The following is a 288,358-nucleotide window of genomic DNA, read 5'->3' as shown; positions in this document are numbered from 1 at the left end:
TAAGCAAACTCTACAATATATGGGATCATATGTTGTGTTTATACGTTTACAAGATGTCGAGAATATTGATAAGATGCAACTAGTAGTAGTAAAATTTCAGTAATAGAGAATCGTTATCGCAAAACTGCCAGGGGAAAGAGTCCGAGTGTAGGCAGCCGTCGGTCACGAGTACAACGCGTCCGATGTTTCGTGCAAAGTGATCGATAACGCTGGTTCTTTCATGCTGCAAAAACCTTTGCCGGTTACATTTGCGGATTATTAATACGTGCCACTAGTGAATCGCGATCAACGGATGAGCGAGTATAGCCAATTTCAGTTTATCGACATTGTTTGCACTTTGTTACCGTTACTCGCGCATCTCTACCTTTATTCTTTCTACTTGTCTACAATTTATCGTTTTGTTTCTGCTTGTCGCACGTAGTACGAGTATTTTTTTAATAGGCAATAAATTTTTTGGACGTTTCACATTAATTGCAAAAGTTAAAATATTTGGAGAAATCGTTTAATTGATTATTAAGTGATAAATGCACATGATAAGCGCGACAGGGTAATGCTACACTTAATCTTTAATTATTAAGACAAAATTGCATTTGATCCGTGATAATAATATCAGAATATAGAGTATGTAAATCTTTCTTTATAAATGTATAGTCTAGTTTTTATTTTCCATGTGATTTTAATTTCATATGCTTACTTCATAGATTTGTGTTGCTTCTTAGAAATATATTGACATAAATTATAATTATTTATTTGTCGGAATTAGCTGATATTATTATATTGTAAAGAAATATAAGAGAATTAATCGATCGGAAAGAGCATAACTGAATAAGACGATCTATGTTAGCACTCCGCAAAATATGCGTTATTCTTATAAAACGCGAAGAATATTTTTATCATCGCCTCGAAAGCACGAGGAATAGTATTATTGTGATCGTGGAAAGAGCGTGCTGATGAGACATACGCCATATAAGGTGGCTGCATGTATCCGTTCATTTTCATGCAATCACGAAGATGCATCCAAGTGGCAGAGAGAGAGAGAGAGAGAGAGAGAGAGAGAGAGAGAGAGAGAGAGAGAACTATGCTTGTATTGTGGTGCCCGTTATGTCAAAGGCTAAGCCTATCTTGTTTGTGTGTATATGATAGTAGGCAGAGGGTTGACGTCAGACACGATCGCGTAATAAAACTTTATTATTCTCTTTGAAGTAGTATAATGAGTAACGAGTATCGCGATGACGATGCCATTCATCACGCACATGATTTGCCCAATGCAATATTTTTCCGATATTAAAATAGAAGAATTAATTTATATCCTGTAAAAATGTTTTTGTTTCTCTCCCTTGTATAATTACTGCGAAAGATATATATTGTATATCGTTCTTATGTATATCATAAGATACAAAAATTATATCGAGTGGAATATTAGCAATCAAGATTCCTATCGTGATAATACTAATAGAAATATTTTTGATAAGAATACTTGAAATTTTCACGAGGTATTTAATTCGATATTTGTAACGAGCGAATGAAGTCAAAATCTCTACGAATTAGTTACACTTACAAAAGCATTAACAATATATTGTAATTTATAATTCATCTACATTTATAATAATGTTTCATAGGCATCGTCTTTTTTAAATCTAAAGGTATCTAGATAGTACAAAATATTAGCTTTTCTAAAATTGCAGACAATCTTTTAAACGAGAGTATTTGTGGAAGATATAAAATTTTTTTATTATTTCTTCCAAGAATTTTAAATACGCCCATATTAATTATTTTATTCTCACACGCTCCAAACATTTCTAATCATAGAAAAGCTCAATCGGGCGATATATACGCGATGCTGCGTAAATACAAAGAAGACTTGAGCAACAACTGGCAGCATCCTATTTTCTACCCTACAGACTCTCATATATTATATGTATGATTATATTTAAAGACGGACTATATGTATCATATGAAACATCACGATAATTTACAATACGTCTTACAAATTACTTTCAACATCAGCATCATTACTCCGAGCATCAAGTTTTAGGAGAAAAAATTGCATGCTTAAGGCAACTCTTAAAGAAATCATTCCCCTCGCACACGCTTTGTTCAAATTTAAATGAGCATGCAAACGGTTGACTTACGCAGCGTATGCAAACGGAGCGCGATGCGTGGCGGGCAGCAGAACGGCCGTGGCCGCGAGGAGAACGAGGCTCCCGGATGCGGCGTGAAAGGACCCCATGGTTGTCATCCCCCGGAGTCGCCGCGGCTGTCCACGCTCTAGAAAGACCGCTGGAACGATGACGACGGCGAGGACGAGGACGGCGACGAAGGGAACGTCGACGGCTGTCCCGAGGCGTTGCTACCTGGCGCGTTGACCCGGCGTCTCTCTGCGTGTCGTCCGCGTCTCACCCTCCCACCCTCCCTCCCGCCCGCCCCGCCCTCCTACCCCCGTCTTGCTTCCTCGTCGGGTTCCTCTCCGTGTGCTCTCTGGCTCTCCGCTTTTTCCCGATTTTCTCTTACAATTTTTCTCGCTCGATTTAACAGCTCACACCTCTGCCCCTGCTCTCTCCCGTCACTGTCACTCACGTCCCTTCGTCAACACTGAAGCGACGATGTCGGATCGCGATATCGCGGCACTCGGTTTAATCCGAATGATTCTGTATCGCGTACACCACCTTCCTTCGTCTCGCGCGAGAGCGTATATTTGCGCTTCGCCACTTGAGATCGCACAAGAGTCTTGACACCGCCCGATGAACGGAGACGTGTAATAAGTTTGTAAGATTATTTATTAACTTCTCACTAGATACTTTCTATTCTTGTCTCTCCCGAGTCCTCGTTTCTTCTTCCCGCTCGGCGTCGAGTTTCGTTCGCGATTCCCGTTGCGTTTTCGGGGTTGCGAAAGAGGTACCGGGGGACAACGGAGAAGGGAGATATAACGGCGAGGTCCTCTCCTGGAGGTTGTGTGCCTCCTTCGTCCTGAAGAGTCCTACAGCGCCGGAGTCTCCTGATCGCCGGCGATGCCCTGCCACGAGTTCCGCTTCCGCTCCAGGATTCTTCCTCTCACGATGGACATTTTTCCCGTTTGCACCTTCCTTCGCTTTTCTCTGCTCACCCGCGCTCTTTCTCTCGCCTCTTCTCACTCTCTCTCTCTCTCGCTCTTCTCTCGCGGGGACACTCGGTCAGCACCCGCGGTACACCGCTACGCGCTCGGGAGTGGCGGCTCTCGCGTCTAGCCCGGCCGTTTCAGCGCGCAGGCGCAATTCCTTCCTTCCTGCCTGCCTGCCTGCCTGCCTGCTTGCCTACCTGTCTCTACCCACCCTTCGTCATCCCTTACTCCCACTCTCTTTCTCTTTCTCTTGCGCCTACTCTAACATGTTCGCCTGCTTGCCTCGAGCCGACGACTGCCGTCGTGCCTGCGCTCGCTGTCACCCTGACTGCTTGATTGTTTCATGAACTTAGTAGTTTTCGTCACCCCTACCTCCTGCCATCCTTCTCGTCAGATCTCGCTATTGCGTAGATTGATGCGCAGCGGAAGAAGATCATGTTTATTTAGCAGTTTCTTTTCAGAAGATCGTTGGATTAAAATTCATTTATGAAATAATGCGTTAATGCGTTTGCGTGGGAGATCGTGACATTTCATAAGATGCTTACATAAAATGAAATCTTTTAAAATGTTGTTAAATTAGGTAACTGATGTATGTAAATGTATACAATCTATATAACTAAACTTTCAATTAGATATACGCCCTAATTGAAATAATGGCCATTATGATGTTTCGAGTGTGGTTGTACTGTATATTACAAAGATATTATCGAGACTAAGAACTACGCGATTGTCTGTTATCGTCTTGTCTCATAATCGTCTCATGAAGTTGATTTTCATCTCTTTGTCTTTGCGTGAATTTATACATATTATAAAGCATGGTAAGCTCGCTATTATCTCTTATAAATTTTGACATTGTGTTTGACAAAGCATAAAATTGTTCGCGTAACTGAAATACTGCTACTTCGTTATTTATAGAATTTATGATTTATTTATTTATTAATTATAATCTTGAAATTTTGATAAGATCACATAATTGTTACACTTTAGGAAACACGTGTGCACGTGTTAAATGGCTGCTGTTAAATTTCGATTAAAGTAGTATATAAAAAAATTATTGTTTCAATTATCTGTATGATTGCAAAACTTAATAATCACGTCCTCTCGTACACGTGCACGATAATATATATTATTCTCTCTCGTGTTCAAACAATCGTTCGGGAGACTAAACCAATCCTCTCTTGTCTCCATCTCTTATCCTGCAATTCGTACGAAAGGATTACTGTCGCGTCTGTACCGTTTACGTTTACTTCTCCGGCAATTTAGTTATTTTAATAATTATTTTAATAGTTATTTTCTTATATCGGGGTTAATCAACTTGTAGCATCGAATCGGTCGCGCTTCCATCATCGTCGTTTCGTTCGCTTTTTATTCAGTTTTTCATTTCTTCTTATTTTGTGTACTCTTCCTCCTTCTATGCACGACGTAGAATTTACCTCAGCGGCGAAAAGCGTATCATTACGTTACTCTACCGATTGCGTCGGGGAATATTCAAATGTAAAATGGCGAGAGTACATAACGGCGATAATATAAAAGAGTGAAAAGAGGTGCGTCAAAAGATATTCCATTTGCAGAGATGCACGCCCCGCGCTACTTCGTGAAAAATATCCCTCGAGAACGTCGTCGAGCGCTTTTGAAGGGCGAGAACGGTGACGCACGTCAAAAGAGCGGACTATGATACTTTCGCGTTCGAGGACCCACGCACGCATGTAATGACGAAATGCGCGTACGTGCGTGCGACATCGAGACGCCCGGAGTTCTCGCGTCCGCTGGAGCGAAGATAACGCGGATCGTAACGCACATCCTTTCCGCCCGTGCAACTTTGGATCAAATTCTCGGGAGTTACGGGAGAAAACTTTGAATACGCAGTACAAATGCGAGTTTGCGCCCTCCATCGAGTCATGCGATGTGTAGATATATAGGATGTATCATAAATTGCGCATTTGTTATGTGTATTAACGGAGACCGTACGTTTGTTTCGATATTGTTGCAATTTCACAAAGAATTAAAAATGTTTTGACAATTTTGAACAATAAGCGTCGAAAATGCAAATATATATATCGCAAAATCTGATTTTGACTTGAGAATATTTATATCAAATATTAAAAACTCACAACTAAATGTTTGCGCAAAAAGAAAATCAACTGCTGCAAAATATTTACAGGACAAAGTTTACGATTTTTCTAGGACATCCTGTCTACACAGAACGTCGGAGTACCTACACAAGCGACGGGATGATGAGGGTAAATTTTATGTGCTTTAATTTAAGTCTAAGCTTGCCTGGGAGGAATGTTCTACATTGGCATTTTTTATCTCTTTAATGTAATTTGTGTATTCCATCTGTTCTTGGGATTTATGATTATAATTTAATCGCCGATGCGCAAAGTATCTATTAATCCAAGGAGATCTCTTATCGCAATCTGTAATTTACATAATCCTGATTACGCGCGTATAAAATATATTTTTATGAATTCATTACTTTATGAAAAATGATGCATCTTGGACATTTAGAAAATTATATTTATAAAAGTATAATACACTAAGAAGATATCCTCGCAAGCTCGTTCTATCTGATTTGAATTTTTTACACTGGTGTATCGAAAATATTGCACATTATATTTGATTATACAAAAAATATTATATTCTATGTCTAAATATATATTATAATATATATCTTTTTTGATTTATGTAAGTGTTTGAAACGTAAAGTTTATCAAACATAAAGATTATGACATAACTTTTTGTGTAAAATTTTTATGATATATTATATAATATTATACGATGCGAACGCGATAATTCAGTTTGATGCAAAAATATCGGTGCTTTTAACGATACATGCATAAATCCTATTATATATCGAATGTGAAAAATTTGATTGGATTTTATTTCAGTCCCGCGTCCTTTTATTTCATTTTCATGCTTCAACTTTCATTCCTCGTTTCGTTTCGTAGAATATTGCTCTTTCGTATTTTTAATATTTAGCTACAATCCGACAGTTTTGACAGTAATTGTACACTTGCGTCAGAATTTTTTAATTTCTTCGCCTGTCGCATCTCGGTTCTAAATTTGTATATTTCGTTGACGTTAATTCCTGAATTTAAACACCCAAAAAATTATATTTTATCTTATTAGACAATGAAGGGAGAGACACAAGATAAATAAAATAAATTATTTTAATTACAATATATGGCTCTTTAAAATATAATTAAATTTTGACATTATTTATAAATATAATATATTTATGTGTAATACATTTATGTGTAATTAATATAAAAGAAAAAAAAATTCTTAGGATAATAGAAATAATAATTTTATTTTAACAGCTACAAACAATAGATTGATAATTAGAGATCGCGGCATGTTTATACCAATTGCAGTTCTCTTTCTCTCTCTCTCTCTCTCTCTCTCTCTCTCTCTCTCTTTTCTATCATCAGTTAACATAGTTAATTGTTAAGTTGCCAACGGATATTCTGGCCTCCCATGCACGATTGGTCCCAGTGCATCTAGTCAGACAAACGACGCCTGGTCTCGACAGTAGTGCAGGTAAACGCACGAGCCGACGCACGAACTCCGGCGCGCTCGTGGACCTACAGCGCGATGATTGTCGCTTACATCCGATGCTGCGAGTATTATCGTCGAGCATTATCTTCAAGAGAGAGAGAGAGAGAGAGAGAGAGAGAGGTATAAAATATATACGTATACGATATATAGCAATGGGATTTGTGGAGAAGAGATGAAAGCGCGTGCGCGAGAGATCAAAACCAGCGGGCTCTCTGTCGCCTGGGATGACGACGGACCGTCTATTGATCTTGGCGAACATGGAACGAGCCGCGCTCGAAACCTCTCCTGTATCACCGGTTCACAATTCCACTTGTTCCAAAGACTGACCAATCGACCGACCGACCGTGCTTGTCCGGATGATCCGGCTAAATATGGAGACAAACGCGATATATCGCGGGGAGCCGTCAGCCAAATGCCGGAGAGTCCCACGGGACTCGTCGTACCGCACGCAACGCTATTCCGCCTGTTTTCAATCAAAAGGCGACACGGCATAAGTTGAACCATCGCCCGTATATTGTCATATATTAATTGTCAAAATTGTAAACAACCGTAACGCGCAGGGAGATGATTAATTCAGCATCCAAGTTGAGTATAATTTTAATATTTTATATATATAGAACATAATTGTTGGGTTAATATTAAGTAGCTAATGTGGCTAAAGAGAGAAAAAAAGAGAAACTGCTTTTTATTAAGCTATTTATAGTAAGTGACATAACAAATTTTATAAAAAGTGAAAAAGAAAGAAATATGACTGATGCATAACATATTAAGAGTTATTTGTAATTTCATTATACAATACTGAATTAAAAGATAATAATAGAGTGGATACTTATATGTATCGTTAATTCATTAATTTAATATATAAATAAATTAAACCGCCGTTTACGCGGAATCTAAAATTCTATGAATACTCATTCCATCTTACACACCACTATTTTATCTAAAATTTTTAACAAGGTGCGTTAAAGAAGCCCTATGTAATTGTGTGCGTTATAAGTCTTATCTAAGGTAACCTTTTTATATAAATCGCGCGAGCCCTCGTAACCGTTCCAAACATTCCTTTTACTCGTATAAATAAGTAACGTCTCTCGAATAAAGCCAATTTTATCACCCAGGTCTCAGGAATCTCGCGCTTCGAAGTTAAAGCGGCGAAAAATACCGCCGACCTTACGCGCAAATTTTTTCCAAATACTTTTTTTTTCTCCACGGGGATACGTCGTTCACGCGCACGTCTTGATACCGATATCAGCATCGAAGATGGATGGAGATTTTTGTTTGTTCGCGATAGAGGGATCTTTCGGGGCTACTTTGAGGATCTTAAGAGGAACTGCAGTCGTATCAGCTGCCTACGAGCGGGAAAGAAAAAATGATACGTCGTCATCGATGAGAACATAGGGATACCAGGAGAAGCAGGAGAGACAGATCGTGGGACGCGCTGACGTCATTACAGTTACATCTACATACCATACACCTCGGGAGTGGCTTCAGGCGCATGCGGTCTGTGATTCTTCCGCATGACATCGCGCGGCTCAAAAGCGGTAATTACGGTAGAATTTCGAGCATACTGTCGCGCACAATAGTGACAAGATTGTTAGTTTAAATATTATGCGTCATTTCCAGTTGTAAATCTAATTTTTTATGTTTATTGAATATATATATATATATATATATATATATATATATATATATATATATACACATGAAGAAAATATTGTTCAAATAACATTGACATTTCTATTATATATTACCTTGCATTTCAAGCTAATTATAATTTTTAATTTATTCCTGTTTATCGAAATAGTCTTCAGCTTCAGTCGATTATGAAATTAATTTGAAAGAGTTAAGCATTTCGTTAGTAAACAGTTTCTTTTTGATAGGACCGATCCTTTCCACTTGATGCGGAATAAATCGGATCCGCGACGGAACACGTGTTCGTATCGATCTCTTTTCTCATCGCGACCGAATTCCTGTCCGCCTCCGCAACAAACTTTTAACCGGGACTATCGCTTTCCCTCGATCGAAAGTCAGGATCGCCGATGTTGGCTCGTACGCATATATAGTGCGCGTCTATGTTCTTCCTTTCATAGCTCGTACGTGCGTATGCATTATAGAGCGACGGCGAATCCGGCGATCACGAACGTGATAGCCGCGATAAAACTCGCTCGAGCAAGTACTTATGTTCCCTATCTATATTATCTGCTTTAACTTTGATAGGGCGAGACCTGCATTATAACGCGTAGTCGGACGCTTCGAGAAGCGTCCCGCGTGCATACGACAGTAATATCAGCGTATCTTTCGCATTCCCGGGAATAGAGATACTTGCGAGCCAACAGACAATCGACTCGAGTGGCACTTGAGCGAGCACCGCGGTCGTTCGCTCGTCGCTCTTTAAAATCTCATTTGCATGGCAGGTGGTACATATTCGTGGCAAATGGTGGCGTATAACGTCTCCTCCGCAGGGAGTGCGTCAAAGTGCGCGTGGCATGTTATCGCATATGTACATGCGAATCTCTATCTCGGAAGTAGTAAAAACCGAGTAATAGGAAAGGAAAACTTTCGACTTGTCGAAAGACACGTGGCCGTCGAGATAAGATCGCGCAGTCGAACAGATGTATAGCCAGCCAGATGTTATCTCAATCGCCACGCGCAATAGTTTTGTTCTCATAATCGATTATGTAGACGTTGATACGAATAAATGTGGCTAAGTTATTAAAGAGAGCCCGAAACTGATTGCGATACACGTGTATAAAAATAAACGTATTATTGCCGTTTCATTGTAGGCGTGAAAGATGAACGCGTATCACGAGGGGCGTTTTGTACGTCACCGTAACCGCGTGTAAAGAGTCACAATTTATGACAATGTAATCCGGGAGTGTCCGGAGAGGATTACAGAGGCGCAGTCGTGGGTAGACGACGTGTAGAATTCCTAAATACTCCCGTACTGGGAATAAATTGTAAACGGAGAGAGTATACGCTGGCACGTAGACATCGGATCAACACCGTAAAGTCGGCAAAAACATTTAACTTACACCGAGGGACGAATATATAAGCAAGGGTTGAAATCGGTAGAATAATTTTGTGATGATGACTAAGGTAGATTTCTCTCGCTACCGATTCGTGTTAAATCTATTTAACTATTCCTTCGAGAATAATATATCGTATGAGTAATTTATTGTTATTATTCTATTTTTATTTTATTATATTCGTTAATTATCTGACGTACATTTTTGCCGTTAATCGATAAAATTCGCTTATTCTATTAAATTATATTAATGGATGATTTTATCAATGTATGATTTTAATTTATGATTAATTTATTCGACCTTTGATAATTTATTATAAAAGAGAATCGGGATTGTATACAAAATTATCTTTAATAATAGTAATCAATGGTAAAATTTCCAACGCCAAAATCTATTGCAAATTATATTGCATCTGTGTATAGAACGCTATATGTGTGGATACATTACTTCTCTCATATATTTTAAATAATATTCCGCGCAGACATTATCAAGTCCATTCGTCCACGTTTGCGTACTAGAAGAAGATTTTCGGTATCGTTGACAAGAGAGACATGAGAGAGAGAGAGAGAGAGAGAGAGAGAGAGGCAAAGAAAGAGAGAGATTCGAGACAGGATATGTGCAACAGGCAGGCAAGCAGGCAGGCAGGCAAAGCAAAGGGGTCGAGCTGCTATATCCACATCGGCCAATCGGCCGATCGGCACCTGGCTCGAATTGTGGCGATGATTTTCCAACCTCCCCTAATCTATCTAGCACATTTCCCCCCCTTCTGATCGCTTTTCTTTCCCCAGGGCGTGGCGTTCAACAGGCCTGGCTGTTCGCCAACCTTTTTCCTTCCTGCCTTTCGTTAGCTCTTCATCGCATTCATCCCCTTGCCTTCTGCGGTACGTTTCCGCGAACGTGAGACCGACGGCCGAGCGAGGTAGAAAAGAATTAAGACTGCGCTAACACAATTGATGTTCCTCTCCTCTAGCGAAACGGGGTGCCGGGTACTCTATTGTGTCTTGCGATATATACATTACGGCAGCCCTATTGTGCACGTAGCTCATGTACGGCGAGTAAGAAGCGAGAGAAAATAAGATTACGCGAGAATTTGAAACTCTGCGATTCTTGCTAGCGCCAAATTTCAGTTTTGATGATGTTTCACGGAAGAAACTTTGCCATAGTTTAAGAATAATCATATATTGTGAAGAGAGAAATTTTTTTTTCTAGAGCGCGTAAAGGATAGGATTATAAATCTTTAAATACACGCGTTCGAGAATGTTTCTCAAATCAATTCAATTGCGCGTACATAATTGTTTGTCTATATATGTATAATAGCCTTGTATCACGCGGCAAATATATTCCGCTATTTATATGATCTCGCGTTATATACGCGATACTCATGAGTTGTATAAAACTTGGAAATATGTTGTTCATTATGAAAGAAATACAAAATTTTTCATGAAATTTGAAATTTATCTACCGTGTTATATGTGACGATGATTTATCGTGTCGTACAAAGCAATTTTTTTTACCATGTTATACGAATCCGTGTTATAGAACTGCCATGATATACGGGGATTTATTGTACTTGAAAAAAGTTATAATAACGTTTTATCTTTAGGGCTTCCTTTTTTTTTATCTAAATAGATAAATAAATGCAAGAAGAGCAAAAACACGAATGAAAGATACGAAAATAGACGCGTGAAGAAAAGTTAAGAAGTTATCTACTGAAATTATTGCTGCAAAAGCTTTCACTAAAACACGTTTTTTCGCCCCGAAATTCTTATGCGTTTGATCTCGATGTCCGTATTTGCCGCCGTTATTTTTTATGTGCCAATTTCAAATCATTAACTGCATGTGCCTATTTTACGGTCGTATATATATAATATACTGGCGCATACCACTTATATTTAACTCGTCAACGGGTATTCGCGCTTAGGATTCATTCGTATACGTGTTTGTGTGTGTGAAAGCTTATGGCGCTTATGCATGGGCGAACAAAAGCTGCAATAGTCAGCTGCAACCAGCCCAATACTTATCCCAAATCTCTCTCTTTTGCCTCAGGCCGTCAGCAAAATGTTGCTGAACGCTATTAACGATGCATCGTCAAAAGGCGAGAGTTACGTGCCGTTGATGGGGGAAAAAAAAAAAGAAAAAAAACCAGAGCTTTCAAAGAAGATTTACACCCGCAAAGCACGCAAAGGACATGGGAAATTAGAGAGAGGAAATTATCTTGATATGTTTTGTTTCGATCTTAATATGCTTATTTATCAAAATCATGATTTTTAAAGCCTAATCTACTTTTTTCAAAAATTGCAAAACACACGGGTATCCTTTTTGCGTAATTTAAATTTCTCGCGAAGTAACTGACGTAAATTTGATAACGCGTAAACTCGATATACCTTCGAAGATATCGATGTCTAGTGAAGCTCGAGACACCGTGAAACATCTGATTGCTGTCAAGCGGTGCCGTGCTATCGCTCTGGCGTATGGAGATGTCTTATCGATGAGAGGTCTTGCTCGACAGGTAGTGTGCTTCTTACGGCATTATCGAAGTTATCGCGATATATTACTACCAAAGTGTAGGTGGTCGACAACTTTCTAGATAATCAAGATTTCGAACCACTATCAGGCTTAATTTTTTTTTCTTTCATCTTTCCTACTCCTTACTTGACTCTTCCTTCCGAAATTTGAGTTAGTATTTTATAACAGGAGATTACAAATGCGGCGAACAAACTCCGTGCCTTTTTGCGAAATCGAGATTTCATATATAAAAAATGCTTGCTTTTTCCTGGAGATTAAAATATGACGAGGCTCAGTTGGATAGTATTGATCTCGAGAAAACGAATTTCAATCCTTTTGTTCAAACCGAATGGAATATCAAGAGGTTATTAGATTTAAGCCTTTATCCGTCGCTGAGTTAAAATTTCCCCGAACTGGCGAAGGGGTGCGAGCGGTAAGTTCTTATAAAAATATTGTCGCTCTCTCGCGGGACGCTTTTACATGGTACGGTCGAAATTTTTACTCGCCATTATCGACAAAGTACATCTTTTATAATTAGCTTTTATAACAGTTTTATGACTCTTGCTGAAAAATAGTAATTACGATATATTCATTATTACGTTTATCTACATACACTTGTTATGATTTTGTGCACAGAGGAATCTGATAGCATTAGAAATATCGAATTGATAATCTCTTAGAAACTATACATTGTAATATATTTTACACAGCATGAGCATTGATTTCAAAGTTCACGAAGAAATTCGATTTCGAGTCAATTTTTTCTCGGCACAAATTTCACCACTTGCTATGTTTTTTCAAAACTTTTTAATTTTCCTCGAATATCTTCGTGGCTAATTCTCTCAAGTTAAAATACAAGTAGAGCCCGCTTGAACTTACCCGAGGTCTTTGTTATTTATTTGCATTGCTGAAGTTTAATTCAACAAAGCCCATTAATTTTCAATTTGCTTTTAACTCAAAAACTATAGATGCCGGGAGATTGAAATAACCAACTTTCTTCTTCAAGAATGCTGGTGGTGGTTCTGGTAACCGATGGTTACCGATCATTGTAGCGCTTTTGCTAGCTTCTGTTTCTGTAATATCGGCGTCAAAACGTTCGCGAAAGCCGCGATGGATTGCATTGACTTCAGGAAAACGCAGAAACTCGTTAGGAGAATTTTACGTCGGAACGAAGCCGTGCGCGACGGCGCAAAGTATCGAGCTATCGATTTCATGGCTCGTCGGTTCGTCCGATAAGGCAAACCTACCCCTCTCCACGCTTCGCACCTCTCGTCTTGCACCAATCTCATCTTCGACGATTCGACCTTCGTCTGCTTCAACGATCTTAACTGTTCCAGTCATCAGCGGTGAGGAAGTCAAGCAAAGGCGTTTGAGTGACGAGGTAAACGAAAAAGAAGGATAATTTATTGTTAATAATTTTATTCGACCATAATATCGCAATAATAGCAATTTTTAAACATAAGCGATTAAAAGAAAATAGCATGTTTACAATGTCTATTTCCAGTAGCGTAAATAAGTGACAAATCTTTAATTTTTTTATTTAATTTTTGATTTTATAATATAGAACTTTAGTAGAAAATACCATAATTTAATTTAAAATATAAATACGTAAATACATAATAAAATAAATATATAAAAAAGAATGTATTGAAATAAATGTGAAAAGATTTTAATAAGAAAAAAAAAAAAATTGTTTTTAATTTATCTGCAGATTATATATAAATCTAAAGATCTATAAATGTAATTTGTCTAAGAACTATTATTAACACTATATATGGCAGCAGTACAATCTTTGAATGAATGTATGGCCATTATCTTAATGGTAGTCATTTTTCATTGGATAATAATGATTTATTGGCAGATTGTAACGGGCGCTGTTCAGACCAGAATAGTGCAAGGGTGCGGAATATGCAATTAATACTCGCGAGACAACACGGTAAGGAGAAAAAAGTAGAAATTCTTTGAATAGCAGGAAATATTGGTAAAAAGGCGCAAAACCGATAATAATGCAAATCGATATTGTGGCTTGCCGTGACGCGACTGTCAACGATTAGCTCGTTGACGCATCTAGCGAAGCGCTGCACAACAATTCGATCGAATTGGATTAAGGACGCGCAATTTTTTGAGAGCCTGCCGATAACACTTTCGAAATATAGCGTTAGTAAAAAATACAGAATAAATAAAAAAGTCTAACTAATCAGTTCGTGTACATATTAAATAGTATCTCTTTCTCTCTCTAAATATTTAGATATTATACAATAATATTAATTTAATTTATTTTTAATATTTGTGCGCGATTTGATAATATACTTAAAGTTTATACTTTATAAAAGTTTCTAATTTATTAAAAATTTATTTATTATTTCCAAGATTTTGTATTATCCATAGTTTAATAGTTTTATTGTATAATTTATTTAGAAAAATAAATAAATATGTTTAAGATTTTTTTTTGGAAAACAGCAGATTTTTACAGCCAATCTCGCGGCACTGTGCCGTATACCCGTCGCAAAATTGCCTTTTATGAAAATGCCTAGGGATTATACATACATATATTACGGATACGTTTGTATAGGTACGCGTACAACCTCGTTGCGTGCTGCTCTGCAACGTACGTATCATCGCGTGACTCTTATTTGTCAGGCGAATCTCACCCGTTGCACGTCTACGTTATTTCGCGTATGCGATTATGTTATTTCGTATCGCCACCCCTTGCCATCAGGCTCTTTTGAGTTCTTCTCTTCATATTTTTTCTCTGCCAATTTTAACCTACACAAAAATTTCATATTTTAATAGCTATTAAGATGCCTTAAATTTTGCGTAACGCAAATCACAAGTCGCATCCTTTGGAATATTTTTAGGATATTTATTAGCGATATTATGCTGATTTATTTCTCTAACAATGTTCAAGAGATACATTTCTCATTTAAAGCTGTATTCATTAATTGAATAGAATAGAATCGAATTAATTAAAATTACATATAAATTTTTTGTTACCAAATATTTTAATTTTTTTATTATGTGATGTGCGTAATTAAATGTTATTTTACTCTAGTTTAGCTTGTGCGTTTCGGATAGTATATAGTGATTATGGAATAATTGTTATAAATGTGAAGGTATACGTATATACGAGACGTACAATACGGTTAGTGAATATAGATGTTTTCGATGCAGTTGGGTACAAGCTAGATCCGAGTTTATGCATACAACCAAATAGAGAAGGATTGCTTGGATGCATTTTAAGGACAAGTTGAAAGACTCGAACGTTTTTACAATCGAGGACGTGGATTCGAACGAACTTTTTGACAAATTAAATTTTAAATGGTTGCATTAAAAGATGATTCAGACGAGTTATATTTCTATTTCTATTTATTTCAGATACACTACTGAAATATTGCATCCTTACTCGACTTATATTAAATTTATTGATCTTTCTGATATATCAAAGTCTTTCTTTTTCGTTATCTGGAATATACATTAATTGCGAAGAATGTCGCAATATGACTTGCTTTGTCCTAGTTTGATTTATCTTAGCCAAAATCTTAACTGTACCATTTGTATTATTATAATTGTTGTGCTGTCGAATTTACATGTTACGTAATTGTTAAAAAAATCCGACAAACTTTATGTAATGACAATCGCGCGATCGTGCCAAGCTGTATTTTTATTAACTCACGTGCCATCTTTCCCTTTCCACATAAATCCGTCATGAAGACTGCGACAAATCGCAGCTATCGCCGACGCGTTGCGACATGCAAATTGATGTTTCATACGTGCATGCGCCCCCGTATCGTAGAAACGATCCCCCGACAAACTGCATCGTCGCCAAGACGGTCTGAAAAGCCCGGTCTGGGCTTCACTCTGCCATGATGCGCGAATCGCCACGTCATTGCGGAATGAAATGATACGAAAGCTACTGGAAGAAACATTTTATGACACGTAGGTTTACGCACACAGACATGTGTGTGCATCTATGACGACATACGGCAAGATTGCAGTGTGCAGTAAAATGCATCGCGAGCTTAGCGCATCTGCGACCATTTGCCGTGTCGTCTCGGATGCTCTCGGCATTTATTATTCAATCGTTGCAATGCTACGACGATGCAACGCGACGTCTTCCTCATACTTGTATATATATATATATATATATATATATATATATATATATATATATATATATGCAATATCGTCGCAACGAGAACGACGTAATCAGGATTTTAGGAGAGTAGTTTGTTGCCGCTCAGCGGAATGATCCATAATTCTATACGTTATACAAAACTTGCAATTTTATGTTTACTACTATCGATTATATAAATTAACATTACACAATTAATTATGGGCATATATACATATATATAATTAATATAATTAATAATTAATTATCTTTATATATATTAAATAATACGTAATTATATCGCGACGATATATCTTGAAGAGCGTATTATATTCGTTTAATCTATCGCTTAATTTATTCATTTAATCAAGAAACGTAGTGACAGAGATTCAAAATAATAAAATATCGTTTTGTTGCGAGCTCTCTTTATGAGCAATAATTATTTTTTTAACAATATTTAAAGTTAAATATATTTCGTTCAAATGCTTTATCGTCCAAGTTTTCGACGATCTGAATATGATTCGGTTTGAAAACGCGCAATTAAACAATTGAATTACAGGATCGAGTAATTAACTCAATGAAAGGTTTTATGATACATCTATCGATTAATAAATAATTATTCTATAATTTAAAATCTTTATATATAATTTAATATATTCCGCGTATATACCATATATATATCATAGTACGTGACATATTCCGGCAAGGGAAACACATCTTACTTATCAATAACATAGTATTCGACTTTGGTGACGTATAGCCAGTATAGCGCGCTACTGTTTACATGTTACGGCTTCGTTATCATATGCACGACAACATTCGAACAAGAAAGTTGTGGTGCGAAACACTTCGTATATCGTCGGATCTTTTCTCTAAACGCGATCGTGTCTAATGTCGAAGCATAATTCGCTGATTATTACAAATGTGATTATCATAAAATTCATCATTAATTAATTTTTGATAAACAACACAAAACTATATCGCGACGACAAATCTTTATCGAAACATGGTACATGCGATTGTTCCACGATCGGGAGAATCGTGCAAACTGTCTTGCGATCGCATATTCGACTAATCGTAATTAATCATGTTTTCGCGAATGAGTGTAAATGTTACGTAAATACAATAAAGGAACAAGAGAGGAAAAAGGAAAGTCCGGAAAGCATCAAGCGACGGACAGAGAGACGATATGCGGTAAATAATTTATTATTTATGTTATTATTTTTAAAATACACATTATATTCGTTCTTTCTTTATTTTCTCAATAATGATCTATTTTAAAATATTATATGATATAATATGTAAAATATTCCAGATTTTATTCAAAAATTTTTAAAATGCGATTGTTAATTATTTACGTGAAACGATTTAATCTGTGATAGAACATAACGAATACTGTATGTGTGAACATTTGGCAATTTAATTTAATATATTCAGACGTGAAAATAATCGTCAATAACCAGATAAAAGCAATGAATAATAAAGCATATTAATGCATAGACGAAAATTGCGGCTATAAAATTTAATTAAATAAAATTTTATCACGTTCAGTAAAATATATATATAGTAAACTCCTGTATAGATTGTATAGCGCGATTCTATAATGCAGTATAACAAGGTAAAAAAGAAATACGACAAGTTTTGCATAACTGCAATAAATCACCTGCGTATAACGCGGTAGAAAAATTTTATATTTTTTAGAATATTTTGTATTTCTTTTATAATAAGCCATGTATTTTTCCGAGTCTTGTACAATCCATAAATATTGTATAACAAGGAATTATGTAACGTGGAACACATATCTCTCGTTACACGGGCGTCTATTTAATTCATATTTTTAAACTATTACTTAATTTATTTATGTATAATTTTTTTGTATTATTTGCCATGGCACACACACACACACACACAACCATCTTGAGATCGTGAATATAATACTGATGATATAAATTTTCGATCGCGCTGCAAGCCATTTTTTTGTTCGTATCATCGTATAACTGATGTGTGTTATAATTTAACATTAGCTGATTCTGTTCAAGACGCGTGGTGGTAATCCGTTGCGCTTTTTAGCGTGCTTTATTAATATCTTTGCGAGAATTCCACAGACATTTGATTTACGACTAGTATTTATGCTCGTCCACAATAATCGATGTCGTCCCTTTTTTCATAGCTTGCAGTTGATTTTTTTACATTTGTATGTATGTATCTCTATAATTGGTCTAGATTTCAAATCTTTCTTTTTCTCTTTTTCTATCCAAAAATAGAAAGAACTTTGGAAGAAAATACAGTCTTAATTTCAGATATTATTGATCATTTCACATTCAATAGACACGTTAAAGAGAGTTTATGTAGGATTTCTCTAATGATTCCTCTCCTCATCTTCCCTTCAAATCTTTTTTAAAACAAATTTCTTTATAACATTTTTACTTCAACTCATAGTTGAATCCATTTAAAGTAAAGATTCAAGGGTGATGTGATTCTTTTCTTCACTGTATGACCTTTTACACGTAAATTCTATCTTTTTAAAATCATCAGAGATTTCTTTTCATTTTTGTCACGTGACTATATTTTCAAGATGATAAAATACGTTCTTGTTTTTGAATATATACCGTGATAAATTTTTGCACAGAACCATAAAAAGTACATTACAATTTTTTAAATTAAATTTAATTTTAATATCAAACTATTATTTATAAGTCGAGATTTTTTACTATTTTCGCCCGACAAATCAGGTTAAATAGTGGAATATATCATTTGTGACACGCAAAAGCTATTTCTCTTTTGCAGTAAATTTCGGGAGATACACGGCAAGGATTAATACAGATTTCTCTATATGCTAGGAAATCCGCATCACGAGAACGATGACGCAGAAGGAGCGCGGAAGGAAGCAGTATCGCGGCTACGTTATTGATCATATATCTTCGTATCTCTCTCCCATGAGCGGGTAATGTTTACATTTTCATTTATACACGACTCGTTTACTGCGCGAGTGTACATCCGCCGTACAACATTATCGCTCGTACTTTTGACGAATGGTCCGCTGTCGACTCTTCCGGTCTGATATTTATCAACGCGCGCTTCTCTGCCTCTATGTATGTATATGTTTGGCGCGTAAAAATTACGCAACGGCGCATTAATCTCAGCGTACGCAACGAAACGTTTTGTACTTTCGTTCGCCGGACGTAAATTAGTAGAGCTCAACGCGAGCGACGACGAACGATGGCGTACCGCAAAAATCGGCTTTCGCGTAAGTTTGCGGTGGAGTGCAGGATCGCGGAAATTTATGCGACGAAGATAGAACGTGTGATGCGCGGAGATGTAGTTAACTAACTACTACTCGATTAAGGAAATCGGACTTCCGTCGACGATATTCGCGGTGGATTGCCTTTCCCCGATAATAGGTGCATAATATACCTACTGGGTATTCCAGCGTGAATGTACCGAATTGATTTAAGCTTTTCTCTCCCCTTTCTCTCTCTCTCTCTCTCTCTGTCTCGCACGCGCATTTCTCCCCATTTACCCCGTTCATCGGGCAACCCTCGGGGACGCCTTTACTCCCGCATTGTAGCCCCAGGCGACTTTGCAGACTCAATCGAAAGTTCGCGTTTTGTTCGGTGTTGACGCAGGTATAGGTATTACTCGAGTCCGCAAATTCCGTGTTTCTCCGGAATATCGAAGCCGGAGTTGTTGATGTCAAACGCGGATAATTTTTAGAAATTCGATTAAAGAAGTGAAGAGAAACGCTCGAAATTCCTGCACTATTCGACAAATATATTATTTGTAATTATGACGAAGATGATTTGATGTGATTTTGTTAACTTAATAGCATTATTTGCAAAATTTTTAATTTAGGAGAATATTAAGTTTTACTTTTTATATAAACAGTGTGTGATTTAATAAATATTTTACATATTTTATTATACATAATTAAAAGCTGTTTACATACGTGTGATATTACATTTATCAAAACATTTGCAATGGTTTCAGATTTCTTCAGATCCTCTTACATATCAAGATCTTTGTAATATATTTATTTCTGAAAGATATAACAGCATATGAAATATATACAGAAATTCTCGACTCTTATCGTGGAGAAATAGAAACTGGAGTAACTTAGTTCCTTTGCAGCTATCTCCTCTGTAATCTAAATTGAGAAATATTTTTTCGCTATGTATACATCATTTCTGTAGCATAGCAATTAAAGTTAATAATGGGCACTCGTCCTACATAAAAGTAGAATAATGTGACGTCGTACGTTGCCCGACAAAAGGCATGAACAATCGACGCTGCGCGCGTTCCTGTTAAGTGCGAGAAAAAGACGTCTCTTTCGAGCCTTGACCCGGTGGCCCGTGAGATATGATTTTATTGCCACGCGCAAAGGAAAAAAATCATGAGTTAATTAAAACTTAATTAAAAGTTTCCGCGTATATATGCCTATGTACGACAGCACACCCGTGTTGCACGCGCAACAGTAATAGTCTCGCGTTCATTCTCTTTGACACGCGACTTGTCGCGAATAGACCAGGTCGGAGGACTCGCTCGCACACAGGTTTATCGCCATGCTTCGTGCTGTCGAGTCGTTTTCATCAGCATTTCGTCGCAAACGCTAATCTCGAGAGTGGCATATAACGATCGTAAAGAGAGTCGTGCAGATAATACTCGCTTTCCCCGAATCCGATGGAGCTCGTAGTATTCTTGTTTGTTGGAAGATCGCCCGGATCGAGATTCGATTGCGAGGTTCTCACACCCGATCATCCGCAACACGCGGATGACGCTGGATTAAGGGATCAATTGATATCAATCGATCGAAATGTGAAATAATTGGAAAATCGTGAATCGCTGTTTGAGTGGACTCGGTGAATTCCCGCCGATCCGGAAACATTCCCGATATTCATGGTCCAGTTGGCGTCTCATTGTCATTAAACTATAATCTCACTCGCGACGAATCGAACGTAGGACGTGGGTGCGCAATGCGCTTAATTAATGTCCGTGGCTGTGCGAGCGATCTTAATCGCTTTTCACTGCGGCACGTTAAATTGCCTTTTTAAAGTTCCCGACAATCAAGATGAAACTATACTGCAACGTGTTACTCGCATTTATTATTTTCACGTTTTCATAACGATATTAGGGCATTTATGCTAGACGTTTTATTAATTTGTATCAAGAAACTCGCTCGCGCATACACGAGCTTTATACGTCTCGCAAGGTAGGCTTTTATGTAGACCAATTAAACATATATGTATGCAATATTTAAACTTACAAGAGATTTACTTAGACGCTAAAAATAAACGAATACGCTTTAGCTTAAAAAGTCTAAAGAATGAAGTCGCGAAAAATCATCGGAATGATACTGTCCAACATGAATCGATTAATTGGAATTTAATCTGGCTTTCGGAGTAACGTGAAATTGTCAAATCGATCGAGAAATGAGCTTTGTACGATTCAGTCAGGAATAGAGGAGCGAATGCATCAAACGCGTATATATATGCTCCGTTCGCTTCCACGGTGCGGCCCGGACGACAGGAACGCACATAATTAATTAACGGGTCAATTGATTCTTGAAAAGGCTAATTCAAATATTCAGATTGTCAGCCGCTCGCATTCTCACGCTGCCATCCAGATAAACTCTTTGTGATTCACTTGCGAATTGCCTCGAGCGATATGCTATTTAATCGTAATTAATTAATACTTGCTATGCAACGAGGGATCTTGAGATTGTTCGTTGTACCGTGTTTAATTGATGACGTTCTTTATCGCGTTCATCAACCGTGAATTAGATCTGTAGTTTTCTAACGGCATAAATCGCAAGTCACGTTAGTCGTCATAAAATAAGCCAGTCTTCCGATCGTGTATATGGGATATGGGATGTATTACTAATATTTTATATATATATATATATATATATATATATATATATTTATAGTTACAAAGTTCTAAATCAATATATCAAAAAATTATAACTATATATATATATATTTTTTCAGAAAGCATCTATCACGAATAAAAAAATAGCATAAGCGATTAACACGATTTTTATTAAAGCGATTTCTGTTGAATCGAGAATTCTACGACGAATTATAACAGAGATATTACACTATTATATATTTTTCATACTCTTTATAATCTTTCTGTAATCTATCTGAAATTTATTCGAATAATATTGCGTTTGTCATTTCATTCGCAAAAATTTTATTAATAAATTAAAATTATTTCAAAAATATAAGAAATATATTTAGTTTAAAAATATAGGAAATATAAAAGTTTTATAAAAATTTTTATATATTAAATAAGAGCACTTTGTTTGACATTATAATAAATTTATATAAAATAGTTTTTAATGTGTATCGGTGCGCACTAATGCATCCAAATAATGAATTCATAAATATAAAAATTAATTATCAATTAGAAAAAGCATCTTATTGGATTCGGATTAAGATCGAGCAATTAAACAATCGATTCGCAAAATCGAGTAATTAATATAAGATTTCGCGATACATCAACCGTTTAATAAATATAATTAATCATAATTTAAAATATATTTTATAAACTTTAATATTCCGCGTATATATATATATATATATATATATATATATATATATATAATATAATTGTACATATAAAATATTTCGGCAACGACTTTTCAATAACATGTTATTCAGCCTTGGTGACGTAAACATTGGCGCGCTATTGTTTACGTATCATGATTTTGTTATTACTCATACAGCGACACTTGAATAAGAACTATAGTGGGGTGGGACGCTCCGTCGACATCAAATTCCTTTCTTATGTGTTATCATTCACACGACGACATCCGCGCAGTAAAGTAGCTGTGCGAGACGCTCCGTCAAATTCATTTCCTAAACGCGATCGCGACAAGTACCGGAAAATAATTTGATAAGATAATTATCTACTTATCTTTTAAATACATTACCACAATAAGAAATAATTATTTCTTCAAAAATAAAATTTAAAATTAGATATATTTTCGACGCTTTATCGTTTGACTTTTAACAGCATTTAAATATGATTCGGATTAACATCGAGCAATTAAACAATCGATTCGCAAAATCGACTAATGAATACAAGACTTCGCGATACATCAATCGTTTAATAAATATAATTAATCATAATTTAAAATATATTTTATAAACTTTAATATTCCCCGCGTATATATATATATATATATATATATATATATATATATATATAATATAATATAATATAATTGTACATAAAATATTTTGGCAACGACTTTTCAATAACATGGTATTCAGCCTTGGTGACGTAAACATTGGCGCGCTATTGTTTACGTATCATGATTTTGTTATTACTCATACAGCGACACTTGAATAAGAACAATAGTGGGGTGGGACGCTCCGTCGACATCAAATTCCTTTCTTATGTGTTATCATTCACACGACGACATCCGCGCTGTAAAGTAGCAGTGCGAAACGTTCAAATCTTCGTCAAACTCCTTTCCTAAACGGGATCGTGACAAGTATCAAGGAAAATAATTCGATTTTGTCGCCCCCTTTGCTCGAAGTAATCGGTGAATTGCCGACTTGTCGACTCGAAGTGTGATTCTCACGTGAAGCGAGGTTCGATCGTGCCGAAATTCGAAAGTGCGGAAATATCGTTCAAAGTATCGCGCGTCTAAGTGCGGAAGTAATCTTTTAATAAAAGTGCGGGAGTGCCGTTTAAGTATCGCGTGTGTAAATCAACTTGAGAGGAGGAGGAGGCCTAGGAGAGGCATCGGGCATCGGTGGAGCAACCCTGTGGTAAGTAAATTGTTATTTGTATATTAATTACTTATTAATTGCATAGGTGCAATTTAAATTAAGCAATTAATCGCGTAATTTGATTCTTTATTTGTGTTGATTCTTGATTTAAACAATAGAAAATTAAAGAAACAGATTTTTGTATGAAAGCTATAATCTTGTAAAATTTTATACTTTTAGATTATAACTTTTATATATATGAAATTATTAGAGTTATGAGTAGTTTCTTTCTTTTTTTCAAAATTTATAAAATTATTTTATTAATCGATCTGTTTATTATTATATGCATTAAATATAAAATTCAATGCGTACAATAAATTTTTAAAAATATTAATTACTTTGAGTGTTGCTACAATCTGGATTTTTTATTTCTATGCTACAGATCAATGTAACAACCTCCTAACAACCTGAGAGGAGGAGGAGGCCTAGGAGAGGCATCCTGCACCAGCGGAGCAACCCTAGGGTGAGTATTTATTATTTGTATATTAGTTGTTGAAAACCGCGTACGCGCATTAATTACATCTTTTTATTTGAATAAATTAAAGAAAAAAAAATTAAAAAGAAAGACTTTTACATAAATTCTATAAAAATTTCTATATAAAGAAAAATCTTTTTATGATCTATAAAGAGCTTCTTACAATTAGCATTGTATGCGTCGAATATAAAATATTCCGTATGAAATATTAATTATATTGTAAATGCTGCTATAATTTGAGTTTTATATTTGTATGTTACAGACAACGTAGCCTCAAGACCAACAACTCCGCTGTTGCGCATCAGTGCCGGTGAGTGATAAACTTAATTATATTTTGAGGTAACGGATTCGTAGATATCGTAGATATAAATATAGATTGTAGATTATAAATAGATTCGTTGCCTTAAAATGAATGGGCTAGAAGAGATATATAGATTGAATTATATAATTTTTAATAGATTTTTTAATATGTATTGAAACATATTAAAGTATTAATTTATAATATTATAATTTCTTTACAATAAAGTTGTTCATTATTAGTTTTAAAGCGTGTAATGTAATATTCTTGAAAAGTTATTGCGTGAAATAAAATATAATCAAAAATTTATACCACGCCTGGCTCCAGTGGGCAGTATACGCGCTTTTAGGTTCGTATATACTTTTTGATTATTGATATGATTAAAATGACATGAAATACAATATAATTTGAATAATTTTTACTTATTGTTAACTAAGAAAAAAAAATTTTTATCTAATTTTTACGTTTGTATCTAACTGAAATTTATTCGAATAATGTTGCGTTTGTCATTTCATTCGCACAAATTTTATTAATAAATTTAAATTATTTCAAAAATGTAAGAAATATATTTAGTTTAAAAATATAGGAAATATAAAAATTTTTATAAAACTATTTCTACAATCTATATTGTTTGACATTATAATAAATTTATATAAAATAGTTTTTAATGTGTATCGGTGCGCACTAATTCATCCAAATAATGAATTCATAAATATAAAAATTAATTATCAATTAGAAAAAGCATCTTGTAAAAAATTGCAAGCTTCTCTCTGCTTACAATAATTTTAGCACCTATTATGAGAATAATTACGATTTAAAAAATTTGAATATGGCCTTTTCTGGTTCGCGACAAAGCGAGCAATTCACAGTTTATCGTTCCCGCTTTCGCGAAACGTATTTCGTTGCATCTAGTTGTGTTGCTCGCAATGAGCTTTGAGTTTTCGATTGCAAAGCTAAAGAAGATTAGGAATTTCAGGTAATTTCTCTACAATAAAGTTATTCGTTATTAGTATTAAAGCGTGTAATGTAATATTGTTGAAAAGTTTTTGCGGGAAAGAAAATATAATCAGAAATTTATATCGCGCTATGACTGGCTTCAGTGGACGGTATACGCGCTTTTAGATTCGTATATATTTTTTGAGATCGCATCGTCTTTTCTCAGAAAGATCCAAAATTGATACAAGATATAAAATATAGTTTTCGGCCTTGGCGGCGTAAACATAAGCACGCTCTTATTGTTAACGTATTATGGCCTATCAATCGCACGGTGACACTCGAACAGTAAGGTAGTAAAGCGCGAGACACTCCGTCAAATTCTCTTTCTAAACGAAATCGCGATAAATATCGGGAAATAATTTGATACGATAAATATAAATTATCTTTTACATATTTTAAATAATTATACCGCAACAATAAATTTCGAGGCACGTATTTCGCGTGATGTGTATATACATTTAATCAAGAGTTGAAATGATAGATATCAAAATTGTAAATGTAAATTGTTTTGTCGCGATGTTTCTTTCCCTTTATAAATAATAATTATTTCTCTAAAAATAATTAAGATTTAATTATATTTCGCCCGTTCTGCTTTTTCATTTAACTTTTCGACGATTTAAATATGATTCGGATTGAAAACGTATAAAAAAATAGTCGAATCGCAGGTCCGAATAATTAAAATGACGATAAGTTTCGAGACATATTAATTTATTAAATAATTGATCTATAATTTAAAATATTTGTATAGTTTAATATTCCGCTTGTTCATAATACGCAAAATATATTTTCGGTTGCGAATTATCAGTAACATGATATTCGGCCTTGGCGGCATAAACATTAGCGCGCTATTATTAAAGTATTACTACTTATGGTTAATCATTGTCACGGCGACACTCGAACAGTAAGATAGTAAAGCGCGAAACATTATCAAATTCCTTTTCTAAACGAGGTCGCAACAAGTATCGGAAAATAATTTGATACGATAAATAAAATTAATTACCTTTAATTATCTTATATATCTTAAATAATACATAATTATATCGCAAGGATAAATTTCGAGGCGCGTATTTCGCGTGATATACATGTGACAGGAATCAAAATTGTAATTTATTGTTTTGTCGTAATCTATTTCTTCCTTTGTAAGCAATAATTATCCCTTTAAAAATATTTCAAATTTAATAATATTTTGTCCGATACTCTATCGTTTAACTTTTCGACGATTTAAATATGATTCGGATCGAGAACGCGCGGTAAAATAGTCGAATTGCATCCGTCCGAATAATTAACGGTAAGCTCCGTAATATTATTAATCGTTTATAAAGTAAATAATTTAAAATACTTGTACGATTTAATATTCCGCGATATACGTCATAGTATGCAAAATATTCGGCTGCATTATCAAATTCCTTTTCTAAACGAAATCGCAACAAGTATTGGAAAATAATTTAATACGATAAATAAATTTAATTATATTTTATCTTATATATCTTAAATATTAAATAATTATATCGCAACGATAAATCTCGAGACGCGTATTTCGCGTGATATACATTTAACCAAGAGTCGAAGTGACAGGAATCAAAATTGTCATTTATTGTTTTGTCGTGATCTTTTTCTTCCTTTATAAGGAATAATTATTTCTTTAAAAATATTTCAAATTTAATAATATTTTGTCCGATACTTTATCGTTTGACTTTTCGACGATTTAAATTCGATTCGGATCGAGAACGCGCAATAAAATAGGCGAATTGTATCCGTCCGAGTAATTAACTATAATTAAATAAATAATTTAATATACTTGTACGATTTAATATTCCGCGATATACGTTATAGTACGCAAAATATTCGACTACGTTATCAAATTCCTTTTCTAAACGAAATCGCAACAAGTATCGGAAAATAATTTAATACGATAAATAAAATTAATTATATTTTATCTTATATATCTTAAATAATACATAATTATATCGCAACGATAAATCTCGAGACGCGTATTTCGCGTGATATACATATAATCAAAAGTCGAAGTGACAGAAATCAAAATTGTAAATTATCGTTTTGTCGCGACTTTTTTCTTCCTTTATAAGGAATAATTATTTCTTTAAAAATATTTCAAATTTAATAATATTTCGACCAATACTTTATCGTTTGACTTTTCGACGATTTAAATATGATTCGGATCGAGAACGCGCAATAAAATAGTCGAATTGCATCCGTCCGAGTAATTAACGATAATTAAATAAATAATTTAAAATACTTGTACGATTTAATATTCCGCGATATACGTCAAAGTACGCAAAAAATTCGGCTACAAATTATCAATAACATGGTTTTCGGCCTTGGCGGCGTAAACAATAGCACGATATTATTAACGTATTATGGTCTATCAGTCGCACGGCGACGCTCGAACAGTAAGGTAGTAGAGCGCGAGACATTATCAATTTTATTTTCTAAACGAAATCGCAACAAGTATCGGAAAATAATTTAATAAGATAAATAAAATTAATTATCTTTTATCTTATATATCTTAAATAATACATAATTATATCGCAACGATAAATCTCGAGACGCGTATTTCGCGCGTGACATATACACATATAATCAAGAATCGAAGTGACAGAAATCAAAATTGTAAATTATCGTTTTGTCGTGATCTTTTTCTTCCTTTATAAGGAATAATTATTTCTTTAAAAATATTTCAAATTTAATAATATTTCGACCAATACTTTATCGTTTGACTTTTCGACGATTTAAATATGATTCGGATCGAGAACGCGCAATAAAATAGTCGAATTGCATCCGTCCGAGTAATTAACGATAAGCTCCGTAATATTATTAATCGTTTATTAAATAAATAATTTAAAATACTTGTACGATTTAATATTCCGCGATATACGTCATAGTACGCAAAATATTCGACTACATTATCAAATTCCTTTTCTAAACGAAATCGCAACAAGTATCGGAAAATAATTTAATACGATAAATAAAATTAATTATATTTTATCTTATATATCTTAAATAATACGTAATTATATCGCAACGATAAATCTCGAGACGCGTATTTCGCGTGATATACATATAATCAAGAGTCGAAGTGACAGAAATCAAAATTGTAAATTATCGTTTTGTCGCGATTCTTTTCTCTTTTTCTAAACAATAATTACTTCTTTAAAAATACTTAGAGTTTAATTATATTTCGTCCGATACCTTATCGCTCGACTTTTCGACGATTTAAATATGATTCGGATCGAGAACGCGCAATAAAATAGTCGAATTGCATCCGTCCGAGTAATTAACGATAATTAAATAAATAATTTAAAATACTTGTACGATTTAATATTCCGCGATATACGTCAAAGTACGCAAAAAATTCGGCTACAAATTATCAATAACATGGTTTTCGGCCTTGGCGGCGTAAACAATAGCACGATATTATTAACGTATTATGGTCTATCAGTCGCACGGCGACGCTCGAACAGTAAGGTAGTAGAGCGCGAGACATTATCAATTTTATTTTCTAAACGAAATCGCAACAAGTATCGGAAAATAATTTAATAAGATAAATAAAATTAATTATCTTTTATCTTATATATCTTAAATAATACATAATTATATCGCAACGATAAATCTCGAGACGCGTATTTCGCGCGTGACATATACACATATAATCAAGAATCGAAGTGACAGAAATCAAAATTGTAAATTATCGTTTTGTCGTGATCTTTTTCTTTCTTTATAAGGAATAATTATTTCTTTAAAAATATTTCAAATTTAATAATATTTCGACCAATACTTTATCGTTTGACTTTTCGACGATTTAAATATGATTCGGATCGAGAACGCGCAATAAAATAGTCGAATTGCATCCGTCCGAGTAATTAACGATAAGCTCCGTAATATTATTAATCGTTTATTAAATAAATAATTTAAAATACTTGTACGATTTAATATTCCGCGATATACGTCATAGTACGCAAAATATTCGACTACATTATCAAATTCCTTTTCTAAACGAAATCGCAACAAGTATCGGAAAATAATTTAATACGATAAATAAAATTAATTATATTTTATCTTATATATCTTAAATAATAAATAATTATATCGCAACGATAAATCTCGAGACGCGTATTTCGCGTGATATACATATAACCAAGAGTCGAAGTGACAGGAATCAAAATAGTAATTTATGGTTTTGTCGTGATCTTTTTCTTCCTTTATAAGGAATAATTATCTCTTTAAAAATATTTCAAATTTAATAATGTTGTGTCCGATACTTTATCGTTTGACTTTTCGACGATTTAAATACGATTCGGATCGAGAACGCGCAATAAAATAGTCGAATTGCATTCGTCCGAGTAATTAACGATAAGCTCCGTAATATTATTAATCGTTTATTAAATAAATAATTTAAAATACTTGTACGATTTAATATTCCGCGATATACGTTATAGTACGCAAAATATTCGGCTGCAAATGATCATTAATATGGTTTTCGGCCTTGGCGGCGTAAACATTAGCACGATATTATTATTGTCTATCAGTCGCACGGCGACACTCGAACAGTAAGGTAGTAGAGCGCGAGACATTATCAAATTCCTTTTCTAAACGAAATCGCAACAAGTATTGAAAAATAATTTAATGTGATTATTGTAATTAACAATTGATTAACTTTTAAAAATAAGAAATAAAACAAAATAATTCAATAATAGAGATAGTATTGTTGTAACGAGTGGCGCATGATTTTGGCGTCGTGTAAAATCAAGCAAATAGTATTTTTGATATTTTCTCTCTTACGATATAATAAAGTGTGTCTCGTGTGATTGTTGCAAAGTATGCCGCGATTGTCGCATATTCGACTAACCGTAATTAACTGTGTTTTCGCAAGTGAGTGTAAATGTCACGAGGAAACAGCAAGGGATGAGCAAGAGAAGAAAAGAAGATTCTGATAAGTATTTGACGATGGATGGAGCAACGATATGTGCGATAAGTAATTTATATTTTTATTTACCATTTATATTATTTTCAAAATATATTACGACCGAACAATTAAGTTTCGAGATTCGCTTCGCATTTCCGAATGTTTGATTCGTGCTGCCATTTTAGGGGGTTATTCACAACTCAATACTCGACATGTGGCGTAAGTTTTAAATTATTTAAATCAATAGTTAATGAGATACAATTACGCAAAGTTGTGTTAATATAATTTTGTTTAAAAATCGGTGTAATGGAAAGAACGCTTGACAACGCGCCAACATTAAATTCTGCGTTAAATTAGTCAAGTCTCTAACAGAACCGTTACAAATGATTCAGCAAACCTAGTTTTCTGAAGCAAGCCCTTTTAAAATGTGATTTACGTTTTTTTTATGTCATCTATATCTCCGAAACCGTACTCTTATGCATAGTTGACTCTTCGTAGGTTTGTTGAATCATTTGTAACATTTCTGTTAGAGACTTCTCTAATTTAGCACAGAATTTAATTTTGGTGTATCGTCGAGCGTTCCTTCCATTACACCGATGTTTAAACAAATTTTTAACACTACTTTGCATAACTGTATCTCATTAATTATTGAATCAAATAATTTAAAACTTGCACCACGTGTTGAGTATTGAGTTGTAAATAACCCTCTAAAATGGCAGCACAAACGGATCAAACGGAAATGCGAAGCGAGTCTCAAAACTTAATTATACATTGCTCGTTCTTTTTTCGTTTCTTTAATAATGTACGAGATCCAATCTAAATTATCGTATAATATTATACATGTATTGCTTGTTTTTTCAAAACATATCTATATCGCATCTCTTTTAATCGAGGAAAGAAAGGGGTATCTGCGATATAGTTAATCTCTCAATTATAAAATATATTTTTCCTCTCTCTTAAATTATATATTATATTACAAAATTATATATTGTATAAAATAACCCTCCATGGGTACACCTTGACGTGGTGGAGTGGCTTCAGTACCTGGACGGTATGCCTTAAGGTCCTAAGGGTCCTCAAGGTTTACTGCGAAGGGGAAACCAAGTACCCAGCGTCGTCGTTGCTGTCATCGTGCCGCGGATGGCTCGTCGTATCGTTGGTGCTGTCATCGTGCCGCGGACGGCTTGTCGCGTCGTCGGTACCGTCATCGTGTCGCGGACGGCTTTCGCGTCTTTCGCGTCGCGTGTCCGTACAGCATTGCCACGAGTCGCACAATGGCTCATATGTGGCACGCGCATTTGTGCGTTGAACGCACATTAGTGCGTCGTCGTTGCCGTCATCGTGCCGTACGAGCAACGATGCGTCGCGTTGTCGCGGTTCGCGTTTTCGCGTCGTCGCGTCTTCGCGTTGGACTTTTATCTCGTTTTCACGATTGTCACCGAGGATCATACTTTGTTGCCGACTAAATGGGATGTCTCTCAGCGTTGCAATCGTTAATATATTAATACCTATTAATATAATTAATTTTATATCAATATCAGTTAATATTAATTCTATATTAATATTATATATTATATAAATATTTATGTATTAATAAATTTAATATATTAATGTAGGCGCAACGTTAAAACGCCTCAGTATCGCGGCTGAGGTGAATGCCGGCCGCGTAGCAACGTATGTTCGTGCATAGTATAGATGCATGTTCGCGCGGTTAATCTTGAACTTCGGTTCGAGAATCGGCTGTTGAGGGCACGTTCTGCTCCGACGAACGGTTCGGCCCGAATCGGTTAGAGTTCGGTCGATTGTTTTGGAATGATCGTTAATGGGTCCCTTCTCTTGTACCGTCTAACAGCACATTGTAGAAATACTAAAATGTTTGGCATCTGAGGAGTCGGCTGTTCTAATTAGGTTCGATTTTCGCTCGCTAGAGAAGTTGATCTCCTGCTTTCGAAATGCTAGATTGTTAGCACGTAGAAGGTGGGTATCTTCATTCTCGACCCGTCTATCAGCCTTACGATAAACCCGGCTCAGTCTGTATGATAGAGACTTGGTGGTTCGTATGAAATCGTTCCTAACGATGTTCTAGTCGGCCCTCGATGGGAGCAGGCGCGGGTCAAGAGTCGAGCGAACCCCATTCGCGATTATTCCATCGATCGATTTCGTCTTCTTCCGCTTCCGCTTAACCTTTGCTCGAAGTAATCGGTGAATTCCCGACTTGTCGACTCGAAGTATGATTCTCACGTGAAGCGGGGTTCGATCGTACCGAAATTCGAAAGTGCGGGAGTGTCGTTCAAAGTATCGCGCTTACAAGTGCGGAAGTAATCTTTTAATAAAAGTGCGGGAGTGCCGTTTAAGTATCGCGTGTGTAAATCAACCTGAGAGGAGGAGGAGGTCTAGGAGAGACATCGGGCATCGACGGAACAACCCTGTCGTGAGTAATTTTTTATTTGTATATTAATTATTTATTCATTGCGTATGTGTAATTTAAATTAAGCAATTAAATCGCGTGATATAGTAATTTGATTTTTTATCGATGACTTATTTATGATTTAAGCAAGAGAGAATTAGAGAAAAAGATTTTATATGAAAGTTATAATCTTGTTTCTATATTTTGAAATTATAATTTTTATATGAGAGTTATTATTAGAGTTATTAGTAGTCTTTTTCAAAATTTGTAAATTTATTTTACTGATCTGCTTATTATTACATGCATCGAATATAAAATTCAATGCGTGTAATAAATTTTTTAAAATATTAATTAATTTGAGCGCTGCTAAAATTTGGATCTTCTATTTGCATGTTACAGATCAACGTAGCGACCCTGATACTTTGAGAGGAGGAGGAGGCCTAGGAGAGGCATCCTGCACCGGCGGAGCAACCCAAGGGTGAGTATTTATTATTTGTATTCTATTTGGTAAAAATTACGTATGCGCATTAATTCAGTCTCATTATTTGCATGAATTAAACAAGAGAAAATTAGAAAGAAAGATTTTTACATAAATCCGCGCGCGCGCGATAAATGTTTTTATTATCAGAAAAAACAGTCTTTTTAAAATTTATAAAATTATTATCGTATTGGATATAAAATTTGGCATGTAGAAAAATAATTTTTCAGAAATATTAATTACATTTTGGGCTCTGTTATAATGTGAATTTTATATTTGTATGTTACAGACAACGTAGCCTCAAGTCCAACAACTCCGCTGTTGCCCATCAGTGCCGGTGAGTGATAAACTTTTATTTAATTTTAAAGTAACGGATTTGTAGAGATTGTAGATGTAGATTATAGTTTGTAGATTATAGATAAATCCGTTACTTTTAAATGGATGAGCTAAAATAGATCAAATTGAATAACTTTTAATAAGTTTTTTTGATGTGCATTGCATCCGTTGCAAAAGTAAATTAAAATCTAAATTAAAGAAAGAAGATCATAGAAAACATGTTTCTCCAATTTGTAGATTTTATCTAATTTATTGAATAAAGAACATTAGTAATTTTATCAATACATCATTACATATATCCATATGATATGGTAATTTAGTCTTATAACGTGGGCCAATCTTATTCTAATTTCTTATAGCTCATCCATATCGTAAAATCTGTATCTAGATACTGTTCCTTAACTTTGTTTTAACTGATACAGGACCAAATAATCAATCAATTAAATTACCTATAATATGACAATAAGTGGTATAAATGTTATGTAAATTAATCTTATTTTATTATAATTTATATATTATTATATAAATTAATATTATATATTATTATTATATGTATATATTATTATATTATTATATAAATTATACATTAATATATAAATTTTAATCAAATTTATATATTTATCATAATTTATCATAATTTTTTAATCAAAATTTTGATCGATTACTTGGCTTTGTCTTAGTTAAAATAAAGTTATCAACGTCTAATGAACGATCGTAAAATCGCACAATCATCAACGAACGTAAAATTTTTACGCTCATTTGCCGGCGACAATAATTACCCGGTAAGATAAAGAGTTTATCTTTTTGTGAGCCCAAGAAAAATATTGCGCTTATTCGCCGGCGACAATAAATAACTGGCGATGAAAGGAATGTATATCTCCTTTTTCATTCTCTGATTAAACATCGATCCAGAAAGTAGCCAGGAGCAACGAAAGGTAGGTCTAACTGGCTCGAAGAATGGATATGGGTTACGCAAAATAGGTGGGCAATATTGACCAAAATGCGTAACGGGAAGTACATAAGATACTTAAGTAGAATTAGAGCACGCATAAATGAATAGGGTGCGCGAGTAGGACACGCGAGTAGGGCACGCGATTAGGACATACTCCCCAAATCTTAGGTGATCACAGATTCCCGCTGGTTTAGCCAGCAAAAATATGATTGTATTAGGATTATTAGGATTATCTCAATCTTAAGGAAATAAAAGCTTACTAGGAATTAAAAGAATGCTAAGATTATTAGGATATTACAGAGCTAAATATAAAAATAAAATATAAATATATTTTTAGGCAAATTTTAAAAATTGTTATAATTATTTTTAGACATAATAAAATAAAATTAAAATTAAATATAAGAAATTCAAAAAATGGTATACATGTATATAATCGAACTTTTTTAATAAATTTAAAGTTGCACATATGTATATATTGTATAATATGTACAAAATACTAGAATGTATCTATAAAATGAAATCTATAAAATAAAATGTAATACATATATGTATATATATTTAATATTATATATTGTTGTATATTATAAATATTATATAATATTGAACTTCAATATAAATGTGTTGTCAGTAGCAAATTATCCGCATTATTAGATATATCTATTTCATACTGATAACATCATTAATCATAAATTGTATTATAATTATAATTATAAATTTAATTTTATATTAAGATTATAATTGTATTATAATTGTAAATTATACATATATTATAATTATATATTATACTTGTATTTATAATATCATAAATTATATAAAATGTTCTTTTTTGTAAATTACACGAAAATTTACTAAAAGAATATGCATAATGATAATATAATAGAAATTCTAAATTAATACATTTGTTTAATATTAGTTTTTGTTATTTTTCTTAAGATATTTATAACTTGCGTTTTTAATAGCTTGTGTTTTTATACCAAAGAATCGTTAATAAATTCGGGAAATTTTATTTCAAATTTTATAAATATTACAAATATCGCTAATTCTCTTGATATTTAACAGAAAAATTAAATTGAACAAGAGTGTTAAGTCTCGACGTTAAATTAACGATTAAATACTAGCTTTTTGTTTGCAAAACTTGATGACTGCCTTTGACATTGTTGAGTCGCGAGTAAATTATTCGGAATTTTATGATTTGATTTTAATTGAATTGTTATTTACGAATTTTGTAGAATTAAATATTCGTTAAATAAATTAATAAACTGTATTGCAAAAACACCGCGTTATTTTCACGTTCTTGGACGCAATCGCTGTCTTAGCTAAGGATCTTATCGCTATCCCTCTCGTCAGGAGGCTTATAATAACTAGAACACAAGCGCGAACTGCGCGCGCGCTTTTATTTATGGTCATTTGTCAACTTTTTTAACTTTTCTTTCCTAACTTTAACTTTTTTTTTCACAAATTGTCAAACTGTCAAAATTCGCATGATTTGACAGTTGCAAATAACACGAATGAAGCAAGTCGCAGCGCACAAGCGAGACAGCCAATCAGTATTGCGGAAAAGAGAGGCCTCAACGCTTCAATATATTCAAGTTTGAGGTTTCATGCCTGTTTTAGAAAAGGAGATTATAATATTTTTGTATAAAATAGAAACAAAAGAGAAAGTAATTAAGAGGAAAGAGGGAAGGAGGCTTCAATGGTTTAGATATCTTTGAAGAATATCCGAGGACAAATGACCATAGAAAATATTCCAATGGACGCAACAAAAAAAAAGGGGCCCTAAGTTCTTGGGACGAGGAAATGCGACAAGCCATAACCGTCCGAGAATTCGAAAAAGAATATGCGTTGGGTTGCATGGAATGTATGGTGACTAGGAATGAGAAGATAGCTTGTAGTTGTATAAAACCCGTTAATAATATTAGATAATAATAATATTTTATAATTATGTTATACTTTATAATTCAATATATTGTCTTAAATAGTATTTCTCATTATATTAAATCTTTTATATGATGATTGTAAAGACAACTGCTTAATATTTTTAATATATAGTACTCATATATAAGAATCTTATCAATTAATAAAATAAAAGAAAAAGTTATATTCTTAGCGTTTATTCATATAATTAATAGAAGAATTAAAATTAAATAAAATTTATTAAGATACATTCAAAGAAAAGTCGCGAGAGGTTTGTTTGCAAGATTTCAAGTCATTGTTTAAGACCTTTCTAACTTTTAATTTCGGGTATATTCACCAGAAAACAAAAAGTTTCTTTACATCTCTCTTTTATTTAAATTTGTCAAGAAAAAAGCGGGCTTAAAATTTGTTATATTTACAATTTGTCAAGCTATCTTTATGGGGGCGAAGTTAATATCTCCATCTTTGAAGAATTTTTTTACTTTCTAAAGAGTTTTATGTAATTATTAGCAGCGCTAATTTTTTCATGACTTTTATGGTCATTCGGCTGAAAATTTTGATCAAAAATTACTGAAAATTTAATAAGTAATTTATTGAAATCGTATTTTATATTATATAGATAATGAAAAATTTTACTATGATTTTTTTTTACGCTACCGTGTCTCTTGATTGTTGCACAATAATGCGCAATTTTATACATAAAATGAATAGGTCAGTCATTTATCAGTTGCGTTTACGTAGTCGATGCATTTCTATTCTATTTTTGTTATATACTAAAGCGTCATGTTCTATTGCGCCGATATTAAATTTTGCCGTACAATGTGAGGCGAGATAGATTGCGAGTCACATCAAGTGCACGATCGCGCATCCCGCCGAAAATATATTTTCCGCTGCAACATCACTCCGTCGTATGAGGAGGTGCAACAAAGTAATTGCCAATTAACTGTAATTAATTCAACACGGGCCAAGCGTAATGATCAAGTAGGACGTGAGTTTGTCCCTCTCTGACGATACTTCCATCGCTTGCGATAAATTCCGACTATAACGTATTTAATAAATCGCTTTTATAAGTATATGAAGGAAATTATTGATAGCATCGCAACTAAAATTAAAGATAAAAATTAAAGAAAATGTATTTTGCGGCGTAAAAAAAAAAAAAAATAAATTTTAAAATCATCTCGATATTTTTTAAACAAAATTTATTTGTCTGTAAAATAATGTCATCACAAATATTACTACCTCCGTTGAATGCATCTTCAAATATGTATCTTACAATTAGAGTGTAAAATGAATTTTATATACATATCGATGATAAAATCTTGAAACGCTGGCGTATCAAAACAAATTGCATTTATCAAGCGATTGTTCGGCTAGAGAATAAATTTTTGATTTAGCCAAACTCGGTGCTTTTTGTTGTATCTTAATTCAGCATTTATGTCGTGCTTGTAATTGCGCGCGGGCTGTGTCTCTCTTTCGCCTAACAATACGGCCGCTTTATTCAGCCGATAACGAATGATAATTCAATTACGAGGTAACTGTTTCCCTAGCCCCATCAGTTTCCGCTCTGTTCATCATCGCCTTTGCCTTTGCCTTTGTCCGCCATGAATAACTTGTTCTTCGACAAAGTGGATAGTTGGTCTCTTGAATTTTCCATTTGGTACTTTGCTTCTAATTGATTTGGGGTATGAGTTTCGCGGACATTCGCGGACCTCCAGACATATCTTTGTCCTTTAACCTGCCTCGATCGTCTTAACTTGTTCCTTAGCTTGTCCTTATTAAAAGTAATAATACTGCCAGACTCTCTTATAGTGCATATTAGGGATATTCCGCGCCATCGGGTACTTTGGTCGATACTTTAATTGCTTTCTCGGAACTTTCCACAGACGCAGTACTTTTAATTTAATCCGACAAAGATCGCTCGCGAGGCAGGTAACGATAGTTTGATGCAAATCGAGACAGGGACCTATTGGAATGCATTATTCTTGCGCCATCTTCTCATATAATTCTTCTTCCGGTCCTTGTCGTAGACGCTCTCCTTTCTTCTTTCTGCACACTATGCATATTTTGATCCTCTTTTAGCTTAGTGTATCATTCTTTTTATTTTTTTTCTCTTTCTTTATTCTTATTATTTCGTGTCTCTGCCTGAGTTTTGCTCTTATATATTTCTTTTGTTTCTCTCTATTTAATTATACACCAACTTCTTTTTCATAGAAAATATTCTAGAATTATCACTACTGTTTTCTCTTATTTGAGAGTTTCTCTCTCTTTCTCTCTTGACCACTTTATAATTTAATCTTTTTTGTTAATAATATATTGTAATTTTACACCGTTTCTTTTTGTAGCTACTTGATAAAATCGATTGAGTTAATAATTCTCTGTATTAAGATTTCGTTTTAAATTATTTTATATAAATTCTTTTAGTTCGTTTATAACTTTAAAGCTAGTTATTGATTGTATAAAAATGTTGTTAAATTGACTCTACATATATATTATACGACGCTATCAAGTTCGTCAATATTATATACGATTTCTTTTTTACATACATTTTTTCTATCTTCTTCTTCCTCCTCTCTCTCTCTCTCTCTCTCTCTCTCTCTCTCTCTGTTTCTCTTTTTCTCTCTATATTTTATCTTTGCTCGAAGATTTAGCGAAGAAGCATGTCTCTTGTCTGTTTCCTCTGCTTTTCATTATCGAATATGCACTGAATGCGGATAAACGTAGGTACGTACGTATAAGTAGGTATCTCTGAAGAGCGGCCGGGTCGGGTTGGGCAGGATGGCAGCCATGTAAATAGGCCACCGGCATAATTTATACCCGTCACGGAGAGGAACGAGCGAGCCGGCGAGCCTGCCGGGATCCAAAACTATCCGTGGAAAAGCTGCGCGTTATACGCGCGCTATGGGAGATCGCAGCTCTCATTCGCGTCCCGTTTTCCCTTCTCGGGCGTGCGTTAACGTTTCACCTCTTGAGATTCCATTACCTTATATACATCGGGATACGTCAAGCGGCGCATTTCAAACTCCTGCTTCTTACTCTTTGTACGGGAAATCGTAAAGTAAAAGATAGAATGACGAATGGTTCGAAGACGCACGCACGGTTCTCGTTCTAGTTTATTTTAAAATCAAATTTTATAAATCGTACATATTTAAAAAATTTAACAAAGAGAAAAGCGACGTGAAGGAAAGTATCGCGTAGAAATTTACTGATATAAAAATTATATAAAATAGAATTATTTACGCGCGTTACAAGATAAGAAAAAATCATATTTTGTTTCGAACGAGAGAATGAATCTCGGATGAATAAATGTGATATAATCGTATGTATACTTAAAACGTATGAAATAAAAGCGGAAAGACTCTATTTAAGAAGGAAAGAAACTTTGACGGGAGATATCGGCGAAGGGAGGAATGATGGCAAGAGCATGAAAGGCTGGGTATCAGGGCGAGGCAACAAACGGGGCAGTAAGTCGCGGCCCGGCCCAGGGGTTGCAAACAAGAGGGCGCCTGCGGGTAGTTCGAGGGGGTTCGAGCAAGCCGTGACGTCATTAGGAGCGTCACGTCGCCACCCCTTCCACCCACGATCAATGACGCGACCTTGCGCCTCCCGCTTTATTCCGCACCCCTTCACCCATCCGGCTAGTTCCCTGCCGCCCGCGATTCCCCTTTCCTCCCCATTCCTCCCTCGAGCTGAACAGAGTACTGGTCCCAGTACTCAAAGGGGCGGCGGCTGTTTCTGCAACCTGGCAACCCCTGTCTATATTTAGCACCATCTCGCACCCTCGTCACTTCGTGATTCATCTCTTTCTCTCTTCAATTATCCTCTTGCCTGGTTGATCGTGGTCTCCTTTTCTCTCGCTCTATCTCTTTCTCTCTGTCTGGCCTGTGTCTCTTGCCATTCTTTTCGCTGGGTGATATAAACAACGCAATTACGCAAGCGCCGAATTTTCGTGCCGATGGTTCGAACAACGTCTGATTAGCGCCGTTGACAAAGGAACTTGGGGCATCGTGTCATCGTGATCGCCCCGTTGTCAACCCCGGTATTGGTATTTGAATCGCCGTTTGGAGATGTTCGATGAAAATCGAGATAGTTAATCAATTTAACCATCTTTGAAAATAGAACTATGACATGTCGTTCATTTTTGCAATGGCAGTTAAAATAAATGAGTTTCGAAGCATTTTCTCTATTACAGTCATAGGCAAATATACGCATACAAAACTATTCCAAAATTATCAACACGTCTCTCGTCCAATTGCTCAATGAAATTTTGAAGTCGATTTCTTCTTTGCAAATTAATTTTTTTCTATAAATGTATAGTAATATTCTGCATCGAGAAAACTTATATCCTGTAAATCGAAAAATTTAAAATTATGTAAGAGAGAGAGAGAGAGAGAGAAAGAGAGAATTAAGATTCTATTATCTATTTATATATTTTTCTAGAATACCATGATACTGATAAAATTACTGATATAGAGTTGCAAATAATATAAGTAATAAAGATTTAATGCTTTTTTTTCCTTTGAAATAAATTTCTCATTTAGATGACAAAATTTTTTTGGTGTGACTAAAAATACATAAGCAAAGTATTCGTTATATTTTGTATCTGATGAACAATTTATCAAAAAAATATATATTTTTATTTTTATTTTATTTTTTTTGCCAAATACTTTTTTTACTGCAACGATCGATGTTTAACGTCAAATGGAATATTATTATATACACATATAAGCATGTATAATGTATCTGACATCATTTTTTTTTTTGATAGATTTCAATCGCGGCAATCATTCCTTGTATTATTTCTAATTTATCAATGTCTCTTCTTCTTTTCTTTTTCTCCCATTTATCTCTATTTCTCTCTTTTTTTCTATATCTCTGCAAGCACTTCAAAAAATCACGATATTCACTTGTATTTTAAGTAATATATATGTATTAATATTCATAGCATGTTATATGTATATCTTTGTCGCATGTAGAGGGTATATACAATCTTCTTGTTTATAAAATAAAAATTTTATAATCAATATATTTTATTATTCTGCAATATAAAAAAAACGAGCATGGAGGCACGATCGATAAATTACATACTTGGACGGTTTAAATTCTCGCGACTGATGTTTGTCGATGATCGTATCGTGTGGCGCATATATAAAAATCTCGAAAGCCGATCTGACTCGCGATTGGTCGCTATCGATCGAAAGCCCGTTATTAGCATCTGAATGAGGCAGGAGCAAAATCAGTTCGAATCCGGTTTGACGATGAAACGGTGGGCTCATCGATCACTAGCCATTTGACTGAAATAATTCGAATGCAAATGCATCGAGCCAACGACGTCGCCGGAATCTTTACTGCTTTTCGTCTCGCGAACTAAACCAAAGATCCAGCAAAGAAAATTAGCTAGGAAATGCGAAGCGATATCTCTACGATATCCTTAGCCATAAAGAAGGAATTGATCGCTTCTGTTGAACTTCTTGAAACGCTTTTCAAGAATGAGATCATCCGGTTAGCATACCAATGCGGATGGACTTTATATATTTGTGTAAAATATTTTACCTCTTAAAAAAATCTTAAAAAATAATGCTATTTATGTGATCATGAGGTAAAAAAATAAAATTATTTTTAGTATAAATATCTATAAAGGACATGTGTATACGTTAAAAGAATAACATATTTTATATAAATAAATTTTGATCTAAATGATCGATTTAAGTTTTTACTTGTGTATATCAAAATTGCTAAGAACTGTAAACATCATTTGTAACATGTCTTAAATAGAAAATAGTTATATTTTAAAAAAGAATATTTCAATGACAGAAAAATATTTTACAATGATTTAATCTAGACAACAAGCAGCAGCAAAAATGTGTAGATATTTTTGTCCTCTGAGTTTTTATTTAAATTATTAGATACAATTTAGCAATTGTTATTTAAAATAGCTTTAGTGCCCTATTTGTTCGTTAATGAAATATTGTACTAACTTCTTGCGCGCGTTAAAAGTTGATGGTTTTGAAGTTCTACAAAGAAAAAGCGACATAAATGTGTTAGTGTAAGAAATTCAATTTTTATGAAATTGTTAGAATACCGCGATTCGCCGATAACAAAGTTACGTTCTCAGTATTCCTTCATGATGAAAAACGTAATTGCTATCGTGTAAGTTAATAAACTATGATGAATTGTATGAAGTGCAAAGCTGATTGCGAGACAAGGCTCCATATGATTAATGGCGAGTATGATAATACATTATTTCGCATTCTTGGTGTAGATCGTAGCAGAATTACCTGGCTTGCTAAAAAATGCCTTTTTATAAATTGCGATACAAGATGAAAATACGTATTATTTATTAATTTAAATGTTGCACAAATAAAAATTCCGTTATCCGTAACAAACAAAGAAACATTAATTATTTTTAGGAAATTTTATTGAAGCTGTTTATTAATAAAAGAAATTGGAAATATATAGCACTCTTTCGTTTTGAGATAAGAGTAGACAGAATAGGATAGATCGGGATCAGTTTGGCACATATGTTACATATTACATTTAAATAAACGATCCTGTATTGTGACAAATTTGATTGGTATACAATGGTTTACAAGGGAGTCGATCGTATCACGCCACGGGATGGCACGGGGGGATAACGAAGTATTGAATCGAAGGTACAAGCGTAAGTGGAATGCAGCGATGAATGAAAGCGCAAACTGGAAGACGCTATTTTTCTCTCTTTTCTCCCTTTCCTTTGCCGTTGAAACGCTTATTCTCTTGCGCGATCTCGTTCCGTCTACGTGTCAACGCTGCGCTTGTCGATGCAAGAAACGTGGTTTTTTTTTTTATGTTTTTCTCGTTACGTGGATATATCTACAGACATTCTGCTCGACATAGAGTTCAATTCTTGTATACTGGGGGCATCTTGTCCCGAAGATATCATAGAGTTCGTTCTTGTAAATTGTATACTTCGACGAGTACGGCAAGTGCATCGAGCAAAATGAAATATTCGTTCAATTTTCGCGATGTATAAAACTGGAGATTAATCGATTGAGTATTGCGGAACGTCTCCGAATACTTCCCTGGAAAATCGGAGCAACACATAAGCACACAATTATACGTATAAACGTAATCAACGTAGTTATACACGAAAATGCAAAACTCTCTGTCTCTGCACGTCTCCCCTGGATGATAATTTGTATAAACGAGTGCGAATATAAGTTTCTGCAACGATTATTAGCCGAATTGATCAATTTATTTCGATCGGATTCACTACCTAGATTCCAAATAAAATTCCAAGTAAAATTAAAAATGTTGGAGAACATCTAGAGCCATCCATTGGAGACGTGTATCGTTGAGTCTCCGGTGCAGGGACGGTGGGACATCCATTACATTGCATATTCGCGTTTCATGGCTCATCCATGCAACTTTACATTGCTTCGCGAATTTTTTTTTTTTTTTTTTCGTCGTGAGTTCGGAGATATAGAAAAAAGTATCACGATGAACATTAACACGAGAAACGTTAACGATAACGGACGATCGGGACACGTCGATGCGATTGCACGGCGCGCCGACGGTTTTTCGATTATCTTAAATCACTCGCGCATACGCGTATTCGCGCGATTTAACGTGATTGCGCGATATACACTTGTTAGTTAATCACACTGGGCATTCGATATATTCTTGGGATGGTTTCTATTTTCGCTCGACGCTCGATCCCTTTTGAAAACTGTAATCTTGTTAACATCATTATTATGCACGACGTTTATCATTATCCTTGCTTTTTTTTTGAACGATACGCATTATCTATCGCTTTATTAATCGGTGATAGATAACAATTATTCGTAATAAGAAAGTCTGACGAGAGATATGATAGATTGATCGCCCTCGACGGCCGCCACGAGTGAATCTCTTTTTTTTTCTATGAAAGGATATAATTTATGTTCCGCGATTATATTTCGATTAGCATAATTTTTTTTTAATTTTTGCAATTGTTTTTCCACTGGATTCGTATTTATATTCGTATTTAAAATATAGTAATTGATTTTATAACAATTTTGAATCATGAACGATATGAATACACAAAATTTTTTAAACGTACCAAACGTCTTTTTTCTTAAGAAATAAATTCTCAAATTATTATTTCATCGTTAAATCGTGTTTATCGAATACATCAAACAGAATGACGAATTTGCCGCGTGTAAACTTTGAATGATTGCAAGACGCAATGTAGAGTGATTTCGCAACAAATTGGTAATCCGATGATATTTTGCGATATTTGCACGGGAATGGGAAATGTGCATTGCGTATCGCAATTCGAGCGCGTATTTGTATGGGCAAAGCGCACCTCGAAAAAAGGAAAATCAGCTTTACACGTGGCGGCTCGTAATTTGGCTTCCGATTTCCCCCGCCGTCACGTCCGACACTGTGGCGAGCTAAATTGTGATTATTTTTATATGCGACATGCATCCCCGAGCCTTTTAAAATTCAGCACGATTCTAATTATCGATTAAGCTTGTACCGTAAAAACGATGCTTCTACAAAGTCCGTTTCGCAAAGTCTGTTGCTTCATTTATTTCGTCGTTAAAATTTATGCGTCAATTTGTCGATGTTTCGTCGACAAATATATTGTTGAACGTGTATACAGGAATTAATCTGAAATACGATCAACGCGAGATTGTTTATGTGAATTTGATCCTCTTGTATCTAATATCGAATTATTCGTATACGCGTACTTATTATTATTCGTACTACGTCGTTGAAATATCCCGTGTATATGAAATATATTTGGTATTTTAAATGTTAAATAATATTACAGTACATTCAGCATTCGAAATTAAAATATTTTAACATCACGATATCTATAACAATTTTTTGATTGTTAAGTGCTATTTAAATAGTCAAGAAAATTAATTGTACATATCTTATAAACATATAACAGATGTTAGATTTGTCGATTAATATTTCTTTTCTCGTGTTCATATCAGAGTTCTCTTTTCCTTTCACGTAATATACAAAATGGCACATTATTGTTTTGAAATAGCTGTGAGCACCGAACTCCGATCGATAAAGTATTAAAGACGGTTCGCGTAATCACAATCTCCTTAAGAATGTATATATTTGCAGTGTGCCTGTCGTAGATAATGTAGCGTCGAACTATATGGGCGGGAGATATCGTCTCTTGGCACGAAACCAACATGATCGTAAACGTCGTTTCGCGAACCAGATCGCGGCGATCCATCGACGCACGGTAAGTTCCATCGCGAGACGGCTCTGTGAAGACGATAAGAAACGAGAAGAACGGGATACTTGTATCCATCTATCGATCCAGATCGGCGCGATCTGACGCTGTTAGGTACTTATATAACGCGTTTACACGATTAAAATCCATACGTTCCACACGCATTCCATTATCATGACACTCGCACATTTGTATTCTCGATAAACGTCTATAAGTATGTATTTATATTTATATATATATATATTTATTTATATATTATATACTATATTTCTCGCTCTCGCGCAACACTCACGCATCGATGCGATTGTACGCACCCCCGTCTCTCTCGGTTAAAAAACTCATGTGAGACTCCGCCGTTTGCGGCGCCAGACTCCACTCTCGCGCATTGCACAAAATAGTTACCCCCTTATTACACAGTAATCGGTAATCGTAATTTATATATAATAATTATTATAATAACTAGTAATAATAATAAGAATAATAGTTGCGTCGTCGTCACGATCGACAGTCTCTTTTGGCACGTGACGTTTTAATAATAAACTCGCGACGGCGGACTTTCATCCATCGATCGCGATCATCTTCTTTATCTTCCACCCGCGAACGCCGTTTTGTCTCATCGCGCGTTCCTTTTCGCTTGTTATATGGCAGTAAGTGTGTAGTTCAAGTTGCTGGTTGCACATGCACCTATCCCAGGACCATCGTTATATTATCGCAATCGCGACTTCATCGTCGCCGATGGTGAATTCGTTTTTTTCTTTTGCGTTTTTTATTTTTATTTGATTCGCTCGTGGATATTTACAATGTACAAAGGATTCGGTCGCGACAGGAATTTTCGTTTCCATTCGTATCGCCGCTACAGATGAGCTTTAATCGAAGCTTTGGAAATACTTTAATTATATGTGTGTTCTCGAGCGACGAAAAGTTCCATCGATTTATGAGGATGTGGCTGCCCCCCATTCTTTAAATCTGAAGCTCATGCTTCGATATATTTTCTATACTGATTTATTTGATTTTTTTTTTTTTTTGGTAAATATTAAAAATCTCAAGATATTAATTTGTAATAAAAAATGTGATAATAATACTAATTTTTATAAAACAGTACAATATATTGTATAAAATTTGAATTTGGAATTTGTGTTGTCACATTTGTAAAAAGTTGCGTTTTCGTGATCGGTCGATGCTCTATTTGCCGTGGATGAAAAAATTCGTAGATAATTTTTTGAATTATATATATATATATATATGCTTCAAAGCGCGTGAAAAAGACAATAGTCGCCGATGATAATGTTTATAGCTTTCGATACGATTTATTACACATATCGATCCTGCTGTCAGTCATCAAATAATCCGAAATCTCGAGTAATGTAGAAAAAAAACGTTGATTTTTTGCAATTCGAACATGCCGATAATCCAATTATCATCTGCATAATTCTGTATTAAAATAATCGCATTCCAATATTTATTAGAGGAACTAGAGTCTCTTAATTTCTCTCCAAGCCGTTTAAATATAACGCATCATTCGTGGAGACGGCTACAGGACCATTCAGTATTACGTTAAAAATATTATAGCACAGAGAGACAATTTTTTCGTTTTTTTTTTTCGATTTCTTAGAATCATACAAAATCTTATAATTATTGCTCTATAAAAATATCAGTGTTTCCATGTTCCAATTGCTTCATTACTCGAATTAGGATTATTCTGAAAAATGTCTGGGCAATATTGTAAGAGGAAAGCTACCTCGTCGTGACTCGAGTGCGTTATCTCAGCGCAGCGATACTCCAACAGCTCCAAGATCATCATAACGGGAAGACGCCAATCATTGCCTTTGTTCGTTTTGGCATTTACGTAATGTATTCCGGCTTATCGTTGAGGCCGGACCAGTGTCGCGGTGACGCCGGCGTCCAGGGTACCGCTACGTCGAGCGCCGCGATGCTGAGCTTTCGCTGAAAAATGTACTTCGGGCTCTTCTTCTTCGGGCTCTTCGGTGGCGATTCCGCGAAGGTCACGCTCCTCCGTGGTCTCCTGGGCGGCGGGGGTGGCGGCGGGGGTGCCACCAGCGGTGGCGGCGGGGGTGTGGGCAGCGAATTAGCAGGCGATCCGTCGCTCGGGCTCTCCAAGTAATGATTTACACCTGGGTATGTGTATTGCTGTGTACCTGATCGCCCTCGGTATTCCCAATCGCGTTTGCTGGAGCGTAGTACTGGAAATTTTAATGTCGATGTTTAACGTTAGGCTCGTTTGAGCTAATACCCTATCGCAGTTTCTCGATTATCACCGAAGACCGATTATATGTAGATTACATTTTGAATTAAAATAATAAACGGAGTATATTACCATTTTTTCTTTAAATCTTTTTTGAAACACTGTCTTATTTTTTTATTTTTACCTATTCGATTTGTTGCTGAGATTCTTTTTCCTAAAAATAAAATTTGGATGCATTGATTACTTTTTCCCATTAATTAGATTTTTTGAATAACAATTAACGTTAATATGTTATTATAAATTAAGAATCTTAATTAATGCAAATATTGACAGTTTTAATAACCGATCGTGTTTGGATAATCTGGAAACTGAGCTATATGCGACGGTATACTAGCCCAGACATACATACACATTGACAAAAGATAAGAATTTTATATGCGACAAAATTTTCGGCGGTGGTTCATGACAAGAATTATGTGTAAAATTGCAAGATTATATAGGCGATTTTTCTATCGTGAATGATATCTATTATTCTACATCTTCCCTTTTTCAATTCAGATTTTGCAACGTATGACTTAATGCCATTAGCTACTATGCATCTCTAATTCAGTAGATGTAGATGTGCGGATATTTTATTCTTGTTTGCAATAGCAATTACTGTGCCATTGATGTAAAGTCGGAATTAATTCGCACAATCTTTCGTTTTAATTTTTTTTAAATTAATACCGGATAAAGAAATTGAAAGCGTACGACAAATCATAGCAATGATGATTATGAGATATTGTGAGTGTCATAGTTTCCCAAGACAGAAGTATCTACGCATAAATGAGTTTTTCTTTGTCTTATTTCGTGGATAGACGATCGATCGAACATATGTACACTTAAGACACAAAGAGATAACAAAGTGATCCCGAATTCACGCTATTTATATATTTATCACACTCGTTTATAATTTTGCATAATAAATTTAAAAAAAGGCTATGTGCTGTGTGTTTGCTGTGTGATTTATTCGAGAAATTTACTCAAACGAGCGCGAGTGATCCTAAGAGAAAGATCGGTACCTTGATAAAGGAAGCACTAAGCGAGTAAGTGTGGAGAAAAATTTGGGATAAAGAATTTGACAGTACACGTAAAATAATCGACTGACGTATAAAACGGAGATTTTACAGTCATATCTATAATAGTACTATAGTAACATTTATACTGATGCTATTGATAAAATATTAAACTTTATGGTCAACTTTATCAATCTTCTTCGAGACACATACTTTGTCAAATTTCTAGATTTTATTTTTAACGAGTCGTTAAAAATTGAATGTATTAATTTGTAACATCAATTAATGAATATTTATTGCTTATTAACATATATTAAAGATTATATTTGCGGAAGATTGTTAAAATTGGAAAACACAAACTTAATATTAACAACAAATATTAATATTAAGCAGCTGCGAAAAATTCGAGAGAAAAGCAACTTTTTTGGCATATATATATATATATATATATATATATATATATATATTCAACTAGGTACTATTCAAATTTGAAAGAGGAGCGCAAAGGATACACCGTGCAGACATATCCACACACTGACGTAGCAACGTAGGGAGGTAAAAAAAAAAAAAAAAAATTTGAGATCTTCAAAAAATTTCCTGTGGGGCTCTTGATGCACCATGGTCCCTTCAGTGTCATACCTTCGGCGCGAACGTAGTCAAAGTTGGTACCTCCGCAGCCAGTACTCGCTTCTTCCCGCGCTGTGAAAGGAATCAGTGTTACAAAAGATAGGAAATTCTGTGAAGATCTCAAGATTTTTTTAAGCCCCTACTTATTTCTCTTTCTTTTTCTTTATATATGTACATATTTATGCAAACTTGTATCAAAGCTAGTAGTATTGATAAGTCATTCTTATTGCATAATAATAAATTCAATATGTATCGCTAAAATTATTCATGGTATTTTTTACGACTAATCACTAGTTTAAATCGATTTACGAAGAAAAGTATGTATATGTGTATAACGAACATCGATTTATCCCTCCTCGAAAGACGGATAACGTTACAGGATTTTTTGTAATGGTGTGATTTAAAGCCAAGCCGCGACAATATCATGCAAAAGCTTCCGACGTAGAAAGCGAAAGAGAAAGTGAGAAGAGAACATGCAATAGAATTAGGAGAAAAAGCAAGATGTGCAAAATGGGATTAAAATTAAGGGCGAGAGTACTCACATATGGTCCCGGGAAAGGCGCATGCATCCTCCGTCTAACTCTGCAGTCCGTACCACTAGAGAGACAAAAACCCAAAGTAGAACGAAACGCAAACGCAAACGAGCAAATTTTTACGCCCCCCCCCCCCTCCCCCTCCGTACGTCCACCGAGTAGAAGAGAGAAACAGAAAAGAGCGCAATACATCCAGCCAGCTGCACACATCGCACGCACGTACGCATACATATGTAGATATATATATATGTATATACATATATATGTAACAATATATGTATGTCAATATATATATATGTATCGATCGGTCACTCAGTCCTCCGGTCGATCGTTCTCTTCGGCACTGAGGCTGAAACTCTAGGACATTAAATGTAGCCAGCTTGAGTCCGGCGTAACTAAACGATAGTGTGTGTCAAACGTTTACGCTGCTAACTACATGCCAAGCGTACTCTATGCCGTTCATCTATATGTATAAATATAATGTATTGGTTTCGTACATGTATATATGCGTATGTATAATGTACGATGCTCTTGTTGCGAATGTATGTTTTATGATATACATCAATACCTTTGGTTCGAGACCGAAGTAATTGCGCGACGAGACGCACCGCCGATCGAGAGCTCTATGCACCGGGGTATCTTTCTTCTTCTTACAGAATTAACGCAATAATTAAACAAAGAATTCAATAATTAGTATGTAATTTGACAGAGAGATATTCGCGTCTGTTTGTATCGCAGATAATATTATACAGCTAATAGTTTGTTCAATGCTAATTACATGTTCGTATGATACATTGAATGAATCAACTATACGCACAATTTTGTTATTATTATTATTAATCGTAGCAAACACAATATTTGCTGCATTTAATTTACCTAGCAATTTGACACGCGCATGTAATATTAAGCAAATGTTTGAGCAGGAAGCAAATGTCGTTAAATATTATTTATTGGATGTGCTTAATGTAATATTGTTTTATTTTTCTTGGATCGGCGGAACGTTTAATCGAAGCGTCTCTTGCCAAACAATCTCTACTGATACCGTATGCGAATATGCATATGCGAATATAATAAAAAATTTGATTATTATCACTTACCCGTCCATTGTCGAAATCGCGACCACCGCCGATGGTTAGTCGTGCTTTCGCCTTCATCGCGTCTGACAGTGGTATCTAAAAAAAGAATAGCATTTCATGTAAATGATAAATAATCTTTCTCTTTATAAAAGTTTTGCGATTACACAATTATTCAGCGAGATTGTTGAATTAGTATATCCAGATCTTATAAATAATACAGTCAGCATTATATAATTATATAAACTATTGACCGTCTATTTTTAAAAGAAAATTTTCTATCGCGTTACAAAAAATAATTTTTTAATTTAATAACTTAATTTGTCTGAGTTTGCCTTGTTTTTTATGATATAAAGTATATATATATAACAGGGGAATGTATAAAATTATATCCCCTACGTTTCACGGCATCTCATTACCTTCGCTCTCGTCGCTTCTGTGTGCGACTTGTAGCAGAATTCCAAGAGAGCTACGGCGAGCGCCAGAAGGAGACCACCGATGAGAATATAAAATATTCCCGCTACGTTGCTCAGCGATAATTCGTTTCTGGTAGCATCTGGCTTATCACCGTGTCTGCATTCTGTCCTTTCGTACCACCATCGTTCGACTAGCTTTGCCAGTTCTCCATTTTCCTTCAGTGACAGTACCGCCAAGTTTATGGGATCCCTGTCGCCGTCAAGTTTATGGAATCATATCATCGTCACATGAAAATGCCATCAAATATATGCTACACGAGTTGCGGAGAAAATATCGTAATCTGTGAAAATGTGTTATTTTTATAATAAAATTTCCTATCAGGTATCTTTGCGATATCAGATATATCAGAGTACGAGATATGTACGATCAAAGTACGATCTAATTATGTGCAAATAAGTAATCGAAGAACAATGGCAATCCAAGTATAATGGCAATGCGTCTAACAAGATTTGTTTGAAAAAAGTTAGGGAGAAAGTTTCTTTAATTATAAGGTTTTCGAGGAATATCGGTTCTTTAAAGTTTTTGCTTCAATCTACGAGAAGAAGTAGAACAATGGTAGACGTTGGAAAATAAGATTACAATAAAGTCACAATGTATTATCTGTCGATATGTGTATAGACATAATGAAGCTGCTGTTTGCATACTGCCTCCAATTATCTATTCGCTGTTGCTTCAACGATCCAAAGACGGCGCGTGAGCCTCGGGGGCGAGATCGAAACGTTACACGAAACGTCAAGGGTCGCGCGGTTAAAAAATCAATAACATGCAAATTTGCGCGTATTACCGTCGCAGCGGCACTTTTACTCTAGTCACATTATAAAGATTAAAGTAACAAATTTATTTATATATTTTTTTAGTTTGTTTAATTACAAAAAAATTTAACTGTAAGAATATGATTAGAGTTACAACGTAAATTTTATTCCTACACTTGTAAAGTTTCAGCAGATTAACATACCGGATTTCATTGGGTGATTTCATGATTTTCCTTTCTTATTAAATCGCAAAGAAAAATAATCTTTATAATTCTTTAAAAAATTGTGACACTTCTAAGTTATGTTAATAAATATATATTATATATGCATCCAAAAAATAAGCAGGTAAAGACATTTTCATATTTTGACATGTTGTTTATTTGAGAAGCCAATAATTATTAACCAATAAATTATAAAATTAAAACATAATAATCAAATTAAAATTCACATCATTATTTCAGTAAAAAGATTAACTAAAAAGAATTACTGCGGGGCTAGTTTTGCTTGAAAAAATATAAAATTGGTAAATGTAAAATGAAAGAGCGAACGCATCTGGCTTGTAGAGAAAAGGTTGGATTGTGTTAACACGCTGTCGAAACATGATACGAAATGGTGTTGGTCGATGGTAAACGTGTTCCTTAACAGTTAATGGCATGGAAAAGAGGGTACGAGTTTTTCTATGCTAATTGCGCGTAATGATGTGCGATAACATTCCGAACACGGCGGAACGAGGAGCAAAAAGCTTCGAAAGAGACAAAGGCAAAGTGTTCGCATGAAAGAGTGGTAAAGAGAGTAAGAGAGAAAATGTACTAGAGAATCTTTGTTTCACCATGATGACTACAAAACCACCTTAATTATCTACTCTCTCTTGTTTGTTCGACGAAAATATATCAAGTGTCTTCTCTGTCACCGTCGTCTGACGAGAAGCGGCGAGTAAATTGTTAACGTAGGTGTAAAATTCATACTAATTCATGCAACGAGTAACTTATCATGCTAGAATATTGATGACGATATACAAAGAAAGATGATATATATACAGAAAAAAATATATTGCATTTATAACAACCATTATTAATTGAAATTGTGATCAATTAAAATTGTTTTTTTGTGCTTCATAGTATCTTAATAAAATTTAAAAGAATGAAAATAATAACTTTTGTTGACGTTCATTAGTATTTATTATGTGAGGCTTCAATTATATGTGATTTCCTTACCTGAGAGGGGATCCTAAGGGTGTCGCGACACCGAATCCCTTCGCATCGAGATTTCTTCCGACCTTCATTGTGTCGCAAGGCTCCCTCTCGTTGATGTAGTCATTCGTCGGGCTTTCGATTAAAAGTGCGTATTTGCCCTTACTCGCTCTCACTCTTTGTATTCCATCCTCGTACGATTTTACGAACACGTGCTTCCGCGAATTCATAAACTCCCACATTTTACTATAGAGACCGATCTGAGATTTCTATTCAGACAAATGAGGAAATGAATGTCAATTCGTTTGCTAAATGCGCATTAAAATTTAATAAACGCTCGTGATACGAAATTACGTAAAAGACACTGCTCGTGAATACTCACTCGAAAAAAATCCATCGTAGAGCCATGAGCGAGAGTGCCATACTGGATTTCCGTCTGCGCCGCTAAATCCTCGGGTGAGTTAATTGGCGTGACCATTCTCTCGATGGTTAAAAATGCAGCGAGATTTGCGGTGTAGGAGCATATTAAAATCAAAGTGAAAAACCACCAGACGCTACCGGCTATGCGGCCAGATATGGATCTGTTGATCAAATTATTCGGAGATTATAATTTTAAAACAACCAAATAACACAAACGGTTATTGTAAACATAATATATATATAGAGACTTAAATATTTAGTAAAGTCCCCACATAAAATTCCTTCTTTCATTGCAGTGAATTGAAACGCAACGCGTGCGTATCATGATGCTAATTTAAAATTAAAGAGCGTTTATTTTATTTGTCTATCACGCATCTTAGACGTGATCATTCTTCCAATCTCGCTGCAATCAAAATTATAAACAAGATATTCGCGAACCAAAAATTCGATGGAGATCCTTAATTATGTCTGCTCATATTGCCTTAAATCGGATCTGCGAAAGATAAGCATCAAGAGCGGGCGAGAGAGTGACCGAAGGAGAAGGGAACGAGAAACATAGAGAAGGAGGGCAGGAGGGATGGTGGCCACTTGGGCAGGTTCCACGAAATTTACAATTCATATCGCCGCCACGCGAATATTTAAACCATTAATCAAGAGAGCTAGTAGAATGGGGTGGTGCACTGGATACAGCCAAATGTAAATTAATCGAGACCCAGTTTCGGAGTGAGCATGCGGTCTGCTTCGCGTAAACGGCAAAACGCGCGCGTTCACTTTTGTCGCGACTCGATAGGAATGTATGTAGTTTTGTGAGACGATGTTCCCCAATCTGCGAGTTTCATGTTATATTAGAATATCATAGCGCTAATATTATCAGGCTGCAAAAATAAGAATAAAAAATTTAAAAAAAATAGAAATTAACATACTATTATCTCGTTTCGAATTTAACTGTAGTAGAAACAAATGATAATTTAATATTACTCGTTTTGCTTTTTAATAAGTCTGATAAAATAAGTGGCAAGTTATATTCTTAGCACATATTGCCCAAATTATTTTAAAGATGTAAAAGTAGAAAGCAAATAATGGAACATTATTCAAGAGAAAAGATATTTAAATTTCAATAAAAAGTGTAAATATATATATATATATATATATATATATATTTTATATATAAAACTAACAAATGCATTATGCATATTAATTGCGTGCATATGTTAGATACTTGAAGAAAAATGTGATATAAATTTTATCATGTATGCGCAATATGCTCTAAAGCACGATATAGCACTGTCACGTGAATGTTCTATTCATGCTGAACTTCCCTATCCAGTTAGAATGTTTCGAATATGCGAGCAAATTATGCTTTGTTTATTGATGTGGTACTTGTTCATAGCCTGAAGTGTTTAGCTCGAAATCATTATCTAATCTGCAGCGTTATATGCCAAGAAATATATAGCCGGGGACGTTTCAAAGCAACACTAATTATAATATATCTCTAAAAACGGTAACTTTTGTGCATCAAGAATTGTCATAAGATTGAAATTCAAGAAAATTGTGATATATATATCTCGGAACATATAAGTCTCAGACGCTCTTTGAAGGATAGTTAATTTAAAAATGTAAAATTTTTCAAGCTATAAAACAGCCAAAAGAAATCCTTCTCTTTGGTTCTTTAATATACCCAACTTTCACAAAGACCACTTCCATAATTTATAACTCCTTAATTAAAAGAGAGAAGAATTTCTTGTCTTATTTTACTATTTCTTACTCGATTTATTTATTGTTAACTCTTTGACATATTATACATGATATATATATATATTTTTTTTTAATTTATAAAAAGATGTTTTTTGAACTTTTCTCCAATTCATTTGACGGATCGACGTATAATTTTATAAAATCAAATCTGATACGATACATATGAAAAAAAATTATCGCGTAAAATAAAGTACGTGCATTAAAGCATGTGAAATAAAGCTTGCTTACAAAGTATTAAAGGATGTGCAAATAAATACGTGGTCGATCATACGTGTCACAAATACGTGTCACATGGTCGATCATACGTCATAAATATGTGTCACGTCTGGAATTTTTACACGTGTAGTACACTTTATTCAAATGAGTCTGGTCTCGCGCGGCCATAATCGGGCCGGTCTAAATTACGCCCTTCGCGATAAGGCAATTTTATTGCGAATATCATTTTGATCTTTTTATTATGCAAATTGCATATACAAATTTATAATTAATTAATTTATATATATACATATACGCACAATTTAATTAATTAATTTAATTAATTGTAAGATTGTTAATTTAGCCATATTTAACACAAAATGTTGTAAGAGCCTTTTTTAAGTCAAATGTCCACCTGCGCTTTAACAATTTACACGAGAGATTTTAAGCGTCAACCGGAGAGCTTTTATAGAATCTTGCCCGATTCATCCTATTACTGGGCTGTACGCTCGACCTATCCCGGGTAAAGGGAGCTATTCTCCCTGTGCCTTTATGTACTTACCTGCGCTTATACTGCGGAAACGGAAACAGAGGGAGGCAAGAGTGGGTGGCTATAATTAGCCGAGAAGAACGTGGGAGAGCCACTTGCGCGCGCCGGTCACTTTCCCTCTCTTTCTTTCTCTCTCTGTTTCTCTTTTTCTCTTTCTTCTTGATTCTCTTCATTTGTTCATATCCATGAGCCAGTTTCCAGATAAATATCTAAACGCACCCGAATCTCACGGCTAATCGCGAAATTGCACCGTTGCACATGCTTTATTTACACGAATACTCTCATGCTAATGCATTTTTTAAATGTCGAATTCTTTGATGACAATGTGAGATATTTTTTCTGCAAATATGAAATTGCAGTATGTATTTGTTTCGGTTTCCAATATCCCGATAATTGAACTTTAAATTAAATTTCTGCTAAAATTGATTGACAAAAACAAATTTTGTAAAATTAATTTTTGATGAAACAGAGACACAAGTTTAATGTTATTAAAAAAAAAAAAAAACATTGATAATTGTAATATCGGAAACAATCGAATAAGTAAAATGTCAAAAAGAAAACACGAATTTGTGTCTAACAATAACTACGAATTTTACGAGTTGAATCTGATCTGCTTCCACGTGCCACAGTATATAGCAATTATCACCGCAATATATATGCAATTAGCAATTAGATAGGAAAAGATTCTTCGATACGCGAGCGTCATTCATTAAAAAATTAAAAGCTTGTGGCATGGACATAAGCCGACATTAAATTCGGTAATTAAAAAAAAAAAATTAAACGGTGAACTTATAACAGGAGCGTCTTTTCACCCACGACCAAACGTTAATTACTGTCGGAAATTAATAACGCGAGGCATGTTTACCTGGGCGAGATATCGCAGCCCTGTTGCATAAACGCCGCCAGAGCGAACCAGAGGCTATTTACGATACTGAAGTCGTTGGCCATGCTGGAAGTTGGCACGTGGGGTGAACCTTGCGGCGTATGCGGATGTTGCAAACTGGGATCGTTTCGTCCGCTAATAGCTGAATCCGTACTACCGCTAATAGTGAGGACTCTCCACTCGTACGGCGAAAATCTATATCATTAAAAAAGGGGAAAAATTAGAGAGAGAGTCGTTAGAGGAAATCATTAAAAATGATTAAACGATGTCTAATTTAATAAATCATTAAAGATGTCTAAAAGATCAACATTTCCTGTAGAAATTTTCTAGTCTAGCCATATTATAGAATATAGGTAAATTATATATTATTATATATATTATATATAATACACACATACATATCTTTCTATACTGAGTTTATAGTTATTGAAAAATGCGTGACTGTCGCTATTAATTAAAATGTAAATATTGGTATTCTACATAAACCCGGTAAGATTGCGTGTTCTAGTTGATCACGTGAATAAATAAATGGTTTTACAACAGTATGCAACAGACGGTTGTCTGCCAATATTGATAAGTCACAAGAATTGCCCATAATTATGACGCAAGATAATACAATTAAATCTTGTTTTTTTCTCAAGTAATATGACGCGCGTCGTATGCATCAGCAAAAATCCATACCAAGTCTTAAATGTTGGCGTTCAAAGAGTCTCATTAATTAAGAAGCTAAAAACTTTTTCGGCTTGCTCATTATGCCTTCGTTAAAGATCGAGAGCTCTCGTAAACGTTTCGTCGAAATTTCCTCTATATCAATGCAAAATTAACGAGCAATTTAGAATACATAATTTTTTTTTTATTTTCATACATTAATATTTGATAGCGACTTTTCATCGGGACGGTTCCGTTCGATCGCGATTGTGTAAGGTAAGAGACATAAATAGCGTAGCATAGGATAAAAGAGCGCAACGAGAACATATTACGGCGTGTCGACATATTTTGCCGATCACATCGCGATAAATGCACCTGTAATTGCCGCACCTTGACACGTAATTGTGGCAGTAAGCACAAGGTCTATACAGCTAGCGTAAAAGTGAATGGATTCTCTCTTTGCGACTCTAATTAATGTTATTAATGTGAATCGACATTAATTCACTTGATGGAACAAAAGGAGAAATGCATTAGCTTATTTTCCCAAAATTAGTTTAACTATAGAGTTAAAGTGATGTAATAAAACATGTTTCGACGATCATTAATGTAAAAAAGAAAGATAAGCATTGCATGTTGATTCGCGTTATTATATTTAATTTAAGAATGTATTTTAACTGTATATTGCTTGTAAAAAAATGACAAGTCTCTCGATAAAAAGTTTCTTACCTCGACACAATAAACAGGACGATAGAAACTGCGATGTAGGAAAAAATGACGCACACCCAGATCTCCTTGCTCAGCGGATTCAGAAAACTGAAGACACCGGATTTTTGTTTGATGGGTTTTTTTATCATAATGCTGATGCCGAGAGACATAAACGGTTTACTAAAATCGATCACGCGTTCCCGTTCAGAGGTGATGGTTATGGGAGCAATCGCTATATCGGCTTCCTGCAAATCAAGTAGAATAACTGATACAAATATCATAATATCAGAAGATAATAAAACATTAATTTTTAAATAATTTAATTTAAAAACTCGATAGATTATATAATAAACGTTGATTTAAAAATGAACTTTAAAGAGATATGAAATTTTTTTTTTAAATAGCTCAGTACTTTATATGTCAATAACTAAATATGATAATGTATATATATAATTTCTGCAGCACATTTTATTACGATAATTGTATGTAATATGTGATTAATAGTTATCTTAATTCTGTAATATTTTTATTCTTTAATTATTATATTTATGATCGTGTAGCTATTTAAATTATACAAATAAAAGAGAAATTAGTATTGCATATTTAAAAAATTCTATATTTTATGATACACTTCTCAACTCCATTATTTTCTTCTTACTATTTCAAATATCTTCGAAATGGCAGAAGCTCCTACAGCGTACCTACATGAGATGCAACTAAAAGCTCAGTCGCTTTGGGCTTATTCAAAGTTCTCACGAGATGGAGCTTAAAATCGGTTAACGATTGACGAGCTTGCAAGCTCGGGGCATCTAGTGGAATAGATTCAAACTCGCTATCAAGAGATAAAACAGCTTCTTGGTAGACCATCTCGACTGCAATCGCGCGCGGCGATCAATATTCTCCTCTTGTGAGAAGCTGGATTCAATCACTTGAGGCGTCTTTTCGCGTAAACTTCCGGGGGGAACCGGTTTCGGGAGAGGAAAAAGCGTTTCGCGTTGAGGATGTGGCAGATACAACGAAATTACCGGAACTTACCTTTCTGATAAGCTCCCCGACCATGCCGTCCCAGCCGCTCGGAACGTCCGGGTTTTCCGTGCCGTATTTTCCGTCCTTCACGATCCGCAGCTCGTCTGAAAATTCGTAAGAAAGTACTTTACGAGGCGCGCGAAACACCATTTCTTTCGCGGAACTTTTTCCATTATCGATTCCGCGCGCGGAAGAGGCTTCGTTACATCTTTTAGATATATTTTCTAGGTTTTAGGTGGGTTTGACTTCGGCAAATTTTGCCTATAATAAAAGTGATTTTTTTCCTTGAATTATGAATTCTCGGAATAGGAGTTGAATGAGAATCGCTAGCGTTAATAATTAAGAATTCTTTGAAAACAGGCGTACAATATTCAAATAAAAACTGCAGTTCCTTCCTCCTTTATCATTATTTTAGTATATCGTATTAAATTCCAATATAAATATTAAACAAATTCCAAAAAGATAAATTATATTTTTTATTAATTGATTATTTAACTTTGCAATAATACAATAATTAAATTGTTCGCTTTGATGTTATAAATATTGTATGTATTGAAGTTTTATAGCATATATAAATTTAATTTAAACTTTATAATTTTTTATAAATATTTAATCACCATTAATTAATCTTATGTGTTAATGTATTAATGTATTTTTTAAAAGAAGCAACAAATCTTTTACGCGGCAACAATTATTCGCTATTATAAACTTACATGATATGCCTAATTTTTTGGCGATGAGATCAGCCAAGTCTTTACAATATCCTTCATAACTGTCATTTCCAACTAATACTTCACCCGTATCCGACATTCTCTTCATTATGTAAGGTTCGTTCTATACAATCAAAATTATAATACAGATTATTAATCTTAATCATGCACGAATTAATTTAAAAAAAGAAAAAAAATTATTTTATGAGACTTACCATTATCGTAGTAACGATGTAAGTTTTATTCTTCTCAACTTCATGCGGACGAAGACGCACATATTTTGCGGCTATGGCTTGAAAACCAGCTTCATCGGTCCACTCGGCGACCTACAACAATAAATCATGTCGCAGTTCTCTTAATGTGAATCTGTTGGAATAGATATTGCGAGTTTGCATAAGAAGAGAATTTCAGATATAACAAAGAAGTACGATAGAAACTATATTATATGCAGATGTTTATTTGTGGAAAACAATAGCTTAATTGAAACAAGTTAAAAAAGTTATTCGCATCAAAAAATTTCGACTTACGTATGAGTTATACATAAATATTTTATTTTGTGAATGTGTGTATGTATACATCATATAACATCAAATAATTATTCGCATATATTTTTTATGAAATATAAAGACTCACTTTTACCATAGCGCTATTGACAGTCATCTCGACGACGTGAAGCGTATAATTCTGTCGTCGACCATCGTCGTTGAATCGTATCTCTCCTGTCAGTCCTTCGATCTCAACCTGCAAGTAAATAAATTTTAATCGCGTATTTCCTATATTTATATATAATTGTAATAATAAATATTATGATGTATATTTAGTCGTTATTACATATTTTTACGAGAATAAAAGAAAAAATATAAAATATTACAGATAAAAAATAATATAGATCATCACACATAATATGCCTTTAGTGACAAATTTTTTATCAAAATATATTTTGCAATAATTAATATATAATAAATATAAAAATAAATAAACTTTCCTACATTAATGTTAATAATTAGTTTATGAAAATAATAAGCAAAATATTTCCAATTAAATTATCATTTAATAAAGAGATTTAAAAGCAAGAAAGATATTATTTAAATGAAAGCCAAAATAACATCTATTAGAATTTATCGGAAAAAATCGTGTTGACTGTAACTTTTTTATTACAATATATTTTTTGTTGTCAACGAATTTAACATTGACATGACAAATTGTTAAACGGTAGTTGAATAAAAAAAAAAAACAAAAAAATAGGGATACAAGAATAACGACATGTATATGTAAGGGCGGAATGACGGAGGACTATTTGACGCGAACGCAGGAATTCCGTTAGAGTCGGAATAACCGCCAATTACTGTCAAGAGCAGAGATACGTGGAGGAGGGTCCCTGGCAATTTCGGTCGCCACGGTATTTCGCAACATATTGAGTACCCCTCTGAATTGCATCTCGGGAATTTGAAAACAAATTATTTACGCGCGATTGTGCGTATATTATCTATCACGTTCGCATATTATTAAAATATAAATTCTGATAATATCGCGTTATATAATAATGCGTGACCATATCGAATCAAAAGTCGATAGTAGAAATTCAAAATTTAGCACGCAGAAATTAATGCTAAATCGCGTATTTATTTAATTCAATGGGTAATGGATTATAATGGGTAATTCGTCGAGCTAAAGATATTATAATCATAGGAAAAATTATAAAAAATTATATGAATAGATAATTATTATATGTATATATTTATTTATACATACCTATATTTAAATTTAATTTACAATAATGATGAAAATGTCGTGTGAATATTATTGTATTGTTATCAAGAAAATTGATTTACCTTTCTCAAAAATTTCGAGATTTTGTCACCATATTCCCACGGAGTGACCCAGCCGCGATTGTTGTAGCAATCCAAAGTTTTTGTTCCGTTTATGGGCTGATTACTACTCGGAGTTCCTATACGTCGTGTATTACTTTTGTCGGTTCTCTTTCTCAAAAGCTTGTTGAAGGCTTCAACCAAGACGAACACGGCGTCATACATCAGAGCGGCTTGAGCCTAATTTTGACACATGTACAATAAATTACTTTGGACAGAATCTATATATAAGTGTATCGATTTTCACACACGAAGTTGGAGAAAAAAAGAAAAAAAAAATAGGAAACGAACTTTCTCTCTCTCTTTGTCTTCTTTTTTTTTGTCGTTTAATATAATGTATTGATTTTTGAAAACAAAAAACGGGAAAAGAATTGCGAAAAAGAATTTTTTGAATCTTTATCTCTCATGCATAGAATCTCGTTCTCCGATAGGATCAAGAATTTGGCGAGATCGAGAAAGGGATTCATCGTTACGTTGAGATGTACGTAAATTTGCGGAGACTTAGAGTACCTCGGGCACTTCGCCAGTGTTGGAAAACCGCGCTCGGTGCTCGCTGAATATAACGATCGAGCACGATAATCGTTGCATTAGATTGCATGCAGCCTGTTCTCCCAGAGAGCTTTTAGATCCATAGATACTACGCTAGCCAACCTTACCCAGGAATCCCGTTTTAAGGATTATAGACGCCCCATTTTGTGATACAGCAAAAATCGTGCAAAATAATCGAATATATTTCTCAATACTGCGATTTCGCGAAGCTGGCAAGAAGAAACAAAGAAGAAAAAAGAAAAAGAAAACATGCAATAACCATAAACTCGATCCGAGTAATTGCGACAATATTTCTTAATGATAAAACATAAAAGCATCGTATTTCTACAGTGTTTTATTCCAATTAATTTGGTCGACCTAATGATTATCGTGAGAGGAAAAAGTGTTTCGTACAAGACATGTGATCGTATGTACTAGAGAGTTGTGTCGCCGTGCACCGTTAAACACTGGTTACTTTTTGTTGGATCTATACAAGAATCTCTGGGAAAAAAATGTTAACGCGCGGACGGAAGAAAAGTCATTAAGAGAAACGTGAAACACGGTTCGCGCGGTACGGTCGAGCGAGCGGCACTTTATAAACGGGCTGAAAAGTCCAAGCTTCTACATGCGGGTGCAGTTTAACAAGTTTGGTCTCAAGCCGCTGTACATAAACAGAAGCACCCGAACGAGAGAGAAAGAACGCGCGCGCGCTAACGGACCATACGACGATTCTTGTTTGATTCTAGTTTCCTCGTATGAGGAACTTGCCGACGATGGATACTCGAGGACGTCGAAGAAACCTGAGAAGGTATTCGATCCACCGGGAGAAAATCGCTGCACTCGAGGAACGTGGATTTTGCACGAAGCCACAGTTTTCTCCCTGGACGCAAACTGTGCAAGTGGCGAGAAGCCGACGTCGGCGGAGGACAGACGTGAGAAAAAAGGACGATGGAGTCTCATGGGAGAGATGCTGGATATATACCGTAGATATATATATATATATATACAATATATATATACATACGGAAATGGATTCACGACCGGCTTGAGATATGGCGGGGTCGTGGCGATGCCAGCCGGCCAGGAAGTCCTTGACGTGAGGTCGAGTGACATCGACGATGCGAAATCCCGTGATGTTGATGGCGCCGAACTCGATCACCTCGCTCTCCCATCGGTCGTCCATTATCTGATTACAACGAAACACACGGGATATTGATATATGATGGAAATGCGAATGAGAGTGTGTGTTGGAGTCTGTTAGATGCGCAGATGCGTATTCTCGTTCGCTTGCGTGATAAAAAGTTGTTATCTTACTCCTTTCCGCCCTCGACGCTCTAAGGAGACGGTATATAGCGAAAAGCATCCGCGCGACAACGAGGTCCTTGATCTTTCGTCGTATCTTCAAAGTCGACTCGAGAACAGGCACTCGAGTCACAGTTATATTATTACGGCGCGTTATTACCGCGTTTCCTTTGTTCCTTATGAAAAACTTAATGGGACTGAGATGCCTCGATTCCAATTCGGATCTGCCGTCGTATTTAATTACTCGAGCTCGAATGCAGCTCTCGCTTTAGTTTTACGCTGATATTGCGTTGTTATGTCGCGGGTATTATGAGCGACGCGCGTTAACGCGGGGTAGTTCTTTTGAACGAGATGAGAAGGCAAGAGGGGAAGGAAAATTGATACGTCTGCGTTTAGCCGTCGTAAGCGCGCATTAATACTTGAAAAATAATAAGTCCAATTAAAATTGAGATTACTTATTTTCGCGATCGTTAAAGTAACGATCATATTGTGAAAAACAAGAACAGATTTCGCTCGAGGATGCTAGAAACGGCAATAGTATGATATCGAAAAGAAAATTCTTGCAAACACTCGTAACAAACGACAATAGCTTTTCGTTCGCAAAATTCAACCGATAATATCCGATATCTGATTATATGGATATTATTATTAGATCTCGGATCTGTCTTTCCCAGCTACGGGCTGATCCGTTCGCTACTTTAACTACTACGCGGCCCCATCTACCATCATCCATCAAGCGACTGAAGATAATACATGGCCGCTGTGTTAATGTTGTACGCGTGTTTAACTTCGTCGCGAATGAGTTCGGCGTGTTACCAGTTTAATTTGTCGGTCTGATATCACCGCGTCCGCCGCGTTGACTTTTGAACTTTTGCATCTGCGGTTAGGGAGCGGATAAAGTTTTGTAATATCCAGCTTCCCTAGTTGTTGAGCAACTATTAGCCTTAAAAATCCGAGCTTAAAATATTGAAAAAATAAATACGATGGATATGAATAAACATAAAATAATATATAACTTCAACAAATATGAGATTTATTAATAAATTCTCCATATTTCATAAATATATTTATAAAATATAATATGACAAGCTTTTAAGAAATATTTATCCTTTAACTATGTTGTAACTAACAAGTTTAAAAGATCGAAAAGAGTTTTAATTTTATCTTATATTAAACATAGCTTTTCTATTTTATCTAAGTAAAAGACTGGAATTTTGTGGATTCATAAATAGAGATTTACATATTAGGAGCTAGTTAAATCGTCGTCAGCAATCGTCTTCCGATCATTGAATCGTCAAGTCGATGAACGTGAAAAAGAGGAGGAAGTAAGAGGCAAAGGATGAGAATTGCGGAAAGCGGGAAAATGTGCGAATCGACACGTCTACGCCTTGTTGGCGCTGAGCAACCGTTTCGAGAACGACGCGATAAATGACAATGGTGGTGCCTCGTAGAGAACGGAACACTAGAGATGTACATGCAGGTATATGTACAACTATCTTCGCCGTCGTCGGAGTGTAATGCCGCCTGTTCTTCCGCAGCAACTCGCTGTGGAAGCCGCTAAACACAAGCAAACTGTCCTCTAAATTCTAAAGTACGGAGGAGACGAAGATCTTGCCCTCCCACGATGGGAGCGTTTCGTGTCAGTTTGAGCGACGGGTTCTCGGTTGTTTCGAATATTTCGGCATGCTGCGAATTAATCCCGAACACCAGACGGTGTACAAGCGAGAGCACTTTCGCGTAGTAAAGCGAAAGTCATTATTTTGCATACCGAATATTCTCCAAGCTGGAGAAACTTGTCGATAAAAATTAACAATTTATTTAAATAAAAAAGAAACATCTCATTTATATTACATATATGATGTGTGTAATAGAAAAGTTGTTTATTTATTTTAAGCTTAAATTATTCCTTATGAAATATTCAATTTCCAATATTTTCTTCCTTTTCTTTACGATGTATAATTACATCAAATATAAAGCATTTTTTATGCGACATTTAACTTTCTTAATAGTTGTTTTTATGTATTTGACTAAATGTAAATATGTAATTTAGGAATAATTATTCGATCGTTCTTGATCCGAAAAGTTTCGTTCGGATAATAGGACTTGGAAAAATTAACTACAAAAGAGAGTTTTATTTCACAACTTACCAAGCCACTCAGCAGATAATGATACGTTCTTTTTCCCAAAGCTATATCCCTTACATGGCTCACAACAATATCCTTCGCCATATCCGTCGGACAGTCGAGCACGACGTATTTATTACTCCATCTAAAAAAATTTTAACATGTTCGAGATGAATTATTCGAAATGACGAGAAAAAAATTTATGCGCGATATTGAGTTTTTCAACGGAAAAGGGATACATAAGTCACGCGCGCTGCTTCACCACAATTCATCGTCGCGTTAACGTGCGGCTTTGTCGCATTTGATCGATGCACCGCGAAGTTTCCATGCTCATTTCGTTTGTAATAATTGGATATTGTATGGCAATTTGTAATAACGCTGTTGTTTTCGGCAACTACTACTATATCCGGTCGATTCAAACTACCGTCATGGCAATTACTCGCTGTTGTTGATTACTTGCATCGCACGAATGCGTAGCCGCTGGTGAATTGTTAGTGCCAAGTTGCACGGCAACTCGCGCTATGGCCAATCTTATTCATCACATTGTCACAGTGCGCTATTTGCAGGAAAATAACAATTGTTGTCAAAGCATTACCGAGCATAGATATAAACCTGGTATTACAATTGCATTCTCTTTTATTCTCACAGAAAGAAGACGTGAGAAAACTTGAAATTTGTCTTGCGATCCAAAATATATGTATTGTAGTCAAGTATATACAGTATAGGTATATCAAGTACTAATTCGAAAATGTTTTTAGCAAAGAGCTTCATATTTCTTTTACACGTATGTTATATATACAGGATGTTCCCAAATTAAATGGCAAAATTTCAGGAGCGTGTAGGGGGTCGAAAAGCTAAGACGGAAAGTCCTTTAGAGATTTGCTCCTTTTCGCTCCATTTTGGAGAATCACAAAAAAAAAGAAATAAAACAAGTTTTCATTTTCTTACTTATTTATTTACATTTTATTTATGTTATTATCTATTTAACGCAGATATTGTTCAAAATGTTGCTCTCTTGCAGCAATGCAAGCATTACATCTAGCACTGACCTCATTAATTGCAGCTAGACATTGTTCTAGTGATATTTGGCGCACCGCATCTATGATTCGGTCTCTTAATTGCTCTCTTGAATTGATTGGCACCGTAATAACAACAAGTGTTTACATATGTAAGAAATCTCGAAGCAGAAAGTTTATTCGGTGCCAATCGACTCGAGAGAGCAACTGACAATGGGAGATTGAATTTTTGCAATTTTCTCTAAAATGGAGCAAAAACGAGCAAACCTCTAAACGACTTCTTATCTTAGTTTTTCGGTTCCCTACACGTTCTTGAAGTTTTGCGGAATTTAAATTGGGGACACCCTGTCCATATTTCAGCGAGAGAGTACTCACCGGTTAAGTTCCTCAAGACTCCGTAGAAAATCAATCGCCTCTGATATATTCTGTATTCTCTTGACGGTTTCGACTTGAAAGGACTCGTTGCCTGGTTTCAAGCCCTGATAAATTTGCTGCAACCTGAGCAGTCCTGAAATCCACGAGTGTTTAATTAAATTATAGGAAACGCTTATACGCTCGTCCCGCGCTACATGGGTTCGACATAGGCTCGGGTTACCACTCGCCGATGTGTGCGTCTTCCGAAAATTACATACGCACGATTGCGCGTTACATAGACCATGTCGTAATTCATTGGCAGCCTCTGTTCAGTCTGCGGTTTCTCGCGCAGTGTGAAATATCGCCTGTCTACAGGCTGCGTATCTAAGTTATAGAGAGTACCCCGTAGATCGTTCCATTTGACCCGCCTCGTATTTTTGGCAATGACAAAATTTAATCGGCGCCGCAGTTATGCGTATACGACTCGTTGTTACTACGATGTCAAAATTGTGATGCATTCTCTAGAATAGGGAGATTTGATTCTATATTTCTACGAATATGGATGTTCGATATATATACTTGTATGTACATACTTTTATGTAGCATTATTATTCCGTTTTAAATTATAAAAGTGTAATATAATAATATAATATGAGAATAAGCTAAAAAATACAAAAATAAGGAAGTCACAATATTCATGTCTTATAAAAGAAATAGTCTATTGTTCTTTTTGAACAGTCCTTAAGAAATTGGTTTTCAAGTAGCTATGGTATTTCTGGTAATTGTCTTTCTTTCTCATTTTCCGTTTCTTCACGTCGGTTCTTCAATGTTCGTTCTACTTGAAAAATACATTGCATAGAAAATTGAAACATAATAGTCGCTTAAAATATATCGCTCCAAATATCATTTTATATGTATAAAATATAGTTGTGTGTGAGAACTAGAGAGTATCTCTTCATAAGTTGCTAAATCCGTAGATAGATTTTGATGGATTCTCACAGTTTTTACGGATGCTCAAATATATATATTTACAGATCCATAAACACGTATAATCATACGAATATATGCATATTGCACGCCCACTGTTTCTGGCAAATATACAGAACTATTCGAATTATATGCAGTATGTTATCGTGAGATACGATCAAATATCAGTAGATGTTCACGCGCATGCTGCGAGGCACAACGGGAAACGAGCAGAGTTCACGGGGCTAGATTCTGATCGGACATCTCGTAAATTCGGAGGAATCTACGGCATGATCTGTTACAAAATAGAGGAGCGCTATTTTAGTCGTTATTTCATCCCCAAATCGTGCGCCAACGCGTTTTAACCGCCTATCCTTCGGGCACACACTTCTGGGGGCCATTTGCCCTAGGATAACGATGCGCTCGAACCCTCGTACTCGTCATTATTTTTACGATCGCGATTATTCGGCGCGTAAGTTACGGTTGCGTATTGCACATTGTAGACGCGCGATGAGTTATGGCGTAAAGAATTTTTCCTCGCGGTTCTGCGATGAAAAAACATCGGCAACCAGGAAAATACCAGCGGGAAGAAAGATTGGCAAGATTGCGAAACGATGCTTCCGAACATCGCGACGGAATATTGAAAAAGAATAACTATACGAAAGAGAAGAGAGAGCATTCACATCAGAGAGAAATATGTAAAGAGCTGGGTGTTCCGTGATTCTTAAATGCGTTTCTTAACATTCCTCCGTAAGCGATATCTACTTCGTGAAAAACAAAACTTGGCATGCATACAATACATAGTTGTAACATTTATAATAGGTGTATACATATTTGTCCAAAATATATATAAAAATTGCAAAAATTTTTAATACAGGAGCAATTTTATATGTGAAAGAGTCAGAAATTAAAATTTATTTTTGAAAATTATTTTATACTATATATGTTTTAAACTGCGGGTTGAAATATATTATATATTGTAGAAAAAAGAAAACTCTTTTTGGCTGTAAATTTTTTGATATTATTAATATTATTATTATTTTATCAATTAATTTATTTATTTTTATATTTTAAACGATTTATATATTTCTCTCTCTCTCTCTCTTTAAAATTAAATAAAAATATTTGCTTTTGTAATTAAAAAAAAAACCATGATAAGCAAGAAAATGAAAAGTAATAACGTAGGTTAATGAGAAGTCGGATGCAGAAAACATGGTACGGGTAAAACGTGTATATCTCGTATTGCTATATATCTTCTCCATCGTCAGGCATGAGAAAGATCTGGTTAACGAGCGCGAATTTAAAACTACAAGCGTACATATATGTTGGTTCGAGCGTTACAAAAGAACTTGACATTCCGATGAGTACCATTGCTTTCTCACGAATACCATTTCCACTTCAATTCCAAACCTTTCGTCGCATTTTTCTTTCAGCGATGACTCTGGCACAGTCACCGACATCTAGTTGGAAAATCACTTTTTTTTTTCCCACTCATTGCTCTATATTTGAGTTGTCAATAGGTAGTTTAAGAAACGAAAGAATATATGAATCAGCGCAAAATATGCCCTTATCATTTATAAATTAAATATTGATTGAATAGTATTTGTAAAGTGTATTGTATAAAAATAAAATTCTCAAAAATAATATTCTAGGTAAATTAAATATTCTGTTATACGTAATACTACACGACCTATTTCTAATTACGTCATGGTCAATTATTTCTCTTTGGATTTTCTAAAACAGAGAGAAATTTCTAACGGAGAGACGAAGCAAAAATGATTCAGCGATGTCAGAATTTGATTGCACCAGATTAACATGACAAGCTGTCGCGATGGATTTGCGTCGAGCGTACGATATACCGTGTTGACGTAACGGAGAGAGTTTTTAATTACGCGAATTTACATTTTCTTGTCAAACTTTAATATCAGATTTCTTTGCGTCGTAGAAAAGTTTATCGACGAACGCACAATTTATCCGTACGTATACCGGAAACTCATATAAACTGCCTCGTTACTCGGCGTGTTTCAGACACTGTGTGCAAGCCGTGTATATATGATCCCTTTAGCTGTTACACTCGACTCCTAGCGAGTACAAGAGACGACGATAATCGTGAGGCTGACTTTGAAGCCCCGATGCTCGTTTGTAAAGCGTACGTGAGCACAATATTCATATTGTCAGAGGATACGGATCCACATACGCGTGCGAAGTAAATAATAATTTTGAAACTTTAGAGAACCGGTGGCTCTCCCGAGGCGAGGCTTTCATGTATCGTTGGTTTCATTCGCAACGACGATCCTACTCTATCGCGAACTTAGACTATTTACGGTGCACTAAGAAGTTTATTTGGTCTTTCAGTTGCGTAAAAAATATTAGCAAGGAGTCTCTAGATTAAAATAATGTTCCATATACTTTGATTCAAAATTTACTGATACGTACAAATAGATGTACGATAGTTTTTCTTTATGAAAGATTAATTAAATATCTTTTCATATATGAGAATCGTGTTGATTAAACAATGAAATTTGAATTCTAAATTTATTATGTTGTGCCTGCTCAAAGTAGATTTATATTACTATTTTTTTTTTTTTTAAATCCAATTTTGCACGAGAATTAATAGGTGAGACCGGGGCTGACATGTCAATCTTTCAGTATTTCATTTTTAATAAAATACATGAAAGAAATATCATTGTAGGAATTATTATTTTCGGTAAGACGTATATTTGGTTATCGGATTAAATTCTTAAAATTAGTTTAATTTGATGATAATTAATATATTTGAATATTTTATTTCACGCTGGTCAATCAACCTCATGATTCGGGCTTGGTTGACTTACAATATGGTGCAGGTTGACAATATAGAAATGCAATCAATTGGGAATATGTTATTTGCAGCTTAACTCAACGATAATAAAATAGTACAATATTAAAGAAGTTGTTTTATTGCAAAGTATTAATTATTTCTCAAAGCATAAGTCATATTTTAAAATCAAATGTCAATTATATAAATGAACTAAACAAATTCTTTAACAAATAAAAGATAAAAATCCATATTTATAAGAAAAAAATATAATCTTCTTTTTAAATAATAATATTACATTCTTCCTTATAACAAATAAGTTTAATCGTTATATTGTAATATCTCAAACGTGTAATTAGACAAATCCCGAATGGCTATTTTTATTTCAATTCTTTATCTAACTTTTAAATATTGTATTTATGGATCTAAACAACAATGGTCCCAATCGCTTGTCTAATAAACAAACTCTAAAATAGTGACGTAACACTTATTCTTTTGTAGCTATATAAAACGCGAAAACAAAAAATCTGTAAAAAAAAATATTTACTTGCGTAATCGATTTTTCGATATACTTCTATCACTCTATAATGACATGCGGCATCGTATTTGACGTAATTGAAGGAGGAGGAGGAATGCTTACTTCTACAGTGAATTTTGGCGTGAAGGAGGGTGCATTCGTGCAAAGTTATCGACGATTAATCCCCTAGTACTTACCCCTATGGGCAATCAGCCCCAGTTTCCCCTCCATGTGACAAATTTTGAATTACAACATATATATAATCAAATCGCACTTTACATTTTCTTTTTTTTTTAAATAACATATCTTGACATGTAATCATTGTAATTTATATTTTTCGCGTAACGGAACGCTTTATATTTGTAGTTTTAATATCGTTCAAGCACCCTCGAATACTTATTTCGTACAATTCACCGTACAAAGAAATTGACTTGAAGCTATCAGGTACGCGTGAAGCCATGACAAGATGCAATCCAATTGTACCCGGTGACATTCAATATGTTCCGAATCACGAAGCGACCTGCCGACTTCCGTGTCCCATTCGCAGCTACGGGACGACTAATTATCGACGCGTCGCCGATGTCGATCGGCAGGTACAGAAAGCGAACGGAGAAGTGCGAATCTACCTACCATATATATGTGCCCGGGTGTCACGGTTGTACGCATCGCGACGATTGTAATATTTGCGCGAATGGTAGACGAGAACAGTTTTCTCTTTTTCTTTCAATGTAGCAGATAATCTGGAAATATCTCTGCTACTAGCGACGGTTTTGTCGCAAAACATTTTATTATACGTTCTACAAATTATAGATATACAAATAATATCTTCAAACTTGTATAATTAATGCCATCTTTTTTTGATATTTCACGCGTTGTATTTAGATTGTAATGCACCTAGTTCGAAACGATTTCTTCGAGACAACTCGTGGCGGTTTGTTCATAAATTGAAAAACTAATTGCGAAAAATGATCTTTGTGGAAATTCATTCGACCGTAGTTTCAATTGGCACGTTTGGCTTCCGAGCATTTGATAGTCTTCATTTGATTTAAATTCCCTAGCTTTATAATTGATGCTATATAATTGATGTAACGTCGAAATTGCGATACTGCTGGTTATGAAAATATTGCCTCTTTTCAGTTTTATAATAATAGACAAATGATTATAAATTTAACAAGAAATGTACTTTCTAATCGGAGCTGGCTTAATTCCTTTATGCTCAAGTTAACCAAAGCCGATTAAAATTTGAAATTTCTCTTTGGTTCGTTGCATTATTGAAAGAAGCAATCGATAAAAGTACAATATATAAATTAAGCTGCAGAGAGTGAATTAAATTCCAAACTATATTGTAACATTGCGAAAATTGGTCGGACGTAATTAATAAGCAGAGCACAAGATATTTACAAATAACTAAATGTATTTTAAGTTGCTATAGTTGAAAAATCGTAAAATAAAATAAGTTCCGCAACTTCGAGCTGCATTATATCAACTAACGATCTTGTTTATTCTTATTTCTCTTTATTTATTCTTCTTTATTCTCGTTTATCTTTATTTATTCTTGTTTATTTTTATTTTTGAACTTTTGTCGCATGCGTTGTTTATTTGTTATTGAATATTAAAGTTTATCAATGCTTTTAAGTCAAGATTTTGATACAAAGAAAAATTTTTTTTCCCTCCCTCTTTCTCTTTTTAAAAGAATAACCGTTTAAAGTTTTCTCGCGCATCGGATTGTCGTTGAGGGAGTTCGGTCGAGGACTTTTTCCTTCGAGGCGTTCTTCTGAGACTGTTGTAGCCAATAAATGCTTCAATAACCTTTTTATTCGATAACTATCTTTGCAGGCGTGATAATTTGATTCTGGCGCCTCGTATCGGTTGTTATGTACTTAAGTGCGACGTCGCTGGGACAAACACGCCGCCGCGTTCTCTCCTTCTCGTCCATTTCTCGTAACTTATTTTCGCCCGACTTACACTAAATAGAAGTCGGAACTACTTCTGGAGCGGGTGGATGCCTTAGGAAGCATTTGAGCAACCCGCGTTGCACCGCTTTCCAACTTCGACGTAAACTTCTTTTTGCGCAAACTTGAACCATGTTCTTCGCAATTAGCGTCGTTTTCATCGCATCGATTGTAATTGAAATTTTATTTCCGTATGCAGAAATTGCCAATTAAATTATTACGGTTCCATAATATGATAATAATGAAAATTGAGTACTTTTTTATAATTAATCAATAATCAATTTTTCTTCTCAAATTATCACAATAATATCGTAATAATATTATTTTTATCCTACAAAATATCAGCGACATACATACGATAGAAATAGAAATAGTATACAGAGACGATATATTTTTGACAATTGAATATAAATCTTGAATCTATCCATATTTTTGAAACGCGTACAAAGATTCGTATCATACTAATCTATTCGCACATTGCGAAATCGCGTATAACCCGACGACGTTTACGTGTAGACGCAAACGCAACCATCTGCGATGGCATAAGACGTCCCTCGGGCAGGCACGCGGCAGTTAATCCGGTACGGTGCGCGAGCAATCCCGTCTGCATCCTTCGTACGAGTGGATGACCAGCGGTTTCTCGTGTCGCGTACTTGCAGACGAAAATGCCGTCGAGACTGCCGGAAACTAATGTCGCGATGGGCGAAACAAGCCATCCCCGCGTCGCGACGGGACTAGGATCGACCGATGTCTGATTGTATCTATGTACGACAGGCTGAGCTTAAAGCGGAAGATGTCTTGTTACGCGCAACGGAGACGGAATAAGGGAGAATCCATTCTCTCTACCGGGTGTCTTCCGAAATCCGCGTCCTTCAGATAATTTCACTCTCACGACTATGTCATCGGAAATAGTATTAATCTTTAATGTACGCGATTAAATACCCTGAAAATTAAAATTCTGCTAGAGTAATTAACAAACGGATTATAATTAATATTGGCTATCCATCTGCCAATAAACCCCATTAGAGCCCGATATTATTTATTACTATCTCGCTGGTTGAAATTTAATAATTCTCTTTTGGCAGATTTTTCTTTCATCTGAGAAAACAACGACAATTTTATCGGAACACCCTATATAAAGCAGCTCGCAAAGCATAGAAATACCACGTGCGTCTATGTGCAACTCGATTTTATCGAACGATCCTCCATGCGATCGTGAGTAAAATTTTAAGCGAAAACCCGTCCTTCGTGGTCGATACATTTCAGGCAAGCTATATCAGAAGCCTCTAGAGCGTATATATTGTACTACCCTACATAGAGTATGCCTTAAATACCTACTGTCAATTAAGCATGTGTAAGTTCTCGTGGAGTTGTTGAAATTTTGTGGTCGTAAGCTTGCAAGCTTTTCGGTACCGGTCCTAGTTAGCTGTTTAGACAGATATTTATTGATCTCTCAGAGCTTTCGAACCTCTCTTTATGTATAGTTAAAATTATAACACGAATCTATTCTTCTCTGTATTTAATTAACAAACGCGCGGGGAAAATATAATTAATAATTTTATATAAATTGAAAAATTTTTTTAAATTATGTTATTTTGTGACGTGTTCAAAATGTTACGAGATATTTAAAACGCTCTATTTATTTGCAAAAACGATAATCCCGGTTAGGTGGCTTAAAAAAACTATTTGCTTTGGCATTTACTCTCTCTCTCTCTCTCTCTCTCTCTCTCTCTCTCTCTCTCTCTCTCTCTCTCTCTAACATATTCAATTTACAAATTTTTACCGAACACTCTTGGAATATTATAATCATACACAATATGTAATTTTATATTTAAAATTCATTAGATGTATCGGTCCGTTAAATAATATTAACATATGTCGTCGAAGGGATTTTCATTTTGAATCGAAGATCTGATTAAGGTCTGTCTCCATATCTTACGACGACGGACGGTTCGAGGTAACATCTGTGGCAGGCACGTCACCTCAAGAGAGACCTAAAGAGACCGTTGAGCTGGAATAACGGAGGACGGGCTGATTAGTGTGTCCTATTACGTAATCGTCCTGGAGGCAATCTCTAATACCTTTGTCTGTTCTTAATTTAGAGTACCGTTCGCCTTAAAACCGAGCTATTGAAAAGAGAGATCGACAGATGAACGAAAAGAAAACGAACGGGAGATCTACAGCTTCTGTTTTCGTATCTTTGTCCCAATTATTCGCGACATCGATGCGCAAACTTGTAGAAAAGTAGCGACTAACGGATATCCGAGACTTCCGTATTCGTACTGGACTTTCTTTCGAATTATGAAGTTGTAACTAAGAATGGAAAATAATTGGCAATTTACGTAAAGTAATAATTAAAACTTTCTTTGGCTAGAGATATACAGGAAGCATCTATTTACATAGTTCAATAAATTTCAATCATCAGGATGTATATTATTCATCATTTTGCCATATTGATTCGAGAGCCATCATTATTTGTGACTAGCGCTAACGCATGAGTGATTCCACCATAGAACGCGGGATGCCGGATGTGATGCTTTATCGCTTCCCTCCCTTCGCCGATTGAAATATTTGAAACAGTAAACAAGTAGAAATGTTCTGTACTTTTTAGGCAATGCATCGAATGCACAGAAAAAAAGAAGAGAGAGAGAGAGAGAGAGAGAGAGAGAGAGCACTCCATTGATACGTTTCACTTGTATGTCCAATAATGTCAATCCTGCGTTTTCCAAATTTTTCAAAGGTTTGAAACTCTGAAGTTTTGGAAAAACGTTCGAATTTTCGAACAAGTAAAATAATTCCCTTGTTTTTTTTTTTTTTGTTCAGTTTTTCTCGAGTGCATACCAGATCTTTTTTTTTTTTATCAATCCAATTGATGTATCCAAATAACTGACAACACTGGGCCTTCGCGAAACAACCGGCGAAAAGTGCCGTAGTATCGACGCGGCTCTCGCGAACAAGTATAGCTATATTTGGTTGGTTTGAAAATTGCGAACGGGGTATCGGTTTGAGTGCCGTCATTGTGGCTGTCGCGCAACGCGATCGATCACCATCCGGTCGTTGGTTCACACCCGCGATAAAGATGCCGTGCGAAGCCAAGTGGTAGCAGGTGTCGCGTGGCGTCCACCTGCACCACCATGCTACCGGGCTACAGGCCGGGAGCTTATTATCTCGCTACCCGCATCCGCGTTTAAAACCGGGGTAGAGCGAGAGGGGGACCGTGCAATAACCGCAAGAGCCGCACAACCGCACGATTTTCCAGTCGTTTTAATTAGCACTTGTCGCCGACTAACGGACGAATCGTCCGCTGTGCGCGATAATTTCCGCGAATACCGTGCGCGCGAACGACGCCGGAAATGAAAGTAGCGTAAGGAGCAAAGTACGGTATGCGAATATATCCGGAATAATATATATTCGAATATAAAAGCGCACGCCTTTCAGCTTGCCAGTTTGCTTTATCAACCAAGTACTTCCGTTTCTCGCATCTCGCCGCGGAATCGCTTTACGCGACGTTCGTTAAGGAACTTTGTCGTTGACGGTAAATATTTACGCGTTACCGCGTGCGCGTTCTCGCCGCAATCGTCGAGTTTGCGGGGTAATTGGAATAGAACCGCGAAAACTTTTCGCAAATGTTAACGTCAGACTTCGAGCGCTCGGTCACTCACGTTGATGAACGTCAGATTTTGATCGTGGAAATGTATTAAAAATTCTCATGGAAATTTTTCAAATTATAGTTGTTGCTTCGTAGAAATATTTAAAGTCAATATTATAACAGGAACGCCCGCTTGATATTTTTACTCACTCTAATGTAATTTTATATTTTTATATTATTAAATTATTACACATAATTATTTTTCCTACCTATTATTATTCATGAAAGAGAGAACTTTTGAAATTGTAATTGAAATTTTATTGTTATATTTTCTATGTTTTATTATATATATATATATATACAATATATATATGGTATACCATACTGTGTACGGTATATTATTTCATAGAAATTTCAACATTAAAATTTTTGTAAATTTTTCTGATCTTGTTTGTGTGTGATCTTTAAAGATATTTTAAAAATAATATTTACGATTGATATATATTTATGAAAGTCGACAAACCCTGTACGGTCTACTACACTCTACTACATTTATCTCTAAGAGATTTGCGTTATTGTCTGTAAACGTTAGAATACGCCCATAACGCTTAGCGTAAATTGAACGTTATCAAGTATCTTCCCCAATTCTTCAGCACACTCCAGGAGGACACCCCATCGCTATTACATACCCCATTTTATTTATGACGGCGACAATCGAGTGTATCGTGCGATTAAGTCTATCGATTTCTCGGATCGTTTTCCCTCCAAATAGGCCATCTAATCTTTCAGCTACGCAAATCGAGCGTGCCAGAAACTCGATCTGATCCCTGAAAATCGAGAATCGCGGTGCTCGTTCTCCTTTCGGATTCGCTATCTACTCGTAATGGAAATTACCGGTAGAATACGCGGCGCCTACACGAGAGATATTCATTTTGGATATTCGACGATAATATGTACATATATACCGGTAGCGTATACGCGCTTCTCTCGCGTGTCGAGAATTTTACGATTTAACATTACACCGTCAATGGTCGATATTTATCGCGGGAGCGTTAGCCCCGGGCGCTCTTATAAAATAAAATTCCGATACGTTTCGCTCCCTTTTCTCCCCTTCTCGTATCAGGTTGTCCTGAATTCCGCGCGTTCCGACAATACTCGAATCTACCTCGTAAACGCCCGACGCAACATTAAACGTCGATTTAGTTCGTAAACTAATTCGCAACTGTGTATGCGAGGCGAATACTCGTTGATCTGATTGCCTTGAAAATGCCTATTGTTCTGAACGTTGAGTTTTAAAATACATATCAGCTATACAACTCAGATGAATTAGAATTAAATTCAATTTAATAAGAAGTGTAATACGAATGCGCGCAAAAATTTCTCCCTTCGTATAAAACACGCGCTTTAACGAATAATGTTGATACGAGCACGAAGAAAGATTTCCGCGATTTCCAACGTCAAATTTACTTCAAATTTTCCGCAGCTGGCCCATAATTGTCGACGAAGTAGAGTCGGCGGCATCCGCGCGCATTCATCGCGCCCCTTTTTTTCCGCCATGTTTTTCACTGAATGGCTTATTCGTATTTTCGTTATTCTGCGATGAATGCCGCGCGAATACTAACGATATAATATACGCGTGTCTCTGCACACTTTATATCCCGTAGTATCACACGGAAATTAACCGGACGATCACCCCCAGCATGTTCAACGAATACGAAATTACGCTCCGAATTTCAAATGTTAATGTGATCAACTTTCTCTATTTTCTCTCTGCGTGTTACTTGTTAGCAAATTATGTTTGCACTATCTTTTGAATGACATTATCATATTGCGCATCGTGTGTCCATATTTGATTCCCAGTTAAATGTACAGAATCATATGTTAAATGCGTTATGTGAAATGAATGAAATATTAATTAAATATCAGTCAATATTTACGCCGATACGACAATATGTTATTTATATTCAATTTTTTTATAATCGATAACTATAATTTTAATAAATAGTTATATTTTTTTAATAATGAATGTATAATATAAATTTATTTAATATTAAATTTATATTCACTGAATAAAATGTAACTGTGGCATCGACTTCATCGGAAGCTCCAAGAGAGATCAATCTTTCATTTGTTAACCATTGTTGTGCGAGTCAAATCTTATTTCGTAAAAACTGTGTTATTGTTGCAAAGGGACTTGCATCAAGAATTCATGGAAATAAAGACCAAGAAGTTAGAAGAGAAAATAAATTATTGTTTTATTTATTATTTAATTAATTATACATTAATTGATTTACATTATAATGCAATTATTATGTTTATAATATCCATTAATAATTTTTTTATTCCTTCATTATTAATTAATTAAATTATTAAATCTCATCTCTTTTTCCTCACTTGTTATATCGTTGAAAGCGATTTAAAATTAATGTCCTATGCAAAATGTCACATCGCATCGCGCAACGTCAAACGCGGTGGGGTACGAAACGTACAGCAATCGGGGCAGTTTCGTCGCCGCAACTGACCGCGCATTCACTCGTTCCAATTTTCTTTATAGTTATATCCGATCGACAGGTATGTGGACACGCGATTTCGCGATTCGATCAGGGTAGAAGCCGCGCATTCCACGCGAAAATTCGCCACTCGGCGACGCGATGCCGAATTTTCAATGAACCCCCCCACCCCGAAACGCGAAAACTGAATTCCGACTATCAATAATCAGTTTTCGCATCCGCTTTAACGCACAGCTAACAACAACATGCGCATGGCAACGGGTATTTTCATGAATGGAAAATTCGCCGAATTACGCGGTTCGTGCAATTGGTGCCGTTAAGCCGCACGGTAATCACGGTGTATCGGTGTCATGATGCGAACGTCGAATCACTCCCTATCGGGAAAGAATATAAATTGTCCATCTCTCTCACAACGTTTATAATGTTTAATTAGAGACCGCGTGTGGTTGACCAGCTTTGCCGCAATCGGACCTACTGCTTAAAACCAGTATACGCGGCTACGAACGACACGTTAATATAATACTTTGCTGATAGAATTTTTTCGTCCAATTACACGAAACAATGGACACCGAATATCGAATCACAGGATATTCGCGATCGAATTCATGAGAATTCGATATATCATATTTTGAATTTTGATATATCAAAATATCGAATATCGTTACATTTTCGCGATATTAACGAGATATATATATATATTTTTTTTTATAAATTCATAGAATATTGTTCTTTGCCTATGGGCGAGAGAATCGTGTTACGGGCAATCGGTTGTACGGTAAACTGGGCTCTCACGTACAGGAATGAAGCATGAGCGACACATCGCGTATTTTCTCCTGTATCACTAAATTTTTGTTTGTCGCCGCGTCGTCGATACGCGATACAATTCGGCGCGACTCAAACGGCCATCATTCTCGAAAATAAATTAATCGACAGGTTGTCGATACGAAAATCATCGCGTGCCGTTTCCCTCTTGTCACCTGCCTTTTTGAGCGATGCAATTGTAAACGCGTGCAAAACGCCGGCATATTGAAACGGGACGGACCGTTGCGGCGCTGATATCTCTCTCTCTCTCTCTCTCTCCGACGTCTGTTTCCGGGACGCGAAAGGACAACCGGGAAGTCCGGGTTAATCCCCCGTTAAGCCTGAGTTAAACGTCATCATAACCGACCATTATTGCGAACCGCTTATCGCTCACGAATGTGTCGCTCATGAAGGTAAATAGAATATTTCGTGCCAGCTGGGATCGTTCGACCGTAGAAATTAATTCTGCTCTTCTGTCGGAGAGAGTTCGTCGGTGGGGGCCACGAAGCCATCGTACCGGTCGCATCGCCCAGCATCCGAGTTATCTTAATGAAAAAGTTTCGGATCGCTCTCTTTCTTCTCCGCTCTCGTACCGATTGACGCAACAGTTGAACGTATCAATTATGAGGAATATTGCTTTCGCGCGGTTCGTTGGCGAGACGGAAAATAACGGTGAATTATTGAGAAGCCGCAGGAGAGCATAATTTCATTGTTGTTTCAAATCGACAACTATTCTATTACGGTAGATAACTAGTGGAGAACGCCAAGGCTTACCCCTCCTCCTTGGTTAATGGTCGCGATCGTTAATTATTAGTAACTTCGTTTACCTTAGCGTCAATTTTTGACGCGGTCATGAGCGGTAAATGAGCACGGAGAATTTTGCCGCAACGTGTAAAATGTTTAGATGTCAAAATACCATGGAGAAACAAACATTCGAATGGATAATTACACGCGTCGTGCTACACATCGTATAATTATACATCATACAATTGTATGCTACAATTATGGCCGTATAACATGGCCAATGTTTTGAGCTCGCTGCAAACTGACAGATATTAATGAAAAATTTATACAAGACGGAGTCACCTCACACACAATTAACAAATTTGCAGACAAAATTGTATACGCTCTTCCTCCTTGTTGGCGGTTCAGATTGGATATAGCTCTTCTTGTGATAATTACAAATAGAAAATCAGTCCAGAAAACGCCGCATGGATTTTCGCTCGCGATCGGTATAAAAACACGTTAACAGCGCGTACATAAAAATTTTCCGTATTCCAAGAAAATAAAGAACGTATGAAACGCTGAATTTTGCACGTATTTGTTTGCGCGGCGTAATTTCGCAAATTTATTTATCGTTTAATTGCGATAATTGCAATGGGAATTATCCACTGCGATGATTCCGCGATTTCGCGAATTCCATAACCGGACACGACGGACGGCGAATGTCGCGTTTGATTCTCCGATTCCATCGCATCGTTAGAATGCGATGGAGACCACATGAGCGGGCACTGTCACGTAGGCGACGCACGGAGTCTCTCGGTGCGAATTGTCCGAGAGAAAGGAAGGAAACGGTCGAGCACATCGCCGTCGGTTCGGGACGAGTAATTTTTCTGCGCGCTACTCTTTGCGTTTTCGCTCAATTACCGACATTACGTCGACACAGGTCGCATCACGGACGCGGACGCGAATCGCGAAATATGGTATACCAGTGTAATATTCATCGTCGTGTTCTAACTATTGCATGCGTGTAATTTATGGAATTACGATAAGTTCTGAAAAGAAGAACGCGGTTGACGTGAGAATGACTAAAATTAATAACATAAAATATAAAAAAAGATGAGACGTATCGAGGACGCTTGAGATATTTTCAAGTTTCAAGGATGTTTCCCTTAGATTATAAATTTTACAACAAAGTAAAATAATGGTAATAATTAGTTTTGCATATAAATTGCAGTTACAAAAAATGTGACTTTGTATTTTATTATCTCCTAAGCAAATACTTACACGTTACATAATTCTTTTTAATAAAAGTTAAAAAAACTCAATATAAGCACTAAAACATCATTCATCTATCATTTTGTAAACGTTCTAATTTGCTACAATATTTAAATAACTTTTTTAGCTATTTTTTAATACTTTTGCATTTTCTATTTTACATATTTTTATAATTTTAAATATATTTAAACGGATAATATGAGAGAGAATTTTCTTGAGAATTTTTTCTACAATTCTATTGTTTCTATCTAGTTACTTACGTTACTTGCTCACGCAATAATAAGCGCAACATAACAATTTACTTGTCAAGTTCATGCAACAAGAATTACGAACGTCGACAGTGCGCGACTAATTTCTAACACGTACACATGCTCCGTCTTCATTTTTCACCGTAATTGCAACAGCATCTCCAAATGATGCAACCTGTGATAGTCGTAATAGAGCTCGACATTGATATCTTCGTCGCATTAATTTCACGCTCATCTGACAGTAGGTATTACGTTGTCGAAAAATTAATATAATTTTAGAAAATAATATATCCTATATTTATAAATTAAATGTTTACCAGATATAACGCATATATACATTTTGCGATATCATATTTTGCTAAAATGATGAAATGCTTCATTACGATCTCTGTTTATCGTGTGGTATTTAAAACAGAAAAGAAACAACGCGTACATCTCTCTCGACGCGATATTAAATTTTGTTTCCAATTTAATATACAAAATAATCTCTCAATATGTGTCACAGAATGCTAGATTGAACTTTCGAAAGCTAGATGAAAATGTTTATACTGATTTCGAAAAATATATGCGCGTCGCGGGCTTTAATCCGTCTGTTACATCGGGATATTTTGTCAGTGTTGACGTATATCTCTCATTTTTAGTTAATTCAATATATTCGCTACGCGTAAAAATATTGAATATAACGTAGAATGCCTATTATATCTCTGTGATTAAATTCTTATATAATTTAAACCGAGTACTCTTTCCGGATTAGCTTGATAAAGGGGTCTTATTCGAAATCCTGTTGTATTCTAGTTGATAATTTATGTAAGCTGAAACCTCGCTCCTAGTCGTAAGCTCGAACATGTGCTCACTATTTTCACGAGATAAACAGTGCAACATTCCTTACATAAACAAGCTGTAAGAGCAAAATAGACCGAATCCCGCGCTCTCTATCAAGACCATATCTTCATAATGTACTCACGAGTTGTAATTCTGTGCTTATGTAATACGTGTCGTATATTAGTAAAATAATAAAATGCTATTCAAAGTATAGCTACTACATTTTTTGACAATTTTTATCACAATAATAAATTATATATCATTTATAGTAATAAGTAATATATTACACAGCATGATTATCTATGAATATTCTCTATTTAACAGAGGATCTCTAATTGTGTTACTTAAATTTAACATACTTTATTAAATTCCAGCAGAATTTCGAGAAAAATAATTTTTCTTCACGCTGTTGGATGAAAAACATAACATGAAACTCAAGTTTTTATATATTAATATATTTTTTACAGTTTAGCATATCAGATCATATATTTAGAGAGTTAATAAATACGTGAAAAATATCGCAAAATGTAAAACCATAAAATTATTTTATGATACTTTTAGAAAGATTCTATATATATATATATCACACATGTCATTTATTGCATCATTCATAATGTTTCGTTTTAATGTATTTTTAGTTTTAGCACTTGTCGTTTTTCTTAGATCAACTTTTTATTCGTCGACGAAAAATAACAGTTATAGAGAGCAATGGGCCGCGGGGAGGATTATTTTAAGTGGAATGTGGTACATCCATAGAAGGGGCTACTAGATCAGAAATCGTGGCGGAAGGTGATCGAACTCTCGAATGCCGTGTCTTGCCGGCGATGGTCACCGGTGGGAGATGTTTATGTCCATTTGAATTCCAATTAATGGCACGTCGAGGACACTTTGGAACGCGTGACATATCGCGGTGCATTGTTCCGCCGCCGGACGGAAATGGTGACCCGGAGTCGGGCCGTTTAAAGGGCTCGTAGGATCGATCGCTCTCTCGCGGACCTCTCTTCAAAATAAAATCCTGTGGGAGCTTTTTCATTATCTCGTATTTCCACAAAGCCCTGCGACTAAAAGAAGCGACGCCGGGTCGGTATTTTATAGGAAACCCGCTCTCCGCTCTCATCCCACTCTATCTCCCCATGCCGCCCCATATCGGGAACGCGATACGCCCATAGTCCATTTCATAGCGTATATCCGGTGATGGAAGAACGAATTTTTCAAAATACACAACGTTTGCCGACAATCCGGTCAATCCGCTAGAGATAAATCAAGCATTTCAATAAAGACATTCTCACGTATAATACCTTATTTTAAGATTGGGCGAGACACTACTAGCACATATCGTAGATAAACACATTAGAATGGAGTCTTGCATAATCCTTACTTTTGCGTTTTATTTTTCTAATTATTAGTATAACAGAAATTTATTGAAATTAATAGAAAGAACTCGTTTCTCTTTCTAATCGAATTATTTAAAAATAAGATCAAAATAAACTAATAATACAAATAAGAATAAATTGTACATATTAATGTACATCTAGTATACACATTGAAAGAGTAGAATTTTATTCTACGTTCCAAGATGTTATTTAATATTAACTTTGCTCAATAATATCGAATCTTGCAATACAAGTATTGTTTGTAACTAGTCTGTAACGAATTTGCCGGCGAGGAGACTGTTAGGTATGGGATCATAAATGAAAGTCACCTCTGAATTTTCACTCGTGGACAGCACGGGGAATGGTTAAAAAAAAAAAAAAAGAAAAAAAAACCGGAAGTCGCGGCAGATATTACGTACGTGTTTCACTGGTCGCGAGTTTGTCCACGGCGAGGGAGAGCCGTGGAGGAAACGTGGAATTTTCGTTAGTCGGTACTCCGGTCACGTGCACGGTGCAAATTGAAATTCTTGTTTCGCTCGCCGGCATTTATCATGACCGTTCTGCGGCTGATCATTGGATCTTATTTCGCCCAGTTTATTGATCTGCTTTAGCGACACACGGGTTTTTATTGATCGCTATCGAAATGCCGTTTGCGGGTATTATCGAAGAGTTGGACGGATATCGAGATGATTGTATCGAGCGCGACACCGATTATTCATTGGTGAAATTCACAATTTTTGTGTTTTTTTTTTTGCATTGTTGGGCTGTAAATAATGCGCGATGCAGTGCGTCTATACGTCATGATAAAACATTAGAAATGAATATCGATAACAGCTCCTGTTTGTTTTTGACTGTAATTTATAATAGAACGTGGCATTATTTACAAATGATAACAAAACGAGCTCTGCGTGCAAATGAACCATATCCTGATTACATAATATCTCGAGCCGCGTGCGCGCATATCCTGTAAAAGGGAAAAATAATACACGTTTCTCTTGATGGTAAAATGCCTGCGTGATATTCGCGTCAGACATTTCTCCGCCAAGCGTGGTCATACGTTACGATATTATACACGTCATAATATTACCTTGTATACTTTACATATTGGTGCGAAAAAAAAGCACTCTAATTTACGATAATGCGGTATATGGTTCTCTCTCTGTTCGCGGCAGCGTAATGCACAAAACGCGTGAAATGAAACACATGGAAAAAGAATACGGACGATTAGAATACGTATAGGTATACGGGTATATGCGGAGTAGCGTGAAATTAGAGGTAACGCGATAGCACTTTTGAATTTTGCAATTTCCGGCCTTTGCGAAGCCCGATGCCGCGAATTTCGCGAAAATAACACGCGCCGATATGAAATACAAAATACCGGGCGAAATTAGCCGGGAGCTCTTTCCCGGGGCTGACACTCGCCGATGTTTGCTGTAAAAAAGTGCTATGCAACGACGATGTTGATCGAATTACATCGAGAAATTTGTAATACAATAAATATCACTAAGATTATATGTACCGCGTATTCCGTAATTATCCTTTTGTTTATACGATTAATCTCCCTAAAAAAAAAAAAAAAAGTAGACGCGATTCGCAAATAAAGGCTATTGAATAATTGACGTGTAAAAGAGTTAATAAATAGATAATGTAAGTTTCATTTATGTCGGTGAAATATGCATTGAAAATCCGTGACGGTGTAACGATGTATTTTAAATATTTTTCATATTTGAAGAGAAAAAGTTTATCGAGTAATTTTAATTTTTAATTTACTTATTCATAATTTACATAATTTTAAACTATCTCTCTATTCACAAAAGATATAGGAATTTTTTGTAAAAAGATAAACCATATTATTTTTCTTAAAATTTTATTTCTTTTTTTATAATATTTATTTATATGTGTTCATTTTATTGGCAAACATGTTTGGATCAAATAACATAATGTTAGAATAAATATTGCCAATTTCGCGCTTACATGCAGATATCACAGATTGAACTCGTGACCAGTCGATCAAATGTATTCGGTGCATATAACACATATACGCATGCATATTACGTAGATCCGCCATAGTTCATAAATTTTCGTATAATTCTATGACACATCATTTATCAGTTTCCAAGTCGGAGTCGAACGACAAAGTCGAATTTACCGTTAAAGTCACGCCGCTTTCTGACACGCGATTAATCCATCGAACGTAACCCATTTGTATGCCCGAGCGAAAATGGGATCGCCGTGAGTGATAAAAAGGGCGAAATTACTCTAGCGACGAAATTGCTCGCGTAGAATTCGCAGTATCCCGCTTAATGGTTTCATGCAAAAATGTGCTTTCGCGCGTTCTGCGCGTAGAGAATCTCCTTTGCATTTGATGAGATCAGCGGTCGCATCTGTTTGTGCCGTTTTGCACGAGATTACTTTGAAAAATACTTTGCGATCGATTGCCAAGTCGCTCTCGACGGCTCGACACACGAATGAATATTTCCAGGGGGCGAGCAGCCTTCCGCTATAAAACCATGTGCGTAAACTTGTTGCCGGATCGTACTATTTGGCAGTACGACGTATAACCCGAGATGAAATTTCATCGTGTATTACGCAGGAGGATGAGGCTGGCGGAGAGTATTGGGGCTAGACGACGATCGATCGTATCTCGCGAGACGAGAAGAGTGGACCTAGGATAGCCAAGAGTAATATGGTTATTAAATTGCCAGGGTCATTAAACTAAATGTTATAATTGCTTTACGTCGCGCGAATAACAAGAAGCAAGCAAAAGTGAAGAGAAAGTGTATTTAATCAATATTATATTGTATATAATTGTTACTGCTTTTATACAATACATACATACGTACATACATTATATATATATATTGGAGCGCTTGTGCGAGGTTACATTAATTATATAATTAAAATAATTAAAGCTCTTTACATATCGATATTATTATTTAAATAATATTATTTGTATTATTATTATTATTATTATTACGTATTATTATTTTATTATTTCCCTCATATTTCAAATATGAAACTGTTATTAGATATCATTTCGATTTAATATCATAATAATTTTTATGTTCTACGGGTAAATGTAATGTGTTATGAAGGCATTAAAATAATCCAAGAGCCGACGATGTAATAGAGGCGAAAGTATTACCACTAACAACGCGATGCTAGAATATTACTTGGCTAAACTAATAAAAAGACGGAAATGTTAATGACTTTCATCAGAGTTTGCTAGAACGAGCCGCACAAAACTTTTTAATGACGTTTTAAAAGGCGGCACGTGTGTTCTCACCGTAATCCATATCTATCCCGTCTCATGCGTATGCGTAATGAAATTAAGAGATATATATCTTCCCGACGAATATTGGGTCAAATTCATTGACAATTGCAGATTATCAACAATTTTATCATAAATGCTGTTCTTTATTCTTTTCGCCGTTTTTTAATCTCTTTCTCTCTTTCTCTCTCTCTCTCTCTCTCTCTCTCTCTCTCTCTTTTTCTTTTTCTTTCTCTTTGTGTCTCTTTTAATTTTTATTCCCGCAATTATTTCTATAATTCTTATTTTATTTGAAATGCTTCTAATTAATAATTGATATTTGCACCATCTCTTTTTTATTGTTTTTTTCTACTCTACTTTTCTCTACTCCCTTCGTATACTTGCTCGCTAATTAATTTTCATTTAATATAATACACGACACACACGACAAATCCTATATTTATATATAACTTTTATTTCTGTTTGTTGTGATTATCTGTAGTTGCGTTGATCGATCGTTTGAGAGGCAGGCAGTTTCGGGAAATTCTAGAAATGCTCCTGTTTCTCCATTTTGTTCCCCCTTTTACTTTCACTACCACATACTTATGTTTCCCACCCTACAAAGTCGTCTCTTTTGGTCTCGCGTCTTTCTGGCAGACCATTACCCTCGCGTGACAGGGAAACTGAAGCCGGGAATCGATCGTCGCGTCGTCAGCAGTAGATCACGGCGAGGAAATCCAAATCTCTCTCCGCGTCGCTGCAATTCGATGACACTCGGCGCCGTTTTGTTCTCGGCGACTCTTTGTGATATTCTCCCGAGAATATTCCGCGGAATTGCCGTCGGAGTCGTAAATGACTCCGGCGTATTATTATATTATCCTTGATCGTCGGCGCGCCACGCGTTCACTCATCCAGCTTTTACTTTCTACGGCGAAGATAGTCTCCCGAAGAAATTCCACGTAAGATAAATATAATTTTCGCAACCCTCTATTTTTCCATCCCTTTTTTTTTTCTCGCTTGCCACTTACGAGCTTTACCCCTCGCCGGGGGCTTCTCGCGTTCCGGGAAGGATGATTGTGATGAGCAGCCGAGCGAACAAAGTCAAACTCGAGCGATTTAACATTGTTTTAACATCGATATCGTGGCCACGGGAAAATCCGCTTACCCGCTGCAACTGTAAACTGTATCAATTCAATTTCATGCCAACTCTCTTTCGAGGACATTTGTTCGCCGCTCTGGTACTCCGACGTTTATCTTGGCCATTGATAGTACCAGCGTTTTCCTGTCTCGAGATCCCGGTAATGTAATGCACGTACATGGTATGATTGCATCGTAATCGAAGAATCAGAGAGATTACTTATACGGGCAAATATTTGTTGCTCTAGTTCCTGATTAAATTTTATCAAAAGTATCGCTGCTGTAATACTATGTTTAAAAAAAAAATGTATATATTAATAAATGTATATACATAAATAATCTAAAATATAATATATAAGGTGGAACAATATAAACAATGTTATATATAGAAAAATTTTTAAAAATATAATGCGCTGAAATAAAAGTAGATGACATATTTGACTGAGATTCGCGATGCGTATCATAAGCTCGCTTAGAAAACGGACGCGGTTTTGATTTAATACTTTTATCAAACCCATCACGCACCGATGCATGCCGGTCTCTTTGGTGTCAGGCTGCGTCCACAGTTTCTCTTCTTATTAACACATGAGCGCTTTGATTTATATCCCCCCCGAGCAGTCAGGTGGACGGTGTCCACGCTCGATCGATTTTAACGTCGTTTCGCCGACGACACCAGCGTTCGCCGATCGTCGCACCGGGGGGGATAAATCCGCGACGCTCGAAGGGACAGCGGGACCTTTTTTAGTCGCGCTTTACGGCGCGAACCAAAGGGTCGTGAAGGGCTTTCCGTTTCCCCGGAGACCGTTTGATCTGCTACAACGGATAATTCGCCCGCCGACGCGTTTCACGTGACGCGAGGCTCGCGCGCGCCCGCTTTGTCACGTGCGCCGCATGAGCGGCTCTTTTTATACGTCGGACGATTCACCATTTCGCGGCGTGAACAGACGTAAGTGAGAATACAAAAAAAAGGAATCCCCGTGCGAATGGAAGAAAGCGACGAAAAGCGAGTGAATTTAACCCTTTCGCTCGCGCTGTCGCTTCCGTTGAATTAACCAGTCAAAATCGTGTTGCTCTTCTCCGCTTGACATTTCTTGAATCAACGGTCATCTCTTTGCGTTCCTGATTGATCTTATAAAAGTCTTTACTTTGTGGCTAATTATGTTTATTAATTTATAACAGAATATATACCTATTTAATTGCGTGATAAAATTAACAGCTAAAATTAGCAATAATATTATATATTGTTTACAATTATCTAATTAATATTCTTGATTTCCTATATAATATATCCCATATTCTTAATTTAAAATAATACGGTGAAATTTTTTTTAAATTAAAAAAAAAGAAAATTCAATCAATATCAAATATTCATTGATATATATTTCATTAAACAACTTTTTATATTTTCTTATATTTTTTTCGTTTCCGATTTATTATGCAAAATTATATTAAATCATTTTGTCATTAAAAATAACAAAATTGCGTTTAGCAAAAACCACATTTTCTGGATGAGAAAGTATAGAAAAATAAACATGTTTTCTTGCTAAGAACATTTGTAATATACGATCTATATGCTTCTGTCAAACACGCAAAAAGTGTAGTTCGGAGATATCTGGGTGTCTAGTTAAGCCACTTCGTCACTACGACAAAGTTACATCGTTTTGCAAAATGTACCTACATACCTCTACATACCGTATAAGCTTGCAGGACACATTCGGCGATAATGAAGAGCGATCGCGGCGATATATCAACCGCGATTACGGTCTTATATCCGACGCGCGAAAACGGATGAGACAAGGTGATCCACTTATTTCGCGAGTAGGCGCGAGCTTGAGTGAAATCACATGTCACGTTGTCTCTTAATATTAAATTTCTTTTTGTCCGATTATCTCGCTTAAGTTATTATACATTTACTATAGAGAAATAGAATGTTATGTGACTCGCGTATTAAATAATTGAGGACAACGTTTGAATTTATAATAAAAAAGACAATAGTCATGTAATTTACAATAAACATATACGAATAAATTTTGCAGAGATCATGGATTATTCAACGTCTACAATAGATAGATTACGTATACTGGGAAACATATCGGTAATGCATAAGAGACATAACCATTAAATAGAATTACTTTAACATAAAATAACAAGTGCTGTTTTACGCAACAAAATAAATATAAAATAGCGTCAATATTATAAAAAGTAACAATGCATCGTAATCTGAGACTTTTATATCATTCATCGCAAGAACGACAGTGCAATTAAACTTTCAATATACGCAATTTACGAAGACTGAGGCATTAATATTATCTAATTAATTTTTTATATCATAAAATGTTTCCCACAATACATAATGTCAAACATTTTGCGATTGCAATATACAATTATATACTATTTATGCGAAGATTAATAATGAATGTCTTTAAAACAAGGATTGTACAAATGGATTTTGAATGTAATATAATATATTATGAAAAGATTAATATCGTGCAAAACATATTAAAAAATATATTTTTATGTGAAATTTAAAACTCGTAAAATAATCTTTTTATAAGCGTAAGCTTAGGCGTACAAGTTGCATCTGTAGCTGCAATTTAATAATAATATTATATTATAAGAGTGTATTATAATTTTTTAGTTTCACGAAGCAGTTTTGCCGTTAGCAAAAACGTTTTGTCACATGTCAAAGTGTTCATCCTGCTTAACGTTCTTTTTCTTTAAATATATATATATATATATATATATATATATATATATATATATATATATATATGTATATTACCCTCTTTATATTTTTATTCTATTTTTCTCCCTCAATATCTCACCGCGCGTTTTATCTCAAAGATGAATTTTGACATTGTGAAGAGTGCAGCGAGACAATAAAGCATGAATGAAGAATAAAAACCGTATACACTAGAACGTTTGAAATTTAATTTGCAGTCAAACGAGATGTGAAATATAATACAATAGTTGCGTCGATGAGTTGACAAGGCGCGCAATTTCCCTTTACGTAAGCACATGTTATCGCACGTGTCCTCTTTCAGTTAATTGTCCGATCGGCGTTATCTTGTCATCGCGTTTGCAAGGTTGTTTCGAAGAGCAGTTTTTACTTGAATCGTCAAACAAGCGCGAAATAATTCTCGCGGTGTATTAAATTCCGCGATATATATATATATATGGTATACAAAGACACACATATACACGCGTGCGAGGATTATCGATTGACGAAGATCGCCCCGCCAAAGCGGTCACCATTACCGGGATTGCGGGCGTCGCATTAGGTAAGACCCTCAGCCTGTACACATTCTCATTCGGATAATGCACCGCTAAGTGGATGCCCCGTATGTGTTGCGCCTCGTGGTCTATCAATCTTGATCTTGGCTTGTACGAGAGAGGCAACGCATACTATCGAAGAGGATCGATATGCTCCTTCTCTCTCTCTCTCTCTCTCTTTCTACGTGTATATATGTAAATGTATATATACTCGTGAATTCTATATGTGTGCATAGAAGGATGCACTGAGGTACGTATACGTTTGGTTTGAACGTATACTCTGACAGAACAAGTACGTACCGCGATACGTATGCATATACATATATCAGTAGATATGTACATAGAACGGTGTAACGCAGGGTCAAGTCATACTGCGATGGCTCGTAAGATCAGGTATACGGAATGTATGGGGTCAATGGATACACTTGCATCTACAGCCTGGCGCTCAGTCCGATGAGACGCTCACCCACCCTTATCATGCTCATTACAATTACATGCTAATGCACGTAATCACATATATCGGCATTCAAGGCGCAAAGTGTAAGCGCGTGAGCTTTCTATTTCCTTTTCTCCTCTCGTCCTTTAATACGCCTGCTTTTTCACGCGTATGCATTTACGGAAGTAGTTTAATTTACGGAGCCAGCTAAGTAATTGTCCAGGGTGCCATTACATTGAAGATATTAAAGCGACAGAAAGATTATGAAAATTTTATTTGACTTATCATCTTATTATATAACATTATGTAATTATATACAAGATGCATATTTTCACAAAAAATATATATTAGAAAGAAAACTATTATATTATATAAAAAAAAAAAATAATAATATCGTAAAATAATCTCTCTTAATTCTATTTATTATTCATCTGGCTGCATCCTTCTGTATTTATCATAATATAATTTTGACATTAGAAAGACAAAATAAATCTGAATAATTGCAGTCGGAATTAATGATATCGATGCGTATTTTTATTTTCTCTCGCATAGAGGCATGAAATAATTATCATTATTTGATATTAAACTAATCATATGCTCAAGTATATGTGTATTTGGAGAATACATAGTTCAGATTAATACATCTCGCAAGAGGATGCTGACGAATAAATAATTACACGCGCACGTAGATAAATGCATTTCTGCATAACTGTAAATATACGTTATCATTGATACATATGTACAAATGTCCCATTAGAGAGAAATGACGACATGAGTATGCAAGACGTCTACATTCTACTATCTGCATACACGTCCTGACAATGTTCCGAGGCTGGCAAACCATCATTGGCATAGCCGGGATATAGTCATACGACAGAATCTCGGTATTTGTCCGTTTTAGAGAATGTTGCATTTTTCATGAAACGCGAAATATAAATAGTTCTCTCTAGAGACAGACTAGAAAATTTATAAACGGCCATTTTGTCGTTAAGATAAAATTTTTCTGAACTTCTTTTGCGTAATGATAAAAAATATATTTTTATCTTAAGATTATACGAAAGATATTCAAGGAGTTATATATATTCAAGATCTTTATAATAATATTTTTTAATGTTGTAATAGCGCAATATCTTTGCATATAACGATCATATTTCTTAAAATGGCAATCAATGATACTTGATTTAGTCAAGCATGTTGTTCAAATTTGACTGCACGCTTATAAACTGATTTGTACGAAAGAGAATAAAAGCGATATAAAAAGGTATATCGTGCAATAAAGAATTTACGATTAAATAATGATGTTACGTATTTGCAATTGTGCATCATACAAATATCGAGATATTTAGAAAAAAAAATGCAACGAGAAAAGTTCATCGATATTAGACTTTAAGTGAAGCTTAACCAGTGAGTCCCGGCGAATATTTATCACATTGCGAATATATTTTTAATAACAACTTAACTTGTCCAATCGAATGTACGAATTTCGTCGTATGCGATACCGCTACTAAACGATTCTCTTTGCAAAGTTAAAGCTTTACGATCAAATAAGTGTAATGATTTCCTCTCGCGTCGTTTCTCTCTAGCGCTTTAACAAGCTTGAGATGCGATTTAACGCCATTATCGACGCTGTGTATATATATCAAAAGAATTGCAAAGCAACATATAAAGAAAATAGATTAAATAAGTAAATAAGTAAAATTTATTTTATAATTATAGTGAGAAAAAAAGAGAGACCAGAGTCGAAATTTATAAGCGCGAATAATTATTGTCATGAAGACTTTACATTAATATATTGAACATTGCGGCTTAGTTTAAACTTTATATTACTATATCTTTATAAAAATATATTGTTCTAAAACTCTCTTTTATACTACGTTTGTTAATATAATACTATATTTATATATGTACATGTAATGCTATAATAATGTTGATTTATTATTCGTCTAGCTGAAGATATGTAAGCAACAAACAATTATAATAATACATATCTTGTAACGATGTAAACTATCTCTGTATAAATAGGAACGTTATCTTCCTTGTACAATCTTCTTACGATCTATCTTGAATGTTAATGTTAATATGCTTATTACGTACATACATACATATATACGGACCGCAAACTATCGTCGTTATTATATAAACATATATCGTTATAACTCGTAATTATATACGTCTCACATACAAATAGTTAATTGCATAATATACATATGCACGACGATATGTATATTGTATTTGAATGCAATTTCTAATATAAGCTTCTTGTTCTTTTCTCTTTCTCCTTACTTTCTTCTGTAATATTTTAAATAAATATAATAATAGAGTCAAAAGTCACATTTCGTACATAAGATATATGGTATGCTCTACATATATAATTTAGCAATCTTTGATTTATTTATAATATCTGCTTATTTCTTTATATCGCATATACATTATTCCTTACTCCGCAATTCCAATTGTATCTCTTCCAAGGTTTTGCCTTCGGTCTCCGGCACAAATAGGTAAATTAATATCCATATAAGAAATGTTATCGCAGTGAATACCCATAATGGTACGAACGTGCCATACAACTCTTGCGTAGTCTACAAAAACAGTATAAATAATTTTACCATCACATTATATTATCACGTAATGTTTGGTAATGAATAAAAAATAACGAAAACTTTTTAATATTTTTTTATAATTTTCTAATTGTGTATATATATATAATTATATATAATATTATAATATAATAATAACAGCAATAGAGAGAGAGAGAGAGAGAGGCTCAGAGTATTAACAATTAAGTGGGAAAACCGGCAAATAAGAGCCAAGGCGCTGGTATAGATGTGCGCGAACTTATTATAGTTAAATTTTATTAACAAATGTGCATTAAAAATGTACGTTTTGAACCATTTTTTAGTTCACATTTCCAGCATAGATATAAATATATAAATATTACATTGGTATTTTAAAACTTGACATACACAATATTTGCCGATTTTCTCACTTAATATTATAATATTATGCTGAAAAATTTTGAATAAGATTTATAACAAAAAAAAAAGGTTAAAACTAGTGTATCGAAATTGTAGATATCATTTCAGAAGATATCTTTTTATGCAGATCTTTCTCTTTTTAACAGGCATTGAAGTATCGATTGCTTATTAAAATATAATTTGCATATTTTTATATCATAATATATTTTCTAATACTATTAAATGATAAAGAATCCCTTTTGCCATCAAAGCTATTAACTGACAGTATATTATACCGCGTTGTATAATACTATTAGAAAATAAAAAAAATTTTTTTTTTTGTTTAAACCTCTTAACTGATCGTTGCTTCCGGTAATCCGCTTACCGCGCTCTCGTTCGCGAAAACAGAATCGATTCTTCGATACAGACGTCAACGTACCTGGTAAAACTTTACAACGGCGGTGGTGCTTATGGCGTAGTAAAGAGCATTGAGCACCGCGGCGGGTACTTTGACCTCGACGCTGAAGATCTCGCCGATATATGCCAACGGTATAGGATTAAGGCTGAATCCAAAACTAAGCACGTAAATCACCACGAAGACCGTAGGCACCCACTTGAACCGAGAAACATCGTAGCCGTTGGACTGCAGCTCGAAGAAAATAGCTATCGTGGCCAGCGATACTATGCAGATCGGCGCGGCGAGAAGCAACAGCAATCTCTTGCCTGTGAAACGCACCACCGTCACGCAGGCTCCGCCAGCCAGAACGATGGCAATACCCGTCAGGATAATGCTGGTGTTGGTCGAGATCTCGAAGCCGGCCTTCTTGTAGATGTACGACTGATAAGCGAGTATTGGCGCCGCTCCTGTCAATGTCAAGCCGCTCAGTAGTATCATAGCGATACGAAAGGCTTTTCTATTCTGCGGCTTGGTGAAGATCTCTATGAACATATCCTTGAGAGTCATCTTGCTGCACTTGTCCTCGGTTTCCACGATACGTTTCACTTCCTCGAGCTCCTCGTCCACGTTCTCTTTACCCAAGGCCCATTGAAGGGTTTTCTCCGCGGGATCGAGTTTGTTCTTACGCGTGAGGAACACCGAACTCTCGGGTAGCCATATGAAGGTCAGCAAAAATAGCACAGGCGCGCATACGCTTATCATCGCCATCGCGAATCTGCTGACCCACAGGCCGATAGCATAAACGAGCAGCATCCCAATGTTAATTAGAACCGCCATTAAAGTACCTGAAGGCCTCATCTTATTTAGTAAAGTCTTTTAAGGATAGCTAATTTTATAGATAACGTTATTCAAGTACAATGCAAAAACGATTGCAGAAATATAAATTTTATAGTATTGAATATGTAAAACTGCACATGATGTATCTTTTAAAAAAATACGAATTAAAAAGAAGTGCGTCATTAAAAATCTTTATCAGCTGATAAAAAACATCGACACATGTTAACGAATATAGTTTAATTTTAACAAATATACATATCTATCAATTCTATGTAGAATGATAAATATGCTAATACAACGATAAGAATCGTGTCGAGCATTGCACATTGATAACAAGCTCGAGAAACAGCTGACATCGTCGTACCTAAAGGACCTCTGCTCCGCTTGCTGCTGATCTCGCCGAGATACATTGGCATCACGGCATAAGTTATACCGCATCCTATGCCCGCGAGTATTCGTCCAACATATATAAACGATACGGAAGTGGACAGCCCGATGAAGATCCAGGAGATAATCTTTGGTATCGTGGTGACTAGCAAAGTTCCTTTACGCCCGATGTTGTCCATCAGTATAAAGGGTACCAACGAGCCGATACCGACTCCCACATACATGAGATTCACGATCCAAGCGATCTCATCAGTCGTCACCTTTAGAGGATCTTCATCATTGAATTTCGGTATGGTTGGCGTGCTCCATCCTTCGTGGAGCCCGCAATCGATGATCAAAATACTGCCTGGGAAGCGATCATACGTCAGATTTTTTTTTTGAGGGCACATTCATGAGAGAATACTTCCGAACGTGGAAATACTCTTATCTCTTGATACTTACATACGAATCCAATCAATATTTGTCGTAATATACCACGATCCATTGTGTCCGATAATGTTCTTTCTGATTTCACGTTAACCGTCGCTTTTATATTTTTTTAAATCGTTATTTTCACCGTTAAACAGAGCGAAAAGTCGTTGCTACTACGAAGAATGTGCGATGCGATTAAATAATATTTCATAACTGCATATGGATATTTCTCGCTTGTTTCTGTGTACACTTTCAGTTGCTTCCTATTGATCACAGTTATTATATAAATGCATATTACTAAACAATCATTTGCCAGATGTATGATTCATAGATTACGGCGACTTATCTACTAATGAGATTTGTTTGAAAGAGTTATTACGTAGGAACAATGTTATTGACCGCATTATCGTCAATACGCGAATAAAGTTTACTTTGTCCAGCTTGCGTATCTCGATCTGAATGTCAAAATCTCGCAAAGATGCGGAGAATTGAAAATGCGAAATTTCATCTTTGCTAATTATTGCGATAGCAGAAACGGCTGATCCTCCTAATCTAGCAACACGGCCGACCTCCGAGCCAAACGGAGATAAAGCCAACAAGGGTTCTAACTAGATTCCGCGCCACATATCTCCCGTCTGAGGGTGCGATACGCTCACACATGTAAATGGCTACGTCTGCACGCATGACCGCCACCCATCGCGGTCGGAGAGCACTTGCTCTTGCTTTGAGACACGCGATGCGATGCCTCCCAAAGCGACAGTTTATGGCTGGCCATACAATACACCCGCTGTTAAGAGACAGAGAGCGAACCGGATGTTCCTTAATACGAATTTATTGCCGCAAAATTCACACGCGCTTTGACAATACGCTATCCAAAACGAAATATCTACTTGAGTAGATGCAATTCTAATTCTAATTAATCTTATTAATCCTAAATAATTATTTAATTCATGAAATTAATAAACTTATAATTCATTATTTAACACATTTTTACAAAAAATTCATATTTAAAAAAAAAATTTATTAGCTACTGAGTAAAAATTTTATTTTTTTTCGTATAAATTTATATATATATATATATATATATATATATATGTATAAATTTGACTAGTTAATAAATATTATAGATAACTTAAAACTACTAAATAAAAATTTAATTTTTTTCGTATAAGGATCTTTTGTAAAAATGTGTTAAATGAATTATAAGTTTATTAATTTCACGAATAAAATAATTATTTAGGATTAATAGGAAGTTAAATGTCAAATTGACAAAGGTAGCTTCCATTTTTAGTTTTAGTAAATAATTATTTTCTAATTTCTAATTATTGTAATACAAGAATTTTGTATTACCTGTATTTGAAAAATCTAATTATGTTATTGTACATAATTACAGAAATCATCATTCACTGGTACACTTATGTGAAAATAAACTAGTACTAACAGCCTTTTGTTTTCATGCTTTTCTCTCATTTTATTTTTCTTATTCATCGCGTTTGATGGTGAAAATATTCTTAAATGGACGAGATTCAAAACAAAAATATTTTTTTAAAAATATAGATAATTTTCCAATTTTAAATTGCAAAAGACAATTGCAAAGCACAACTTAACCAACAAAGCGATATATATTCGAAAGCACAGCCGCTTGTGCCAGTGTAAATACTCGAACTGCCATGTCATTTTCTTTATACTTGAATGCTTATAATTGCACTCATTTACTTAGCAATATTGTCTCTATGTCTTATGTTACTTACGCGTATTTTAAGATTATTGAAACTTAAAAATTATATATCGATTAATAATAGCAAGTTAACAGTCGACAAAATATATATTGCAAAAGTTATGTAAACTTTCCAAAAGTCCTGTGCCAAATTTTCATTGCGATTAATATATAATATTAAGATTAATATAGATGATATTTTCAAATTACAATAAATTTTTTGTTATTGAAAAAAAAATTTCAACATATATTCTCACAATAATACCAAAACGACATTTCTTTTAAATAATAAAATAATATTGACAAATTTTACTTGACTGCTTGTCGTTTTTAAAAAGAAGAATACATAATGAGTTAAAAAAAAAATGTTATGGTCTTATATGACCGATGCCATTAGTTCCAATGATTAAAATTCTATCGATTCCTTTTTTTCATTTTAAAAGATATTATGTTCTACAAAATAAATTCTTCTCTTTCGTAACGATTACAGAAAATGTTAACGCGTTTGAACGTACAATATTGCGCAATAGATGACTGGTGTGTGGCACCGGTGATTAAAATTTATTGCTTTAATAATATACGAATTGTAACTGCGATAATTGCAAGTACATAAGTTAGAAGAGTATTCGTGTAAGAATATTACATACTCTTTTTTCTTTTTATGATACGATTTAGCAATATAATCCGGTTTAAAATAAATAGCAATCTTTCGTAAGAAAATAGAAAATAGAAAGAATCCGTTTATATCGATATTGGGTAACATTTCTGCATTTTCTAAAACAAGCTAACAAATATTTAATTGAACATAGCAACCAATATATACATACATGTATATAGATATATATATACATTCTTCATTTGGGTGTCTAATATAGGTTTGATAATATAGGCTTCTCTTAGCTGATGTAAAATCCTTCGAAAAAACCGGCTCGAACTCCCAAAACCAGTTAGTTTACGTTCTTTGTCTTACTCAAACAGGTTGTCGAAACGACCGGAACACAGACCGAGTCCTTGCATCAGCAATTTATACCGAAACGTTTCCTTTCGTTCAGCCAGTTATCGCCAAAATGCAAGAAGAAAGACCCACGGCTATTACCCCAAGGTCGTCACGTCCAAAGGTGCATGATATTTCATCTTAACTGCGTAATCGATGAGTGGTTAATCGCGATGTCTCAAATCGAGAGAATCGTCCATATGTATGGCTTTTAGTTTATGATAAATAACACAATTCAACAAAAATAACTTTTTTAAAATGCAAAAGATTTTAAGAGAAATTTATGATTAAAGTAGCAAAAAAGAACAATTTAAACGTATTGCGTTATGTCATATTACGATATGTAACGTGGTGGAGCAATTTTGTTGCAATCAAAATTAAGTGTGTTATTAGAACTTTCAGTTCTCCAATGAAATTGCATTTATCATAAATTTTTTCAAAATTCTAATGTAATAAAACAATTTGAAACCCAAAGTCATATTCAGAATAGAAGAAATTATTAAAAGTGGTTGTTGTTTTCTTCTCGTCTGTGTGTTTAAAAATATTTTGCGTTGTATTATCTCTCTCTTTTCAATTGTTCTCTTTTTGATAATTTTTTTTTAGATAAATGAGAATTTTTTTAAGTTTATTTATTAAGTTGTAATCAATTTTTCCTTAACAATAAATTGAAGAGGATCTATAAATTCGTAAATTATAGGCAATTCATGACAGAGAACTTTTCAAAAATCAAATTTTAAAGATGCGATTACTCATTATAAAATAACTGTTACTTCAAACTTAATTTTATGCTTTAATAGATTTTTAACTTGAGAATAATAAAAATATTTAATGTTGAAAATTGAAAATATAAAATATCGATCTCTCTGTCTCTAGATTTTATTAAGAAAAAATCTAAATTAATAAAAAAGTCTATAAATAAAAGATAATTGATTGTCATTCTTCTTTTACGTTGATATTACGAAATAATTTTGCAAATTGAGTGATGACTTTACCGCGATGCTTCATTACCTATGGCGTGCATAATAAATCAATTTACAAGTTCGTGTTACAGCTATGCGTTAACATGAGGCTTGAACGAGCATCGACCCGATTAATTGACAGTTATATAAAAGTCATTATACGTACACGCATATTTTATCACAATCACATCGGTACACCTGATTTAACAATGACGTGCCATTATCACGCGAGAATTTAATTCGCCTTTGTCAGCGAGCTGTTACTTAATTATGGAAGGTAGCTAAATGCAATTGAAAATTACTCAATCAGGCTACTTGATGGATAGGATAGCGATAGATGATACCATCCACATTTTTCGAGCATATCTGAATAATGAATTACATATTATCTTAATATATTTTCGTATCTGAATCTTTAATGCAAATTCTCTCTCTCTCACTCTCTTTTGCATTAAAGCTAATCTGATTATACAATGAAGATTTCCTTAAGCTGTTTTCTCTTTGTTTGGCGATTGGTACTTGTGATAACTTTGTCTGATAGCCTTAACTTCTCTTATATGTATATTCGTATTAATGCACTGTGCATATGTGCGTATTAATAATGCATACATTATTAAATCGTAGCATCGTCTTTCAAAGATAAAATTCTGAGATTAAGAAGAATTTTTTCGAGAGACGAAGTAATCTTTTCTTTTTTTTTCTTTTTTTTAATGAAAGTTATTTCTCGATTTTCAGATTTCGTCTATATTCAATCAATTTCAACAGTGATATTAATTCTAAACTTTTATAAAATTCTTATAATTCTAAAAACACGATTTCACGATAGATTTGGAATTGTTATCCAAGTGATCGACAAAAAATCCACGAAATATGCAGTATAAAAGTGTAAACGCATAAATAATTATATCGATAGTTCACCTCTTTGTAAAGCACTTGTCACCACTACGAGAGTCGAGAACGAGATGCCGAGATCTCGAGACACGTCGGCGCTGTCATTCTGAAAGACGCCGGAAAGGAAACTGAGCTTGACTCTGATACGCAGGCACGTCACTGTGATTTTAATCGAATCCCCTCTCATCTCGGATGAAGAGAGAGAGAGAGTGAGCGACAACGCGGCCTGTAACAACTAATTATCTTACCTTATTTCTCAGACACGTACGCGCATGAGGCTTTTTCCACGTAGTTTTTCTCACATTCGTTCTCTATTTTAATCAATTACTTAACCGCCTTATAATGTTAGTAATACGGAACGGGCGTGTCATGTGCCACGTGTTTCGAAAATTACTCCATTCAACGACTTGTGATTTTTTTCCATTACTTGGACAAACAGGCGTGACGGTACGAATGCCGGATGACAGGAATGCCTGGGAAAACTGATACGTTCGCTATTAATTCGTTGTTATTGGTTCTGCAGGATTTAACTTTGGAATGAACTCAATAGCTCATGTGCGACGTTTTCACTTCCGCACACAAACATTTGCTAATTGAAAGCGAGAACGTGATCCATAAATGTGTTTATTCTATCATGTTTGGTTCATGTCTTACCTGTGAATGGGAGAATATAACGAGAGAGGAATGCAAATTGCGCGTTCTTATTCTAGTCATCGCGTGACATGGCATCTTGATAATTTTCGCTGTTGCGTCTAAGGAGATCGTAAGGACAAATATTACGCGAATAGAATTACAAAATTATTTCTCGAAGACAAGAAATTATTTACATTAGATTTCAATCTCGAGAGATAAAGATATAGCAGGCCTTGTCGGAAAAAGTCTATTCTCTCGCGGGAAAAAGTTTAATTCCATCCTTGAGCAACGTTGTGACAGTTTGCGAGTTAATTTCACGTCTTATGTAGATAACATTGAAGTACCGAGTGTTCTTATAATACACATATATCATTGACTATATATAGTTTGCAAAATTCTGAGATACTTGGAAGCTATTTTAAATGTCAACAGAAAAAATGTCGTTCAAATAGCAACGAGCAATTTCTCACATAAATTCTCTAAAAGCGCGCGTTAGAATCTAAAAAGAGAAATCTGATGTAATATTTACATCGCTAACAGGAAAATCTAATAGAGCATAGCCGACAAAACTTTCTCTCGATCATTCGCGCAATCGGTTCTACCTCGACACATTCAATCTGACCAATGTCGATTCATTTTATTAACGTAACGATGCAATCGAGGAAAAAAGAATTCTGACGTATCTTAATCTTGAAATTGCATCAGTTATATATATTTTCCATGCGGAAAATATAACGTCATCTGTCAGATTGATGTACGGGCATCGTTGTCATTTCTTTGTACGATTCTACGAATACTGAGAGCAATACGCAAGTTTTCAAAGCACGTTGCATTCTTGTATAAAGTTTGAATTGATTATTTCTTTTTTATGACCATAGTCTCTATAATGCATCTACAATACATATTATTATCGTTGTATAAAAGACGACATCTGACTAAAAACAATTAAGGTTTACGTTACGACACGATTGCTCATCGTCTATATAGATATGTGGTATAAATCTCTCGCGTAGTCTATGAATATATTCTTTATGTTAATAACTTTCCTCTACGATAACGGAAAACCAATGAATATTTCAGCAAGTGTCTTCTTCGAATCTATAAACGAGTTTTTCTTTCGAAATATAAATATGTAATTATTAATTACGATAATTGAATGTCACAAGTTCTAGATACTGCAAATTTGGTAACGAATAATATGTTTCATCATTGTATAACTCATATACTGATTCTTTGCATTATTCGCGACACTTTAAATTAGGAAAGGTTGAGAACGAATAAGTAACAAAAAATATACCATGAAATCCAGATAATCTTCGAATGCTCATCGTTTTGCTCCTTTCCTCATACCCGCTTTAATCGAGAAACGACATGGTTAAGCTACGTCAGATAGCAGGCAATGGGAAGAGCCGAGGACGAGATGGAACGAGAGGAAGGAAGGAAGGAAAGAGAGGTCGTTCAGCGCACGGAGACAGCACGATAGTCCCTAAAGTATATTTGCATTTGCATTCGGTAATTAAACTCTCTCCGTTTCCGCGATACTAGACTACCTCAAGCTCGTTCTTATCGAAGTTTGTCGAAGAAGAGCAATTGGTCGGCTCGAGGAATTCCAAATGGCTTTCTCGTGCCCGAGGCACGTGACCAAGTTATAACGGCCGGAAGTCGACGAGAGATACAAAACTGTCTAGCGATCCGTCGAGTGATTAATCGTTTCGTTCAGTCTGAGTTATCCCATGTTCCATTAATTAAGTAATTAAACCGCTATCGCTTCACCTCTAACATTAAGATTGACAAGAGATTTCGTATAAAACAGTTTGTAGAAGAGAGTCTTGTTACTATCTTGTGTTAGTTACTGTTCCACCGTTTCGTGTTATGAGAATAAAAATCATTTTCGAAAGTATAATTTAATTCTAGCATTGTCAACAATTTTTACGAAATTCCTAAAAAAAAAGTCGATACATAATAAATGATCGAGATAACATGATTTAATATCAAACTAATTACAGTATTACATTTTACTAGATTATTACGCACGCGTGTCAGACAAACAGATAATTGTGCAATTAGCGTAATTAAAAGGTAAAGGCCTTGCCAGAAGATACATGAATTCCCGACAGATGTTATCTATTTGTTTGCTTCCCTTGAAAATTCGAGTATATTGGTGTCTGTAATTCTGTATATAAAATTACTGATTCAATGTAAAAACTAACACAAAATCAGTAATTGTAGACGCAATTATGTAAAATTATATACAAAAACTCATTCTGTCCTTTAAATTTGACATTTAAAGTTGCAAATGTTACAGTTGTGCGAAACATGCACACATATACATGATTTTATTCGAGTCAACTTGAAAAACGCATGATTTTTAACAACGCAAAAAGAAAAGAGAGAGCGAACAAAATACAAAATACAAGTAGTTAATTAGAAGTAACATTTCCATGACGCAATTTATTTTCAAGCGGCAACTTTTCCTGCGAAGAAGCGTTTTATTTCTGGCTGTTATTATATCTTATATCATATATCTTATATTATTCTATTTATATGATTTTAAAACAAAGAAAGAGTCACGTACTGTCTTATAAAAATTTCTCCCTTGGGTGTAAACTTCATTTTTTTTTAAAAATCACGATTATTTACGAATGCATCACATTTTTCATATCTGACTATAAACGTCTTTATATATATATATATTTCGTATATTTCGTTTACATAGATATACAAAGATACGGTTACGATATCAGACACGCGTACGCGCGTTTTTATTCCGCGCAGAAGACGGGGGAATATACTCGATATCCCGTGTCTACGATATCGGCAAAGTTGGCCACGGGAGACCGAGCCTACTTGGCGGATATAATAAAAAGGGAAATATCGCGCGAGGGGGTCGAGGTGCGAGCGCTGTTCGGCTGCAGCCCGCGGCTATCGCCTTGTAAAATGAGAAATGCATGAGAAAGTCGCGGGATAAGGGACTTACCATCGTGGGAGTCGTAGAGGTAGATGATTTTCTTCCAACCGTAGTATCGCACCGTATCGATGATAGCGCGATGGTAATCCGGCCGCATACTTATGGCGAAGTCCAGGAGACCCGAGGACGGCGTCAGAACCTACGTACAATAATCCCGTCCATTCATCGATCGTTTGGAGTTGTGAAATTTTCAATAGGTAATCGCGTATATCCTTCACTCAACGCGCTAGCGGAATTAATTCTGCTTAAGGAGGGAAAAGCAGAGCTACATCGAAACTTTAATCTGAGGCTATGCATACATACACACATGCGCACAGATACTCACACATACATATCGCTTTTATCCCTCATGAATTCTCTTTGAAACTTAATTCCTCGCAAATGTGCAACTGGTACATGCGCATCATGATTCACTGGCGAGATATATGCCTTTTGATACTAATTTCAGTTGTCGGAATCTCTATTTAGCCTTTTTCCTCGCGATAAATATTGCGACCTTTTAGATCTATACCACGCGAGACTTTTTAGAAAATAGGAATTAATTTTTATGATTAATCATTTATAAATATCCGTTAAAAATATAGCGTTTGATATTTCGTTATTGATCTCTCGGAAAGCAAAATAAATACCAGATTTCAAAAATTAATCATCTCTCAACCGGAATAATCGTACCATCATGTATTAAATTTCCATGGATATCGATAACGTCTCTTTTTCTTCTTGAAAAGGCAGCAAATGCAAACGCAGTGCGGGGAAGGATCTCGTGGAAATTGAAAAAGGATTTTCTCTATATAAATGGCCATTTCTGGTGAACCGTAATTGGCCCTCAAAAAAAAAGAAAAAAAAAGAAAGCCGAGGCGTCGAATCAGCATTACCGGGCGATTACCATTTAAACGACATCGACGTTCGTTACGCGCTCACATATATACTTATACTGCGCGAAAATACAATATATCGTGGAAAAAATACGCACACACAACGACGAAATACTCACGAACCCGACGCGTTCATTCTATAGAACCTAACGCGATATCAGTTTACAGAGGCGCGATAAATGCAGCCCCGGCAATTCGAGCAGGCGAATAAATTTTCGGGTAGCCAATTCATTTCGCAATTCAAATTGTAATATGTATACTGTATGTATATCGCATATACATATATTTACGTATTTGTATGGATGATCGTATCGATCAAATCCATCATCGTGCATATCGCGCCGCCGCTAATTATCAGCTGCAACGCGAAACAAAACCATTGATTTCGCGAACGACAATTATTGTCATACACACGCACACCGTAAGCGTGTATTTTTCTTCTTTCCATGTCGAATCGATAAATGTAGAATGAGAAATTTATTTTCACGATGAACGCATCGGTTATAAGGGTACCTGCTATAAACGCGTGATTTAAGGGCCAACTCTAAGCCATTACGTATATACACTCTTCGATATAAATTAAATTCAATGAGCTGTAAAACGTAATGCGAGTAATGTTACGTAATATATTATTTTTATAAAAAATAATTGTGTCAAATATTTCAATAATTATCAAATACCGAAACAAAATAAGATGTAAATTTTGTAGATAATTTTAAATAGAATCAATTTATAAAATGGTGTCTTTTACACGTGTATGTTTTGCTTCAGTATGCACATCGAAGGAGAGATATATAAATTGTAACACGGAAAAACAGGTTTCATGAATAAATTAAATTTAAATAAGACTTCGATTTATCGCCTCGCTGTACGAAAAAACGTCAGTTATGACTAATCGTATAATATTGCGTCAAGCGAGATAAATACTATAAAAACGGATAAATTCTTCCGATGATATTACATGATTGCGTGGAAAAACCCAGAGCAGTGATGTAAATTCTGAATGAATGTATATTTAATAAGATGTACAATAATGATTATCATTCTAATAAAATTCCAATCAAATATATTTCAAGGATTGAAAAGTAAAAAATATGAGACGATAAAGGCACGGGCTATCTTAACTATAGAAACCTAAAAAGAAGAATAATTGTTTACCTTTTCGGGAAACCAGGGTGTCACGAATGGCATTTGAAAGGTGTTGCTATAAGAATGCAGCGTATCGAATGAGTCTGGACTCACGGCACCCAACATAGAAAACACGCCTCTGCTAAACTGGTTACAGACTGTAACATGGAAAAACAACGATCGTTATTATTAAAAAATAAAAAAAGAATTGTAGATAACATAAAATGATTTTTTTTTTTAAATATTCAGAAATATTGGAGGATTTTGCGAGTCTTGGACATTTATTTAAAATATTTCCTTATCATCGTACTTATTTTAACTTTATAGAACTTGCGCGCGACAATAAGATTTTGTCAAAACTTTATTTTTTGTTTCGAATGCGTTATAGTACACGATGTATTCACGCGATATTGTTATTTATACGTTGTTGTTATTTAAAAACCAACTAAATATGCGCGCGTTATTAAGATCGAGCGAACGTATGCGATAGATAATCTTGTTGACCATTATGCGTGGTCTTCCACAAAGCACAATAATACCGCAAAAGTGTCAGCTTGCGGTACATACGCTGAACACCTGCTGGATATAGATCCGTTTTTATTAGCACGATGGAGACAAAAAGGATTACCAATAAAAACAGCGTATGTGGCGGCAAGCCACACAAATCTAAATTTGATTACCACGCTAACAAAGTCGCTTTTAATAACGCGAAATAAACGATTGAGTGAGGAAGCTAACAATGAAGGAGAATTGTATGTCCTTGTCAATTTACGTCACGCGCGCGCGTTTATATCTATCAATAATTTTATTCTACTAGTTGTACCACAATCGTCCAAATGGAATATTATTGTTTATAAAATTGCAATGTAAACACATTTTTATTTTCAAACAATATTTTGCTATGTGAAAATTGTCACATTATTTAATGGCATGGTCAACCTGTATCGCACAAAAACAATCTTTTTTTATTCGCGTTCAACGTTCAGCGTTAAATCAATATTGAACTTTTATTAAAATTCAAGCTAAAATAGTAATACAAAAAAAAAGAACAGATGCTATTTTATTGTTGCTAAAAAAAACTGAAGTTACAATATATTAATTAAACATACGTATGCACGCAGTTATCGTTATTATTGTATCCCTATGGTTGAGTATAATTCGATAATATGATAATACGGAGCTTTGACGGTAGGGTGTTAAACCGCAATAACCGATATACCGGAGATAAATGGCGATGGACAAACGCGATAAAACGTATAGAAGAACGGTAGAAGGAAAAAGAGAGAGTGACGGAGATAGGATATCGGCGGCACCGATTGCGAAGGTGAGGGAAGATTCAAACGGTTGGAAGCGATCCAAAGGGAAGGTAGGCGGCGAATAAAAGAGTACCGGCGAGGAAAAAGAAATTGAGGAGAAGCTGCAGGAGCTGCAACCCCTACAAGTTAATCGCTAAAGAAGAAACTGACAAGACTTGTGGTCGGAGATTTTTGCGCCGTTCGTCTAAATGATTGAAAAACGGCGGTATTTTCGATGCTTAATGCGAATAACATTGCGGGCCCTTCGTTCTAACAAGCTATGTAACCTGATAAACATGGTTAAGTTTTTATTTTACGTTTTTTTTTTTTTTTTTTTTCTTTAGTTGGAAAATACCATTTAAGCATTTTTCTTTTCTTTATATGATATATTCTCTCTAAACATTTTCGAAATATATGACTATAAATTATCGATATTTAACATTAAACGGTAAAAAATAAATTCAAATATTTTATATCTTGAAACGCGATCAAAAAATATTTTCTTCAAATTTAAAGAAATTTAAAGAATCATATTTGAATTTTTGGATGTTTCAACGTTTGTTAGAAAACATAATGAATGAAAATAATTCACAATCGAGCATACAATAAATTGCGTTTAGAGTTCCTTTTTTCGATTAAAAAAAGTGACTTCTGAAGCCGACTCATTAGGCTTACGAATTGCGTATACCTAAATGCAGAGGCTTATTATTCATTTTGTTGTTATCATTACTGCACGTATATAATTTCGAGTTGCGCTCACAGCCTACTTTATTTTAATTATTCTTTTATGCTCGCCCTCACGCCCAGCGTTCGTCCAGGACTTGAGCTAGAAAAGAACGAGGGAAAAAGAGGGGTGGTAGAGACTGACGTAGTTTTTATTTTCGTTGTTCCGCGGCTATACCACGTATACATGCAGTAGAGCAGAATTCAGAGATCCGGCAGCGCAACGGCCGGCATTTATTGTGGCCACCCCGAGGGTGCATTTATATTCATAAGCATAATGGGGCATCGTGATATATGCTCCCGCGCCTTGGTCAAGAATGTCCCTTCGCTCTTTCGTCATTATTAATTCCGTGTACCGTCGCGACCGCGCTAACACTTGCCAACATTTGCCGACGGTCATAAAAATTACGTGTCCCCTTCTTTAAATCCGTGAAAAAAAAAAGGGAGAAAGAGACTCTGCTTCTAATTGTAAGTTGTAACTAACGCACGTACGTTTTTTATATATATATATATGATTATAAAAACGTACGCCTAAAACTGATTGAACTTGATTCAATTTGATATATAAAATATATATTGTACAATATTTTATAATTTATAGATATATGTAACTTTATGCATATATGTGTGCGTAAATTAATCCGGAAACTTCGAGACATACGTAGAGTGCACTAAATAAAGCATATAACAGCGGCACGCTGTCGGCGTAAATTTCTTTTTAGCATACATAAATTTCACTGAAACTACCAATTAACGGGACAGATATAACTCGCTAAATTTTAATTAGTTTTCTAGATGTTGCAATTTAATATAAATTTAAGCTAAATATTTATAATTTGCTATTCTTTTAATACAACTTTTTAAAATTTTTATCCGTTAAGATGCATTTTGTATGGGATAAACTTTACACGAAGTATTGCAATGCCGATTGTCTAGAGCGTCTATCATCTTATTTATTTCAATATATCGTGAAAGTTTCGAATCAATACGCAATCCCGTTCGACATACAATGAGCATACCAAAGTTGCGTCAAGTATGCGAAAGGGATGCTGGATCAAGGCGTAGACGGCAGATGCTCGCAGTATTATCGACTCTATGCATTGGCTTGCTGTATGTGTATATGTGTGTATGTGTGTGTGCGTAAACAAGTTTAGCGTCTATTATTATACTAAATATATCTACTTGCTCCAGCCAGCCTGGGTCAGGCTAATGATGCCGGCAAAGTTTGCATACTGCACGGACAGATGCTACGTTCACGCAGATGATACTTCCACTATCTAATTTCGTTATACACATATGTATAGCCGATAGTACAATACACGTTATCCAACAGCTAAGCGACAACGAATAGCTGATAATAATGTGAGAGTATAAAAAATTCAAGCGCTTTTATTAAAGATAGCTTTCAGCAACTACGTGAGCTGAAGAAGTTATTGCGATTATCCTACCGATCTCGTTCTTTTAAGCATCTTGTTCGCTTAGGATTCTTATCGTTATAAAAAAGTATCAAGTATAATTGATTATTGAATTTTGTTTATTGATTAAATATTTTTTTACTTTTTTATTAATCGAATCAGTTATCGAATCTCGTGTGATTTTCTCAGTGTAAAAGTATTACAAATGTAATCATCTGTTACAAACTATATTTTACACTTCAACTTTTATCGGTGCGAAAAGCGATTTGGAAGAGTGTCGACGATATCTCTCAGATAAGTTTTCTCAAATCTTGATCTCAACTAGAAAATTCACTCCTCCTTTGCTTAGTTTATGCTCTACGTCTCTCACGTTATTTTTCGTCGAAAAGGCAAAATTATTTTTTACTCTCAAACTTTCAAGTGCCTATCATAATGTAACCGAGCGGTCTTCTCAACTAGGTCGCGATGACGATGTCGGCCACCGTCAACAGACAACTAGACGAATCTCGTGGTTCCATTCGACAGTACGTAAGATTTCTTCCGCGACAATAAACTTAGTAAGATTGATTACTCGGACGCTATAATTTCACGCCACGGAAACATTTCTACCCTTCAAGGGATGATTATTATATCAGGTATAGCAGGCTTGATAATTACAGATCTTTATAGTTTAAAGGTATAATTATCGAAGTCATATATTATATTCTTGCATTCAAGGTAAATATACGGAAAATTGTTGCTTAATACGTCTATTTTTCAAGATCATATTTTGCTATAATTGGACTAATTATGTATAAAATAGCCTAACGGATTTTTAAATGTTGCGAAAGTGTGTGGAAGAGAGAGAGAGAGAGAGAGAGAGAGAGAGAGAGAGAGAGAGAGAGAGACGAGTGGGAAAAAAATACTCCTCCCTTTTTCATAATTAAATACCTGTACCTGTGTCGCCGGCATTATATTTAGCAACTGTAGAACAACTAATTCTAACTAGCGCGTTCACGAACCATTTAACTTGGTAACTTGTCCTATCACGCATGTTCCTATTTGTCCTTTAGCAGTCACGGCGTTCGTGTGTAGGTGTATTGCAGTGCGCGAAGGTGTGATGCAAATACGCGGGCATGCACCGACCTTATCAGAATTATCAGAGCACTGTTTCCTGGCCCACCCCGTATCCGTATGAAGTTCCCGCACAATAGACAAAGTTTCCGCGACCCAACGATTATCTCGATTTGAGCCCGGCGCACTTGGCGATGCATACGAATTCTATAGAAATCGCTAAGAGCGAGATACTCTTAAGTGTGTGGTCGTAAACTCCGCGGAGGATCGTACGCATGTTACACGTAATAACAGTAAGTCGCAATCATCGCGACAAATAAAACTATTTGCTACTAAATGCCAACGTGGTAACTAAAATTGCGAGGCCTTCGTACAAGAGTGAAGAAATTCTCAAACTTCTCGCGGTGTTTACTTTTATGTAAACGATCGTAAGCCATAACGCGAACTGCGTCCAATGTTACAGATAATGACGATGAGAGAAGTAATGGTATAATGATGTTTCCAATTAAAACTTGAAGATACATACTAATGAGGGAATGTAGATTTACGTAAAGTTCGGGCAGAAAATCGGTGAAAAGTCCGTATCTCTATAAAGTTTGCTGACAATCGTTTAAAGATTTTCCACATTTGTGTGCTTGTGATCGAGTTTTTTCACTTCGACACGTTTTTCAATTTTGTCTTCGCGGCTGCGTTTGTTCGCAAATAAAAGTTTCAAGAACACGATTTAAAATACAATACTTGAATTCAATTGCAATTATTAATCGCGCGAGTATTATCACGAAATGCGAATCAGAACCTGCCGCGATCTCGTTTCTTGAAATCTTGGAGTTTTCATTTTGGCAGAGGCTAAAAGTCACGGCAGGAAGTAGCCATTATTCTTCTCGGACGATATGTAGGAGCGAGAAACGCGTAATAATACCGAGGAATTTCCGAGGACCGTCCGATTTTCCCGCCACCACCCTGCGGTCTCCCTCTTCCCAGTCCACAGTTAGTTTTTTCTTTCCTCTCCTTTCGTTTTCCGAGCGAGGTGAAACTTTCTCCCCTTCTTTCGTGTCTCGAGACACGTATACGCCGGCATAGGGATTCACCTGTGCGTGAAAACAGACGGGGCACGAAGTCGACGAGAAGAGAGCTTGGATGGAGGAGTCTTATTGTAGTGGGATTTAAGAGAATTCAGCACGGGAAGGAAATTCTGAACAGGTCTATAGTCCTTGCTTACAGGCGCGCACTTCGCGAAACATCTTGCGGGCATCTCGACGAACATCTGACAGATTGTGGTGACGAGGGTGAAAATAGCATTTGTATCGACATACCGGAATCGACAAGAAATTGCGACTGTTGCGAGTGCTTCGTATTTGCACATTATGCGTCTGATATTTTATTATATGTACATATACATATATATATATATACGAGTTAAAAATTCAAGTGTTAATTCTAAAATTCGAAAAAACATTGAAAAAATATCTCAGCTTCGAAAATTGTTGAAAGATCTGCTATGCAAAGTTTAATTTCCAAAAAGTAATTGCTTTCCGGAAGATAGTCGACCTACGGTAATTGAAACTGGTCGTTCGCCCTTCTGTCTCGTTTTACGCCAGATCGAACGCGCTAAGAAGTATTCTGTACCTGACAGGATTTCGATGGCAAAAAAGGGATATATAGAGTAGCTCGTCTAAGAAGTAGAGGGAGAGGGTGTATACTTGGACAGGTTATCCAGTTATTTAGATGGAAGACCATTATATAGATTGTCAAGATGAAAATTATTTTTCAGTACGTAGGATTCGTATTGGCGATTGCGTCGCAATCTTCTTACCGCATTATATTTGCGTTAGCGGTCAGTGAGCGTTGACATTAAAGTAAACGACGTTTTCCTGTAATTAAAATGTCAGTGGCCCCATTTGGCGATACCAAATTCTGCACAGTTGCGGAAACGAAATTCCTTCAACCGTCGCGGCCCTTTTATGCGTTATTAAACGAAGTGGAACCGAAAACATCTATTCTCTCGCTGAAATTTTCTATTACTTTCCACTTCGCCGGTAACCTTTTAATTAATGTATTCACGGACCATTCATATCCTTTTCTGTAACACGGGCTATATAAAGGGTAGAGAACTTATGATTCTCGAAGAAAAGAAAGAGGCATTCTTCAAAGGGCAAAGATAATTTTCCATAAAATTAATGCTACTTGTTCTCAAGTCTCGTCTCAACAAATCATTGTTAAGCCGTAATTATGCAACGACCTATAAACGCCATTTATATAGCTTAAAGTATATTCGGAGCACTGCCGTGCAATGTAAAATACATTGTCACGTTTGCTGTCATATGTACTTATATGTATAAGACCACAGGATTTTTGTCATGATAGATCGTTCATAAAACTGTCATAATAAAGTAAGAATTACATACGAAAAGCCTGGTTAGAGAAATTTTGGTTAAACGCACACATGGTCATCAACTAAAATTATAAAATATAAACATAAAAAATATATTTTAATTAAAAGATATTATTGTAGAAATATAAAAATCAGATTAAATTTGTAATAAGTTAATTAAGTTATTAAAACGTATTAATTATATTTTTATTTTTCATCTTTTAAAATCAAGAGAAAGATAAAGATAAAGAGCATCAATTACTGTAGTTGCCATCCATCAGTTCTCCTATATTATTTCTCAACAACTAACATTTTATCTTTTGACATCGAAAATAGATAAATTTTTAATTATTTTAAAAAAACTTTATTACGTAGTAATGGTGCGCTTCCGCTTGCAAATGAAACGGAAAAAAAAAAACGTGATTCCGCGGTAAGAAAATTGCGTCGTAGATTAATCACGCAGTGACACTAGTCGAAGCCTGTGCGTGTCGCGTTTCCTCGAGACAAACGACTGATGCTGGTCGTATTCGTAGATTCTATCGCTTCGACGATAAAACCGTCGGGTCTCCTTCGCCATTCTATTTGTAAGGGCTCACCCTCGCTCTGTTACCCCTTTTCTCAAATCCCCCCTGCGTTCAATCTCGGCTGATTCTTTCTCCGTTTCCCTGCCTCATGATGTTTCCCCTCTTTTCCGATTCCCGCGTCCTTTTTTTCTCATTTTATACCTCGGGAAGACCAGTAGCCGACTTTGCTACAACGGCTTGGAGTAGCGATTGAATTTGTAAGCTCGCTCGTGCGGCAAGAACTGCGTTTGGTCGCGCGTATGCACGTTGGAATAACGGCAGCGAATAAGCCAAGCGAATCATTTGACCGTAACACACGTCCGTTGTCGCGAAAGAAGTGATGTACGTGCTCCTCATGTAAACGCCGAACAGTGCTATTCGGCCTTGAAAAGGCCAATCTTTTTCATAAAATTCGAAACAAGACTACGCCAAATTCGATAGTCGCATTTCGGATGCCCTCGACCGGAATGCGATTCTACACTATTCCGTTCATTTTGTAAACTACAAACATAAACTCAATTTGATTTGCAAATCTTGAATGGCGAGTTTTGTTTCCGTAGTTACAACAAATAAATATGATGAACATGAAGGCGATTGCAATACAAAGTTTCACCATAAAGCTCAGCAGTCCACACTAAGATCGAACACAAATGCAGATTAGCGTGTTCTTATAATATATATATATATAATGTTTTAAAAAATGTATCTTAAATAACCTCTTCTTAAAGAAATAATTACACATAATGTTTTCTCACCAAAAGATTAATTTACTTAGTGTTTATAACACTCTAAATTTCAATGTGATACATACATTGCCGATAGAATTTTTATAAAATTAAAAAAAGAAAATGGGAATAGTTCAAAAAATTCAATCATTGGATTTATAAACATTTTCCTCAACCTTCTATGTTGCAACAGTCATGTGTACATCTCTTTACATTTAATTAATCAAGAGTGTTCTATCTGTATAGAGGCGATTTCTTCAACCATATACATATCCAGTAGGATCAAACTAGGTGACTAGTTTGATCGTAAGCGCGACCGGAAATCAATCTTACTTGAGCCATGACCGCGAATACAAACCATGCTCTAAAGCTCTTAGTACCGCGAACTCTTTGATGAAAGTTTAATTAGTTTACTCGAGATGAATTATCCATAATTGCAGTAATCGAGTAAATCCAATTTGCATATTTCTTCCTTTCCTCCCCCAATCAATTTTCGTTCTCGCATTGTTCCAATCGCAAGTATCGAGCTGTTCGTAACCATACAAACAAGATTGCTTCACAAACTTCGAATAGAGGAATATGCATGGTCTTATACATAGGCGAACATCAAACGCAGGCGAATCCAGGGAGCCGTTTAACTGTGAAGAGTAGAAGCTCGACTTAGATACTGTGGTTTGAGCGCAAATAGATAGCCTAGATATTACTACCCCAAATCTTCACAAACGTACTATTTATTCACATACAACACGTTTGAAATAAAGCCAATAGTATTTCAACCGAGTAAGCAATATCGATGATGTGTGCACGATCAATATCGTTTATTCTGCAAAAGTGGCCAATATAATTTTAACGATGCAAAAATGAATAGATAAAAAGTTAATATAACAAAATATTTGAAATTTAAATTTGAACGTTGAAACTGAAATTTTGATCATTGACATAGGATTACTCTTTGATATGGGATTTAATTAAATACGGTCGTTAATTCTTGGCTTCATTTTGTACGTGATATGATTTTTCCGCGGTTTGTATTCTTTTATGAGTGAAGAGGGGTAATATTCTATTTAGTACGCAAGCTCACGCGCGCATACGTTTTTATAAATTCACTTTGTAGCAGCGAGCATGGACGACTCTAATTCTGGACCGATGCACATTAAAGTAACGGACGCAGCACGTCATTTAATGCCGCACATCATTCCGCTATAAAGAAACGGGGAAAACGTGGACCGGCATGCAAATGCAACTTTATTTTCTTCTTTTGACACTGATTCTCACCCGTTCTTTCGTTCTCATCTCACGCGATCACTATTTTTCGTATTTATTTGCATAGCGTGTACGTTACGTAAATGCATATTCGCGTTATACGGATAAATCCCGTCTACGTCCATCGAATATATTAATCACATTCAGATCTCATCGCCTTTCGTTTCTATTCGTGAAAAGAAGCTACAATGCACCTTCATTCGTTCCTTTAGTCCGAGTAGTCTTCAACTATCCTTTTTCCAGCTGATTGACAGGCGAAAACGAGAACGGCGAATAGTGATTAGCATGAGAAAGATTCTTTTATTCCACCCTGTGTCATAGTGTACAGATACGTAATAAGTTTTCCATTCAGGTAACAACAAGTATCGTGTTTACCATGAAGTACATATGTGAAGTATATATAACTATAACAGTACATATAATATAGTGACATAACATTGAAATATTGATCGGATGTCGAAACAAACGAGAGATAACGTTATCTCGCGCAAATTCGGCCGAAAGCCTGATGGGCTTTCCAAAAATTATCGGTCGGCCGAGAATCGGCGAGCCCGAAATCGAACGGCCAAAATTCTCGATATCGGTGGACATACGTAAGACCTTTATAAGACCGTTATCGGCATCGTTAAACCGTCGACTCTAATAGCGATTTCGATATACTTGGAATCGTGTCTCGGTCCCCGACGCCGGGGATATTCGCTCGCGAATCCGGGTCCAGCGGACACCCTCCTTCGTGACCTGTCGCAGGATTTGCCGCTCCAATAAAAGGATTAACGGAACGAGGGTTAATCCTAGTGGAAGGACCGCTCTCGCACTCTTCGTGTTCTTCCTCCATCCCCTTTCCTCCCAACCCGACTGTTCCGCTTCTTCTTTATCCTTATTACAGCTCTACCTATATTGCCGTCCGATTAGTGGCTCTGTCCCGTCCTATTGGCCAGGAACTTCGACGCCGATAACGAACAATTATTTTCGTTTAAAGGGTAATCTCGCATTTACCTTACGCTTCAATTTCGATCTGACGTTAAACAATTTCACAGCTTTATATATAATATAATTTAACGATAAGTACTCTAAACGTAACAATGGTCAGATATATTTCACGATCAACAATCATTATTTAAAAAATTTTATTTTATTTAAACTGTGTAATTAATTTAAAAAATTCTAAAAAAATTGTGATTAAAACCAATATCTGTAATTATTCTGAAGATATTTTGAGTTATTTTCAACGCGATATTAATAATTATAAATAAATAAGATTATAAATAATTAGATAAATATAATAGAGAGATACGATATATAAATATAAAAAATACACATTTTCCAGTAATACATGTGCATAATGACACGTAGGCATATATATATATATATTCTCGTGTTACGTAGGCATGTTCATATTACGTAGCTGTAATACGAAGATACAAGATTATCGTCTGACATAGTTGTGGTATGCTGCGAAATATATGGCAGCTAGGGTCGAGGAAGTTTCAGATAAAATCCATAGGGTACGTATATCGAAAAACGATTAAGAATAACCAAAGCGGACGAATATGAGCCAGCGGTAAATTTTCCCAGCAGGATTTGTTCTATTTGAATGTAGGGATTATTATTATCGAGGAATATTCAGAATTTCGGTCGGCTAATCGATCGTATCATATTATGTTTACAATGACAAGAGTCCCATGATACTGTATCAGCCGAACTATATAATGCTAATATGGTTTAATTCGATTTTAATTGTTGTGAAGCAATACCTCTAATCCATCTTGATGGTATATGCTTGATAAGGGATATTTGCGCAGATTTGCTAGGCTCTAAGTATATGAAACTTTAATATCTATGAGAATATTTTCGATGTTTTCGATAATTTATTTCAATGTTAATTTTCAACATTGCAAAAATATCGCATTCAAGAAAAGAAAATTAAAAATTGAATCAGATTAATCAATGACTTTATCGCATTATTCGATCAATATTTTTTCTCGCTCTCGCAGAATAAGCAATAAAGCAAAGATTCGCGTTATGTCATAGTAAAACGTGAAGCAATATCGTTACGCGCTACTCGGTGATCCGCATTGATTAATTCTTGTCGCGTTCGAGAACACGCAATGACGATTTTAATTTTGCACGTTCTGTGCCAGAAACCGCATCGGCATGAGAGCTCAGGGCGAGGGTGAAGAAAAAGTGTCGCGATATTTTACGGGAAAAACTCTTCGTCCTTTCCCGCCTTAAAGCCGCCTTTTACCTTTCCCTCCCCCCCCCCCCCTTCTTTCAATGGCTTTACTCTCTTTCTCTCGCACTCGACTCTGTCTCCGATGTTGTTTCTTTTTGCTCCTCTTTCTTTCTCCCTCTTTCCTTCTAGCATTCTTTGTCGCCACCCTCGAAAGCTCTTTCTGCTCCAGATATTCGAGGCAAGGGGGAAGGGGGGAGAGGGGGGGGGACGGTTTCGGGCGGTTGTAGGTGGTTTGTGAATTACGAGATGTCGGGGAGAGAACGCGAATAGCGTGGAAATTGTACCGAAGCGATAATCCAACGTTCGGAATATACATAGTTACCGCATGCACCGTGATATGCACACGCGCGCGCACGTGTTCGCCAAGTGTAAGAAGATTATAACTCGCACGGTGAAAACAAACGACTCGAAGGTACACACGTAATACATTTTAAGTCACGTAATAGAATCACGGACGCACATATTGCCGTTGGCATACTGCCGTTTTGATTTAAGCGTCTATCTAATAAAATTATCATTGATGTATATAATAAAATATTTAATAGCTTTATATACACATCTTTTCTTTTCCGTTTATTAAAGTCTACTTAACTTCGGAACAAAATAATATTTAAAATAAGAAATGTTTTCTTTGTATATCGTTTTGTATTATTTGTATCCTCGTAAAAGAAACTTCTTATAGAAATTATCATTCATAAAGTTTAGTTTCTCTGTTACATTTTCCGAAAGAAAAGAATTGCAAATATAAGAAGATCAAATGAAAAAAAAAAGAAAGAAAGAAAGAAGATAGTGTGTATGGATGTAGTAACCGGATGTGCAATGTGAGCAGAAAACAAAGAGGCGAATGCAATCGATCTCGTAAGATAAAGGTACACGTAACTCTGAAACATCTAGGAAAGTCGCGTCAAAGTTTGTACGTCGCATTTCAATACTTCTTCAATCCGGCAAAGAAGCGAAAAATTCCGAACACGCTTCAACCAGCGCTTTTTCGACGTTCAAGTTTAACATTGGCGCGAAGAGGGGGGCAAGTTCATCTTGGAAACGCATTTCCGATCAAGCCGACAAGCCCTTCGACCTTTCTTGCTAAAACTTGGACATTCTCTCGTCCGTTTCGGGAAGACCGAATTCCAGACCGAAAACTTTTCGGTGTCGCGGTAAATGCGAAACTTCTTCGCTTATTTCTCTGGACAAGGGATTCGCATCGTTGGACTCCTGACGTTCATATCCGTCGTACGTTACAATACGCGATATAGAAACGGTTAAGTTTTTAGCGGTTGCAATAAACCGCTAAAACTCTATATTAATCGTAAATTTGTGAATAATGTTGCAAGCTTTCATGCATATTTTGAATATCGTATGGTGCCTTCGTAAAAAGTTTATAAAATTCATTTGTTTAGAATTGTTTCTTTCACAGAAATATATTAATAATTTAAAAGTATATGTGTATATAATTTTAAATGTTTTTAATTACATAATTAGTTTGAAGTTCTTGATATTTCGTATACATATAAATAACATGAGAAAGCTGTGCCTTAATATGTTTCACGCTAGTTTTTCGCTGTTAGGTAGAAACTCCGTTTCTAACAACTTTATGTTCCAGCTACAACATGTTCGAGAACTTTGACACACGATAAAATGCAAAAGTTAAGTAATGTAAATACTAAGTTTCGTCCAAACTACAATTTAATATCTAGTTGAAGGAGAGAGTCGAACAAGTTTTGCGATTCTTTTCCTTTTCTTCCAAACTTGGACTATTTGTGTATGCATTATAAAAGATGCAAGAAAGAGCCGACCAAATTAATTTAGAAACTAATGATGTTTTATTCATCATTTCGTTACATAAATTCAACATATTTTCAATTTACAAATAGAATATTTGTACACTCTCGTGATATAGCGAGATTTTTCGATTAAAGAAATTCATGACGTAGATGAGCGAGATGGAGCGTAAATAAGCAATTGCGCGATAACTCGCATTAAATCCAGAACTGCTATAAACTTTTAATCACAGTGAATGACATTTCGCTTTCGAAATATTACGCGACTCTACGCCCTCCCATCATCGCTAAAACTTGAATGTCCCGCTCGACGTCGCGGTAGGACCAAATTCCAGGGAAAACTTTGCGTCGCCGTAAATGCAGAACTTCCCCGTTCATTTCCATAAAGCCAGTGCCACGTCACTTAACCTCGGCGAGGAGGTATATATATTTAGGTGCACACGTGGGATACGTACATGTGCTTTTATATATGTGTATCGCATTGCCGTCTCCTACGCCGCGTTTGTCTTCATTCGAGTCGGTAGGTACGACGGGAAAAAATGGTGCGGCAAATAGGTGGAAAAATGGCCGAGAAAATGGTCGTCTTGGCGATTACTGGTAAGAGGAATAAATCGTCGGGGTCGAATTTCGTTAATTTTTTCGCGAACGGAAGTAACGTGCAATTCTTTCGGCGAGCGATCGTTTTGCTCTCTTTCGTCTTATCATGTACGTTATCCACTTTATGTATCTTTCAAACGACTGCGATACACGCTTTGACATTATTATCAATGTTTTATTTTCTTTAGTTTTAAAATACATTCCCTCAACTTTATAATAATATTTAATAATATATTAAATATACAACACATCTCTTATCCTAGTTATTTTTTTTCTATTTTATATTTTCTTAATTGTGGAGTTACACACGGTTTCAGAATCTAAATCTGTATCAAAATGCAACATCGGATGATGAGTGCAGGTTGCGTTGACAAATTTTCTTAATAGATGACGCACGATCCGATCCACGCTGACAGGAAACGCGCCATTATAACGAGATAGAATTGACATATGGAGCTGTGATATCGTGACGGATGAGATACGTACGTGCCGGTGTCGCGGCTAGAAATAATTTTTTCCAATTTTTTATCAAGCAAAACGTTCGATCCGTCCGGGACGATAAGGACTCCCGCATAAATCGCGCGCTGCAAGAGCGAGGCCGCGTTATCGAGCTAGCGACAGTATGGCCGAGCGCGAGCAGCCCTTGATAAAATTCTGTCATTTTTATCGGCGAGTCGCTCGCAGAGGTTCGTTAAAGAAAAAGAAAAAAAAAAAATCGAGTCGCCAGGTCAGATTATCAAGACTCGGCTGGTTTCGCAGTGCGCTTCGTTTACGTAATCCTTTTTTTTTTCTTTTCTATTGTACGAAAAGACAGAAAAGTAATAATTAACAGTATTAAAACCAATCTTTTTTTATACACACTATAATGCATTTTTGCTAAAATTAAAAATACATCTATTTATATCCTATTAAATATATGTAAATATATCTACCGTTAACATATAAATATCATAATATTTTTCTCTGCATTTCAGTTAACCAACAATTATATAAAGGACATCCGGTTTATAATTTGCGCAACATACATATGAAATTTCACATCAATTAACATCATCCTCCGTCGGTGTTGTCGTTAGCGTAGAGGACCGCTCATAAATTAACGAAACAATTAGCCTTAACGCGCCGTCCACGGAATCTTATGAAAATGCAGGACAAAACGCTTCTCTGGTCTCACACGACTTCCGCGGTATTCGCGTTACGATGGTCCTTTGCAAATTCCGCTTGTGGAAAGGATCGGGGGAATAAACGGGAGAGGGGGGGAGGGACAAAACTGGCCGGGATTACCGGGCCGCGAGTGACGACGGAAGGCCAAGGAGAGAGCAAGAGGGAGAATGTCGGGACTTTGGTGAGGGTCGAACATTAGAATTCATGCGGAGACATTTGCGGTCCGGCTCCTAACGACCGGGTGTAAAAAGCCGGCCGAAGCCGCGAAGTGGAAGGCGGGTTGAACGGGAATAGCTAGACAGAGGGAGTAGGACGAAAACGATGAGGAAAAAGAGAAGGGAGGAATGCGGTTATATGCGGAATGAATAAAAAATGATATGTTTGAAGGGAAGGAAAACGAGAGGGAAATGAGGGTACGCGTGAAATCAGGCGCCCGTTACACTAACGACGAATTGCGAGTCGAACGAGCGATTCTTTTAAATTCTTTGCTATTTACCAGAGCTTTTTTTGCACTATTCAACACACAATCCTATAATTTCACGTATCAATTATTTGTATACCATTGAACAACATTGAGGATAATACAAATGTAAATTAAACTTCTAGACAAAGTCTAGAAGTCTTTCTAACATAAATCTCATTGTCAGATATATCAAAATTTTCTTTATGTTGTATTTTTTGTGTCTATTTTATACTTTATAATATCTTTTGTATATATATGTATATGTAATATATACGTATATATAAAATAAATATATATATATATATAAAATTCGAAATGCAATTGTCCGTCAGGATCTTGTCGGACTAATTGCTTCTACTACTACTGCCGAAATAGCGCACCGACCGTTCAATATGTCACGATAAGTTTTATGCAAATTTATATTAAGACGTTTTTAATTACTTTTCCAGTTTACTCTCTAACTTTTTCGTTATGATAATTTCAAAGTGCAGTTCAAAATCTGAAAGCGATTAATTTGAAAAGTTTAGATAAAAATTTGTTTTATTACTAGAAAACCCGCATTACGAGTATTGAATGCAGTAGTATAAATTAAGTAAAAATAATATTGGAACACACACACAATGATGAAAAATGAAGGTAGCTGCTTATACAGAATATATATGTAACACATAAGACTTTTAATTGATATGGGGGGAAAAAAAAAAGAAATTGTGCGACTGCATAAAACAATGCATGTTGCGAGATACATACAAATCGAATATCTAAGAGGTCAGCTTCTGGTACACATGGTGACACATTTTAAAGATTTCATTTATTAATTAAACGCTAACATAGCGCGACTGGGAAAGGCTAGTGAGTGTTAAAAAATACAGCGATGGGAAGATGTTGTAATATGAATAAAAGATTGCGTAGTTGAAGCAAGATAAAGTGAGCAGGTAAATTGCGTTTTAACGTGTAGTTATATACATGGCGGGAAAATTTAATGCGACCTGTGATCACTATAAATGTTTACCGTCTCTCTTGATAAAAATGTTATATTTTTAAAAATAACTCTTGTTTATCTTAAACCGTCAATAATTTTTATATAAAGTGTCTCTTTCAATTAATAGTTTGCGCAAAATGCAAAATGTGCGCACGATCGGAGGAAATGTGTAAATTTACCGATACATTGAATTCAATTTGACAAACGTGCATACTATAATATCACGTATAATTATAATCATTATCCCAAACTTGCGAAATAGAAAGATAAGTCAAACATCAAAATAGAATCGAATTATAACCGACGATTGTATACATTATTCCCATATGCAGATAGCGCGTTACCCAAAATTATTGTATATTCATTAATCAAGCGAGCGGACGCAAGATTATCGAACGAGCAATTTTTTGCTCGACGACTTTGCTACAATAAGATTTGTTTATTGTTTGGGAAATGAACACGAAACTAAAACGGATGTGATGAAACATCCGTCAAGCTGGGCAAAAAAATAAACGCTGGCTAAAAAAATAAAAAAAAAATAACAGTCACAGCATTCATAACATGGGTCAAGCGCAAAGAAAATGAGGACAGCTGGAATATAATATAGACAGTATCCGCAAGAGAGAGTATGTGTGTGTGTGTGAGAGAGAGAGAGAGAGAGAGAGAAAGAGAGAGAAGATGCAAATGTACCCATATCTATTTATCCGTGGAACAAACTCTGGACAGAAGTTATACGAGGGGACGGGCGACGGATAGAAGTTATACGAGCTTGCGTCGAGTTAAGGACGAGCTTGAACTTTCCGTAGTCGGAATGCGCCTCGGCTTGGTCGCGGGAACTCAAGCTCGTTAGGTATATCCGCGCTCGTAAGTACCTACGATTGCATGGAATCCAAATAAGGATAGAGACTGGGGATACAATCGCAAAATCTCTTTTCATTGTAGAATTCTATCTTTTCGCGACGTTGCACGTCCTCCGACGACACTTGATGGTACTCGTGGCTAATCCACCATGTCGCCAAATTGTCATTTTTGCGTCAGTTAATAATAAGAGGTATAAGTAAACGTAGCTTCTCAGCTATGTTTTTAATTAAGATTAAAATAAAACATTACAAGCGCGCTCTACGCATTTTATTTTAGATACTAATTTACGACTAAAATTATTACTCTAGTAATCGCATATAATTTTACGTATATATTTCTTTTGATCTTTTCAATAATTGTAACTTTGCCGCATGGTTCACCAAGCCATTCTGAAGTATGTCGAAGAGCAGTCCTGACAAAGGAAAAGTAAGTAAAGTTCGGACTCTCCCGTCACGAGAAGCCATGCTTTGTGCGAAACGCCTTCTAATTCTCGCGACAAGAGTTCCTACCGATCCCCTTTCCGAGTTACCGTAACCATCCCACCATAATTAATGTACCACGGTACTTCTACCATCGAAGGGAGGATCAATTTTAAGTTTAACAAACGAGCTTGTAACGTCGCAGACAGTGAAGCCGATCCCCGTCGTTAACTTTCGTACCGCGTTATAATCATAAATTGGCCAGTGAGACGCCAATATAGTGGATTATTGCTGATTAGCCATAGAGCATGTTACTTTCCTCTCGATCGATCGACCCTGAACGATCGGAAATGCCTTTGAGATGGCTGTGATTTTTTCACTATTCTCAATCTGATAATATGCTAAAGAGTAATATACAATATGTTATATTAAGATCTTATTAAAAAAATAATCATTAAATTTATACATCTAGAAAAATAGAAAAATAGATATATATTAATGTGTGTTTTTAAATAAATATTTTTATATCATCCTTATCATACATATGCACGAATACAAATACACAGATCGTTCATAATTAAAATTCAATTTCTCCAAAATCTTTTATTTTACGTTCTGTCATTTTATTTCAACGATTTATGTCTGTTTATCCGAGAAAATTCCGAGATACGATATTACAGCCCGATTATATTCTCGAGAAAGAAACAGTATTACGCGCTGTGTCAACCAAAGTTATTACATGTCTGCTTTTTCTTTGTTGCTTCGAACGTTTAACTCATTGAAGTCGGCAGGCGAACAAAGTACGGAGTATAATTCACTCCGTTTGATTTATTTCGTCCGATTTATCTTGTTTGCGTGGTTTTTTTTTCTTCTCTTGACTTTGGTTCTTTAGTATGCTTTGCGCGTAGCAATATCGCGAAAAAGATCGTTTCACGAGAACTTCGCGGCAAGCGTCAAACAATCTCTCTTTTTGAGTTTTAAAATATATTTTTCTGTACATTAATGTCATAAATTATAGATGCTTACATCTCTTTCTGTCTCATCCCTTGGCAAATATATCGCAAAAATATTATTGTAGAATAAAAAGCATTTTACTTTACCGCGTATTCCGGGCATATTCGAAATAAAGACGATATTTGTATTCAAATATCCAGCCAGTTAGGATACGAATATTGATCGTCTTCGGACTTGTAACACGTGTCAAAGATACCGAAATTATTTAATAGTAAAAAATCCTGCGATCATACACGCATACTTAAAAATACTGTATAATAAAAAATATCTTTGAATGCATTATTTCTTATTTGATTTTATACAAACAGATATCTTTATATTATTTCGTATTCAATCCGCTTCTTTTTTCATTTTCATATATATATATATATATATGTATATATGATGTCCCCGTGTGTACATGTGCATCTACTTTTGAATAAAATCATTTCCTATCAACGCACTTTTTCGCACTTTCCTCACAACTGACAAGCATTTTCATATTATTCAGCACAAAGTTCTCGATAAAGAGCGTTCCGAAGAGGAAAGCTTGGTAAAAAGCGCTTCAGACAAGCAGAGAGAAAGAGAAAGAGAGAGGTTTTGGTAAAAACTTTTTTTCTCGATGAAATCGAAAAACTCGTCACTTGGCAGAATAAATGTCGATAAAAATCATTTCTCTTCCGACCGATTCTAAACCGACGATCGACCTTTTTATGTCAACGCATCCAATTTCTGAACTTCGCTTTAATCAGAAGCGCATGAGCTTTGCTCCTCAAAGACGAGCGACCGCTTTTCGAACTGGCGATTATTAATACCGATGAAAATTGATCACTCCTGGCGGGGGCACTTTTCAATCATCAATATTAATTAGCTCGTGAAACCGCGTACAAATTAAGAAAGTTCGTCGAACGGGAAAGAAAAAGGAAAAAAAAAAAGAAAACGAGAAAAGGAAAGGAAGGGAAAAGAGTGAGTCCGATGGCAAAGATCATGGATACGAAACGTCATTTTACTTTCTTTAATCGTTGTTGCTCAGTTTACGTAGTTAATCTATACCCGAGATTAAACTTCAAATCCTTCTAATGCCACTATTTTCTTTCTTTCAGTTTTTGCGAGAAAATGTCGAAGGGTCGAACAAATTGTCAAAACTAATCAACAATTTCGCGTTCCGCGGCGATCGGTAGACAATTATTCATCGGAGATAAAGTGGATATCCGTGTTATCGAAGTTAATGAAATTCTTGCTCATCATCACGCGCGACTGCCTTCCTAATTTTTACGAATCGATCGATCTTGTCATCTTCAATCTTAAATGGCTACAGGTTATTTTTCTCTTTTCTCTCTCTCTCTCTCTTTCTTTGTTTTTCTTACACAAAAAGTGAAAGATTTTTGATCTTATAGAATTATTATACTTATTCGATGTTGCTATGTAACTCTGACTGTTGTAACTATAACTAAAAATGATTCATCATTGGTTCGTAAACTTGACGTCAAGAGAGCAAGAGGGTACCCGTAACGCGCCTTTCAATTACTCCGGAGAACTTAATTATTCGTTCCGCTACGCCGATTACCTTCATTCAATCATCGACATTTATGGCGGCGTGGCTGAGGGATTATCCGCCAGCCTCCGATAAGATACTTCCCGGCCGATTTTTCATTGCTTCTGCACCCAATCTGCAGTTCTTATCGATTTCTTATTACTTGGGGAACGGTTCCCTCGTTTCCACCGGTCGTTTTTTGCGCCTCGCGTGACTTTCGAGGATGTTGGAACCCCCGGGGCGTCGTTACTCGCACGTTTCCATATTACTAGCTCCTTTTCCCATTCAAATTGCTAATTTCCGACGAAGGTGCTAAAATGGCATTTGCCGTTGTCAGCATATTGTCAGAAACAACTTGTCTCTGTCTGACGATGAATTCATTAATATTGTATTCCTTCTACGTGCCTGATATCTTAAAAAAAATTTTGATACCACCCTAATGTATGATAATGTATGATAATTACACAATTGATTAAACATTAAAACATTTATAATATTATCGCGTAAAATCCGTAGCTGCTAGCAATAGTCTGCATTTTTACATATAATATTGAGACGGCTTTATCGACATTGCACATGTTGTAGAATGAACAGCAGTTTATTATACCGCTGCAACTAGCAATAGGAATTAATTATTTCACGAACTATAGCTTGAAGCGTCGATTGATTAAGCGTTGCTACTGAATTAAATTCATTTTCAAGCGCGTAATTAATCGCACGCATCACAGCGTTAAATAGAACACAAGCACAGAGCTATCAATTATCAATCAATACGTCAAACATTATTGCGCTTCGGGACAAGAATACTTATACGAAGCTATAATGAAGTTTTCCGAATATTTCAAGGTGTGTACATAAAAAAATGATCGTTTTTCAACATGCAGCCAACAGGTTTGAAGACGAACGAAAATATCAACGCGACACGAAACAGCGGAAAGAACAAGCGTTCGGAAATAATTCCTCGAAGGCAGCTGTGGGGAGTGAGATTCTCAAGTGAGAACGACGTCGCGACTCGAGATGGCTCACCGCGAAAGTTTTAAATAGCCGGGGGGCACAGCAAAGACTCGCGGCATCTTTCCCAATCTAATTCGAAAGTTTTTAATCGAAAGCGTAATGAGCTGGCATTCGTGAATTTTCATTGAATGCCGCGTGACGATGTCGCGACGCGAATATCGTCCGTGTAAACATGATAAGTATATATTAGAACGCGCATGTTGGGCGAAGGTTAATGTACGAACAGCGAAACAAATTTACAACATCTACTTTCCACGAGCTGCGTAATTCATTAATTGAAACCCGAAACCCGATTGTTACAAAAGGTATACTACATATTTTCAAAGCCCTGATTACAGCGTAATTATGCATACGACCACGTAAAGAACAAATCGTGTTATTTAACGGGTACATCATTAATTTCGTATGTATATATGTAATTGGCATTCGCAAAACATGAATATAAATATTCTGCATGATACGACACAGATATTCGCGCGTGTAGCATTTAAATGATGTCACGTTTCCGTTTGTATAACTTTTGCGTGTTGATAAATATGATACACATTTATATAATACACATTTCACACCTGTTCAGATATAATTAATTCATTACAAAACACATTATTTTTTATTTATACGATATATATATATAACTGAGGTACTTTTGCTTTTTTCCGTGACTCGAAATCGGTCGTGTAGATAGTATTGCACGCATGATCAATTTATCCTTTATCATTACGGATCATCTAATAGATTACCTTTTGAAATTTCACAGAATGGCTTAGAATGCTACAGTTATTCTAGTAGATAGATTCGAACATTAAGGATGCCTTAATTTACGCTGATGTGCTTCGATAACTTATGCAAGAAATTAGATAAGATAAATTTCTAAGTACCGCATGACAGATGTAATGTACGAGTGTAAAACTATGCCCGAGTCAATTTCAGCTAAAATTGGCGCCGCGTCGGGTTCTCAAACTACAGAATAATATACGTTTGCATATTGCGTGTCTGCGCGAGTAACTTTGAATGGGCCCTTAACCTGGACAGTCAAGCCACACCACGTCCCTTTCCGTGAGAAATGACAATCGGAAATGACGCGTTCTCAACTACCCCAGAGGCTTGTCTACTCCCTCGGTGGGAACAAATAGCATTTCTCCGCGAGTTTATAGAGTTTTCCTGATATCATCGTCATCAAGCAATATATTGTATTATGATTTAAACATTTCCTATATATCTCGAAAACTAACAAAAAGCTAATTCTAGTAATGTACAATATAATTTGTATATTTATTTTGTTATTTTAATCTTGATAATCAGTTATTAATGACAATATTAATATGAATTTCTTAATCATTTTTTTCTCTAATATAAATTCTTACGTGTATAATAATTAATTTGATTATTATTTATATCTATTATTTTTATTATTAACGACAACGTGTATTGTTGTTGATTACACGATGCGGGATTTATAACGTGTTGTGTAAAAATTTTGTAAGAATTGATTTTGAGTATTTCAATAAACGACAAGTATATAAATTCGAAACATGTGTTTTCTCGTTTTTCTTTTATGCTCTATTGTTAGATGTAACGAAACCGATCTATTTTTTATTCCGCGCAGCGTGATATTTCTCCGACAACACGGAGACCTTTTCATACGGCTTCTATTTCTGCAATATCCTCGGGTAACTCACCAGTTTAGTCTGCTTTTATAGCGAACGGTTTCCCAGCGATGCTGGGTGAAAAATATTCTTGTGCATGAACAGGGAACTCCTCCGAGAGACATTACCATTACCACTCATCTGGTTACTCGAGAACCAGAGAATCCCCTCATCTGTCGTTGTCGCCAGGCTAAGTTGCGAGGAATGAAACATTTCTATGGCAGGTATGTGTAATATATTCATTAAATGAGTAAAACGATGCAGATCTGCGAGAAAGTATACGCGGAATAAAATACGAAAGAAGATAGAGGATGCTTGCGAGTAAATTATGATTTGAAGATAAACTTGAATGTATGTACGTGTGTGATTTTGTTTCTTGAATATATGCGCATAATATTTATTAAATATTTTTACATCCTAAATATTAAGGTTTAATTAATATTAAAACTTTGTAATTAATTTCACCTTTCAGAAAATTATGTATCGACATGTATCCGTTCATCAATGATTCATAAATATGTAAATATTTTTTTGGTTTGCTTTAGGAATAAAACACACTCTTATCGACAAAACAAAACAAAACTCTTATCGAAACTTTTTAATATTTTTAATATTTTATTATAAGACCACGTGTGTCGTAATGTTTAATGTTTGAAATGCAGAACGATTTTATTAAAGATAAATTATAAAGATATAATTTATGTATCCACATAATGGTGCAACAGAGTTAATGATGTTTGATCCAAGTTGTTAATTACAGAATCCATGCAGCAAGGTTTAAAGATTATGTAGATAAAGTTCATCGCAACTACGTTTCTCTCTCCGTTGAAAGAAAGTTTTCCGCCGTCTTGGAACTTTCACGGCATCCTGCTCACATTTTATAATGAAGATACACTCTTCGCCAACGCGACGGCTTCTCATCGACCTCAGTTTTCGTCGACCTCATCGTGTTTGCCAAAGTAATGCATACTTTCGGATAAACCGCGCGGGAATTGAACACGGCATCACATCTGACGTCCCGTAGAACTCGACGAAAATGATGTCAAACATTAAAACGGTATGTCTCTTAAGTGACGATCGATGACATTGTTTAAAGCTCATCTCGGAATTTTTAAATAATTTTTCGCGTTCAAAGAGATTAAGATATATAGAAATTTCTTTAACTTTTCAAACAGAATATCACTTTAAATATATAGTCAACTTTACATAATATTATGAATCATATATTTTTAAAATCTTCGTGCACTAATAAATTTAAATTTTTATTTCTACTAGTAAACAAGAAATATTTTCAAGATATAATTTGACTTATTTTCACGAGACAGCGTAAACATGTAAATTTACATTATTTTTATATGTTTTATCGTAACATAATTCTCCAAAAAATGGTATTTTTTATTTGTTCCAAGACCTCAAATTAATTTGTATCAAAGATTCAAAGTATATCGCATAAGAATTAGAAAAATTTTGAAAGAAGAATTGAATATATATTAAGATGCTATTTTTCATTACTATGATATAAAGGGTAAAAAAAGTTTTATTAAATTATGTTTTTATACTAATGAATACTTTTTTGCGTACTGACAATTATACGAATTTCATTTAACGTAGTTTCGTTTTTCATTCAATAAAAAATATAAATATACGTTCCCCTTTTCGCTATCTCTTTCTTTCTTCTAGTAATTATTTAAATTACATTTTAATTAAAATGATAACTCTTGACTTGGGCTTGTATTGTGTGAATGTGTAAACATTATAACCATCGTTATCTTTCATCCTCGTCACTCGCGTCCGCGCGAACCAATGTTTGCATTCGGATTTGCTATGCGGGCGTATAATCACAGGGTTTATCTCATACGCATTTGGCTTAGGATAAGAGGATCGAGCATCTTCAATATTACCTATAAAAATGAGGCAAATATATAAAGCATGTATTATTAAAAGAATCAAAGCAAACTCGTTTCTTTTTAAATGTGCTTTTTAATTTAATATTGGAGTTTACAATATATACGTATGTTTAAAGTAAAAATAACATTTTAATATAATTAAATCTCAAAAATTTAATTCAGTGATTTATTTTATGGATGGTCTTTCCAACGAAGCTTTAATTAAACAGATCTGCTTAATATTTATATGAATATAATTACGGAGTTTATACGACATAGATTTGCATGTTTAGTTTAAATTTATAATCAACCTCATCCTTTGAACTGCAAGCAACGAGAGTTATGTTACACATTGATTCATTGAGATCAACATATATATTTGATTATTATTTCACATTTATATTACGCGGTATTAAATATTGTAGCAAATAATAAAATAGATATAAACGTGTGTACTTACAAATTTTATGATAATAAAAAAATGTAATAAAATTGCATTTTAAGAAGATATATATTTAATATATCAAGATCAATTATATATTGTATATTAGCGATTTAAATGCTAATTTCAAGACACGATGAACATACAGCATAAGATGAAATTTAATTTAACATAGATCAATGGTCATTCAACGTCATACCATCGAGAAAATAGAAATATGGATAAATAAATGGATGAGACGTAAATGCCGTAAGTATACGCATCGCCCGTAAATGTACATTATAAATTTGTAATCGTCGTGGACTTTCGTCCACCACGTCGACGACGCGACGAGCCGATGTTTGCCCCGGGATAAACCACGCGGGAATAGAAGCCCGGGATTCATCTCGCGTCTGGTTCAGGACGCGAGAAGAAGGGCGCGAAAGCGTGGAATAGGAGGTGAAGACGAGCGACGAGGTGCGCGCGGAAGGGTAAAGGGGAAAAAAGGCGGGAAATACCCTCGGGAGCCCTCGGCAGATTTATACCGGCCCTGGCTGCTTCGCTGGCGTCCCGTATACATTCATCCCTTTCTGGCCCTGGCGTAAGGATGAGGACGCGGCTGACGGGGAGGTTATTCCCTCCCTCCACTTGCCCACCGATCCACTCCATTCTCCCGCCCCCGCGGGCCAAAGGATCTTGCAGGATATTATACGATATGCACCGAAAGTTGATAGATGGCTATTACGTTCCGCTAAGACGAGCGTACCACGCCACCGCAAAAATTCTCTCCCTCAGGATTCTCCGCTTCCACCGTGTGATTTCTCAACGGAAAAAACTCCCCCGCTCGCGTTTCGTCGCCGTCGTCGTAGTCCCTATGTCCGCAATAATTTTCGGTTCTCTTGATGGGCGACCCTTCTCCCAAAACTCGCCCGGGGGTCGCGATTTTCGCGTTCGGTAACGTCAGAGAGCGAACGTTATTGAAAATATTAAGGGGTTAGAGATTTATTTAACGGTATTCCTACTTCATATTTCAGATTCGGCTCGCGGATTGATCCGCGGCTTGTTTGATATTCGCATACCGTTCACGTTACATTAGAATGAGAAATTATTAATGTCCTTGCGTGAATTTGTACAGATGGATAGAAAGCGATTTCTAAGCGATGGAATATGAATATTCTGTCTTTCTGATGGCGCCTGCTTTACTCTACACATTTGTTTTATCAGACTTCACATGTAATGCTCAACGAATATGAATGAAGTGTATTGAATTGAAATGAAAATACCTGTGTGCCTGTGGATGGTTAAAAGGGAGAAACGGTCCAGTTTCGTAATGATTTTCTCCATCTATTATTTTCTAGGTAAAGTTCTAACTCCACTATATCTGTGTAAAATTAAATATACCATAAATGTTATGAGAAAGAAAAAAAAATGAGTCTTTTTACGAAAATACTATGCGGTAGATTGTTTTTCTTTTATCGTGAGAGAACGCTTTTTTCATTTCACTTTATTCCAATGATATTTGCTATTCAACAACTCGTTTTATGAGCGGTAGGTAATTAAAATTAATAACCATCCAGTCATCTCTCTCTATAATGAAATATTAAATATATGAAATGTAAATGTCTTTGATCGTATTCATATATGAATTCTCTATAACATTAGAGAAATCATCGATGTATATAATTTTAAATTTCTGCAACCTAATTACAAAATTATTATTATTTTATAGATATTATTGTGTAATTAACAGATTTAATTAACTTTTAAAATTTTACTACTCTGAATATCATAGATATATATTATGGATGATTAAAATTGAGATATATATTATTAATGATAAAACAATAATACACAAAAATAATAATACAAATTTTTTTTCATCAGCTTTTTCAAATTTATGTATAAACTCAAATGCCAAGAGAAAAGCCATTCTACCGTCTTAACAAATCAGAATATTAAGCGGAGCGCAACCTGCTAATAGATTTGTCGAGCGGGAAGCGATCTCACTGTGGGATTATAACAAAACCTTTGATCCGGGTGACCCGACCAATGTTAATACAATTAACGGAACCAAGTACTGTAACATAGCCTCCCTGCCCGTTGGCCCAAATATTTGCATCGCCACGACGATCGCCAGGATGGATCAGCCTGTCGGCAAGTTCTAGCCACGAATTCTTGAGTTAATAGAATCGCTGCGGCTATCACGATGTTCCATATCGCCGTCGTAACCATAATCGAGCAAGTCGTATAAATTAATTTTTGTATTATATTCAAATTATCAACGTAAAAAAAAAAAAAGAATTAATCGATACCGTTGTGATCTCTATTCCGCAGAAATCGGACAGATTGATGAATGGATTTTTTCTGAACTGTTTGTCTAGAGTTGCTATCTAGCAAAACGATTATTAATCATTGGTTTTGATTACATAGAAAGTAAATGCGTATTTGATATCTGGAAAAATTCGAAAAAGCTTCACCTTACAGTCGTAAAATTTCTTTGTAGTACAATGCAATAACTGCGAATTCGTCGATAATAGGAGACACCGATATCTTTGGCACTTCCAAGTGCCCTTTGTCTTTCTATCCGCTTACAGTTCCGATCGACTTCAAAGCCGGAGACCAATGTAGCTCGATTGGATCGACACCCCCCTTACGTTAGGAACCGTCAAACGATCCGCGGGTATAAGCCGGTCGATCGGCTCTTTCAAATTTCGATGTTCTACGCGACAAAGTGAGAAGCTACTATGAATTCCGAAGTGAAAGGATGTCAATAATGCGAGGACAGCCACAAACATCAATACAAAGCAAGAAAGACGCAATACGTAATACAATCTATGGAAAATTTATCAGGGAAGTAAAATTGGCCTATTTCGCTCGAAATTATATATAAATTGTAACGCTCATTATTATATAATTTCTCAATTATGATGTAATTAATGAAAATAATGATAATCGTCAATTTTATAAATAATATGTTGAACGTATGGTACATATATGGTGACAGAGTTGAATATCCTGCAACACGTTATTATCAAGAAAGATATACATTATATCTTCATTACAAACTGTTATCGTGAAAATTCACGCCTGCTACGCTCCGGCGTAAATCAGGATAAGTGACATGTAATAGCTCTTCGGATAATTCCGAAACTTCTCACACCATTGAGTGCTGGATGGCACCATTGAGAGCCAGCGAATGTCGAATCACGTAGTAACATAACAATGTGAGACAATTCCACTAACTTGATCGCACGATTAAACGGAATATAATGACGAAATTGAGATTGCGATCGACGAATTTGGGTAAATCAATTTCTCCAAAATTTCTATGTTATCATTATAATTTATCGTATCAAATTTCTACAGAAGAAATTTCATAAATAATCATTTTGGGGATTTTTCAGCAAAAAATATACAATATCACACGAACGATATTGTGAAATATAAAAATTTTTGGGTCTTTCAAAATTTTCTGTACTCGATAATCAATTACGCGACATTGTGTCTACTTGTGTTTTCTTGGTGGAAAGCTCCCTGTATCTTTAAAACTTTGCAAATTTTTGGAGAGAGATTAAAAAAGTAATGTTACCTACTTTTTCGTAATTACAAAACTACATACATCGATATAATCGATCGATTCCAACAAGGTACGCTTTCTTGGAACCAAACTCAAAAGCTTTGCTTTCCTTCAATCGTTTTCGCGTGTCTCATAGTGTCAGGAAATGGAAGTGTTTCGCCACCGAGGTGGCAAGATTAGTATCTGCGCGCCGATGCTATAGAAACGAAACGTTACTTATTTCATGTCCGACACGAAACGCCGTAGCGTATTCAATGGTGCGGAGATGTCGTGCTTCCGGCACGTACGCGCCTCAGCATTGTTGATAAGTCACCGCGCTTGACACCGGGACAGATATCGCTAACAAAACGCGAAATCGATTTCCACTCGCGTGAGACAGAAAGGAAATTCCGCGCGCACACGGACGTTTTAGACGTTCTAAATGTAGTCGTCGAAAAATTGTCGGGACAATTCGGAGGAATATTCGCGATGGAATTCGGTTTGAATCGACCAGGATGCGGAGGAGGGCCGACGATCGACGTTTCAAGATGTCTATGAAATATTTAACGGCCTTTGCGAACATCTATGATTCAGTCTTCTTCGCGAGTATGTCTCGTCGACGTGTAGATATCTACAATTCCCGAAGAAGAATGTTGCACATATGTAGCACGATACGTGAGTTGAATAACGCGATTTTGTACGGAAAGAGTACTCTCTGTACTCTGTACTTACTTAAACGAGATAGCTTGTAGGCATCCGCTGTATTAATTACATCCACGAAGGCTTGCAGCTCAAATTTGCGTGTCGTAATGTTTTGATTGTGATTCACCATCGCGAACTTGAAGGCGGATTGTACTTCGTCGGTACCTTGCTCGAAAATGGCACCTGAAAACAGAAGATAGCAAATTTAATTAAGCACTTTCATTTTTGTAACAATGTAAATTTCATACATGTATCGTATATATATCATGTATATGTATATGTTGCAAACTTTTTGTAAAAACTGTCTTTTCATAAAAGGCTCATCCTTTTTATAAAGAGCCGGATCTTCGAAGAGACGACCAGCATACATATTTTATAAAAAGCCAAGACTTTTGCGAAGAGACTGAATTTATACGAAGAGTCCCGCGATATACACAAAAATAGATAAAATTTAATTATTCAAGCTCGTCATATTTATAAAAATAATATCTTAAGTATATTTAATAAGACAAGTTGAAAGAAGGCATATTCATATTTTATACGCGGGAAATGTATGCGGTATTAATTCTCTTTCTCTCTTTTCCTCTCCGGATTAGCTGCATAAATTTTGAAAACGTAGAATTCGCGAATTTAATAAATGTCGCGAGGAAACGCGATTACTCTATTCCCCATCGTGAAATCGGATGTGATAATCCGACGCGACACCCTGTATCGGATGTCTGATGTGCGGCGCTCCGTTTACTACTGGCTCACATACGCCGTAGTAGTACAAACCGACGTCTGTTCAAGCAGCGTCTGCATACGAGGCCCGTGTAATTACAGCGATCCATTCGGCGTTAATAGTCGGTAATACGTACCAATATTAATGCTATCGCTCGTCGTGTAATTTACCGTAAACCGACTATATATCCGATAACTCGCTGAATCCATTTCTCCAAGTTGATAAGGCATCGCGCGATTGTTATAGTGCGCGTAACGTTTGTATGGATATGCCAATTGTGGACACCAAGTTAAAAATATTTCGTAGAAATATTAGCAATCCTGATGAAAATACTGATGTCTCGTCGTACTATAAAAATAATATGGCTGCGCGCATTTATCAAGCTATTTATTTCACGTCAAATGTATCGTATATTCCAGATGCTGCTGTCGATGAAGTGATCGATGATATACGCTAACACAGTATGCGTCGTATAATCGAGTAACTGTCAGCGCTGAATACTGCACTTTGTGTCTTCGTTATTCCGAGCATCCAGCGTTACCATTAATATCTGGCTGGGAAGGACGAAGGGTGGGGAGGGGGATGAGGGGGATGAGGAGGAGAGGTGTCGGGGACGGATTTTCGTGTATAAAATGTACACTTCTTCAAATTAGTTGCGAATGCAGCGAGGTAGCGAACGAGAAGAACGGGCAATCGTGCGAATTGACAAACTTGTATCGAAATAATTTTCGTTACGACTTTGCAAGTTGTAACCGGCGGCGAACGTCGCCGTGCCCGGGAGCTGTTTTTCCTCTCCCGTGCAATAAGAGAACTTTTCACGCGGCGAATAAGATACGCTCTCCGAAGTGTTACACGCGATATTAAAGCGTCTCTTTTCCCCCGTTTTATTTCTTCCGCCTGCCTCGCCTCACTACCTACCTGCCTGCTTGCTTGCCTGTCCTGTCCGTCACACGTGGATTTCTCTTTGCTTTTACGAGAGCATCTAATTTCGCAGTTTCGCGCCACGTCTCATGAAATATCGGCGAGAAAGTTTAAAACAAAGTAGTATCACGATCCGCCTGCGAAATCCCGGCCGACAGTAAACTGAAAGTGGACGGGATATCACGGCCGCAACGTCGTGCGACGTGATTTTATATTTATTGTTAGAGAGGCGAGCACAGAGATATTGCTTTGCGCGCGTAATCCATACAGTTATTAACTCTTCGGCATTGTACGCGACGAACAATATGCGCTGCACGAGAATTATCCTACCCAAAATTAAAAATTACGCTGTTAGCCGAGCTGATAATAAAGATTTTTCTCTCTATTATATACGATAAGCTGTAAAAAGATTTTTACAATGGACGTAGAATTTAGAGATATTAGAAATTAATTTATCCTATTTGTTTATTTATTTGTCATATACCAAGTTTAAAGAATCCTTTACAAATATGAAACATTTAAAAAAGCGGCAGATACAAATAAACAAAAGCGATTGGTTGAACATAAATTTGAGATATTATTTCATACAATATATTTTATTAAATCGTACCTTTTTATGTCTCGATAAATTGAAATTATATGGCACAATAATATTTCAATTACATCCGTTGCTACTAAATATTGAATATCGATCTTGCAAGCGTGATATCCGACTTGATATACATATTTCGTCGAATCCGCGAATAATCTTATGTATGCGCGCTTTAAACGATTGCGCGCGTGTGTCAAGAGACACGAGTACCGTATACCGTATACCGTTTTACGAGGCGCATAATTTTATTATCTCGCTGAACGCACAGAGAGAACGATGAGCGCGGACGAGATACCGTGCAGCAATCTAAGCTATTATGCTCGCTGCACATCGTCCCGCGGAAAACGCCGGCGAAAGAATTTTCCATTGTAATTCGGACGACGCAGCGCGATTACACCACAATAACGTCTCGCTAATTACACGTAATTGATATCCCAGAGAACGTACCGCTTATATTCTACCTCCAGCCTTAATTCCAGGTTTACCACGAACAGAGTTCTCTCGTCTCTCGAATATTTGACAAGATATTTAAATTGCTGGCCGTAAGAGCGGAATTATCGGGACGATGATAAAGGGAGATTATTATTGCGCACACGTGTGTTTAATAATTAGCACACGTTGCAGGTAATTAATGCCTTTGAAGTGGTTTTATGCTGTCAAAGCGAGACAGGAGATTAAACCGAAAGACGTTCGTCGTGTGATACGGTCCGACGTGATATCGGCCGCGTCGCGCTGACATCATTTCATTAAAATACTTGAAAGGACGAATCGGAATTCGGTCCGCGCTGTGCTTAATACGCTTTTTTGCCCGTTTCCGTCCGGCTCTTTCCGCAAACACGTCCCGTTCTCTCTTTCGCCTGCGCGGATGTATATATATATATATATTTGCTGAATATCTTCGTCGATATTAAAATTGTTTTACATCGTGCCGCGAGCGTTTCGTTAACTAGGATGAAAATCGACGTCAGCGAAAATACAACCGCGTAACTGGATTGTAATTACAATAAAATCCGCAACACCGCATTGCCGCCAGCGACACATTAAGCTAATATTAATTAACCTGCTCTTCGTTCATTGTGTCAAAAGCGGCGGAAATTTGCGCGCTGCAAAAATTTTGCCGACTACGAGGAAACAATCGCAATGAAAGAGGAAGAGTAACGTTATATTAGAGATTTATGCTGCAATTTAGGTGGTTCGTAAACTTATTGCGGGCGCGGATAGTAACTGAAATAATGCTCTGCTTATAAATTGAAAAGAATAATCGTCGCTTAATTCCAGAATTAACGATACACGCCGTTATCGCGTCGGTAACAGAAAGGTCTAACGAGTTTTGACGATAAATCTATATCACTCCATAATATAGGTATTTATAATGCATCTTGAAGAGAGGAGAGAGAGAGAGAGAAAGAGAGAGAGAGAGAGAGAGAGAGAGAGAGAGAGAGAGGGGAAACTCAGCGAATATATTGGCTTTCCCTTAAATACGACGTGCAAAACTTGGGCGGTAAATCACTGCGTAGAGCGCACTTATTATAGAGCCAACATATTTTTATTACCAGTCGATGAGAGCGGATTAATTGAGATCGCAACTGTATAACGAAACGATGAATATTATCATTTGCTATAACACCGATCGCTAAATTTGATTTTGACGATGAAATCATTTTATATGAAAAATATGAAGCTATTAATTCTCCTTTATAGACGCGCGCGATGATGCGTAGCGGGCTTCGTTCAAATATTCCAGGTGCTCTCGTACATACGAGAAACGTATGTTCGTCCTCTAGTCCTAATACTCGGATAGATACTACCGTTTATCTCCATCAGCGAATCGTGTACGACAATGATAGGGCACGGGATGAGATAATAAAAAGCAGGAGTTTTCGAGATCCATGACGATGTCCCTCCCTGTGTCAGGCTTATTCGTAGACATATGCACTGACATATCGCTCGCTTAGATATATCAGTGCCTTTAAACACCGGTCTACGTACCTGTGTTTATCTCCGCGCGCGTTGACAGGTGGGGCGCCGCCGCGCGTCTATCGATTGGTGCCCAGCTTCCCCACCAATGTCTCATACCCTCACATCGATCTCCTCTCTCAGTCGCTCGTACAGCAACCCTGCTGCATTTCTCGCCCTTTGACGTCGTTCTTTTCCTCTCCTGCATCTCCTCCTTCTCTCTCCCTCTTTCTCACTATCCTCTTCCTTTCACTTCTCTCCCTTCTTCGTCCCTTGTCTAGTCCTCTCTCTTTTCCTCCCCTCTCATCTCATCACTCTCTCTCTCTCTCTCTCTCTCTTCATCGTTATTCTCGTTCTCTCGCGATCTCTCCACAGCTGTCTGCCTTCCTATCATTTTCCCCCTTCGATCCTTCGTTTTTCTCCATGTCGACCAATAATTCGCTTCCTTTTTATCCTTATTTTCTCTCTTTCATTTCTCGCCCGCATACTCGAGAACCGCGGAATCTCCACTATTTCCTCGCACATATATACATATACATTATATATATATATATATATATGCACTCTCCTTCTTTCTCACTCATCTTCCGAACTCCGATGCTTTCATCTTCCCTTTTTCCGTAGCTCCTATCAAAGCCGCGGTCTTCAAGCCGATCGCGCCCTTTCCCTCCTACCATTTTTTGCACGCGCGCGCGTTCGAGATTTTTTCCCGATGCACGGCTTTTTCTCTCGCCGTTATTGTCAATTGAGCGATGCGTCGCGCTCGCATTGGTACTGGCAGACTTTCAGTATTTCCGTGACGGCAACTTCAATACTTAATAAGTATCGAAAAGTATGATGTTATATTTATATCAGCATTGCTCGTAAGACCGTGAATATAATATTGAAATGTCGACTGACAGTAGCTGTCGCTATTCTATTATTCGCTGTGTCTGACTCGTGACAGACTGTGACCACTGAGCCAACGTTCGATTCAACTTACAAGATTTAAAATCTCGCTCGTTTCTCCTAAGGAAAAATACATTTGCATATTTTCCCTCGAGCTTAAAGACAACATCATTTTTAATATCCGTCACACAAGCGCAGAAAGAAAATTATATTAAGATATTGTCGCGTTGGTATGTATACGTAATTAACTGTCAAGCAACGCGGTGGTTTATTTGAATCACTCAAATTATGATGAATTAGTGGCCATGGAAATTTCACTACGCGCACATCCATTTTCATTGTATGTCACGCGAATATTTTGCAATCTTTCACCCCGCGTTATCGTTGTACTGGCGGACTATGAAACTTCTCCCTCCACGTAATTAAAACATTTCATTGTCGGCAGTTTCGAGTTTCCTGCGTAATTACAGTCACAACCGAAATTATATAGAGAAGCTGCAATTGGGACGATACATACAAGTGACTGTTCGAATAGTCCAAACGGAATGCGGAACTTGTGTACGACTTGCAACTATCACAATCATTGCGCGATTGTATCATTCGACGGGCACGCCAATGCATGCCAACTTTGGCCTACTATAATCGCCTAATAGTCAGAAATTTACATAACTAGCTCGTGGTTTATCCTCGCGCAAAAACAGAACAATTCGTATCGACGGTCATTTGCACGCGCGACTAATTGCAAGTATCGGAAATTGTAGTCCAAGTCGTTCAATTTGCGCTCGCGTAATAGAACTCGCGTTTTCCGCTCGAGAGCAGAATTGAAATTATTTTATCAGCAACGAATTGAATATCGATCGACGTCGCACGCGGCGTCCAAGTTTTTTTTTTTTTTTTTTTTTTACCGCGACAGGCAATATTCGTTGATGCGCATTGCGTGTCGCCGATCGAAAATTCGATTGCCAACCGTGTCTGCCCTTTAACTGAAACCTTCTCTCGTCTCTCGCCGTCACAAACCATTAAAACTTCCTTTAACTTCTCTTTCTCACACGATTAGAGTTCGCAACCTTGTAATTGAATATCGGGAACAATATAAACGGCCGAGTTGTGACAGAGAGACCGAACTCTGACGATCGTCACCATTCTCGGAATCTTTAATCAATGTTCAAAGCAATTTTCTTTTCGCGAAAAAGATATTCGGTGCAGCGTCCTATTAATCGGGCAAGAAATCAAAGTTATGGAGACTTTTAGCGATTTCATGATTTATCGATGATTTACCTGTGTGATGATTTACCGTTTTTTTTAATGTAAATTTATAGAATATATTTATTAATTATTTACAAGATAGCTTTTTCCGGAACAGTTTTCGCAGAATAAAACAGTTAGAAATTCGAAACTTTGTTCAATTTTTGGTAATCACTCTTGAAAATATTTTACTTCAAACATTTAGTTAACTCAACGATCGAGTATATAAATAGCTTTCAGTAATTTCAATCGCTTTTTAAAAACGATAAATTTTACAACATATTTATAATCAAATCAAATGCAGTAAACTTTATTGCAGTACTTTTCATTGCAAGATAATTCGATTAATGTATCGAATTTTGCTTCGAACTTTAATTACTCAATCTATCGTTATCTACATTCTCTTATACTATCCTTATCGGTGCCACCATTGCTTGTAGCACTATGTATTCTCATATTTACGATACGTTGAATCTCCGTGCCTCGATTTCAGCGCGTTTATCCCTAAATTATTTGACAAGGATAATACAGTATTTTCGCGATTATTCAGTAATAGCCATACGGGATCCCTTGTCCTTATCAGCCGTTATACAGAATAATAGTCTACGTGCACCACGACGGTTGCATCGATTCTCGAAATAAACGCAAATTTGCAGAGACTAGCCAATTTCAACCTATCTCGCTACTAGGTTAATAAAAACTATATATATATATACAGCTTTATATATTTATTTTCAAATAAGAAAATCCTTCTTTCTTCACAGATGAGATCGTAAAAATAGCGACACCGCTAGTACCCGGCTTAAACGCATTTGATAAAACGGTATCTTTTTTACAATATGCTTTGTTTCAAGATAAGTTTGCGGTGGGGCAAGGACAAATCCGTTTAAAGCAAAATAATAATTTCCGTGGCCGTAATCCCTCGGCGTCCGTATGCGTAGAATACATCGCGAGATGTTTCCGCAAAGTCACCCAGCCGTGCGCTCTGCTCTCGACAAACGCCTCGGCTAATCACGAATCAGACCTCGCGACAAATCCAATTCAGTGACAATGACCTAACGAGGTAATTCGATTTACATCCATACCGGATACTCTCCGAGGGGTCCGAAGGAGACGAGTGACAGCGGATGGGCCACAACGTCTTTCTCTGGTCCTCCGGTAAGAGTGATCCGATATTGTATCCTTTAAGATATTCCGTGGATTTAAATTAAGTTCTTATCCGCAGATATTGAATCCGCTTTATGTTAATACGGTACGCTTCCCGGCACCCCGACACAGACAGACAGAGAGAAAGAGAAAGGGGAGGAAGAAAGAGAGATGAGAGAGGTTGAATAATTTCCGAAAGCTCCTCTCTCGAGTGGGCAACTGGTGAAGAAGTAAGAAGAGCGTCGTCTTGATTCGCTTCTTTCCCGTTTTTGGTGGAAAGAAGTTCGAGAATCGATTGCTCGTTCGTCCGCGCTATTTCTACCGTAGATCTCACCGTAGAGCACGACCTCAGCACGAGCAGAAACTTTTTCGAGCCCGCGATGAAACGGCAGCATCGATTGTTTAATACGAAACTTTGCAACATTGACTTTAATTAGCACGAGTAGATTAACGTACATGGTACTCTTAACGATGAAAAAATTAAAGAAAATTAATGGAAATACCTGGTAATGTGAATGGAACGAGTGGAAAAAACGCGATGAGAGTGGACTATGAGTTTTTATGCTGATTGGTTGTATTTTGTAATGTAACATGAATCGCGGAAACGAGCTCTAGAGCAATTTTAAAATATTCCCGTTTGCAAATATATTTCGATGGTACTCTGGAACCGGAAGGTTTCAAATTATTATATTATTCACTTCGCGAGGAGACGGCGAATCATCGAATCCACTTGGCGGATGCTATATATAATTCAGCTCTTAATTTCAATCCACCATAATGTTCACGAAGGGCAAAATGGAAGTCGTTGCCGCTCTGAACGTGGTAAACATTTTAATTACCATCTATCTCCCGTAATTATCCGATTCGCCTTTTCTCTCTCTCTCTCTCTCTCTCTCTCTCTCTCTCTCTCTCTCTCTCTCTCTCTCTCTTTCTATTTCTCTCACGTCATAAGCGTATAAAGCGCATAGTGAAGATCCTTCATATTTCCATTTGCTCTATTCGCAATGGAATAAATTGAATAAAAGATTAAGTTTTTTCGCTCTCAGTGTCACGCATTGATACGAAAATTCTTATATCTACATACCACCATTCACCGATTCGCTTCCCCTCATACTTCGATAATGTAAAAAATTGCAAGATTCCTCTTTGTCCGATTATGAGATAGTTCAAGAAGTCTTTATACATTCGTGATCGATGCGATGCAATAAATGTGACCATGAATCGCGAGAAGCCGGTAGTACATTTCTCGACACGGCCGATTATGACAGCGTCATGATAACAATATATATACACATATATAAGATGCATGGAGAATCTATCTTATCCAAATTATACGGGACATGTAATATAATTGAATGTTTTATTCATTCTATAAAATTTGCCTTATTAAAATAGATATTTTTTGAAAAACATTAAATTGGAATTTTAATAACAATTAATGTTGGAAAATGTAAATAAAATATAAGATATCACATGTGTGTGTGTGTTTGTGCTTTTTGGAAGTATACTCTATTATTATTTAAAAATTGTCTGAGTTTAGTAGGAAAAAATGTCTTAAATTTTCATGTCGGTGCATGATTTGCATCGAGACAAAGACAAATAGATTTCGTTGCTACTCTTGTCTCGTCCGTCAGACCGTGGTTAGACCGGATTAAAATCGCGTGTATCTTCGCGCACTCCGGTACCGTATAATTTTCTGTTTGTTGTTTGTCGACAGCATCGGGCCGGGTGCGCGTTCGTTGAATTCCTCAATTCGTGCAAGCAGCGTGCAGGCTCTCGTTATGCGGCAGATTGTACCGCGCGAGATGCATCCGGCCGCAGCGTCCTATCAAGATAACCTATGTCGCGTCGGATAATTAACTAATAGACCGCGATACGTGAGCGAAATACGTATCTGGTTCCCGCATCAACGGGCGACTCGCGTTTGAATCACGTCGCGCGGTTCGTCCATAATTATATTGAGGCCGGCTGGCATTGCAACTCAGTTAAGTATAAATTTAATTATTGTTAGATGCCTCCCGTAATACAGTGCTGACATTAACGTTCCGTTACAGACAGCCAATTATCTCATAACATATATACACACACACACACACACACATATATATATATATATATATATATATATATATATATATAATCCATGTCGATATACGTGTGTATATTATGCGTGTATATATCGACGTAGATTATGTTATTAAATGTTTATAACGAGGTATCATCAACGCTTGCTTTTTCGTCGAGAGTATTTGAAAAATTTTACACGATAAACATTAAAATATTTTTCCACAATCGCGCCCACTTTGAGCTATAGCGTATTTCACTATGTTCCGAAATAATAGCGCGAATTACGCGGTCAAAATTGTAACATCACGCACCGCAACACGCAGGCAGCACGCGCTTATAACGCGCGCTAAATGCATTTCAGCTTGTTCGTGTTTACGGCCAACTTGTAATTTAGTTATATTTCTAGTTATAAATGAAATGTAAACGTTGTTATCATTAGGTATCATTGTGCATGACGCATACGTATAGGTAACTACGTGCCTTCGCAAACGTATAGGTAACTGTAGCGACGCAAGCGACAAAATAGAATATATACACACAGTTATTATTAGTACCTCGTAAATACCATATTGTGTCGGTGATCTAATTAATTTAATTTCTTCGTACAGTTAGCTCTGTAATTACGTTAGTCGCATCCGGTTCAACCGCGCTACGTGAGATAACAAAATAAATGATCGTGTCCCACACGTGTAATACAAACGAAATTCCTCGTTACAGCAAAGTTCGAGAATTAATCAAAATTTTAAATTCAAAATTGCACGATGGCCTCTGCCGTATTGTATAATTATTAATTTAATTAATTACGAAAAGTGATACGATACTATCACTTTATGTAGTAAAAGAACTGAAGGCACAGTGATAATCAATTACAGTGTACAATTCTCAGTTAATTAATTACGCATAATAAATTATAATGCATGCAGCATATTCATTTTATTTTATAGCAAGTTTACGTGGATTTCGAGTAAATCAAAATAATATTGTTGTTGATAAAAACTTAAAATGTGGAAAATAATATATATATATCAAAAATTTGTACGAAATATTCATACATCGGAGGACACTTGAAAATACGGATCACGCTCTATTACTTTGTTGGTCTTGCTGTTACGTTATTATTTTGTGGTAGGAAATATCCCGCCACGAAAGTAATAATAAAATGAACGTAGCAAACGAGAAAATACGCGTTTAATTACTTTTAAACTTTAAATTGTTTTGAACCGTTGTTACACGCTAGTGGGAAAAAAAAAAAAAAAAACAAATCTATTGAAAACAATTGAAATTCCAGAAAGTTGTTAGAAATTTCAAAAATAATCCTTTAATTGTTCACGTCAACTATTACATGCAACAGTCTTTACTGTATATTTACAACATGATTATGCCATGCAAGTCGGGCATACCTCGTATCCATGTAAATTGGCAATCACCGTCGAAATTAGTGTTCCCCCGTTAATGCGAGCTTGGGTCAACACAATTTGCTCGGAGTATCTATCCATCAGAAATCTCAATCCGTCCGTCGGTAATTTTATTCGTGTCCGACCAGAATGTCCGCCCCCACGTTCGCTCGCACCTACCTATTTCCCTCCCAAGACCAAGCGCGTATTCAAATACGTGCGCACGTTTTCCCGTAACAAAATTTAATCGGCACGATGGACAGGCGCGGCAGTAATATGGGATGTGCGCAGAAATCGATCGATGAAACCCGAGTAATACGAATAATTTGATTGAGATATAGACGTTGTGACAAACGAAAATGCTGTAAGAAAGCAAACTCGATTAGAAATATCGTCCAAGCGCGTTTGTCACATGTTATAATTATATTGTATATCGCAGACTCGCTCGTGACGGAACATTTGACACTGTTAAATGATATATACTTAATGCGATTATTACTGTCGCGAAAAATGTAACGAATGCAGCTATGGACGAGAGTCGCCATCAAACCCCGGGCATCAAGTTATTATGAAGCAGTCACCATTATCCAGCTGGTACAAAGCGTTACTATTTGGCAAAGAAGATTAAGCGCTTTAAGTCCGCGAGGAACTTTGCGCTAAGTAAGAGGCATCCAAGCAAGAACATTCTTAATCATGTAAAAGGGAGCTTGCCTTAAAAGCTCTTTCAAATAATGGCGATGGTTCCGCCTAGGCAAAAGAGAGAACGAAAGACGTCTCGAAAACGCGCACCGCTCGCTCTCCCCCTCTCCGAGAATATACATACTCTATTGTTCTACGATTTACAATCGAATAGAGAAAGTCGAATGAACGATTCTCGTTAAAAGTGATCAATCCGATCCGTTGGTATAACGTCTTTCAGGAGCTAGAAAATGGGGTATAGTGACTAAGATATTTCCAGGACAAAGAAGCAGCAATAGTATTTATACGCTAAAAGACTTCATTTGGCTATTCTGTTATTTAATCGTACGAAAAGTTTTAAAAATAAATACGAATTTAATAATATTAAGTTTATGTATAGAGGATCAATTATATTGTACATACAATTTTTTATAACGTAATTACGCCAATATGATATATATCTAATTTTATTTCACTTTTGATATATAAGTTCTCGTCACAGATTATTTTCAAAAAAATAATTTAAAAGAAAAAGGGAAAAAAAACGTGAGAAAAATTTTCCTCACAATCCCTTTTGTTACATTATACCGGAATTAACAATATTAAATCGAGAAAATCTTCGACAATCGTATTAAGTTCTCCACGAAAAATTTGATTTTTGCTATTCCGATGATTCTAAAGAGTCTTATCCTTCTCCTGTAATTTCACATAATTCCACAGGGAGAAGGATGAGCCTGCGAAAAAATCAGAACTCGCACCACTACCCCCTCCCTTTCCTTCTTTAAGTACCCACCGTCATTTTCCCCTGGAGCCGATTTTTCAGTACCTAAGTACAGGTGGTGATTTATAAAGTGGAAATGCAGCCCGTGGCCCCTGCGCCCGCTCACGGCGATCCATTACAGTCTCCTGCTGCTTCGAGTCATAATATTTCCCTCCGACCCTACTCGTCTCTTCCCTTTTCTTGCCGCGGTTCGTACTCCGTCTCCGTTTCTTCCAGGATCCTCGTATACCTAGCCATCACCACACTTTATGCATACCAGGACTCTCTACACCTCCGCGCTCTATACTGGCAAACATTATAACGCCGTAAGATTATGAATTTTGTATACGACTTGGCGGATCTTTCCGCGCGAACCTTCTTTCACCCTCTCGCGTATTCTCCGACCCCGATTTCTATCTTCGCGTTATCCGCTCTCGTTCTCTTTCATTTTATCCTTTTCTACTGTTAAGTATTAAGATTCGTACCTATGTAAATATTCGGAATCTGGTATTGATAAATGTGCGCGCATACGTTTCTTGCACGTGTCAGTACTTCTATTTCAAGATAAAAAAAAAAGTAAGTTTCATCATTTTTTATCTATATATTCTTCTTTAATTTTACGTATTTATAAGTGTAAAAAAATCAATGTATAGGATTTACTTTCTAAAATAATTTTTTTTTTTTTTTTTCTAAAACTTCAAAACAAAATATATGCTCGTAATGGAAATAGCATTGTACTTTGCAAAATATAGAAAATTTTTTTTAAATGTTCATAATAAACATCTTTGATTTTCTAGTAAACATTATAAGATTGGGAAATTATAAATTTTGTATACGAGCCCGTCTGTCTTTCAATCGTTTCATTCCAAACTTTGCTTGAGCTTTTTCTTTCTGTTTCTCTTTCTTGGCAACAGCAACACACAAATATCAAATCGACAAACATATTGTCCCCATAGAATTTTATTTTGGCTATAAATAAATGTAAAGAGTATATAATATATTGTATACATGCGCGCGCGCGCGTATGTATCGTCGTAATATATCCTCGGGTCCATTAATCAAAATAGAAATGGAATATAAAAATCAGAGCATACAATAACATAATAAATATATTACCTACATTATCTAAATTAATGTTATATCTAAGCCACCATGCGTAGCTTTAAGAAACATAGACATTTTTTACTTTGTATAATATTAGCATATTGTCCGTATGTTTCATGTATTTTTTAGTTTTATTATTTTAATTATTAATTATTATTATATTATTTATATATAATAACATTAAACAGATTTAATATAACAAATTTTTACATGTAGATTTACATATAGATACAAAATAATGCACAGCCTATATCGAGATCCACTCGGTAAAGATTCTCATAAAAAGAAAGTAAGAAATAAAATGAGAAATGAAATGAGATTTATTTTTGTCACTGCTACCTCGATTTTTCACCAAGTTATTGCGTCTTGTCAAATTAAAAATCGAGCATGCGCGGATTGAGAAGCGTGGGATAGGTCAGGGTTATACTACAATACACGTACGGAAACGCGTACGCACAGCTGATTCATTCAAGTAAGCCTATACAGATGACAGCGCACGATCGCGTTGCGTGGGCACGCGAGTCGACACGACAATGAATAGTCACGTGAGTTTACGGACGTCGCGGCGGTGCGTGAGTCACGCAACGTAATCGAGTGACTAGACATCAACAAACAGGCTTGATCATCGTACGCCTGTCAGTGAAAGCAACATGTCGCGAGTGGATTTCATTTGTTTTTTAAATATTAAAATATAAAATAAATTTTATATGAAAATTATCCCCCCCTCAATTAAATATTTTCTAAATAAACAAATATATTTATCTCTCCTGATTAAGGAGAATTAAATTAAAGGGAGAGATATTATATTATAGGAAAGTTTATTTTATAAAAGTATTTGTTTATTTTTTTAAAGTTATTTTTTAGAAGTAAATATATTTTTAAATTTTTTGTTGCGTACAAGACTTCATTTTTTATATTTTATCTTTCTGCAATATCATATCCCTCATATTGCAATGTCATTAATTGATATGATTGTTTAATGTGCGTATGTGTGTATAAAGTTTGTTTTCAGAATTTTTTTAATACTATTTCATTTTTTTAATCACATAATGTAAACATAAAATGTGTGCAATTATTAATAATAATATTTGCACTTCAATTTTCTTCTCTTCATACAGTTTGCTTATTCAATTATCAATCAGATACTCGGAAAAAGCGGAACAATGTAAACCACGAATTTTTCGACACAAACACATTTCAGCCGTTTCATTATTCTTCTTATCATGAATGCCAATGGGCAGTACAATGTTGTCGCAATTTTTTTCCTTTTTTTTTGTAACGGGATACATACCTTGGGAGAGAGAGAGAGAGATTATACATTTTATATAAGATCTGACGGATCTTGTCAGGAGTTTCCTTTCATGCCGCTCCTTTTCCTCGCCCGCAGGTAACAGGTTCTCCGGATAAAGCGTCGCGAGCACAGGCAGTCTTATGTAAATACCTACGGTCCGTTGCTCAGGTTCGTGCGCTCATGTGGGTTTGCAGTGGCGTAAGAAGAGAACTCCGTACTCGATACTCATCTCGTCTATGCACGCCCGCGCATGATCTTATTTGAGACAAGTATCCGCTCGTCTGTTATTCTACCTCTAATATTCTTCGTCTAAATAAACTTTGTTCTGTCTTTCGATACAGCGTTTTTCACGATGGCTTGGCCGCCTCTGAAGATAGACCTTGTCTCCGAGATACTCTTTTTTCATATTATAACGGAGAACGAAAGATATAATATATTCGTGGAATACCATCTGGTCTATCTATCGTTGCGTGTCCTCGAGTATTATATATAGAGTACTCGATCGAGCATCAGCCCGCGAAAGCGCTATGGGAGATCGAACATGCGCTCATACGGCAGTATGCAATCGCTTCGGAATCATATGCTCCGAAATTCGTGTGCCCGTAAGCGGATTAGTATGAAATGCTCCAAGAACGCGCGCAATAAAACGGCGGATAAAACTCCACAGGGATCGACCCAAAGTGCTTCGAAATTGCCGGACGAAAGCGAAGGACGATGCATTCGCATTCGCGCTCGTAATTCATGGGGGTCGTCGGGCTCGCACATGCGTGAAACGTATGCCGCGGTATTTCTTGCTCGTTTTAGTAATTCGGTAATAAAAAACACATCGAGAGAGGATACGTAAAGTATTTCGTAATAACGAATACTAAGGCTGGCTGCGGAGTAAAGGAAGTTTATTGCCGTACCGTGGCTTGTACAATGGGTTTCTTTGTCGACCGCGAATTCGATATGCATACTTGCATTGCTCATAGCACAGTCACAAGCGGGAGGAAGAGTAAACATACATGCGATCACAAGTAGTACGATAAAAAGCCATCGTCAGTGAGCAGAAACGAAAAACAGAATGCGAGTGCTATCACATGTTTATTTCGATCAAGTGCTTTGTGTAAAAGCGGAGGAAGACTTCCAGAGAAGAACTCGAATTTCGATTTTCAAAATACGAAACTTATTGCCTAGTACTACACGAGAATGCTAGATTAATATATATTCTAGATGCACTAAAATATATTTATATAAACTTTACTTCTGGATATAATTTATCGATTGATTTAATTTATCTTTAAGATTATTGGCAAATGTGTTTTTTTTTTAATCTACAATGTTATAATAGTATCAAGTACATGTATTTATTTATATTTATATTTCTCTATTTCACGATGTAAGCCTTGTGCTTTTTCCGTCTATTATATCTGAGAGAATCGCTCGAGAGAATCCGCCTAGAGCGCTTAATAAATAGTAATAATACATTGTTATCGTGTTCCTATATTCTCCTATAAACATCGGAGGATTCCATCTCCATTAACACAGTAATATAATTGCCACGTTATTATCTATTTTCCATTTAATTTGAGATATATGTATATTCAGCAAATAATATTCTATCTTTAGTTGTAAAACAAGCTGCTATACATTTTGTATCTAAAGCGCCAGACTGCAGAGAATTGCAAACGGAGGGCGTCGAGTGGCTATCAGTAATCCCATTCATCGCGGCCGTTGTTCCTCTTGATTAAGCAAGTCAAAGTAGAAACGAGGCAAGAGAGAAAGAGAGAGAGAGAGAGAGGATCTTGTAAGTACAGATGTCCGAGAGCCATGAGCGTCGTCGGGCGTCGATGCGGGTACATGGTGGATTACGGTTGGCATCCACGGGGGTCGCACGAACGACTCCGAGTTCTTTTCACGGAAGAATGGCTTTTCCGTGTCGCTGAATTCAGTGGCCGGCGCGGCCACACAATCGCAACGTACTCGGGTCCGCGAACAACGACGAGGACCAGCGGTGGATACCCGAAAATAGAGAGAACGCGAAGGAAAGAGGGAGGGAGGGAGGAAAGAAAGGGGGATCTCGAATGCCATCGTGGGTAGACTCAAGGACAAGTATTCCTCTCATAGAAGGTACCTGACTCTCCGCGCGTTCTACAGAACGCGGAGTCTCGATTTTAAAAGGGTTCGCGAGGAGTTGGTCACGATCGAGCGTATTCCTTGAACTCCCCCGTCTTGACTTTGTCAGTTGCCTCTTCTTCTTCTCCTCTTGCTCGATTACTTTTTTTCGTTACCTCTATGTTCTCGTTCAATTCTCTCTCTCTCTCTCTCTCTTTCTTTTCACCCTTCTACTCTTCTTTCAACGAGCTTTCTAGACTTACTCGTTCAAAGTGCGGTATCCGCGGCTGCGGCAATATCACTTTTCGATAAAAGTCAAGTCCTACGCTCCCGTTGAAGGCTCTACTGCTCCATGGAGCGAGGACGGAAGAAGCGCGGTCTTGCATAGCTGACGTGACAATGCGGGTGAACTGTTGAAACTTCGATACCTATGTGAACTTTACTACCGAATTGTCGCGCCCGTGGATGGTCGCTAGTTTAACGCGACGAACGGAACGTTTCCTTTTATCACATTGGTTTATATCTCTCAGCGAAACGATAGAACAACTGCGGAAGAGGTTTGTTGAGATTGAACGATCATTTTTCAACTTCGACCCCGAAAATTACGATGTTTACGTTTCGTCGCAGCTTCGTGAGAAAATAAAAAAAGATATAGAAGAGTAATAGTATCTGTTTTTGCAACAAGAATTTCATTTCATGTGGCGTATTAAAGAACAAGTAGAAAAATCAGGCTTTTACGGTATAATATTAATACATTTATATGGAGATTTTCTTTTTCCCTTTTTCTATTATACTTTGTTATATATGAGCTCGTAAAGTTTCTCTCTTGCTCTGTCTACGAGGATAAATTAACGATAATTTCGGTACTTGCGGTAGTAGCTTTTACATCGGTGGAATAATGTAGAATGAGTAACGATGTATACAGATACGGGAGATCCTAGTTGACCAATGTGTAACAGATGCGGACAAGTTTGATCGACCAATGCAATAGTGGTTGCGGACAACCTTAATTGCCTGGCCTTCAATAGATGTACGGGATCTTAATCAACCAACATTCCGAGTATATACTACGACATCATAACAATGGATCGTCCGACGATGGCAACTCGGAACTCGCGTTAGAATACATACAATTTCATTCGATTTCATCGAGCGACTAGATTGTAGCCACATATTCCTGTAATTCTTCAGTAATCATACACATTCAAAATGCGTGATTCTGTTCAATGAATCTGTGATAATACGACGTAATACGATCATTAGAAAAAGCCGGCGCCTTTGACATTCTCCGACTTATAGACAAGAGATAGACAGGAAAGGGGTAATTGACTTGGAAAGATGTACATGAACTTTAGACTTGAGAAAGACGACAGAAAATGGAAAGAAAAGAGAGAAAGGGAGCAAAAGGCAGCACAAGCGTGGATCCTCGAATCGGCTGACTTACGTGATCCCTTTGCTTTCAGCGCGGAGAAAGAAGAAAAAAGAAGAACGAGGAAAAAAGGAGAAGGGGGCTCGATATAAAAAGAGGGAGCTCAGTGTGCCGGTCGGCGAGCTCGAAGGCGGAAGGAAAGGAAACTCGGAGGATGGGAGGGTCGGGGAAGGAGGAAGCAAGGACGGGACCGGCGCTATCTCGGAAAATTATGTCAGTCCTATCTCAGGCTGAAAGCACAGAGACGAGGATGAGAGGACGAGATATGAAATAACCGGAATAAAAGGGAGAGTGAAATCCCGTGCTCGAACAGGACACCGGAGGAATAGAAATATTACTATTGGGATAAACTCTGTCCCGCGTTCAGTTTCCTTACACCACTTTCCTGGTGTATCTTATCGGCATCCCACCTCGTTCTTCTATCCTTTGGCACGTCGTTTGTGCCGTGAAGATTAATCGTCGATTTGCGATAAAAATTTTGTACGAAGACACCCTTTCGAACGAAAACTGTCGGCGGCTTCGCATTCGAAGGAAATAATTATGCTATACCGGAAAATGCTTGTATTTAGCCGGGAAGGATGTTCTTTAGGCTATAAATTCAGCGGATTAAATATATAAAATAATAAATATATATATATAAAGTTTTCGCCTTACTTGATCGCGCGCGTCTGTTCTCAGTTATGTTTACGATAAATATAGTAAGTCCAAGAATAAAGTCCCATCTATGCGATTATGAGTTTACGTATATTTTCCTCGCCTCGTTCCTCTCCCGATGCAATATCCGTAAATTCAATTATTTTTTTCTCCTGCTGCATCCGCGTTGTCGGTTCGACAACATAGCGGAACGATTTCAGGAGAGTATCGATGTTAACCCGATGCTCCCGCTCGATGGCCGGAAAAACGGAAATAAAAATGAAGAACTCGGGGCATAATCTTGTTTTGTTCCAGAGCCAATACAAAACAATTCCAGAAAATAAACGCAGCAAAGTACTCGATCACACAGCTTTTGAACAGTTATACGCTGTATCGTTGAACGAAGCGCATTTCATTAGTAGAAAAAAATTATATAATTAACTTTCGATTATATATGGCACGTCGATAAAAGCATCGTTCACTGGAAAAAATTTTGCCGATTTAAGTTGCATTCTCGACGTGTTGTAAAAAATTTTAAACGTTTCTGAATCGGTCATTAATTCAGCATGAAAATATTAAATAATTGCGATAAATTAAAGTACGCATAATTCGAATGATTATGCGTATGCACAGTAATACATTGCAATAGTTTTGAGCAAAAGCTCATTAAAACGTAACAGTTCCTGGCACTAACGTTGTTTGCATTCTTCTCCCTCCATTAATCATAATCATCCAATTCTCCATTTTCCGAAACGAAAATGAATCTCGTTGTAATATAAGTTTTGTTAAGAAAAATTTTCCTGCGCGAATTAGTTTACGATTAAAGATAATTTTCACGAAGAGAGCTCGCATTTCGAATAGAATTGAAAATTTCGCTCTTTGTTTTTCAAGTAATATTCGCGTTTCTCTCGTCGGGGAAAGAGGATATCGAAGTTTATACGGTTATATTACATCCCCCTGGCTAATATTGAATACGTCCCCGAGCAGCTTGCCCCGCACTCACGCCAGAGAGAAGAGGGAATCCATTCGACCATCGTTCCTTCCATCGAGATTAGGTGGAGTTTGCGAAGACTTCGAGGAAGATCTGTTTGGTCAAGGACGATCGGGCTATTACTAAAGTCGCGCTCGTCGCTGAGTTACAATCGCTAAGCTTACACAAACCCCGATCCGGTTCGAGTTAGCACGGCCATTCAGAAATCGCCAAACGTTTTTCGTCGCAAACACTTTAAAGCATACGAAAGCCGCCACATTCCCGATAAGATTCTTGGCAAGAGAATCGCGAGTTGGAATATCGCATAAAATTAGATGGATTCATCACTGACGCGTTGTTGAGGGAACGGCCTACAAAAAATCTACTCGATCCGTATTCACTTATAGCCGTAGTGTATGCTATATGCTCGATCAATAATATTAATCCGGGCCTAAATTTGGCCCTAGTCGGCTGAATTCTTGAGGGCAACCTTGGAGGAAAAACTTGGCGTAAGTAGCCGAGCAAAATCTTGGTAGTAGATGAATGAGTTTGCGCGAAGAGAGATTATCCGAAACGCGGTTCCTCAAGTTTTAGATGGTAGACTGCGAATTCTACGATATCGATTCGAAAAGGGCGTTTTGCCCGTTCGCCATAAGTAGAATGCGATCAAAATTTCAAAAGAGGACTATAGAGGAGGAGAGAAAGGCTCGACTCGAGGAAAGATACGAAGGATCCGAGAGAATCGCTGACGTATAACGCACCATAACTATTATCTCTTTTCTCTCCGCGAAAGAAAACTTGGCACTCGGCTGATCCTCCGAAGTATTCGACGAGTTAGTGTGGAGGAAGACGGGAGGAGGGTTTGGTCGACGGGTGGGAAAGCTCTAAGATTACCGAACGAGCTTTCCTCGCGCCTGGTAGCTGCGCTCTCGGAGAGTCGTGGCTTTATTAACACGTCTTACAGGGTAACGGGATCTCGCGCACGTTAAGAGGTAGGTAGGTGGGTAGATGGTAGGTATATAAGTATATAGAAGCAACCCTGGCAGCTGTTGCTAATGCAATTTCCCCCTCCCCCTTCCTTCCCCGGATATAAATTCACTGGGCCCGCGATATTGAATCAAACGATATAGCATACGGCTTTATCCGGTCGAGGCATCGCGCGCTCACGCGCGTGCTCCTTTCTTTCTCTCTTTCTCTCTCTTCTTTTCTTTTTCTTTTTCTCTCTTTATGACGTCTGTTATAGCAGATCCCGACTAACTAGATCCTCCATCCAATCGGCCGACCGGATAGAGCAGGTACGGATATAGGACGGATCGACCGGAATAAGTCGACCGCTGCTGCGACTTTGTGCGATCGCGAAGGAATAAGAAAGAAAGAGAGAGGGGAATATGACGGGGATGGACGAAAGATGGTGGATGGGTAAAGGACCAAAAGGGGAAGCTGCCTCCTTGCTCTTTCCCGCCGCGCACTGTGGTAATAAGAACGGCACATCCATTAAGCGAAGACCAGAGGCAAGTAAAAGGATTTGAAGGTGGAAGGACGAATCGACCGTACGCGGTAATTGCGACGGGACCAATAAACGATGCCGTTTACGATTCTCCGATACTTATCGATCGGTCGACTAATTAGTGCGAAAGAAAAACGGGAATGAACGGCGGATAGATTCGAAGAAGGATGAATCTTGCTAGCAATTACTTTTTCATTACTGTTTGCCGCGAGCTCTTGAGAAACGTTAGTTACGTTACCGTTAAAACAGCTTGTATCGCTTGTATTTTATAGCGACGCGATGCTTCAAGGAACGAGAAAGAGAAAGGCAATCGGTCAGGATTAATTTGCCAGGATTGAGATGGCGTGTAAAAGATTTCTGAAACGGTGTAAGGTGGCACATTTTCGGTCGGAACACAGGTAAAGGTGATTGCACAGATAGCAAAACTGGACAAAATCCGAAAAAATTTGGACTGATTGAGAAAAAAGAAAAAAGAAAAAAAAAGAAAAGAATCGTAGCGTGGATGGAATGGAGAGATTGAATCGAGACGAGAAGCGAACTTTTCTTTCCTATCTTCTTGCGAGCGTGCACTTGTCCAGACGGAACAACGGAATGCCCATTACGCTGCGGACGAAGGAGCTTCTGTGATCGAGGATGAGCCGAGGAACGGGGGAGGGAAGATCGTATGGTGAATGAAGAGTCGCGGGAAAACGGAACAAGGAGAGAAAATCGAAAAACCAAACCTTTCCGTAGAAGATTGGGCAACGGGTATGTCGCGGATCGGTGATGATCTCGGAATACGATTTTCTCGCGCATCGAGTTGCTGATTGCAATGGCGCAACATCGTCGGCGCTATATACATGCTATACATTTTCCGATTTTCCGCGTCGCGGGAAATAAAAAGACTACGCTCCCCGAGATTCGTAACCCGACGACGAATGAATCTCGAGCGAGAGATAAAAATATCGCCGGGGACAATTTATTACTTCCCTCTCGTTGAGTCTCGTTGCAAAAGACCACGTAATCTTATATTGCGCATTATCGGAAGCGCCTTACCTTATTCGCGATTAACTTTATATTAATATTTACGGCGACATGTAAGAAGCGAGAAGGACGTAAGTAAACAACACTCGAAATATCTTTTATAAAATATAAGGACGTCATATATATATAATCTCTCTCTCTCTCTTCCTCTCTGTCTATTGCCTTCTTGCCGGAGCCTTCCTTTGCGTCACATATTATTTGTCCCGAATACTTCGTGCGTGATAATTCTGACGTGAGTTAGGAAAGTCTTTGCAGCCTTCGATTATCGCCCTATGTGGGACGACGAGAGGCGCGGCAGCCGCTTAAAGCGGCTCAAGGCTATTTCTCATACCTGCATAAGCGATGCCGCTATATAGGGAGATTATTTCCGATCGTGCGATAGTTTCACGACCGAAGGAACTGCAACAGGGCGCATGATCAACTCCCGCGCAAACACATCGTCCTGTGATACGCGACCTGTTTCATGGCCGATGAGGCGCTCAACAGCAAACGCGCATGCACATGATGTGTTTACGGAAAGTCTCGATCGCGAAAGGAACAAGTTGATGTTGTCATTTTGAACAAACTCTTTACATCCGCGGAAATTAATTTAGTCCGGACAAAATTATATGATACACATATGCACGCATATTTGTATACATCAATTTAAAAAAAAAAAAAAAAAAAAAAAAAAAAAAAAAATACAGCGCACGTAAAGTTGTCAGCGCTCTGTATTTCGGCCGGGATTAAACTCTACCCGAAAAATTCAAACCGTTATATCAGAAACCAGACAAGTTCACGTCTCATACCGAAAGGTAAACTTTACCTTTGTACATCGATTCGTTGATCGCTGCAGCTTGCACGCTGTAAATCTCTCGACTATTATTAGGCTCCATCCTGCAAACTTGGTTCTCTGCTCCTTTGCCGCTACTCGAACCAGTTAGCTACTATGTTTGCTGTTCCACCGAACGATCCAAGGATATTGGCAACATCTGGTGGTACTTATCGTTCGACAGAAACGTCAACTCGAAGAAGGAGCCGGTCTTAGAGCGTACATACGCGGGGATGACATTTAGAAGCTTGTGTAACAAGGACTAAATCTGCCTTCGGATTGTCGAAAGGCAGAACTGAGAACAAGTTCCATTAGTCTGTGTAAAATAGATCTAAATGAGAGTTTCACGGATTTTAACGATTCCTAATGAAGCACAAATGTCGATTATTAATATATCACCCAACCATTAATTTATCATAGAGATAAAAAAAGAAATCTAACATATTCGATCGCAATAGTGAAATTGCGATAAAAGCAATACGTATCGTTAAATCTTTAATTTTATAGTTTCATAAAAATCTAAATTCGAAATATCAGGTTCATTGTTCTTCTACGCTCGTATAAATCGATAAAAAGCTCACGTTGTGCAAAAAGTTCCTTTTTGACTTTTAGATAACAAGCTTTCTATTCTCTTTGTTCCCATATATGTTTCTCTATCGATACACAGACAGCTTAACGTAGCGCAGTATGCGAGCTTAAATTCATTCTAGTCTATATATTTCGACAGGAATATTCATTTACGGTCACAGAAGCGACGTCAAAGAGTGCATGAATCTTCAAAGCTTTTACTATAATTAATGTCGCGATGGATTTTTATGCAGAAAGGCATATGCGCAAGTATCTACAATATAGAAAAAAAAATATCTAACGTCACTAATACACGTCACCCTCGAATTATCATCTTTGAAAATCGCGTAAAATGTTTCGAGAGTTTTGAAAAGTCCGAATATACGTCCCGAGGTTGATTCATCGTGTTTAAAAAAAATATTGAGAAAAATATCGAAAATGTGGATCAAAATAAAAGAAATATTATTTGGGCGAGTATAAAGATAGAGATGACAAAGAATCGATATTGCTACAGTTGTACCATCGACGTGTGCGACGCTGGCGAAAGCGATTGTTTCACATTCCGTAAAACACGAAAAAATCACACGACACCGGGAAGTTAAGCGCCCCGTCCGGTATATAAAATACATATGAACCCCGGAGGTACATAACGTTCATATGTGCAATGAGTAATGGCAGGCGTCTATCATTGGGCGCGTGTGTCTGACACGAGCCGTGTGTAGCGTGTGCCCTGACTACTGGCTGCGCAGAAACAATTTTCTTCGTGGGGTAACGAGGGCGACGAGCTCGAGCGATAGGACGGAAAGAGGAGAGAGTACGGCCGAGACCAGGAAAGAGAAGGATCGACGTAGAGAGGGACCAGTGAAATGCGGCGAAAGTTGAAACAAATATCGAATTTATCGGCTCACGGTCGAAGGAGGCAGCAGGGAGCAGGAAGGAAGGCCGGACGCCAAAGGGGAACTAGTCCTGACGTGAGTTACGAGCAGAAAGGGGGTTGGCTGGAAGGGGAGGAAGTCGACTACGACGACGACGACGACGACGACGACGACAACTACGACGACTACGACGACGACGTTCGTTCCTGGGTCGTGTTTGAATTACGAGCTCCGGTAGTCCAGACTGGAAATGGAAGCCGCCGAATGGCGGGAATGACATAAAACCAGTGACGGCGTTGAAATTTGCGCCCCTTCCATTCCAATCCTTCTCTCTTTCTTGCCGTTCCGTTGCTCCTCTCGTTGCTTCTTCCCTTCTGCTTCGCGCTCGCACGTTGTCTCCCATGCTCGTCCCATTCTCGTCTACCATCTGAGCGATTGGCTTCATCGGAATCGCTTACAGACGAGAGACCGATGCATGTGCTTCTCCAATTTTCGACTTCTAAAAAAAGTCAACCGAAGAGGTCGCGTTTTTACGAGACATTCCACTATCACGACCGTTCGTTTTCGTTCGACGAGATTCCCCAATTGACATTCTCGCGATTCAAAAATGTAGGAATACGAAATCATTGCAATTATCTTTTCACCGAAGCGAAGAAAAATTCATGATTTTCATTTTGAGCTGATTTATTGATTGTAAGGGTGATTAGCGTAACACAATTGAAGTATAGTTAAACTAAAATTAAAATATATTTTTTTCTTTCCTCTTGTTTTATCTTATTGCAAAATTATTCGATTTTATATAGATCTAGCAATTAAATGATAAAACAAAACGTGATATTTGAATTATTTTCTTTTGTACACATAGATTTTTATAATAGATTTTTTAAAAATTTAGAACGACAAAAAATATATACGCGCGTTTTTGCTTTTTATATACAGTACTGTTCGCATTCCACGTAAATCTATAACTCATTGTCAGTTAACATTTTTGCAGTCTTATAGATTGGAAGAAAGGCACTCGAAGAGATGGTCCTCGCCATTGAAGCGGAATATTTTGTCCTTTAACGATAGAGCGTCCGGATTTACAAATTAATGCATCGTCTCGTTAAAAACAAGCTTTAAAACGAGAAGCGAAAGAAGAAGAGCTCTCGTTTCTATGGCACTTTTCCGGAAAGTGTTCTCGGGGGTACCCTTTGTTGTCCCCGAACCCTTGTTTGCCGCTTTTTATATTTATAGCTTTTATTCCTCGCATCGAGATTTAAGCCGGGGACGGCGCGACTCGCGACGACTCATCGTTCTCGCAACTTTGAGTCGGATAATGCACGAATCGCCGCTTCATATGACGCATTATAAGCTGGGATCAGTGGGCGAGCGCAAAGTATCTCCGGAAAGATATGGCACGCGGTGTATGACGAGTATCCGTCTCGCGAGGGACTCAAAAAACATTCCAGCCGGCTGGCCGGTAATCGACTTCGTGCGCGCAAACACAGGGTGTCCTTTATACTTTAAGCCCCGTAGCGTATGCAGGCCGATAGCGCTTGGAAACCAATTTGCATGAGGTCGTTTGAGCAATCGAGACACGCTACCGACATAAAATGCACGCAATAGCGTTTTGAAAATTTCATCCCGAAGTAAAACGAAGAAATTTATTATTCTTAATCAGATATCGATAAACTATTATGACGTTTTACTTATACTCGATCGTCGTTAATCCGCATGTTCAGATTGATTGTTCAAAGTTTCTTTCGAAAACGCAAAACGAGATTAATAATAACTTAATTAAATCGTTGTTAACTCGATTCTCATATTAGCCGACCCTATAAAAACTTTTACACGGGAATATAATATATGAATGATGTTGTGGCTTTTGAACCATGTTGCGCGAATATCCACCAAGTATGTTTGCGCACACTTTGTGATGGTATAGCCAATATGTTATCGTCTTATAAGCCATCATCCAAAAGCCATGTCTCTCGCAGCATTTACTTAATTTAATAATCCACAACTCCCCCCTTGTATTACATTTATAATATAATTATGAAATTAATTTCCAAATTGATACGTGATCGCATCCATCAGCACAAACGCTTCTTCTTCCACTCTCTTTAATTGATTATAATACAAAAATGGCGCGAAACGCCTCACGTTACAGTTGCAAAAATTTATACGCGATCGCATTGTATGCAAAGCGCGCGCATAATGGCGGCAGAGATTTAATTCCGCAAGAGTTATTTCGCGCGTTTTCCCTGTAACATTAGCCCAAAAACTCCACGCGGGGAGTTTGAGTTTTCCGGATACTTTGCACGGGGCACGTATTCTACGCAAATTAAATAGGTCACCCGGAGTAAAAAAAACTCGTTGAATCCATCCTCTCTTTCCTTTCTCCCTCTCTATGCGCTCTCGGCAAACATTGTTACCTATTACGGGAGTTAGCATCACCGGTACGTTTCTGCCGTCGTAATAAATTAATTCCGGGGAGGCACACGAGCACACGGTCTGTCCCGGGGTGAAAAAAAAAAAACCTCGGGGTCTGTTGAGACCGGGACGCGTTGAGAGTAATCGTGGCCAAGGGCGTTAAAAAGCGCCGGATGAGTGAAAGAACGCGCCAGATTTTCTGTCTCTCAGCCAACATTTTCTCGTTTAATGTCGTATTCGCTCCGCATCATCTGTGTCCGTAAATCGGCGCGGTAAGGATAACACAATGCATAGAACAGGTAGACTCGTTATAACGTATCTTTCATTGCAAGTATTAAACAGCATAGTTTAATTTAAAAACAAAATATTAATAACGGCGTTGTTTTATTTATCTCAATTATATTATTATTACAAGATATACGTGAGTTTAAACGAAATGTAAGAATATAAATATTATGTGATGAAATAAATAATAATCTCGCATTTATTATAATGTAATATTTCTGTAAGATCCTCTTACTCGAAAAGTGTTCATCATGATACGTCAACACGCTCACATATACGCGCAGCATTTAATGTAAAATAATAAAGTTACGCCGTAAATTACGTTAATGGCCGGCGATAGCCACTAATTATATTGTAACTTAGTAGCGTAATGGACATGCCAGCCAGATTACGGTAAGACCGAGTAGGTAAGTTGGCTCATATGGGTAGACGCGGGTCAGACATAATCTCGTACAAGCGCTTTAAAAAGCAGATAAACGTGGGAGCGTTTCATTCTTCTTGCATTCTATCTCCGCTTCCTTGCCCGCCTTGGCTCACTGCCGTTATTAATCGTAGGGACGAGGATTACCGCTGGCTGCGCTAATACCAGCAACCAGAAACGACGCTGCTGATGGAGGCGGAAATGGAACGATCGCGACCGAGACACTCTCGTGCTAGCTGGAAGAACGTTAGCGCGAGAGCGCGCCCACCGGCGCACCACTCGAAAGGGTAATCCACTGTCGAAAATACCATCTCGCGCGCCTAGCGCGTTATTCCACATCCGCGGAAATCGTGTTCCCGGGGGTTGTAACTAACGGCCGTTCCCGTAAGGGAAACGAGCGATTCTGTCGCTGGACGGTTCTGTGCGCGTTAGCGTCCTCAACAAATTAAATCGCCAAAATTAAGCCGTGCGAGTAAGAGCTATCATTGTGTTAAAATGATAAACGTGCTCTCACAGTTACGAGTAACGTGCAGATTTTATATTTATCGTTTCCTGTCAAGCGTCTTAATATTTTCTGCTCGATAAAAAGGAGAACGATCGTTCTATTAATAAGAAGAAAGTTTCAAACTGTTGATAAAGTTGCAGTAATATTCGGAACGATTATCGCTTTTTTCTTAATGCTCGAATAATTATTACTTGAATTTTATGTTATTTAAACGATGAACAATAAAACAGTTTTAATCATTTTAAACAAACTTTTTAATATATTTAATCGACAATTTCAGCACGACGTTTGAAGGGAACAAAGCTAAGAGCGCTTATCAATTTCTTGCTCATTTCCGAACTGTAATTGTCGAATTCCTACGAACCAGAACGACGCTTAAATCAGTTTTCGAAAGAGAGCTAGTCCTCTTATTTGCTAAATTGCTCATCAAATTCTATTATTACGATAGATGGGATGCAACAATGAAATTGCTTAGAAGAAGAATGGTAATTTACAGAAAAATATGTCAATGGGCTGTTTCAAAAAAGGGCAAATCTATATATAATGCATGCTCTTAGCCTGGATATTTAGGTTGAACCGTTCGCGAATAATTCATCTCTTGATATACGGAAAGCACAGCCGCGATCAAAGCAATAATGCGCTCGTACTGCGAAAAACGTTGCTGAAAAGCCGTGACGATCCACATGGAAAACATCATTACGGTGATTATAATTGCATTTCTTCGCGGCAAAATGAATCACGCGTCGCTTTGCCGCGGCAAAAATTAATGATACCGGGAATCATTTTTATGATTTCTCATGCTGCTTGAACTCGAAGAGGAAAGACAATGGAATAGAATTAGCGTCGATAATTGCGCAATCATAACGAAGTATTATGGCTGGCTGATACGTCCCGTATCTACTCTTCTTCGTTAGATTTTCGAGACGATTAAAGAAAATAACAAAGCGGAAGGAAAACAAGCTCAGGAAACGAGAAATCTGATTAGTTCCACATAATTTAACGCGCCGTGAATAAAGTATCTTTTACGAGTAACGTGAGTCGTATCGCGATAATATATGTCGAAAACACTTTGCTTTTACTACAGAAAGAAACAGAGAAAGATTTGTCGAGTTTCTCGTCTAAAAATATGCACATGTTTTTATTCAACATATATATCGAATATATGTATATTCGCGATAAACTGTTAAAACGCGACAACTGCATTTTATTCTTTCGTTAATAAAAATTTTTAAATCAACGCATTTGTTGATAACGATAAATACTTCAAGTCTAAGAAAAATCCAAGTTTCTCCAATGCTGCAATGTCGAGCGAATGAATTATAATGTGTGCAAAGTGCATCGAGCTTTCGCAGTCGCGCTTAAAATGACGAGCATTCACAGTATACGACGTTCTAAAAGCAAACGCGTATAACGCGTAATAAAAACAGACCGATGTGTAATTGGAAGACAAGAAGTCGTGTATTGAAAATACACGCGCGAGTAGTAAAGTGCGCGATAAAACGTACGCGATGGAAACGGAAAGGCGCGTACATTATTAGATAAAAATACGATGTCGTGCATGTATAGCGCGGAAAAGAGAAAATGCATATCAGACATGCAATAACGTATCGATTCATTTAGTACAAGAGTGAGTGAATGTGAAAGAAATGCCTCTCCCTTCCTCTCCTGATTTTACAGCCAATCTTAAGTAGAATGATTCGCCGTGACTCTTTGTTTCCACGTTGGGAGACGTGTATCGCACGAAGATTGATTTTTCGCGACATCTCAAAAAGGAAGACGAAGAAAAAAATTTATAATGCAAATATGTACGTAGATATATCGTATCCGAGTGGATAATTCACAAACTTTCGGAAGGTTCTGCCGCTCAACGGACGATTTTTATATCTCCAGAATCGCCGCGGCTTAGGTATCTTACAATATCCTTTGACGGGTACGAGACCATATCATAAAGTTACATCAACGTCGGTGATTCGCCCCGGCGCATAAAGTATTTGCGTCGAAATTACGTGTCTGGGAGAAGCTTCATTTTTAACAACCTCAACCCTGCGAGCTGCTGCATCGTGAACAACCGCATCGCTAAAAGAGCTTTAACTGTAAAACAGCGAGCACGCTGTATGGTTACATCGTACATTATTGTCACGCGGAACAAGTATCTATAGCCAGTGATGAAATACTTTAACCCCTTAATATACTGAAATTCTCTTCGCGAGATGGGAAAGATTGAATAAATCAGTTCTCTTTACGAGGAAGAATAAAGTATACCGGGAAGCTAAATCAAACGTATACGTATTTTCATCTAAACGCACCGTGGTTATATGTGGAAGCGCATTATTTCATGCGTTCGTTTTACTTACCGCGAGTAAAGCTATTATCTTTCATTCTCGCTACAACCGCAAAGATACAAAATTTTCTTTCTGAGAACACGAATAAACAATACGAATACCGCAGACGGGAACGGACTGCCACAAAAGCCACTTAGCGATTTATTGTTTCAAGCGTACGCGCGTCGCGCGTGCGTTATTTTTATGTATTTTTTTTTTTTAGTGCTACGCCAGCACATATTGCGAAACAACGTATCGTACAACGAGTTGGACCCTTCGCGCGAGTATTACCTCAGCGCGCGGACGAAGACACTTAGGCATCGAGTTTCAAACGGCCAGAACGCGGGGCCAGAAGGGTTTTTACCTCCCGCGGGCAAAAAGGTGGCTAAAAGCATATTCCTGTCGTGGTTGGCTTTACGCGGCTTCGCCGATGGTTTTCCTCGCTTATATTTTTATGGCCCGCCAGAACGAGCGGTACCCCCGCAGCATCCACTCTCTCCTCTCTCGACCTTTACCTTCGTATAAGCGCGGATGTAGACGCGTTCACTCGCGTTCTTCCCTTTCTGTCTTTCTCTCTTTATATACGCATTACCACGCCAAGGCCATATAATTCTCTAAAGTTAAAAGAAGCTGCCCGTCCCGTAATCGGCGATACAGTCATCGCATGAAAGTTTCTTTCTTACGGTTGATCGAGCTTATGAGAAAGCTGGCCGCGTTTATATGCGCGAATCTATCCTCGCTAACTTGTCGACGATTTATCGTATACATACATCAGTATAAGAGAGATACGTGTTATATTATAATATAGTTTAAAATCACAGAACTATCTTTTATAAAAATTTTCTTTTTTGTTTAAATAAAAAACAATCACCATATGAGACTCCGTTATCACTTTTCATAAATAGACCAACAAATTGTATTTGCGTTGGCTTTCTAGTTAGCACAAGTATACAGCTTGATAACCTATGATATTTTGATGGAAAAGTTTATCCAATATATATATTTTTTATATTGCATATATTATTAATAGTAAATGTGAATAAATTTTCAACTCTTTAAACTCGTTCTTATATTTATTTTCTACTACCCCTATATGAATCTGTAGATTTTTTCCATACGCAAAACCCTCCCGTTATAAGGAACAGTATTCACATATACTATATTTACATATACATTGCTCTGGCCTTTATCACAATTACCTGTTCACTTCACTGGAGCGGAACTGATTCGGAGGAAAGTCGGGAAGGTTGATCGAGATAAAATTATTCTGGTCGTTACAAAGTCATGACTATAATACGGGAAGGTCGCGACTATGAATGCCGCAGTGTATTTTTGTACGTCCATGTTTGCGCTTCCCCCGTTAAGACACGTACACTTGACCGTAACTAAGAGCTGGGTTATATCTCCACCCATGGGCATGACGGTCATAGTCGTGCCCGTAAATGGCACCCTCGGTTACGTAGAACTGTCTCCGTCCAGGCCGCAACAGCTGGCCGAAGCCCGCAGGATAAACCTTCCAAGCTTCTCGCAACTTCCAACCCACATTCTCTTTCCCTTTCCCTTCTCGCCAACCGTTACAATTTCTTCCCTTTATTACCGTTTCACGGTTTATGCGGCACCGACGTCCCGCCACCGGAAAACCTCCCGAAGAAACGACTCACTAAAACCAAGCACGAACCTTTCATCTTCCTTTGCGATAAAAAAAGGTCGGTGAGAGGTCTCGGTAAAGTTACGACGGAGGTCGCGATTGACGCAGGAAGGAAGAATTTCGCCGGAATTTCATTTTGCCCCGCTCGAGAAAATCGCTTGCCCGCGATGTAAAACAATAGTCAATATTTCTCCTTCCGCCTCCTGGTACAGGCTCAAGACGAATTCTCATTAGAGAGCGATTTGTTACAAGCGCCTTCACCTTTGGCACATTTCGTATTAATGAGCGGATAGCTTCGGCTTTTGGATAAGAAGTGTCGCGTCGGAGTTTTCCGCGATGAAATCCTGAAGTGAGCACTCAAGGTACGCGGCGCGATTCTCAAAAATCATTTTCCGCTGTCCGTGTAATATCGCTGTCTCCGGGCTCTCTTTCTCTCTCTCTCTCTCTCTCTCTCTCTTGTAATAAAGAAACGCGGATTTACAATAAAAGGTAGGTACCCTCTCGCGCAATAAAGGAGATTGGATCTGCAATAAAAAAGGATTCAGCGCTCCGCTTCATAATGAAAAGCTCAAAGCGAATTTTCTTCGGCGAAGGCTACAATCGACGGAAAACATTTCCGCGCCTCCGTCCCGGTCTATCTCCCGCTACGGGAGAACTCCCGTATCCCGGAACAAGTAAGGAAACCCGGGCAGTAGGAGCGGGAGTGATCCCCGTCTGGGCAAACTTTCGTCTCCGCGCTCACGACGCTCTTAATAAGCTCCATATTGTTCCCCCTTAAATTTTAATAATGCATCGCGTAACGCCGCCACGCGTACACTGTACATACGGTGCGCGGTCCGACTGCAATCTGAAAATATTTGTTGCAGCGCAAAGAGTCCCTCCGGGGCGTCTCTCTGTTTATGAAGTTTTATGTCGGCTGGCGGTCGGATAGTGGAGTAACACACCGAGGGAAAGAGAGGTCGTATAGAAAAAAAGGAGAGAAGGGAAAGAAGAGAGGAAAAGAAAGGAGAGAAAAACAAAAAGAGGAAAGAAAACAAGGGTGAGGGTAAGAGCGTTAGGCGACAGGAACTGCAGACGGAAAAAGAAAAGCGAAGAAGGACGAAAAAGAATGCGAGGAGCGCAACGTAGGGGAGGCTTTCAACGTCGTACACGGGGAACAGTTGCCTCGGCACAAACGTATCGAAGCTATCGGGCGTGTTTCCTCGCGAGGATTCAATCGGGGACTGACTTTCATCTAGAGCTCGCCGTAACGCGAACCATCACAAATAGCGGAATATCGATCCCAACCGCGAAATTAAAGTGGACATTTATCCACAATCAACCTAATATCAACACTTGGCGTATGTCCCTCGCAATGTTATTGCGAGAGGATGATAATCGGCGCAAAATTTTTGAGCAATTATTTAAAAATGAGAGAATATAAAAAAACGAGTAAGTCTAGAAAATGAATAAAAATTAACAAATTGGGAAATTTTCGGATACTGATATAAAATAAAGAAAGGACAGAAAATTATACCCAAGAGTTGAGTCAGTTCAAAAATTATCAATTTTCTGATATAATATAAAACAAATTTGTTTGATCAATAAATGAATTTCTACGCATTGATGTGTGTGTGCGTGTGCAAAATATTAAAAAAAAATGCGTGTGTAAATAATTATATTCTTCTTAGCGAATAAGATGATGTGTTTGACATGGGAGAAAAAAACATAGCGACAAAATCGGATTTTTTAATAATTTCTCAAGGATTTGCTCCGTCACGCCGAGAAACGGACAAAAGAATTCTTTCGACGGGTCCCGATGTTCCAATCAAAACTTCCTTCTTTTCGGGAATTGCACGCGCAAAGTCACGGTGTCAAAATTGAAACGTGACGATATCGACCGCCACGCGTGCCTGCCAATGTGCCAAACGTACACGCGTGTCATTTGTTTCCGTATGAATTCGGCATGTCATAAATTGAAACGACAATAGATAAAAGTGATGTCTTCCTTTCTTATAAAAAATTAAATTTTATTCTCATACAGAGATAAAAGTTATAATTTATCATGTACACTCGTATTGTTAAATATTGTATATTGTTTTTATTATATATATTTAATGTGTGCATTTTATAAATTTTCCCTGTATTGGTGTATAAAAATAATATATAATTTAAAATTATTAATAAAAAAAAGATTGTTTTATATATAAAATTCATTAGGTCCATTAATTATAAGATGACAATATTATTTATGCATTGCTTCATTCTTTTTTCTAAATTTCCTACAAAAAGTTTTTTATTGCTTATCTTTTCACTCCTTTGTCATATGCTCTACTTGTTGGCACACAGTGAATTTTTTTTATCGATATATAATACCATCCTCTAAAGTTAGATACTTTAGCAGCAGTAGTAGTAGTAGCAGTTCAAATGTTTCCATGGTTTCCACTGTTGGTCATTTTGCGGAAATTGCTGCTATTTTTCGATGCTCTTATAGAGTCCATGTTTTGACAATCTTCACTTATAAATCTAACAATTATTATATTTAATAAAAAAAAAAAATGATACAAAAATGCAATTCGTAGATAACATTGAATTAACTCTGTACAGCTGATAACTCAAAACATTACATTAAAGTAGAAACATGAAGCTGCGCCTATTCGCATGAAATGGCTCGGAGGAAGAAGAGATAGAAAGAAAGGATATCAAAGATGATAGGGTGAGATTGAAAGGGTCGGTAATGGTACGAGACGCGATGAAACGTGAATGCGGTCCGATGAAGATGGGCCAGTGGAATTTTCGCGAGAGTTTGTTACTTTGCTAACAACCAACGATCTGGCCTAAAACTTACTCTTGAGCGTGTGGACGGGAGAGTTGTCGAGGCGTGGGAATGAGACGGAGAACACGTCGCATTGCGGCTACTGGCCGGACAATGCCATACTGGCCAGGGTAACTGTCCCATGGAATTGGTGCTGTGGTCTTCCGGAAGCTCCTGCGCGAGTTCTACGAACTCCGTCGAGGCCGTATACGCGTCAAATAGTTCTCGTTTTAATGATCGCGACGCTAACTACAATAGCGGAAAGCTTCGTTCTCCTCCCGCCTCGTATTATATCGGACGTTTGCACGTGGTTTGACTATGCGAGATACAATAATAATGGCGAATAATAAAAAATGTAACGCGCGATGCTTCAATCGGCCAGTTTCCATAAGATACCAAAATATTCGTTTCGCTCATTCTTTTCAAGTTTTAAAATATTACCGTGTTAATGTTACCATGTTAAATAAATTGATATACGTTAACATTCTTTTTGCCAATTGAATTCAACATCAGTTGAAATTGTATGCGATTAGAGAAATATAATATTTCAAAGTTTTAAATTCTATAATATTTATTTATGTAAATATATTGTATATAATACTAATAAAAATTTGTGCAAGAATTTCTAAGATGTAATACGCGATCGCATCACCGTCTAGGATAACAAACTCTAGATAGCGATACGTGCACATGGTAATGCACATCGTCGTAAATTTTCGAGTAGTCTTAACGACTTGGAGTTAGTCGCTAAACGTGGAAAAATGATGGGCACCGGCGCGCGCGGTAAGTACATGAATAATACCCTCGCGACAACGACAGGGCGAGATGGATTTGGAAAAAGGGCTGAAATCGCGGCTGTAAAATGCGCCGTTAAAAGATGGCATTCTTTATCATCGTAATGCCCCTCCTCCTCCGAGTAACGAGGTGAGTAAAGGCAGGTAGATTCGCCTTAGGTAAGATGGGTAGGAAAAGCACGAGCCGTCCACCTTAACATTCTCTTTCTTACACGCACGTTTCGCGCACTTGTATTATGCAGGCGCGCCGAAGAAAACCCATCTTCGTCGTCTTCGTCGTCCCAGGCAGACAGCTAGCGGTGAGGATGTACGCGTGACCACCAAGAAGATGAGAATTTAACGTTTTCCTCGCTTCGCCCTCTTGAAAAATCGCGAAACCATGACGGGCATGCACGCGATGGCGCGATGCGCTATCCACGGAAGGATATACCGTGCTCATATATACGAGCTACGCTCCCGGGCTTTCTCGCGTCTCGCTGCAAAATTTATCCGACGAGGTGGCTGTGCGGCTTTGTCCACGAGGAATTCCGAATTATGACGTCGGGCGAATAGCACATTGTTCTCACCGGCGGTGAAGGTGCGACCGCGCGGAGAGATTGCGCGACGTGAAGCGCGCGACCGGATTGCTTTATCTTCGGTATCTTCTACGAACGACGCCGGTTATATTCGGATAAAAGTGTTTTCTCTCACACTCCCCGATGCAATCTGCACCGGGATCATCCGGGATCCGAGTTTTCGAGCGTACGCGAAACGCGATCTTCGAATGTGACGATGAGCGTTCTCTCATTCGTATCGTCGCCCATAAGTTCGATTCCGCTCCTATGCGATGTATCTCTCTCAATCGACATGGGCAAATCATCCGATATTTTTAGGGAATGCATTCTCAATTGATGAATGTAGATAAAAAGCTTTTCTATTTACTTTAATATTTTTAATAGAAAAAACCAGCTTTTTATCGGGAAAATACAGATTTTTATCACTGACATGGATTTTATCCAAAAAATGTAGAATGTTATCAACCCTCTTGACAACTTTTATTGACAATATCATTATTTTTTTCAAGATTGTTAATTAATGACACGTTATATTTTCCACGTGATCCTCCCAATTTGTTTGCATATTCACGTGTTTTAGCATGCTTTCATGGAGAAGCGACAGGAACTTGCAAATTATGTCCGAAACGCACAGAATGCCCGTTTAATTAACGGAAGGTGGGACGGAGGACAGTGGAATGACCGTTCGTGTCGCGTTGTCGAATCAAAGTGTCCGTAAGAATGAGAGACATAGACGTCCTCACCCTCGAGATAGCATCGAGGGGTAAACAACCTCAGGTAAATACCGTTCTATTCATGGCATTTCCTTCTCGCCATACTTTTGCTATATCACTTCAACTCCTTTGTTTCCCGCCGACGTTTTCAACTATCGGACTATCAGCGAATTTTGCGCGTTGTTACGAATGAATACAGAAATCTAAAATCATGTACAACAATCTATCTTCTCGGTCTTAGATTTTAATAAATGTTTATAAAAGATTCAATTAAATATTGTATATTAATAAAAAATATATATTTGGACAATAACGATAAATTCCGTTTGATTACAACATTTCATAAAATAATATTATGTAGCTCATATATAGAGAATCCAACAACATGCTATGAAATTATTATTTATTAATTATTCTTTCCTACTTCAAACATTAAGATTTAAAAAACACAATACAGTATTAATTCCAAACATATAATACATATTAATTATGGAATCAGCATAAAATAATATGCGCATTTAATATGATAAATATTTGCAAAGTAAGCGCGGTTTATATATCATACGCGTGTGTATTATTCAGAGACTTATAAAACTAATTCAGAATATATTGGATTATATAGCTTTATCATTTAGTAAAGACAATACTAATGACCGATAGATTTGTTAGATGGTTTTGTAAGCGTACTGTGAAAAGAGCTAACGATATCATATAATATATATGAAACGAAAAACGATTTTGTCAATATCGTTGATTTAAAAAAAAAAAAATTTAATTACATCCGAGAGAAAGAAAAAAGGTTATAATTTTCTGAATTCGCATCCCGGAAAGTGTGCGTGCACGAGTGAATAAAAAGGCGTTATAAAATCTGAGTTGCGGAAAGAACCCGCGATCACGAAAGCTCTCTGTATCCTCAAGTGGCATACACAGACGGAAGCGGCGGCGTTTCCAACAGGAAGCTCACTTGCTTATTTAGTCGCTAGGTGAAACATAGTTTCAGCGTCCTCGTAGCCGGCAACATCCACCTGCTCCCACCTCCTAAGATTTACCGTCCACCTTGGTCAGGCGGAGAAACTACTTTCCTGATGTAATATTGCGCCGCCACGAGCGCATATTCTCGTTTCGCTATACTGGCCCTGAACACGCTTTGAATAACAAAGTAATGCGCAAGTTCCGTTTGCTCTTCGTCGTCGGAATAGCGCGCCCAAACTTTGTCAATTACCATCACTTCATTATCCCTTTCTCTTCCGTCGTCGCGCATATTTAAACGAACTAATGCAGATACGAAACTTGATTCGATCTTCTTCCGATCGAAAGAAATCGCCATCTCGAAATCATTTCTGGATGATATTTGAGCGAGATATTATAGATACGATCATTACGAATGTAGCATAGACGTACGATAGTTTGTCATTCTCATAAATCAACCGAGAGAAAACTCTCAATGATCTTTCGCCCGGCTTTACAGGAACATGATTCGTCACCCTCGAATAGACGACTTAACTTTTCCCATAGAAGTTCGATCGACCCTACTTAACGTGTTCAGTGATTCAATTCTCGGCATATAATACACGCATGCTTCTCATCTCCATCGTTCCGCCTCATTTTGTCCAAGTAACGTCCTATGCGAAAATCGGGGTTACTGATGATTTTGCCACTCTTAAACAAGAGATGCGAATCTAAGATTGTATTTTCTGACTATTTCTTATTTCATTAAGTTGTTATTTTTTATAACACACACATATATATATATATATATATATATATATATATAAAATATATATACATATGTATAATGTGTGTGTACGCGAAACAATTAATTACAGCATATAATAGACACAGCATATAATAATTTTACAAATTTTTGTAATTGACATATTAATTGATTATCAAAAGTGTGACGATAACATCCAATGATGATTAGCATAATTGCAATAAATTTTAAATATGTATATAATAAATTTTAATAAATATGCAATAAAACAATTTTAATTTCTCCGCTAAAAATGGAAAGGTGTAAGAGTACGTAGATATTTTTAAACTACAATATAACGGATTTTTAATGTAAGAAACTCTTCATACGAAAATATTTTCTACATTAAATTGCATCCAATCGGTGTATTTGAAACGTTCGTGTTCAAGCGACGCTTCTAATTAGAACACGGGTCAATATTGCCCAGCGTCAAAACTTAAAATTGCGTATATATATAATAAATGATGTCCTTCCACTACGAGAACATAAAGCCGTTACGTATCCGATAGAATATATGTACGCAAATCAAAATACATTCGATAATACTCTAACAAAGACGACAGCGGACCAACGCTACAAATCGAGAGAGAGAGAGAGAGAGAGAGAAAAAAAAGAAATATCGAATGCGAAAATTAGAGCGTCGGCGGCGTTTACGTGAAAAATAAATGATTCGCAGTTCGAGCACGCAAACGAATCACTATCCCATTCCTAGATTAAAAACGCGGCCAATGCTTTATTATACTCGCGGATCGGTGAAAAATCGGGAAAAGAGGAAGTGCGAGTACCTTTGATGATTTCGCCCAAGTACAGAGACGGATCTTTATGGCGATAGCGAGGTTTGAATAGTAACCAGACGAATGGGAAAAAATACCTATCGATAAATCCGATCGGTAGATAGATCAACATTGATTAACGGGCTCCCACCCTTCCCCCCTGGGCCTCGTTCGACAGACTCGCCAACCTTTTTTCGCTCCTCTCTCCCCCCCCCCCTCCTCTTCTTTTCCCACCTTCGTGCACCCTTGTCTCTCAATGCTCACTATTCTTTATTTCTTTACCGCCCCCGAAGCTCCGCTTTCGCTTCGCCGGTGAAGAACCGCCATCGTCGACGCATTCCGAGTCGTCGCACGTTCGGAATTAGCTGTTCGATTCGAGTGCACATTGGATCCATGGTCCGTGAAACGAAGCAAAACGCCGGCGTGTCGAAGCCCGGCCCTTTGACTAGTACATCCGACTCGAACCATTCTCTTTTAGATAAAGCGGCGAATCTTAAATGCGACGCACGACGCGCGAAACTGGCGCAAGTGATAGTTGGATCGAGTAAATTAGATTTTTCCGTAGGGGATCGTTTATTCGCCATCTATCGACCAGCATAATACCAGCATATTTTCAGTATTCTTGGAAAATAAAAACCAAGATATATAAGCGTTGCAAAAGCGTAACATGCACAGCGCAATTCGAAAATTACATTTTTTTACTCTTGTACTTTTATATTATTACACACACATAACGTATATGTAATATACGCAGAAGAATATATAATACTAACGCGAATGCTTTCGCGGAATTGCGGATACGAAATCGATCCCCGGGGGATTATTTAATGGCACTCGCGGATCGTTACCTCGCGGTTTCGCGACAGTGAGGTCCGATGAAGACACCCGACGAGAAACGAGATCTGAAAAGGTGAACTAATACCGCAGAGAGGTGAGAGAACGCCCGATACTATTCAGCGGTCTGGATGAAGGCCATCGGCCGCAGCATTGAACAAAATTCTCGACTTGGGTGTCGCGATGGTCTCGATACTTTATCGACTTTTCATAGGCCATTTTCTCGTTACATATACGTTACATACACGTAATGTCTATATACGGAAAGAGAGAGAGAGAAGAAAAAAGTGCTTTATCGATTGAATTACTAATTAATGGCGACTGAATTGGCCGAATATTATCTGCCATTATGATGACCGGCAATGTCCGACACTTCGTGTATCGCAATTTAATTTGCAACATTACGGCCCCGTTATTTGTCTTTGTATCGTTCCCAAATTACTTCGTGTACAACGGAGTGCAACGCTGGAATAATGCGTGCGCGCGCGCGCGCGAAATAATAATGGAAAATGTAATAATAATAAAATGAGCGGCCGTCGAGGGAATTTCGCTTTTCGTACGGGATTAAAGCGCATTATTCGCGCATTCGTCGAAATATCGTCGTATGTGTGTGTGTTAGTAGTTTCGGCAATTAGTCGACGTAATCGGGAGATATCTACGCTCGATCAATTATTTCACGGGCACGATAGTGACGCGTCGTTCGCTTTATGACTTTGTTAAGCGGCCACGCGCCCACGACAGCGGAAATAAAACAAAAATCCATTTAGCTGGCTAATGGACGTAGCGAGCTATTAATGTAAATTCACTTTAACCAAATTTCAGGGTGTTGGGGTTGACGCCGGGGTCGACATACGCGTGCTAATACGCACGATCAAAGTTGTCGCGCGTGACATAAGCGGCAAAAGTATCGTCGCGTGTATATAACGTAAGCTCGGTTAGATATTTTTCGTTAAACATAAAATTGTCTCCTCTTCCAATGACTATTATATTAAACGTTATATCCTTGAAAGATTCTGAGCGACATTTAATTCGCGCCACGTCAAAAATCTCCAACTTTTCCATACGTCCTTTTTTTATAATGCTGCACAAGCGAACATTGAAACCGAAGAGTCGCAAAAATGAAAAAAGTAAATCGCGACCGATGGGATGAAGCATGTTCCGGAAATGAATTGCTTCGCGATAATAGAAACCCTTAATAGAAACGAATTCTTATATTCCCCCGACATTAAAACGTGATCAATAAGCGATAATTACGATCCGTCAAGTTTATTGTCCAACGATGCAATATAATGCGCGTGCCCGCGAGCTTTCAACTTTATCCCCTTCGTATCCTCAAGAATAGCTTGCTTTCTGAAGCGACGACGACGCTTCAATTCGGCACTTCCTCTTCTCCAACGTAGCAATTAAGCGCGTCGCAATTGCGCCCACCTCCGTACCGCAGAGCACCGCAACCGACGACACGGTACCTAAACAACGTGCGTGTCCGATACTTCGTATGCTGTCCAACATGGCCTCGAGTAAACCGTGAACCGAGACCAGAGTGGAGAGTTTCAAGGAGATCGAATTATCAGTTACCGTATACCGCGCGAGGATGGAACACAGTTGCACAGCACAATGAATCCGTTTATTTGTATGTTTACGGTATACCTTTCGCACAGTTCTCTCGGTCTACTTTTCATTAATTTCATTGTTTAACAAACTCTACGCTATTAAATTATAACAACTAACACATATGGTTTTATAATCATATAATTTGATCAAATTTAATAATAAAAATTATTATTTATATTATTCGTCACTAATGTTGTCTATTATTACTTCACATTTACCGGCATAATATTTAGCCCAATTATAAGCGTATAATTATTATAATTAACAGTTCACATTTACTGAAAAAATTGCAATAGCAAACAATTGTTGTATTCAACGATAATGACGGCTAGCTTTGCCGTTTACAATCATATTGTACTATACATATGTAAGACTACAGTAATTAACTTCATCAACTACAGAATTAATGCTCTCCTTTCTCCTATGTAACTATTAACCATGACGCAATTACTGCTTTAGTCCATTCGAGGTGGAGTTAATCAATGTACGTATACGACACGTTCTGTCTAAACCTGACATTATTTCATAAAGGAGATAAGTCTGCTCCTGAGACGTAGAGAATCACAAAGGATTGTGAATTATTGATGTCCTACCCCCCTCCTCCTCTATTATGTAGCAACAACTTAAAGACTAGAATCGCGATTCATCCAAGTTTCAGAAAATACGAGGGTGCAAATCACGTTGGTTGTATGCCATTAATTAACGTACGTAATAATTACACTGGCGATAATGTTCGATGATGCAAAGCAAATTTGCGAAGCAAATTGTGCAGCGGGATATATACGAAAAAACAATAAGAGATTCATCTCGATATGAAGATTAAAACCAGAACGGAGATAATGTCGTCTCCTGATTGTCCTCTGGGAAAAGTAAATAGCTAATGTAATCGAAACAGTCTACCCTCGCGATACACACCGTGATAATGATAATATTTATAGCGGATAACAATAATGCATCGCGGGGAATATCAAGCAGATTATTATAGATGTGTGTCTCGTATTTCCGCTTCCCTTATATTACTCTAAGTCATTATCTTTATATTCTTCATAAAACATAACATTCAACGCGTAAATTGTGTGAGAAATCGATATTATCTCGTTGAAATAATACCGTCTATCCTTCTAATGGTATTGACAACCCCTCGTGAAATAACGATTGCATACAAAAACGTGTACATAAGAAAATGCTAAATCATATTTTTATATCTTTCTGATATAAAAATGCGTGATTAATAAATACAATATATATAAATAATATTTTTACGCGATAACCATAATAATATTATGCAAATTCTATTTTTCTTATATATCTCTCTGCAACATATTGTAATATATTTTTAACAAAATTCAATGTATGTATACGTATATCTTATATATATGTTATTGTAAAAGAACAATTATTCGCACAATTAAAAATGTATAAGCGTTATTCGTATAATAATAATGTATTTTATTAAATAATAAATGAATTTATTATAGAATCTTTATTTCTCTACAATAGTTTATTGCACATTTAATTTATTTACTAATAATAACGCTAAAATATAGTTAGAATAGAAAAAGAATTTCCGAGACTTGTTTAGCATTCTCTCTTAAATATCGTATAAGGCGGACAACGCGGACAACGATCGTTCATCGAGTTCGTCAGGATTTTCGGTGCGAAAGTTAAATGACAGGAGGGAGGCGACGATAAACGTTTCTAAGGGATTGACGGTAATCTCCTGTTATTGTCCCTCATGATAATGATATTACGGGCACACGCAGAGGCCTCTTTCCCGATTTCGCGAATCTTCCTTAACGCCCTGCTTCTTTCCATCTACCCCCTCCGCAGAAAACTCATTTCCTCAACATACCAAGGAGGGTTCCTGGCGTGAACGAATAACACAGTTTCGTCACGTAACGATTCCCCGCCTTGGAAAGCCAACAAACTTTAAGACGAACGGAACTGTCATCTCCACGCCGGACATGACAAACTCCCGACCGTTCCTGTCTTGTATTCTCCCGCTCCTTTGTACTGTCGCGCATCCCTTCGCATCCCTTCGCATCCCCGCGGCATCCGCGCCATCACCGCGACTTCCCTTTACGCGTCACGATAGAGAAAGGGATGTTACAAACAAGGCTTCCCTTCATTTTATTCCCACGTCCTGTGATTACGTCGCACGTGCCTGCATAAATTTTATTAGAAATATTATATTTTAATATTTATTATATTGATTTATGAAACATTTCAATATATTGCGAGATATTAAATCTTTTTACATTTACTAGAATCATATGATAAAGTTTGTCTCATGATCCCATTGTTTCCATTGTCTTATTGTACAATCATAATTCTTTTATAAACTATACATACATTTAGAATGTATGATTTAAGAAAGTAAAGCTAAAATAATACAATGTTGACATAACGATATTATTAGACGACGACACTTGAACTTTAACGCCATTTCACCAATTTAACGTGACCCCTAAACCTCCCTCCCTCCCCCCTCCTCCCTCTCTCTCTCATTCCTTCTCGGTTTCTCTATCTCTCTCTTTTTCTTTCTTTCCGCGCATTTAATAATTTACCGCGTAACCGATCACGTTCTGTCGCAGCGAGGATGCAGAGGCTCGATCACTCGGTGCACGCGCGATAGAATTAGATTCGTCAGAAATAAAAGAAATTGCACGACACACGAAACTGTCATCTCCATTTCGTACGTGACAGGCTTGGCTTCTTTTTTCGCCTTTCTGAACCATGCCAACCGACCTTCTTTCCTCGCGCCGTTCCACGGTGTCTATCTCCCTCATGCCTGTCACCTTCACTCCGCTCAGCTTCAGCACCCGCTCGTCCCTCAAGACCGATCCGGCCTTCGTGCTCGCGTTTTCTGACCCCATCTCGCCATTTCTCTCTTATATCGTCTACTGTTCGCCTCTTGCATATTAAAGCGATGTCACGCCGGCGAGGTGGGAAAATCTGAGGAAGGAAGAGGGGCAGTAAGCTGCGGAAGAGAGAAGAGGGAAAGCGCGTGACGAAAGGAAGGCAAAGAACAGGCAGAAAAGAGAGCTAGAGGGCGGCTCATCGTAATAAAAGTGAAGCGAAAAAGGGAGAAAAACCACCCCAATGGCAGTGGGATGAGTCGAAATAGAGTGGCGGAAGAGGGGCAGGACGGTCGGAGGAGAAGGCTCGAGAGCTGCGAGCTCGTAACTTTTGTAATTGAGTTTAGTCATCCTATCTTCTCCTTGCTTTCTCCTTTTCTTCTCTCTCTCTCTCTCTCTCAATATCTTTGCTCTACTTTCCTCTACTCTCACTCGTTCGCCTGATCTGTCGAGCTCTTTCTCTTTCTCTCTCTTTCTTATCTTCTTTCTCGTTTGTTCTCGCGTCGCTTCTTAACTTTTCCTCTTTCTGTCTGACGGGTCATATACCGGAACCTCCATCATTGCGATGCCATCCGTTCGCCAACCTACCTCTCACACTCGCCGTCCATCGAGAGCACCTTCCGAGTTTTTAGCTCAACGCTTGACTCGCAGGTAATATCGTCCAAGTGAAAACTGTTAGCAAAAATACGAGGACGCTGAGAGAAAACAAATTTGCGCGCAAATTCTTTCGAATTGCCGCTGAACGACCTGGACGTACGGATCGCAAAGATGTAATACTATATGTTAGCTATCTGCAATAAAGACAGGATTGCTAAAGTATCCCTTGGGGAGAAAACATACGGAATTTTACATTAAGAAGTTTCTAAGAAGCAAAGCGCTTCAACCGGGTAAATTTCCGCGATTTTATAATGAACATCAAAAGTCTTGAAAGCTCTGACAAAATGAGAAAAGTAGAGAGAATAATATATTTCGTTGCGGAAAATTAAAGAATCGTTACATCAAATGACACAGATTTATCACGTTCTAAGAAGCGATTTTTATAATTTCATAAAAACTTAAAATTTGTTTCAATTTTACAAAAGCTTAGAAAAATTCATTAATTTTATATAACGGTAAAAAAACTATATAAAAATCACGTATATCTGGTCTAATTACAAGCATCCAGTAGGATCATAAAATACTCGCTGTTTTGAGATCCGTACAATCAAAAAACGCATCCCATACGTTAGAGAAGAAAAGAGATAGAAACAGAGAGAGAGAGAGAGAGAGAGAGAGAGAGAGAGGGAGAGAGAAAGCGACATACTCGGAACCCTTCAGGGCGCGCGCGCGTGAGAGCAGTTAATTAAATTAAATCAGTCGTGCGAGGTAATGGCGAACGCCGGACGCCGTCGGCGGCCTTTGTTCGTTCCGTATTAAATGGTGCCAAGTGGAAATGGAAATCAATATTTTCCCCGAGCAACGGTCACACGAACGGCGTGATAATCCGCGATTTTCGCGCGGCGCGTCTCACGGTTGAAATGCGCACGGGGAAATTTACAGAGACTTTTTTAAAAAGATTGGCTCGTACGTATCTACGGCGCGACCCGGGACCCGGGGACACGGGCTTCAATACGGATGTATGCGGACCTGAGAGGGGCGTGAAGAGAGAAAGAGAGTATACCGGTGGTGCGGAGGATCTGGTATTCGCGCCGAGAAGAAGGCATTACTTCCTGGGAAGATAGTCGGTACCCGCGGGACCTCGTAAATCGTCGCGTCGGTCCGAGAAACTTCAAACCTGGAGCGGATACCTTCGACTCCCGGGCAATATCGAGTGCCAGGAACGAGCTCGCGGATTCTACGATCTGACACACTTCATATTTCACGTACGTAATATTTTTCACGCGATCCGCACAAGGGACATTAAGTAAAATCGTTATTTCCTACTCGCGCGTATTGTATCCCCATGCTGCAATTTCGCGCCAATCGTCTCCAACAGAATGAACGCGATTGTTCGCACTTGTGCGTATTATATTGTTATTTAATTATCATTATCGTTGTTGAGGAAGGTGAGCGATTTAACGCATCATTTTACACGCGCGCGGCTGTTAATATTTCATTACATTATAACATATCAATTCTCGCAAGTGCTGCGCGTTTTGTAATTAATTAAAATATTAACAAACGACCATTGGGGTGTCGTAATGAACCGCGAACCGCGTCGCAATAGCAATTTTGGGGGCGCCGTAAACTGCAGACTTTTTAAAAATTCAATTGTAGCGACGACTCGTACGGTTTAAAGCGGAAAATTGCCTAGGGCTTTCTCTTATTTACTCTATTTACTCGACGGACCTTCACGATAGTTAACGGTACAAGTAATAAACGTGGTTTTTAAAAATCAAAGTATATATATATATATATATATATATATAATTACCGTTATATATCCAAAAGAACAACAAAATTGTATAATTTGTACTATTGGTCTATTTAAATATAATGCGAGTTCTCTAGTAATTAACGAGTTTTTATCTAAACTTTTGAAAATAAGCTTTCAAATTTTGATCTGCACTTTAAAATTATCATAACGAAGAAGTTAGAGAAGAAACTGAAAAACTAATTAAAAACATCTTAAATATAAACTTGCGTGATATGTTAAGCGATCAGTACGCTATTTCGGCAGTAGTAATAGAAGCAATTGGTCCGACAAGATCCTGACAGATCAATCGCATTTTAAATTTTATATTATACGAGTCTTATATACACGTCTTATATATATGTATGTGTGCATTTGATAATCGACAAGTCTCGATCAAAACAGTTTGTTCGATAAAAGCCGTTATTGTCACCGACATCACTCCTCTATTACCGGCTCACACGGAACACTCGGGTCTTCCTCTCTGGAAATTTATGGCCAAACTTTAAGCCCCCTCCTCTAAGAACGATCAACCGCATCGACGTGTCAACGATGGATATAAGGGCGCGCGTTTGCCCCACAGTAGCTTCCTATCTTCAATCCCCGCTGAAAATTTCAGATTTTTCTTACGCGTCGCGGTCCGTTAAGAAAGCCCGGCCGACCTTTTATCGCGTTATACATCCCGGCTAGGATGCGACAGGTCGGGACAATGTTTTATTGCTCGCCTGCCATCCCTATGTTCACCCTTCCGCACAGTTACGTCTTTCTCTTACTCGCTATTTTACGATTCGATTTTATGATCTTAACGCCGCCAAGGGTCCTTCGGGCCCGTTGTACGCCCGATGTCAGAACGACGTGTCGTATCCTTCCTGCGTCATCCTCTTTTTTTCGCGTCGCGCGACGTCCCAACGACGAGGCTTTATGTGCGACGCAATCGTAACATGAGAAGATTCAAGCACGCGTACAAAAATACCCAAGTACCTTTCGTAAAGAACTTCGTGACTCGCGCGTCGATGTAATAGCAAAATGGAAGAAGATTCAGAAAGATATATGTATGTACGTATATATAAGACAGGTATAAAAGATATTCTCTTACATTTTAGCAAGAGAATTTATGAAAATTTTAAATTCGATAGATGTAGCAAGCAAGTGTAACTTTAATGTTTTCTTGATATTTTCTCAATTCTATTCACACACATATATATATATTAACATCAATGGTGGAAACTACAAGATTATGCCCGCTCAATATCGCGCGACGAAACCTATTAAGGATGAAAAGAAAGCCATTCTTAATTAAATATTTTTGTGTATTATTTCTTTCATAATCTCTTTAAATTCGTCTTTTTATGATAAATTTTCTCATGCTTGTAGGAAGTCGATGATTTCACCGACTAAAGAGCAGTCTTGCGCGAAGAACGCCTGATGTACCGTCGTCATGGCTGTCGTTTCACACCAAAGGTGATGGATATACATAGTTACGTGGGTACCTAATGGCTCTCCGGAGAGTTTTCAGTCTCTCACGTGTGCGCCTCCGAGCAACGGTCTTGCCGCTAAAGACTTCTTCGTAACGTACTTCGATCCGACGCTCTCATTTACGACCACGAGCGAGATCGATTCCACGAGTGAACAAGATCAATTGTGGTACGTACGTTAAAGCACGGATGTTATAGATCGACTCGTTGTAACGATCTGATTTTCGCCGAAATGCAAAATGAAGTCGCAGAGGGAAGAGATGGGCGTTGCGGTGTTAATACAAAAGAGAAGGAAAACCGGAACATCTTTGATGCAATCAAGTCGATGGAGAAAGAGCATTTTCTTGGCGAGTAAGCTCCGTTGAAGTTTCGCACGCGCGAGAGAAAACTCTCGTTCGAGGCATCCGATGAGATTGATGACGCGATCCGATGGCGTGGTACCGGTTATAGCCCCGTAATTCGAAGGTTTACAGCTCATTGGAACGCCTCGTCGTACTGACCTAATTTTTATTGAACGAAGCGAGCAACTAATTGTAAGTAGCACCGACTACGTCGATCCGGCACCGGTGAAATTGGTACATTGTAACGCCGATAACAAATAGAAAAGGAATTGGCCGGCGACCTGGTTTTCGCGCCGGCTGCGCCCGGGCTTTCCCCGAGAAGTAAGAAGCCTGACGTTTGACACATCGCGCCGCGGTAAAATAAAAGTACACTTCTCGTACTTACATCTCCTTTTAATATACTATTATTTGTATTGCCGTAGCTACGATATCTGCCAACTCGATCCGTAACGTCCGTTCTATTAATGTGTGATTGTCATCTCTCTATTGTCTCTACGATACATTGTCCTGCAGAAATTGCCGCGATATCTTTTTATTAGTGTCATGTATCTTTGTATGACGTTTTTTCGAAGGAGAGAAAAAAGAACGAAATACGCGTCGGAAGAATCGATAGGACGTATATAACGAGAGTCGGTTCCACGAATAATCGGCTACCGGAAATCGGCTTAGGGTAATAGGTACTTTTCAACGACATTGCGAGCAGCGATTCAGCGAAATCGGTCGTTGGAGAAAAGGTAAAAACGATCGTCGTAGGCAGGTCGTCAAATGTATTCAACGTCGTGGGAACAATCCCTCCCATCTCCGGCCCCCTTCTCTCTCTATCCCCCTACCACAAACGAAGGGTCGCGATTTTTATCCGATCCGCCATAAAGCTGCCATCGATGAGACTACTCCAAGGATGGAAGACCGTTGAAATTTCGCCGCTTACACCATCGTGCTTTGCCCTATCCGCCGTCCTTGCTTTACAATCACTACTATTAAAGGCTCGTATATCAAACAGCTTATCCTCTTATTCCCCCTATACGCGTTTCGCGCGAGAGGAACCTAATATCTTGTCGATTCTCCCCAGTACTCCTAAATCGTCGTAGCGATTTATCGCATGCGAGAATTAAGTTTAACTTAACCCGCGAGGATAAATCTGTCTTTGCAACGGCCAACTCTCAGCTTATATTGGAAGAATTACTAACGTTGAGTGAAATTTTTAATTCATTATTTCCTGTCGGCACAACTGCACAATAATTTCTGCGATTGTTTCAACCCCGATTAATCGTCGCGCGCGCGCGCCTCTCGAGGGAACGAAAGAAAATTAATCGACGATATGAGATTAAAGGAGGCGAGAAACGATTCCAGACAATTCAATAGAAATACAGATAATGTCGCGCAAGCAAAATATATCAGAGGGAAAAGCAATTCGAGATTCACGGCAAAAACTGCCATTAACATCCGCCACGAGGGAGAATTGTCCTTTTGCAGCTTCGCGCGTATCCTCACTCTCTCGCATACAGACGCTATCATTAAATAGTCATAAATCAAAGTACCTTAAGCCACCTTATTGCGTCGCGTTTCGTGCAGAAGAATCAGGGGCAATTGTACTCATCTCTTTCTTGAACGTGGCATTGCTTTAGATTACTATCGAAAATGCGACTCGTGTGTGCTCGGTAATCGTTCTTACATCGCTTTCTCCTAGCTCGCGTAAAGTTCTTTAAAAGACTGTAAGTACATCGACGCGAGCCGCTGTACCCAGAACGACGCACTCCCAATAAAAAAGTCATTATTACGATACTACTGGGACACGATATTGCAATTCGCCAGATTAACTTTACCCCAAGGACAGCCGTAATATATCTTTAAAAATACGATCCACGTCTCTAAACCAGCGGATGGAAGAAAACTGAATCTTCGTCTCGTGAATATTTTACGGCACGCGTACTCGTATGCTGATAACAAGAATTTACACAATTAATTCTAATCACGATGTGTGAGTATATGCGTGTTATTGTTCCATTTTATAATTTTTAAAGGTTTTATCAAATGTAATATTCTTTTAAATTATAATGTGGTACACATTGTTGTTATTGTAAAATGAAAAATAATACTAAAAGATGTAAAGAGCAAATATATATTGACGGAACGCTATTCAAAGGAAGAGGCCCAATAAGACTTGTTTTTCCTACTTTTTTGATCGCATATTTGTATAGTTGAGGTCGAGAGCTTTCCAAAACACCATATGAAAAGCTTTTTACGGAAAGTGAACGTTATAAGTCCTCAAAATTTAAGAAACATAGGCATGTAGGAAGAATGAGAATTATCAAGACTCTGATTTATAATTTTTTGTACTAATTGTAAATAGACTGCCTTAATTGTGTATGTGTGTGTGTGTGTGTGTGTGTGTGACAGATTGAAAATATATACATGTATTTGTTATTTTATATCCTCCTCTTTTTAAATACGGGCTTGGAACCGTCGACAGCAAAGTTACTTTTTTTACTCTTGAAAAAAACAAAATAAAAAAACTAAATAAATAAAAAACAAAAAACAAAAAAAAACAAAAAAAATCATTTTAAAAAACCAAAAAAAGTAACTTTGCCGTTGACAGTTCCAACCCCGTATTTAAAAAGAGAAAGATAAAATAACAAATGCATATATATATTTTCAATCTGTCACACACACACGCACACACAATTAAGGCAGTTTACTTAGCACAAAAAATCATAAATCAGATAGTCTTGATAATTCTCATTCTTCCTACATGCCTACGTTTCTTAAACTTTGAAGACATAACTTTCACGTTCCCCAATGTAAAAAGATTTTCATAGAGTTTTGGAAAGCTCTCGACCTCAATTATAGAAATATGCAATCAAAGAAGTGCGACGCCCAAAAATCAAGCCTTATTGGCTCTCTTTCTTTTGCACATATGCATTTATAAGGTCTGTTGCACGAAATAAATATGTTTCGTATCACATTGGAATTGTACAAATTTTTCATATTTTTCTTTTTTCTTTTCATATTGACATTATTTTTGCGAGTATATAATCGCAATGTTATATTCAAATTCGATTAGGAAGGCACGTTTAACGATGTCTGTATAAGGACTATCAAGCGGTCGACTGAACTACCGAGATTACAAGTGGACAGTGCCGTATTCGTACGCCGTGAGCAATATAGGAACAGAGTCCCTGCCCCGGAGTATCCGACGTACCTGCTGGTGCCGTAATCTGACGAGGCACCAACCGCGAAGTGAGAGAAACGTTGGTCCATTTCGAACATACATTGCGTCTCGGAGTCGTAATTTGCAAGTCCTGGCGCGGTTCTAACTGGGCCAAAACTCTATCCCGCCAAGTTTAAGCGAGCTTACGCTTTAAAGCTTATGTTTGTTTAAGGAGTTGGCGTGTTGCCGTGTCGTCGAGTACGCAGCTACGTATACCCAAAGTCTCCATGGCGGTGATGTAAGTTAGCGCGTTCAAGATCAACACCCGCCAAAAATAGAGCCCTTAATTACGAATCAAGCTTCAATCTCTCTCGCGTAGTTGCAAACGGTAAATTATTATTCCACGTATATTTGCGTCTGTTTGATAAAATGATTCAAATCTTGTACATCTAATATATGATATATGAATTTTGCAAATGATAAGATACAGCCCTTATGAAAATCGACGATGTGTATTTATTCAACTGCGGTATATCCATGGATTATGAGTGTATTCGCGAACTTGAATGCAAGAGTACTATTATGTCATGCCAGTATTTCGCGTGAGAAAGTTATCGCAAAGCTACCAAGGAAGAAGAGGAGAGGAAAGAAAGAAATGTCGTCTTATTTCTCGTTTGGCCTCGCTCCCGACTCGCTCCCGTCCAGCTACGTCACGATGGGGTTTCCAGTCGAGATATCCCCGCGAAAATAATATATCACGTGTACGAATGAACGTATCAAGTATGCATGCACAAAGGATATCAAAATTCGCGATATGTATTCGATCCACAGCCAAGCAAAACAGTTTTTATTTTGTTTTATATACGATATGAATTGCACTATATATATTAAAAAAGTGAACTCTCTCTTATCAATACATTCAATGATATAAAAATTCATTTTAAATTCTTTTAGTTCAATAAAAATTATCAAACATTTAATATAAAATAATATATTTTATATATTATATACTATATATTAATTATATATTAATTATTAATCAAGTATTACTCGCGTATATGTTTAAATACATTTCTAAATGTATATTATATAATTAAAAAAAGAAAACTAAATATATATATATGTGTGTGATATAAAGCTCCAAAAGATATAATTCATACTCTTGAAGACAATCGTAAGCAATATAAGAATCATACTCTCTGAAATATTTAGCGAGGTAAAATTCTTTTTAGTTTTACGTCGCAAGCGATGTGTAGGGATCATTCTCTCTGAAATTTAGCGAACTGATATTCTTTTTTGGCTTCAACGCGCGAAACGTCCGCGGCTTCTTTGTCCGATGCTCGTGTCAGAACTTAGTGAGAAACCGCCAGGGAGAAGAAGAAAGGCAAAAGAACGCCGTGTTACTTCGGTCGGTCTGGCTCCCAACACCCTGATTCGACCCAGCACAGTATGGCACGTCACGATGAGATTTCCGGCCGAGATATTCTCATGGAAATAAAATAACACCGGCACTCCTGCCGTATATTCATAACCGTCGACAACCCCCGACCTTGTGCGAACATTTGCGGCTTGAGTCGTGGAATTAAAATATCCAAAAGAATTTTTTATCTTTTATCTATACAAACAAATATGTATACGTATATATGTGTTGTGTGTGTGAATGTGTATGTATGTACATCTAGCACGGATTGAGAGATTTTTAATAATAAATTTATTTATAATTCAATTATTTTATATTAATTTATTATAATAAAATAATGCCTCTCCAAACAATCTGCCGCCTCTATTAAAATACAACCCGGTTTATTAGTAATTTTAGAATGACAATTAACTCATTTTAATTAAAAGAAAGGTTAAGGAAAATATTTTTTCTACATTCTTATGCGTCAGACAACTATGTGTTTGTCACGATATTGCACTTGGATATTTAATGCATGCAGAAGTTACGACCTAGAAAATCCGCCAAGCGATATTTCGCAAGGGAAAACCCCGCACGACCCTCCAAGATAGATCGAGCAATACCTCGCGGTCGAATAAGCGCGGAACGCAATGCTCTACGAAATAAGGAAGCGATTCTTTTGTGTACCGAAGATCCCCGCTCTTTGAACGACCGAACATATCTCGGGTAACCTGAATAAATCGCGGATTTCTAGAGCAATAAACTCGATCCTTTCTCGATCATCGATGTGGAGATCGTTTTCGTTGATTCGTCGAAAGTCCTCTCTTTCTGTAGGTCTCGCGTGGATTATCATAGAAAAGAGAACCGGCAAGATTTTAACATTTGAGCTATATTCCCGGCTTTCGAGATACCTACATCCGAATAATGCACGCCAAAGTCGGATGAATATATGTCGATTGAAGCCTTTCTCACGAAAGTGCAATAAAAGTTGACGATCCGGTAAATACGATAAAGTTTCTCCTATTGCGCATTTGTACAAAAATATAAATGGAATTTAATTCGCCAAGTATTATATATATGATTTAGCAAATTTGCATCAAGAAATAATGCAGAAGATTTATGAAAAAAAAAAAGCACGAATAAAAAAATCTCGAATTTTGCAGTCCGTATCAAATTCTGTTTATTATGAAATCTTTCTGCATCATCCATCGTTTTCCCACGCGTGAAAGATGATGCGGATTTTATATCATCCGTGAATTACATGCGCAAGCGTAGAGAAACTGGATGGAGCTCCTATTCGGCCAAGAGAAAAAGCGCTTCTTCGAAGCGGTAATGCTTTCACATAAGAACGTCTTTTCATTCCCGCAATTTACATCCATTTGTACCAAGAAGACACGCGGCCGATACACCTGACTCACGCTAACAGAGGCTTGAAAGCAGTCGACTAGATCTATTCGGAGCTTGCCGTGGATATTCGAACACGCAAAAAGGCGCCGAATAAAAAGAATCATCCCTTCATCATAGACGAGAGTATTGCCATAGCGATAATACGGCAAAGTAAGACAAAATAAGAATGGGAGATCTTCTTTCGCCACTGCCGAATGATATTGTCGCGTTCTACTATCTCTTTCTTTTACGAGTCAATTTACAGCTAATTTGCGAAAAGGGCAAATAAACATAGAGCATTTTCGCTTGATTAAGGAGGGTAGCGGTAACTTTGACGCTAATAATTCGACACAAGTTATATAGATACAATAACAAGGTATAATAATTTTTTTATATGCAGATGCAAAAGACGAATGTTGTTTACGAGACGTTTGCAAATGAAATTTACCCTGATGTAGCGAAAAGTAAGAAGACAAAATGTCAGTTTGACCCGCGGCGGATTTGTAGATATTGGTCCGTGTAATTAACGACAAAATACAGAAAAATACCAATCTTAATAAATGCGAAGCATCGTCATTATCTGACGGTGCAGCGCGTTACAACGTTGAGTAGCAAGAAACAATTTCCTTTGTTGGAACGAATGTTATGAGACTACGTCTGATGAGAGGAAATATAAGGAGCGAACGAGAGGAGAAGAAGAAAACGGGGAAGAAGATAAAAAGTTTCTCTATCACAAGATAACGTTGTCGAGCTCCGACGTCATCTTTTATGTCCCAATTTACGCCTCGGGGAGAAGACGCCGGGTGGGGTGTTCTCTCTCTCTCTCTCTCTCTCTCTCTCTTCTGTCGTGTTTCGAAAAGGGTAAGGCTGCTTAGATATAAGATGAAAGAGGCTCGTGTAGAAAGAGGGTGCTTCAAGACAGAAATAGAGGCGGTATCTTGCCCCCGGCATCCCTTACCTATGAAGTTTGATTATGTTTTTAGGACGAGGAGAAGAAGCGGATCAAATTTCGCAGCCACTCAGCTTGGTCTCGGTGTCCAAGCACGATCTTCTTCCGGCCAGAGTATAACCCAATTCCCCTTCTTACGGCTTCGTTTTCTGGCAACTCCACCTTCTCCGTTCTCATCAAACAAATCAAGCGTATCGACTTTTACTTTACTCCTGTTCTATTGCGATTGAATAATCTCTTAATAATCTCTTTTATCCACAAGAATGTGGCAAATGAGAAACCTCCGTCATTCTTCTCCGTCTCATCACGACTATCTTTATCTCGATCGATAGAGAATTGTTATCGCCCTGACGAGATCGCACGTAGATCGGATCGCAGCGCTTGCTGCGTCAGCGATTAAACTTCGTATTTCATCTCGTTACAAAAGCTTTAAATTACAAAACGCTCGCACACGACGTTAACATCCGTCCGAATTAATGATCGTGGAAAACCGATGATGACAGGAAACGGGCGTATCAATGGAAAGCTCCCGGTGTCAAAGTGCTATGACGAGCTAGAGCGCGAAAACATTTTACGCGATATACGCTGCGGCCAGGAGTTCGCTCCGCATTGTTGGTCCTGTCAACTGCATACATCTACCTAACCTACCTACGCATAGTCAGGGCGAACGTGCATACGCAATACGCCTGTATGCGCTAGCAAACTATCCCGCCTGACCCCAAACTGGATTAGGCTCGCCGACGAGAGCGCACGCGCACATATGCGTATCTATTGGTACACACATACGCATGTACGCTGAGCCGCACGCAAAGGATAATCCTATATAGCCGATTGATCGCCGATAAAATTCCGCTCCCTGCTCTCTTTCCATCGGTCGACGTCGTAATCTCTTAGATATTAGATTCTCAGAGCTACTAGTAATTTCTCGTCGCGATTTCTTTCTCCGTCATCTCCCACGTGCGCGTAAGATGTACCGGCGAGTCTAGATTAATCTCTCAACGGATACGACATGGCGTGCCAAGAAGTCTTAGTCTTATGTTAGTATTACGTACGGCGAGTCTGACGAGGCTCTTGTTAATCTTGTTTCGTGACCGCAAAGCATGAAGTAATTTTAACACGATATCTCGCGGATAATTCCGTCGGTCTGTAAACACGATAAATAAAACGATATGATGTTACCTACCTATCTCGTGAAACGAGAATTAAATTTGTTTCATTTTTCGCAATAAGTTTTTTGTAATTACATTAAAAATAATATAATTTCTCTGATACATCTCCGATATTGCTGAAGATTAAACGCGTAATAAATCTTAAATATCGTGAAGCCTATCTACAATATATATAATGTTGCTAATATATTGTATTTTATCCGAAAGATCTCAATGATACATATATGTATGTGTATATCAATAATATAGTTTCTTCTTCTTTCCTACGACAATTTTTGCAACTTCTCTATTCTTATGCATAGCGAGTTTTCTCATTTCACGCGTTTAGATTTTTAAATGATATGCGAATTAGACGGCAAGTGCATCGAGTTAACGATATCGCACGTGGATTGCCCTACAATCTCTCGGAAAACGTTTTACAATTCCACGAAAACGCGCTAGAATTCCCTCCGCGAAATAGATCTTTAATTGGATCCTAAGTCAGAGGGAGTATCGTCCTATTTAACGTAATGCGCACCGAAGCGTGACCAACGACGATCGGTAGATAGGTTCGTCCTTGAGGATGCTACTTCACGTGCTGATCGCATTAACTCCGGCATGGCCCTCCTCCTGCCTCGGGGGCACGTTTTCCGCATAGCCAATATTAAGCAGCCCCGATGTACGTGCGGGGGTACACAGCCTCTGGCAAATAATCGGAGAATACGCCAAGTATTCTCGCGCGACAGGTTAAAATGCCCACCGCGCATGCTAATGCGATGTTAGATCGCAACGCCCCGTCATTCGGGGGGCTATTTTGTGCGCAACGATTTTCGTCAATTTCAATTTTTCTATGCGCTTTCGCGCGCACTTGGACGCGCGACGGCCGGCGGCGTCGGTGAGAAGATAGGAAAAAGATATCCACGTGCTGTGTCGCGACGTGGCAAATTACTATCGCCTGGAAATATGAAACGGGCACGTGGTTAAGTTAGCCGTAACGCGGACGGAATTCTGGAATTTGATATTAATGATACGTAATCGGAATCGATGCGCCATCAAACTTTAGCTACAATTGCAACATTGCGATCGTAGTACAAATCTCATTATCTCGACGTCGTCGCTTGCCAGGAATAATGAACGCGTAACGCGGAGTATGAAGTTCCGTGTTGACGAAATTAATGAAAATACATCGTTAAATGCTATCTTCGACGAATCGAGGCTCGCGAAGAGCGAGCGAACGACGATCTTGCTAAGCAATTTACTCGAAATGATACTCTTTAGGTATTAATGACAAACGTTACAACCAAGTTACCGCTCGCTTGATTCTCGCTTGAGTTCTCGCCCCAAGCTTTTCCTATAAGCTTTTTCATCTTAACGATACGTGTTTCGAATAACGAGCTGCGCTGTATCCTACGGCTGCTTGAACCAGCGGAACTCGACGAAAGTCGAGCTAATTTTGAATAATGAGCGTATATTAAATTCGACCTGAATAACGCCGGGAGAGCGGCGTGGTGTTTGTGACGAGTTGCGAGCTACTCTTTGCCGAGATATACTCGAGCTGTTGCAACCTTTAGAACCGGGGGCTTCGTGCTAGGACGGGTCCTTAACTGGCTTTAATCAAGTGAAAACTTCTCGGAATGCTCAACATAACGTTCCGCATCTTCCGGCGCTTTCGACCAAAGAGATAAGAGCTATCCTGATGTCTACGATGATTAACTATGATATTGCAATAATTAACATATCTTAAAGTCTCCGATTTACTTAATTCATAATCAGAAATTCATGACAAGGAAGATAATCGAACACGTATTACTTTATGTAATTTTGTTGTAAAGACAAAAGAGCAATCGAGAGATATCTATTTCAACAATGATTTAAATTTGTTAATACATTAATATAAATAATATCGATTATAGCTTTTAGTATCTGGTATTCGTGCCTAGTGACATAGACAAATCTTGCCAAAATATTTTGCCCAGGAAGTCTACGTATTACTTTTTTCTTGAAAATATTATCGGAGCGATTCGACGGAGCGCAAACTCTTGAAAATGATAAGTGACGCCCTGGCTTTTCGTGAAAGAGACGGAGAGTTGAGTGCCTCCTTCGGTCTGAGCCAACCAGTAAACAACGATTTGTCATCGAGACTAATAACGGCGTTCTGCTCGGAGCAATATCATACACCGCACCTACTTCCGTTACCGCTTTATTTGTCTCGATTCCCCCCGGTACATCGAGCGACGGAAATTTCCGCGCGAGGCAATATGAGCAGCCGCGGGACAAAACGCGAGTCGTCCGGATTGATATCCGGCTATTAAAAATTCCGTACGCGCGGTATGTTAAAAAATAAATGGCGAGGAACGCGACATATGGAGTTTTCGAGTTGCCGCGCTTTATTAACGACTATGTCGCGACACATTTATCCTATTTGCGGAAGTACGACGAATATCGCATCACTGTCAAAACATTAAATCGTCCATTTGTTTTACCACATAGCACGTCATCGCGTTGTTTGTCAAGCGTACACGCAATATGTCGAGCGTTTTGAACTTCTAAAATCGTTTCATTCGATCCAACTGGCCGACATTCCTATGCCAATCTAGCCGTCCAATATCCGAAAAATATTTTATATTACAACTTTGAACCGAGTATCCGGCTTTACGTTTTCAATAATACGTCGAAGGGAGCGCGGGATGTTATATGTATCGATTCACCGGGTCTTTTTATATTCCTCTGTGTGCGTATTGAACAATGACATCACGGAGTGATGAGTAAAGCTTAATATAGTAGCGTGCCTCTGTGAAATTTCCATAATCATGGCTTCGTGTCGTAATTTCATTGTAGATGAGCGCGATAGAGAGAGAAAGAGAGAGGTATTGCAGCTACGTAACGTTGCGAATAAATATGCAAAAATATAATATATGAAAACTATATTTTTGTAGATTTTATATTCTTCATTAAATAATATATAATGTAATATTTTCCGAAATATCTCTTTCAAAAAACTCGTAAATTTTTATTAATTTCATATGTATAGTAATTATCTTGCAAATATATCTTGCAAAAATTACTGCCCGACTATTACACATTTGCATATTCATATATTTTTTTAATAATACCTTTTCTTGAATAAATAATATTATAATAATAATGTTAAATATTAAAGCCACAACACACGCGTAATGTAATATTACTTGTAACGTAAATAAAGATTATTGGTTAATTAGATTCGGAGAAATGAAAATTATAGCGGCTAATTACATTCGTCGGCTGATGAAACGAATCCCGAAAGAATGACAAGGTATTCCGATATGTGCATTTGCAAAATATCTGTTGTTCAGTCATTCTCTCAGGATATGTATTTTGTTTTTCCATTAAAGAATTAATTACAACCAGCAGCGTGTTATATATCGCACGCGACTCTCGCTATTCATCGGCAAAATACATTCGAAGCCGCGAGATCTTGCGCGTGTAATCCAGAAAACTCGCATGGGAAAGAATCGCAAAGGTTCGCTCGCTCGTACACTAAAAGAGTGAGAGATGGTACATGGAGCGAGAGAGAAAGAGAGAGAGAGAGTGGCAAAAAAAAGAGTTCAATTTACGACGTCAAAGTGGCGCAGGAAAGGAGTGATATGGCTGAATCGGTGGAATCCGTGCGCTGTAACGTACGAACGTACGCGAGAGATTCGGATAAAAAGCGATCGAGGAAAAAGGAGAGAGAGAGAGAGACGCAAGACAGTAGTCGAAACCAGCGTATACACGTACACGCGGATCGCGCTTAACAGGAGGCACGTTCGGGACGTGAGGGAGGTCTTTTGCTACGGATGGCATTAGCGGCAGTAAGGCAAAAGCGACTCGATCGAGTCTCGTGTACATAGATGCGCACACTTGTATATCCATGCGCATCCACGTGCGCGTACACAACGCATACCGATCGAACGTTAAATCTAGCGCCGCCGTCAGATCAGGCGTCGTCTTTACATCCACAATACAAACGGCGTCTGAACGGTGTGTTTCTGCACGCGTATACGCGTGCAAGGCAATTGGGTAATGGGCGATTTAACACGAGCCATCAGATAAAGCGACGGGGCAAAGAGAATCTCCGCGGGGTTCTCGGGCTCTCACGATTTCCGCAGCTATGGTTTCGCGGTAAGAACGAATGCAGGGGCGAATAATGCCGTCGGCATAAGGGAGTCAGCGGTAAATGGGGAATCACCAAAACCTCTAAGAAAAACTCTTCTGATTGCGGCCGGCTTCTCTCGCTCTTTCGAAAGGCTTGCCTATCCCCGCGGCGGGAACGATAGAAAAGAAAAAGCGCGGATCTTAGAAATCAGAAGGGGAAAAAGAAGGTATAGGTAGGCTGTAGAAGCCGTTCAAGTGTCTATCCCTCTATTAACATTTACTTCGTATGTGGAATACGCGTGGATAACTTTTGTTCTCTCGACTTGCTCCTTCTCCCGGTAATACCTCGATAAAAACTTTTGGTCCGCAGCAACGAAAGAGAAAGAGAGAAGGGTCTCGGCGAACATATTTTCGAGCGCATAATGTTTCGTTTCTTTTTAATATCAAACAAAGATTGAAAGAATAATGTCGAGCTCTCCATGACTCACTCGTTACGCATGCTACAATAGTTGCGATAAAAGAATTTGTATAAATTCATAAAGAATCGCGTCAACGAAATTATTCTTACAAAAGTATATTGTGGCGTAAACATTTCGTGTTATAAAAATTGCGAAATATTTTAAGCTTGTGTTATTCATATAAAAATTTTAGACGTTGAATCGAAATCTGCAAAATCATACAAACTTTTCGTATTTATGTTCCTGTATTTACAATTCCGTGCACGTAAATGTTGAAAAATATTGAGTTTGTCACATGTGTCTTATTATGCATCCTAACAACAATTTGCCGCAAGTACTATACACGCTTATTCAAAAATTTCCTCTCTAAAATGATAGCAAAAAATAAAATTAAACATAAAAATCATTTAGATTGCAAGACAACACGCTCTGTCCGATCATTAATTTTGCCTTTATGCCGAATGCAGCATATCGCGTAAGTTGACGAGAGAGCAAACCGTCCTCTAACATTTATTAAAATTATTTAAAAACGAATCCCCGCGAGACTGAAATCTGTTTCCTTTGTTCAAGCTCGCGTTTACATAAGGTCACACTATCCGAAAATGCTAGACTAGACGACGTTGATGTCTGACAAGATGCTTTTTACTGAACGGCGCTGCCGTCCGGCTGTTGTTCGCGGAATGATAAATGTGTCTTAACTAGGTCCATCTGGTCGAGGTTGTTGGTTCCTGTACCCGCGTACAGTAGGCGTAGAAATTGTACGCGTACACACGCGTACATCCGCGTCGGACTGTGCCGACAATACGGGGGCATTATTTTGCATCGATTTACATAAAATGCACATGTGGCACGATGGCCTTTGCGTTGTTGAAATAGTTTCCGTATTATATTTTTAGAACGACGCACGCTTACCCTCGGTATTCACATTCAAATATTTTTCATCATGCGACGCACGTTCTCGCACGAGTATGTGCATACGTAGAAAAACATAGTCATGTATTGTAATTCATTGAAGAAGTATACCCGTTTTAAACCTCGAAAAATGAGTACATTTTCTAGATCTTTTTGTAGAGCAATGATTTAATAAAAATTTTTAATTTTTTTACAATATTAATATAATGTTATTAACTACTTAAATAAAAATCTTCAGCTTAAAAAAAAATTTTTTTAAGTTGTAGGAATATTTGCAGAGTTCTTCCAAATTTTAGGTGACTGTACGGTGTGCATGAAAACGTTCGTAGATTATATCCAAAATCAAAAATATAAGCTTTTTTTTTTATTAAACATATTAATAGCAATCTGCTATACAAGCGTTCTTTCAAAATCTTAAAAAATAAAAAAATGGCAGCGTATTGAAAAAAAGTTTTTTTTTTTAGAAAGATCTTTTTTGTTTATAACAAAAAAATGGGGAATCAAATTTAAAAAAGGCTTTGTTAGCAAATGCAAAATTTGAACTCAATTCGCCAAACGTAGCCTGAGTTCTCATGCACACCTGTGCATGAAAACATAAATCTGTAAATATTCGCATAACTTTAAAAAACAATATGTTTTAAAGCTGAAAATTTTTCTTTAAATATTTAATAATATTGTATTAATTTTGTAATAAAAGAAGATGATTTTCATCAAATCGTTGCGCTGTAAAAAATTTTTTGAAATGTATTCATTTTTCGAAAGTTCAAATGAGTCTCCTTAAAGAACGACCAATTGCATTTGATTGTACTTGAGTAACTAACTTGCGAAAATTTCTATGACGTTTTCTTTCGATCATAAAAGATGAAATATTCTCGGTCTTGCTGCGGAAAATACTTGCCGTTACGTTAAATAAAATCTGTGATGATTAGCACCGATTAACTTTTTTGCTGAATTATACGCTTAACATTTACCGCGGTTAAAATAGCCACATAGCGATAATCTGCGCATTGTTGGAATAATTTCTAAATAATATTTTCAAAACGACGCGCGCACCACATTCCCATTCAAATATTGCGTCACATTCATTGTGGCCATCGAATTGTTATTATATATATTAGTGAAAAAAGAACAATTTTGCATAGATTGAGCGAATAGCTGCAAAAATTCGTATAATTGCACGAGATCACAAGTTTGTTGGGCAGTGATACTATGATATCACCGTGAAAAGAAGTCTCATTTTTTTCTGAGAACTTTTATCATTGCGATAAATGAAGATGAGATGGAAAACAATGACATTAATTAATCGATTTTTGTAGTTATTCAATTATTCAGAGCTTCCAACATGTTCGTGTGCGTATAGCTTTTGGAACTAATCGGTTGATAAATCTCATTATCAGCGTCCAGTTACGCTATTGAGCGAATTAATTCATTGACTGTTAATAATATTGATTCTACTCTATCAAACAATGCCACATTTATCGACAGATATGGCAATTAATAACCACTACTTATAGACCGTCATAATTCAGCAGATTGAATAAATTTTTAACATCTTTCCTGCATTATATGTGAAACCATATCGGGACGTATAATTCTATTTTCCGATTCGAATAACACGGATGTAACTGCGATCGGATGGCAATTTCACTAGAATGTAGCCGTAACAATCTCCACAACTCTGATGTTTGACTATTCGAACGATCATCGAGCGTAAAATTTAGATTGCGCGAAAAGGATTTTCATCCGCCATGCTTTCGATACCTTAATCAGTCGAGCAGGAATAAAGCGGCGGCCATAAGCCCGGATTAATTGTGTTCAAATATTAGCGGTATAGCGAAGGCGGCAGTAGGATACGAGAAAAAGGAGAGAGAGAGAGAGAGAGAGAGAGAGAGAGAGAGAGAGAGAGAGAGAGAGAGAGAGAGAGAGAGAGATGAGAGAGAAGTGGAATCAGGCTGCACGGGGCGCCGGGCCGGGTCTGCGGCTGACCCGAATCCCTGCATGCGAGCTCACACGCCGAGGGCTGAAAACTTGCTGGCGCAGGAGAAGCTTCGCTGGCTGGTTGAGGGAAATGCGAGAAAATGCCCGTGGAAATTCGAAAAATCGTGCCAACCAGCCGCCAGCCGGTCGACGCGACTCGACCGGCGGCAAAGCGGCTCGGCTGTGCCGACGAGATCGATCGCGAACGGTGTGTTACGCGCTTACGCCGTTATTACACACGCGCCGCATGCATTTTCCCTCAACTTCTCGTTTTCTACCGGCTGTACATCCCCGCGACGAGGAAACGTAATTTCCTCTCCCGATACAATGGGAACCGGCCGGAAGCATCCCATCCTACCGCTCGCGCGCGCGCGCGTGGACTTCGCGCTTTTCCAACGTTAAGACGTGCGCGCTCGATATTTTTATCCTTCGTATAAAACTGTCAGTCCCGGCCTGTTTCATCGTTCGACGTATCAGTAATTCTTCCGTTCGTGCAATGTATCCATCTATCGTTCGCATTATGTGAAATCCATTGCGCGAATATACGATTACATCGTATATAAATGCGAGAGGATAATCTATATAGAAAAGCACTCAAGTAGAACAAAAATTTCCCGCACGCTGTTATTGTAAGCTGATATTACGGCATTGATGTATGCATGCGGCATCTATAATAAGTTGCATGCCTCTCCTCATCGCGATGTACTCTCGGTCGCGATGCGACGTCAATAAATTACCCGCCAATGAGTGGGCGCGTTTGTTATCGACGTTTAGAAAAATCATCGGCACTCGAACAGCACTCCCGCAAATTCCAATACAGACGACGCTCTGATAGACGAGACGCCTGTCTTCCTATATCGCGACGGGTTATTGGCAGTATAGATATATGCCTGTTTTACGAGATAGGCGATGCGAGACGGACGCGAGTTTATTGCCTTAATATTAGATACAATGTTACCGTGTCTCGCGTGAGCTTTATACGCCCCATCGCTGAGATTGCTGTTTGCCATGAACGCTTAGGGATCGATGGATCGTTGGATCTTGACGAGCACGCCGTTTATCGTCACACTTTACGTTTCCGTAGATCAAAATGCAAATGAAGCTTTTTATAATCACAGATGTCGAATGTAAAAATGTATGAAAGAGCTTCTGGCCGTTCCCAGCTTCCAAATCATGCGATTACAATGATTGAAAGAAAAAAAAAACTGCAATCTCTCTTTTTCCTTTCAAACTCATGTGTGCGATCGTAACGTTAGAGTTTAAATTCAAGAAGATTAAGATTCGTAGTACATGAAAATAGCGCGATTAAGAGATAATCGAGATAAAAATTTTTCTCTCTGTAATAATAAGACTAATAGAGAGAGTTTAATATTATTATATTAATAGTGTTGTAAATATATTTTGTGGTTTAGAAATTGTGGTAGAGTTTTTTTTCGGTCATCGAAGCATCGCGTCTGATAACTTTGTTGCTTGCAGCGTTTTTCCGAAATCTTTTTCAATTGGGATATGTGGGTTATATATAAACTGAACCTTCCCGGAAGCGTATGGTTGCGAGAAAGAAAAAGTGGATATAGATACAGGAACAATTCGTAGGTAACGCGGTTGATTTCGTTGCAACGTTAACCAAGTACGGAAAAGAAACTCTTGTCGTACTCGCGGAACACGATATATTGGAAAATCGGGACAGGAGGAAGGACAAATAAAAAAGAAAAAAAAGAACGACGAAGAAAGGGGGAAAGATGCTGTTGCGAATTCTATGAATTCGCACGTACCTACGTCTTTCCTCTCGAGCCGTATGACAGCAAAAATGTCTGCGCTGAAATCGCTGCGAGAGATATGTGTTTCTTTCTTTCTCGGAGAAAAATAGCAAAGCTACAGAGATGATCATCTACCGAGAAAAATTGTCCAAACTATAAACAAGATTTTTACAATCGGGATGTCTATCATAATGGTTTAACTATTTTAATTATTAGAGATATTAATTTTTGTATAAAACTAATTTAAATAGCTACTAATATTTGACTATAATATCTTTTTATCGAACAAAAAAAAATATATTATTTAATGAAACATTTATTATATCGTCTACCTTACATTCTATCTTATAAATTATTCTTTTTGATATAAAATAGAAAATTAATATCAAAAGTTATGTATAACGTTAAGAGTACTAATTAATTTCAAACTCCAACATCCTTGACCGAGAATTAAGAGAAGAATTGAAAGGTGGTGATTTTATTTCCGTAAAATCTGCATAATTTCAATGTAAAACGATATCAGCGTCACGTTTCTCTTTAATCGCATTTGTTTTAAACGTAACGCGAAAGATTATATGGCTATATTCAACGGTAAAATGTTTCCGCAAATATTCCTCCGTCCCATGGATACACCGGCTGACCCGGATCCCAAAGGCGTGTCCGCGTGTCGACACAAGGAAGGACAATTGTGCGCCGCACGTTGCATCGTGCGAACGTGAGAACGGCATATAGGCGAAAGGACAACCGCGCAGAATTCGCGGTAACCATTTGCCGCATTCCTCGCGTGCGCTAAGTGATGCGGCGGAAACGTACAATGAATGTAACGTGGCGGGTGGATAATCTTCACGCAAATGCGGATAATGGGCTCGCAGCCAAGTACGGGGACGAGAGTAAACCGCGTCCAGATCCCGTGCGGTAATTTAAACAGTTTTTGTGCCGTTCGATTCTCGAACGCAAAATAACGGCGGCCATTATCTCCCGCGGAGATGATCGCGCGGACGAATCGCGTCGGTGTCGCATTGACGTTTCTCGCGCATCGTTCCCCGCAGTTTCGCCGGATGCGGCGAGCAAGAGGACGGATAGGACGCGCAACGGCTGGCACTGTGAATTCGCAGTAACTATTTTCCACGTCCGCATACCAGTCGTGCGCATCTAGTGTGGCGTACCGAGAGAACGCGCGATACGCGGCTATACGCCGGTGTATATGCCGCATACGATGCATACGCGAGTATATTTCACATTACACGCTCGCCGAAAGGACGAGAGCTTCGCAGCCGGGAACGCGGAACAGGAGTAATACGTACGCATAAGTCACACTTAAATATTCCGAGCACGTTGCCCGTGAAAAAGCGTACGGAAGGTCGGAGATTTTAAATTTTACGAAAAAAAATGCGCCCCGTGTGTCGCTCGTTCCCTTCATTTTTCGACACGCGAGAAACGCGAGAAACGCGAGAAACGCGAGAGAGCACGGAGAAGAAGTAATCCCCCACGGATACGAGAAGCGCAACATATTCGCAGCGAGAGCCTGCTTCGAAATACGAATAACGTACCCAAAATTTGCGCAGTGCTTCGAATATCAAGTTCGCGATGCCATCGTTATAGGAATTTTTTCGCGCGCACATGTCGATTCGTCTCGTGTAAGTCATAACATGACAAGCATCGGCAACACAAATTCCATTTCGGAGGTGAAATCACACGTCGCGATATAATCATCGAAATTTTCGTCACGTAAACCGCGCAAGATATTGAACAGGGGATCATGTGCATCTCAACTTTTGGGAAAGAAAAATTTCGCATCAGTTCGATCCGGGATTTTACAAGCGACCGCCGTGTCGTCCGGAATGTTACATATCCGTTATCGAGTCGTAATATCCATGGCTCTGTGCATCGAATACAACCGTAACCACTTACCGCGTCTACGTAGCATCTCGAGCGTGCGGTATATCGGGGGCACGATCCGACTGCGTATAACGCGTACAGCGCATACGAGAACGCGAATATAGGGTGGATACGTATGCGGCATATTCGCGTATGCATCGCGCGAGCGCGTGCATTTATATTGTGCACGTGGAAGACGGTAAAGGAGAAATGGTCAACGATTCCATACAACCGACCGTAACCGCGCGCAAGCAGCGCGCTACGACGAGTTTTACTGGCAACGATTTGATAGCACTAATTTCATAAGGACATAAAACAAGGGCGCACCGTCGTCTCGAGGAGCGCAAATGTTTGCGGAGCGGAAAACGCGCGACATCCGCTGGCAAATGTTTCTGCCTTCTTGCACGTGTTACCGCTCGAAATTTCTAACGGCACGTTGCTCGCGAGCTCGCTTATGGAGGATATGAAGCGTATTATCCTCAGAATAATGCTATTTTATAACTACACTCTCTCTCTCTCTCTCTCTCTCGAGTTAGGTTGACATTTCGGAAAAATACTGAGATAGAGAAAAGGAGAAAAAAAGGTATATTTGTGGAAAAAAAAGTGCAGAGTTAATAAGAAACATAAATATATATTTTTATAATGAGTCTAAATAAATGTTTTCTGTGTAAATTATTTTTCAAGAAAGCAAAAGAAAGAAAATATTTTACAGTTTCATTAATGCGCATGCATGTATGTATTACTTATAAATATTATATTAATAAGTATAATACATATAATATTATAATATAGATATATTCAATATTTATTTTTGTATTATTTTTAATGCAAAAATGTATTGATTGCTTACGGAATATCTTTATGTAATTGTAAAAATACGTTTCTTGGCGAAGCGTAAGAATTAGCTTCGATTAATCGGATAACGAGCTTCGTTCAAAAAAATGTGATAAAAAAATATGATACCGTATCTCTCTTGCCCAGGCGTTGTTATAACGAAGAAATGTCTAGAAAATATATATCGATTGAAGCGCAATACGCATGTGTGATACGTCTCTCGAATAATATTTATGCCTGATTAAACCGGCGGCCAGCGGCAAATTTATATCTGGCAGTTAAGTCTATTATAGTGCAACAGTTACATCGTATCTTGATCGAAAACATGTACTGTGATTCTGTGTTCCGAATAACGATATATTACCGACTCACCAACGACTAGATAGATCCTTAACGCTAAGCAAAATTCAACGTCGCGGTTATTCAAAAACTCTCTTCAGCTTTTATAAAACAAATTTTAGTTCAGAAATTCACTCCAGAAATTCATAGCAAACTGAAATAACTCAACTAAAATAAATGCTTCAATGAGTGGCTAATTAACAGAAAATAATCATTAAATCTACCTTTGTGATTATATAAAATAATAATAATGAAGGATATTTCTTTAAAAATACAAATGTAATATAAAACATTTTTATTAAACTTATTTTCGTCATTATAAATTAAAACGTTCGTTTTGATCGTTGATTTTGGTAGTTTTAAAAGATATTTTTTAATACTAAATTTATATAATATATTTTACTATATGTTAAAAATTTAATATTAATTGATAATTATATTTATAAATAAAATATATCCAAAATGTAATGAAAAGATATAATCTCTCTTCTGTTTATTCAGCAAAAATGACGAATTAGATAACAATATCTTTTACGTAAAATCGATCATTCGCTAATTATCTATTCTACAATAGATATCTATACATATCGATGTCACAAAGCCATGTGTACATTCGATACTATCATATCCGTCTGATTCCGTGTGATCCATCGATCGGAACGATTCCTCGACGGGATTGGTCAGAATTTTCCCATTAAAGTAGTCCCACCGGTGGAGTTTTCTTCGATGCGGACGCGTATCGGAAAGGTGCCCGGGAAAAATAATCGCGATATGTTAAACATGCTCCGGTGCCGCGAGGGCAATGTAACGTACGCGCGATATACACTCGCGTATGTATACATTTCGCCCCGAGTATGCGCGTCCGAGATACAGGAAGAGCGGCATCATACATCCCTGCGAAATCCACGTCGATCAATATCGATGAACAGAATTTTACTACTACGGATGATACTACCGGCTGCCTCGTCTGCATAGATTACAGAATGCACACGCATTGCGAGAATCGGCGCCGATATCCCGAGTGCTGAAACGAATCGCGCATGTGTGATAGTGCGCGCGCTCGGCGTCTGTGTACGTACATACCGTACACATAGATTTTTGTCAAGGATACATAGCGTATACGCGTACGTTTATCCAGATCCGTCATCGACGATCGTTTCGCCGTCAAAGCAGCGGAATCTCGACGCCGAAATAATCGGGCCTGCCGCTTTTTCCGATCTGTTCGAAATTGAGTCGATTGCGCGATGCCCGCGCGAAAAATGCATCTACACGGTTATCGAGTTCCATCGAGTGGATTGCACACGATCGACACTGTGCATTCACTCTCATTTCGATGAGCGGCCGGGCGCTTTGCAGAGAAATGCGTGTCGTACGAGAGAAAATGAGTATAATTAAAATTCAGCAAAAATTCAAGCATGCTGAACTTCATTTCGCAAAATTCTTACCGTGATATATTTCTTAGAAAGTATGGGGCAATCATTCATTTTCTCTTGAATATAGATATGTATAGAGCATATAATACATATTTGATAGAATCAAGTGAAAATGTATATTTTTTAAAAACATTAATTATATATATATCTTTTTTTCTCTCATTCTCACTATATATATATATATATATAAAAAAGGACACATCTAATCTCGTGTTCTATCGATACAATAATATTGATACGATAATATGATATTTAATGGTAACGAGAAATCGCTTAAATTCTGATATAATGAAAATTCGTAGCGATAAATAAATAGTTACAACGCAAACCGCGGATATCGATTTCTGACTCTCGGAGTTTCGTATTTGCCCGTAAAGGGTTGATACGTAAGCCCTTCTACCACGGATACCTGTACCGATTATCGGAAGTACCACCAATGATTATCGAACATGGATGTAGTTGTCTAGCGATAGTAGCAATCAGCAAGCGGTATATTCGCATAAATTATATGCATAAATTATTAAATCGCTCTGCGAATCAAATTATTTTTTGTACAATTTCTCAAGAATTTGGATATGTTGAAATAAGAAATCTAAACAATATACGATGTATATCAATGTCAGAGTAATTGGATAAATGATAGAATACATTTTTCACTAAATGTAATCAATTATAACACGCTACTTTTATCGCAACGAAATAGTACATTTTCTCTCGAGAAATTTTATTTTACTTTCATAAAAAAGAAATGGGAAAGCGATAATTAGATTTTAAGAAAAATCATCTCTTTTACTGTCATAGTTTCCCCTTTAAATTGAACCATTTTCACATTATTGTGTTACTTTACTATACATTTACACGCGCGAAACGGAAACCGTTCCAGTTTACTATTTTAAATGAGCCATCTTGTATTCCCGAGCGGTATTATTTGACTATATGTAACCTAGAAACATTTTGGTTTTTTTCCCCTGTGTAAAAAATATTGCAATAAAAAGCTGGATTTTATATAAAATTTTTCATAAAACTTCTTTATTTTCCGGGATACGGTGCACGGATGTACGTTAGAGCGGTTTTCGATAATCAAGTATATCGATAAATTTCATATCAATCAACCTAATGTATTATCATCGCTTACATCGGAGCATTTCGGGCTTAAATGACCCAGCCCGACCGCATTCGCGGTAACCCCCTTCCTCTCGAACGAATATGCAAAGCGAAATCTCTGCCGAGCGACATGGCGATTCTGTAACGCGAATGCTGCGCCTTGCTTAATTTGCTCATCGACGAGCGAGCATTACCCAGGTAACGGAGGATACCGCGAGCACAATCGGCACACGGGTGGAGAGCGAGAGATAATGATGAATCGTCTAGCACCGGGTTACCGCGTATAATTCTCCCGGCCCCGCGATTCTACATACGATGCGCGCGACTCGTCTCTCCCCGAGAAATCCGGATGTAGGATTGCGGTTGTTCCCGATGCTTTGTGAGACACGCCTGCCATACTCGAACCCAGCCTAGTCGAGCATAGAGAGAGAGCGAAGCGTAGCCGATATATATCCCCACGATCGCTCCAATGTGTCCCGGTGCCAATCTTCGTGCATTAATATCATTCGCCGGCCCATCATTCAATTACATGGCAGAGGGCTCGGTGTACCGTCACGCGCGCATCGGGGCTATATCCGTCCGAAACCATCGAGCCCATTGAATATGGATATTATCGGATGCAGTACACTCGTCCGACTTATCGGTTACGAGCGCACCATATGAAATCCCCAAAGATATTTTAGCTTTCTCTCTCTCTCTCTCTCTCTTTTGTGTGTGTGCGTGCGTGTACGTGTGTATTTGCTCTCATCTCCTTGTTACCATATAAATTAGACTAATCTCCGATCCGAGTTATTCAAAGAAAATACTGCGTAATCCTCGACTATGCCAAGCAGACGCCCGCGGATGTTTAATTAATATGAGGCAAAATATATATAACCCCTCGTTTCTACCCCGATTCCGCCCAAATTACATTAAAATTGAGGGACAGATTAAAATAATTAATAGCGTGCATGCTCTCGTTGGCAATATTATATAAACGATGTCGCGTTTTAAACGATGTCGCGTCTATCGTCCTGTCTGTTTGAAAGTAAAGAAGATACCGCGAGTCGATCTAGATTAATTGCCAATTCGACATCGAGATCATCGTTTCTCCTTTCGCTCGACCGCACAAAGAAGCGCTATATAAGGAGACGTCCTAGCTTCTTTGTAGCTTTTAATTTAATTGCCCCTCGATAGTAGGCGATTATTTCGTTTATTTGCGCGGGTCAATGCGCCCTTCTTCGTGCACCATTGGCTCTCAATTGGCGGAAAAATCTGGAAATTTCTCGGGAGGAAATTACACGCGGCACTGCATTATGCAAGAATCGCCGGGTATACTCTGCATAGAAACGCTGGAAACGAGAGAATGGGAAGGATTTTACGAGAGCTTCGGCTTTTTCTCGGGAAGCAGTTTCGCCTTCTTTTCACCGGCGCCGTCCAAAACGTAAACGCTCACGAAAGAGCTCTCGCACGCGCGTATATATGTATTATATATTAAACGTGCATTTCGCGTATAATAAAGACGCGACGATCAACACGTCCACGCACGTTTACGATGTAAGTTGACATTTTCCGGAATGGCGCTCATGGTATCAAACTAGGCGTACCTAGTTCCTTCCTCCATTCTCCCCTTTCAGCAATCGAAGAAACTTGAAAAAAATTTTCCACACAATATATATCCCTATCCTATCTCGCACACTTTACTCTTTTGCTCTACGATCACATAAGCAAAGAGTCTATATAGAAAGAAAAAAAGAGTGGTTAGGTACCCCTTTGAACCAGCAGCATAAACATTTCGTTTTATTTCACTCTCATCGAAGCGTACCTCGGGTGTAAAGCTCCTTGATACGTCCTACGTGAGCTGGATACACTTGTATGGCGTGACGAGAAATTGGGGCAAAGCAGTATAAAGCGCGATATTCCGTTTCGCTTCGTTCTATGTGTTTCGAGCTTTTATCTCGGTAGTTACACCCAAACCTACTGGTTTTTCCTACTACGGACTGACGATTGAATTAAAGAAGGCGGACGCACGGAAAATATTCCCGTTCGTTGCGGGGTTAAGGTCGTGGCCGCGTCACGTGCGCGTCATGTTGATCGTAGAATCAAAGTTATGCCCGCCACCGGCAACTCGTTGTAAAATTTATGATATTTGCAACGGGTCAACGATTTACGGACATTTATTGTTCCGTGTGAAATTGGAATATTTTCCGCTCCTACCTATGTCTGTCGCATATAAATTTGCTAAAATATCGCTTGATCCGGTGATCGCTAAAATGAAAAACTTAATGAGAAAAATATGAAAAAATAACGGTAATACAACAACCTATTCATAGCAGTTATCGACTGCAAAAATAGCTTCAAATTTATACCGTATTATAAAAACTACAAAACCGCGTTTCATTATATTTTTGCGGCAAAGTAATTTTTCAAAAAACTAAAACATCAAACACGAACCAATAAAAATTGTTTTAATAAAAAGAAATAAATGAATTAGTGTTCACGCGATTTGCTAATAAAAGGATTATTGGACGCAATTAGTCCTGCTTACGGTCGAAAGTCGAAAATGTAAAGCCATCCTGTACTATTTTAAGGAACCATCAGCCAGTTCAAAGATTCTCCGCGCTTCTTTCCACTTAAAATAGCGGTCGTTTCAATCACCATTGACTAGAATGTCGGTTCTTCCAAAAGCCACGTATACGGCCGGTAACCATCCAGGCTGGTCCGATTACGAGCTAACCGCTCTTTTTCAAGGGGAAAGCACTTCGCGAAAAAGCCGAACTTAAATTTCTGTCTGACCACTCGAGCGAGTCACGCGGATGAAGCGCTCGGCCGGGATCGCTCGAATAAAAGTTCCCCGGTGGTCTTTTCGCGTGGCTCACAGAGCCGGCCATGTGTATATACATATATATACATATCCGCCGAAGCGGATGGCCATTTCGGCGGCGGCGAACGAAAGAGAAACTATACGGACGAACAAAAGTGGAGAGACCTTACGAAAGAGAGGAGCTCTCGGATTAAAGAAGTGCCGAGTTACGGGACCGCGTCCGGTCAGTTTCTCGCTCGGACGATTATACTTTCGCGCCGATAATATATCAGCCGATAATGGCTTCGGATCTCTCGAACCTGGGCCAAATAGAAGAGCCCTTTCAAAAGTTCCTAAACGGTGCGCCTCTCTCTCTCTCTCTCTCTCTCACACACACATTTTTTTTTATGCCAACTACTCTTTTTATTTTACTGAAAAATTGTTGGCTAATTTTTTAAAATGGGCAGATCATCGCGCATAACTACATTAAAATATAATTCGCATATGTTAAATTTATGTTCCTAATTGCTTCTCAAATTCTTATAATTCAAATAGAAAATTATATCGAAATTATATCGAAATTCCTGACTTATAAATTTCTTTAGTTTCATCATTAAAATAAATCTATCTCGTCAATTCTTCTTCTCTATTTTTGAAAGTTTATAGAATTTATTTAAAGAAGATGTAAAATATATTATGTATGTATATTCCATCCTTTTTTTCTGCGTGTCATTTCGATCGTATTTCTATCGTAAAAATTCAAAATAATTATGATACCTTGTCGCGTTTGAATTATGATAATTAAAACTAATCTCTGAAATCTCTTGCCATTAACGATGCCATGAAATATTGATACATTATTCACTACTTTTCGCATAATCATATTCGCTGCATTAACGTTTTTCGCTCGATTTTCATCCGTTTTAATGTACCATTTGTTGATGCTTATGAAATGAGCATTCGCATCAATGCAACCGTGATGATTTTGCTACCTAATGCGAGTCCAGAAAATAATAATTATTCAATAATACATTTAGAGAATGCAATATTAAATGCGAATTTATTCTCCTATATCTCCCACAAAACCTAAAATCCATTTCCATCCGCTAATTTATTACTTTTGCTAATAGACATTCCATAAATTTACGCAAAAAATTTACATATCACTCCATTACATAAAATTATGCATACCATGCGCCAAAACGCTGATTAATAAATCTGCTATTTATCAAAATGTATTTTACCATAAATGTGTCAAATATTTTTTTCCAAGTAAAGATAACTTTTTATATACGCGTTCTTTCGTACACGTATAACATTTATATATATATGTATATATGTATAGAATACTATTGTTTATCGTTATTACATTTTAGATTTGGATTTTAGAGTGTATAATACCACGCCATTATTTGCACCATTAAATCTGTGGAAAATGAGTAATATTGCTATATGTTATTAAAATTAATGATTTGTAAAATTACCATTTTATCTAATATTCTCAAACGCATATCGCATCTTATGTTACGGAGAGATTCATAAAGCAATCTTCAAATCAAAATAAATAACATCATAGATTAATAACATAAAATTCCAATATTATAACATATGCTAGAAAAGAGTAATATCCACTTTGCCTCGCAAAATTTCCCTCCTGACGGTACGAAACATTTTGCCTGCCGTCGTATTGGATGAAAGAGAAAATCCTTTGACGATAACGTAATTATACCCATGAATTACCTTTTTTTCCCCGACAAAATTGCAAAACCGTAGTTTGTCTAGCTCACCTGCATTATACCGGTGAAACCGGTAGTAAGAACGGGAGGGATTTCGTTGAGCCTCGAATAACGAGACCAAGTTTTTTCCCGTCGCCAGGCCTTCCTCCTGTCGCCTTTATTGTCTCCCTTCGCTCCCTCGTGTACGGCGAAAAGCGGCCACTGTTTCTCGAGAACATTTGTAGCCGACTACGAAGTCAATTCCTCGTAATACCCCGCCAACGAATGCAACTCGAGTGTCCCTCCCTTAAGGCGGATGTAAGGCACAGTTGTAAAATGTAGTATTACGCGACGAGCCCATCTTCTTTACGACAATTTACGGCGATTGGTACGCGAAAAAGCGGACGAATATACGAGTATAATATTGCGATCATTAGTATTAGTAGAATGAAATTTTCTCGTTTTCCCAACACGTTACGATTCTCCTCGCTCCCTGATTAGTCCATTTCGGAAAATTTTGAACATTTTACTCATTTTTTTAGCCAGCAGGTCGGTAAGAAGCTCTAAAAACAAAGCCACGATGCGTCGTTGCCAAAGTTATCTCTTTGTCTGTGGTCAAACGAAAATTCGCGAAAACGTTGACATTTGTAATCGTCAGGAGAAAAGAAATCGCGCGGTGGAAGAACAACTGTGGGAGAATTGGCGCGACTCGGCTATACGTCTTCATCGATTCGAATCATTGACCCTTGGTTTTCGCTTCTCCTATGAGGGTATTATACCGGGGAGAGATTACTATCCGAGGAAAAGAGGTGAGCCGAAGTCAGGAGGGAACGGAGAGTAGCCGCGCCTTCGAGATACATGCATTTATTCAACGCGGGCCGAGCAATCTCGCTCGGCAGGAAAAGTGCTACGAGAAATGGATGGGCCAATTTTCTATTTCGTGGCGCCCTCAGGCCACGCACCGTCGGGATATCCTTATATTATGCATATACACACATATATTTGCGGCACGTACGACTCTCACGAGCGCGATAGCGTGAACGCGCACGCAAAACTTTCTATATCGAGCGGAGTGTTTCGCGATGTCGCGAGATCCTTGGAGCGTGTCAGAGCAGAGAAGCGAGTCGAGAATCATGGCGCTGTGATAGGCACTAGTACACGAGAAAGTCCTTTATTTGAACGAGATGAAAATATATATAACTTATCCCGCTCCCGTGGAGTATATATTATGAAGGCTCGCGCGTGCAGCTCGCTACGTTCAAGAATCTTAGTTTAAGTACGACGGAGGGAGATATTTTGTCTTTTACAAGATAGGCGAGCTATTTCACGCGTCTGCACATTTTCCGCAGGATCACAGAGTTACACGTATAGGTGTTCCAACTTTATTGTCAGCGGCCGATAATTCGTAGCTGCAAACTAGCGAAGCCGAATTTCCAAGGGATCGGTCGTTTAGCTTACAGCACGTAAGCCCGGCTTGATAACGGAAGCGTTTACGAACTGACCCGGTCATCGGAAGTCTGCCGTGTCGGCGCCAGGAACATTGCCAGCGCGAGTAAATTGTTTTACTTCATCGTCGGTGGAATTAAGTCCCGACAGTTTGCGAACTTGAATGTATTGTATATTATAGAGGACCGACGCTCAACCTTCATTATTATCGTTATTATGAATTTTCTTTCAAATATTGACGATTGATTGCAGTGATGGAAAAAAGCCCAAGCTGTACAAAATTAATTTCAATTCACTAATATATTTTATAATACATCAGTCTCTCAATCTAATAACTGTGCATAATATTAAACTTTAATAGTTGTGGAATAAATGTCATACCACCATCAAGCAGGCTAGCTACTGAACTTTATTTACTTTGCCTCTCGATCCTCATCGTAGCTCCATTTTACGAGCCATTCAACTGCAATGTCCGTTAATTTCTGTTCCTCGCGCGGTCAAACAATTTCTCGCTTATGGTATTAATTATTTCCAACAAAGTTGCCTCACAATTTTCAAATGTCGCGGTTACGACCTGACTATCGATACTTGTTTATCAATTTTATAACAAGCACAAAATAATGTATGTGCAGCGTGCCGGTGAGAGACACTGCTGTAATAACATTTTCAATCCACTATACAATATACAAAAGTAGAAATAAAACAGGTTTATTAATATTTTTCATTTTTTTAACGAATAAATAATAAAGGACTTTTATATATTATACCTACACTGTCAACAGCGATGTGACAGATAAAGCCAGGGCAGTCATTTACAATTGGCGAGATATATATATATATATATATATATAAATTGGATTAATATACTTTTATATTCTTACACTTATATATGTACATATTATATATACACTTTTAATCTGCCTAATTACAGTATAAATGATTGCTCTTGTTTCACTATAGCCCTGTTAGCAATCTAGGTGTAGCATATATAAATCTATGAATAAATACCACATCCAATTAAAATAACTGAAACCAGTATATATATATATATATTAATTAATTGTGCTTTTGTAAACTAATCGCGCTTTTTGTTCATTCTTGGGAATTTAAAACATTACTACAGCCGCTGGCACAATATTTTTTTTTAATATTCCATAATAGCACTTGGATGATTTTTACCTTGTCAATTCCAAGCCCAAATACCAAAACACAATTGTATTTCAAAGTACATGCATCCATTGAAATTGCATCAATTCAGAATTAAATTCTTGACAATGGCGTGCAGCTAGCTTTACGTATGATTGAACAATAGTTATCGCAAATTTCTATTGTTACGTCCAAAAATCCGTCTAGCCATGTACTTAATTGTATTAATTATTATTTTATTTGTGTGTGTGTACGCACACACTGCGTAAAAATGCGATTGTTATTGGTGAAAAAGCACGCCAACAATTCCACTCAACTCTTGTACAAACGGATAGAGAGCATATTGTATCATGGCGTACGTCTCCGATTTCCTCGATTAAAATACCCGACACCATTATTTTCAATGGCAGTCCAATCGGCTACGTTTTATCGGCTTTGAACGACGTATCCGCGCACATGACGCTAAATTTCAAAATAAACAGACCGCGTATCAAGCGAAAATTAATTCCTTTGTTACGCACCGTGAATCATTATGCGTACAATCGAATGACAGACGCGACAGGCAATATTATCGCGGTAGGTCTTATCGAATCCCGTAACAATAATGTACAAAATAAACGCATATACAACGTGACATGTGTTAATCCACAATTGTGGCTAATTTACAGATAAACTATTTTGTTAATCAAATTTTTTTTGAAATCGATACCCTCCGCGTTACGTCGCATAAAATGCAACAAGTATTTCTCAATAATAATTATTGCGTAAATGTAAAATTATTATATGTGAAATGTTTCGCTGACAATCGATTATATAGACAATATGTGAACAAAATGATGCGCCAATGCACGCCTCACATTCTCTACAAAAATTGCACGTGTAAATTTCTCTTTGAAAGTCAGACGCTTGCCCTGAGGTTATGTGGAAGTCGCGCATACAAAAGAATTCTCTCGCATTGCGAGATCTAGTTTCTCGAAATAGTGCCCTTGCGTGAAATCCATTAATCTCGCAACGAATATCGAAAAAAAACGCTTTTACCGAATCTTAACATATATTTTTAAAATGATTATATCTTGATCGTTACATTTACATTATGCATTAAAGTGCATCATTCATCGTTTGCTTAATTTACGTGCCTAGTTATCCCCTCTCAAGTTCTTATTGTAATAAAATCACTTTTTCAAATTAGGATTATAGTATGAATTTTATTATTAAAAAGAAAGAGAATAAAAAATAGCTTGATAATTTTTCAATATACCTGACTGAGGCACCACCATAAATGAGTGTATAAATAAAGATACAAATTGCGTCTATAAATAGCGTCATATTTTTAATTGCATTTTGATTCCATCAAACATAGATTAGAAAAATTGTCATAGCTTGGAAATTTTCTTTTTATTTTTACCTGGAATTTGTATAAAAGAGATCTCTCGCTTTTCGAGTCTCGTTTTCTCGAAAAAGCACTCTCTCGAGGAAAATCCATTAATTTCACTGGGAATATTGAAAAAAACACACCGATCTACCGTACTCTGCTTCGAACTGACTTGGACCGATTCCCGCTATCGGTGTGCCGTTCGATTTCAAAGTAAACACGCCATTAAAATCGCATCAATCGAAAATTGAATCCTTGACTGTGGCGCGTGGACTGTTTTACATTCAGTCAAACAATGGGCACTACCACCACGCTCGGTGTGTGCACACGCCGTACGTAAACAAGGATGGAAATATGACGGAGATACCGCGAATGGCGGTCATGGGGAGAGAGGATGGCCCGGTAGGAGCGCAAGTCGGCAATGGTAGGAGCGGTATAGAGCGAATTTCGATCGATACTAACCGAGTTTCGAGAGGTATCCTTTCGCTACTAGTAGCTGGAAAAATTCATGCTTTTTGACGCTCCTGCCGCCGCTATCATAAAAATAATCGGCCGATCGTGATAGCGACTCATCGCACGCCGCAAAACTACCACCATCCGCAAACTGGCCCCCTACGTATTCAAATAATAGAAACGTGCTGTAGAAAACAGTGCCGGCGCAAATGTTCAGAACGCTTGGCACTCGGCCGGCGGAATAACGTTGAAAATTTGTCTCCTTTATTCTATTTTTTAAACGATTTCGAATTGCGTTCGCGGAATGTTCTATACCATTTGGCGATCCGGCGCGACAATGAAACTGCATTGCATCGCAGTAACTTGAAATCTGTCCGATCTGTGCGATTGTGTCGATCGTCGACGAAACGCAATCAAGAATTTATGCGCAAACATTCCGTTGGCGAGAGCATGCGAGAAAATATACATAATGACTCGTAACTGACGATAAAACCGGGACGATAATATAAAAAACATAAATTGCGAAAATATAGAATAAAAAGTTGATTTTTTTTTTTTTTTTATAAGAGGTGTTTCGTATATAGATTTGTCTTTAAGGGGAAATTAAAAGATTAGAAGATTGCTTAGCGTTCTTCTTTCCTTTTTTAAATTTATCGATTTATTTGTTTATATATTGTATTTATCTATTTATCATCTTGCTGATTGTGTACCCCCCATCAGCTATAAGATACTATATATATTCGGGGTATATACGTCGACTCGAGTGTATATATGCGACGAAGGTATATTGTGTACAACGATGCTATTAATTGACGTAACTTACGCTTATGAGATATCACGAGTTTCAGGATATTATAAAGTAGCATGATTTAATGCTCAAAGTAAAGCACAAACGAGTTACCTCTTGCTGTGCTTACCATGCCGACACAGGAGAGGACTAAGAAAGGGGAGGTACAGAGTCGAGAGCAAGAAAGAGGTAGAGAAGCGTACCGGAGCGAATGGTGCTAAATGAGAGTAATTATGAGACAAGTTTTAACTGTGCCGTTGGTGGACAATGCGTTATCCTTCATTGCATCCCGCTATCTTTCCCTTTTAAATAACCGCGCGAGAGAGTGGCCTGATGCAACGCTAAAGAAAGATCGAAAAAGGCAGACAACAAAGAAAAGGCTGCTCTCTCTTTTCCTCTTTTTCGTCAAGTTTTCGTCGAAAGGAAATGCACGCCGCTCATAATCGAGGCACGCGATTCGCCCTCAGAAGTAAAAGAAAAAGAATTCTTAACAAATGAATGTTGCGCCGCGCTTAATTACTACAGCCTGGTGCTCATAGTCGTAATTATAACTATTGTAATAACGTTCCTTAAAGCGCCTTTTTAAAACTCACAATAGCTGTTTGCTCACCGCTATAACGTTACAAAGGTAAAAAAAAAAAAAAAAAAAAAAAAAAATATGTCGGTATATATACGCAGTTATGCACTCGTTCTTATCAATGTTTCTCTTTCGTGAAAACAAGAAGATGGATCGTACGGATAAATTAATTGCTCCGGCTCGCTAAAGATATTACAGAAATAAGCTAAATAAATGTTAACAGAATATTCTCTTATATTCCAATCCGAACTCGTTCACCGTTATGACATTACAGGTATATACTACAAATCTTCCCTAATCCCTATTTATATCTAAAGTGCGCTTCTCTTTATTTCTTAAAAGGAATCTAAAGTAAATGTTTCGAATGTTATTATAAATACGGATTCGGGATAACAAATGGCTTCATGAAAACTTTTATCCTGGTAAACTGATAAATCCACGGTATTCCAAAATAAGTGAAAAAGGAAGCATTTGCGAATCTATAGTCGTATGAAAGGTCCACGTTCCTTTGGTATGCAAAAAACGCGCGCTTGAAATTTCGTCGGACCTTTTAAAGATTTATTGTACATAACAACTCGCGAGTATTTACATTACCATATATTCTCATATCATAATGTTAGAAGGAGACTTTATTCAAGCAACAAATTTATTTTAAAAGCAACAAATATTACCGTCTACGGTATACTTTTATCAAAACACTTCGTCTCTCGAAAAGTGCACAACAACTGCATAATATTCTTCCGTCATTTCAATCGAATTATCTCTCGCCAACGTGCAATGTCCGAATAGAAATGACGGAAATTTCAGAGTTACTCTGAGCGTCAGATTTCGTCGGATTACTCGATGGATTCGTCGCGAAAGGGGTTGTGAAGCGAGGACTCGACCGGTGTCGGCGGCGTAAGAGGAAAATCTAGGGGAGGGCAGAGGAAAGAGAGGCGGAGAAATGTCAATTTATTCTGGCTTTGTTTACGAGCAATGCCTCGGGACGCGCAACGAGGGGGAATTGACTGCGACTGCGAAACAAGGGCACAAAGGGTGACTCGATCAGCCGGTGGGTGGGCGAGAGCCCGTTAATCCGGGCAAAAGACTGCTCGACGACTCGGCGCCCGTCTTTTTCATGAAAGATTAGTTGGCATTAAGTTACATTGGCGTGTATTCACATGTCTGAAAGCGAAAATCAGTCAATGACACACACATTCCACCATTGACTAATTTGCGCGAGAAGTACGAATGTATATGAATTTGTGTGTGCGTGTGTGTATAAATAGATAGTATCGGGCATCTCCCATTTCTCGCCCAAGCCGGCGATGAAGTGTCAGTAAACGAAGGTAATGGTCTGGATTGGAAGAAGAGATTGTCATTGTCGTACATTGTCGACCGACACATTATCCATCCATAGCGATAATGTATCGCTGCGAGCCACGCATGCTTTGTTCTTGAACTTGTATATATATACGGTATGTGAAATGTATGGATCGATGTATTAATAGCTGTCGGTATGCTTGGACTTCGTTGAATCATTAATGGTTCGCGTATGTTTTCATTAATAAAACATTTTAAAATATGGGTTTATGATGCGGCTCTAATCAGCTTTTTTTTTTATTTTTAAATTATGTAATCAGAAAATTACACTATTATATTCCTTTCAATATAATATAATATTCATATTTTAATAACATTTTTAATAAGATAAATAATAATGTTTTAGCACATTTTTCTCTTGTGAACGTGATATCTGTATACTAAGCCAATTTTCTTAAAAACATGTTGTTCAACAGTCTATCAAATACGAAAGCATGTATGTTATTTATTGAAAAATCCACTCTCGTAATAATATATAGAACACAGACAGCTATAAATGATTGATGCCAGCACGGATAAATAAATACTTGAAAGTTCGATGTTAGCTAAGCCATTCGTTGATTAACAACGATCAGACGAGACACATTTTAGAAATTGCATCAAAGTTCCCTTATCCGCTGTTGGTTTTACGTAACCACTTTCGCGCGCCGTTTATTTAATGTCCCTTGTCAAACATTTAACATTCTCGTGCCCATCGGTTTGTGCAATGACGAAGAAACATTATCGTTATCTCTACGAAACCTTTTACACATTTTTTTGTACATTCTACAATAAATCGATTGCAAGAATTTTAAACACACAATCGAAATAACGAAATGAATGAATTTCTGATTTAATGATATTTGAGGCATTTATACGAGTATATTTACCTTTCTTTCTTTCGTATTATTAATTAATAAATTTAACGGTTTAAAATAATTATATTTTACGTATAATACGATTGTATTATAAACAATTATAATTCAGAATTATATTACTGTTTTATATTATCATGAGCAAATATTTAGACACCTTTTATCAACAAGAAAAATAATGTTTAAGTCATCAGAATAATTCTGATATTTCTTTGAAAGTATATGTTTCAACCAACAAATATTTATACATTTCAACAAAAGGGTAAAAATAATCGGTAATAAACAAATTTAAAAAATCGTCGAGACGCGCAGCATTTCATTTTGTCGAACTGACAAAAGTTCACAAATAAGGGCCGAAATTGATATCAGGATTTTTTTTTTTGAACGTTGAATTTTCCGAAAATCGTTCGCTATTTATTGCCGCTAAAAGCTAAATACGGTTAACGTCCGCGCTAATAAATCACACGGTAATGGATAATCAAGCTTGCTCTCGCCGCGACGAAACAAAAAGCGAGTCGGCCGCCGATCGTAAGACGCTGAAAGTCGCGATAAGGGAAATTAAACTCGAAGTAGTTTGGAAGATTAGCTGCAGCAGCGTGGAATTCACTAAACTTTTCTGCGCCCGGTCTCCTCCCATCCCCTTTGAACTCCTCTCTCGTGCTCTACCCCTTCGCCGTCGATCCGCATTAGGACGACGGGCGAGTCGCAGTAAAAACGCGCGACGGAAAACGTTGACGGAAGATCGTTTGCCGCCGTCGTTTTCGAGGCTAAAGAGGGTTACGCGATGTTGGGAAACTTTCCATCGGCAGCTTTTTCGAAACTCGCCGGTCAGTACATGGACGCGACGTGACGCGTAAACTGGAGGCATAAAAAAAAAATTAAAAAAAATAAAAATAAAAAAATAAAAATCAACTAGATTCGCTGAAACTATCGGGAAAGGTTGGATGTATTTACGGCACAAAACGAAACGATGCGAGCTTTCTCAATGCTCGGCAGTTGGTTTGCCTCAACTCGGTAATTTAATTTCAATCCAAATTTGCGATCGCCAAGAGAAATCTTCATTCCCACGAAACAATCGATTTAGCGGTTAAGGGGAGATTCGAAACAGAATTCTTTGTGACCGTAAACAATTACAAAAGATGCTTTTCGCATATATCGTAGATTGAGTTCTATTCAAACGATTATTATAGTGTGATTATACACCTACGTATCTAATAAAAGTATTTCTATGAAACGCGAAAATAAAATATTTTAAATTTTGAAAAATACCGTAATCATCGATACGTATGACGTACAAATGACGAATAGCCATCACAAATCTATATCGATTCAAATAAATCGTAGAACTAGAAATAAGGATGCGCATTAATCGCTATACCTGATAAATATTCGATTCATCTTATATCTACGAAACTTACATTTGCTTTTCGTATGCTTGGCGAAAAAATCTGAAATGCACGGTAAGTTTAGCCTTTGGATTCATATTACCCTCGCATCGGTGGTCGATGTATGTACATGGCCTCCCGCGCATTCAGGTCTTCTCGGACCCTCGCTTCTTGAATAAGTCAAATACTCATGAATAAGTGGAGAAAGAGGCAAAGGCGCGCCCTCGAGCCTCGGCTTTAAAAATGTTATTTACCGGCGGATTCTAGAAATCACATTTTATGTCCGCGCATGACGCGTCTCGCATACATATCCAGAATCATCTCTCCCCGAGCCTCCAAAAAATGGGAAGCGAAGAAATGCTTTAAAATCATCGACTTTGACGGAGTTTCACTCACATTTCCAGTACATTTTTCTTCTCGTTTGAATAAAACCTTTGTAGATTAAATGTAATAATTCATTTTGCGTGTGATTGATGAACGTCACATTTATAATGATATTTAATTTATTATATTATAGTGATATTTGGTAAATATAATATTTACCCCCTCTTCCATTTTCATCGTCCAGTTACGCTAATGTACAATATTTTGCAAATTTGCCTACTGTACGTTAATATCTTCCTTCGTTCTCTTGCGCTTTCCAGAAAATATACAGACCGTTCTACAAGGACAAGAACTCTTTGAGCTGAGAGACTGGGGATATTTGCAGGAATATTAACCTTTGTGCAAATACGATGAGAGCGAGCGAAATGCGGCCTTAATTAATTTACGGCGCGGTCTACAAGGAAGGAATGCACCGTCTTCGTCCATAATGTCGGTTCGTTCGAAGGACAATTGCGTGAATTACGTCTGTTTGCTGTGTGTCGTAAGTCCGTGCAGAAGGACTGTGACAGGAAGCGCGAGCTGACGCCGTGTTAATTAAGGTTGTATTTACTCGAGCGGAAGTAGGCTGATGCACCCGCCGTTGCATACCTGTCTGCTTTTTAACCCAAAATTGTGGACAAAACGAATCTCACAATTCCTGCTTTATATCTGGCCGCGTATCTCGAGAAAGCTGTTATTTATAGTCGGGAGAAAAGTCATTTATACAAGTCGATGCAAGTATGTATTGTTAATAAACTTAATCAATGCATTACAATCAAACACGTCTTACGATGTATGCGTAATTGATTTAGAATATAAGTATAATTTTATTATAAATATAAAAATGCTACAAAAAGATTTTCATTGTTAAAAAGTTTTTTAATCTGACTAAATTTTATAATCTGTAACACACTAATCATGCAAGTAATAATAATGGAAACAAATAATATAACGATATTACTTTAATCGTTTGCCAATAATCGAATATCGATAAACATCTCTAGCGGGGAAAAAAAAATATTTTATCTCAATGTATAAATATCGATGCGCAAATTTGTTAGACGAGCGTGTCGACACGATCGCGGATACTAAACGAGGTACCGAGGGGAACGAAGTTCTTAAACGAGAGCTAAATTCTTTCTTTCGGCGACGAAGAAGTTCCGAAACAAGTGGTAAATCTCCCGCGGAAAAGGGTCACGAGACTCGCCGTCTCCTTCTGCTTCCTCTTCTCTCTCGTCGTCGGATTTCTTTCCCGCGATTCTACCGCGAATTTAGCATGGAATATTCATCTTGCCCGTTCTCACCCTCGAGCATGGGCGTCTCGGTCTCACAGTCGGATTATCCGCTGACTCCCCGGAAAATCGGCCTTAAATTCGATATGAATCGTTCTTTCCGCGCGATATTGCCGGCGCTTCCATTGAAACCGGCTCGGCGAATTTATTCGGAACGAATTGAATCGCCCTTTGTATCGTACGTGAAGGATGGAGAGAGCAAAAGCTTTTCTAGGACACGCGTAGTAATAGTTATTATTACTCTGTGAACATTGCTCGCGCGAGAAAGCTAAATTTTAATTATCGCGAAATAACGAAAAGGAAAAAAAGAAAGCAATATTTCAATAGCGAAGATAAAAGCAATTAAGCCTGACTGATAATAACAGAACAAACAAGTGAAATAATAAAGGCACAAAGCAATCATTCGACAAAAAAAAACAAAAAAAAACATTTTTATCCGAAAGATAGGACAGCCTAAATTTTTATAATCTCCAAGCGCGGCACTGCGACGGACAGCTTCAAAACGCGCCAGGGAACATTTTTATATCGCGGCGGAGAGTGCATTGAAATGACACTCGCCGTAAAATGTGTTTTTTTCAGCCATGAGAGTGAGGGCCCTTTGCCGTGAATCTATTACGTGTGATTCGGAAGACTTTTCATCCATTGCATATTTATAAAAATATGATATTTTCTATTTTCGACTTCTTTTACTCGTTAAAACGATAAAATTTCTTTTGCAGTATTTAAATAATTAAATCATCATATTGTTTTGATTGTCCGCAATCGTATAAATATTTTGTTATGCGAATAATTACTGCATCAAGTTAATAATGAAGAGAATATATTATTCATAGTTAACTTATGTGGCTTATAGTCATTATATCCCGTATATAGTCACATAATTTAACATTAAGTGTAAATATGCGTATATAAATTATAAACTATACGCCCAATTGATGTAATTAATACTTTATTTGGATTGAAATGCGGGCCTACTGTTCCGACGAATGTTAATAAGTATTAAGACTCAACGACTAATAGAAATGGAGGACGCTGTCAATCGCAGATACTTCGTGCTTCTAATTTCCGGCCTTCTCGTTTGCCGTTACGAACCTACGGTGCAACGGCATTGCCGATCAGATTCTAATTAAATATCGCTTGCAGGTATATATATATACGCCGAGCTGGCGCGTGTAATCGCCTCATTTGCCGCTGACAAATAGCGCCGTCTAAACGGATTCCGCTCGTGCGATTCGCCAAATCGATAAGCACTGAAGGGAGATAACGAGAGTCGTTTACGTCCACACCGATTAGCAGGATCGGTTTTACGGAGTGCTCAATCGGCCGCGTTAAATTCGCGATTCGATCCCAAGAAAATGCGCTCATCAACCCTCGCAATGCACCGCCGCGGTGCATTACACGACGCTGCATTAAAATTGCATTCCGAGTCATAAACGTGCGCGCGATAAATGATATATATATATATATAATATCATATATTCATTATTATTAACATCAAAATAATCTTGACAAAGTAAATATGTCACTTAACCGTAACGACAATAAAGCTCTTAAGACTCTTTAAGTTACCCCTAACGCTAATTTTCACAAAATGCTTCTCCTCTATTTAACACAAGTTGTACTCACGACTGACATTAAAGATACACTTGGAAAGTCTTGTATTATACTTTCCTTTATAATATTAACTTTACAAATTATCGCGGGGTGTACTTACGACTTCTTTCAAATTGTTAGAAAATATCCCCATGTCCAGTTTGCGGTGAAACTGATGATCTTTGCGTCACGTTCGCAGCATATCATTCCTCCGCCATGGACAGTTTAATAGTGTCGCCCTGTTAGCCGTCCGATTGTTGGAAAGTACACGTCGACATTTACACGCGAGTCGTCCACACGCAAAAGTAGGAAACGAATGGAAGTACCCCAACGCAAAGTCGCGCCGTGTATGCGTATAAAGCGCGCACTCACACACTCTCAACCCTTGACGCTTGCGTAACCCCGAATCCTCTCCGTACGATATTCGGGATCCTAGAAACTCGTTAGCGTATAGGTACATTGTTCTGCGCCCTCCGGACTTGCAGGCGTTACCGTTTTGCGCCGGAGGTCATGGCGGCTGTACGTTGAGGTGGCATAAGATAGGGTAATTGATTGCCGCGCTCTCCTACGTAGATTAATAATAGTCACCGTTATCATCCCCCCATATATAGGAGTTTCTCCTCTCTCCCGTGTACGTCGCGCGCTGTGATACACGATACTTGCTTGTGCCTGCTACTCGAGACACGTTCTACCCCGCAACAGCCAACATTCTCGTCGCGGAGATTTGACGGGGCGCGTTTTCCTCGGGCAGAAGTTCCGTAGTAATCGCAACAGTTTCAACTATGTCGGATGCAACTGGTGTTGCGTTTATAATTTACCACGCGCGTACGCGAATCGATTGTCCGTATACGCGTGCCACGGGCTATCGCTAAGTTGCAGCCGATTGATTTTTCTCCAAGAGTCCTAATAGCTAGATAAATCGTTGAATGATCATATTATTCTCGGCAAAGGTAAAAACTAATGCACAGCTCTTTTGACAATGCAGCAACAAAGTAAAATCGTACAGAAATATACACGTTTCTTTAAAAATAAATTGCTTACGCGAGTTGTCTCCTTAAAGTCCGACTTATACTACTGAAAATTTTCGTACTATATTAATCGTGAGAAGTAGAGCGGAATTATTGAAAAGAAATGGCAAATAAATATATCGTATATTTAAAGCAATGTAGGAAGAATAAAAACGTAGACAAGTGTAAGTAGATTTTATAAATAAAAAAATAATAAAATAAATATAAAGATAGAGATATATATGATTCATCTTTATCGCAAAATATCAAATCATTATTCCGTATTGAAAATTGTATTAGGTGAAGTCTATAAAAAAAAAAAAATTACAAAAACAAGATAAATATTACAATATTATTAATTGTGAACTTATGATCTTTTGTATCGAGTTCTCTATAGTTATCTTATGTAACGTAGTTACATTTCGCCGTTACGTTCACGCGTTGCGCTTTATGTCACGGGTCGCCTCGCGGAATTAGGAATTGCAGTCGTAGTTACACTAGCAGTTACACTCGGTATCGCATTAATAATAATTCGCGTATACAAACACCAATTTTCCGTCGTTAACTACAATTAAATTTGAGCCCGCGTATTCGCAACAGCCTGTAATAGTTAACACCCTTCGCAGACGATACTCGATCGTCTTTTATCAACTAATCCTAAACAACTTTCATCCCGTAAAACACCGACGGTTCAAGTAATGGCATCCCCGTGCGGGGAATTATTTCGACGACAATTAACGGCGTTAACACAGGAGCCCAATTATAAAATGCATGCATGGCACAAAATTGGGTGGCGTAAAGTTGAATTGTTTGCGTATGAGGGAACAGAAAAACAAGATTTGCAAAAAATTGCATGAAAACCTCATTATTATAAAATTTTATTAGAGATCTGTATTTTGTATATCCTTACTAAAGTGTGTATTCTTTTCTTTTTTGCAAGATTTCATATATTTTAATATTTTTTATATATGTATTAAACTTAAATAGGACGTAAAGCTATAAGTATTTTAATAATCGTACTTATATATCGTTTTGCTCTATTTAGTTAATTAAACAGAGCGTACGCGCGCGCGCGTAAATACGAAAAATACGATAAATTGTAAGGTGTATACATAATGTATTATTACGGTTACGCGGCATTATATGAATCGCAAAGCGTGAAAGAATGCGCGAAAAAAAAGTTGTGCCCCGAAGAGTCACAAAACTCGTTCTTGCAAAAAGCCTTTCATCGGGTTTACGAATTCAGTCCATTTAACGAAATCTTGCGGAAGTGAATTGTTACTGAATATTTTAACGTATCTCTCCATTATTGATCAACCAATACTCATTTTCAACGTGTCGATCGCGACGTACTTACAAAATCGGTCACGTAGGATCGTTGCGTGTACCCACATATGTATGGTGTGTACCTGCTCTCCGACCTAAGAGTGTGCTCCGTCCTTATCCAATTGCCTTCTATTCTCCTCCACTTTCATATACGTCTCCGTGTTTCCCCCGCGCGAAAGTTAATCAAAGAGAAAATAATTAGATGCATGCCGCGACGCGTATCCCGGTGACACACCACTCAGGAATGATTATATTAGCCCTACCATTAGTGGATACCATCAACCGTGGACGAGCTCTTCCGACATAAACAAGTACGATCTGTTCATACGCACGAAAACGAGATCTTGTGCACATGTCGATCGTATATGTCCAACTACACGTTGGACGTGCCTTCAATTTAGCGTGCGCTTTTGCGATTCGCGCATTCCGCCATGCGACTACTTAATTACTTACACCCGCACCCCGGTTACAGGACTTTGAAATGACCCGGGCTTCGAATGACCGCTAACGCTGCAATTAACACATGAGAGTGTCAAGGAGCCGCGCCGATAATTTTTTTTTTTTTGCCTTAAATTTCACACGGATTTATACATTTTGTCGATAACGTTGAAATTTGATAAGAGCAAGCAATTGTAAATATATATTAATGATAAAACAATTTAAATTAAATAAGATATAAAAAATTAAAATCGTCAATATGCAAAAACAGATCTAACAAAAGCACAAGCAATTAAAGAAAAAGATTATATTAATAAAAAAATGTTGATATTTTTTCTACAATTTTTGAGAATTTATTCTTTAATTTTATATATCACTCCTAAAAAATATATAATTTTTTTCTCAATTCTTAAATAAATATAAATTATGAGAAGAATTATGAGATTAATCAACGTATCATTTTACCAAGCTCGTCATATCGAATATTGTCATTCTCTGATAAAAGTGAAATTGAAATTGCAGTTTACTAAGCAAGTCCGTTTCTCCCTGACATAATGATAAAGTGACTTCGTTAACACTATAAGGTATTAAAAGATTAATTCGTAAGTCGATACGGCGCATAACTGTCGCGTGTTTGCGGAAGACAGCATAAGAAGCAGCAACCCAGAGCTTTATTAATGATCGGCAACAACAACATGCCGGCAATTGTATGAAGCTTGGCAGCGCGACGCGTCGCGGTATTAGAACGCTCGAAAGTTTGCCTTTCCACGGCATCCCACGCTACATTAATTTTGTATAGTGGCTAATTATTACAGAGACCTGCGTTGCTTTTGTTACCTCAGTATTCGCGGCGCCGAAAAAGGTTCATCAACGTTATATCGCGTGATATGAATTTCCCGCAGCCGGCAATCCTCAGTCGTCGACAAGATGTATTTATGACAATTAGTAGATTATAATTCTATTTGGCCAACGCGAATGGAACGTATTGGATATTGTTATGATTTATAATGCTCCGCGTAATTATTTCGTATTGCGTAATGGGCATAATAATAACGAGCCTAATTAAAGAGAGAAACTGATATTAATATGTATATACGCGGAATCGGGTTTGATATTGCATTGTACTACCAAAATCAAGCTCTCTCGCTGTATTAATTATAATCGAATCTACGTAAATATATAGGATCATAATATAGATTTTGTTACATTTTGAACCGAAAAAAATCTATACATTTTTGCTAATAAACATTAAAAAATGTATCATAAACGATAATATTACCATATGCGTGTATTATTTCTGTATCACAAATGGATGATTAACAAGAATCGCGGAAAAAGATGGAGCAGCTTAGTAAATTATACATACATATGTACGGTTGGAAGAGAGAGAGAGAGCAGTTACTTACGTATTGTATAAAATGCTAGGCCAAAAGCACAAGCCCATGCAACGACACGAAGTAATTTCCGCTCCAAAATCTCACATGCATTTCTGCGTAACTACCGGAGCTGCGTACTTAAATTTAATTATAATTCGCAGAGCCGCGCGACACGGCGTCATCTGCATCCTGCATCTTCCATCCCTCTCACGTTCTCATCTAGCTTTAACGGCTTCCGGAATTTCGGGTTATTCATGATTTGTTAACCCATACGGTAGAAAACTGTCGATTTTGCAAAACGTCATTTTCAGGCCGGATATTCATGCAAGTTGGAATCGTTTGGGAGAATAGCAACGCGAACTATATTTATTCCTCTTTATTCATCCGCAAGCTTTTCTCTTGGAGTAAAAATTTTTTTGAAGCTTAAAAATCTGCTTGCGTAAAAAAGTTTATGTATATTTACAAGCGAAAAATGCGAATTATTCATTTTTTAAAAACATTAATGCTCGAAACGTTTTACTCGATACAGTCAATGGGTTTAATTAAAGAGGTCAGCGATCGGTGTAACATTTTGTAGTCAATCCGCGTACTTTTTGTAAGCGAACACGAGTCAACGCAATCCCCTCTATTTGCACATGGTGAGCCGTTTTTGTTTTCGGCCATGTGGATTTTCCAGTGATTTTCCACGATTTTCCACGTTGAACAAATACGGGGATTTCAACTTAATGCACAACCACGGTCGGGGCTTCCAGTGCTGGGCTTTCATTTCGCCTCGTCGTTGCACTGGTTCCATTTTACTCTGTCGACTATCCAGTCAACAGTCGACACGAATCACAATAGCTAAGAAGTAAACGAGAAGAAAGACGAAAGAGAGAAAGAGAGAGAGAGAGAAAGATAACAATAAATCATCTTGACATTTGCGCTTCAAGTTTTTTCGATCTCCTGACTTTTGAAGACGACTAAAAAAACCGCAAAGACATTTTTGAAAAAATAAGAACTTTTAAATTTTTTTACGCGAGAAGGAAAAATTACATATTAAAAAAAAAATAATAATTACAATATATATGATTTAAGAAATCTTATATTCATGATCACATAGTTAGAGCTATATATGTTATAAATATGTACATCCACATATCGTATCGTGTTATGTACTTCAACATGAGCTGTTCTATTTGATAAAAGAACTTCATTCTTCAGTAGTATTAATTTTCCTTCAGCCCTTTTCCTGCGATTCTACGTAATGCAAAACGTAATATCGAATACTCAATTATTCGTCATCGCGGGGATACTTCACGTTTCTTATCATAGAGTCCTGTGTTTATCATCTGAACCAACTCGAATAGCGATTCCTCGGGGGAGTCAAGAGAGTTTCAAGAAGATTGCTTAGCCGGACGACCGAGGTGGAGCAGTCGCGAAAGTTCGAACTAGACTTCGCACTCCGATACCGATTGCTCGGAACGTATTTTCTTAAGAAGTTTCTCCCGAACACTCGCCCCGAAATCTGTATCCTCTGGAGGCAGCGCGAACTGTCGCTCGACTGCACATAGGTGTACAAACTTTTTACCTCTAAAAAATGTATTTCATTGAAACAAAATTATCTCGCGACGATTTGCGCAGCTTTATAGTACTTCGATACATTAATTTAACAATTTTGCGAAACATACTTTCTTATAAATAAAAAATTAAAAAATTTTTAAAACATGTATATATTAATTTAATTTCTTTGAAAAGTCTATGCCATCTGCAGAACGTCCTTACCATATGTGCTTCTTACTTCGCGTACTCTTTCCTCCAATCGATGCGTGACAAATAAAATAAGTGCGTCAAAGTAACAAAGTATTATTATTGTCCCTAAGTATCAATAAAAATCATTTAATAAAAAATGCAACTTTGTATATGTTAAATTAATCTCTTTCACGTGTTGAACATATAAAATTATTTTAACGTATAAAAAAGGCTCGCTTTTACGAAATTTTTTATATTTATTACTTCGATGCGGTTGTTTTATCGGTCACAAATCGACGATTGCACAAAAAAAACAAGAGGCAAGTAAGGATGTTTCGCAGGTTACTTGAACTCCAATGCCACACACCCTGCCATGTATAGTCTATATATAGCTAAAATAAGGAAGAGACTTTCGTCTATTCGAATTATATTTGACATTCGACACGAAACCCTCGATACCGAGGTGTTTGGCAAATAAATTCAACAGGAGTCTTATTGGCCCTTTCCCAATAGCCATCCCACCGCAAAATTTTGTTTCTGTCTGGCGCTTTACCCTCTTCGAGATATTGATTATGTACAAGAGACACGTCCATGCCGCAATTTTCGTGTTTACCGATAGGCGTTACTGCTCATGTTTACAATTTTTCTCGATGAATAAAATTTTTCTCATCTGTAATGCCCTTATCCTGCTCTCAAACAATTTAAAAATTGATCCTCGTTGTTTATTGCGCTTATGCGATAAAGATGTCGTATATAATGCAAAAATAAGACTTGTAGCATTATTCTCAACGCGTTTTTGAAATATATATTATTGCGAAAATATATATAATATCGTAATAATATATTAACGTAATTTTGATATACAATATTTGTTATACAATTCTTTCATTTTATATTTAACAGAATTGTATGTTATATTCGTTCAATAAAATTAAATAAACTCCACAGTGAAGTCATATATTATATATAAACTAATTCAAGCGAAAATGTTCGTAATTAAAATGCATTCTCACACAGCAATTCTCATGTTTATACGCAACAACTTTCTACAACAGTTGTGTTAGCTTTTTTATTAAAAAGTGGAAATTATACCTGTATCGAGTCAACAAATCGTGCAGAGCGAAGGGAGTTGGTTTTAATTAGATAATAAAGAGGTGTGATTGTAACCGCGTTATATCGGACGCTTGATTACATTCACTTTCCGATGCAGAGTATGCCAATGAATTCGCACGGATATTAATTTTTGAGTGCCAGCGCGCTTGGGCTGGAGGCATTATCACTGATAATATCAAATTGGAATCATTTCCATATCCAGAGTGCTATCATCTATAGATTTTCGGGCAACAGCCCGAATAACAACATTACGTATTGTCAATATTTGTAGCTTATTTACACGAGTATAGCATATATCGATATACGATGCGACTTTCCCGTAATCATTGCGATACATAACCCGCTCGATTACGAAATTATTTATTTTTTCCGTCAACTGATCATTATAATACGGCTAATCAGTGATAGCGTTCTCCAATTATCGCCTATTAATTCATTCGTGTATTATTCCTTCCGGCGCACTAATTGCATTAATACACAATCGTCTAGTTCGGAAATCAATGCTTTGATGCAGGAGCGAAGTTAACAGTTTCAGACATTCGCAAATTAAATAGCTGAATAATTTGCATACTTTATTATATCTCATTATACCACATACTACGTAAAATGTGATTATTAATATAATATTTTAAAAATTTCTTTCAGTTTCCTGAACGTAGTAACAATTTTAATTTAGTATATTTTATTAGACTCATTTTGTCATCACGTTTCGTATTTTTTATCTCAATGAGATATACACGTATTTGATTTTTAAACCTTTAAGTTTCAATTTTATCAATATCAGATATGGGAGTAGTACAAGCGATAAAACTATATTAATATTAAGTTTCAAAAAAGAGGTAGTTGACATAAATGCATTTCGACACAAACGTGTGCGTTAACGTTGAAGTTGACTGGACATACCACTTGCGTAGTTACGCTCGCACACATATACGTCCTAGCAAGCAACAGAATAGCTACCTTAATGGATGCTGATGCGCTATTTCGAGGTTACGAGGTGGTAGAGTGCTAAGAGACATCGAACGAGACACTAGCATCACTTCCAAGGGCGTGTGATCGGAAATTATCATTCAATAATGATAGCGAATTCTCGCTCTTTGCGAAATTATATGATAGTTCAATCATGTTAACTATTTGCATAGTTCAAGTAAATCTTGTTAGAAATTGATTTAAAAAACAATACATTTTTTTTTCTATCCTTATAAGAACATATACTAGTTAGACTGATAATTATACACTGAGAAAAAAAAGTTGTTAACTTGACTAAATTCGTAAAAAGTAATTGCTATTTCTTTGTATTTCTTTAATTGAAATATTTAAATATTTAAGTCAAATTAAACGACATATTAAACTTAACATATTTGACTTAAATACATAAATATTTCAATTAAAGAAATATAAAAAAAAATAGTAATTAGTTGGACGAATTTAGTCAAGTCAACAAATTTTTTTTCTCAGTGTACATATTCAAAATCAAATTTATGGGATTTAAAAGCGTCTCCCTGTGTAGTAAGTTTCACGAAAGTAAAGGCTTATAAAAAACAGATGGTCAATCAATATTCCGATTGAACTATACATATGAGAAAACGAGTGTCGCGTTTCGTTTCAAAATCTCGAGTCTCTAAAGCGACACGGTGTCCTATCACGGACAATGCCTCTTAAGAATACTATAACAGTCCTAGATGTACAACGCTCCTCTATTTTGCTTATCCACGCTAAAGTGACTGGCAGATTTCCATATATTTTACTCGCGTACGATAACGTTTTAGTGGTGGCACACGTAGAACTGCTATTTTGCGAATGACATAAGCTGGGATACCCGAGGCAGGTCTTTTAACGTAGCGTCGACGGTCGCGTCATCGAAGCACTCGATTAAGGATTTTGTCGTATAGCTCGCACTGCTAGATATTACCGCTGCCATATTTAATACGTCTTATTACCAGGGTTGACTCCAAGCGACGTACACATCGGTTCTAGCTCTCGTATGTAGAGTACGTACCATATGTACCCGGCGTATCGTAAAATGAGATGTCGCGCTAGCTTTTATGGCGCCTGAATCAAGATTAGATTTACTTTGCTCCGACGTAAGACGTTTTCACCGCGCACGCAAGAAAGAGAAAGAGAAGAAAAGGGAAAACGAGAGAGAGAGAGAGATGGAACCTTTTTGAACCTGTTTCACCATGGCAAGATCGCAACGGATTTCCTCTTGGCTATCGATAAACCATGGTTTATACGGTAAAAAAACAACATGGGCCGAATAGTAGTGCGTAAAAACAAACTCAGATCGTATCGTAATTCTGCCTAAATAACATTTGGGATCGATTTCAAATAGCCGCGGGCTTGCATCGCCGCGACTTTCGCCGAGTCAATAAGTGTAACAGCAATAAATTGCATATAGAAATGTAAATTTAGCGATGGCCGACGTGCCGCGGTAACGACTGATCGTAAATAGGAACACGTTATAAACTATTGATATAGCATCGTAAGGGAGTAACATCTTTGCGTATCTCAGCCGGATGATACGGCGGACGCGATATAAGACGCTGGAAGACGTAAAATAGAGTCGTTTGCCATAGGCTTTAACGACTTTAGGATATTTATTTCAATCCCAATACCATTAAGAGTACCATTACGCGACCGAGTAGACTCCGAAACCGTCCCGCGGCCATCCCTCGTCATTCTTTATTTCGTATAAAATTTGTAAAAGCGCCCGGGCACCGAAAACGGCAGACTTACATAGTGCCTTTAAACCCGCACAACCGTGAAGTATCGTGTAGTTTCGACTTATCGATCACAGAGAGGGACGACTTGAATTTATTTACGGTATCTCGGAGAAACCAGCACGTACGCAAAACGACGTGCGCGACTTGGGGCACGATGTTTTCGCAAAAAGCTCTCAGGGCCCAAAAGTAATTTACAGCGCGCATTACCATCTCTTTCGCTTTAAAAGCACTTTTAATACACCGCGCACGAGATCTCAAAAAGAAAGGAAAAAAAAAAAAAGTACGACTTCTCTTCACAAAACTAAATTTTACTTTGCGTATTAGAACGATGTATTTCTTATATAGAATTGTACCTCCTCTTTGGTTTTTTTTTTTCCCGTATCTTTTTGTTTCTCGTTTTACATACGTATCTTCTTGAAATCTAAACTAATTCCCCGTAACGTTAAGCGACTCGAAGTTTATATCTTTCCCGCGGGAGTCTTCACTTCGGCGCAGTTTCTCGTAACAATTCCCGAACACGTATCAAAACGGCAGACTTTACGTTTCCGCTAGAAAGCACATTTCGGTACAAAATCCATGCAGCGAATCAAAAAAACTCACGAGTACTCTGCTATTCCACGAAAGAGAGAGAGGGAGAGAGAGAATGTACTGCGATCTCTCCTGACGGCTCGACGAAAGACCGACAATTCCATGGAATTACAAAGCCTTGTAACTTGCGTGTCGTTCCGTAAACACAATTACCGCGGAACGAAATCAACGGCTTGCAAAGGCGGACTACGAGGGTGAAAGGGAGAGGCGAGAGAAAGAGAGATGAGAAGAGAAGGGGATGGAAGAGAAACGTAGAAACGAGCGAGCCGTGCCGCGGTAAGTGGCGCGATTATAATTTCCAAGGAAGGAGGAGAAAAGGGTAAAGAGACATCCCTTCGCGAACAGTCTGCACCTCTCTAGGCTCCTCTCCGAGTTCCTTCCAACCTGTCCTCTCCTCCACCCCCCTTCCCCGCCATATCAGAGGCGCAGACTCGGCAAGTACTTGGAGACGCGAGCATCCGCGGGAAGTCATTAAAATTTTCATTGTCGCGTTCGCCTGAAAATTTCTAGACCAAATAAACATAGAGATTTATTATTTTATCCCGCCAGTTTGCCCGTGGCTCGCAGCCGCACCGCAGGCGAACGCTGCCAATCGCACCCCGAGATAATGCTACTCGTAATTTCACGCCTTGTTACTTGTTCAAACGAGAAAACAGCAGCAGTCTCCGCGATATTTTCATAATATTGCCGACGCGATTCGGTAAAAACGGCAGTCTCGTAATAATGCGAACCTCGAAACATTTCTCAGCTTTGTTTTTGTCGTGTTTACGCTCGCGTTTCTTAAATCTCAAAAATCTCTCCCTCGCAAAATACAACCGTTCCGCGATTCTCTAAATGCCGACGCCCATGCTCGCTATCTCTCTCTCTCTCTCTCTCTCTTTTTCTTCTTAACCCCCTTATTTCAATCCTCACCGTTTACTCCGTTTATGCCGATCTTTCTTTTCTCATCTTTTCCTCTTTCTCCTTTTCCAATGCGGTAAGTATGTATGTACGCGCCGGTGGAAAACTTTGCTATCTTGCCGCGATACAAAACGCGATCCCGAACGCCTCTTTCCTCATACACGACTTCATTCGTTTCACCCCTCTCTTCTCATCTCGCCCGCAACACCATCTTTTTCTCATCCGAACCTATTTCTGTCGTCCCCTTATTTCTTCGACCCCATGCAGATATCCTACGCGGCTTCGTCGCGAATCGAAAACGTCTCTCGGTATCTATAGCCGCGCAATAGTCAGTTTCTCGCCGAGATATATAGCATGGCCTACTTAGGAATTCATACGAAGAAACTATGCGTATGAATTCGTATTAGATGAAGTTTTGGGTCGCCGTTTTCCGCGAAAATTTCTTAACTGTTGCTTGGAGTTGTTGCGACACGCCAACGATTATACGAACTAAAAATCTACGCGCTTGTGAACGTAATCATTGAAAATTACAGATAAAAGAAATGCCGGATGCCCCTACCTGGATCTCTTCCTCCTCTTCTTGTTTATCTTTTGCTGCTTCTTCATGATACAGAATACTCACTCGCGAAAACATAATTAACTATGATCAAACGCGCATTAATTACTAAAATACGACGATCGCGCGATTATAATTTCCTCTACATCGACACTGTCGACATTAATCGTATACGTGCTAATTTTATTTTATATTTCCATAGGAGAACACGAATATTACATACGTATTTTAAAAGATACACGACGATATACCGCGACTCTCGCATCACTACCTTCCTACTCGAGTCTCGCCGTACAAATGACAACAAGACCGACATTCTTGACTAAATAATAGCACAATATATACCGCATAGGTCGGACGTCATTTATCGCGTCATTGTTTACAACCGATTGTTTTGTTATTATCCGCGCGGCGAGACTCCAGCAAAAACACAACAACGCGAGACTTTCGTCATGCGCGTATATATTATCATATTAACTCTCAAAATATATAATTCCCCCGTTGTAATATAAAATAAAATTTGCGTGATATGCGATTAACATCGAGAGACGGGTATAAAATGCCATACTATCATTAATACGCGATTGATACTCGTGTCTTCGGGAGTGAGTGTCCTATAAATAAAACAACAAAAGATTAACAAAAGAGCTAAATTTATCGCTTATTTAACTCAATTAGAACAACACAGGCGCGCGCTTTTATTTATGGACATTTTCCAATTTTTTTAACTTTTCTTTCCTAACTTTAACTTTTTCTTTCACAAATTGTCAAACTGTCAAAATTCGCATAATTTGACAGTTGCAAATAACACGAATGAAGCAAGTCGCAGCGCACAAGCGAGACACAGCCAATCAGCATCGCGAAAAAGAGGCTTCAACGCTTTGATATATTCGAATTCGAGGTTTCATGCCTTTTTTTAGAAAAAGAAGATAATTAATTGTATTTTCTCTCAACTGATATTGATATTAAAATTTTTTTCAACTTAATTAAACTCCATGTATGATACTATCATATTTATTGCTTGTGATATAAGTTTAAAAAATAATAAAAAATTTATTTTATTAACATTAAATTCAGGAGCGATATATTCTTAAAGCAGTTGTATTATAGAGAAAAGAATATAATATCAAAAAGAGAACAATTAATTTTTTTAATATTCTTTACTTTTGTACGGCAAACTAATATCGCTACGCGTTCGGTCCAATTTTCTGCAACAATAAATTAAACTATAAGCAATAAAATTTACAATTTGATATAATCTCAAAAGTAAATCATTCGAAAAATTTTAATACTAAAACTGAAAAAGCAATATTGATTTGCGTCAACACTTTTACTCTTGAAACATTGGAGCGTTTTCAACTCCTTGCAGCATTTGTGTGCTATATATAATTTAAAATTAATAGCCTACGTCACTATTATCTATCAAGTGAAATAACGTTTCCAAATGCTCACTGGCCTGTTTTTGCGCTTTGAACTCTCTATCTTAAGATCTGACAATATCTGATAATATTTGCCAAATTTGCCATCTCAGAATCATTCGACGCTCAAGCCTTAGTTTGTTACCGCGATGACTTATTTTTCCAATACAATTGCAAACTGCAGCAAGGTTGTGTCCTTTACCGTATATGCGACCCCAGGCGAAGCCCGGGTCAAATATATCGCCATAAAGAGGGCGCCGGATACATATTTCTCAGCGGCACTTGTATTTTATTCCGACGTACATTACTGCTCTTTAAATATCACGATGCAATTTTATGCCCGACAAATGTCCTAACAATGCCCAGTTACACTTCAATGCACATGCTTCCGACTCAAACATGCCGTAGAGATGCGCATGCAAATGCAAATGTAAAAAAGCGCATCGACTCGAAGAAGAATCAACGCTTACTGCCGGATTCCCCGGAGCTTTCTTTTTCGATCCGCGCGTTTCTCGCGATAAAATACGAACGATATCTTCCGCGGACATTCACGTTCCTATCGCAGAATCCAGAACTAAGATCAAATTTTACCATCTCTCCCTATCCTCCCTGCTCTCGTCACCATCTCGCTCACCCAGCCCCCCCCCCCCCCATGGAACGGCAATGTACCAAGAGCAATGAAAATGATTAAGCGCCACCCTGAATCCCAGCAAAGCCGCACTAATCCGGCACCAAAGGCAAAATCAGAGACACCGGCGGTGCTGTAACTCGTGAGTTAACTCGCGAGTTAACTCGCCACCGAGCGCACGAAACAGCACGGGGTAACTGACACGCGCCCGCTTATTACCGGTATTCCCGCAGAAATAGTTGAGCCTTTTTGCATTTCCAATGTCTTTCACAAGAGATATTGTAAAAACATTTATATATAAATAGAAGAAAAATTAATACAAGATCTTTCAACATAAACATATGTCATTTTATTAGAGCGCAATATAATCTTGAATGATATCTGATTATGTAATATACTGTATATTCAATGTAACGATTTATTATTAATGTCAGACAAGCATAATCTTATATGTACGCGTGATATAGGAATACGATCTAAACTTTGAATAACTGCTATAATTTTCTTTTTTAATCAGCATATAGCATTTCACATTTTTTCATAGATATTTTTTTAATATAAAGAAAAACTTTTTTAACAAAAAAGAGAGAAAAAAGAGGAAAAAGAAAAAAAAAGCATTTCACTTTATCGATATAATGTTTAATAAAGATTATACGAAAGATATATATATATATTTAATATAAAATATTAAGATTTTACTATATTTCACGGAAAGAATAGTTCATAAAGAATGAAGAGGAGGAGAGTTGGGTAAAATTTTCTGAGATACCGGTTGAAAGTTTATGCCATTTTTCCAGCATCTATGTGATAATTCGATTGCAGAAACACTCCCTACGTCGTCTGTAGACGACGCAGCAGCGACAGACGGCCGTTTCGGCTTCCCTCTTCAAATCCAATCCCACCGCTCGCCGCCTCATCCTCCGCGTTCTCGAGATGGCGGCATACCGAGGGGCAATGAAAATGATTAAGCGCCGCCGTGAATCCTAGCGAAGCCGCACTAATCCACCGCTAAAGGCAAAACCGGAGTCAACTTTGCTGTGCTTGTAACTCGCGAGTTAACCTTCCATTACATACGGGAAACGCAAAATGCGAAACAGCCCGCGCGCATCATGCGCGATGGTCGCACAGGCGAAATATAAGATCTCCTTTCGCTCATCCGTCTCCGAGTCGCTATAACGCTATTTAATTTTCTGTATTCTAACCGCTTGATCTCTCGAATGCGCCGGTATTATTCTTGTTTAACGTGCTTTTGGGTACTCTTCCCGGGTCAGAAATATAGTCCATTTGGGATCTCTGGGTCGGACCCGCGTCGGAATTTGTGGAAACAATATGTAGAACGTGCACGCTGCGACTGAAAATTTGTGGTAACGATATGCAAAGTCCCCAGCGGTCTCGAAGTCTCGCAACCTCAAGATGCCTGTGCGACTTTTTAATACGACTCGCGTCGCATAAAAGCGTAATGTCAATTTCCAGACGGAATGTGTGCATATAGCTGCGTTTGATATATTTTTCAGAAGGCACGATCGAAAAATTGCGAATGACATTTATGACGCGTTATTATATATATTGAGATGCGAAAAGACGTAGTGTGTAGTCGCCAAAGCTAGCCGTGTGACGGTCGCGAATAAAGTTGTCTCGGATGATTCAGAGAGCGTTTCAGAGTTTACTTTACTATGAGAGAGAAAGAGAAGAGATTCTTAAAAATATTAACCGTCCCGAAAAGCGCAAGCCTCTCTCTCTTTTTCTTTATTATTTTTCTTTCTTTCTCGCTCTGTTTCTCTCACATCGCGCCTTTTTGGTGCCACGTAACAAACTGTTTCCACGGCCCCGCTATCATCTTTCCGGCTGAGGACAGTCACGGAGAGAGCAAAGAAGAGAGGAAGGCGATCCGAACGCGACAAGGAAGGAGAGATGATAGGGGAAAGAAGAAGACAGAGACAGGAGTCCAGAAACAAGAACAGGATTAATGGGCCGTCGTATCACGCACGGTGGGCGATAAAATATCGTAGGAAATATCCTCCGGCCGTGTAGAGTCTTGGCCATCCATGGAATTTACTCCCCGCGCGATATCTACTATCTTAGATAATCTCCGCCATTAAAGGCCACCGGCCGGATACCGCTCACTCTCTATCCCGTTCGCAGCTTTACGATAAAAGCTTACGCGCTACGCCAAATTCTGCCGCTATTACAACAATACTCATTCTCCCCGCTAGAGAGGCACTTACTGTAAATACCACTCGGTTGGCAGAAACAATGTGGCAATAGTCATTATGGTAGTAATATCAACCCACGTAAGCTTTTCGCGTCCTTGATTCATTGTGAAATTGTATATTAACGTTAGTCTATCTATCATTGCGTTCCCTATTCCTTAATAGAACATTTCCGCGATATAATATCTCATATATGATAAACACGGAATAAGAGTAAGTAATCGTGCTAATTTTTAATTTAGAGATCCGTTCATTGCCTCATTCATTGTCACAACATATCGACGTGATATGGTATTAATATTGTATATATTCAAAATACATTACTGCAAAAAGTCTCTTGTTATATAATTATAATTGCCTCTTATATAATTATAGTTATTGCTATTAATGTTATTGCCTACACTTTTGAAAGTCATCCTTTAGACGTCGCATTCCTCTCGAGCTTTATCAATCGGACGTCGAATATCCCGCAACGTTAGAGATCGGAAAACCGAAATCGTGTGTACTGATAAATATTTGCGGACCCCTCGGGTAACGGCGTACGCGCGCGCGCGGGCGGACGTTAAGCCTGCGTAACGGCTCGACCTCGTGTTTCGAGACCTTCCACAGGAGCGTGTATCACGAGCCACTTTGGACGTCCTGACGTATGGCGTGTAAATACGAATATCGCGCGCGGAACAGTAATGCGGTCCGCAAGGGCCCCTCTTTCCGGTCTATGGGAGGATGGCGCATCCCTGTCATGTTCCCAAGCCGCAGTGGTCTGCCAAGTGGGATTTTGGTCGTTTTGCGCCAACCCGCTGGGTAACTCATAACAGAGTCACCAAAGCGAGAAAATTACGACAGGGATGCCAGCTTTTGGGATGTTCTTCTTCAACATGAAGCATGCCGCCCTTCAAAAGGGGCGCGCGTGAATCTCTTTCCGCGCCGCACTTCCTGTTCCCGTTTATTTCTGCTTTCGTACACTCTCGTCTAAACTTGAATGGAGATTCATGCATATTGGTCGATTCACGAGGAAAATGATTCCTGTCGTCTATATACAATAGTCGCTTCTCGAAATATGACAGCAAATCATAACGCGTTTTGATTACGGAAAATAAAAAAGCGCTTTTTTATTTTCAAAAATTCATAATAAATAAAATAGAGATAAATATTGTTTTATACCTATCATTGAATTATTTAATAATTTATATGTATATATATATATATATATATATATATATTGTTTGAGATTTTGATTTATTTGCTTGAGTTAATTTTTTTAATTAAATAATAACGCGAATACTTAATAAGATTTCAAAGTTATATTTTGCGAAGAAATCAGATATTATGCATTCCGGCATATGCTACGTCTATTTCTTGGACAAGCGACTATCAGCAGCCAGGAGAATTCTCCAGGTACGTGACTCGAGTGCAAACGCAAGAAGGTGGTACCGGTGCATCGTACGACGACAATGCGGTGTTCTTGCACACGGACGACGTATTACTTCCTCAGGCATTAATCGGTTCGTGATAACGCGGCGGTATCGGGTAATATAAGCACGATATTATAAAAGCGACGAACCGGCCGATCCTCGAAACGACGTTGCGCTCCTTGTCGCGGCCTTAATTAAATTCCGGCAAAGAATCGGAAGTAGGGAAAACTTCAGCCTCCCTCTCGTTCCCTTTCCTCCCTCCATAGCCGTTGACGGGGCTCGAAGGCCACGCGAGTTTTAATAACCGTCCCGGATTCGAGCAAGAAGAAGCTGGCAAATGGCCGTGTGGCGTCGGTGGCGGTTCTGGAAGCCACCGGGCCAGAAGAGCAGAGGAGAAGGATATAGGTACACCAACCCCCGACGGGGAGTCAAGCATCGATCCCCTTATCCCTGTCCCATTCCCACTCGCTCCTCTACTATTTCCTCATGCAACCACCTACGTATCCCCGTCTCTCGCCACCTCTTCGCTTACCCGTTTCTCCGTCCTTTTTTCTCTCTTCCTCTATGCTTTTTCGCGTTTTGACGTTCCTCCAGGAAAGCTCACACGCGCCTTATGTCTCCCTTACCCTCTGCGGAGTCTCTTTCCGCGTGCTTCTCGCCTCCGTCGACTTTCGTGATAATTTTTTTTCCCTTTTTCCGCTCACCTACCTATCTATCTATCTATCTATCTATTCGTGTCTCTACTTTTCCGTATCCTTCCCTATCCTATTTATTCGTCTGCCGATCTATCCCTGATCTCTCTCCTTCGCGTGTTTCACTTTCGCCCTTTTTCCCCATCGCCCTCCACCTAGTCTGGCTTCCTGTGCAAACGTCTCCAAGTCGGTCTATGACATTACTACTTGCTCCCACGTTACTTCCTCCCCAACTTGATTCCACCCAAGCCGGTCTTCTCTACTTCGTCTTTTTTATTTCCCGCTACTCTCACCGCGCGATATCCCACATTGACGCTACTAGCCCCTTCACAATCTTCACGGCAGACGATACGATAGCTTACGTAACCGCGACGAGTTATCGCCGAGGAATTTTCTCGCTTACCGCTAATCTCGAATCTCGACTTTTTTAATCGTCTCATCTTGACCACAAAACGAGATGTAAAAATGTTTTTACAGCAGAGAGTAAAAATTCTTTAGATACATTTGTGAAAAGCATAATAATGAATAATGAACACAAATCAGATAATATGAGTAGAATAATCATAGAATAAAAATAAGATTTATTTGTCTATAATTATTTTAAAATAATATAAAATTTTTTGTAATAAAACAATACACGCGGCTCTGCTGTCAAAACGAAACGGTTTTGTATCAAATATTTTTTTGTAAATGATATTTTTATAAATAACGAAAAAAAATATATATATATATATATATATTGCCGATTCATTCCGCGAGTCACTATTATGAAAATTCTAAATGCATATAGACACAATATCGTCGCGGACGCAATAGCATTCTGTACGTCTGTTACGGATTATTGGTCAGATATCCTCCAAGTGTTTACTGAGGCATCCTAGAGGCGGTTGTACTCGCCGGTCGAGCCACTGACATTTTCCACTACGAACTATTATGGATAACGTATATGCGGTCGGGTATCCATGCGAAGAGAAGACATGTATGCAGACTTGTACCTAACAGTAACGTTATTCCCATGTGCGATGGATGGATACATGCTGCATCACAAGCAAACATGTACGTGCGCACATGATCGAAAAATATTCGAGTGAGATGCATACGCGACTCTTGTGAAAATAACTGCGTAGAGTTTGAAAACGCAAAAAAAAAAAAAAAAAAAAAAAAATCAATCGAATATCATACGCAATGGCCAGCTAGTCGATATAATATTTTTTTTATTTTCTACGCGAACTTCAATATTCACAACGTTTCTCCATCTGTAAATATGATATATATATATATATATATATATATATATATATATATATATATATATATATTTGAGAGCAATATCTTTAAAAATAATCCGTATCTTCCAGACAAACGCAAGTAACTGGAGGAAAATAAAGAATGTACAGGAATTAAAGAAGAAACTTATATATAACAGAAATAATTGCTTTTTGTACACATATATATATATAATAGAGAGAAAAATAACTTCATACAACTATGTATACAAGTAAAATACATGCAATACCGCGAGAGCGTTGTGCGAATACAATGGTAAATACGCTTTTCGTAACAATAAACCCCTATTGGTTGAAAACCCTTACGACGTTTCCTATGAAGACATATCAGCTCCATGAGGAAAAGCGGCTCGGTAATATCGGATTACTCGCGGTCGTCTCTGATGCTTCTACGTTGCTGCTATTGCCGCAACGATAGTAATGGTGGGTACAATCTGCGCGGCACCGTAGGGCGTACATACGTGATGACAGGGTAACGTTATTCCTCGACGCGAATGGATACGCGTTTCATCGATATTGATGTTCAACAACCAGACAGCCTGACGGCATATATGGTATTGTATAAGCGTAAGATACTCGGATGCATCGTTTAAAAGTATAATTGTAAATATCGTTAAAGCAGGCGTGAAATGTGATACTGAGGGTAAAATTGTCTATTGCATGGAATTTTGTAAGAACTTGGCTATTGCTAAGAAAATACGTATTGTTATTCCCTCCCTCTCTCTCTCTCTCTTTCTCTTTTTTTAATATTTGTTACAAAGTTTTGCAAAAGTTTTAAATTTTATATCGTCTTCTCAAGACAGTAGGTGTAGTCGCGGGTTACGAGGATTGCAAGGTAAATTGGATTGAAGTTAAAAACTCACGACCCAAGTAAATTATAGCCACGGGGCGCAAGAGTAATTGTTTCGTGGCGTCCAAGAGAATTAGTAGACCAAATCGAAGAGAACGGAAGTAAATCAGTGTTCTTCACTTAGAATCCAATTTACTTGCTATTACAATACGATTTATCAGGTTCCAGTAAACCGCGTAACGCTCGCATTATGTCCGAAGAAATAGAAATTAATAGAGCCGTCGTATAAATGCTAGCCGAGTTTATATGCTGCGGATTATCTCGGCGATTTTTATTTTCATACCGCAGCAAAGCCACGTATAATCCTCTTTTGCCAGAAGACGCGCGATAATAAATGCACGTATTCATATTCAAAACATACGTGTTTCTCTATGTGTAATACTAACTATAACCTAATGATCTGAAAATAAAAGAAATTGATTGTAAGGTCATCCAATCGATCGTCGATAACAGCGTCTCGAAATACGAGAATACACGAGCGAAGTAGATCAGCTGAAACGTGATTGCCTCGTAGAAGTGAAACCGCGGAATCTTCAGTCGTGGTAAATTTCGCAAATTCGCGGGCTCGAATTTCTATATTAATAGCTTTAACACACAGAATGCGAAGGCTCCTGTGCGCGAATACCGATGGTGTACTGTAGGGCACGATTCGTAGAGGGGGTTGAATACCGCGTAGCGGCGCGGTCGTGTTCGACTCCGGTGAAATACTCGTCGATGACCGTATACGAACCAGCGGTTTTGTCATTCTATAATAGGGAGGGTAATGCATCAATTATAGAAACACAGTGCAGCCCGGCTTGGCATTACACGACCGAATAACGTACGAATAACGTGCACCGCGATTGCGTACGATTATGCGAACAATAAATTGGCAGTCGGATGCACCATGCATGAGACATTCCGACGTTTCAACGTCCCGGCATCGAACCCCTCCTCTCCTTTCTACCGATATCGCAATAAGGATAATAGAGAAATTCTTGCCGCGCTCGGAACGTCGACACTAATTCATTCCTCGCAGCTCTGTTTAATTATCGTATTTTCCCGGATCTCTGTAAGTGTATATAAATATGCTAACTAAAAACTAGTCGCACGCATTTCAGATCTCAGAAAAGAAATTTATACATTTTTAATATATCTTGATTCTTAACAAAGTTTCAAAAATCCATTTTTTACTAACAGAAAAATATAGATCTGTGTTATGGCGAAATATGCATAATAGAAGTCATGATTATGCAATAAAATAATTTTTTTCTTACGTATATCGAGATGTAAGAAAATTGCCCGCATAGTTTTGAGAACTCATTTCGGCCGTTTGACCATTAAATCGCTCACCGTACTCAAACAGCGGTAGCGGATACTTCGACGGTGCAACGGCAAGAATTTCCCTTTTCTCTCTCTCTCTCTCTCTCTCTCCCTCCCTCTCTGACTCTCATTTTAACTCGCGCAATACCTCGGACGCACGAAAATTCGATTTCGCCTTCCTATCTGCCGGCTTCTGGCAACGGGAGGCAAATTCTTCGACAGTGTGCGCGGCAAGACACAGCGATGGAAAGGCTACACGGGTACACGGTCCCGTCTTCCTTGTCTGGCAGCATCGTGCTATTAATCGCATTAGGCGACCGACGAGTCTGCTTGAGTGGTAGATGCCCTTGCCTTCCTTCACAAAGGCATCACACGCCGGTATCTTCAACCGTATACCATGGATACGGCCAGTGAACGCGCATTCTGGGCATATATCACTCACATACCAAGAACGCTTAGAGTTCCGCCGAGTACTCGCTGTCACTCGATTGAATCTTTTAATAATCTCCAACGCATCTACAGAAGTATGCTATGTTCGTATATACATACATATATATATACTCAGTTTCTGCAATTTATTTCAGAAAAACGTAAAAGTTTGGCGGAAAATAAGTAAATTTAATATCAGTTTTAAATATTGACAATAATTGTCGATTGATTTAATATCGCTTTTCGATAAAAGGAGAATATCGATACATGTATTGATATTTTTGAAGAGCTATTGCAAAATTAAATCCTAAAATGATTAGATATAAAAAATATTAATAACCAATGGCCTTAATTGATAAAAGAAGAAAAATGTTACTGCCAATTGTAGCTAAAAATATATTTAATTAATTCTTTTGTAATAAAATACAAGTACTGCCATGATGCTTGTAATTTAATGTGAGAAACTTATTATTCTCTTTTAAAAACTCCTACTATAAAATGTATAAAATGTGAAAAATATACTTTTAAAATATTCAGTTATGAAGACCAAATTTTAAACTGCTATAAATAAATATGAAAAGAGAAATTTGTTACGCGAATTAAAAAAAATACATATTTTAAATTCCGCGAGTGTGCGTTCCTTCGTTGCCTGAAACTTCAATCGTTATCATATATAATAATGCAATTATCTTTGGAATTTGTTTTACTATTATTCATAATCTTTTTATTACACTGAAATGCTATGCTTTTGTAAAAATTATAGAAATCGTGTTTCGCCTTCGCTCGTTCAAGCGAAAGATAATTGTTTATGAGAGCACAATTGCTTGATACTATTTTAATATTACTTTATAGTCGCGCGGTTTTAAACGCAAAAAACAAAATCTAAAACTCACTTTTACAAATGTACGCTTGTATGCGCATTAATTTTACAGCTAATGAAAAAACGCGTCAACGGCGCGTGTGCACCGCACTGATGTTAACTAGAGCGTTGATATCCGATGCGTAAATTGAGGTCAACCGTCTACTTTCTTCTCCCTTTCTCTCTCTCTCTCCCTCTCTCTCCGATAATTTTTCACTATCCCTTTCGCATAATTCCGCCAAAAGTATATCGCGATATGTTTTTCAAGTACAATGCATCCTTCAAGGAGCGTGCTTCATGCGACGAGGAGAAACGCAGCACGCGCGTGTAGCATAATTTAAACTTTAAACACGAAGCAACGCGAACCCTCTCCGCGTATCATATCAACCCCCCGACGGTGTCACAACGTCACAATCGTCTCCCGTCTGCCACGACATTTCTTCTCATCTTTTCGTCGACTTATCCGTCGCGCTGATTTTTCCTCGTTCGCATAACTGCAGAAGAGAGATGCCGTCATTTCTATAGACATTCATTATTCACTGCTCACTCAACGTGCTTCACCATACCCTTTCTATCCTCGTTGTCTCCCCCTTTCCTCCTCTCCAACACAACCCTATACGTGCCTGTCTCTCTTTCACAGTTTTCTACTAGTTTCTCTATTTCTCGCCATTCGGGCTACCGTTCACGTCCGTTAAAATCGGCAATGGCGATAATCCGCCGAGCTTTTAAACGAGCATCGTTCACCGTTTTTCAAGCGATGGACTTTGTCGAAGGATTTCTGATCGACGAAAGAGCTAACTCGAAGAAGAAAGGAAGGGAACGAGAACGTGGGCGAGCCTGGTGAGAGGCGGAATATTTCATGAGGACGGAAGAACGACGGCGAACGTTCGCGCGTGGTAATCCATCGGGGCAGTGATGTTTTGCACAATTCATACGGACCCCGCTAAACGCTTTTCGATGGCGCGATTTAATTGCAATGCGCTTCGATTTTCGAGCGCGAGCGAGCAGATGCACATTTATAAAATCGATTAAATTGCACCGCTTCATTTGTTACGAGATATTATTTCAGTAACGTTATTTCCACGCGACGGCTTTGTATCCAAAAATTGTACAAAATTGTAAGTTTTTTTTTTTTTTTTTTTTTTAGTCACTATTCATTATTGAATAAGTACGAGTTGTACAGGTGTGTGTCTAATTCTTTATTCGCGATTTTTTAACTTCCGCATAATAAATGATTCATATTATAATGAACGTTAATTACTTTAATATTAAATGATGAGGTGAAGCTTACAGATAAGTCATGTAAATATTCATCCGGTTGTAATATCAATGCTAAATAATACATGACAGCTTCAAACTGATCGATTAATATGGACGAAATTAATTTTCGGTTACAGAAGATAATGTACGATGATAGAATATAAACTGTTACAGAGATCTAGCAGTATATCCGATTAAAAATATCGCGCATTTATATGTTGAAGTATTTCCAACACAAGCGCTGAAGCATTTCAAACACAATCGATTGATTAACCGCTATTACTATATTATACATATGCGTATTGCAATCTCGACATGTCGATATATTCCGCTGCAATGTAACGCGATCATGTTGAGTACACATCAAATATCATAATATCATATCTATCGAAAACAAGCGGTCGCGAAAAATATAAAATGTTTGTATAATATTGGTAATGATGCGAACCTCGACAATATTTATGCGAATGGTATGTTGAAATATAAATAAACGTATTAAAAATGTACGTAAAAAATTAAATATTCAACGATGTTATTGACGATGAAAAAAAAAATATTTTGTAAGCTTCCAATATTTATCAGAATGGAGGAAACTGCATCCGGCAGTATTTATGCCATTCGTATATTATTCGAATATCGTTTCGGCCGGTTGTAAAAAAACGCGTTTTTTTTCTATAAATTTTGGCTGCTGCCAGAGGAAAAAAACTTTTGTGCGTAAGATCGACGTTCGAGATTGCTGTGACGTGTAAAAGTTCAATTACTCCAATGAGAAACTTTAGCAATAGCTTGTCTCTCCTTTTTACGTGCTCTTTACTTTCTTATTTCCTTATATCTTCCCATTTTTAGATCGTAAAAATAAATCGTAAGAAGAAATCGATTAAAATCGCATTCATTCAAACTAAATCATCTATGTATAAGAGCAATTCGTATTGCACCCAAAACTAGAGACTTTTAAAAACAATGATAGAGCGATAATCCTTCAGCTCTCTTTTTAAAGTGAAGAAGAATTTAAAGCTCCCATTTCATTGCTATTGATTCTATTAAATATACGTTAATAGATTCTTTGATAAAACTGCAGATATATCTAAAAAAAAATATGTATAAAACAAAATTTATTATACATAAAAACATGTAAATATCAGAACCTATATAAATCAGAATAGACATAAAAGAATTGAGAATAATATAGCTGTATAAATGACGGGAAAGAAATTTTTACAAATAACAAATAGAATATTTGAAAAATTGTACAACTGAAATAAATAATTTGTTCAATTTATACGGAAATGCCATATATCGTACTAAAACATACGTTTTGTAAATTCTTCTCTCATATAACTATTATTTAATACAGCTTTTGCATAAAAAGCGGCTATTAAATTTATGCGCCATTCATATACGATACATAATCGCTATAATGATAAAATGTAAATGAATCAAAATGTTAAGCGAAATAATTCAAAAATTCTTTTAAATAATGAGCTTAAAAAATTTTTATTGGTCCTTACCTTCGTGAAAAGAAGTAACGACAAAAGAACGTAGAGAGAGTATCGGATGAAAAAATGGATTTTAACTATATTTTGTATTATACCGAACATGTTTTCATATTATAACGATATCGATACGCAAACACGGTAAACAATGCATGAAATAGAAAACGTTCCTTTGATTTACTATATTATATTTGCTGTAGACAGAGAAAATCATACTCTATTTTATTATTCTTCCAGTTTTACTAATATTCCACAATATGTATTGTATATCGTTTATCTCGCGCATTAAAAAAATATCTCAAAAATTAGAATACTGAAATATTACGCAATTAAAATGTTAGAGATTTTGAACACTGTCATTATGCATACACTTTGATCGAGATAATGGCGCTGACGAAGTTGTAATCGTGATTGTATATTGACTTTTTTATCGGAATCGCAATCGATGTCGCATCGGAGAAGCCGATATTATGTTGGTGTATACTAAGTATTTAGAATACATAAGCGAACGGTATGTTTGCGTACGGTGGCTATATACACGTACGAGTTCAGTAACCCTTCCGCCGACGGTAGACGTGCTCGACGAGGAGACTGAGCTCGGCGAGCACTCAACTCGGCGCGTCTCTCGCGAAACATCTATAGGTGTATAAGCACAATATCGTAGGGAAGATCCGGCGTCGCGTATAAGCAATACGTTAACGAAATGTACAAGACACAAACAACACTCACCAATGGGAATCTTGTCTGGAAAGACCGCGGGCACCAGGATGAGGAGGACGGTTAAGGCTATAGTCATCATCGTGGCGGTAGATGTTGGTACGTTGATCCTACGGGCACCGTTGTTTCCCGCGTTCTTTTCGGCTTCCCCGGGGACGGCCGACGCGACGATACCGAGAGGAATCGCGATAGCGCGACACCGTCGTCGCGACGAGGGTGGTCCACTCGTCTCGTAAACAACCGGGAGCATCTTCCGAGCTCCGTAGTCTGACACAAACTGCCGTACTCTACTTGGCGTGAACTCGGTCTCGCCTGAACCGCCCCAGCATCCCTCTCGTCCTCTCTCTTCCCCATTTACCACCTCCCACATTCTGTACCCCTCTCGTTTCTCTCTCTCTCTCTCTCTCTTCTGTTCGCGGACCCCTTTAACCAGGAGGCCATCCCAGCCTTCCCTCGCCCTTCCCGCGATGCATCGCAGCGCTCTCGCTCTCGATCCGCCCTCTCTCCGTCGCGACTTCCGCCACCACCGACGCGCGCGAGCATCCTCCATCCTCTCGCTCTAGAGCGTCCCATTCTATACGCTCTCTCCCTCTATCACACCCTCGTGCCACGGTAGCTCGAGATGGAAGCGTACGTTTAACGCGCATGTTACGATAGTCGCGGCGCGCGTGTTCGTCTCGGAAATATTTCGCGCACCTGCTGACTGGCGTCACACCGCTACCGATACCGCCACCGATGTAGATGCCCATAGGCCGGAATTAAACCCCGATGCGCAAGTATACTTCCGTTCGCTTTATTAACGATCAACTCGACTCGACACCGCGCAATGATCCACATACGCGTATTGAAACAATATATCATCAAGATGTGTAATCGATGCGAATATAAAATGAGCTACTGTAACGCAAAAAGTTCTGACGAAAATTCAAATTTTTCAAGCAATTATCATCATTTATTATCTCAAGTTAATATAAAAAATAATTTAACATTTACCTTCTGAGATGCGATGCGCAACGACAGAGTTGTAACACAAAAACGTTGATCTCTTGATTTTTCTTAAATGATCTGTAAAATACAGGTAAATTATATAACAGTTTTAAAAACAATTAATATTTTAACAAATATAATTATTGCATATATTTTTTAAGTAAATATTTAATAAACTAATTATATAATTTCCAAAAATTTTTATGTATAAATTTAACTTTTTTTATAAAAATAAATTTGATAAATAAAAATCTATTTTTATAAAATAAATAATCTAAATAATTATAATTTATAGATATGTTGAAAATATTATATACATATGTATAAATATACACATAAATCTATATATATATATATATATATATATATATATATATATATATATATATATATATATATATTAAATGTGTATTACGAATGTTTCATATAAAATTATTTTCATATTAATTTTTACAATAGCAAATTAAATATATTTTATGCATTCTATTAAAATAACGTCAAAAGAAAAAAAATATGCCATACGGTTATCACGACGATAAACGATTGATTATGCAAAAAACAAATATAATAAGTAAATTTTCTAACCTTAAGTAAGGTTTACCATCCCACCCATCGCTTTCTTTCTGGGTTGCTGCTGCTCGCACGATATATATATTTATTCGCGAAAACACGGTTACGATCGCGCGCACGCACTATTAATCAGAATACGATTGCGCGATACTTCACGCGGCATTTCTCGACGTGACGTCACACGCGGAAACGGGCGCTTTATTACATTGCGACGAAAGAGTAACGCGAAGAAGATACGATCCACCCAGCACCCGAAAACATAGTTATGATCACGCGACACTTTACACGACACTCCCGCCGATGTCGATCACACGCATATCATTACATTACGACGAAAGAATAACGCGAAAAAGATGCGGTCACAAAAAGTTACGATCCACCCGACACGCGCGATGTCTCACGAATAAGTGCGCTGGACAAATTTGAAAAGGCAGGGAGAGTTCGAAAATCGCGCAGACAACTTCGCCCGCCATCCGTTCGCCACGATGTTTATACATACATAGAGTGCGTTCCACTTGGCATTACAAACGTTTTGTTGCAAGCATTTGATTGGTCAATCAAATATATTATATATATACATAAATTTGTATGCAGTATTACAAATATTCAATATAAAATTATTTTGAGTATTTTTTACCGTAACAAATTAAATATATTTTATGCATTCTATTAAAATAATGTGAAAAGAAAAAAAATGCGCCTTGCGGTAATCATAGGGATAAACGGTTGATTACATACAGAACAAATAATAAATAAATTCTCTAACCTTAAGTAAGCTTTACCATCATACTCGTTGCTTTCTTTCTGGATCGCCGCTAGCACAATATTTATTCGCGAAAACACGGTTACGATCGCGCGCACGCACTATTAATCGGGAAACGATTGCGCGATACTTTGCATTTCTCGGCGTGACGTCACACGCGAGACGGGCGCTTTATTACATTGCGACGAAAGAGTAACGCGAAGAAGATACGATCCACCCAGCACCCGAAAACATAGTTATGATCACACGACACTCCCGCCGATGTCGATCATACGCGACACGCATATCATTACATTACGACGAAAGAATAACGCGAAAAAGATGCGGTCACAAAAAGTTACGATCCACCCGACACGCGCGATATCTCACGAATAAATGCGCTGGACAAATTTCAAAAGGTAGGGAGAGTTCGAAAATCGCGCAGACAACTTCGCTCGCCATCCGTTCGCCACGATGTTTATACATACATAGAGTGCGTTTCACTTGGCATTACAAACGCTTTGTTGCAAGCATTTGATTGGTCAATCAAATATATTATATATATATACATATATATATACATAAATTTGTATGTATGCAGTATTACAAGTATGAAATTATTTGGAGTATTTTTTACCGTAATATATTAAATATATTTTATGCATTCTATTAAAATAATGTGAAAAGAAAAAAAATGCGCCTTGCGGTAATCATAGGGATAAACGATTGATTACGTACAGAACAAATAATAAATAAATTTTCTAACCTTAAGTAAGCCTTACCATCATACCCGTTGCTTTCTTTCTGAATCGTTGCTAGCACAATATTTATTCGCGAAAACACGGTTACGATCGCGCGCACGCGCTATTAATCGGGAAACGATTGCGCGATACTTTGCACGGCATTTCTCGGCGTGACGTCACACGCGAGACGGGCGCTTTATTACATTGCGACGAAAAAGTAACGCGAAGAAGATACGATTCACCCAGCACCCGAAAACATAGTTATGATCACGCGACACTTTACACGACACTCCCGCCTATGTCGATCACACGCCACACGCATATCATTACATTACGACGAAAGAATAACGCGAAAAAGTTGCGGTCACAAGAAGCTACGATCCATCCGGCACGCGCGACATCTCACGAATAAGCGCGCTGGACAAATTTGAAAAAGCAGGGAGAATTCGAAAATCGCGCAGACAACTTCGCCCGCCATCCGCTCGCCACGATATTTATACATACATAGAGTGCGTTCCACTTGGCATTACAAACGTTTTGTTGCAAGCATTTGATTGGTCAATCAAATATATTATATATATACATAAATTTGTATGCAGTATTACAAATATTCAATATAAAATTATTTTGAGTATTTTTTATCGTAATAAATTAAATATATTTTATGCATTCTATTAAAATAACGTCAAAAGAAAAAAAAATATGCCATACGGTTATCACGACGATAAACGATTGATTATGCAAAGAACAAATATAATAAGTAAATTTTCTAACCTTAAGTAAGGTTTACCATCCCATCCATTGCTTTCTTTCTGGGTTGCTGCTGCTCGCATAATATATTTATTCGCGAAAACACAGTTACGATCGCGCGCACGCGCTATTAATCGGGAAACGATTGCGCGATACTTTGCACGGCATTTCTCGGCGTGACGTCACACGCGAGACGGGCGCTTTATTACGTTGCGACGAAAAAGTAACGCGAAGAAGATACGATTCACCCAGCACCCGAAAACATAGTTATGATCACGCGACACTTTACACGACACTCCCGCCGATGTCGATCACACGCCACACGCATATCATTACATTACGACGAAAGAATAACGCGAAAAAGTTGCGGTCACAAGAAGCTACGATCCATCCGGCACGCGCGACATCTCACGAATAAGCGCGCTGGACAAATTTGAAAAAGCAGGGAGAATTCGAAAATCGCGCAGACAACTTCGCTCGCCATCCGCTCGCCACGATATTTATACATACATAGAGTGCATTCCACTTGGCATTACAAACGTTTTGTTGCAAGCATTTGATTGGTCAATCAAATATATTATATATATACATATATATATACATGAATTTGTATGCAGTATTACAAATATTCAGTATAAAATTATTTTGAGTATTTTTTATCGTAACAAATTAAATATATTTTATGCATTCTATTAAAATAATGTGAAAAGAAAAACAATGCGCCTTGCGGTAATCATAGGGATAAACGATTGATTTCGCACAGAACAAATAATAAATAAATTTTTTAACCTTAAGTAAGCTTTACCATCATACTCGTTGCTTTCTTTTTGGATCGCTGCTAGCACAATATTTATTCGCGAAAACACGGTTACGATCGCGCGCACGCACTATTAATCGGGAAACGATTGCGCGATACTTTGCATTTCTCGGCGTGACGTCACACGCGAGACGGGCGCTTTATTACATTGCGACGAAAGAGTAACGCGAAGAAGATACGATTCACCCAGCACCCGAAAACATAGTTATGATCACGCGACACCATCCTTTACACGACACTCCCGCCGATGTCGATCACACGCCACACGCATATCATTACATTACGACGCAAGAATAACGCGAAAAAGATGCGGTCACAAGAAACTACGATCCATCCGGCACGCGCGACATCTCACGATACAATGATGCCAGAAACGGGTCCCATGGCTCACGGGTCAGCAATGGAAGGGATAACGCACACAAGCGCGAACCGCGTACATGTGCGCTCTGCGCTGCGCAGAACGCACATGTACGCGGTTCGCGCTTGTGTGCGTTATCCCTTCCATTGTTGACCAGTGAGCCGCGGGACCCGTTTTGGCATCACTGCTCACGAATAAGCGCGCTGGACGAAAAGACAGGGACAGTTCAAAAATCGCGCAGACAACTTCGCCCGCCATCTGTTCGCCACGATGTATATACATACATAGATCTCATTCCACATATATCATATCGTATATTAAGTCATAGAATAAAATTTTTGTTTTGCGATATAGAATCTAAAATTGGTTTACGAACTTCATCGTATTAATAATCTCAAATATTTTATTATCCATGCTGGAAAAATTAATTATTTTGATAACAGTTTCTTACATTAATGAATATATTAATTACCATTTTTCTAATTTTTATAATTATATAACTATTACGTTAATTATTTTAACAAATACATATTTAGGATAACTTTTTCGACATTGTTTTATTTCGTACATTAAATGCGCATTGGAAACAAAATATTTATCTGAAAATGTTTATCACTTTTTATCAGTTTTCATATAATACAGTATAACAAGCGTACGGCGCGATGTCGTCTTAGTCTTGATGGAAAGAGTATCCGATATTACATGCATGCGTAACATTCTCTTTGCCCCGGAAAATTCATAAGAATAAGGTATAACTTACTGGAAAAAGCGCAGCATCGCAAACAGTCTCGTCTAATATATGCGCGACGCGTCTTCGCTCGTTGCTCGAATAAGTTTCTTCGTCGAGGTTTTAAACGGTCGGACGGTCAACTTTATACGTCCGCGCTGGCGAATTATGGAAATCCTTCCTGAAAAAGTTCGAGGTGCGGCGAGATCACGCTAACGTGTCGAAAGGTGCAAGTCGTTGTTAAAGTTCGTCAAAAGTTTTGACAAAAAGCATTAATGTTTGTTTTTATGTTTTTATGTTGTTATTATTTTAGCGATAATATATTTGTAATTTGACTAGTATCGAAGATATTTAATAAAAATTATAACTAATCTATTTGCTAAGAAAAAAATACACGTTAGTAATTTTCTTAAAAAACTTTATAAATCAAATTCTTTTAAATATTAAACACATTATAAATTCACTAAAAAGATAAAAATCTCTATTATTTGGACATCGATTATATTGTTGTCTTACGTCCAAAAAATGTATTTTAACATAATAAAATTGTTTTATTAAAAAAATACTTTTATTATAATCTGTTGACATATCATATAGAATTTTATTAAATAATATAATATAAAAAGCACATATATTATACCGCATTCGAATAAACAGTATGTTTTCATTGAGCAATCAACATAATTTTTTTTTTTTTTATGTAAATTAATACGTGCTAGCGTGTGTACAGCCAGTAGCGCGGAAACCCTTAATACAGTTGTGTCTTGCGCAATAGCACGTGTTTTTACGTCTATCATTCTGTCAGCTGGGAACGGTGCTAAGAAATTCGGCAAGAGGTTAACATAGAGTGAGAATATACTTAATATAATTGTATGAAATAAATAACCGTGTATATATACATATATATAGAGCGTGGATGCTGTTAAAATTTGTAACAAAATGGATCCAGCTTTACTCAAAGAACGAGAGCTCTTCAAAAAGCGTGCTCTAACCACACCAGTGTGAGTATTCAAGTTGTTTTCTGTGTCTCTATTATGTTACTGTTTTATCAATATACACATTATATATACGTTAAAATTCAATTATATAATTTAACCATAATTTACACGTAGAAATTTAATGCAGTTTATTTATTTTTGCATACGATTGTAAGATATAGATATGTATTGTATCTCGCAATATCATACTTTAACCTCACGTATCAAAATATTTATATTATTTACTCAAGAATCTAGGTATGTATCTAGATGGACAGATATATAGACATATATTTTATAATGTGTGATCGTAGAATTGAAAAGAAGAAACAGGAGAAGGAAACTACAAAAGACGAAGCGCCAAAGAAAAATGAACTGCCAAAAAAGAAACCTAAAGTATCGTCCATATCTACGGGTCCTAAGTTGGATATGGTCAACTATAAAACCATGACTGGTAGTACGCAATATAAGTTTGGCGTATTAGCAAAGATAGTGAAGCATATGAAAGCAAGGCATCAGGAAGGAGATGATCATCCGTTAACATTGGAAGAGATTTTAGATGAAACAAATCAATTAGATGTTGGATCTAAAGTAAATAATGATTTGCATTATACGATACAGCACAACACGACAAAACATTCTTTTATAAGTATAAACATATTTGTTTTATATGTTATTAAAAGTTTATGCGAATGAATCTATTTATATAATTATATTACAGAAAGATATTTTTTGTTGTGTTACATTATGTTGTGTTGTATAATCGTGAAACATATAATCAATCTTAAGCATTGATTGTTTTCTGTATATTTATACTTCTATTATTTTTTTATTTTAAAAACAAGTTGCTTTTCCTTATGTATTTTCAGGTTAAACAATGGCTGCAAACCGAAGCTTTATTAAAAAATCCTAAGATTGAAGTAACATCGGATGGTAGATTTGCCTTTAAACCTATGTATAAAATAAAAGATAAGAAATCCTTATTGAGGCTTTTGAAACAACATGATTTAAAAGGCCTTGGAGGTATATTATTGGAAGATATACAGGAGAGTTTACCGCACTGTGATAAACATTTAAAGGTATGTTAAAATATATATAGAAATTTTTTTCATAACAATTTGCCCGACAAATGTTAATTATATATATATATATATATATATATATATATATATATATATATATATATACATTTCAGAGTTTACAAAATGAAATTTTATATATTACACGACCGCTTGATAAGAAAAAGATTGTCTTTTATAATGACAAGACGGCACAGTTCCCTATAGATGAAGAATTCCAGAAATTATGGAGAGCTGTTGCAGTAGATGCCATGGATGATCAGAAAATAGACGAATATCTTGAAAAACAAGGAATTAGATCAATGCAAGATCATGGTCTCAAAAAGGCAGCACCAATCAAACGAAAAAAGCCTGTTAATAGAAGAAAACAATTTAAGAAACCAAGAGATAATGAACATTTAGTAGATGTTTTAGAAACATATGATGATTAAATAAAGATATCATAAGTATTCTATTTTTTGAAAGAGCATAAAATATAAAAATGTAAAAATTATCTTGAAATAATTAGTATTAATCTTGAATAAAATTATTATATTATTTAATTTACCTATAAAAAATATTATGATTTCTTTTTTTTATACTTAAGTCTCATTTCTTAATGGGCATATGGATTAATGTTCGTTACTGATGTAAATGCCATACTGAGTATTTACTTGCATCGCAATACATATGTAAGATATATTTTTAGCATTTAACAAAATATTCACATTATGCCTGAAAGTGGACATGAAGAAATTTTGTCAATTATATTATATAACAATTTTTTTTATACATAATCAATCTCTTATACCTGAATCTTTTTTCTCTGTTCTCTTCTAATCTGCTTCTCTTTATCTATAATTAAATAAAATCGCCTAACTTTGAACAGCGTGACTAAAGTAGATGTTGATTACTTGTCAGCGCCATATTGAATTATACATTATTATATTATGACACAATAAATTTTTCAAAAGTTTATTTAGATGCATAGTTGCAGATTGATAGAAAGAAGAAAATTATATAAATAATTTCCCTGAAAAAGAGAGATTACGCAATTTTACAGTTGCAATTTATTTTTTAGGCATATAATAAATAGGTAAAACATTTTTATTGTCACATAATATCTCTTATTGTAAGTACAAAATAAATATAGAATATTATAAGAATCTCAACATTTATATAATAAATTTATATACTATTTATATTGGTCACACACAATCAGCCTTTCTTTAGATGCAATACTTGTTTCATTTGCTAGTGCGATAAAAAAATTACAAAATATATTACTATTTTATATAATATAAGAATTATAAAAATTAGAAATTGTTGATTGTTTTGTGTATTCGCTTTTTTTAAACTTTTTCTAAACTTTTTTTAACTTTTAAATTTCTTCAGCACATTTCAGTAATTTTAACTTTAGTTGAACTTTAGATATTTTTTCTATTGTAAAAATATTATTTATAGAGATTTGTACATTCTATACGTTACTCGATACATATATATAAATCTTATTACTGTACAAATTCGAAACTATGATATTTTCTTTGGCACTTGTGGTTTTATCTTTTTTATTCATTATATAACAAATTATAATTTTGAATTGTCCCGTTTTTCATACTTCTCAATTTTTTTAAAACACAATTAAATTGATCTTTCGTCATAGGACATTCATTTTCTTATATTTGCAATATGCAAATATTTAGAACAATGATCTTATTCTTTCGGTAGGGCAGAGTCACTTTTTCCTCGCGAATAAGCACGCGTTGCTTTACTACCAAGCATTCTGTCCAGCAAAGATTGTTTATTTCTTCTTCTAGCTGCGAGAACTTCTCTGCATAATTCGTGAAAGGATTCCGCGACTTGAGCAACCTACACAAATTGTGACTGAAGAAAATTATAGCTTACACTCCAAATATTAAGTAGAATCTCAGTTACCTGCTCAGCAGCAGTTATTTCACTAAACCAACATTCAAAATCCTTCGCTAATATTTCTCCTTCTTCACCACTGACTTGTCGTAAATGAACCATGTCAGCCTTATTTCCAACAAGAGCAAGAGGCATCGCAGCTTCAGGATCAGCCACCGCTAGAGCTTCTTTTGCCTTTCTAACAAAATTAAAAGAGTTTCTATCTGTTATCGAATAAACCAGCAGCAAACCATCTGCCCATTGCAAAGTTTCCAGTGATGGCAATTCATCCTCACTCTGAAATATTATTTTAGATATGTTAGAAACTTATTTATTATATATATTAATATATAGATGAAAGATTTCTTTATAACAAGAAATTACCTTTGGGCATGTATCTAAAATCTCAAAAAGAATAGGTTCGCCATCGACTAGTACCTCATGCTTGTATCTAGTTTCTAGAAAATAAGATAACAAATTTGTACTTAAGTATATTGATAATAGCTACATATTATTTAATTTTGTCTAACAATAAAGTTACGCGATTTTATAATAACTTATAACAAAACATTACACATTATATAAATTCCTTTCTAGTTCTTTTAAAAAAATTAAATTGTAAGTACTTGTATTAAATCAAATTGAAAATGTGTCAATACAAGCAAATTAATATTTTAATGAATATCTTTATTATTATGCCTCTTTTTTATTTATTTATTTCTTTATTAAGTTATCTGTGTCAAGTAATGTGTTATATATTTTTTTCTTTCTTTCATTTATATTTAATAGTATGATTTGAAAAGTATTTTTTTTTTAACACAGTAATAACTGCTAGTACAACTGTATTTTTACAGTTAGAAAAATAATAGAAAATAAATTTTTTGTGCATTTGTTAAGATATATAAACTCTCTTAATAATCTTATTATTATTTCAAGATTGTAACGAGAAAAAAATATCTGTGATTTGTAAATTTAAATAAATGAATAAGGAGAATCCAACATAACTATCTGTATAACTTTCCACTGCGCAACTTTCCACATACTTAAGGGCTAACGGACCCAATTTGTATATCATTAAGCAGTCTCTCAGATTGAATTTAATTTGAGATGCTAACGTACGTACGTACTTCTCTTTTACCTAAGACCGTGTCTGTATTTGTACAAAACGATAAGTTTTGTTCAAGTGTTGTATCAATCTTGCATTAGTGCTCGTCCTGTCTAGTGTCAAATTCGTCGTCGATAAATTTAGAACAGACACGGACTAAGGTATGCAGAAGGAGAATATACGCGGCTTTTTAGTAGCGGATTACAGCTGCTGGCAATTTTTCAGAACTGACGCGATATGCTATCGTATATACATATTTTAGCATACACATACATAAGTTCTATAAGTTATACAAATCGATAAATCGAAACTATCGGCATTATGTTTTTTCTCACCTGATTGATGATCGTATTCCCCGATGTATCTTCTCGTCAAAAATCTTACTGTCAGTGCTAAAATATAATGAAAATATATGCTATATGTGTATGTAACTAATTCAAGCGTTGACATAATTATGTTGTACGTGATATAATTGAGTTGGCAAACTATAATGGCAACCCGCAGGATACTCTCGCGCCTCGAACTCGTATCATAGTGATCTATATTTTATCCATTTGTCACAGCTATATCTATTGTACTTATGCAAGAGAAAATTAACGTAAAAATATCATCTTTAGGCAATAATTTTGCATAACAAATTGTATTTAATATTTAACTATATTTTATTAAAAAAATATAATATAAAAATCAGTACTTAATTTTATAAATAATTGATATCTAATTAATATTCCTAAAACTGCAGCAAGAAATTTCGTAGACATTATCGTGTATAACTATTTCTGTATATTTAGAATATTCTGTATATATTTTGTGTATCATAAATATATTTAATTATAATCATCACGTGTGCGTGTGTATTCTTTCAATATAAATTGATTGATAATGTACACATTCCTTTCTATATGTGTATGTACAAATTTAAGAAGTTGGATATTTTTTCTTTTATTTCTATTTCTACTTTCTAAAAATAACAACATTTAATTATAGGAAAATTTATGCTAAATCCGACAAATTGAAACATCTAAGAGAGACTTTCACTGCTGTTACGGTGCTTAATCTTCGACGCGTTACTCCAAAGTAATGTCCATTCCATTAATCTCAATGTCTCGCGTGAAAGTGATAAAGAAAGGTTGATAATTGCGCTGATACGTGATCTTGCACGATACGATACTGCATTTAAACATATTGTGATTCGATCTGAGGAAACGAGAGAACAACCTAGTGACCCGTTTCGAGGTATACCACACTATTTTTATCACGAACTCAAAACCTGCCGCGGCGCCATAAAATCTTGCGCTGACGGGTGCGTTAACGCCACTATGGCTTATTTTATCTCAAAAAGCGATAGACACCGAATTTTTATTGAATACGAATCGTTGATCTATACAGATTCGGGTGATATTGATCGCGGATGATATACAGAATCTAACTTTTCGACACTATAAAATCAACGTTCTGCAAAATTAATTAATCTACAAAGAAATATATCGGACGACTTGTCGGAACAAAAATTATTTTTAAGCCAAACTCTGAGAATTTAATGTAGCAAATTTATTATTATATATATATATGTATATAAGTTTAAACATCTTTCGAATTTAGAAATGAGATAAATGTATAAATATTCCATGAATTCAATAACGTTAAAATATACCTCTACTTGAGATATACAAAATATATACATATACACTTATAACATGAGTCACAATTTTGATCAACAAAAACATGTGAATGTTTTAAAATTAGTATAACGATCGAATTATATTTGCGTCAGAATTTGAGGCTCAAAATCATTGAGATATTATTTCTCTCCTCATCCTTGATTTAATCTTAATGTCAGTGGACGAGAGTTTAGGAATTTCGAGTAGGCCAAATTTTTGGAAAAAACTTTAATTTTTAAAAAATTGAAATGAAAAGAATTGAAATAATAATTCTTAAATTAATTTTAAAAAATATATAAAATATTGTATATTTACTTATATATATTGTACGTATCTAAGAAAAGGAATAAGGATTCAAAAAATCTCGTAAAAAATTTTAAGAGATAGTTAAAAAATTAAGATATTTTTTTGAATCTTTTTATTTAAACAATTTGTGTTTAATGTGAATAATATTTTTTATTTACACCACACAACAGATTATTAAAAAAAAAATAAATATCTTTCACACTCTATTACAATATCTTTTAAACAATATAGTTGCTTGAAATGTACAAAAAGTGATATTTTTCCGACATAAAATTTCTCGACTACGGAGAAAGATATGTTATGGAAAGCATGACGAATCATGATTCGATGATGATCCAACACGGAATTTGAAGTAAAACTTTATAAATAGCAGCCACGTATTTTGCAAGTAGAAGAGACGCATAGCTCTCTTATGAAAACGAACCAATTATTTACTCACCTATGCATTTATACTTGCCATTACCAAAAATACATACGGTTGGCTACTCACAGAGTCTTAATGTGTATCTTATATGTATATATATATATATATATATATATATATATATATATGTATCTTCATCACGCGAAGCTTGATGTATTACTTATGTATCTTGCACTTGAATTTAGAGCGTTGACATTTAACGCGAGATTTTTTTCTTTTTCGAAATATATTTTTCGATTTTGTTCTCCTTGCGAATGCTCATGCAGACAACGACGCGACTTTGTACACGATATAAAATGAATTTATTTATAATTATATATCGAGATTTTCCAATTTACGCCTGAGATTAGAGCTTAAAATTATTTCAGTACTTTATCCGTCACTCACTATTATACATATATATTTGCATTAATGCAAAACAGGATAAAGCAACTGCACGAAAACATTTTTAACAGCATGCCATTAAAAATTTTAACATATCTTGTTTGATGTAATTGATTATTTTCGTATCCATGTATTAATGTCAGGATTTGTAGAAAAACTTTATTACTATTAAAATTTGTAGAATAAATAATTACAGAGAACCAAAAGCATCATTTTTCGTATATAAGAATTCAACGATTTCTTGCTTTGTAATTTCTATTATCACATTAACTGCCTCAACAATCTGTATTTTTGTTTCTTAATGTATGTTGCAAGATATCTTATTAAAATAAACTTTTTAGCTACTTTTAACTACTTTAACTAAATAAATCTTTTTCATCACAAAATGTTAATCGTGTGATGCCGTAGCGTGCATTCTTGCTTCAAAGTTTTATCATACATTAATATTGATATTAGCATTGATATGAAAAGCTCAACGAAATTTCATTATAAAGTTTGGTTCTATCGAAATGCATTCACTTACCGCTTTTGCCAACTCCTGGTGCTCCTATCACAGCCACTTTGACTTCGCATAGCGAACTCTTCTTCCTTCTGATGCCTCTAATTGCATTTGACGTCATACTATGAGCATTTGTTACTGCCGAAAAGAAAATTAGACAGGGCGTCGTCAAATTATCGTACAAAAAGATATAATTATCCGAGAGAATCTTGCATGTTCATCATCATTTTTTATCATATCTGAAGAATATCTCCAAAACTCAATTACAATTTTATATTATGTATTTTTTAGAAAAGACGTATATTATAGCTCTCTCCCCCCCCCCCTCTCTCTCTCTCTCTCTTTCTCTAAAGAAACTGCAATATGTAGCAAATTTAATTATTATGCTTTTATTATTGCGATTGTTAACAATTATTATAATTATTATTTTTATTATTGTTATCAATATTATAAATTAAAAATTTATACGCTTGTGTTAGAAAATTAATTATTTTTGAGAAGATTATTTGCGTATTCCTCACTTATTGTGAAACATCATCGCGCGGAACTAACGCTCTGTTGCTTCGAGTTATCGAGCCACGGTCCATTTATCGAATGTGTTCCATTTCCTCTATAGCGCAATAAAAAAAAAAAGCGAAGATTTTTACAGCACTTCGTGGCAGCATCCGCCGCTTGTTTCTCTTTGGGCGCGTGTTTGAATAAGTCGTGCTATACACTTCGGAAGAGGAAGGGAGCGGCAAAGAACGCTAGTAGAGAGATATAGAAAGGGAAAGAGAAAGATAGAGTCAGGAACGCAAGGAAGAGAAGGTAAGATGTGACGGATACATTAATAGAACGGTTTGCACGCACATGTCCCGTGGAATCTTAAGAATTTCTCTTCGACTGTCTAACAATGTACCGGGGTTACGAATATCGGGTACGTGATTGCGATAGTGTGGTTTGTTACGAAATTTTCATGTAATCTCGGGTCGGTGATGTAAACTCGATACCGTTCATAATCAAGTTTATTACAGTTTAGTGACTTAGCAGGGATCTCTATTTAATGATAACATGTCTTGTCAATTAATTTATTGTATACAAACAATTAATAAATCTGCGAGTAATAAATTGATTTTATGCGCGAGCAAAATCAAGTGATCTTCTATTAATTGTTAAAACATTAACAATGCGTCTGCATTGTAATGTATTTACCAACACACTTTTTTAAATAAATGCACGTTAACTGGTCTCTTGGAGCATTTTATTGCATAACAAAGTAGCCGCGATCATATAGCGTAGATATAAATAGACGCTGCTATAAGAACGTAAAAATATATAAACCTAATATAAGTAGAGCATACCTAATATAAGTAGACAATATTTAATATAATAAATATAGCCTCTTTTCATCAAGAAATATTTTCTCTTTTTTATTGCACGTAACAGAAGAAAATATTTTTTTATAATGTTTAAAAATTATAATGTTTTAAGAGTTTAGACCATCGCGTAAAATCGTGCATTAATATCGTATAATATATGTATTATTATAATAATATTGCAAGTTTAAAAAAAGATCTATATTTGATAAAAATTTTGCATCACGTATACAAATATATGATTATCGATGCATGATGATTTTTTGACGATCAACCGAATGCATAAAAAAATAATACTATTTCTTTATATACAACTATATATAATATGTGCATAAAGAATATAAATAATTTGACTGTAACTTACCACTATACACCAATATTATTTTATTGTCCTTCTTTACACGCTATCTATCGATTCATATCACGATCGAACAATTTGCCGAATAACGAATGTTACAAGTTAGGAATGTATAAATTGGGATTCGCGAGTGCGAAATATAAAGTGTCTCTATCGAAGAATATTATTTAATTAATTTTGCAGTCAAAGATTAAAAAATCGGGTGCGACGCGAACGTGTGTCTTTGACAATCGAGCATAGTACTCTTGTATTTTATTTTTTCGCCGGATTGCACAATCAAATCATATGGAGATGAGAAAAGATATAATTTGACTGATGATCGCGCGTGTGTCACGTGGACTGATTGCGAGTCAAGCGTTTCGTTTGAATTCGCGATTTGAACCGCCGTGGCTCTTGGTCTCGGCGCGACTGTCTCGTCCTATTCTCTTCTGGCAAGACCTCGCGAGACCCGCCGGTTCCCTTATTGCTTTTAAGCCACGCGGTATCCGCTTCCGGTACAGATGTGCGCGCAGACGAAGGTCGAGATTCGAAACGGTTGATGTCCCCGAAGCGCTGTGACGCGCCGTCTTTACGTCTTGACAAAATTGGAACAGATATACACGTCACAGCATGATTCGAAATGAGAAATCAGAATATAACCGATATTTTTTAAGAAACGCGGAAGCTTCGCCAAATGCTGATTAAATTGCAATTAGTGACAATTACAAAAATTACAACTGGTAATCTATGTGATGGAATAATATGTACAATATATATTTATATAGCGTTTTTTAAAAATATGTTAGTTATCCTTTTGCAAAGATTCATGAATAGCGAATAAAAATCTAATGCTGGATAAAAAGATTTTTAAGATTCTTTTCAAGTTTTTGAATGGCTAATGATGCCGCTTTTTTAAGCGCAATATTTTCTTTTGAATAATAAAATTGTTGACGCATATATAAAGCCCGAGATAAATGTCATAATACAGCTTTATAGATGGTCGTATTTTATTATGTTATTGAAGACACAATGAAAAAAAAATTATAAGTTTACTTCAATATAACAAATAACGAGAAGTGTTTTAATAAGAATATAAGAATTACCGTTGCTATGTAAATTGCAAAATATTGCTGTACAATCGTTGATAACTTAACAATTTGATATGATATTAAAATTATTTTCATGTTACTACAGAGTAAAACCAAAGATACGGTTTTCTACGTTTATCGACAGTCTTTACAGCAATGGATACAATTTATTCGCTTAGAGGAGCTACGTGTTGGTAGACTTGAAAATTTCCTCCTTTCCGACTTCATCGATCTGCTCTTGGTCTCGTCTCGAGGCCTCTGGACAACCACCAAAGAACCAGTTTACAATTCGCAACATAACTGGTTTTGTTCGATCTAAATAACAAACAATTTAATTATAATCGAAAGTTTCCCGAAATTAATTTACATCCATTTGCCATAATAATTATAATTGGTCATATAATATTAATTTAATATTCTCAATATACATTTAAATATTTAATGTTTGAACGAATTATCTTTGTGTATTATTATAAAAAGTCGTCAAAGCACAAAGATCTATTAATATAGTATTGTAAGAGATTTATAATTTATTATGTAAAAGATTATCTTGTGCTTCTTAAAAGCACGATAAAGTTGCAGATGACCACAAAACGCTAGTTATGTGAAAGAATTCGAAAAGAAATCGACGGGTTTTTTTTTTCTTTTTTTTCGTAATCTATCACATAACTCGCGCTTTTTGAAGATTTCTCCTATACATAAAAATTATCATAATTTCTATTATGCAATATATATACACACGCAAAATATAAATTATACCGTAACGAGAATCTGCTATTTGCCCGTCTATAATTCTTGTCGTGCAATTTTTCCTGGATTGATGTTGGCAGTCATCTGCAACTTTATCGTGCTTCTAAAAAACACAAGATAATCTTTTAAATTATAGATCTTACCATATTATTTTGATTTGAAAAAATATTAATATACAATATATATTGTATAATAATTATAAATCGCAAAATTGATAATCTTCTTCCTAAGTTCTATATAAATTTTTTCATAAGGGTTTTTTTTACCTTCTTTGTTATTGATAAATGATCACTATTGTAATTACAATCTTGATAATCACTATCTTCGCATATTGGTTTATATTCGATATTAATAATTTCTGGAATCATGCTGGGATCTTCTTTTTGAGACGAAGAAGATTCTATTTCCTGCAATAAAAATTTGCGTTAGAAATAAATATGTGTATTGTAATGTAAACTAATATGTCTTTCTGTGTGTGTGTGTGTGTGTGTGTGTGTGTATGTGTGTGTGTAGTTATATTATGATAAAAAATAATGAATTACGTGGATGTTTTTTTATACTGATTAATTAAATTTTTGCTTTTAATGATATAATTTAATAAATAATTAAATAAGAGAGAGAGAGAGAGAGAGAGAGAGAGAGAGAGAGATTCTTTAATAACAATTCAATTTAATTTAATATTAATATTTTAAATATTTTTATTGATATTCTTACAGTATTTTCTGCAGCATCTTTATGATTTCTAATGAATTTTTCTTGTTGCAGATCAATACTATCGTTCATCCTATTACCTGATATGTTGCGTATTGTAATCTTTTTTGGAGAAGTATCATGCAAAGTTATTACATTTTTCTTTTCGTACTTCTCATCGATTATCTCCATCTGTCGCAAGCTATCGCTGTAAGTACTGATATTTTCATCTTTATCTCATACATATTTTATAATATCATTATTACTTTACTACTTTAATTACTTCGTATGTGATTACATAAATATTTTGAAACCAAATTTATCCGGAATTTGCGATATGTTTAATTCATTGTATAACATTTGAGAATAAACCGCATATAATTAAAAACATATGTTAAAATCTTATAAATTTTTATATATAAGAACTAAGTAAGTATTGTCAATAAAGAAGATACGTGCAATCAAGTTGCCTGCTTGACCGTTTGCACTTCTCATCGTGTATCAATATTAAATGATATTTTGAAGACGATATATAAATATAAGAGATCGAGTGTGTGGTTTGACAATGTATGTCTTTCTTATTGAAAATATTCCTCGATGGTTGATGAGTCGAAATAATTTCATAAAATTCTGGTTATTAATGTTTTTAGATAATGCATTCAATCAGATATACAGATATACATAACTGACCTTATCGTTGCACCGGATTTTGACGATATATCTTTGATGGTTGCATTTTGATGATGATGATGATTGCGTCGTGGGTGACCCTCGTGTTTCTCTTCGGTGTTGTGCTTTGTGTAAGATTTTCTCTTTTCGCATTTACTACGAGATTTTTATATTTATTAAGATTTTAAAATATTAATATTTGCAGCTTATTAAATATTTGCACAATGAAACCGTTCTCGATGCAGATGCATATATCATTCTTTTATAAGCTAATTTTGTAAATAAGAACCCATACAGCACAGAAATATCGCACAGAAGATCTATACAAAAATATAACTGACCTTATTGATTTATAATTACTGTCACCAATATCTATTTTGTTGATGTGCCTCTGTCCATGATTTTTTGTATTTTTTTCGCATACTTTTCGGTACAGTTCTTGTACTTTTGGCTCTTTATCTTTATCTTCATCTTGCTCTTCTGCCTTTATTTTTTCGTATTCAGTTTCAGTCTCAGTTAGCGCATATTTCAATCCATTTGCAACAAGATCTATCAAAGCGCAACATGCTTTCCGAGCATCTAAAAAATCATGTTTATTCTTTTAAATAAAATACAATATATAGATATATAAAATTTATATTTATATTTTCTAAATATAAATTTTTAGTAAAAGCTGCGTGAAAATTCAACATAATCGTTTTATTATTTTTTAAATTTAGTAAATAAGAAAAAAATAACAAAAATAATCTTAACATTTTTTTAAATTTATTATAAAAACATTTTCTCTCTTTGATTATACTTGATAAAATATATTATAACTATTTAAAAAGAGAGAGAGAGAGAGAAAGACAAAAATTTTGCTATTAATAAAAAATAAATATAAATGATGTTTTAATATGTTAATGAGAAATTTAGAAGAAGATAATATTCTTGTAAGATGATATTACATAAATCCTAAATTATATTCGAAAGTCAATGAAAGACCATAAGCGACGCATAAAAGTTTTCTTTCTCTCTCCTTTCACTCGATTTTTTTCTCTTCACTACTCACACATACGTGACTTGGGCACGTAATACAAAAGGACGCTACACAACATTAACACGATTAACGAGAGGCGCTTCAGATAAGTGATCCACTCAAGTACGCTGAATTTCTCGTCAAAATAACCTGACGAGTAAAGGAGGAAGTCATTTGGACGAGGAGAGGATGTTACTTTCTCTTACCGTATCCGTTATAAGATTTGGTAGACACGCATTGCATAGCAAGCGCGATGATAAACACTACGAATTTCATGGTTGACGAAAGATGCAATTTTTTAAGTATTATTTTCCATGTTCCAATCTCTCTCATTAATTTTATAATATTCCAGGAAAAGAAAAAAAGTAAGAGGATTTTGAGTGACACACGTACATTCTGAAGCGATGCCCATCACGACGTAAGAGACAGTTTCACTTCGTTTTGAGCATTTATGTCAAAGCCATTATGCCTTAATTTCGCTTGGTAACTATAATAACTAATATGACAATTACTGTTACACGTCATCCTTAATCGGATTTAATAACATCCGTAATTTTAAAGCTGACCGATCACGACTATTCCTCTGAGAATGGAATGACTATGATGGCTATTTTTAGAACTACAGATGTTATTAAATCCGATTAAGGATGTGTAAACGTAGTCATTGATCATTATTTCTACGAGATTTTCGCTTTGTAATTATACTAACATGTCGCGTAAAGAAATAGTGACACGTGTAAGATTTACATCTTAATTTTTTATTACGCTCTGAGAACTTTACAATATAATACAAAGGAAACATGTCATATGTATCGACTGTCTTTACTAGAATCTAACGAGGGTGGGTTACACGCACACGTAAACGTACGAAAAAATGATTTCGTACGATTCGGCGCGATAAGTTGAAAGCACAGTGTGCGCAAGCGGGGACTCGCACTACTCGCTAAATAGTGCCTCTATAAAGCAACGTCGCTTCATAATTTTCGTAACCCGAAGACTAAAATCTCCACAGAGTTCGACCAAATAAGAAACGACATATCGAGCTATCTAACAATAAGTAAGAACACAACTTAAAGATATATTATTATCTTTTACGAAATACTGTTTAATTCGGTATACATAAACTCTAATGTGAGACAAACCGATAAGGACATTCGCTAAACGCTCGTCCTTGTCGGCTAATCCAGAAAGACTGTCCAACGAGTCCATATAATCGTCTGTTTATTTATTTAATAGCAAAAAGAAAATACTGTACGCTCACATTCGAGCGACGAAACTATTACCACGAAGAGTCAATCTCGTGAGTTTTAAGTCTTAAGACTACAATATAATTCTTATCGATAATCATCTCGCGTTACAACTTTTGCTAAACGTAGATTGCTCTATTAAATATCGGGGCAGATGCCAGTGTTTGCTGGATTAAGTGAACTCGTGTATAATAACGTATGCTAACGTAAATAATGTAATATTATATAATAAAATAAAACGGAGTAATAATGATAAAATCATTAATAATAATAATAGTATAATAGTAATGCGAATCACATATGCGTGTACACGTAATCATTGGCGAAAGGAATAATATTATCTTATTTGTACCAAGATAACCTTGTGATATGTATTTTCGCTCATTTGGCACCTCGTAAAATATACTCGAGGGCAAGAGATTGGGCTGTCATGAATTACTTCATCCACAAATGATTTATTATTCAATAAAACCGTGCGATTATCTTGATGCCACCAACAATATTACGTTGAGTAATATTCGCAAACATACCGAAGATTCGTCGTTCTTTACGTGCGTAACCGGTGCGCGTACACGCGTACAACATACTAATAAACGACTTTATACAATGGCAGATAAATTGATGAGCGGAACAAGGATGATGATGACGATGAATTATTCGTGAATTGCATCGAACCTATAAGTTGATCGAACCTTAATTTGATCTAATATCTTTCGATCTGTAATTTTATTAAAATCACTGCTTAAGCTAACACACTCTCGAAATATATTATTTAAAGGCGCGTCTATCGGGTGATATAATCATTAAAACAAATACAATAGATTATCAAAAATTATTGTCGCCAGAATTCAAGAAAGTGATTATTAATCTAAAACACATGATCGACTTCAAGGTTTGATGGTTTGCAAGAGAAATAATCGTATCAATATAACGAAGATGCGGAAGTTCTCATTCTTACGCAAAATGCTTCGCCTTCATTTTGTTGACAGCATTCGTAAGGTGGGTCATCTCGGTGTTGAGTTGAGAAATCAGATCCCCCAGTCTATCAACGCTATCGAGGACTTCGACGCGTTGCGTATGCGGATTGTATCTGACCTCGAACGGCCGACTCATGGTAGCCACCTGCGAGAGAAACCATCGTGACTCGTGACTAAGCTCGTTTACTCAAATAAGAAATTACAGTTACCTAACCGGAAGAGAATTGTTTATATTTATCAATGATTATTTCCTTCTTGCACAATAAATAATTATGAAAAACTAAAGATATTTAACATCAAGGATATTGACAAGAATACAAAAGAAGAAAAATTATTTCGAATTCTTCCGTTAATTGGTTTCGTTATTTTCAAGCTAATCAATAATATTAATAAAATTAGAGAAAATTTTGAAAAATTGCAGAAAGTAGATAAAAACCCATTCCATGAATAATACTGAGCAGACAATCATTTGGATGCACGATGAAATTAATTAACGCGCTTACCCAGCGACGGAATTTCTCCTTGGCATCCTCAAAGCTCTCGGCTACATAATATATCGGCTGATATTCCTGATCTTGATATTTCTGAAGAGCGGTGGTTGACGGATCGAATGATCGGTGCTCACATTTATCGCTCAACGCATGCAGGAGTTCACCATAGGCCGACAACAAACCAGCACCGTAAGCTTTGATTTCGGTGCCTTCCTTACAGAGACCGAACTCGATCGTGAACCAATAGATGGTCGACAATTTCTCGATTTCCTCATCGGAAGCACCAAGGGATGCCAAACCGATCTCCTGCGAGAATTGAGCAAAACTAGGATCGGCCAGAAGCGGCATATGGCCCAAGAGCTCATGGATGCAGTCTCTGTAAATAAAAACAAAACGAACTTGAAGATTTACGTCACGTGCTTAAATCGAAATCTGACGTTTCGCGTTTAAATTTATCACCTATGTTCATTTTAAATATATGAATATTCTTGATATACAATTTGTTGCAATAATTCAATAATGCTCAATATAGCTGCCAGATTTTAACTAAATCATTGAATAAGTTGGAAGCGCTAGCTAATTAAGATGCTAGATGAATGGCGCGAATCAAATTGAAACTCCAGGGAGCCATTCTATTCTTACAATCTGTAGAGTTATCGGCAGTCCATGAAAATCGAATGTAATGCGACTCGCGGAGGAACGATTTCGTAACTGCGGAACTAAATTATCAACGCCATCGCGTCGTTAAAAGCCAATTAGAGTTCCATTACGAGCTTAGAGAGGCGCGGTAATTCTATTATCATCGTTCTCTGTGTACCGGGTGCAGGCTCCCGTCATAACGCAATATCGATTGCCTTGTAGTTTGACACGAAGAGGCAACTGTGACATGGACCTGGAGCGACCTTTATAATGTATTACGATTTTTAAGATGCACTGCAGCTTTGCTCCCTCGCACGACATTTTATCAAGTCTCGATATATCCTGTGCAATATTCTCTTTACTCTTTGTATAACATATATCATAAAAATTTATAAGATAATTTGTAAAATAACGCGTATACGTAATATATTTGAATACAACCGTCATCTCTTAAATGAATAATATAATTACATATATAATTTTTAAAGAAAAATTTTTGATAAGAAGCTATGCTAACGAAAGCAAGAGATAAAAAGTTTTGAAAAACTTACGGCTCGGGAGTGTGATACGGGCTATTGATATGACGGATGTATTGGGTGCTTTGGAATATCCTGAAGGCAAGACTGGACAAGAAGTCGCGCGCTGTCAAGAGACCGGCGGCCGGTCGAAGAGTGAATCCCGTGCTTTTCTTGAGGAAATCGCTGACCTCCTGCAGCTGCGGTATACGATGGGGCTCAAAGATCCTCTCCTCCTGCAGTTTCTTGAAAACCCTCTGATATTCCACGCATGCATGCTTCGGCACCAGATCCAGCACGGTGATGAAAACGCGCGACCAAGTCTCGTTCTCCGTCTCGGTGTAAGGAATGCTGGGTATCGGATCGCCGTACTTGTAAGCGAAAGCAATTTCGGCGATGACCTTGCGACGAGCGCGATACTCCTTGTCGGCGAAGCCCGGGTGACTCATGTCGAGATCCGGCTCGTACTTGGTCATCAGATGATTGCAATTGTCGAGCTCGGAAGCGTGACGGGGGAACCAGGGATCCTTGATGCTAACGGAATTGTCGGCAAGCAGGGTCACGCCATCCAAGGCCGAGCTTTGTCGCAGATTTCTAATCAGCTGGAGCAGACTTTGTTTGCTCATGTCAATCTTGACCAAGACTTCAAACTGCAAACCCTCCTTCTTCGAAGGTCGCGACTCGACATGCGTGATTATGCCCTTGAAATTTTCGATTGTCTTCAAAATCCTGCCCAAAGAACCAATGCCCTCTCGCAATCTCAGCACCAACGCTGCTTTCTGCACGCTCTGCTCACTCTCCGGAGACTCCGCTATGGTCTTCGCAAGTACTACTTCCTCCTCGGTTAATCCGGAATCTATGGGAAATCAGTCTAGTTATGCTTGATGATTCCATTAGAAGAAATTTTTTTAACTCATCATTTTTCTGAATTTTTTTTAAAGATTCTCGTCACACTAAGTGACATCGTTTTAACATACGAGGGAAGGTGGGCATTTTACACAATACATAAAATAAAAGTGCTCGTAAATTCGACCAGAAAATTTTCCGGGAACGATCCTTCTCGGGCGTAACTTCTCGGGAATACCCTAAGTGACTTCCGCGGACGGTGATAATCGGGCAATTCAAAGTCCATTTCCTCATAGCGTCTTATCGTCGCGTCGGAAACGGCACCATTTCTACTCGACCGCGGGGTTGAAAAAGTGGCAAAGTAGCCTTCATTGTCGCTGGCGCGAACGTGCCGGCGAGATGGAAGGTAACGCGAAAAGGAATAACCGTGTTACACATTTTTACGCGAGCTCGCTTGCGGGATCTCGAGAAAGGCTCTACCCCGGTAATACGATTCTAAATACTAAATGCACAAAGCGGCTTCAGAAGGCGTGGGCGGCTTGGAAAGAGATGGAAAGAGCTCGCGGACGTAATTTACCCCAAGTGTCGGCCGAGCACTCGTCCCGTGTGCCGTCGACAATAGCTACCGTTTCACCCATCATTTACCGCCCTATCCTTATCCACCGTACACCATGCGATTATTTTCTTCACTTATTTCCTGTTTCACTTATATAATAACGCAACATGATATATTTCGCGACGCGAAAACTAGAAATGACCGATTACTATCAGAGAAAATTATCAAAAGATGCACTTACCGTCATCATCGTCTTCATCTGGCTTTTCATCGCTATCTGAAGCCTCCGCTTTCGCTTCTGGAAATTACAAGTGAATTTGTGCTCATGCCATATGCAACATTTATGAAAAAAGTTATATTATCTTTGGATAGACTCGACGGCAAATGCATTCGACAATTCGATTCGTTCAATTTCATATCGTAATATAAGTATATTTCATAGATATACGCGAGCATTGTCACATTAGATAAAATTGTCGTATGTTAATATAATACAATCATGTCTTATATAAATGTATCTCACGCTCCAGTTATCCAAAGATCCTTATAATTTGTGCGCAACGTCTATGTACAAACCTTCCTTTTTTGCCGCGCAAATTAACGACTCTACTTGTTCGTCGTCACTTGATGAAACATCAACATAATGCTCTCCTTGTCCCTGTTGCTCCTGAGTACAAGTGATTGTTTGATCGGCATTCGTGTCTGTCCAATCGAACAAAGAAACATGTCATGCAACATCGATATACACACATACGTGTATCTTCTCTCGCGTTATCTTTATACAATAAAATGTCACGCCGATAAAATTTCATATTATTTATGTGTGAAGAACATTGACACATATTAACTTTTTAAATATTAAACATGCATATATCTCTATTACAAGCACATATACTCGCATAAATAAAATAATCTTTTAGGTAGTAAATCGAATACATCTGATATTGTGCAAAGTAGATAAAGTACTCTTTATCTATTTTGTATGCATACTTCTCTGTCTTTTTCTCAAACTAATACATTGATAATACGATGATAAAAATTATATATAATTTTTAAAAAATGTACCAAGCCAAAAAATATTCCCAAAGACTCACCATTCGCTCGTTGTCGAGCTTCCTCGAGTACGCTTTGCTTCGTCTGCTTGACGACCAACGTTTCAAAGCGAGCATCGTCTACGAGGGAACGTCTTCGCGCTGGATATCCGTTCTGGAAATATAAATAAAGAGAATGCGATTTATATAAAATTTATATAAAACTGTCATGTAAGAATGCGTTAATAACAATTAAATTGATAATGTTTCTGTATCACTTCTGTACAACCAAGTTCTAGAATTTTATTTATATAGAATTATTTTTGTTCTGTTGCATTTAACTATTCATGCACAAGCAATTACAAATTTGACTTGGAACTTTAAAGGGCGGATGTCCTCTCGCCTTAACTAGCTAGGTTTCGCTTTCCGCTGTTCATGGCTACCTTTGACATGAATTCCGGCACGGAAATCTTGCTTGTCAGCTCGATCGGGCGTCGCTTAAATCGGATAACGAACAAAAGACACGGAAATTAATTTTCGCGATATCCGTCCTGCTGTTGAAGCATCGGAAATGAATTAATTCCGGTAGAAGATGGAAGGGATACAAAGGAGCTTCATCTCCTCTCAGTCTTTAAAAATAGATAACATATAGAAAATTTTATTTTTTTTATTCTCGTCAAAAGTAAATATATTTCATATATAATTAAAAACTTTCAAAACATCTTTTGTTACATAAAAGTAAAATTTTTCTTTTTTAATATTTATTATTATTTCAGGATTTTATTCATCGGAATAAAAGAAACGTTGATCGAATAAAAGTGTTCTAAATCTAAAAGATGAAGATATTCTCATCTTGGCGAAAACGGACGAACATGCGCTACCAATCATTCAAATTCCTGGCTGTCGCGTATCCAACGTCGTGTCAGGGGCCCAGCTGCATTTTCCAACAAAGTCGTCGGTTGGCATAGTTTAGAATAAGCGTTTAGCAATCCCTTAACAACGCGCTTGAGTCGTGAAGTGGGCCAAGTACTTCGATGGAATGGATAAACGATGACTATGTCGGGAAATTGCGACATGAGGAGATAACACACCATAGGAACGGCAAATGCGTGACAAATCTCATCTCGATGAGACGATTAAGATTGAAATTAATTAATTCCCGTCGCAAAGCTTGTGCTAAGTTATCAGCCATTCAGCGTGAATTACGACTGTTGTGCATGAAAATGACGAATATACGCAAATATTTGTCGATTAGTCGATTGAGATGACGATAAGTCATTTACGAGGATAAAAGATAGAAACTTGACGTGCGACGACAACTCGACGACGCGAATGTCCAATCGAGCAAACGACAGGTACCGTAGGAATGTTGTTTTCGACCTTGTAGAATTGCACGAACATACGGCCGAAGATGCAAAAGAAACTGACCTCGAGTCAACAAGTCGAGTAATTATCCGCTACAAGATGATGGAATCGTATTCGAAAACGAACAGGATCTTTCTCTCTTTATCATTCTCTCTCTTTCGTTCTCAGCGTTTTTTTTTAATATCTAATTAACCCTTCGTTGAAAAAAAAAAGATTTAATATACATGTATTTGCATGTACAATATAATGTTGTAATTAAAACATGTCAATTTTCATTTTACCGTTAGACATAAATATATGCTTATTGCAATTGACATTGATAAATTAAACCTATATTACTGTAAATTGACAATTTAAATTGATATTTGAATATTTATAGGCGCGCGCAGTTACATGCAACGGGTGGCTTTTCGATTATTTTCCATTAAAAATTTTGATCTATTTTATTTTTTATTATGTAAATAAACGTTTTTAATGTTTTTTAATGTTCATAATGTAACAAATATCAAACAATTATAATGTTAATACTTATATTGGTCCAGAATTATGCTTGCATAATTCAACTCGTTACTGCTAAATTAATAGCAAATAGCAGCGCGACAAGTTTGAGAAACAATAAACGGAAACAATTAAGAGCAAATGGAAAAACGCGTGTTCTGGAATATCGGAAATGATTCAAGTATCAATTTGAACGAGAAGCTCATGAAATCACGGCCGAGATACATAATATGTTACGCACACATAAAAATCCCACCATTAATATAATTCTTCTCACTTCGGCAGGAGAAAGAGAGAAAGAGAAAGGGACAGGTCATGCGCGATGATTCGGTTGAAACAGCTGGCGTTTAAGTAAACCGATTAGCATAACGGACACGCATATTACATAGATGCACGCGCACGCGAGTCGCATGTGCCAAAGAATCGTGAATGCAACAAGCGTCCGCAATGCGTATGCAGCGAGCCTCCGAAGGCGGAGTGCACCGTTCAGGGACTCCTTAGCATTTCTCTCTCTCTCTCTCTCACTTACTTATAAGCGGCCTGCTTTATATACACAATCACTCCGTTCTATCATATTTATAACATATTCATAATTATCATGTGCAAAACTCAAGGCCGAAGATCGGTTTTGCAATGGTAGCAGTAACAGCAGCTGTAATCTCGATATCGAGAGGGTGCTACCGGATTTCATTATAGATTCACGGAATAAATGCGCGATAATTCTTTCACAGATTCGCGAATTATTTTAATAGATTCTTTTATAAGCGAAATTTAAGTAAGCAATTGTATAGATGTTTCGCAAGATGATTGATTTATATCTCGAGAAAAATTACTCGCGACAATTGATCGTTTGGACTGTATCGAATCAGCTATCAAAAATATAGATAAAAAATTTTTTATACTATAAATTGATTAATTTAAATTCAAATAATGAATATATAATAAAGATCTTTAGTCATCAAATTAAATAAGTCGAATATCTGAAAAAGAAGTACAAAATGAAATCCGCATTCAAGATCGGTTTACTTTTTACCCCGTATCACTGTTACTCGCGCGATAACTATCGATTTCGCATAACCGATTCTAGATTTGATCCGGTATCTAGACCCGGTGTACGCGCACGGAGTTCTATTGGAATGAATCAGACGTCAAACAGATAAAAGTCGAAGCTAAAATAGTATTCGAGCCGAAGGGATACATTTAATCGTATGGAATTGAATATATTAAATTCACGCAACTATTATAAGCGTTAATATATTTTCAAGATTTATTGTTTAGAACATAGAAAGATATTGCTTGCCGGAATTGAAATCGTCAGATATTCCCGTAGATACTTTCCTTGAAAAAAATCTAAAAACAAATTTTTTTTTCTTTTTTATTGTCGGGATGTCTACAAGTTTTATTATGTACGATTGATAATATAATCGCGCTTATCTATTCTATAGATAAATCTTTTTCATTTAAATATATATTTTTTCCAAATACTAATTTTCTATTTTTCTTTCAAATCCGAATTTCACTTATTAGTAAGTTACGCAATGTCTACAAATATATGTAATTTCGGCTCTCGAAATATACGGAGAAAGTATAAGATTGACCAAGTCTTCACACCGAAGTGATCCTCGTATTTATACAGATGGATGCAAAGAATAAATTATACGACGCTTAGAAGAAGTCTTTCTAGGTTCGAAAAGAAAGCACTGACGCTAAATTCGCATACAAATCTATTAATTTACTATCTGATCTATCTAATTTACGTCAATTTTAATGTTATATCATATCCGGAACTATTAATATCTTAAATTATTTACGGTAACGGTACTTGGTACGCGTAATATCTCATCGCGTTATATATGAATGAAAAATACAAGTTGTAAAAAAATTCCGATTAATAATCAAACTCACAAATAAACATCAGCGATTTATAAGTTGTTTGCGCTAATGGAATTTTTACATCAATAAATCTCGATCGTTCTCGAAAGGAAGTAACGATTATGATGTGTCTTTATCACAGTCGTTAAAGAGATAAATGCGCTATCGCGTGAGAAATGAAATATCGCGACCTTGTCGATTATGATCTTTCCGCGATCTACAAAACTTTACGTCGTCGTTTATAGATACGCGAATGTAACGAAAAAAAGCGATTGACCTCGTAAGAGTACCGATTATAAGTAGTCGTACGATCTTATTAGAAGCGAGCAGAAACTGAATCGGCCTTGCTATTGTGACATTTGGATAATCCATGTATGTTAACCACACGCAATGGAAAGCGAAAAGGGAAACGCGGAAACCTCGAAAAAATATCGATTAAAATCCGTTATTGTACGATTTTACGCTAAAATGTCGTTACGCAAAGACGAGTCCTTGCGAGCTAAATAATTTGCAGGCTAGAAGTATATAAATATAGACGAACACGTGTGTGTATTATTACAAGATATCATCGACCATTACAGCCAATATTATTTACTCGAGAATACCTATATAAAAACGATCGATAATTACATAGCTATTTGCAATCGTTTACTTCCAGAGAATGAATTCGTCATTAATAATTACACTCGAGAGAATACAAACCGCCGTGGAAATTATGCAAATATGATTTTACGCTGTTGCAGAAGATGTAAACATTGGAGAGAGAAAGGGGTTGGTGTGAAAATGATTTTATGCAATGTTTGACAAGAAGAAAAAACGATATTTGTCTTTCGACGGGTTTCAGACGACAGGAAAGTAAATTCAAGACGAGAGACTCGCCGGTTTCTCCCGCGCGTCTTCTCATAGTCAAAAACAGCTGATTTGTGACCGGCTATTTCCTTATATAATCTCATGAGAATCATGTTTCTTCGACAGATTGAATTTTTCGTGCTTTTTAAATGCATCTTGATCTTGCGTCAACTGTCTTGTTGTCGATTCTCGAACTTATGTAAATTTATGCATACTAGGCAAACTGGCCATTGAACGGAAGTCATCGAGATATCGTTGCTATAAGATTATTTCTTTCTTATTACAATTTTTTTTTCACTTAATAATAATTGGAATAAAACAAATCTTGATCCCCTTTGGAGCGATAATATGCAACAATTGAAAATAATTGCAATCTCTAATTTTAATTTATCAATCATTCAACATGAATATGAATTAAAATCTTTATGTAATATTCATATGTTCTATGTAAGCATTTTTTAAACAGTTTTAGTGATTACTGTGGATCATTACGACAAATTCTTTAATTAAACCCATAAAAAATGTGACCTCGGCAATTAAATATTCATTAATATTACAGCAAGGTCATTAACATTGCGTAAATGATAATAATGGAACGTATGTACTTTCTCTGCACGCGAAGACTCTTCTCCATTTCGCCGGGCCTACGTGAGAATTTCACTTGCTTTGATCGCCAGTTATTAAGATTAAGAAAGAGTCGAAACGACACACATGCACCTTCAAGAAATTTTCTGACGCAATTCTTTTACACATTTCGAGATATATGTACTGTTAGCCTAGAAAATTTAGAGAATCTAAGTATAAGAGCAAACATCTCTATGTATAGAAATCGTATAATTTAGTCAGAACGCTTGTAATCGAGAGAGAGAGAGAGAGAGAGAGAGAGAGAGAGACACACTTCTTTGTATCAAATGTAAACTATAAACATGATATATAATAATTCTATTGCATATACATATAACAAGATAAAGTTCTAAAAATTATGCTCATTTGTTAAAACAAGGTTTTCATAAGGATTTCCAAAATGAATAATTAGGATGATTTTCGGTAATCTTTAAACATTTTTATATTTATATACATGTCAATGATTTAAATGACCGGCTGAGTTCCCGCGCTTGGGCTATCAAGGTATTTTTGATTGAACCTGTTGCTCTCGACATATACATGAATGCAACAATGAAATTAGTTTAACGGTAACAAATATAAAAATTTTTTGCAAATAATTTGTAAGTATCAAATTGTCATCAAACATAATTTTTCAATTAAAGAATATAAATATATACAAGGAAAAATAAACACACACAAACAAAGTATCTTGTATCAAATATTTTATTAAATAAACGTTTTCTTCAACGTTTCTGTATTTATCTGAAGCATTAAATTAGATTTTTTTTGATAATTCAATGCTATAGATAAATACAAAACCGACACTTGGAACATTTTTATTCGGATTTTTGTAATATTTTTCTTTAATTTTTTAATAGTGTGTGAATTATTTTCGCCAGATTTACACATTATTGATACAAGATCAAGGCTTACCTCAATACTGTAAGATTTCTTGATGGCGAACATTTCACGGTTCTTCTGGGCGGCTGCTACTGCCATCATATCTTTCTTGACACTCGTCTTTCCTGATAGATTTCTCTGGTAGCGATTAATATCGACGGTTTCTCGATTTGACGATCGATCGACTTGAGCGTCTTTCAATCGTCAGTTCTCGACCTGATAGCGCTCACTGATGCGATAAAAGGGGGTTGCAAGTGAGCTCTTCACTGTCGCTCGCGAGAAATTACACGAATGAATTCCTCGTGTTGATTTACGCCACGCGGCTTTAATGTCCCGATGATAATGTCCCGATGATAGTGTCCTTTTCGGTCTCAAACCGTGTTCAGTTGTTACGGTTCGACTACAACAAACGATGAGGATGGTAGCGACAACAAGCCTCCTCTACTACTTAAGTCCGCTTTTAGACAGAGCGTACGAGCGAATGCGTTTACGGGGCGGATTGCCGTCGCATATAAACGTTGCCTCCCTTCACCGCCTGCTAATGTCGGGGTCAGGGGTGCCCCCACCCTATCGTCGTTTCGGGTGGTCCATCGGCAGCAGCCGCCGCCACCACTACTGCCGCCGCCAACGTCGCCGGCGCCGACGTTCCCGGCGCTGCTGTCATTGATAAAGACCACGAGGTAGTTCCTCGTTTGACATTTTCATAATTCTCATCGGATTTTCGTGAAAGATTGCATTTTTATCACTGCGTGATACAGCGCGGGATCGTTATCGAGACGACACGTTAACAGAAACTTACGTGGAATCAACCCTGATAAATCTGCAAAAAATTTCTAATCCTACGTGCAAATCGATTGACTCTTTTTAACAAGGAGAAAATCGACTATATATTAGAATAAGAGAATTAATTTATATATATAATTTATTGATATAGTAAATATACTAAATAATGTTCAATGTGTATAATACTTCATATAAAAGATAATGCGGTCTAAGAATTTTAACGAGAGAACACTGTATATATTTTAATAACAATAACCGCTAAATGATTAGAATTGGAGTAGTTTAAAGAATATAATTCCCTCGATCTTATATTGCATATATAATTGACCAATATGTCGGGTTCTACATATATCTTTTGATAAAGAGACAAATCCTATAGGGGCAACATACAAGCGAGTGATGTTTCTTGAAACGTGAGTATCACTTTAGGACGAATGATCAAGTTGTCAATATCTTTTTCTAGATGCAACCATATTTATAGCTTAAGCTTAAAATACGAGATTTAACATGGCAAAAATTGACATTTCGATAATTTAAAAAAAAATGCATATTTAAGAATATCGATAAAATATGTAATTGACAACATCGATGTAATCGATTAGAATGCATCAAAAAGATCTTCAGGTTTTCGCATGATACTTTTAAAATAACACGTTTAATTTAATTTCTTAAATAATCATAATTTTTATTATACATTTGTTATACGACTATCAATTTTTTATTTAATGTAATTTAAATGCAGATAATTAAGGAGTAAAAATAAAAACATTAATCATAAACGTAAAATATTTACATTTTATTAATATAATAAAAAAAAAGAAGACAAAGTGGACATTGAGAGAGAAAAAAAAAATATATATATATATATATATTTTTTGTTAAGAGTCAATTTAAGTTTTTTAATTATATCGCATATAAATAAAACTAATAAGCACTTTACAAATCAAGAGAGATTTTTATTTCTTTTTCATATTTTAATTTTTGTACATTAGTTCGACATTATACTGCAAAGCTAGCTGTGGAAACAAGTTAAATGGCTGGATTTACCTTGTCTTACATAAACGTAAGCAATTTTTTTTTTTTTTTTTTTGCTACTTGACGTGACTTTTCCTTTAGTTTTGCGCAAATCGTGCATTAAATGTAAAACCGTAATCGGTTTCGCGTCGACGTCATCGGAACCTGCTTCTGGCCATTGACGTTTGCGCGATCCTGCATCTCTCGCCGATCCTGGGCATTGATTCCGCTGTTGGATCATTTCTGTGCGTCATGCGTTCACGTGCGCACGCACA

The 288,358-nt window shown here is 36.9% G+C and overlaps 6 protein-coding genes and 1 long non-coding RNA gene across 40 annotated transcripts in view; 2 read left to right on the top strand and 5 right to left on the bottom strand.

The window, feature by feature from the left end:
- The window catches only part of Rdl (Resistant to dieldrin), a 72,189-nt gene extending 69,793 nt beyond the window's left edge, over positions 1 to 2,396 (bottom strand). For all 21 annotated transcript variants that reach the window (XM_070313890.1, XM_070313891.1, XM_070313892.1 and 18 more), the window contains exon 1: positions 2,133 to 2,396. In XM_070313890.1, coding sequence (XP_070169991.1) covers positions 2,133 to 2,239 — 107 coding nt within the window. In that variant the 5' untranslated portion in view covers positions 2,240 to 2,396. The remainder of the gene's footprint in view (positions 1 to 2,132) is intronic.
- A 29,980-nt stretch (positions 2,397 to 32,376) lies between these two features.
- LOC138943296 (uncharacterized) lies at positions 32,377 to 34,055 on the top strand. The gene is made up of 3 exons (XR_011448447.1): positions 32,377 to 33,196; positions 33,572 to 33,650; positions 33,940 to 34,055. It is a non-coding gene; the product is annotated as an uncharacterized lncRNA (long non-coding RNA).
- A 14,044-nt stretch (positions 34,056 to 48,099) lies between these two features.
- Glurib (Glutamate receptor IB) lies at positions 48,100 to 258,170 on the bottom strand. 10 transcript variants are annotated; one of them, XM_070313997.1, is made up of 21 exons: positions 257,791 to 258,170; positions 254,968 to 255,039; positions 138,570 to 138,722; positions 108,913 to 109,040; positions 106,889 to 107,018; positions 68,084 to 68,216; positions 66,717 to 66,837; positions 64,292 to 64,453; positions 62,704 to 62,919; positions 61,505 to 61,612; positions 61,087 to 61,197; positions 60,875 to 60,995; positions 60,171 to 60,265; positions 59,157 to 59,380; positions 57,765 to 57,977; positions 54,362 to 54,560; positions 54,004 to 54,248; positions 51,980 to 52,226; positions 51,585 to 51,659; positions 49,967 to 50,026; positions 48,100 to 48,270 (listed from the first exon to the last, which is right to left on the bottom strand). In XM_070313997.1, exons 3-21 carry the CDS (start codon positions 138,667 to 138,669, stop codon positions 48,196 to 48,198), a joined length of 2,763 nt encoding a protein of 920 aa, XP_070170098.1. In that variant the 5' UTR covers positions 138,670 to 138,722; positions 254,968 to 255,039; positions 257,791 to 258,170; the 3' UTR covers positions 48,100 to 48,195. The 10 variants fall into 10 exon arrangements, 9 of the variants coding, with proteins under 9 accessions (XP_070170098.1, XP_070170097.1, XP_070170096.1 ...); XM_070313996.1 differs by lacking the exon at positions 257,791 to 258,170 and adding an exon at positions 256,298 to 256,783; XM_070313995.1 differs by lacking the exon at positions 257,791 to 258,170 and adding an exon at positions 255,547 to 256,018.
- A 2,163-nt stretch (positions 258,171 to 260,333) lies between these two features.
- On the top strand, positions 260,334 to 262,786 carry Tfiiebeta (transcription factor IIEbeta). 3 transcript variants are annotated; one of them, XM_070314001.1, is made up of 5 exons: positions 260,335 to 260,504; positions 260,578 to 260,669; positions 260,960 to 261,236; positions 261,515 to 261,724; positions 261,841 to 262,781. In XM_070314001.1, the coding sequence occupies exons 2-5, from the start codon at positions 260,608 to 260,610 to the stop codon at positions 262,153 to 262,155; spliced, it is 864 nt and encodes a 287-aa protein (XP_070170102.1). In that variant the 5' UTR covers positions 260,335 to 260,504; positions 260,578 to 260,607; the 3' UTR covers positions 262,156 to 262,781. The 3 variants fall into 3 exon arrangements, with proteins under 3 accessions (XP_070170103.1, XP_070170102.1, XP_070170101.1); XM_070314002.1 differs by having other exon boundaries at positions 260,334 to 260,669; positions 261,922 to 262,786; XM_070314000.1 differs by having other exon boundaries at positions 260,336 to 260,669; positions 261,841 to 262,780.
- LOC138943293 (ras-related and estrogen-regulated growth inhibitor) lies at positions 262,735 to 270,111 on the bottom strand. Of its 2 annotated transcripts, none has more exons than XM_070314003.1 (6): positions 269,707 to 270,111; positions 268,012 to 268,125; positions 265,049 to 265,105; positions 263,993 to 264,066; positions 263,639 to 263,905; positions 262,735 to 263,572 (listed from the first exon to the last, which is right to left on the bottom strand). In XM_070314003.1, the coding sequence occupies exons 2-6, from the start codon at positions 268,106 to 268,108 to the stop codon at positions 263,417 to 263,419; spliced, it is 651 nt and encodes a 216-aa protein (XP_070170104.1). In that variant the 5' UTR covers positions 268,109 to 268,125; positions 269,707 to 270,111; the 3' UTR covers positions 262,735 to 263,416. The 2 variants fall into 2 exon arrangements, with proteins under 2 accessions (XP_070170104.1, XP_070170105.1); XM_070314004.1 differs by lacking the exon at positions 269,707 to 270,111 and adding an exon at positions 268,509 to 269,187.
- A 752-nt stretch (positions 270,112 to 270,863) lies between these two features.
- Positions 270,864 to 273,380, bottom strand: LOC138943295 (uncharacterized). 2 transcript variants are annotated; one of them, XM_070314005.1, is made up of 5 exons: positions 273,218 to 273,380; positions 272,898 to 273,032; positions 271,784 to 271,924; positions 271,527 to 271,620; positions 270,864 to 271,082 (listed from the first exon to the last, which is right to left on the bottom strand). In XM_070314005.1, the coding sequence occupies exons 2-5, from the start codon at positions 273,027 to 273,029 to the stop codon at positions 270,952 to 270,954; spliced, it is 498 nt and encodes a 165-aa protein (XP_070170106.1). In that variant the 5' UTR covers positions 273,030 to 273,032; positions 273,218 to 273,380; the 3' UTR covers positions 270,864 to 270,951. The 2 variants fall into 2 exon arrangements, 1 of the variants encoding a protein (XP_070170106.1); XR_011448446.1 differs by lacking the exons at positions 270,864 to 271,082; positions 271,527 to 271,620; positions 273,218 to 273,380 and adding an exon at positions 272,309 to 272,415 and having other exon boundaries at positions 271,795 to 271,924; positions 272,898 to 273,033.
- A 1,251-nt stretch (positions 273,381 to 274,631) lies between these two features.
- Positions 274,632 to 286,633, bottom strand: Ple (tyrosine hydroxylase ple). Its single transcript, XM_070313926.1, has 7 exons — positions 286,320 to 286,633; positions 280,260 to 280,371; positions 279,742 to 279,867; positions 279,407 to 279,463; positions 277,800 to 278,619; positions 276,622 to 276,985; positions 274,632 to 276,263 (listed from the first exon to the last, which is right to left on the bottom strand). The coding sequence occupies exons 1-7, from the start codon at positions 286,386 to 286,388 to the stop codon at positions 276,096 to 276,098; spliced, it is 1,716 nt and encodes a 571-aa protein (XP_070170027.1). The 5' UTR covers positions 286,389 to 286,633; the 3' UTR covers positions 274,632 to 276,095.
- Between the last annotated feature and the right edge of the window lie 1,725 nt (positions 286,634 to 288,358).

The sequence above is a fragment of the Polyergus mexicanus genome, unplaced genomic scaffold (genome assembly GCF_030449975.1).
Source record: "Polyergus mexicanus isolate NDT 795.1 unplaced genomic scaffold, iyPolMexi1.0 SCAF_26, whole genome shotgun sequence".
In the NCBI taxonomy this organism is placed as follows: Eukaryota; Metazoa; Arthropoda; class Insecta; order Hymenoptera; family Formicidae; genus Polyergus; species Polyergus mexicanus.
The sequence above is the reverse complement of the archived record's forward strand: the minus strand, read 5'-3'. Positions and strand labels throughout refer to the sequence as shown.

Bases quoted from the DNA above. Each gene is read 5' to 3' on its own strand.
- Ple (XM_070313926.1), bottom strand. From the start codon at position 286,388: ATGATGGCAGTAGCAGCCGCCCAGAAGAACCGTGAAATGTTCGCCATC. The intron at 278,620-279,406 runs GTAAGTGCATCT...GATTTCCCATAG, and splicing joins AGATGAAGACGATGATGACG to ATTCCGGATTAACCGAGGAG. The intron at 276,264-276,621 runs GTAAGCGCGTTA...TTTCTCTCGCAG, and splicing joins AGGAGAAATTCCGTCGCTGG to GTGGCTACCATGAGTCGGCC.
- Glurib (XM_070313990.1), bottom strand. From the start codon at position 254,344: ATGTGGGAGGTGGTAAATGGGGAAGAGAGAGGACGAGAGGGATGCTGG. The intron at 54,561-57,764 runs GTAAACATGCCT...TTTGATCAACAG, and splicing joins GGCTGCGATATCTCGCCCAG to ATCCATATCTGGCCGCATAG. The intron at 51,660-51,979 runs GTAATGAGATGC...TTCTTTTTTTAG, and splicing joins CAGAAGCGACGAGAGCGAAG to ATACCACTGTCAGACGCGAT.
- Tfiiebeta (XM_070314001.1), top strand. From the start codon at position 260,608: ATGGATCCAGCTTTACTCAAAGAACGAGAGCTCTTCAAAAAGCGTGCT. The intron at 261,237-261,514 runs GTAAATAATGAT...ATGTATTTTCAG, and splicing joins AATTAGATGTTGGATCTAAA to GTTAAACAATGGCTGCAAAC. The intron at 261,725-261,840 runs GTATGTTAAAAT...TATACATTTCAG, and splicing joins ACTGTGATAAACATTTAAAG to AGTTTACAAAATGAAATTTT.
- LOC138943293 (XM_070314003.1), bottom strand. From the start codon at position 268,108: ATGACGTCAAATGCAATTAGAGGCATCAGAAGGAAGAAGAGTTCGCTA. The intron at 263,906-263,992 runs GTAATTTCTTGT...ATAATATTTCAG, and splicing joins TTTTAGATACATGCCCAAAG to AGTGAGGATGAATTGCCATC. The intron at 263,573-263,638 runs GTAACTGAGATT...CAATTTGTGTAG, and splicing joins AAATAACTGCTGCTGAGCAG to GTTGCTCAAGTCGCGGAATC.
- LOC138943295 (XM_070314005.1), bottom strand. From the start codon at position 273,029: ATGCGAAAAGAGAAAATCTTACACAAAGCACAACACCGAAGAGAAACA. The intron at 271,925-272,897 runs GTCAGTTATGTA...TTTTTATTGCAG, and splicing joins AAATCCGGTGCAACGATAAG to GAAATAGAATCTTCTTCGTC. The intron at 271,083-271,526 runs GTATAATTTATA...TTTGTTATTTAG, and splicing joins AATAGCAGATTCTCGTTACG to ATCGAACAAAACCAGTTATG.